Consider the following 256,576-nt stretch of genomic DNA (forward strand, 5'->3'; position numbering starts at 1 on the left):
GTGTTCGGAGTTGGAGGTCACGCCGTGTTTTGCTTCGCCTCGCACATCCTGTGAAGGTGACAGCTGTATCAGATGAGGTATTGATCCTGAGGCCACATCTGTGCTCATGTACAGCCACTCTTGTTTTTCAGGCCCCACCCGCTAATTGATTTACCCAAAAGATTTATGGTAATTGTTCTGGTCAGTGTCTGATAGTGAGGTCCTCCACACGTGTTGGTAATTAGCTGAAGCTTGTTGAATACGTGAAGTCCTACGATTTATTTAAAATGCGTTGGTGTGATATTTTTAACAAATATTAGTGGATTGATTTTGGTAGGCGTGCCCAGACTGTGAATGTGAAGTTCTCCTTTTGTCTGCCATGCAGCTCCCAGGCAGGAGGTGACACTGTGGATTTGATAATGGATCAATAGGACAGGACACTGTCAAACCAGGAGATAATGAGACAGCTCTTACACCCACAGCATAATGTCTCAGCAATCCAATGCATTTTATTGATATGTCACGTTGTCCAACTATGAATATATATCTGTTCTTTCCTTGTAAAGCACCATTAGTGCTATATTAAACACACTTGGCTTGAATAATTCCCACAACCCCGAAAAGGATAAACGGTTCAGAAAATGAATGAATTAATGAAAGATATTGCAAAGATAATGACTCCTAAAAAAAAGAAAAAAACTGCATGGCTGGAAGACAAATGGACATTAAGGACTTCTTGTCACCATAAACTTGAGCTCACCTGTATGATCCATCCCTTCGTCTGCATGTCGGCAGACTGTCCCCCTCTCAATAACTTGAGCTGAACCTAATGAGTTTATCAGGAATGGCCTGACCCACGCAGTGCTGAGAGCTCAGCTCATTTCTCACATTACACTACAACAATAGCATGTTCACATGTAACTGGAGAGCCCGCTGTCCGGGGTCATAATGGTTTTTAAATGACGTGCGACTGTGATAACCTGCACATCGCAGGTGAGCTTTAGTGGAGACATGATTCCCTCCGCTGCACTCCGTGTGTTTTATCCTCTCAGAAAGACATTTCATGTCAGGAATAATGAAAAACTTGTGTTGCCAGTCATCTGTGCTCCCCACAGTGGCATCACCAGATTAGGCGGGCAGGTTAATCTGCTGTGATGTCTGCAGCCCGATTCGGTTTACAGCTCACAAATAATAAATGTCTGAGGCAAACGTTTTAGTGTCAGTGTGCAGGAGAACGGCAAGAGGCTGCATGTAATGATGTTAAGTCCTCCAAGTACAAGCGACGAGCGAGAACCGCGCCACAAAAATATGCGATTAAAGTTGTAATTGTGTTCGGTGTTTGGGATTGATGTTAAACTGCAGAGGCAGGGGAGGACGCCGGGTTCGGCCGATGCGATTAGCACAAGGTCAGAAATAAAGAAAGCATTGTGTGTGTGTGTGGCTCCATTACGGACATCTTGTCACCCCAGATGGTGAATGTTCAATTCCTCCACAGCTCAGCCTGATGCCCGGCAGACACTTCAGACCGGAGGACTGGACTCCAGGCTGCAGGGCTGCAGATACTGACTTTGATTATTTCACACTTTTCCCTTCCTTGTCAAAACAAGCAGGTTACTCTGTCCCTCATGCGATAAACAAGCAGAGAGTTTGGGTTGGCATTTGGATTATTTTCAGTTTTTGTGAAATGCCTACGTTCTCTTTTTCCCCCATAATTTGGCACATACCTCAGCCGTGTCAAATTAAAGCTCCGCCGTCCAAACCAAGCAATACTTTTGAAAAATGTCATCTTGCAACGGAAAGAATAAACACCGTGTTACATTTTACTCAACCCTCTGAGACACTCAACAGTAGAATTTGTTTTTTGTTTTTTTAACTTTCACGACAATGAATTGCATTAGGAGTTAATAATATAATACTGTTGCACCATGCAAGCTTGCTTTGCAACTTTAATAAAGAAACCTACCAGGTTTGTTAGAAGCATACAGTTGTTTTTCAGCCTGAAAGTCACAGAAAAAAAAAACCAAGAACTAATAACAGATGAATACATACGACTTACTCTAAAAACTCTTCTAAACAAATGTATTCTTCCAGCAGAAAATATTAATGTTGATTCAATAAGAAATTATAAAATGGAAATATGTATTGTTATTCCACACCAGAATGACAGAATGAGACTGCATTTGCTTTACTGTAGATAAAACTTTCAAATGTAAAGAAAGCTGATATTTTATGTTGCGCAAAACAATCGTTGTAGATGTTTCTGTTTATCTGGAAAAAAGACCATATCCACTTTGGAGACAATGTCCTCTGTGGCTGAATAATTAGAAATAATTGTAGCCAATCCAACGCTCAGCTGACCATTTATGATTTGCAACGACATGACAATGACAGCAACGTCATGCCGTTTGTCCAAAAGAGTTTTTATTTCTGTTGTGTCGCAGCTGAACTAACGTGGTGCTGTGAGGGACAGCTTCTTCAGTCACTCGAGGCCGTCTGGTCCGTGACTTACAGTCCGACGTCTGTTTGTCTCCAAACGGAGTTCACCTCCGTCCGTGTAAATGAACGCCCGGACATGTGGAGCTGCATCACTGTCCAAATCCCACCAAAATGAACAAATACATAGTATTTACAGTCACTAGTTTACACAACGCAATTTGAAATTACAAGTGGGAAAATTGCAAACTGAATGACGTTCTTCTCAGGTGTGTGCAGTATTTGCAATAGTAAGATGTGTTTAGATGTCGTTAAAAAGTGTTTTCCTAAAGGTTCATATCTGACATTTTACTCTTCCATGAAGGAAACTGTGTCAATGTTCTGCAACAGCTGTGTCAAAGAACTGAAAAACTAAGGTGCAAAGCAGAAAAGATACAGTGCCGAACTCTGTTTGGCTGCTTGGTCAAGAGCATTTAGAGGAAAACGTTGACAATCTTGAGTCCAGCATGCTAAACTGTCTCACTGTTTGAGTGACGCAGCAGCTGACTTCACTGCAGGTTAAAGAAGATGTGAAGATGTTTTGATGCTCGCGGCAGGCGTAGCTCCTCTTCATCACCTTCTCTCCTCTCTTTTTGGCATGCGGTGTGTCATAACAGCCTGAACAGTCGAATGAGACTTGTATACTATCACTCATGAATATTTTATACCACCAGTACTTCAGATGATTGTGTGTATTGTAAAAGGGATCAGTCGAGCTGATTATCACAAATGATCATCTGAGGTCTCTGCAGCTCCATAAATTATTGTGACATTTTCCATCTCTTTGTTTTGATATACCGTGTTTGTTTTCTTACTCCCGATGCTGTCATATTTCCAGCTGAGGCCTGCAGCTGTTTAAAAAAAAAAAAAAAAAGAAAGAAAGAAAAAAAAAATCCAGCCTCCCTCAGTAAGCTACCTTCTCGACTCTAAATAGGAAACCGTCTCAGTTTGTATCTTCCTGCTGCAGAATTTAAAAGCTAAAAAGCTGCAATTTTGCCTCAAGAGACAGTGGAGTCTAAAAGAAGAGATAAAAACAGATTAAATAACTAAATCCCCCATGTGGCCACAAGTATAGGCTTAATAAGAAAGCAGATCATGTCTGCTGCACGTGTGTGTTACAAACATTTACAATGTCAGTTTTATGTCTCAAGACCGTATTGACACCGCCGAATCATATCACGTAAACCCTGATGAAACAAATCCTGAATCCTGCGTTTAAAGCCAAGTTACACAAACTGGGAGCCAAATAGGGGCTCATTTAAAAGATTTAATGTCTAATTTGCCTAATTTGAAAACATAATTTGGCATGAACAAAGACAGTTTGAGGAACATGAGTCAGCAGACGGGACTGCTTCACGGCACAATGACGGATTTTTGCACAGAACAACAGGCTGCAGCTCTGGAGTCCTCTGCTGTCGGAGCGCGACGCCGCCTGCGCTGAGGATCCTTCCTTATTTCTCAGACCTTTAAACTTCTGTGTGCATTTGTTCTGCAAGAGTTTAGGGACGCCGTCCAAAGTGGGTTTAAGCTTATCTCCGCGTCGCACGTCTCTGAAATACATGCAAGCAAAAGCAAAGCGTTGATGATGAAAAACTCAAGGTTGCAGCTTATCTCTGACAGATTTCAACAACTGACAGTCTCTGGGAAAGATAGTGGCTCTGTTCTTATTTCATTTTTACTCTGAGGGCAGAAATCAGTCGCGGTGTGAGCCTGATTTCCTGTTTGAGGACAAAAGGCAATTCCCTAATACAGTATGTAACGCACTGCAACGTACGACAGAGACACACACTTCGAGATTACAATTAATTGTAAGATAATATACGTGTGTGTGTGTGTGTGTGCGTGCGTGCGTGCGTGCGTGCGTGCGTGCGTATGTGAGTGTGAGTGTGTGTGTTTTGGCTGAACCTCCTGAATCTTCAGGCTGTTCATCTTGTCGTCTGAGACTTGGCAGCTTTTCTCTGTTTGTATATGTATATTTAGATATTAAATGTGTGTGTGTGTGTGTGTGTGTGTGTGTGTGTGTGTGTGTGTGTGTGTGTGTGTGTCTGTGTGCGCGCGCATCTGTGTGTCTCCTCCTATCTGCTGCCAGTCTGACATGCTCATACTGTCTGTTCATCTCTCTCTCTTCGCTGCTGCGTTCACTCTCATGCACACACACTCTCTGGATCTCACACACCAGCAGCCTCCCCAGCTCCTCGGTTTGGCCTACTTCCTGCCTGGTCACGTGACTCTGTGGCAGCGAAGATGATTGAGTGGGAGAACCGCAGGTCCAATGATGCTGGAGGGCACTGCAGGTCCCAGGATGCAGCGGAGGGGCACCTCTCTATTTCCTCAGCCCCTTGAGAATCCTCCTGTCAGTAATTAGCGAAGACTGCCTCTGGTGTGTGTGCGTGTGTGTGTGTGTGTGTGTGTGTGTGTGTGTGTGTGTGTGTCTGTGTAAGACTCTTGATTTTTGTTTGAATGTCAATGAAAATGTTGTGTGATAACCTCCAGTAGTGGCGGATGGTTAAACTTATGTGGTGAATTTTTGACTCAATCCCAGTGTTTCTCTTTCAGGCAGTTTGATTTATCCTCCGTTAAAGAAAAGCTGGTTTTGGGGGTCAAATGGACTGAGCAGGAGTCGAGGAGGCAGAGGGATTTTAGTCTGTGGTAAGTTTGTGGAGAACTCAGTTCATTTGATGGCCACAGGTTCCTCTGAGTCATCCAGCTTCTTTCAGTCCTTGTATTGCTGGATTTAATCCACTCTCGGTAAAAACCCTCGGCCATACAGACATCTTTATTGACTTCTCTTGAGAGTGAGGTTATCCGGCATGTTTACCATATGCACACTACAATAACACACATTCACAGTAAATAGAATTAACAACAAGGAATAGCAGCAGCAGCAATCATAATAGTAGTAGCTGGTGGTGGATGTGTTGCAGTAAAGCAAGAAGGTCATGAGTTCAAACCCGGGCCAGGTTGTAATGGAACATTACTGTTCATCACGACAGCTTGTGCATAAAATATATCATCCAGAGGACTAAAGGGTTCCAGGTTAATAAAGAGTTTGGACTCACGATACCTGGTTCAGTACCAAGTTTGTGCAGCTAATTGTTTCATTCGGGTTTTGTTGTTGTTGTTGTTGTTGTTGTTGTTGTTGTTTTTGTTGTTGTTGTTGTTGTTGTTGTTGTTGTTGTTGTTGTTTGGGGGGCAGGAGGAGACTATCTGAAGAGGATCACAGAAGATGAAACAAATCTTTGTTGGTTTTAGACGCTGACCCAGCCTCCCAGGTGAAACCTGACAGCATCTCTTCCATAAAATAAGTCCTGTTCAGCTTGTTCCCATATCGTCACAAACTGCTGATCATCCAGCAGGTTTATTAGCATCAGCTGTTGGTGCTGAGGGCCGATTTCAGTCATTTAAGAAGAGAGAGCTGCGTGCTTACAATCAGCATAATCTCTCGGCTCCAACATTTTGATTTCCACGTTGGAATAAGAAAAAAAAAACAACAACAACAAAAATCAGCCTATATTTGTTTGCTGTGGGCGATTGCATCAAATCTCATTGAAGCAACATTAATTCGAGATTATCTTGTGCTTATCTTGATGCTTTTAAAGATACCACATCAAAGCTCCTTCAATTTTCACCTGAACTTCGGTAGTAACAGAAACCGCTGGCGAATACTGACGCACTGATTCCACCGGGCAAACAGAAACAGGCGAAGGTGACCTTCTTGAAAATGAGAAAATGCTCCCAGGACAATGTCTTTATCCATGTTCTCCATCACAGTAACGTGAAAACAATAAAATGACCGATTAAATACTCGATCAGCCGCTTCAGTCTAGGGAAACACGGATTTGTCTAAATTCACCCAGAAGAGTAGTCCTTTTGTTTTTGATTCATATGATCATTAAAGTATTCTGCTCAATCAGCGGTTTGAGTCAGGTATTCGAGGGCCAGAATCTCAAACATGCACTAAACTGAAGGGTCGCGTCAGGACGTCGGAGTGCAGCGCAGCTCGGAGCGGCTCTGCATTCACCTGGTCAACAAATCGAGACCAGCGTGGGCCGAGCGGCGCCCTGATCATGTCTGCTAATGATAACAAAATGAAGTGACTTTTAACGAGGAGGACGTCCTGTGATAAATAAATCATAATGATTTAATAATGAATCCATCCATCTTCTGCACTTTCTTTTTACAGCAGGTGATTGTGGGGCGGGGTCGACTGTCCCGGCTACATGAATAAAGAGGTCAGTGACATTATATTTATGCCTGAAATGATCACCATTCCAGGTGTTTCTGTGTCGTTTCTGATTCAGATCCGAACTTGGATGCAGCACGCCGAAGCCGTCTCGCTCAGCCCTGAGAGGAAGCTGGACTGCAGCATGTAGTCGTCTCAATCCTGAAGGGCAGGGCTGCTTCGGGACACAGGTTTAGTATTCGACCGGTTAACGCAGAAAACAAAGTGCGGCACTCAGCTGATGATGAAATTAAGTGACTTTCAATGATGAGCACATCTTGAGATTAATAAATAATGATGTTTAATAATGGATGAGTCCATTTTCTATACAAGTGTTTAACAGAGCAAGGTGGTTCTGGGAGGCTGAAGTGTATCCCAGCACACACACACACACACACACACACACACACACACACACACACACACACACACACACACACACACACGCACACAGACCGTGCCTATATAGCCTGAGTCATTTGTGTCAAACTCAGTTAAGTTCATAGATCACAATCATCCAAGCCAATTGAAAAATCAAAATTAATATCAAAATAGTTAAATAAATAAATAAATAAATGAATAAATAAATAAATAAATAAATAATTTTAACAAACTTGCTTCCAGAAATGCTCTCTGGCAAAATGTCTCTCTTCAAATTAATGTTTTAAAATAAACTTTTACAACCTTCGACTTGCATGTGATTTCCAATTCTCCCGCATGGTGTGGCTTTAATGTTAACATAATTTTGATAGTAAGAAGGTAACACTAGGCTACATTTAATAATCAGCAGCAACACCGCTTGATGGTTAAATGTTCTGCTGCGGCCCAGTCCTTCGATTAAAGTGTGTTTTAATAAGGAGGCATCTGAAGCGTGAAGGGAAGAGGAACTTCAGGACCTGGTCCAGGTCAGCGCAGTAGAAACTGTTCTGGAAGTGCAGCACTCAGCTGATGAGAACGAAAAAAAAAAAAAAATTAAGTGACTTTTAATGATGAGCATGTTTGGTGATGACTAATGATGGTTTATTAATGAATCCATCCATCTTCCTGCTTTATACAAAGTTTAAGGAGGCTCTACTGGACACACACACACACACACACACACACACACACACACACACACACACACACACACACACACACACACACACACACACACACACACACACACACACACACACACACAAAAATCAAAATAACCCAAATAATGCTGTATGATAGAATCCCTGTTTGAGCACATTTGTTTTTCAAATAATTTCATTTTTTTAAGCGTAAAGATCCTCAGAGTGCAGCTTGATGAACTGAGACCAGGTTTGTGGCTGCCTCCCCACTAAGTTATTTCATTCTGAGTGAAAAGAGAAAATAGAGAAAATACTAAAAACAAGCGCTTTGCTCGGTCGTACCGTGACCGGAGAGCAGAGCTGAGGATGTTGAGGTTCTCTTAGTTTGTTGCTCTGCACTTCGCCGTCATGCTAATGGGAAGCACTTCTCCATATTAAGTACGCCCTTGATCTCCTCGTCCTTCTACCTGATGTGTTCCTGAATCACATTACGAACACACAGAGCGCAGCGCAGGCACAAACAACAGCAGCACACACGGACTGTTGTTTTTAATATTTTTCACCTCATCCACTCACCTCATTCGCTCAAGTTTCATCGTATCCGCAAATCTTAACGCATTTCTTGCTCCATTATATCGCCGGCACATGCTCTCACTTTCATGACAGAGCTAATAAGCAGACAAAGATACAGGAAATGAAAAAAGAACATGTTTAGACACAGCCTTCATTATTTGCACTCACAGCACCAGTTGCATTGTAATTGCAGAAAATCCTTCCCTTGTCTTTTTCCTTGCATGCTCCATTTAAGTCTGAACTCCTCAAAAGAGGAAGTGATTGATGTCTCTCTCTCTCTCTCTCGCCCTCGCTCGCGCTCTCCTTCACCCAGTCTGTCTTTCATGTTCTTGGTACATCCTCCACACATGAAAAGAGCCAATGCATATTAGAGAAACACCGTTCAGCGAGAGGGTGAAGTTCACTGCGGCCCCACCGAGTGACACAAGCTGGCCTCTAATTGTTCACCACAAACCTTCCTCGCCACGTGTCTTTGATCCTGTTGTTGAAGAATCAATACTGTGTGAACACACACACACACACACACACACACACACACACACACACACACACACACACACACACACACACACACACACACACACACAGATGCATACTGATGAGCACGTGTTCTCAGTCACAAACGAGGACGTAGGAGAACTTGACAGGAGCGTTCGATCTCAGCTTCAAGTTTGACTTTATCAAAGGTTGACTGTAAGGAAAACAGCTCTCTGACTTGAAGTTAACAAGCTGGAACAGATGAAGATCACGCACGCTGCACGTCAGCCTGTGCGATCCATATATGATGCACTGTATATGCACATGGCGTTTCTACTGCCTGACTCTTCTCCTTTTTGTTGTTTGAGAACCATCCTCCCTGACGGGTTGAGGCTTTTTTATAAAACTCCTAGGCATGAAACGAGCAGACTTCCTGGCATCTGATTGGCTCCCCACATCAAGGTGAGCCTGTCCCCTGAACGCCAGCCGTGTCCCGTTCATGTCTCGGTCTCCGTCAGCCACTGCAGCGGCGGGATGTGCGACGCATGTTGTGATTACGTGATTACGCTCGCTCCTCTTTGTGCTGGCGTGAGCTGATCAAGGCTTTGATATCTGGCCTTTGTGCAGCGTTCGATAAATATGAAACGGTTGAAAACCTTGACAGGAAGCAAATCATCAGATAAGGCGGATAATATAAACATCCTAACTATAGCTGTAAGGCCCTGGCCCATATATTTAGGGTAACAGATTGCCACCAAGCCAGTCTTCTGTAGCAGTGCCAGGGCTGAATCGACTATGAATGGTGTTCATATTTCATATTTGATGACATGTAAAAGGAGAGACCGTATGGTAATGAGCATCTGTGCATGTTTACATGGCGAACGACACCATACATGTATGTTTGCTTGTAATTCACAGGCTGATCCCAGATGGCGGAATGGCAAAAGTTTAACATGAACCCAGGGAAAATATTCCGTTTTAAAACACATGTACTTGAAGTCCTGGAGGAAATGACACACATATCCTGTCTGACTCCTTTGCTTGATTTTATCATAGATGAGCTGAGCCACAGATGATTGAGGACTGTGTGATTTGGGTGCATAGAGGCCAATAAAAGTGGTGTTATGAAGGCCTTATTAACACATTTTATTATTCAGCAATAAACTGGCAACAGATGGAGACCTTTGCTCGCTGCTCTCGTCCATGCAAGGGCAAAAATCACTATTCTCCCTTGTTCCTGGACTCTGACATGGCCTCATTATTATTCCCACTCGTGTGTTTGTGTGTGTGCATGTGTGTGTGTGTGTGTGTTTGTGTGTGTGTGCATACCTGCCTGGTGACGATACGTTTTACATTTAGACTTCGATGAAGTCTTGATCGGCTGGGATTGGAGTGAGACGAGTGGAAATCAGTATTATGGTTAGAGAAACCCTGTAGGAAACGAATGGGAGTCGTGTGTGTGTGTGTGTGTGTGTGTGTGTGTGTGTGTGTGTGTGTGTGTGTGTGTGTGTGTGTGTGCCGAGACTCACACCTGCTTGCTGCTGCTGCCGATCCTCACTTTACTCATTAGTATTAATGAATCACACACTAACTGCAGCTCCTTCATTATCTCGGTCTCCTTCAATTCGGCCGAGTTCAAAGAGACGTTGTTCGTCCGTAAAACATGAAACAAACTACAAAACAAAGCACACAGCAGGAAACATGCACATGATCAATATTCATATCCTGTAATGACTTCAGCGTCATTAGAGGCTGGTCTATAAAGCGCTGTGGAAAAGTAAAGATGTGATTTTTTGACTGCTTTCTGGACCATTTGAGCCTTGAGATGGATCGAGCTCCGATCTGCAGCCGTATCAGCCTCGAACCGAGGGGGCAGGGAGCAGCTGAGATGGAGAGAGCAATAAGCAGCCACCACAGTTCAGTCTAATAGCCAATAAAACAGAGGCTCTCCCCGATACGCCACATTTGTTTTAAGTCCTAAAGCGGCATGAATCAATATTATGATAGTAAAACTGGACAAAATCAATATGTAATTGGGAGAGTGAAAAAGTTATGACACAGTTTTGCAGTTCCCTTCAATGTTTTACTTTTTTTTTTTTGTTGCTCTTTGAGCTTAATGTTTCTTTTTCAGCCCACATTCAACAGATTTCTTCCCACTCGTTTTCTCATCAGCCTTGCTTTCAGCCTGCAGCTGTTTTTAGTAATAAGCACCTGATACGCAAATGCTCCCGCGCTAAACACTTTAGAAACTGTCTGGTTAATGTAGTGTAGCCGCTAAAGACTGATGTTCCAGGTATTTCCTAAAATAAAGTTTGAAAATGAGTAAATATTGGAGCTGAGATTCTCGCGGGGACAGAAACATGACTACCAATGAAAACAAACTGCCGCATTTACACCTTAATGACAAAACGGATTGTGTCCTTTGTCTCTCTCTACCTTGCTATCTTTAGCCCTCCTTTTATTCATCTCTCCGCAGATGATCATGCCTGCTCTGCTCAGCTACTCTCCAGGCCAGCGGAAAACCCCCAAACCATCAATCCCGTCCGCTGGCAGCCCCAACGCTGCCGCAGTGAAATGTGAACCTATGTTGTGACAAAGCTGACCTCCTTTTCCGTGTGTCTGGGGATTGTGCCAGCAGGAGGTGAGAGGAGCGGATGGCGGAGAAATCGGGGGAGAGAGAGAGCGACACGGATGATGGGGAAAGGCAAGTTCTGATGAGAAAGTGGAAAAATTGGGTTGGTGGAGAGGGGAGAGAGGCGAAGGAGTTAAATGAAGGTAGACGCACTGGAATGAGATGGGGGAGCAGGCGGCACGCGTTGCATGCAGAGGAGAAAATACTGGGAGGTCGGAAAGCGTAGGGTGGAATGGGTAAATGAAGGGGGGAGAGAGGTGGACGGATTGGGGTGAGAGGAACAGGTTGCAGCCAGTGGTGGAGCTCCATCACTCTCTCCGGCTCCGGCTTCCTCGCGCCTCTAGCTGGAGTTGATTTACTGCCCACCACCGAGTGAAGATCCCCTCCACGGTCATCTGCCTCCATCTCCAGTTTAGTGCTCCTTCCCACGGGTGATATTAGCACCTGAGGAGACGGAGTGCTTCTATTCACCTGCCGCAGCAGTGGCTTTGTAGGCCACTTCACTACACCAAAGAGGCAAGGTGTTACTCAGAAAAGGTGCCCGGTGCCATTGTACCCGCTGAATACCCTCCGCTCTGCCGCCGCGGCTCTCCTCAGTGTTGCTATGGCCCTTCAGCAAAGCCTGAATGGAACAAAACCGCCTTCTGTTGCAGCGCTGCAGTGAACCAAACGGCCACGTTTACTGTAAAATGCCCGACAATGTCGTCATAGAGATTATTTTCACCTGTGAGTTTGACCACGCCGATTCCAGCTGAGTGGCGTCTTTGTGCTGCTGACCGCACACGGAAATGTCTCTTACATAATAACTGCTTTCAGAAATGAGAGAACATTTTTCACAGGTTTGAACAAAACCACAGAAAGTCCTTCTGGCCCTTCATCAAGAGTTTGTTTACCCTGCCGTCCCTCGGCTCTCGTCCCTCCTCTCCTCTCTTTACTCGCTGCTTAATTGACTTTTTCTCCTCGGCTTCACCTTCGCCTTTCCTCTCGTCTTTCACACCTCCTTCTCGCTCCCTCCGACCTCTCCTTCACCTCGAGTCCGTATAAGTAGGTTTGCCGCCTCTCCGTCAGCCGGCCCTCCGTCCTCCCGGCCCCGCCGCTCGTCAGCGATGTTTCATTTGCTTTAATCTAATTTGGTGTTATTTAATTTAGAGAGCCGTGACTTGTGATGGCTCAGCGGGGATTCAGGGGTGTAGCTGCGCAGCCGTTGCGTGTGTGTTCGTTATGAATTCATGTGTGCATGTGTCTGGAGCGTGCACAGATGTGCCCATCAGCAGAGCAGTTATGTTTGATTTTTTTTTTTCTATTTTTTTGCGAGCCTCGATTTGTCACATCGAAAACAAACTTACAATCGTGCCAAGATGGTCATCATTTATTTAGATGGCTGAGTGAGAGTTGGAAGGCGGCGTGAAGAGCTGGAGTGAAAGGATGATTATGGGTAATGCTCAGACAGGCGTACTTAGAAAGAACCGATGGGCGCAGGATGAGGAGCAGAAGGGGAGGAAGAGGAGGAACAACCTTGGGGAGGCGCGATAAACAGACATACTGTGATTTATATGACTTCATGCATTATTGACAGGGGAATTATTAGCTTCGGGGGACAGAGCTCACTTGTAATAATCTCCAGACTGTTTTGACATGCCGCTATAGACACTGGGTATGAAGACAAAAAGTCTATTGGCCATTTAAATTCACCCCGAAGGACCTTCTGCACGCTCCCAGCTGCAGAGGAGGGATCTGAGAGCTGCAGATAAAGTGAAAACTTGTCTGTGCAATAATGCCGTTGATGTATATCTGCTTAAAAACGTTGTCCTGGACTCAAAGCATTTTCATAAAGGCCATTTAATATGTGGATCCAGTCTCAGGACAATACTATGGAAAAGTTAAAAATATATCTGTAATCTTATGACATGTTTACACAACATTATACAAGATAAAAACAAAACTACTGGATGAATGCACAATGCTGCCGTGCTGTGTGTGCTTTCCTGGAGGCCCCCTGCTGTGCCGAAGAGCTTTCTGATTATGTTCCTGCACGCTTTATATATATTTGAAGATTAAATAGATAGCATTGCTTTTGTGTGGCAGCTCTGAAATGCATTAATGTTTCTTCATGACAGTTAAAATGTAATTCAGGCAGACAACATGAATACAGGAAAATATGTGATCCAATTTTACTGTAATTGTTTTTGCTCAGTGCTTAATGTTGTTTTTAGTGGTCGGCTTTAATAAGTCTCCCTTTGTGTGCTGGGTATTGTTTGTTTACTTTGTGTGTGGAGAAGTTTAGAGCTCAGATGAACTTGTAATCCTGTTAATTTTATCCCTCAGACTTTCTCAGAGAGCAGCGGAGGCGCCAGCAGCATTACCATATCATGAATTAAAAGTAATTTAATCGTGTTTTAATTAAACCTCATTTGGGTCTGTTACCAGCATGTGGTAGTCTCTCTCTCTCTCTCTCTCTCTCTCTCTCTCTCTCTCTCTCTCTCTCTCTCTCTCTCTCTCTCTCTCTCTCTCTCTCTCTCTCTCTTTCTCTCTCTCTTTCTCTCTCTGTCTCTGTGTTTTTGCATGCACGTGCGCATGCTCAAGTAGCTTCCAGTCATTTTTTGTGTGTGTTTTTAAAGGAGTTCCTTTTTGTTTGTAGCAGCATAGAGAGATGAACCACTCCTCTGATTTTTTTCACATTTAATTATTATTATTATTTTTTTTTCTTCCCCTGTTTGTTGCTTACCATCACTTGCTATCTGTCCTTTGGCGGACTGCATCAAGTCTGGTTTGGCTCTGCACCTTCAGCGTTGCTTTAATGGCGCTTCAAAGAGATCACGGCATCATGCGCCTTGAGAATTTGTTAAGTTTCTCGGTTCTTCCACCAAGAAGTTGGAATAAATCCAGGTTGAGCCAAACTCAAACCGTCTGCAGCCAGAAAGGACGGGAAGAAAAGTGCTGCGGCTGATTTTTGGTGTGTGAAGGGATGATGGACTGGCAGCTGCCTGGCTCAGAGGAGAAAACAGACTAGAACAGCTTAAACCGAGCAAGGTGTGAGATTTATTCAGTGTGTGGGTGTGTGTGGCCGCTCAGGTTTAGCTTCCAGGGGATCTTGGAAAGCTAATTCCATTACTTCTGTGATAAAGCTGATATTTTCAGGAATCTGCACGTAAAATTACTTCTTTTAAACTTGTCGTGGTTTTTTTTTTTCTTTTAATTTTTAAAAAAATTCTGTCAAGTTGAAAAAAAGCTCCTGACAAAACATTAAGACCAAAATGACACGATAAAACTTCCCCGGAAACACATAAAAAATTAAATGGTTCCAGGTTTAAACAGCTCCTATCGAAAGCTGGAGAAAGCTCTGGGATGAAACGAGGTTTTAATTTACCCCAACATCACTAGATAATTAAATGAGGGAATTAAATCTGCAAAGAACATAAGGGATGGATCTTTGGATCAGACATAACCAGAACCAACACTGACAGTCACAGTGCCAGAATGAAATGTAGTGTTTCTCTTCATGCATGCACGCATTTATGGGTGTGTGTCTGTGTGCATGTGCAGTCCTGAGTGTATCCGTCTATTTAAGGGAGATGATGAGTCACCCAGTAATCTCCAAATAGAAGCAGGGGTACGATTTAAGGATGCATCCGTTGTGTTCGTCGCCCGTCTCGGAGTCGTCAGACTGGCCGCACCGCACAGTGCACCCCTCACTCGCTCTGGAGTGATCAACGGGTCCCGATTTCACACTCTTCTGAAAGCACGGGTAACAAACCAGGTTAAAGTTACCGTAGCTAATGTCATCACGGACTGTCAAACGCTATTTACTTTCAATGTGTAGCAAGTTCGCCAGCAGTAAGCAGGCAAAGCCTCGTTGATTTTCTCAGATGGCGCTCGGTTACTGCTCAAACTGGGTTTTTGTTTTTTTAATCCTGAAAATACAGCAGCTTGTTGGGTGAATATGGCTACCTCTGTAAAGAGCTTTGGGGCTGTTAAATCAGTGGAAAAAGCGTTATACAGGCGAACTCCATTTACCATTTAATTCCCATTTTACAAAGGAGACATAAGCACTGGAAAGAAAGAGGAAATTAAAAGCCGGTGGTTTGAGAGTTCAGATAAAATCTGCAGATTTATCACCCAGCTCTTTTACGTTCTGCTTTGATTCAGGGTGTTTCTGGTGACTCAGGCCCCGTTTACACAACATTTTCAAGTTTTTTGATGTCTGTCTAAACAAAAAACCGTGTTCAAAGCCAATGAAAATGCAGCTTTTCAAAAATGGCCCTCATGGTGGAAGTTTTTGAAAATACTGTGTCTCCATGGAAACAGGGGAAACTCAACTTTTTGGAAACTCTCTCTCTGTTCTTGTAGAAATGGTGTGAAATACATCTATTTGAAAACGCTCAGACAGCAGAGCGCTGCTACCACACACACACACACACACACACACACACACACACACACACACACACACACACACACACACACTGATAAACTGTAGTGGTTTTATAAAGGGCATCTCTCCAACTCCACTGTATACGTCCACAGCTGTGTAGGGTTAGCGTTAGGGTTAGCGTAAAGCCCGACAGTTTGCAGCCTCACACATTAATAAAACATTAAATTAATGTTTCGGTCGCCAACGAGCACCGCGTATTGTCTGAACAGATTATTTCTTACAGCTAGCTTGGAGCTCCAAAGGATTTTCTTTCATTCCTTGTATTCCTTATTTCTACATTGTAATTGTATTGACTGTGTGATGCAGACAAAGGACCTTGATCTTATTCAAATTTACCAGAGAAACTAAATCCTCGTTTAATCACAAGCCATTCATAATTTTGCCAAACTGAATTCCTCGTGATTTTGATGCTCTTATTGGAATTGTCAGTGTCACATCTGTAGGCAGCTGGCCGCTCGCCGCCTGCCTGCTCCACACACACGTGCCAGCACACTCTCCCTCCTCCAAAGGTCTGGATGTTAAATCCACTCTGTGCTGCATTATTCATGCGGTGTTGCAGATGTAACCATCTTGGGGGAGAAATTTAAGTTTAGCCCCCTGCTCTTGAGGGTATTATATATTTTAAAGAACATATATATTCATGTGAGCGCTTGAGGAACCGCTGCAGACTGCTTTTCCCTTTAATGCAGTTTGTTGTCTGTGTTTGGCCGGCTGACCTTTGAGCTGTAATGTTTTATTTATGGCCGTATCAGTTCCAGCGCTCACCTGGTCACTACAGATTTCTTCTGATCTCTATCTCGTGGTCACCCTGCTGTTGTCCCATTTATTCAGCCATTAGTTACTCATCATGATACACACCATCACTGCACACAGCCAGTGTATACTGTTTTATCTTCTCTTTGCTGTGTTAAGTAAAAAAGGAGCAGCTAAAGGATTTTAAATTAAATTTTTGATGAATGTGTGTGGCGCAAAGCTCTCGCTGACAAGATCGTTTTTTGATTTTTTTTCTTTTCTTCCCTGTAGAAGGTCATCATTGCTGCAGGACTTGAAATAAGCTCAGGCGGGACGTGGAGCGGAATGGATGATGACAATATTTAAATGCTAATGAAAATGAGGCTGGATTTGGTGCGATGGTGAATGCATTATCCAGCAGGGTTGTGATCTGAAGCTGTAATCTGCTCGCTCAGATTTACACTTCAGGAGGGAGCCGAGCGCAACATGGAAACAATGTTCCTCCGCTAGTTCATCATACCTCACAGAATCCGGAGAATTCATGCAAAAAAAGGATTTGAAGTCTCTCAAGCGTACGTGCTGACTTAGTCTGAAGACAAGTCTCAATTCATTTGCCCATTATCTCCCATTTTAGTTTTATCATCACCAGACTCCACTGAAATCACAAACTTCAGCACCCTTTATGGTAATCCTTTCATTTTGGAAACACACCAGCCCAGTGCGGGCCATTAAAACAGCACATTATCATCACCTTTCACTCTTGTGCAGAAAAATAAATTGCCACAGCTGAACATGAACTTTGAAATGCTAATACTCTTGTTCAGAGGATGGTTGTCTCTGCCCTCAGAAGAGTCATTCAGACTTCATTTTGGCCCGTTTCACGTCCCAACCTGCTTTTCTGTGTAATTTTGTTTTCCTTTTTTTTAAAAAAAAAAAAAAAAATGTGGATCACTTAATATTGTTATTTTCCATATTTTCATGAATAGATTTGACATGATGTGGAGTTCTGCTTGAGGTGCGCTGATGACAGGCCTCAGGTTCAGATCCAGCCCCTTTAAGACCTTTAATTGCATGTCAGGCCCGATAATTTCTTGACACTCTCCTCTGTCAACAATCTAATTAAAAACTGGAGAGTGTTGCGTCCGTCACTCCAGGCTATTGTTTAGTCATGGTCTTTTTTAAGTACTGATTAAAGCTCAAGAGACAGGATAAAAGCGTATCTTTACTAGCCTGACAGAAAACGGTCTGGCAGAACAAGCATTATTAAAAAAAATAGGGCAGACACTTTTGATTGCAAACATGACTTAGTGTATTGATTTGTTGTGAGGTTAGGGTCCATGTTAGAGTCCTTGTAGCTCTATTTGATGATTTATACCTCCTCCCGTGCCTCCTCGCTCTGTATTGTGCGGAGCCTGAAGTTTTGGCAGTCACTATTGCCTTTGGTGATTCTCTGGGTTAAGTGTTTCATTCAGTCAGCACAGGACTGCAGCAACACAAAGCATCAGTATTCTGAAAATAAGCCGACTCCTTTGACTCAGTGAAGAGGCTCATATTGAGCAAAACACAAGAAGGAGCTGATGATGACATTTTGATATAATGCAACACAGTGGATTTTTGACTGAATTGCAAATGTTTGAAGTGGTAAAAGTGAACCGCCCCTACTTATTCCCCTGTACCTCGCCTCCGCCTAAGACAAATGAAGTAAATTGGATTTCTTGACACCTGAGAAAATTGTGCTCAATTCACCGTGAGATTTAGATCATCACTTGGCCAGATAATCACTGCACAGCTGTGTCCTTCTTCATGGGAATAAAAAGGCTTGACCAGGTACAGATTTTAGGATGACAGATGGGATTCTGTCAATGTGATGACCGGAGGACAGAACGGATGATCCAGTTAATTTCATTCTATAAGTTTCAATTGGAGTTTGTTCACTGTTTCATTCACAGCAACGATAATGAACCGGCTGAACAAGATGTAAAAAAAAAAAAAAAAAAAGGTAAAGTTATAGATTAAACAGAAAAAAGAAAACTTTTGCGTTTGCAGGTTAAGCGCCTGTTGTCTGTTCTTATCATCCATCTTCTGTCCTGCTTTATACAACACAGGGTCACGGGGGGACGGGTCCCAGCTGAACGGATGAAGACTGGAAGGAAAACCCCGTACACCTGCAAGGAGAACATGCAAACCCCACACTGCACTAAATCCATACAGCCCTGTTCTTATCAGTTCTACTGATACGAGGTCAAAAATGTGCAATTTCATTCCCTGATAGGCTGTTATCAATGAGATTATACTGACACAGTAATGGGGGGAGACTTGAATAATTACCAGTTTGGAAAACCCATTTTTCAGCAAAGAGCATCAACAAGATACTGTCAACAAGTAGATAAGACAGAAACACTGCTGCTATCGCACTCTGATGAAGCCAACACACTGATAAAGTCAAGTCAACTCCTCTTCATGAAGTTATCTAAAATCATCACCCTGACACTTATGGAAATCCTGCATTTTGAAGGTGAACTCTAAGGAAAGGCCAATGAAACTGTTATACATTACAACTGTAGTTATTATTATTATGGATTACATCTGTGAGAAATCGTTTTTCTCTGACGTGTTGAATGTCAACTAAATTAATTAAATGAACAAACACATAATCAATCTTGGTTTAAACACCAGAACTACTTTATTGATTTTATTTTATTTTTCATTTAACCTTTAGTTATTCCAGTAATCAAAAGGCGCACGATCACAATGATCAGCAGCAGTAGACCTTTCTGGAGATTATTCAGTCTCACATTGAAATTACTCAGGAATCAAATCAGACTGTTTTCCTATTGGAGATATTTCCCAATTAATGATGTTGGCTAAAAATAATAGTAATGTGATGAGTTAATATGATTTCATGTCATTTTAATGTAATTTTTAATAGTGTAAGTTAATGTAATGCCACTTATTTCCATGTATTCAGATAAAGAGTGTGATTCAGTGTTCTGAAAACAACAAAGTTTGGGTTCTCCCCTGTGGAACTTGCATGTCCTTCCTGTGCCATGGGTTTTCGTCAAGTCTATAGCTTCAAAAAAAAATAAAATAAAAAACAAACTTCTTAGGTTAATTGGTGACCGTCCATCGGGGATAGTGTATTTTGAGTGACTGTCTGTTTCTCTGTGTTGGCTAGAGACACTCTTGAGCTGTCCAGGGTGTAAACTGCCTTGAGCCCAATATGAGCTAGGCTAAGCTCCAACTCTCTGCAGGCCCTACAAGCATGAATGGTGAGGACAAGATAAATGATGAGAGATGTTATGTAAACACATTATTTTTAAATTCATTGTTTACTTTTGGTTCTGCTTCTTACCAATCTGCACCCTGACACAGGCTTCCGTCTCATATCTGTCTTTGCTACTTTACTTATTAATATTTATGGAAATTAGTTTTTCCTCTCTCTCTTGCATTTATTTATTTTTCTGCAGGTCACAAATCAAACTTTTTTCATCACATATTCTTTTTAAATTACCTGCGTAATGCTTCAATCAGAAAGCGGCTCCAGTTGTCCATCACAGTGACCCTGACGGCTTCTGCAGTTTTTCCTAATCACTGTTCTGGAAACCCATTAGCCTGCATGTTTTAGACTTCTCCTTGCTCCTACATGCCTGACTCAAATTAATTGGTCGTTATCAGGCTTCTGTGGAGCTTCATGACAGCCCATTCAGTCATTCGAATCAGGGAGCAGGGACACATTGGGAACCTGCAGACCAGAGCGACTGCAGGGCCAGAGCTGTGAAACACTCTTCGGAGCACAAGGTGAAGGTGTCACTGACTTTTTTCTGACATCTGATAATGTCTGGAAGAAGCAGACACTCACATGTGAAATGGTACCAGTGAACGTTTGGAATACAAGTGACTGATTAATTCACTATCCCATCATCCCATCACTACAATGATAACACCTGCTAAAATTTCTGTTGGTGTTTAGAAACTGACAGAAGTTGCAGAAAAATAAAGAAAAAAATGTATTACCAAAATTGCAAACAACACATCCCCTCTGTATATTGGCTGTCTGTACAGTCCACAAAATTAGGCATTGTGTACACAAATGTCATTATCTTTACTTCAGATTAGTGGTAAAACAGACATTATTTCAAAAGGACTTTCAGTCTCTGATTCAAAGTGATAAATATTATAACTAAAACAGCTAAAACTACTTGGAAAAAAACCACACATCTTGGTTAAAAAAAACTTAACACTACTGCTGGAACAGACAAAATATTGAAAAAAGCCTAAATTAATAAAACAAAAGCTAAAGAAATCATAAAAATGACTAAAAGCAATACAAATTTTGGAAAAATAAACTGTTAAATAACTAAATATCTGAAAACTGTTGATAATGAAAGAGTAAAGCAGTAGAAGTGATTTATATAACTGAAACAATTAAGAATCTTAAAAGCTGAAAAACTTAAATAGGTGAAACAGCCCAAATAGCATTAAAAAGATAGAATAGCTGAAAATATGTAGAATTTATATGGCTATTATCTTGTTTTTATGTATTTGTTGGTTGTTTCTCTTTTCAATATGTATTATTATTGTTTGTATTGTCTTGTTCCTGTCCACTGGCTGCTGCAGCAATGCAGATTTCTCAATTATAGCTGGAATTTTCCCTGAACTTAAAAGGTGCCTTAAGGAGTTTGCATGTTTTATGCGAAACAGCGCCCCCTGCAGGCCTTGGGCGTAATGCAGCTTAGTGAAAAACTCGTCCCTGTGGCTCGCGTGCAAGGAAGAGAGGAGCTCCTTCCTCGCTCCTTTAGTAGCGCTCAAGTAAAATGTAAGTTTGTTTTCCCTGGTGGAGTCTGTGTGGAGCTGTGGCAGTGCTAGAAGCCAGTCTTTTCTTACTTTCTGGAAGCTCCTGCTCAGTTGTTGCTCACTAAGCATCTGGCGGAGTAATGGCGGACAAAATGAAACCTAACCAGCCGGAGCGCGCATTACGTCATTCCTCTCAAATTCTCCCCAAAAAAATTCTGGTGACGGACCAGCACTGTGACTTTCAAGTGACAATTTAGCGCTGTTAGAGGTACTGGTAATGAATATGTCAGGGCACATTGTACACGTCATTAAAAATGTGTAACATATTTATGGTGGAAAATAAGTATTTTAAGGTTGTAAAACTCCTTAATGCACCTTTAAAATAACTTTAATGCAAAATAAACTACAGTGAATGACTGAATCCACTTAATTACAATTAAATATGCTGCACCAACTGGTTCGAACATGTTTTTTCGAAAATAATGTCAATTCGTGTTGTAGGTGGAAGACAAGCTTATCCGTTTTTTACTTGGCACAAGTATCCCATAAAAAGCACGTCCTCCTTGTGGCTCCTTGTGGCCCTGTAACTAAAAAAACTAAACTCGGATCTTTAAATACATGTATGTATTGTAAATACAGGTCAAGTTGTTCCTTGATGCTGACATGAATCACCTTCATCTTCTTTAGCGTTGCCTGTGCTGGTCAGAGGAAGCCCGTCAGCACCATGGACAGCGCCAAAAAAAAACCTGCATTCAGAGCGCCTCTCCTTCAGCAGGAACACCGTGTGAACTAAAAAAAAAAAAAACCTACTTTAATCAGCCTGCGTGTCTGATTGCTTTAATTTTCAGATGAATCTCCAGAAAAAGTATTGAAAAACCTTTGCTTGCGCCGCCAGATCTGCGCACAATGCTGTTAAAGCAGCGGGGCGAAACATTCATGACTGACTTGCCTTTTCGCTGATGGCTCAGCTCCCATGGAGAAGCGGCGCTCTCGTGGCCCCGCCACACTGTTATACCCCAGGGGCCCACACAGAAGGCATTAACCCCTTTGCAAACTTGGTGGGGAAATAAGGTGCTCTTTACCACTTCTAATTATCACAGCGCAGCCGCGCAGGAGACACAGTTGTCGACCTCAAGGCGAAGGCTGCAACTGAGCTGCTGCGATCCCACTGCTGGGGGAGAGGCGCAGGCTTCACACATGCTATTATATAATTAGTACAGGGGGTGTAAATGGGATAGTGGTGGGGTATTCTAATCAGGGAGGAAAGAAACGGAGACAGCTTGATGAAGAGGAGAGAGAGGGTGCCTCATAAGAGGGCAGGTTTCGGTGGAGAGGAATGAGCGTCGCCTGCAAGAATATGAAGAAAAAGATGAAGATTTAGGTGGCGGTGCTGGTGGGGTGGGGTGGGGTGGGGGTACACACTGCATCATTTAAGTACTGCGGCTGATGTCATTTCCTAAGCACCATAATTGGTCATCAATGACTCTTATAGCTGTGAAGAATGGGTAAATGAAAAGGCGCACACACATAAATACACACCTCCTCAGGGGAGAGGGAGCCATTGAAACCTTAATTGCTCGGACCTCTCTCTCTCTCTCTCTCTCTCTCTCTCTCTCTCTCTCTCTCTCTCTCTCTCTCTCTCTTTCACACACACACACGCACCTGAGCGGAGGACAGCTCAGAGTGCCACTGCGCTGCACCTCTCCCCGCTCACCTCCGCAGCTGTGGCCCCCCATGTGGCCCCTCCTTCACCGGACAGGACCGATAAATGGGTTAACTCTGTCACCGGGAGTAACCGAGATAAATGCACCGGGAGCGTCGGGAGATCCCTTCCCTTCCCTCCCCTGCGCTCAGAGCTCTCCCCGGGCATCCACCGCTCCTCTCCGTTGATTTCGACAGAGTGAACTGAATTCAGGCTAAATCGTGATTTCAGATCATCACTGAGAGGCGACCGGCGGCGGCGGCGGCAGAGCGGCAGAGCGGCAGCACCGGTTCTGAGACCCAGACCCGTGGGCGGCTGGGTGGCGTCCGTCTGGGCGAGCTGATAGGACGAAGATCTGGCACTCTACCTACCAACCGCTTCATCCCAACAACACCCCAAATTTCCCAAGATCTATGGCGGTGAGAAGTGAGATGTAGACAGCGGACGGGAGGCCGTTCATGTGGGTCTGGGCTTCAGCTGAGACGGACACATCCCCCCCACCACCATCACCCACCTCCCCGCTGTCGTGTAACCAGTTGATATATATATTTTTTCATTTGCAATAACTCTCGGAAAAGTGCGGAGCGCACGAGACCCTGGTGAATTCCCGCGGCAGCTCCAACACGCAGACTGAATGAGTCCATCTCTGGCTGCCGGACGGACTCCTGAAGAGCGCAGGACGGATGCAAACAGACTAAACACATCTTGGCGATCCAGCACCCGCTCAGCCTCCCTGCCGACGCCGTTCTAACCGCACGGGGTTGACTCTCGCACGAGGACCTGCCGTTTCACGGACAGGTAGGCGAAACCCCGACGGTCAATTAGCGTGTCACCCCCGGCTTGCGCTCCGAAAGGTGAGAGAGGTGATTACCATGACGGAGCGCCCATGCGTCGCTCCTCCCGACGGCCGCAGAGCCGCGCAGGAGATTGCACCTGTTGTAATCTGTTGCAAATGCGCGAGGAGTGTGAGCGCGAGCCCGCGCTCGTCAGTGCTCAGTTTTGTGTTGGCGGTCTCTGGAATGTGCATTATATATATATATTTTTTTTTTTGGCTGACAAATTGTCAACAAGGTGTCGTGTCTGTTTGCCTTTAGTCTGTTTTAAGTGTTTTGTGAGAATCTCCTCGCAGCTGCTCGCGTGCGCGGCGCGCGTCTGTGCGCGCTGTGTGGGTTTTGATCGGCGCGTGATTCGGTGATTGCAGCTTCATCACGCACACGCGCCATAAGTGTAATTACAGTATAATTGTCTCAACACGCAACGGGGTGTAAAGCACTCCATCTCACACCGAGCACCGCGCTCTGGCTCCAGCGGCTCCCGCGCCGACACATATTTGGTTCTGATAAATGGGGACTGGCTGCGGTTTGGAGTCCAATTGCATTCTGTCTCATTGCCAGATGCTCTAAAACTCCACAGTCATAAAGCATGATGGCCAAATCTGTCAAGTGTCTCGCACACATTCATCATCAGAACCCCTGGAGGGGGACCCGCCTGTGGATGGTGGCCTCGCGCACTGTTGGCGCTGTGGTGTGCGCATGAAAATTGGGAGTGTGGGTGCGAGTTGTTTGGTTTGGATTTTTTTTTTTTTCACTTGAGGGTGGAGGTTGTTTGTGTGCTTTTTAAATCTCCTGTGGCCAGAGACCCGACTCTCGGTGCAATGACGATGACATAAAGTGGCATCTTGAATCCGGCTGCAGATGCGCACGGTGTGGCGGACCAGAGTGTCCAACTCCTCCTTCGCCCACAGTGGGTGTGACTCTTTTAACATCACACATGACTCTCAGGCCACCTGACAGAAGACCAAGGACGCACGCGTCCACATGTCCTCTGGCGCTGGTCGGTGAAGCGTCGGAGTTGCTCCACTGGCGCTGCGCAGCAGATGATGGGGTCAGATGGAGCGTGGTTGGTGACCCAAGTTGAACTCGGGAGAGGCGGCTGTGGGCGACAGGATGAGGAGCTCATTCAGCGCCTCTCTTGAGGAAATGTTCCATGAATACAGCATTGATGGGGGAAAGGGAGACAGCAGAGATCGCAGCTGCGTGGTGCCTGCCTATCTTTGCCCAAGGTGACTCCAGTAGGACATGACAGCATGACATTGAACAGAGGTGGGAAAACAAAGGCACATCAAGTGAATAAAGTCCAATTTATTCTTTTTTAAAATATTCAATCTAATAAAAAGCGTTTTGGTTCCTTGTTGCTTGATACACCACATCTTTCTTTAATAAAGGAATTGTTCCCCATCCATTTTTGCAGCGCTCTGTGGTCTACAGCAGTGCTGGGATGACAAATCACAGAGGCAGTTCACCTTTACCCAACAATGATGCTTTACAGCATCAAATGTGGCCTCTCATTATTTTTGGCAGGTAACACGGGGCTCAACAGCAACAGGAGGGAGGACATAAAGAGCAAAGTGACATTTTAATGGCTTGAAGAAAAAAGAGAATAATTTGTTGATTTATCTGAGTCTCTCTGGAAGGCTTGCAGATCTCACCAACATCAGAGAAGCTTTGGATGGAGTTAAATCACATATTTTGCATATTTTCAATTGTGGGATGTGACTGTAGTAGCAACCTGTTTCCTTTCATCTGAGAGAACAGGACTGATTCTGGATCCTTGTCAGGGTTGCCTGCTTTTTGATGACTGTTTTGTGCATGTGCTGCTCAGAAAGAGAAAAAAAAACTGTTGTGGCTCCCCCCAAGCTCTTCCCTGCCATTCTGCTAATGCATTTCCCTCCATGGGGACAAGGTGAGGTAGGTGAGGAAAAAAAAAAAAACATGATTCCCCCATACTCATTTTTTGGCTCACTCTGAGCTGCTCATTTCCCTTCATCTCCGTCTCTCCTCTCTCAGCTTAAATTCGTTGTGATCACCAGGCTGCTAACTTGAAACTGAGTTCCCCGGGGTGCAGGTGACCCCTCGGTTCAAACACTGCCAGTCAGCCCACTTTCATTCGCTGCGTTTCATCCCCTTTACATCCCCCTCCCACCCACCCACCCACTCACACTTAACTGTCTGTCTGTCTGCTTCTCCTCTGCCGGCTCTCAGACAGGCAATGAAGCTTATCAGATGGAGGTTTTCTGCTAAAGCCTGTCCTTGTCAGCTTTCGTGTCCATCTTTGTGACAACGTTCCATGATTTCACAAGCAAGGAAAAAAAAAAATAGAAAGAAAAACAATCCAAAAATATATGGGAGAATAACAGGGATTGATAGAAGGGAAAACAGAGAAGGAATCAGTGTGTGACTGTTTGATTTTTCTGTGCATGCATGTCTGCTGGTTCTGCCATGAGTGAGTGGGTGTTTCTGTCAGGGGAACAATTGTTAGAGCAGATGGACTGCTGAAATACATTCTCGTATCAATTTCATATCATATGTCTTATAATTTCTCCAACGAATGAATGATTTCTACACCCTGTTTAATTTAAGGACCTGAAGAATTTGAACATTTTGCTGTGAGCACACATCACCAATTCATCACTGTTCATTAAGCCGGCTAGTTTAAATTTTTTCCAAATTTTTCTTCAAACATTCAGAGTTCCTTGGGCTGAATTTATTCGCAGCAATTCAATGAAACATGATGCACAATCATCAATAAAGCATGAACGAGTGCATGCATAAATTTGCGGTGTCTGCCCGTTGCATGCCAATGTTAATGTTTTGGTTTTGGCACGATTTGTTATCGACTGAGGATCAAACCAGCGTCTGACTTCACTCTGGAAGGTGGATAGAAAACATCATTAAAGACACGGAGGAGCGATGTCGTCCAAACAGGCATCGGATAAATAGCTCATGCTTCTAGAACTGAAGGGCATGCATTGTACTGCAGTCAGCCTTTCATGTGAGAACTTGCAGAAATAGTTGTGTAAAGGTTAAAAAAATATGAGATATACTGTATGTATGTATGTATGTATGTATATATATATATATATATATATATATATATATATATATATATATATATATATATATACAGAATACAGACTCCTTTTTCATTTCATCTTCAAAGTCATGTGAAGGTTGTTTATTTCCCCTAACGGTGGCTCAGCTGTCAGCACTCTCATCTCACAGCGAATAGACTTCAATTCCAGGCTAAGGATTTTCTTTGTGGAGTCTGCATGTTCTCCCTGTGCATGCATGTGCTTTCCAGGTCTTCTAGTTTTCTCCCAGTGTCCAAAGACAACCCTGTTGGTTTCGTTAATAGGAGACTGAGTGAAAGTGTTGATGATTCCCACGTTCTTATCATACGTTTCATCGTATCCGTTCATGCAGTAATGGGAAAAATCACTGTCTCAGACAAGAGAGACAAACTGTTGCAGAGTAAAAAGCTGCAGAATAGAGGATTTAATGGAAGAGTTGTATCATTTAACACAATGATGTGTGAATAAGCTGAAGAGAAGTCTGTATTTAGAGCGACCACTCCAAAGCCTTTATCAGTTTTCTTGTTGAACTTTACAGTTTTGAAGGTTTTCTGCAGGGAGTTTGTCTCAAACATTTCAGACTCCAGAATACAGAGATCAGGACTCCGGGGGAGCTGTGTCATAACTTCCAGGACTCCTATTTCTTCTTTATACCTTAAGATACCTTAAGAATTACACTGGCGGAGGTTTTCGTACAATGCAGCAGAATAAACCCAGACTCATGGCTGAAGGAACAGAAGCATTTCTTTCAGACACACCCAAATCCTGTGCACAGTATTGTACATACTCGTAGATTTTTCTGTGAAGAAGAGTCACAGTTTCAGCAGTTAATCTGTTGTTAAGGTGTTTGTGAGAAACCAAAGAGCAATGATGCTTGTGCTGTTTGTGGTATAACACAAATTTGTTGTCACACAAGATTTATTGTCTGGAGGTCTTTGCCAACCTTTAAAGTTAACTGAATCCCTGAAAAATGAATGTGGGAATATTGAGTTGATGATAACATGCTGCACTGGACATTTACAAATAAATCACTCTTTTTTTCAAGGGTTCACATCAGTCGTTGCGGATCCATTCACTGCAGTCATTGTTGTGTAAACCTCTCAATATCTTAAAGGCATTTTTAAATCGGATGTAAAGTTTGACATTGAGCTCATCTATAGACACGGACGATCAAGGTGACTCAACATCCCGTCCAGGATAACATGAACAAAGATAATATAATTCAGTTGTCTGGCTCTGACAGTGACACTGCAATGCAACAGAGAATTACCTCCGCGGCACCTGGCTGTGGCCCCTGTGTTCAAACATCGAGCAAAACCATCACAAATACACTTTCATCAATCACTGTCCGCGGCTGCAGCCTCGTCGGCTGTGAGACCTCATCACTTCGACCGCCACCGAAACCCACCAACCAGCGCCGGGTGCACTGCGAAAATTGAAAAAGAAAGAAAAGAAAAAAAAAAGTACTTAAACTGTAAATGCAAGAGCAATGGCACCATTTACTTTTGGCATACTGTAGATCTCCATGAAGCAACAAATAGGACAGAAATTTAATCAAAGGGATTTATTTCACACAAGCTGAACAGCTTTGATTTTGATTTTCTGCAATAAACATAAACCCATAAAGAAAAACCTGGGTGTTTTTCTGGTGGGATAATAATGGTCTTATACAGTGTTTTCATGAAAGGACTGAAAGCATAATCATAAAAAAATAAATAAATTCATTAAAAAAAAAGGCAGACAACAGGCCATCAGCTTGAGCACTGTATTTAATAATGAATTAATTGCTATAGCAACCATTATTATCATTATTAATACTTACAGGTCATGCAGCGTCAGTGTAAAGTCGTATTGTTTCAGCTCCCACGCAGTTCTGTCCCCCAGCCGCGTCTGTTATGCTCATTTAATTTACTGACATGTCACAAATGAGACTTATTTCCAAGATGCTTTCAAGTGCTGAACAGACAAATGTTGTTACATGCGTTTTCTTATCGCTCTGACTGTTCCAACAGCAATAATCCATCAGGATAAGATGCAGCTGACATCATAAAAAAGGCGAACAGTGTTTTGTGTTCAAACTGACTGACTGATGGGGAACTAAACAAAACCGGAGCTTAGCAAACAAACACAACTCTGCACTGTGAATAAGTTGAGTGGCCCAGTTAGTGAACCAGATATTAGTTTTCATAAGTTCACTAATGTAACAGATTTTGTAGTTTATTGTAGTAAAAACATTCCTAACATGCAAACCCACTTGGTTCGGTTTGACCAAATTCTAGTCTTTGATAACAGTGACAGTACAGACAAAACTTATGTAATAACTTATGGCTTTATTTTCTTGACATAATTAACAGCCTCCTGCATGTGGAGTCAATGTTTGGTCATTTGGCCTTTTTCTTCATTGCTTCTGTCATAACTTCTATACAGAGCAGTGGATCTTTACCACCGGTACATACTGTAGCTGCTGGTTTTCCTTGACACTTGGCTGTAAAACATTTTCTGCACTGTAGTGGAAAAAAAAAGTAATTTATCTAATCAGCAACCACTGTCACCGCAGAGTGTAGAGATCATTGGATATTGACAAACAACACAGCCGAGATAAAGCAAGCAAACTAATCCTAAAGTTACCGAATCGCCACGATCCACACGCAGACCAGAACTCAACAAGTACCGCTGCAGCAGGAAGACGGTTTGCTTCTTCGTTTAGCTTTTCTTTTGCAAAATGTGACGTGATCAGATCTAACGAAACGAGGAAAAACAATGTGCAGATAAATGCATGCGGAAATTAGAAAATGACTTCAGATTAGGTTTAGGTTTGTGTGTGTGTGTGTGTGTGTGTGTGTGTGTGTGTGTGTGCATGCTTCTTCCTTGTGGACTATTTATTATTACTGTTGTGAAGATTGAAATCTTGCTTGTTTGGACCAAACTCCAGTCCTAATGAGAACAATCCTATATTTTTGGTGTGAGGATGTGTTTCTCGGTTGCAGGAGTTTTCAGACATGAGGAGTTTGTTCAGGTTCCTGTCCAGGGTGTAGCCTGCCATAGCAGGGATGCGCTCAAGTCCCCGGCAACCCTAAACTGGATAAATCAGCATAAACGAGTGAAGAATAGGAAAAACGTTTGGTATTTCATGATGAAGATATGAAACTCTTAATCAGTTATTCAATCCATCGACCTTCATTCATACTTTTAGTGCAGTAAAATCTAAAAGAATAGCAACAACATGGAGAAGAATAAATGAATGCAAATGAAAAATCAGATGAAATTTGTTGGTTTTAAGCCTGATTTTGATGCTCTTTGTAGTCGTCAGCTTCTCCAACAGGTTATTCAGAAACATGGAGTATGTTTGCTGTGAAGTTGAAACACTGCAGGTTGAAATAATGGCTGAAAAAAGGTCTGAAAATGAAAATAGCAGTTTACTGATCTCCTTGAGGTGATTATTTGGGAGTACTGAGCAAACCTAACCACTCAGGGATTTAAGGGTTTTGCTCAAAGCCCCACAGTGATGGTGATCCGGGAGCTTTTACTTTCCCCATCGAAATCTCTGAGCAGTTCAGGGGTGCAAACCGATGTCCTTCTGTTCACACGTTTGCTTCTTAACTCTCCATTCCACCAGAAAGTTAAAGAAAAATGAGCTGATGATGTGATGCCTAAATGTAAGAAATTAGAAACGGAATGAGGAAAATCCCTCATTATGAAACTTCTAAATATCTCAGTTTGAACAAAATGAGACAAAAAAATCACAGCAACAATGTCATCTCAATGACAGTTTTAGGATGTGCCACTGATTCACTGACATAGCTCGCTACGTTGTCCAACTTGCCACATCCTGTTTACTCTCACACTGCAGGTTTTAACCATGATATGGTGCATTGAGTCACATGGATTGAAGGTCTTTCTATCGCTACGGTGTGTTTATCACAGGAGCAGATCCATAATCAGACGTGCCGAAGAGCAGATTGACGTTAAAGTTCACAAAACTACGTGCACATGAACGTTTCACTGCATACAAGGCGTTTGGCGTGTCTCCGCCTCATGCGTGTGTGTAGTTTACACACCTGCTGCCCTGTTCTCGCGCCGCCAATCCTCATCTTTTACATGTTTTGCCTTTATGGTCTTCTTGGCCTTACCATGGTTTGCTTCCAAGATCCGCAAATAATTTCAGTCTCAGAGAGTAGACGAGAGCAGAGCAGCGTGTTTATATTTCCTCCATGTTTCTTGCTACAGAGACATTCTCCCTTCTATCTCTATCTCTCCTGTCTGCCAGCGACACGCTCAGGAAATACTCCAGGGATCCCTATCTCTTCCTTTCTCCCGCTTCACCTCAGTTCAGTTCGGCGCAGCGTGCCCTATTGGCAGGAATATAACATGAAGGACATTGCCAAATTGTCACAATATGGGAAAGCCCTCAGAGGGACGGCTCTCATGAATCAAAGCTGAGGATCGCTGTGATCATACGACAGCAGGGGCCGCTGCTGATTGATGCCCCTTCGAGCCCCGAGGTCTCTGGCTGAGGTGCTGGGTGGCAGTGGGGATTGTCTGCTGGGACGGAAAGTCAAGAGATCTGACAGCCGGGGTTTGAAGAAAGGATATTTGACATGACTTTAGTGCTTCTTCTCTGTGGACCAAGGAGACTGAACAAAGAGCGAGCAGGAGACAGACAGCAAGAGAATGATCGTACTCGGATGGTATTTATCAGCGCGATAATAGTGGAATTTTTTTTTTTCTGTAACTCCATTGAATTATAATGTGATTACATAATTTGTCACTGCGGTTCTGAAAAGCGGAGACAGCGGTTTCACCCAGAAATGAACATAAGCAGTAAGGAAGGAACAATGCTATCTCCACAGGAGCTCGTGTTTCTAAAAAGGGCTCACGACTGCGCTGGTCGCCAGGGTTTGAATACACACACATGCGCGGTACACACTCACACACAGATTCATGGCAGGATCTTTGTGCAGCCTTTTCATCGGCATATTGTGTTTTCCAACCCCTTCATTTGACCCGAATGATCTGAAGAGAGCCCACAAATCTGACAGTAAGCTTATTGTAAAATTAAAAAAAAAAAAAAAAAAAAAAAAAAACATCTTTCCTCTCATGAAGTTGCTTGTGGAAGCATTTTCATTTTTTGGGCCTCACTACGAGGGATTTACAGGACCACACACACACATGCACGGGCAAAGTTTATTTAGACTGTGTGTGTGTGTGTGTGTGTGTGTGTGTGTGCGTGTGTGTGTGTGTGTGTGTGTGTGTGCGTTTGCTCTGCAGGGAGAAGATGCCATTCCACCATGTGCGGGCGGGCCTGCTCTATCCAGACAACTACCTGAGCAGCTCCCTGACGGAGGGCAGCGAAGCCTTCCAGCTCACCAGCATCTCCACGGAGGAGCTGGGAGGTGAGTGCGCCGCCACACACACACAGGGAGGAAACACGGTGGCGGCGACTGGGGGTGCAGGATAAAGTAGCAATTAATGGTTCAGTGCTGGAACAATACACCAGGTACAATGCTCCAATTCTCTGGAGGTGAAGGTGTTTTTTCTTTTTTTATTCAGCCATTCTGTCAGAGTTTGACTGAATGCATTGGTTCTTTTAGTTGCACTGCTTTGCAAATGAGATTAGTCAGAGGTCTCCGAATGAAGTTGTGTTTGACGGAAAATGTGTACAACCAACCAAACGGTGAACACCAATGCTCTGATATTGATGTTCCAGTTACAGGTTTCGGGTAAAATTCATCTTGTGTGTTGTTGCGACAAATCGCTGCTGGCAAAGTACAACAGCGATGATAATGATCTGAGCTGAAATGAATCCCTCTTTGTGTATGTAAACAACATTAAAAAAAAAAAAAAAAGATTAAATCCAGGGTTTCGTTCTTCTAAGTATGGCCATTTTAATTGCTTACAAATAACAGCAGTGGGGAAGAGGAAAGAAGGTTTCTGAAGAAAGCAGCAACGCACCTAAAAATAGGTCAAATGGAGCAGAAAGAACAAATGTCCAGATCCTGTTAAATTGGTACGGAGGCAGGTTGTAATCAAACCTCTTAAAACACTAAGCTGAACATTGAAATGCAGGGCAATCATGCTGAATGCGACCGCCGCTCATATAAACCCTCTGATTCTTGCATTTTCTACGCATCGGCGCAGCATCATTATGAAGGCACTGGCTTATCACACTATTAACCATCACCTCTTAACAAAGTAGCAGCGTACATGACAAAACAGCTTGTTTTCAACCTGCACGAGTTAATGGATTCCTTTTTTTTATTTTTAGATGTCAGCAGCAATTACCCCAGTGAGTCAAAATTCATTATAATCACAGCACAGAAAGCTCCAAACTGTGTTGAAATGAAAAGAACTTTTTTTTTCTTCACACAGTATCTTCACTGTTCACTGAGTGCCACTTTTTGTGCAAGACTGACAGCAGGCTGAAGGATCCTAAATCATACTGAGCACCAGAGCGCTTCGCTCTGACTCGAGCTGTGCTAGTGTCATTTAAATAAAGAAATGTATTACACTTATCACACAGAACAAAAAGTGTTGCGTTTCCCCCTCACAGACTCCCTATGGAAAACCATTTATCACTGTTATTGACGTTACATGTGGATTATTTCACATTTCAGAGGGATTGTTTTGTCATTGCCAAGCTAACAATATGGTGACAGCTACATATCAGCAAATTCCCTGCTCAATAATATAAATATACACAATATCCATTTTTATACGATAAAACAAAGCAACAGAAGAGCTGCTGAGCATCTACAGAGGCCGCAGCACGGTTTGTGCTTCACCACCACATTATTTGGCTGATAAAGTCTGAAAGAAGAGTCTGCGTCTCTGCTCTCAAGCAGTCATGGACAGCAGAGCCACATTCATCCTCTTTCCAGCATGGCTGCTTATTAAAATGAGAGACTGTGTGGTTATTAAGCAAATGTGCACTGTGAGTATTGAAGAAAAGCCACTAGAATCCGCAGGTTATTGATCAACACACAGTAACATAAGCAACACCGGTAACTCCCATGTTTATCCAAGGAGCTGTTCAGAAACATTACTAAAATAATGTCATGAGCTCCCAGACTCTAAATGTGACATGTTTAACCTTACTTTTGCATTCGTTCTCAACATTTATTGATTTTCCGTGTTGTGCAATGTAACCTTATTACACCCAGCCGGTAAATCTGTCATGTTCCCACACACCAGCAGATCCTGCGACTGATGAGATGAACAAACACAACGTCTTTGTTATGTGCACTTAAATAAATAAAGTGGCCAAAAACCTGCTGAGAAAACGTATAGCGCTGACGGGACAACACTGTTTGCATTAACCGTCACAATTTTGTCCTTTCTGCCATCAAATCGTTTCGCCACATCTCTGGAGTGAATTCATGCCAATGTGATTGATGAGAGACGGCTTTGCACTATTAACATGCATGTGAAGCAGTTACAGCCTCACACTGGAATTAATGTCATGCATGTAGCTGCATTTTTCTAATATAGTTCCTGTGAAGCATGCTGTAAAGCTGTAAAGCTTTTTGAAGGGCAATTCAAGGTTTTTCAGGCGACTGTTCTGAACAGGAGGAATGTGTTTCATATCAGTTGGTACAATAAAAACACCCTATACATATATATATATATATATATATATATATATATATATATATATATATATATATATATATATATATATATATATATATATATATATATATATATGTATGTATGTATATATATATATATATATATATATATATATACATATATATATATATATATATATATATGTATATTTATATGTACACACACACACACATGGGGAGAGAGAGAGAGAGAGAGAGAGAGTGTCAGTCATTTTTTGTAGCCATACGCTTGCATTATAATAAAACATTTCTGCTGAACATGACTGTTTTGTGACTGTCGTCTGACAAAAAGTTGTGTGAAACTTTTTATGCGGTTGTGGGGTAGACGTCTAGCTTATTCATACCAATCAGCTGACACCGAAGACACCAAAATGAAGTTACCCAGAACCACCTAGACAGAGACATTTCGTCAAGATTCCAGCCACACAAGATCTGTGACTTGTTCTCCAAGATGTGTGGAGATGCCTGCCTGCAGAATTCCATCAAAAACAGTCTGCACATATCCTGAGAAGAAATAAGGCTGTTTGCTATTCGACGGGCCACCATACTCCCATCTTCCTCCTGTTCATTCCCTTTGCATCATGTTTCCTGACAGAAATGTTTAATAAAGCTCTTAAAGGCTGTTTATTCAAAGCCAGTCTTCAGTTCTCAGGCCTTTGTTGTTTGCAGTGGTGATAGACGGGCAAACAGATGAAGCCTGAATATGAGAGTCTGGCTGGACAGCAGTGTTTGCAGATGACACAGTGATCCGGAGTGACAGTCGGGAGCGGGTTGAAGAGAACCTGGAAAAGGGGAGGCTTGCAGAATGATGAAGCAATGAAGGGAGTGGAATTAGCTCAGAGACAGGAGTTTAAGTACTTGAGGTCAACTGTCCAAAGCAGTGGAAGGTGCAAAAGTGAGGAAGAGAGTACAGGCAGGGCGAACGGGATGAGTGTCAGGAATCGTCTGCGATAGAGGGCTCACAGCCAGGCTGAAAGGGAAAGTCTACAGGACTGTCATGAGACCAGCGGACTGAGTTTTTCTCAGCTTTTCACTGACAGTGAGCAGAATGGTCAGAATTAAGAATGAGTACTTTAGAGGGAGAGAGCTGTCACGAGCAAAAGGTGGAAGCGCAAAACACAGTGGTGATGAGACCACAGAGCTCTTTTTGAAGAAAGAGGGGAAAGAGGAGGTGGAGTTCTTTACAGGCAGAGGTGTAGCAGTGCAGGTGAGGGTCAGAATCTTTTTAAGAACAGTCTATGGTCACAACCCAAACAACACAGAGCTTAATCCCAATGTATACTGCTCTCAGCAGGAAGGCTTGTTTGGAGGGAAAGTAAGAAAGACATGGTTAAGATGGTTTGATCAAGCCTGTAGGTGAGATATTCAGAGAAAAGGAAGTTCAGAGAGGAGATTCTGGATGCAGAGAGGGAGGACGTGCAGGGGATTATTGTGAGAAAGAAAGACACAACACACAGCAGGTTTGCTGTCACAAGCCTTCATAGGTAAATGTATCTGTCCACGAACATTCACACCTCCTCTGCTCACAGACAGCAGTGTCTCATTTGATCACTTCTGAGGTCCTGCTGAAGTGATGAGACGAGTGTGCACGTTTAACATTAAAACCAGTTTGGAGCCGCAGGTTAATTTGAAAGGAGTGTATTTTATTATCAACTATAAGTAGATTGTTATATTTTAGCCTGCAAAATCAAACATTGGAGCGATCACAATAACCTGCTATACCACAGACTTGTGTTATTTACTCTGTTACATTCATGCAAGTAACTTTTGGGATGAACTGTCCTGTGAAAGTAGTTTGAATAAGGCATTAAGAAAAAAAACCTTAGACAAGGAAAAAAAAAGGCCTTTTGCACCATCACTCCGGGTTCAATGCAGCTGATTACCTTTACCATTACCTTAAAATATCAGTAACAGTGACTGAGTGAGCCTTGTTATTCGTTATTTCATCAAATCTCGTGACTAAAGTTCCATTATTGTTTTATTTTGTTAAGATGTATTTAATACGGGTTCGAAGAACTCGAGTAATATGCTAGACGCATTAACAGTACTTTTGAAGCACTCCTCAGACCTCTGCTGTACCAGCAGGACTAATGCTGCCTTGCTAATGACCAGCCATGCAGAACAAAGACTTCCACATTGCAGTAAGTGAATATACTGTATTTCTGAGTTGCTCTGAGACGGTTAATCCTGTCACTGAGCGCAGATCGAGAGCACGAAAGTGGCTGAGGCTGTTTGTTTGCGTTTATACATGTGGCCTATTGTAGTTTGCTCGAATGAGCTTCAGTATGAAATACTTTGTATTATAAATCTTTTAATCCATTGTCCCTTGTGCACAATTCGACTCAACCCAGTTCAGTTGAGCTGAGAGCGGAGCCGCTGCGCCGAGCGAAGCGTCTCATCGTCAGTCTGTTCGGCCTCTGTTTTGTTTGTCAAGGACAGTGAGAAGGTGAAAGTATGGACCTCCGTATATGTGGAGCTATTACATAAATTGAATTTCGGACTCTCAGACTCCAGACATTGCGATGAGGCATTATCTAGGCCCAGTCAGCTACCGATCCAGAGCAGCCAATGGCGCCGTTTGATGTGGACAAAATATCTGTGGTATTTGCTGGCAGCGTTCGAAAACTCCTAATCCCACTTCAGAGAGATGCTGTAGGTTCTTCCAGGATCATCTGTTTGCATTGATACACGGCTGGTTAATCACCCCTGTGTGGGATCGCCACTATCCTTTTTCTCGAGTTTTGAGGCATTTCATCAATCGCAGTGAGAAAATGCACCATCCTGGGGGGGTTGGCTCCATAATACACAGCCACGCGCAAGCAGGACTACATCCCCACACACACCCACGGGCGGCGCACAGCAATATATCAGGGAGCAGCTCATTTGTACCCTCTTGAAAATGTGGAGTTCAGTATTGAGCTGCATACAAATATCCCTGACTTTGTTTTGGGGAGGCCCCGTGCTTTCCCGGCCCCTCGCCTCTGACTCTCACTTCATTTAGTGAGCGTGAAAGTGAGGCAGCGGCGTGGCGTTCGGGTCTAGTTATCAGCCGTGGGGGATAATACAGGCTTAGATGGTGACTGTGACTGAACTTCGGCTCTCACACGACTGACGGAGAAAAGACAGGCGAAGGAGGCAGACTGAGACCGACTTCATACACGGAGGAAGGAAAGAGCCCCGCGCCGGGACGAGAATATTAATGAAGGGGCGGCCTGAGAGCCACGCACAGAGATGAACTTCATGTAAAATTCATTGTTTAAGCCAGGAGGAGGATTAGACTTGGGCAAATTGTTACTTTCAATTGTGTCTCTCACGTAGAGGTTTGCACGGGCGCCGAACGCCAGCTCCCACCGCGGACAAATCAAGAGCTCACTTGTGAAAAAGATGTTGCGCACAAGCGGAGAAGCGTATCCCGCCTCTGCCGTCTTCACTGAGTCGATAGAATTCAGCCCCCTCCCTCCAAATCAAAGCTCCTCCTCCACTTTCATCTCTCAGCAGATAGTGATAACTGACTGACAGGTAATTAGCCACAGATTGACCAGGAGTGTTGTGTAAGAAGGTCCTCAGAGGTTTGAATAATTGTGCGGCACGAATGGAGAGATTCCTCAAGAGTCAGGCGCATTTACTCACAATTCCAGGCTCGAAGGAAGCCGTTCGTGTGGGAGGAGTGAGTCGGAAATGCTCTTGGCAGTGCCGGCGGTGATTGTGCTGCATGGAGGGATTGGGACGGGGCCCTCGGGGTTTGTAAAATACAATAAGTGTATAAAGATGTATCCCAGACAAGAAGAGGCAATGAGGAAGATCACGTGGGAGGCAGGGAGTGTGGGAGATCACCGTCACCTTGATTTGTTTTCTACTAATGCTGCAGCGCCTCCAGTTAATGGGAATGTCTGCTGCCGGCGCCGGGGAAGCTCCAGTCAGCACCGTCGACAGACCTGCTGAAATCTGTTAATCATTAAATTTGTCTCAGTCATATAAGTCCAGCGCACTCACACCATCTGATGACTCACGGCTACATTTTTAGATTCATCAGGGTGAAGGCAATACCAACATTATCGCTTTGGGAGGAAAAGAAGAAAAAAAAACAATTAGAAAGATGGTCACATTATATTTGAACAGCTTAATCAGCAGGTTGATTGTTGCTAATTGGTCTCGATATTAAAGCATGAATATTTACTGATCCTGCATCCCTGTTGTCAAGGCAACAGAGTTGCGGATAGAAGCGACTGACGTGACGCTGACCTGCAGCTGCGCGTAAAATCACCCCTGAATCACCCACCGACTCCAGAAGACACTCAAAGTTTACACTTTGAAAAGTGGAGAATGAAGATTAAAGATGTTTGGCACAAGGATTTTTACACTGTTAAATCGTGCACCATGGAGCACAGACAGCGGGCGCTGTGCACAGTGGGGTGTTGGAGGACAGTATATAGTGAATATATTTATAGACTCAGCTCATTCAGACACTTAAAAAAACAGTGGAGGGTGAGCCCCAGACTGTGTAGTGTACAGAAGAGCGTCAGCTTGAACGCAGTCTCAGTGTAAAACATGAAAACTACTTGGTTAAATGATCAGTTTTCAGTCTCTCCCTGCCAAGGAATATTAGTGCTGCCCCTCTATAGTCTCCTGCTAGTGGCTCATTTGTCTGTCTGCTGTTGGGCTCTGAGCAGGTCGTGCACAGGGGGTTATGCGGCCTTTAGCACAAAAAAAATCCAGCCTGCTGCAGCTCAAAACTGTGTGGAGACTGAATGCAAACTGTGAGGTTATGGAAAATGAAAAATGAATACAAAAGTGCAGTTACAGCCATTTTACATTCCTTTGTGAGTTTGGCACGCTGCGTAGACCATCAAACCGTACTGGGTGCTCATTGTGGAAACGGAACATTTTAATCCTAAGGTGAAGGATCGAAATCAGCATAAAGATACAACATGACACACTAAGTACGCAATCAAATCTCTTGCAGAATGGTGAAAAACTGACCAAAGTCACAAATAAATATGCAAGAACAAAATTAAAAGTATTTCATATGAGACTCAGTTATTGGAGACATATTCAATAATAGATATCATCACTCAGTATTTATCTGTGTAAGACACATAATTTCATAAGTTGAAACAACACAAAACATACAAAAGCACAGTGACCAATAAGGTCATAAATGCCCCCAAAAAGTTGCAACAGGCTCATGTTTTCCATCGTAGCGCATCCTGCTGACCGTAAATGTCCGATCTGTGAGGAGACCAGTTGCTTGAGTTGTTGGGAAAGGAGGAATAATGTCTCTTTATTTCTGAGGCAGCATTTCCAAGACACTCCTCCCAGGTCTTATTTGCCAGAGTTCTGGTTTCCCGATGCTCAGTATATTCTCAGATAGTTAAAGCTGTGGACTGCTGGCTGGTCAGCACACACACTCTTCCATTGTGAAGTCGTACCGGTGGGAGGGCTGCAGTGTGTGGAGGAGCACTGGCTCTGCTGAGCAATGCGAATTGCAGTAGATTTGCACATATTTGTTCTGAAACATTTTTATACTTTTCAGCCTTTATAGAGCATTTCCAGACGAATCACCTGCCTATAGGTGCTAATGCAATGTGCCTTCAGATACGAAGATTTATTTCTTTCCACTGTGTGTTGATAATAAACTGGACTGGCTGCAGTTTCAAAAGCATTTTTTTTAAGCTGAACAAGGAACATTTTTCCATTTTGTCTCAGCCTTTCTGAAATTCAATAGTTTCCTTTTTTGGTTTTCACTCAAATGTACCTTTTTGTCTGTCTGATACAACTTTAAATTACATTTTTAGCAATAAACATGAACTTGTTGTGGTGTTCCTGAGCGCGTGCAGTGGTTTGCTGCACATAGTCACGCCTGTTGCTTTTTGGAGCCTGAGGGCACCGAGATCAGCTGCATCCATAACTGACCTTCAGCCCCTCACACACCGATTTATGAAGATAATCTGAATCATTCATGCTATGTTCGGTGGCAGGATCTCAAAAGCCTTGGCAACTTTACAAATTTGGACTTGTATCTGAAATTATCACACGATTTTGGGTCAGTCTATCATTTTCTGAGCGCATCTGTCACCTTAAACAGCTCTTTTTATCCCCATTCCTGTGACTGTGGTGCTGTTTATTAATCTAATTGGCTGCAAAATGCTCCTCAGCTGTATTTACGGTACCACTTCACTTTCCAACTATTTCTGGGTTGGGGCAACCTCTCAACCTGCTCAGACTTCAGCCATAATTTGATGATCTCGTTTTCCTTATTGTTACAAAACTATGACCAGGCGGCTCTTGTGCTTTTCATCCCGAGAGGCAGAAGCAATGTTTAGTCACACAACTGAAAGGACTCCTCGACAGTGAATGTAAACACGTGTCGTTTTGTGTGTGAAGTGTGCAAACAAATGACCAAATGCTGCCACGGCTCAGTCTCCTCCAAATCTGCAGATGTAGCAAGCATCCCAGATGGAGAAATGAAAGCAGACAGCATCGAGATCAAACACAGAAATGATCCACAAGACATTTTGACAAATAAATTACAACAATTTTGCAAAAATGCAGGAAAATGAGTCATGTTTGTTGCGGTGGTAGAGTCATAATGGAAGGAGGACCTTCTGATAATGCAGATGTTTCTGAGAGTCGCTGTCCTTGGAAGATGAATGCATTAAAAGAAACAATTGAAGCAACAAAACACGCCTCATTAGCGCACAGACACAAACAGTAAAGACCGGAGAAGTCAGTCAAATAAATCCTAATGTTGCATTTTTAATGTGATTAAGAATATAGATAAAACAGTCCTCCTCCCTGCTGTCATGACTCACCGGCTGTTAAAAGAGACACTAAACAAATAAAGGGCAAATAAACAACCTTCTCCCCACTAACCAAAAACAAAGCAAACCAAAGGGACTCACAATGATAGTAAACATGGAATCTTTCAAGCGTGTGTCGTAAATCTCTGAAGCGGAGCGCCGGCGGAGGCGCAGGGACAACGAGGAGCCGTGAACGTGCGGTGTCTTTGTTGTGCAGAGATCCGTGAGGCGTTTCGAGTTCTGGATCGCGATGGGAATGGTTTCATCTCCAAGCAGGAGCTGGGCATGGCCATGCGCTCGCTGGGTTACATGCCCAGCGAGGTGGAGCTGGCCATCATCATGCAGAGACTGGACATGGATGGTGAGACAGACACATTACACACACACACAAATACTGCTGGTGTATAATGTTTCTCTACTGTTGCTGTTTCTGTAATAAAATGGAATGTGCACAATCTTGAAGAGGGATATTTCCCCTTCCAAAGAAACTATATTGTATGAATGCTTCAGTGCGTTTAATTTGATTGTTTTGTGAAAAACTTCTTGCCAATTTGCTTGAGGCAAAATCAGACTTGTAGTTCTAGTTTAATATAAAATGTACCCTCTAAACAGTTTTTAAACTGTCATAATAGCAGCAGGTGGTCAGTCGTCAGAAACGAATTCCCCTGGAGAAACAGAAAGGGGGCCCGACTGCTCCGCCGACTCTTTAGAACCCAGCTCCGCTTGTAAAATCTTGCCGGATCGCAATTACTCCCAAGCAGTCCCTGCATCGCCAGCGAACCAGTCAATCTCCCAGCTGCTTCTTATCAGCCTGCTCTTGATTCCACAGCTCGCAGTAAATATCAAAGGTCAAAGCTAAAAGCTTTTTGCCTCTGCTTTCCATGAGTCGTCTGACCATCTGAAAGCAGCACGGCCATTTGTTCTCCTCAAACCCTCCACCTCTGACTCCTATTATCTCCGTGTCGCTGCTCGTAAAGCCCCCGGAAGCAGCCGCTGGCACAATCAGAGAGAGAATGCCAATTATCAGCAGGCATCAGGTGACTTTTCAGTCCTGAGATGTGTTTTATTCTAATAAATTCATACTTTATCCGCTCATAATCTGGAATTATCCTCCCATCAAGTTCAAGGCGAAAATAGTCCTAAATATAAGATTATAGGATAATGTGTTAATTCCAGGATTCATTCATGAGAAGCTTGTGTCAGGGTTTGGATTAGCTTTGTCACGCTGTGATACCTTATAACCCGGGGCGTCACGGGTCCCACATTTCTTAATAATTTCCAATATTGTGTTAATTAGTTTAACATGCAGGGAATAATGGTTGTGCAGCCTACAGGTCCCCTCATTGTCCCTGTGACAGCTCTGTCTTCTAATGTGATGTCGGAAAAGCTGATAAATGATTTGAGTATGTCTTTTCGGCAGTACTTTTCAAAAGCAGAGTCACAAAATGTGGAATAAAATGAATTCCATCAATATGCTGGAAGTTTTTTCGAGTTATTTTCCTGCCTCAGCATATAAATTTAAAAAGTTTCTGGCCTTTTTTTTTTTTTTTTTTAAAGTTAGTTTTGATAGTCATGGCAGGAAGTTTATATGAGTTACATTTCTCAAATGCAAGCGCAAAACCTTGCAATATTTAAATCTATGTGGAATAAATCTAAATATTTCCATTGTATTGTAATTTTTTTGCATGCATTCTCATTTCCTGGAGCAGATGTTGAAGCATTTCACATAACCCTCAACTTACATCTCTGTACATTGAATTTTACTTTCTTGTAGACAGAATTCGCCTTTCTTGCATGTTCAGCCAGCCAGCTGTGCATCGACTAAAACACTCTCCAGATTACACAGCAATTAATTTAAATTCATTTAACGCAAGAGTACTTACTGAATAGTGAATATTTTCCACATAATTGGCGTCGAATTGAAAGGAGCTTCCTGGAAGAAACAGAAATTGCAGACTCATAAAATAAAGTGTCATCTTAAAATCGTTATTTACACAGCAGCACCGCAGCTATGCAGACTGCTAATGCTTCCAATATGCCCCTTATTATGACACATAATAAACAGAACATGAGATAACGCCGTAAACTGGTCGTAAAATCAATACTGGCGATATATATTCTCAGCCTGCTGTTGTGCTGTTTGCGACGTGCTGCCATGAAGATGTTCAATGAGTATTAATTCCACGGGACGCTGGCTGTTGATTGGTATCTCCAGCAACTCACAGCAACAGAATACCTAATGCGAACACTTCTCAGCTGTCTCTTTTGAATGGAAATTTTTGCAAACGGTCCCCAAAATCAATTCCTCGGATGCTCACGCACACACACAGGAGAGGATTTCATGCAGGTGCACACACCTTACCTGAAAGGTGAATTAATACTGATGATGCGCAATGTTTGTCATGCATGAGAGGACGGCCATCTGTTGATCTGTCTTCTTTGTTTCTGGAAACAAACAAACTTGGTCATGTAATGCATTATTTAGCTCCGGTCTACCGGCTTCCCATACTGAGTGTGTGTTTTTCTATTGTGCGGGCACGTCTCCACCCCCCCTCCCTCGCGGCGTGTGTTTACCTGCAGGGGACGGCCAGGTGGACTTTGAGGAGTTCATGACGATACTGGGGCCCAAGCTGCTGTCGTCCGACAACAGAGAAGGATTCCTGGGCAACACCATCGACAACATCTTCTGGCAGGTGAGAGACGAAACTTCCTCCTCCCAGCTGGAAAACAGTCTGCGTCTCATCACTCATGCTCCTCATCATTTATCAGCTCCATCCCCAGCGCCTCCCCGTGCTCGCTTCCCTTCACCTCTGACTGTGGCTTTCAGCAGTCAGAGTAAGTCTTACATCCTCCAGCACAGTTTCACTTTCTGCAGGGACTCTGCACAGGCATGCACGAAAACACACACTCTCAGACCCCCCACCTGCCTGCTCTGTTCCCCGACAGCCTTATTTTTTCCTTTTGACTCTGGGTCTTGAAAAAAAAATACCTACTGAGAATTAAATGTGTTTCTTTTGGGTTTGTTTGGATGTTGTTTTGGTTTTCTTTTGTGCTACTATATGTTGGTATTTCGGAGCGGACGGGTCTGTGTTTGCAGAAACATTACCACAATAACGATTTCAGGGATGGACACTGAGACTTCAAGGGAAAGTCTGAGCTTGCGTGCTTTCGAGTGTCCAAACTGGGCACAGTGGTAATTAGGGCTGCATGCTTTTGAATGTGCTTACTTTGTTTCTGAAAATTGCTCCAGACAGAAGATTTGCTGCTCTCAGAGGTTTTCTCATCCCTCTTAGGTAAGACATGCGACAATAATGAAAAGTGCAGAGTTGAGAGAGAGAGAAAGAGAGAGAGAGAGAGAGAGTGGTGTGTGTGTGTGTGTGTGTGTGTGTGTGTGTGTGTATGACCTGAAACACAAACACACCTCCTCATTTCAGTGAGTCACCCTCTAAACGTTTCTCCTCTGATTTGACTCGAGGAAAGCAGAGAACGGCTTCCTGAGAGCTGCTGTCTCCCTGCTCAACCAGCTAACACACACACACACACACACACACACACACACACACACACACACACACACACACACACACACACACACACACACATTGGACCACGTTTCAGACTTGATTACATTGTGCAACCACTCCAGCAAATATAATTGTCGTTCACACGTCAGAAAACAAAACGCTGATTCCAACATCCGGATCGTTTTCTGCAGCGGAACACCTTTTATAAATGAGATATTGCATCTGCGATGGACAGACGGAGCGATACTGACCACACTGCGCTGACCGGCGAGTCTGGAACCGACGAGAGAATAGAGAGGCAGATCCACAATAAGTGGGGATTGGGAGTGTGGTGGTGTGGGGGATGTGAAGGGGGGGGGTGCCCCACATAAAGATACGAGTATAAAAAGAGAAAACCACCAAGGAGGAGACTGAGGGAGAATGAAAGGAGGAGTAAGAGATGAGTGTGATTCATCAAGGTCGCAGCCGGTGTGCATCATAGTGATGATTTTAGGTTGACCTCCCGCAAAGAAACGTGCAGGCCGGATTAAAACAGGGGGGGGGAAAGATGGAAAAGTGACGCGACCAAAGAGCAGAGAAGCAGAGGAGGGGACAGAGAGAGCGAGCGATGAAGGCACAGCGCAAATGAACATAGGAAGCGAGGAGGAGGAGGAGGAGGAGGAGGGGGAGGGGGAGGGGGATGAAATGCTAGAAGGAAGTATGTCTCTGAGGATTGTGAGAGCAGCATTTTGTGTGTGTCTGTTTATATTTCACAGACCTCAGAGGAAGACAGGAAGAGAAGCAGAGTCATTGTGTTGAAAAGAGAGACATGGAAGAGGGAGGCCCACCAAGATGGAGACATCACAGTGGGTCACAGTGGCTCAGTCCAGTATGTTCAGATCATGTCCGGGCACGCAGACCATGCCCAGTTTTATTGGAAACACTGGAACTGGAATGCTTTTGGTGCGTTTTGTTTTCCTTTATGTGTGCTGAATAAACAGTGTGCGCCCTTGTGGTTCTGTCCGGCTTGTTTAACTCGGTGTACCATTGAAACATCCTCTGTTTTACTGTTTATTCTCCACCTTTGCGAAAAACCTCAGGGAAAGATCTCTGCTTTGAAAAAAACTCCTGACTCAAGTTAACGCCTTTCTGCTGACAGTCAGTAAATTAGATCTGAAGGAGATAGCACCCAGTCTTCCTTCGCAAATTAAGCGCCAGTGCCTAAAGACAGCCACTTTCTGCTAAAGTAAAAACAAACCGTTTTTAAGCCAATAACTTAACGGTGTTTATAGCTGGGAGGAAATATGTGTGTGCTGAGCGAGAGCAGGAAGGTCCACGGGGTCTATTGTTTTACAATCACTCATAAAAAGCCAGTCGGTGGCCAGCTTAGCGTAACATTCACTTGGCAGATTTGTTTGTGCTAATGGGCATGCAAATCGGGGAATGAGGGAAGCCTGCGAGTGATGATGGGCCTGCTCAACCACCTGAGCCTCCACCAACAGCAGCTACCCCAGAACTCCTGCATGACCTACTTAAAGTGGAACTCAGCCGCTCCTGGAGAACTTCTCACGGCTGTTGGCTGTTAAAAGTGTAACTCCTCTGCATTTTTACATCACTGCAGGGTGGAACAGAAGCAAACTACAGAGCTCACACTTTATTAATACGTGGTCGTTCGGTTTTCAGATTATCATTTCGCATTGAAGTTGTATCTTTGACAGAATTCCTTCTTTTGTTTGTTTGTAATTTTTCTCTCAAGGCAGCGAGTGTCAGGTGGGAGATTCAGACCCTGTAGATGCATTCTGCATGTCTGTTTATGTGGCAATGGCGCTCACTAAAACGCGACTTTCTGAAAGTGGCTCCCAAAGTGGAACTTTTCGAAAATGCTCCGACTCCGTCTCCATGGAAACAGGGGAAAACACAACTTTTCTGGAACACTGCTACTGCACACGTGCACTGTGGGCCATAGTAAATGGTTCTTCTCCAGATGGACAATAACGGCGGCCTCCAGAGTGGCGTGACTGTCCGTCCATATTCTCCTGGGACATTCCTGGAAATGTCCATGTCATTCCCAATGTTTACAGTTCTCTGCGTGCATGTGTGTGTGGGCGAATTACAAAAAAAACCAACAGCGCCCATTACAGCAAAACTGACATTTTCAGAACATGTTTTTTAGCTTTTCTTCCTCTAAATGGACGCCGTTTTCTTCACGTCGTCCTGTAAACGGGGTGTCAGTCACCTGGTTCAATCAGTCCAAGGGGGAACAGGGCTCACACTCTCAATACGTGCTGACAGAACTCTATGAGTTACTTTATTTGCAAACTTGCATTTTCACAAAGGCCAAACAATGCAGGTTGGTGAAGAATGCTGCAGAACTCCTGCTGGTGAGGCTGCGTGAATGAAAAACTATCGCAGAGTGAATGTGTTTTTACTGTAAAAACAATTCTTTCAAGAAATGTAGGGTTCAGTTCAGGTTTTATATGTATAAAAAGGAATTGATTTAACCTTCCTCTCATGTTATCCTGTATGTTGTCTTTATTTACCCATTACCATGCCGTTCCTTTTGCTGCTCTAGTTAAATTAAATGACCCCTGAGCCTGACAGCCCCGTTTTACATAATGTACAGTAGAGAGTCTTTATCAGACGCAGGTTGGACAGCAGGGATGAGCATTACAGGGTGTTGCACGAGGAGAGCTTTTCTTGTGTTTTGTAGGTTGGTTTGCTAATTCATCCATGTGAATGTAATCGTACTTTGAGTTATGGTTTTGAAACAAAGCAGGGCCTGCAGGATTGCGGAAAGGTTTTACTCCGGCGTAACATAATACTATTTATTCGTCTAGTAATACCAGCAGGAAGGCGTCTGATTGGCTCCAAATTTACTCTGCAGCGGGAAAACAACAGTAAAGACACAGCCAGTGATCATTAGGAAGTACCATCAGAGTGATGGGAGTGATGGCGCGTTCCCCACGGAGCCCCAGTCTTAATCACATTTGCCTGAATTTACATGAATAGACAGAAAGACGTGAACCAGACTGCATCCACAGCAGATCTGTGCTTAGTTCCCTGAGATGTGAAACAACCTTGCAACTCGTGCAAATTTCCTTCAGAAACTGGGTGCAACGTGTGCCGAGAAGAACTGAAGCTGCTCTGAAGACAAAGGGTGGCCACGCAAAATACACACTCCTCTCCCGCTGATTCACTTTTGTGAGTTTGAGATAAAAATAAACCATTAACACATCATTTCTGAATGCAGTGCTGCAACTCTTTTCCTCCCCGCACCAGTCCAAAACTTTTCTACAGCACTGTACATACGCTTTGTTCTTAGTGGCGCATTTCTCACAGTAAAAACAGTTCAAACACAAAGCAAATCGGACTTTTTCTTTTTTCTGCTTTGGTCTTTAAGAGTGAGCACACTCTTAAAGTTCTCTCCAGCAGTTTCAAACCGACCCACCGCCATCTGAATGTTCCTCATCTGGAATGACTGAGTTATTTTCTGAGCTCCGGCTCAGAAAATAACTCAACAATCTGCTTTAATCTGGTGCGTTAAAGCAAGAAGACATGATTCTTAATTACCGAGGACAACAATTTAGAGTCTTTGAGCTACAGAAACGTCCGATCTGTCTGATCTGCATCAAATTTTCACTCAGCTCACGTGCGCTCTTCGACCATTCAGGGCCTGAAGTTGTTCCCTTCGGGTAATCCGTCACAGTAATAACTAAATTGTCTTGGAGAATCATTTCAGTGTTTCGGATTCTCTTCCATTACCTTGTCGTCCATTAGCTCGACCACCTGCCATCATTTCTATCAATGAAAACAGAAAATGAGAAGCAGCTGAAGAAAGCAGATTCAAAGTCATCTCTGCCGTCTGCATCTGCTGAAACAGTCTGCAGCGTTCGCTCTAATGACCGGGGAAGAGGAGGGTTTTTTTTTAGAGTGGCGTGTGTCTGTTACATAATAACTGCTCTTTGGTAAATGTTTTATCCATAGTGCAATTACTTTAACTGGGACAAGAACTGTTTGGTTTCAGCACCTTAAGTCTGGAAAACCGCTTCAAATTGGTAAAAATCTGTTCATTTTTAGACGCGCTCTTCTGCCACCTTGACAGATTCTGCTCCTGTGGATTGTGTTTATCTATTATTCATTTGAGGTTGGCTCTGGCCTCTGCCTGCTTTGTTGTGCCTACTATTTTATATTACTAGGTGTCCTCATTGGGTGTGTGTATTCACTTTGAATGTTTTTAGCACATGCACGCGTCTTTCTTTATACAGTTTCTCAGTTTCTTCTTGCAAACATGAATGCATTCCTGTGTGTACCTTTATCCTTAGATTAAAACACAGCTTGATTTGCTTTCACACTTTATTTGAACTTGGGAAAGTCTGTTCATTCTGGCAGCACAGAGGAAAGAGGGGAAAGAGCGCGAGGTTGTCGTTCTGGTTGCCTTCTACTGGACATAATTGCATTTTTGCATGCTCCCAGATTGTTGGACATTTAGCACATTCATCTTTGTGTACTTCTTTCAATTAAAACACTATTAGGATACAGATGGTCAAGTTGTCAAGCAAAACTGCTGTTTCAGCTTTAAGATGTCGCCCAATAGGAAAGGCATGCTGTAGCAGGACGGACCAAAATGAGTCAGAATGGAAAGAGGATAAAAGAAACCGCCCCTTCGTACTGAGTGATGCCATCCATCTTCACATACTGAAGACACGCATGCATAGTGCACGCTGCGTACACAACTGATCTGAAATCGTATCGTATTCTGACAGCAACACTGCTCAAGAGAAAGAAACAGAATAAAGGAAACAGTGCTTGCATGTTGTCACATAATCAGCCTGTGCATGTGTATTTATGTAGTTTTATTTGGATTTTTACCACTTTCGGTACATAATTTATCTGTTCTGCATGGAAATCTTTAATTTGAACTTGATTATGTTTGCTAGCAGAACTAAATAGAACAAAATACGATGGAAAGAAACAGCAAACATGCAAATATTGGAGAAAAGTCTTTGCAGCCTGTCACATATTGATCACATATATGCCTCATGTGAATGGATGCTTGTACTGAAGACATAAATCCATCTTTTTACGTGCGTTTGTTCACTAGTAAAAGAAAAAGAGTCCCGTCTAACTCAAAGTGCTGATGCATGTATCTTTTTGTGTTTGCATTTTTCTTTTGATTAAAACACACGATATATTGAACTGTCCTGTTTTCCACGCTTTATTTGAACTTGAAGACGTTGCATAACAGCACCTCTCCTCCAGTCCGGAGTAAAAGAAACACTGTTTTCAGGTTGTCGCTCCGTGTGACTGTTTAGACAAGGGTCAGGAAGCAGAGCAGGTGGAGGACTGATGAAACAAGCCGGTGCTCTATGAGGGCGAGCGGGATTAGACAGGAAGGACGGCGTGTAAGCACCTGTTCGTCTGATTGATGTGTCCTGGCTCCTTCGGCAAGGCGGCGGCCACTGCTCCTGATCCCCCGTTGTTTTTTTGTCACACGCCTTTCAAAACGCACGCATGTACATGCATTAGATATGTCACTTTATTCTGCGTGTGCCGAGCGAACCTCCGGAGTTTCTGCCTCTCCTCTTTCCCCCTGTTTGCGTGTGTCTCATTGTCCTTCAGAGTCCCTGTGTTGACTAGTAACAGGTTGCAGCTCCACTGTGGCTTTTCGCCCCTCAAACAGACAGACAGAAACATTGTACATTCTCCATGCTGCTGCCCTCAGCTGTCATGTTGTCTGTCCTGCGGCTGCAGTCTAAAGAGCTGCTTCTCTATTTCCCCGCAACCATTCCAGGCAGAGACAGCTATGTTGGGAGGGAGGGTGAAATTGAGGCGGCACGAGCCCCGAAACTGCTTCTGCCAATCCATGTTTATCTGCCCTGCAGTGCCACACAGGGCTGGGTGACTCACAGCGGTCCGCAGTCCAATGTGTGTTTTTGTTTGAATGTAAATGTGTGAAGTATAAATACTAATGCAAAAAAAGAAGGAAAAAAAAAGTCACTTTCAAGTTGCTTTCAATTGAATATCTCAATATTGCAAAATTTGCCTCAAGAGGCTTAAAAGTCTGTGTGGCAGAAAATAGCCTCAGTCCATAGCAGCTCAATCTGGAGCGCCAAAAAAGAGAGAGCTTTGGCGCTCTGATTGACAGACGTGTATTTTAAGTGCGCAGAAGAGCAACATGGCAGACACTTGAGATAACAGCATGCATACATATATTTCTGTAAAGTAATATATCGAGAGTATGATCCTGGAGGACATCAAGCAATTTCCAGGTGTTGCCGCACAGATAAGGTGTTAAGAGATATGAAGGTACGGGGACGGAAGCGGCCGTGGATGCAGACACTTCTGATGCACATAAACTTCACACAGCTCTAGGAGATAATCAAACCCGGGATAGATCTATTTACAAAAATCCAATCGACCATGGAGGAGGAGTTGCCAGATTTTGGTGTTGAAGTGACATTTCTGTTTGCAAAGGAACGTTTTTGCTGTTGTTTCTATTTGTGGTCATTTTGACTTCTGCCCACACAAAAGTGGCCCTGTCTGTTTCCACCTGTGTCACAGTGACTCGATTACTGATTCAGAAGCATTAGAATACAGTATATTATTGAAATTATGAAGAATAATGCTCTTTTAGATGAGACTCTTTCACCTTAGCTTTAAAAATAAAGCTGGTGTCTGGTATTATGTGTTAGCGAGGGAGAAAGATGGCGAGGATAAAAGCCCGAGTGTGCTTGTCTGTTGTGTGGCATTATTTTATTTATATTGCAGTGTGTTTGATATGCATTTGTTTTTGCTCCTGTGCTTGTCTATGCACTGAAATACATGTTATCATAATGACACAGTAAATTTTCCAGAGAGGCAGCGCTAGCACTTAGATTGGAGTCAACAGACATTTGTAGAGCACACACACAAAGACCTGATTCAATAAATCTGTGTGGGAGTGTGCAACACATCTCTTATTACTTGTATATGTGTGCGTTGAAAGATAATATCATGCCTCTCTATTCATGCAATAATATCTTGTTTGCATTCCGCTGATTGCTTTGTTACAGCCTAAACGTGTGACATTAGTGGCTCAATCAATCATGTGGGATTGTTTTATTCGTCTGAGGATGCCTGAGTGTGTTTTCCTCATCGCTTCCATACCTTGGAGAATGTCACTGAACTTGCTCTTGTGGCCATAACAATCAGATATCTGTAAGAATTGGATCTGACTTGTTTACATGAACTGCGATAATATTCTAGTGTATTGCCAGGATAAACAGGGTTTTAACTGTCAAGCTAACAAATGCATCACTTCTCCACACACCCTATATGAGTTAGACCCTGTTAAACAGCAGTTACCGGTTTAGATTTTTGCATAACAACTGTTAAAATAATACCATAATCTGAAAAGATGGAGAATAAGTCCTTCTCTTCTTTTAGTCAAACACTATCAAAATGATTCAATCTGTCAAAACAAAAATGAAGAGGAGCTCCATTTCCAAAAGTGGCGTTATAAATCCAGAATAAATTGAGACAGAAAAGATGATTAATACGACTTTCTTATCTCACCATTAGATGTGATGCTACAGCTGCAAATGATTAATTTAGCACACTGTTACAAGTGCAAACGGGCAGAAATAACCAGTCTGTCAGCGTCCTAAATGAAATCTGACAGTTTAGCTTTAATCTTGAGTGTTTATTTACCTGTGTTTTATTTTCTTTAAGCCATGGAAGCTTCAAAACTCTTTTAACCATCTATTAGTTTTCACTCAGTGCACAGTTTAAGGGTATGATACAGTCCTCTAATCCGACCTCATGAAAATAAACAGAAGCTGAGAGTGCTTCAGGATTTTGGGTGTTTTTTTTTTCTTATCTCACTAAGTTGGATGCGTAGTAATAATGATTTTTAACCTTTTGAATGTAATTTTCCTTTAGTGAACACTGATCTGCTGTTTTACCGAATTCACATACGCATAAAACACGCCACATTCTGTGTAAAGCAAAGCAAGACAATAAAGCCTGAGCAGGATTCTCATCCTCTTGCTGAAGAGAGCATCTCTTCTTCATTATCACATCTCTTCTACATCTTTACCACTATTGTCTGCCAGTTCTGTTTTCTCCATCTGTCTCCCACTGCCTCCTTCGTCTCCCTTTTCTTTGACCTCGTCGTACTCTCCCATTTTCTAATCTCGCAGCCTCTCTCTTACTCTCTCAGTCAACCCCTTCATTTCCCTCCTCTTTGCCATGCCTGTCTCAGTGTGTCCATCTGGTGTGCTAAACCAAGCGGCTGATTGTATTTCAGACCGTCAGCGAGGTAAATAATCTAAACATATATGCTCCTGGGTATGAAGATGTTGTTCACTTATGCATCTGCAGATTGAGGGAGCGGGGTGGGGAGGAAGGCGGGAAGGACGTGATTATCTGGAAGGACAGACAGGGAACGGGACATAGGAAAAGATTCAGTCTTCAAGTCAGGGAGAGATGAGAGCCTAAAAAAATAAAAATTTACACACGAATGTGTTCACAGGACTGAAAATACAACCACCTACAGAGACCCAAGTGTGCCAGTTCCTCTGTAGTAATTAATACATGCATTAAGCCCATTGTGCGGAGGATATTTATCCACCTATACTAATGCACACACACACACACACACATTGACACACATACGGATTCAGGCACCCAGAAATAGCACTACGGATGCTTTACGTTACCTCTGACAGCTCCTGTTTACATTCTGCGTCTGTACATTACACGTTTGTCCAATAAGGCATCATCATGTTCATACGCCGCTCCAACATTTCACACCTCATTCTTATCTCCTATATTTATCTGGCCTCATAGAGCCGCTTTGTGGATGACGGCGTCTCTTGCATTGATCGCTGTGTGCCCCTGCAGTTTGACATGCAGCAGCTGTCTCTGGATGAGCTGAAACAGGTGCTGTTCCACGCCTTCCGGGACCATCTGACAATGAAGGACATAGAGAACATCATCATCACCGAGGAGGAGAGCCTCAACGAAACCTCAGGGAACTGCCCTGAGTATGAGGGAGGTGAGGAAGCTGTTCTGCTGGAAACTTTCCTGACACAAATACCTGTATTCACCAAAACACATCTCCCGGAGTCATTTGACGCTCCGTGGCAATAATGATGACAGCTCATAACCTTTGCTGTGCCAGTTGATCGATGAGGAAAGAAGAGCGATTACGCTTACCGAGGGTTGGATTCGAATATCACTTCTACTCGCACATCTGTATGCATCAGAGCAACGAAGCAATTAGCTCGACTTCTAGGAAAGAAAAAAAGACGAGACGGGGGAAACTACCGTGTTTCCAGATCTCCGAATTGCTGCCGACATCTGTCAACTCTAATTTGTTTTACAAAAATAATAGATAGTGCATTGTGCTTCCCTTCGGCTATTTATAACAAATCAGAGCTTAGCTGGAAGGACTCAGAAGAAGGACATCACAGTCCTGCATAACAACAAGAGTTGCTTCCAAACAGCAAATGACCAGGTGGTGTAAGACTTACGCATCTGCAAAGGTTGTAAATTAACTTCATTTAAACATTTAGGATGCTAAATTAATTACTGCGCCCAGCGGCCAGGTGAATTGACTTCTTTGCATCTGCTGGGCAAGATCACAGTAAAAAGTCTCAAGCAAATAATTACAGCACTAACTCACTGTAAAAGCACAAAATGTTGATTTTATTGCTTTGTTTGTGTTGGCGCTATAGAAATAAGATGTGATGTGAACATAAGAGTGGCTGGATGTTGTGTACAGTGTTTGGGCTTTGTTTGTGTCAGCCTATTGTTCAACCCACTGCTGCTGCCTTTGGAGAAGCCAGTTCTCTTTTTCTGCACTTGAGGTGTACAAATTGAAGTCTTACTGATCATTTCATGACGATTCCTTCAAGTTTTACAGGAGAAGAGAAATTCATGAATCTGTTGCCGCTTCCAACACAAATGCCACAAGAAAAACAACATTTGATGACAAGATAAACAGTAGAGAAAAGAAGGCGAGGAAACCTTGAAAAGTATGCAAATCAAAAGGGCGCAGCAAGAGGGGAAAAAAACGCTGACCTTCACACCTGAAATGGAAAAGACAGCACAGAGCAGAGGAGACAAGCGTGAATGTATAGTTTTAAACACTCACGCTTTGAAGTGACAGTCTTAAGGTACACTTGAAAAAAATTCAAGGTGAAATCTTTAATGTGCAGCAATTTTATGAACACGAACGAGAGAAGTTGATTATGACAGAGTGGCATTTCTGCTCAGGCAAATCCAAGACTGCCGATGTAATATTCAGGTCTATTAGTGTGAAGGTTACACATGGGTTTCTTTTGAGTTGAATCAGATAGTCAAGTAATACACAGAAAGACAGAGGAGGAGGCATGTTATGGATATAAGATCGAGTCAAGTTGATTTTTTCGAATATGACATATTGTTTTGGTGCCTTATTTTAAAAGTAGTGTAGATTTCATATATATGTATGTATGTATGTATGTATGTATGTATGTATATATATATGTGTATATATATATATATACATATATGTGTATATATGTATGTATGTATATATATGTATATATATGTATGTATGTATATATATGTATATATGTATGTATGTGTGTATATATATATATATATATATATATATATATATATATATATATATACATACACATACATATATATACACACACATAATACATACATATATATACATATATGTAACATAAACTAGACAATTTGAAACATTTCCCTCTGTTTTCAGATCTCTTAATATAGTGCATGTAGCTGCAGGTCAGCTAGCTGACAGCCACATGCATCCAGTGTTTTCTTTAGTTGCAGGTGATGCAGAACGCAGCATCCCACAAATGCATAATTCTTACAAATGCAGTGCCATTTAAAATAGGTCTTCCAGTAGTGTATGTGGCAAGATATAAATAATGTCCCGGACATAAATTTAAAAACCTAGCATCGTGACTTTTTCAGCAGTGAGCTTCTGGATGTGTTGGCATTTTTTCCAGTTCCTATCTGGAGCAAATTTACCACATATTTCAGAAACGTAACCTGTCCTTGTCTTAATTATTTGCTGCCTGCATCGACTGGTGCGTCCAGGTTTTTGCCTGATGCCGTCTATGAATATTCTGGCCTGGGCCACAGGGAAGGCAGAAACCTGAACCGGACCTCGTTCCAGCTACGGCATCCAGATCAAAAGTGCGTTTTGGCTGTAAAACATTTACCAAGTGAGACTCGGACAACAGTAAAGACAGATCAAACGGGCAGAAAACTTAGAAAGTATTAATGAATCCACTGGGTCCCGGCCTGGAGTCTTGGGGAACCCAAAATAAGGAGACGGCCGGGAGGGAAGGGTGGAATTCAGCGGAGGAGGGACAGTGAAGACGGAGATAAGAGGCTACAGAAGGGATCAGGGAACTGCTGGGCTGGCATTCTCTTTCACAAAGTTTTCAGCACTGAGGAGAAGGGTGAACCGTGGAGTTATGGATATGAATATGAAGAGTGTGAATCTGTACAGAGGGGAGAAGAAGAAGGTGGTGAGGGGAAAAGAGAAGAGAGGAGGAGGTGCAGAGCCTCTTTGTTAGCGGACAGCTGTATCCTCATTCACGTTTAACCCTCTTCCCACATCCTCCTTCAGGCCCGGTCCTTTCCCATTTTATCCCAGCCCGCCGGGACCTCAGAGCCTTTCACAGCTCCTCCTGGATTCACGAGTCACAGCTCTGACTTGATTTATTGATGCAGCATGTGATTCTAACAAACTGAGACAAGGAGGCAGACAGACAGGAAACTTTTGGTTGTTCCTCTCGGTGGAGGACACATCTGTCCTCACTCATCTCACTCTTTCAATCTCCTGAGATTGTATCTTTGAGGGGGGTGAAACAGGCGGTTGGGTCCAAACAGCCAGGTAACTAAAGTTCTCTGCTCTCGTTGTTTTCGCTGCAGCCCTGAGACTCTTGTCACCAGTTTTGTGCCGAGCAAGCGTCCATCGATTTTACATTAGAGACGGCTCCACTCATGATCTGGGTCACGGAAGCACTCGTCGCTTTTTTAACCGTATTCATTTGAGTCGGGAAGCAGACATGTCTCCTTAGAAGCAGGTTCAAATCCTGGCATTTCAAATTTTCATGAAGGTACAACAGAGATTTGGAGGAAACGACTGCTAAGTTTATCATTCTCTCTGTTTCATCTTTTTTCTTCACTTGGGCTCATCTTTGAACGTTATCTGACAAAATGCTCTCATCTCAAAGATCCAGTTTTTTCTCTGAGTGACAATTTAAAAATATCGGTGTCGTCTGAGCTCTGGTGAAGTGATTACCACATGTTTAATTAGGAAGGGAGATAATAATCAGGGTGTGATTTGGTATAAACAGAAGAAATTGATGTTTTAACAGGAAACCACAAAACTTTAAAATGTCTTTACCGCACAATGATTTAGCAAGAACTGATATTCTAAAATTAAAGCATGAAAACAAATAAATATTTCTAACTTCTTGGAGGCAGAATATCACTGAGGCTTGAATTTAAAGCCTCGTTGACAAATGTCTTTCATTGCCTCAGATCACCTGTTGACAACAATATTATCAATAATACAGACAGAAAATTCACACTCCAGCTAAAATGTACCAAGGTGTAATGAGTTTAGAGTTCAGAGGCTCTCTTGCTCGTTTCATTCAGACCTCAAAGACATTTATTTTATGTGCTTTTCCACATCTGTTGGTCAAGTATTTTAATGCAAAAGAGAATAATTCCATACACACCTGTAGCAAGACGCTAAACAGCGGACACATCAGCAGAGCCCTTCTGATCGGAACCCGTCACTTTAATAACAGCATTACAATGTTCATTTATTTCATAAATCAAATTTTAGAAGCTACAGTTTATGGCTTTGTGTGGTATTTATTGGCCACTGAACTCATTTTTGGCACATTGTGATGTTAGCCCGAAGTCTCTGCTGAATTAATGCTCTGTAGGGAATTTTTCAATTTGAAATATAATTTCGAATAAAGGAAAGAAGTGCTTGAGGGCAACTTTTTTATTTTGTTTGCACAGTTCCAGGCAATCTATTTCTTTTCTTTTCTTTTCTTTTTTTTTAGTCCTTATGCAAAGTTAAAGTAACTATCTGAAGGCTTTCAGCTGACCTGGATGAATCAATATCAGTTCTACTGTTCCAGCGTTGTTCCAGGTTTATTTCTTATTTTATTATGACACCGTTTCTCTGTTTTTGTAATGGAATGTGTTTTTATGTTCACAGTTTGGTGTGAATTTTAAAGATTTTATCAAAGTTGGCTGACATAACTTTTATGCTGAAATAAGTAAAAGTGTCTTTATAGACAAAAAGCAGCTAATCTGTAAATTCAGAAAAAAAACCCACTTGAGTTCGTAAAAAATAAACGTGTTTAAATAAAATTTGCCAGTGTGAAAATATTAGAACGTCTTTTTTCTTTCCCCAGCGAAGCCTTTAAGTTTGCAGGAAAGCCTCCAATTTTGACTGAAGCTAAGTTAGCTGTCCCGTTCTTTTCCGTAAAGGTTTTTCCTGTCTCCTGGAGAGTCCACACATTGATCTTATCCTCCAGTTCAATCTGCTACATAAATTTGGCTTCTTATCTCTTTATACGTCATCTTCAGGCAACAGCAGCAGTACAGCCATAAACAATATGACCTCTAGATGACGCTGCTCATGCAGCAACGCAAACATGTCTTTTTCAAACCTGTTTGTGAAAAGCAGTATTTTATTCATTTTGCATCTTGTCAAAGTATTTAAAGTATTTCTGATATGAAAGTTAATTTCCTTGCTTCTCTTCTGTTTCCCGCCTCTCAGTCCATCCTAAGAAGAAGAACCGGCAGACGTGTGTCAGGAAAAGCCTGATCTGCGCCTTCGCCATGGCTTTCATCATCAGTGTCATGCTCATTGCGGCCAATCAGATGCTGCGAAACGGCATGGAGTAACCAATTGCACTGTGAGCATGGGGAGTGGACAGAACAGCCATGACCTCACGTCCTGTCTCTGCAGCCAAAGCTGGACCAGCCACAACCGAGCACTTCTCTAAACAATCACTCCGAGGTTTTACTCTTCTTTTCTCTTTACTTTGGCTTGGTTTCTTTTTTTAACCTTTCCTTATAAAATCAGACAGTGTAAATGAAATGTAGATGGATGTACCTGTTGTTTCGCATTGAAGATGTCACCATGTGGATTCACTGGACTTGCTGGTCTGGTCATGAGGAGCCTGAACTTCAGCTAAATTCAGTTTTGATATGAATCACGAGCCGAAGAAGGGTGTTTTACTTTGTTGCTTTTGAGACCAAGACCGCCCTTTAACCTTGATTTTTTTTAATTAACAAAAAAATGTTATCAGGTGCTTTGAGCCATTCTCTAATTTCAAAAAAAACAAACAGCGATTACGGGAAAATGCGTCTTTACCCTCCAGAAGTTGAACTGAATGTGAACTGAGTGAATGTTGGGCGCTGAATGTGGGCCATTGTATTTTAAAATACATGAGAATTTTGTCACATTTCACGCAGTTATGTATAAACGTCACACATTTTGTGAAGCGATTCACGTATCTACAAGAAGCACAACTCAACACTCAGCGAGGGACCGGCGTGGAGCCACCGCCGTCCCGCTGTTGTCGTTCTTTCAGAGCTGACTGATCGATCAAACATGTGTGTGGAGTGTAAAACGCAGTGTTGTCGGCATGCACGATGTAAATTCAAGCCGTCTGACGGGTGTAAAAAACATGAAGGCTAGAAGAAAAAAAGCAAGGCATCAAGTCGACTGACAGCAGGACCGTGGTTCTGAATAATAATAGGAGCAGACTGAGTCAAATTATAGCTATTTTAGTCATGTGTTAGAAAAAAAAATAATGTTTCACCACAGCATCACCTTGTAACACTGCCTGGCTGTGGTACAAACACACAAACGCATGCCTTTCTACCCACGGCGCACATCACTCCGGTTTCCATTTACTTCACTGTGTGTATAACGTTACGTAGCTAGTGCAGAGTACTACTCCTCTGAACAGAAGGATGTATAAAGGATAGAAGATAGTGAGCTTCATCAGGAACACAGTGGAGCTGTGGGAGTTTTCTTGAAAAGGGTTGCTGTCTAGTGGTTAGAACGAGAACTGCAGCCTGACGCTGGAGCAGACATGTTTACGGGGTGTCCAGAGATGAAGATCAACATTGTTAAATCTGACCTTTGACATGTGGTCAGTCAGTGCCGGGATGGCTGTTTGGTTAATGACTACTGACACTTTTTTTTTTTTTAATGGTAAATACAAGAATGCTGCTTTTCACATCCTCGTTGTAGCTCAGGATCAGGTGGAGGGATGAGGGTGGCTGATGGTTTCTGGTCGGAGCCACAGTTCTGTGAAGCTCGTGGAGTTGAAGCAGTTTGGAAAAAACATCTTCACTTCAAGCTAACCGCCTCTACGACACCACTGACTAGACTCTGCGGCGGAGGTAAATATATATGGATGAAGGGCTGGACAAAAAGGAAATTAAAGCATCTCTTGATCGTCTGGAAATCTGAAGGCGAAAATATCGTAGTGGGTAAAGCAGTTATTGTTTCTGTTATTGCATGTGCTAGTTAAAGACATCTCAGTGATATTATCCATGATATGATGCTATTTTTCTAAGCCAGACGGCCCAGTCCTGTGTTGATGTAGCTCTGTGTCAGTGTCCATTGCTTCTCACTGCAACACAACGCACCAGAAAAGCAACATTTGTGAAATGCCAAACTGCACGGTGCTCCCCTGGAAAAGTAAGACTTGGGAACTGGTATCTGGAAGTTTTTTTTTTTGTTTGTTTTTTAATCTCATTGAGTTTACTGTCCAGGTCCCACACACTCTGAAGAGGGCACGAGGGGGGAGGGCTTTCTTTTAAAACAAACACACAAAAAAGAAATTGCTTTGTAAGATCAGTTACCACAGCAAAAATGTACAATACTGTAAATCAGTATGCATGTTGTCGTTAAGATTTTCATGTCTTGGAAAGACAGGGAATCCAATTAATCTTTCTTTGTGGTGGCACAGCCTTGGTTTCTAAATGTATGTACTACTGTCACATATTTGACTCTCCAGTTTATACTGTAATAGCCATTTTTTCTAGTTTCTACCAGCTATTAATCAAATCAGAGTGCAGACGAGGGCATTTTCATAAATATGCAAATACAAGGTCACAGCATCTTCATCTCTGTTCCACGTCATCTCGGGTAGAGCCGTGGGGCTCACGGTGGATGGTCGAGCTTCACACCGACTCCGTACAGCGAGTGTTTTAGTCACATTATATTTCACTGGAATGTCTCCACTGCCTCACCGTCCTGTAAAAAAACAACTGCTGTATAATGTATGCTACACTTTAAAAGTCTATCTGTCTTTGGTATTCTCCACACATGAACGTGTTTCCGCCTCCGTCTGTTAACCTCATGGCCCTTTTTGAAACCAGCATAGACCACCTTATCTTACAACTTCGTTCCTAATTGTGCCATTCAGACATCCTTTGCATGGCCATGTGAGGGAAGCTCGTTTGAAAGAGCTTTTATCAACACTTTAAAAGTTTACATTGTTATTACGACTGTACATCTGTAACGAAAACGGGATCAGCTCATGATTTTCATGTTTTTGAAGGTTGCTTTTGAGATTTGTTTTTACCAAAACATGTTTTTACCAGTTGTAGATTGTATAGAGTTTAAAAACTAAAACACAGATATGTAATAAACCTTGGCATGCTGCTTTAGAAAAAGGAGAAAGAAAACAGCAATAGTTATCAACTGAATGGATATTTAAAAATGCAAATAATGAGTTTAATCTGTTTAATCCAAAAAAAGAAAAATAGAAAAAATCTATATCCATATATGTTTATGCAATAAAAACTTGTTTTGATAGAAATATGTGGTGTTTGTTTTAACTCTTAGGAACGTGATCGTATTCCGTAACTTTGGTAAATATTTGACTGTGTCAGACAAAATGCAGAACATAACTTAAAGGATGTCAATAATTCATGTTTTTGCTCTTAAATAACACAATATGATGAAGGATTTTCAAAGTGAGCAGTGCAGACAGCCTTTGACTGGAATCCAGCGACACTCCCATCGCATCTACTGACTTTTGTTTTGAGTTAGAAATGTGTGGGATTTTGATCAGTTTGGCAACTTCTGAGTTGTTTTTTTTTTTTTTTTTAAAGATATAGAAAATGCATGAAGTAATGAATGAGGTTATTTACTCGGGATCACAGTGTTTCAGCCGGAGCAGGCCAGTGAAAGCCCGCGATGCTATTGACCAGTCGGATCAGCATCAAAGCCCTGCTGTGAGGATGAAAATGTGAGAGCACGCAGGCTGAAAACGCTGCAAATGGAGGAGTTTTTTTTTTTTCTGGAATGTCTCTGTATTTTACAGCAGGAGACACTGAATGAATTTAAACTGCACTTCTTCTTCAAAAAATTAAGTTTTGATGAAGAAGAAATGAAATTGCTGTTAAATTTTTTTTCATAACAAATGAAATCTTCATGAAGATGAGACTACCGTATCGCTGCGCCGGCCCACAGGAGATCAGATCGAGCCGTTTGAGCCGACTTTAACTCCTTTACTGTGAAGGGTTAAACCTGCTACATGCATTACAACACATTAACTTTCTCCTCACACTGAGCTCGCGAGCAGGGATGGATGCAGCTACATCTCATATCCGAAGCAAAAAGAGGGTTGTTACATTACTTGTCACTTGTGATCATCGCTGCAGTGTCACTTTAAATACCAACCTCAAAAATAGAAAGACAACACAGCGTGGTCTTCACCGAGCGCCCTTCACTGCAGCTCCCACATGCAGGCATGAGAGAATAGATAAAAGGTCTGTGAGTCAGCCGGAGCGGCGGAGAGCTCACTGCTCCGACTTCACCTTCAGACAGTCCACGCAGGTCGCCCAGCACTTCAAACAAATCTGCTTTAAGGGAATTAACCTCAGTGCCAGTGACAAGACGTGCGCACAAGAGCCTCGTCGCTCACAGCGCGGCAGTGGATTCAGCCTGATGCAGTCCGTCACGGCTCCGGGTGAATTAACACATTAGTCCGTTTGTGTCAGACTGGGGGGGGGGTTCCTGCAGTGCCACGCACGCTGGCGTCAGGGCTCACCCTAAATCATGATAATTAGAGGGCCACAGGTCAAACACAAGTGAGAGTAGCCTGAGAGCAGATGCACCCAAACTCTATTAACCGTCAGATAATGAACCCAAACACGCCATTAAGTGGACAAACAAGGTATTATAGTCAGCGTAATGATCCAGGCAGACATTAACAACTCCACTCACTGGCAAATCCCTCTGTTGGTTTTAATCTTTGAGGGGAAATTAAGCGGTGGGCCCTGGTGAAGTGATTCACCGAGGCAGATCCAATAAAGGACACTGAAGAAGGTATGCATAAAAAAAACTCTTTAATTTGAGGTATTCACTGAAGGTTTGTTGCTCATGTAAACCTCGACAATACATTTATATGCAGAGTCAGCATGAACGGACAATGCAGTACTTTCTCCCAGCGCTGTGAAAACTGATCAACTGATGACAAGAAGCAGCGTCCAGCTCAACGGCGATTAGTCTGCGATCAATACACGTAACACTGAAATGGCTTAAAGGGGAAAATCTGATTTTACACATATAAAAGAAGAGACGCCTTATGTTTCCAAAAGTTTGAAAAGCTCCACCATGTAAACACTGATGCTTTTTAAAGTAGGATAAAGGCACAAGGGTAACAATGTCTTTTTCGAATAGTTGGCTGGTGGTGACAAGAATGTCCTGACATGAAAATCCTGCACCGTTCTGTGTGTTGACAATAAATAACAGCTGAGAGGAGCACCGCTTCTTAGACATAAAGTGTCGAAAAACACAATCAAGATTAGTTTTAGAGTCTTCTTTTCACTCATTAAGGCACCTGGCAGTGCTGGTCACACATGATAATCATGGCGCAGCTGCGAGACCTCGAGGACTCGGGTACTGCTTCAGACAGAATATCTATCTTGGGAAGGCTTCTGACGCCGCTGTAGACGGAGACAGAGGTAGACGGGGAGGGAAAGACGGAAAGAGACAAAGAGGTGAAGCTCAAAACTCTGTGTGTGGGTAAGCGTATTCCCGGCTGCCGGCCGGACTCTCGCTGGGCTTCATGAAGACGCCCTCCATGGCCTTCCACTGGCTGTGCTGGCTGGGGCTGGGCATGGCGTGCACTTCCGTCTGCCCGTGGATGGGCCGCCCGTACTGCTCCCCCGTCACCGACAGCAGCGCCTCCGTGGCCTTGTGGCGGAAGTGGACGGCCTCTTCACGTTTCCACACCGACCCGCCGCACTGAACGGTCCACTCGTCGAGGTGGTCGCCCTCCCCTTCCTCCCCGAAGGCGCTGACCTCCTGAGACGGCGAGGACGGAACACCGTGAGGTACAATGCTGCATGAAGCCCAGCGATCTCAGATCTTTGTCTTTATGGAAAAACCTTTATTTTAAATGGAAACGTTCACTTTTCTAAAGACTTGATTAAAACTACCGTACATTCTACATTTATTCCACACAAAGTCAAATATTTCAAACGTGTTTTTCTTTCATTCTTTACAGCTGAAGAAAACATTAGAAAATTCCTTAACATTGTTTTTTTTTTTTTTCTAACTTGTTTTCCACAATGATCAGAATTAAGATGTAAAAATGACTGAGTTTATATCTCATGAGTGGAACGAAAACTTCCATAAAAATAAACTTCTCGATGATGTTCTTAGCTGAACACTTCAGCTGCTGTGTGTTCAGTTTGGTCATCGTGTTTTTTCAAAAAGTGTTTTTAATGTGTCTCCCTAAAAGTTAAATTTCTTTCAGTCACGTCATTTGTAAACTTTGTATATTTCTGACCGAACATTTTGCAGCATGCGCTTTCAGATCAAGAAGTGCTGCTTTGTTAAATATCCCTGTGATTAAACTTCCAGAGACATTATGATATTCCCAGAGCAATTTAAAGAAAGCTTCTGTCTGAGTTCCATGTCTGATTATTCAATAACCACTGAGGGATGTACTGTGCTTGTTGAGTGAATGGAAACATTGCCATAGTGATACAAAACTGTGGTTTTGGACAAGTTCCTGAAACCCGGAAGCCTGCAGAAAAATTACGACACAGGGACATCTATTTCAGGCTGGAAAAAAAAAACCCATCTGTCGAGGAACTTTTATCACTGATTTAACTGCTGCGGATGACGGAGTGCCACGGAGCAGACCACGAACGTTCAGAAGAGTCATCTGAACACGGAGACCAAAACGTCCAGCAGCTCTCGGAGAGCGCGTCTCGCAGCCCTCTCGCACCTTGGACAGACAGTGTTCTCACACTTCCTGCAGACTGGGGAGGTTTTTGCTCGCCCCAGGCCTTTTTTTCTTCCCAGAAAGTTTGGTAAGTCTTCTAACGTGTTAAAGCCGCTGTCAGCCGAGGTCCACCTCACGTTAATGTGAACGGCGACCTCAAAGCCCGTGTTAGCACTGTCACTGCCGTTAATCTCTCAGTGGCTTAAACTCAGCTGGCTTGTTGTAAAGTTTGTTGCACTTCACAAGCGTTTTCATAATCAGCTTTTTCTGAATTACTCCGGGAGTCTCAAGGCTGCCTCGTACACATTAACATCCTTCTCCCCCAATCTCTGCAGGGATGGATAATCCCTCACATACCAACCGAGCCGCTCACACCACCCACCTGGTTGGAGGACAGCGGGGAGGCGAAGTAGTGGCTGTGCAGGTTCCGGCCCGTGTTGACGTGAGTGAGGCGGATCGTCTGGCCGCATCTGACCGGCGTGCCGCGATGGCACAACGCTTCACTTGTTCCTCGGACGCTCCAGTAGCTGTTGCTGTCCTCCACTGCAGAAACCCCCGTCACAGACTGCTGTCCGCTGCCTGCCTCACAGAAGAGGAGCACAGAGCGTCGTCAGCCAGATCACAGATGGGCCAAACGCAATGGGCAGTTTTCAATGTTTCTCTGGACTGTGGCGATAATCTCATTATGCTGAACTGTTATCTTAAATAGCATTTGGGCTTGTTTGAGGTTTTAAAGTCCAGTTCCATGTCAGGGACACCCTGACTTCAGCCACTGACCACACTCGCTGACTGTTGGGGTTATTCTAATACTTCCTCTCTGATATGTGAGAATCAACCCAAGAGCAGACGAATCATTCATTTCTGCCACAGTGGCCTTTCCATGTGGCATTTGCATGAGTTTTTCCTCTGTGTACTGTGGTGTCTTCCCCGCAGCCTGAAAACATGTTTGAGGTTAATTGGTGACCTTAAATTCAAAGTGTTTTCCTATTTCATTGTGTTTGTCCAGTGATGGACTGCTGGCCTGTCCAGCATGCACTCTGCCCTCTCACACTGTCAGCTTGGATCAGCCGCAGCCTGCTGCCACCTGAAAACAGTGAAGAAGATGGACGGACAAATCTGTGTTCTCAGCCACTGTAGTTACTGACAGAAGCTGCTAAAAAATGCTTAAAGAATGGAAAGTGTGATTTAGATGTTGTGTTTGTACATATAACTGTATCCTCATATCTTGTGTAATTCTGATTAATAGACGTTATTTTTTTTGTCATATCTCATATAATAAAATGATATAATTATTGTAAATATTGCTATCTTGTGAAAGGACAGCTGAGAGCCGAGACAACAAGGCTTTGGTAAGATGAATTTTGTTTGATGAGTGATGTGAAATTAGTCTGATTATCTATTACATGTTGAGCAAAATAGCTTTACGAGACTGAACTGACAGCAGAGGTAATTGTGTTATAGATCGACTGAAATTACAACTTGGGCAATAAAAAGTAGTGCCTTAATTTGATTATTGTTGACATTGAGTGGCATTGTGAATGTATCAGTGATTTTAGAAAACCTTTCTCAAAAAAAACTAAACAAGCAAAAATAAATAAATACATAAATACTTAAATAAATAAATAAATAAATAACAGGATTCCTGGACCTGACGTATGTATAATTTTAAATGTCAAATTAAGTTTGACCTGTTTGTGAAACTGAGTGGATTTACTGAGTACTGTAAAGAAGGTCGTGTTTCAGTGTTGTATGACTGATGGCACAGAGTCGGTGTGGGCTGCATGTCCACCTTGGAACACAAAGATCTGTCGTTTTTGAAATTCAACCTCACAGAGCAAACGTAATCCGAGCGCAGATGCGGACGATGTGGTTCATAAACGGGGTGTAAACGTGTAATGAACTCACCGGAGCCGTAGCGCACGTCGTGAGAGTGGAGCCTCACATTGTGTCTCACATTCAGCAGTTTAATGACTGATCCGCAGGTTACGAAGCTCAGCTCCGTGCCGAGCGACAGCCCCAAAAAACACGAGAACAGAAAGACTAGAGACGAGAGAAGCAGTGGGAAAGGAGAACAGTTTAAGTTTCCCATTCCTAAAAGAGAAAAACCGGCGATTACCGGCCGAAAATGCCTCAGATTGGTAATGTTTTCTCTACGTCATGAAACACGTACAGTACGGCAACAGTTGGCCTGGGAACAGCGCCTCTAGCGGCCCGGAATGGTAACTGCTACAATAATTCAGATGACCTATCCACATGCCATCTACCCACCCACCTACCTAAACACTGTTTAGATCAGTGATGAGATACCAGAGGGGCCCAGCCCTCCTCCTTCATTATGCTTTACAACAGATGAGTCAGAATTTCAGATGCTGTCTCTGAGAAAATCAGGCAGGGGGTGGAACCTGGCCTGTCTCAGATTGTAATTTTACTGGGTTTAATGAATCCTTTTATTACCTCACATTCTACTGATTGCCTCTTTGTGAACAAGACCTGTCTAAGACTTTCACTAAACCAGTGCCTGTGTTCAGCTGTAGCAGTTTCTCACACTTGCAATGCCATGCCCGTCCTGCACTGAGGGCGTACATCCTTTTTAAAGGCTCGGCTGCACATGGTCAATCAAACAGATGACCCTCTTCAACCATCCAGACGGCGGTCCAACTCAGAACCAGAGATCTCTTAAGAGCTTGACTTGACAGACATCACTGTTGTCCTTTCTCCATTAAAAGAAAAAAGAACTTGCAGGAAAAGGTGAAAGATACTGTTGCCCTTGTTCATGTTCTGAGAAGCAATATCCCTAAAAGTAGAGTCTACTTTCACAAAAATTGATATCCATGTTAGTTTTATACCAAATGAAAAAATATACTTTGAGTTTAATGACAATAAATTTAACATTGACTTTCAGTGTGACACACAGTCTATTCACATAGAATACAGAAACATGTGGGAACCAATATCCACACAAAAGACAGTGTAGATCATGTGTCTGAAACTCACTTAATTTCAAAAAGATGCAAATCATGCAAATAGTAAAACAAAACCAAGCAATGACAGAAGAAGGAAAAGTAGTTAAGTTATAGGTAGACGGTTTTCTTTTTTTTTCAGTCAAATTCGAATATGCATACTTTTTTATTTGGTTGAAGAAAATATGAGCATGCATGTTTGAGCAGATAGATAAAAGATCTGTAAAATGTGATTGTCATTTTGCATTATCATTATTGGACATTATCTGAAATAAAAGAGCTCATTTTTATTTTCAGTTTGAGACCCCTGCTGGATATGGACATGGGCCCACGATTGACAGTAAAAATATGTGTTGAGCAGGGTGACTAACACACCTGGCATGATATACTTGTTTTGAGATGACCAAACAAAATCAAATCTTTAATCTGTGAAGCAGGTTCAAGCCCCAATTGATGATTTGGCGCATTTTGGAAATACTGTGTGGTTCGTGCATGGAGTTCAGAGATTGTATTTTTTGAAAGGGCACAAGTCTTTACCACTGTAAACATCAGCTATCTACCACCACACTCTGTACAATTATTTTTTTTTAAAAGTTGAAGGAACTTCATAACAAAAAAGATCTAAAATATCTGTTCTCTTGTACAACGATGGACTACCTCGACAGCTTGAACAGTGTTTAGTTTAGTTGTGGTTCATGGAACAGCAGGGGTGCACCTCCACTTGGCCACCAGCAGGGAGCGCACCTCAACGCTCTTCTTAACAGGAAGTACCGTCACTGCATAGCGGAAGTGTCGTCACACTGCTCCTGCGCGGCCATCTTTTTTCCCAGTGCGAGCTTCGAAACACAAAAACACAACATAGCACTATTTATCTCACAAACATATTCGGACTACACCGCCCAACTGAGACGTGTAAGTCCTCTCTCACTCGCGGTCCTCCGGGACCTGAAGGCTTCACTGCGCTGCTGAGAGCTTACACTGGCTCACGTTCCAGGCTAATGTTGAGGCTAGCCGACGTGCTAAAGTGTTAACTAGCCCGACTCCGAAGGAGGTCTGAAGGCCTCGGTGTAATCTCTGTAGCAGTGGTTTAGGTTGTATTCTGTTAGTCGATGTACCCGCTAAATTCATTTTGTGTATTAAGTATTTCTAATAAAGACTGAAATGTAAATGTCAGGGTCTTGCTGAAAAGATGCTAATTAGCATTGGTTAGATGGATAATAGCTTCGTTGGTGGCTAACTCGTTAGCTCGAGTTTTTGGGACGGAATTCCAATAAACAGGTGATTTTGAACGTTTTCAGTACATCGAATACCACAAATATATACATTCAGTTTAATTAATTTGGGTTAGGTTGAATGGAGGGAGTGTTACCTAGGCCATCTTTGTTGGTGGTGTATGCGCATTGCGACAGTGCTTTCTTGACATCGCCGGTAAACAAACGGCTTTATGACATAGCAGTCTGCATTTTCGTTTGTCAGTTACAAGCATAGATCTACTGTGCCTTCAACCATTGCTCGTTGTTTGAGTAACTCAATAATTACTCAGTCTCTGTTGTGTAATTCCCTCTCCTTGGTGTTCAGTACTTACACAGGGGAGCTGTTAATTCATGAATTAACTGAGTTGGTCAATATTCTTATTTTAGCAGAAAAGACATTACATTTCAGCTAAATATGTCTCACAGTTTCAGTCTGAAGATGATCTGAATCTGAACCATGTTACAGTAACAGTCTGAAAACTGTACTGACTACAAAGCATCCTGTTAACCGTATTTTTTTATGAGCTCCTGCATCCAACTGTTAATGTTTAAAAGTTAACCATTTGAAAATATTAGGATTTAGGAATAGAGTTGTATGTTAAGCTGAACATTACACAGAAAAATTGTGTTTGCGGTACGGTTTTATGTTGATATCTTGGATTTTCCTCAGGAGCAGCAATCATGTCTGACTTCATTGAGAGCGAAGCAGAGGAGTCAGAAGAGGAGTTTGAAGAGAAAGACCTAAAACCAAAGAAAACCCAGAGGTTTATGGAGGAGGATGGTACGTTCTGCTCTGGCTGTGTATTTTTAATGGTCATTTTGTGTGCCAGCTGCTCATTGTCATGTTTCAACAGATGAGGAGGAAGAGGAAAACACCGAGGATCAGGATGAGCAAGGAAATTTACGAGGGCTCATCGACGATGGGGATGAGGAGGAAGAGGAAGAAGCAGCTGCGAGTCCTAAAGGGAGTGACTCAGAGGACGAGGTGAAGCACAGGCGTAAAAAGCGTGGTAAGTTTGGATATTCTGCTTGTAAGTACAATATTTTAAAACACGCACACAGTATTGTACAGTTGTGTGTGTGTGTGTGTGTGTGTGTGTGTGTGTGTGTTGCTGCCTAATCAATAAGGAAAAGCAATGATGTTCCATCAGTTTGTAACACACCTCTCTTGTCCTTAAGTAGCACAGGTAGCCGAAATAATCAATCTGTATGCGGAAAACTTGGAGTATGAGTCTGATTTTTCGTTTGTGCAAAAGTTCTGCATTGTATAGTTTTTGTATGTGGATATTTAATTGAACTTGACCTCTTCTCTCAGGCCCTATGTGATCTGCGGCAGCACATTTGTCAAATAACTTTGTCATTTTGCTTGGACAGATAAAGAAACAGCCCGATTGCTGTTATGTTGATGTGTAATCTGCTTTTCAGTACATATTCTGACTTGGCTTTGAGGTGATTTAGAAAAAGTGTCTGACAGTTTTCTCATCAGAAAACTCAGATTTTGTATTTAGCCTTAAAATGTTTCAAGCAGAACATTTTGTTTTTTCAGATTCATAGCAGATTTGTTTGTAAGGTGCATTTTTATAATTCTGTGTCATTATTTTTGTGTCTTTTCTAGAAGTTGCATTTTAAAGTGAGAGTAGCTCTGTTTCTGAATAATCAGGACAGGCTATTAACATATTCATAGAATCTGTTGGCAAAATGCAACAACAAGTGGCTTCCTCCACCTTCACCCCAGTATGCTGTAGAGACAGATGCGCTCACATATTGGTTGGATTAACCTGGACAGATGCTGTTTAATTTTAACTCTCTGCTGGTGCAATGCTTTAATCTTCCCTCAGTTTTTTTGTTCTTTCAGCATGATTAATAACATTTGCCTTTAACAGCAATGCAGATTGATGCTGTAGAATTAAAAAAAAAAAAAACAGAATCCTTTTTGTTTGATCCTTCAGTAGTGATTATCACTTACAGATTTCTAACATATCTAACATAGTTTTCTGTGACTGACAGTTTATGACGACACCCTGGATGACGACGATCTTGACCTCATTGAGGAAAACCTGGGTGTCAAAGTGAAAAGAAGGGTAAGAACAGTTCTTTTCTCACTATCTCATCGAGGAAGTTCCAGTGTAGGATTTATATGCTGTGTCTGTCTTGTCTCACAGAAGAAGAAATACGACCGTGTAAAAATGCTGGATGATGACGAGGAGGACGACGATGAGAAAGACTTAATCGCAGATGAGATTTTCCATGGCGATGCTGAGGGAGAGCTGGAGGAAGGCGAAGCTGTTGACGAGCCCCTCAGACAAGCCGATGATGACGAAGAAGGAGAGGACGAGGAGTCAGGTTTGACGACACGAGTTTTCATATCCGCTGAAAACATAAGGAACAGAATGTAAACAGTTGTGTAATGTGTTGGGTTGTTTAACTCTTGATTTTTTTTTGTTTTGTTTTGTTCTACAGATATCGATGATTTTATTGTCGATGATGACGGCCAGCCCATCACTAAAAAGAATCGCAAAAAGTTCTCAGGCTACACCGATGCGTGAGTGTTGTATTTGTTTCTGCTAAGCCAGTAGACATTGGTTCACAACATTTATTGGGACAATCAGACATTTACTCTGATCTGGGTTTCTGTTTTCACAGAGCTCTGCAAGAGGCTCAGGAGATTTTCGGCGGCGATTTCGACTTTGCCGACTTTGACGCAGATGCGTATGATCAGGGCGAGGAGGAGGAGGAAGATCAAGATGAAGAGGGCTGGGACAGACCCAAGAAACAAACAAAGAGGAGGCAGGGGAGGAAGAGCATCTTTGAGATCTATGAGCCCAGTGAGCTGGAAAGCAGCCACATGACCGACCAGGACAACGAGATCCGCTCCACAGACATGCCCGAGCGCTTCCAGGTCTGCTTCCCCAGCTGGTCCTTCTGAACAGGTTTATTTCGTTTTGAGTGCCCACTCGCCACTGATTATGTTTGTGTTCTGTCCGGCAGTTACGATCCATCCCCGTCAAACCTGCTGAGGATGATGAACTGGAGGAGGAGGCAGAGTGGATCTACAGACACGGCTTCTCCACTCTCACCATTTCTATGCAGGTACAGGTTTTGCTCTTTTGCTTTAGGTATTCTGTAAAAATGCATACCAGCTTTTCATTTCAGTTCCTATATGTGGAAGTAATTCATTTTTGTGAGAGGAATTTTGTTTTTTCAGTATTATAAAAACGTGATATTTTGTTGTGTGCCGTGAACAGGAGAGCACAGATTACCTTGACAGGGGATCAACCACCAACTTCAGCAGAAAGGGTCCCAGCACTATTGCCAAAATCAAAGAGGCTCTCAACTTCATGAGGAATCAGCAGTTTGAGGTACAGTCACCCGCTTTTCTTTTCCATTTGCCATCCTCATACAGTTTTGTTTTGTTTTTTGTTTTTTGTTTTTGTGTCTTTATTGTAAGGCGACATAGTGATGCCGCTGTAAAGAACTGTTGTCTTTTTTCCAGGTTCCTTTCATTGCTTTCTACAGGAAGGAATATGTTGAACCGGAGCTAAATATCAATGATTTGTGGAAAGTGTGGCAATGGGATGAGAAGGTATTCCCGCGTTCTGTCACCACTGGAATCACTTCACTTTCTTTTGCGCTCATGGTTGACCTGCTGTATTTTCCCTGAATGTTCCACCCTTCACCCCACAGTGGACTCAGCTGAAGACCAGGAAGCGGAATCTGACCCGTCTGTTTCAGAAGATGCAGTCCTTCCAGTTCGAGCAGATCTCGGCCGACCCAGACAAGCCTTTAGCCGACGGCATCCGTCCTCTGGACACTGCTGACATGGAGAGGTGCGGTAACGCTGGAGTCCTCAAGCTGGGGAAGAGAGTCTCTCTTACAGGGTGTTTCAACGAGACTGCATGAAGAAAATAACAACTGGATTAAATGTCAATCTGTTTCGTTTTCTTCTTAAGGCTGAAAGACGTGCAGACACTCGAAGAGCTCAGTGATGTGTACAATCACTTTTTGCTCTACTATGGCCGTGACATTCCTAAGATGCAGAATGCTGCCAAAGCCAACAAGAAAAGGCTCAGAAAGATCAAAGAAGTGTCTGAAGACGGTAAGATTGATGTGGCTGAGATGTTCAAAGAAAGAAACTTTCTCTCTTATATTATGTTTCACCTGTGTTGACAATTCACTGAACAACTGCCTCTTTAGGTGAAGAGGAGGAGCTGGAGGTGGAGGAGGAAGAGGATCCCAAAGGTCCTGACCTCAAGTTGGCCTCCCGTCGGGATATGTACAGTATCTGTCAGAGCGTTGGACTGGGTTAGTCACGTTTTCTTCATTTGGTATCCTGTATATCATGTGTTTAAGTACCGCTGCTCCATGACTTCTTGTCGTGTCGTCTTTGGTACAGATGGCTTGGCTAAAAAGTTTGGATTAACTCCAGAGCAGTTTGGAGAGAATCTGAGAGACAGCTACCAGCGTCACGAGACGGAGCAGTTCCCGGCCGAGCCGGTGGAGCTGGCCAAAGACTACGTTTGCAGTCAGTTCTCCACCCCCGAGGCCGTCCTGGAAGGTACCCGCTACATGGTCGCCATGCAGATTGCCCGCGAGCCTCTGGTCAGACACGTGCTCCGACAGACCTTCCAAGAGAGAGCAAAGATCAACATCAAACCAACGAAGAAGGGCAAGAAGGTACGAGCCTGTTCAGCTGCAGAGTCGACAACAGTTAATATTATTGTCAGCTGAATTCCAAGGGAGCTACCCATCTGAATATTGTTGTCCCACTTTCCTGCTTCTCACAGGAGGTAGACGAGGCTCATTTTGCTTACTCCTTCAAGTATCTCAAGAATAAACCAGTGAAAGAGCTGAACGGCGATCAGTTCTTGAAGATGTGTTTGGCTGAGGACGAGGGGCTGCTTTCCATTGAGATCTGTATAGACCTCATCGGAGTGAAAGGGTCAGTACACACACCTTGTTTTCTGGGTTCAGTGTAGAAAAACAGCTTGGATGTTGACGAGTTCCCTTTTATTTTTTTTTATTTTTTTTTTTAAGGCACAGCTATATTTCTACTCTATGTTCCTGGCAGTTGAAAATCACAATATGGACTTTATTTCCTATTCTGGCTCCTGTCCTTTGCATTGAAATGTGGCTTGTGCACAGGTACGCTGGGGACCAGACGTATTTCGACGAGATCAAGCAGTTCTACTACAGAGATGAGTTCAGTCACCAAGTGCAGGAGTGGAACCGACAGCGAACTTTGGCCATAGAAAGAGCCCTCAATCAGTTCCTCTACCCTCAGATGGCCAAGGAGCTGAAAAGCAAACTGGTTGCTGAGGCCAAAGAGAGCATTGTCAGGGTAATTAATCTGCATTTGTTTCCACCCTTAAATATTGTGAGAATTCTCATTATTGTCAGCAAGCACTGTGTATGATCTGTCATATTTCTAACTGGGAAACTCATAATAAACCATATTTCTCTGTTTCCTCCTGAAGTCCTGCTGTCGACGCTTGTATAACTGGCTGAAGGTGGCTCCCTACAGGCCCGATCAGCAGGTGGAGGAAGACGATGATCTTATGGATGAAAATCAAGGAAAAGGCATCCGTGTGCTTGGCGTAGCCTACGCACCAAGCAGGTGTGTGTCCCACGATGCATTTTTTGAAATCATTAAATTAAAGAAGTGATGCAAACAATTGCAGAGCACGTGCACTGTGAGATACACTGCAGTTTTAACTGTTAAATCATGTTTGCACATAATGTGTTCTCGCAAGTTTACTATTTTCAAACTTTCCTCTGTCAGAGATACGCCCGTTTTCTGTGCTTTGATCAACGGCGAAGGAGAAGTGGTGGATTTCCTTCGTCTGCCCTACTTTCTGAAGAGGCGGAATGCCTTCAGGGAGGACGAGAGAACAAAGAAGGTAGAAGACGAGACTGTAACTCTGGCACTTTTCTGTTAGGCGATGCATCTGAAGCATTGAAAGTCTTGCTACTGAATGTGTTGCTCTTATGTTTTCTCCTTTGTGTTGGACATCCTCAGGCCAATGATATTGAAAATCTCAAGAAGTTTCTCTCCAGTAAGAAACCTCATGTTGTGGCTGTCGCTGGAGAAAACCGGTAAGAAACTGATTTCCATCTGTGTGAGACACTGAACTGCATAGACTTTCTCACAGCAAGTCTTAAACAAGCTGATGTTAATGTGTGTTTGCAGTGATGCTCAAATGATCATGGAGGACATCAAGAGGACCATCAGCGAGCTGGAGCAGGAGTCCTCTCTTCCTGCCGTCGGCGTCGAGCTCATTGACAACGAACTGGCCACGCTGTACATGAACAGCAGGAAGTCTGAGGTGAACACTTAACACACTCATCAGTCGTCTGGTAATGCCGGAGGTTTTGCTGTTGTCTCTGAGGTGTTACCAGTGTTTTCTGTCGCTGCTCACACTTGCCTGGCGCCCTGCTCTTTTTCTGTGCAGGTTGATTACAGGGATTATCCTCCCCTGCTGCGACAGGCTGTATCGATAGCCAGGAAGATCCAGGACCCCCTGGTGGAGTATGCCCAAGTGTGTAGCACCGATGAGGACATTCTCTGCCTCAAACTGCACCCACTGCAGGTGAGATCTCTGACTAAATGGGAAATCTGGATGATTCCATCATTTTGTTTAATACACATGTAATTAAATCCTGTTTTTGCTTCTTTCACAGGAGCATGTGGTGAAGGAGGATTTGCTCTCTGCTCTATACTGTGAGTTCATCAACCGTGTAAATGAGGTTGGAGTGGACGTAAACAGAGCCATTGCTCATCCTCACACTCAGAGCCTGGTCCAGTATGTGTGTGGTTTGGGACCGAGGAAGGGCTCTCACCTGCTCAAGGTACAGAGCTGAGATGCTGATGTGAAGTGTGTATGAGATCAGATCTTATCCTGTGACCTTACAGCCACTGTGGGGCTTTTGTTTGTGCAGATTCTGAAGCAGAACAACACTCGTCTGGAAAACAGAACGCAGCTGGTCACAATGTGTCACATGGGACCCAAGGTCTTCATCAACTGTGCCGGCTTCATCAAGATTGACACAGCCTCACTCGGGGACAGGTTTGTACCTCATGCTGGGGTCGCTGTAGATAAAGCATTGTTAAAACAAGATATTTACCGATTGCAGTGCAGTAAGAATTAATTTTTTTGCTCCTCTTGCAGTACGGACTCGTATATCGAGGTTTTGGACGGTTCCCGCGTCCATCCCGAGACATACGAGTGGGCTCGGAAGATGGCTGTGGACGCCCTTGAGTACGATGAATCTGCTGAGGACGCCAACCCAGCCGGCGCTCTGGAGGAGATCCTGGAAAACCCAGAGCGTCTCAAAGATCTGGATCTGGACGCTTTTGCTGAGGAGCTCGAAAGACAGGTGTGTGTGTATGTGTGTGTGTGTGTGGTAACTTCAATTGAAGAACATAAAAAAAAAAAAGATAATCCCACCATCTAGTTTTGGAACTGTAAAGCAAGTTTTAAAAATAGCCACTTCTGCCAAGACGTTTTTGCATGTTGTGAGAGCCCCACGCATCTCCACCTTCTCACGTTGTTACATTCAGTTTGTTGTGGCGAACGGCTCAGATCTGATCTGAAAAAACAGGACGGTGTCCCAGCGCTGTTCCAGCCCTCTTGCAGAGTTTCATCACTCCTGTTCTCTTCTTTGTTTTGTCTGTTTAGGGTTACGGCAACAAAGGAATCACCTTGTATGACATCCGTGCAGAGCTCAGCTGCAGGTATAAAGATCTGAGAGTGGCCTACCGAGTTCCCAACACTGAGGAAGTCTTCAACTTGCTCACTAAGGAGACTCCAGAAACCTTTTATATCGGTAAGTGATGCACTACCCTGGAGTGCAGGCTTAGTTTTGACTTATGTGTCGTCAGCATGCAGAGGAGATTCCAGCGTTTTGGCATTCACTGTAAGAAAGTGATGTTAAACAGACGCTTCCCATAATTGTTGCTGTATTTTTGTTTTGTCCTCTTTTCATTCAGGCAAGCTGATCACTAGTGTGGTGACAGGAATCGCTCACAGGCGCCCTCATGGTGAGACCTACGACCAGGCCATCCGGAACGACAGCACGGGTTTGTGGCAGTGTCCCTTCTGCCGACAGGGCAACTTCCCCGAACTGAGTGAGGTACGAGACAGACGCTGATGGGGTTTTTTGTTTTTGTTTTTGTTGGCTTGTTTTCTGACAGCTCGGCGTGAAAAAGATAAGGCTGATCTGACTTTCTGACCTTTTGCACTCAGGTGTGGAACCACTTCGACAGTGGCTCCTGCCCCGGTCAGGCCATTGGCGTGAGGAGCAGACTGGATAACGGTGTCCAGGGATTCATTCCCACCAAGTTCCTCAGTGACAAAGTGGTCAAACACCCTGAGGACAGGGTCAAGGTGAGCTGTTTACTGTTACTGTAACAGCATCAATGTGTCCTGATGCTCAACGCTCCCCCTCCTGCTCTTCCTCTTCCAGGTGGGCATGACCGTCCACTGCCGCATCATGAAAATCGACATTGAGAAGTTCAGTGTGGACCTGACGTGTCGTACCTCCGACCTGACTGACAAAAACAATGAGTGGAAGCTGCCTAAAGACACCTACTACGACTTTGACACCGAGTCTGAAGATCAGAAACTGGAGGAGGAGTTCAAAAAGAAGCAGCAACGAACACGTGGGTGGAACAAGAAAAAGAACTCAGACCATCAGTATCTTATCAATATAATACTGATTTTATTATTGAGCCTAACATCCTTTTTGGATTTGTTTTTTCCAGCGTATATAAAGCGCGTCATCGCCCACCCGAACTTCCACAACATCAGCTTCAACCAGGCCGAGAAGATGATGGAGACCCTCGACCAGGGAGACTTGATCATCAGGCCGAGCAGTAAAGGAGAGAACCATCTCACGGTAACCTGGAAGGTGAGAACCTGAGCAGAAACAGGAGGAGGCTCTGTGGTGTTTGTGGGCGTGAGGTTGATGGTCAGAGCTGACCAGTGAACTTTAGCGTTCAGTGTTTGATGCAAAATGTCTGATGTTGTTCAGGTGGCAGATGGCATCTACCAGCATGTTGACGTGAGGGAAGAAGGCAAAGAGAACGCCTTCAGCCTGGGACACACACTCTGGATCAATAATGAAGTGAGCCATCGTCTCTGTTTTATCATCCTCAAGATCCTCTGCTGTTTTTTTTTTTTTTTTTAAATGGTCCATCTTTATCTTATCAACTCACCTGCAGGAGTTTGAAGATCTAGATGAAATCACTGCTCGGTACATTCAGCCCATGGCCTCCTTCGCCCGGGATTTACTGGGACACAAGTATTTCCAGGACTGCAATGGAGGAAGCAAAGAGGTGTGAACTCATTCTCCTGTTTTACTGTATCCGTAGCATCTAGTTACTGAAGGAAAAACATCTTATTGCCGTTGTTCCTTCTTTCCTGATGCAGAAAATGGAAGAGATGTTGATCAGAACGAAGAGGGAGAAGCCCACTTTCATTCCGTACTTTGTTTCGGCGTGTAAAGATCTGCCGGGAAAATTCATCCTGGGCTACCAGCCCCGCGGGAAACCTCGGTGAGCTTTTCTCTCTCGCCGCTATGACTCCTGTCGTAAAGTTCCGTTCACGTGAGACGGCAGGCGGGAGTCCACAGCTGCAGCAAATGCCCCTGTTTTTACATGTGAAATTTCGTGAATGAAGCCGTGGTTTTGTTTGGCGCATGCTTTGTGTCCACACAGTTCTCATCAGCTGCACTCCCCACATGGAATCCATTCCCCGCACATGCTCTATCTTTTACTGTCAGATTCAACCTGGTTTTAAGCTTCTGTACTTCTTTCTGATGCCTTTCCTCTCCAGGATTGAGTATGTGACCATCACCCCGGATGGTTTCCGCTACCGCTCCCAGATATTTCCCACAGTTAACGGATTGTTCCGCTGGTTTAAGGACCACTACCAAGAGCCGGTGCCGGGTACTGCAGCCTGAGACACGTTCTTTACCGTTTCCTTCACATCTGTTGGGATGTCTTGTGGCTTATAAACTTTCTTTCCTCTGTCAAAGGCATCACTCCGAGCAACAGCAGCCGGACCAGGACCCCCGCCTCCTTGAACGCCACCCCAGCCAACATCAACATAGCAGGTTGGTCCCGGCTCTTTTGCACACACTCCGTCAGAGCACATTCCTTGTTTGTTTTAGGAAATATGAGTCGTTGCCTCCTTCCTCCTCAGACCTGACGCGCGCCGTCAACGCCCTCCCGCGCAACATGACCTCTCAGATGTTCAACGCCATCGCCGCAGTCACGGGCCAGGGTCAGAACCCCAACACCACCCCGGCGCAGTGGGGCTCCAGCCAGTACGGCTACGGCGGCAGCACGGGCGGAGGCGGAGGAAGCTCGTCTGCTTATCACGTGAGGACAGATTACCACGTCTCACACACACACACACACACACACACACACACACACACTGACCGCGGTTGTCTTGCGGTGCCGTCGGTCACGAACGCCTCCTCTCCACAGGTGTTTGCCACGCCGCAGCAGCCCATAGCCACGCCCATGATGACGCCCAGCTACTCCTACACCACCCCGAGCCAGCAGGCGCTGGGCACGCCGCAGTACACCGGCTCCACCCCGCAGTCCTCGCACGCCCACGCGCACGCCGGCCACGTCTCGCACCACGGCCACCACAGCAGCCACCACGGACACTCGTCCGGCACGCCGTCCTCCTCCACCTCGTCCCGAGGGCGGACGCCTCAGCAGCAGCAGCCAAAGTAAATACAGATCCAGTTGTTTGATAATCGTCTATTTAAGTTCATTATTTGTGAAATTAGTTTTTCTGCCACAAGGGGGCGCTAGGCCTCAGGTTTCCTGTCTCTAATGAAACCCCTCCTCCCCCTCCGCCTCCTGCAGGCCGAGCAGCAGCAGCGGCAGCTCCTCCTCGGCGGTGGACTGGGGCAAGATGGCCGAACAGTGGCTGAAGGAGAAAGAGGCGGAGGGCCGGAAGAAAGCCCAGAGGATGACGCCGCGGCCGTCCCCCAGCCCCATGATCGAGAGCACGCCCATGTCCATCGCCGGCGACGCCACGCCCTTACTGGATGAGATGGATCGATAGGACACAGAGGGGGGCGTCACTCCCCCCCCCCACCCCCGGTCCTGTGCTCCGTTTCATCTCTCGAGTCGCTCCTCACCCGTTCAGCCCCCGACCATCAGTGGAAGCCCCCTCCATCCATCCATCACATCGCTCCCAGCATTCCCTCCACTCTGTCTCCGCCTTTAGCTCTCATCCTCGCTCCCTTCCTCCTGCCAGACTCGCAGCAGCTTAGTGTTCTGTACAGTTTCAATAAAGCGTGTGTCGCACCGAACGCAGTGCAAAGAGTGTGAGACGGCGGCCGCTAGCAGGACACGGACCTACCCAGGCATTGACTGACGAGCTGTCCTGCTACCTTTTTTTTTTGCCCCCAATGCGATTGGGTTCAGTTCGACAGAGAGGAGCCGGTCATCTTTCCTCCGTTACAGTCCAGGAAGCTTGTCTTCCCCAAACCAATCAGGAAGGTGAATTTTTCTTTGTATGAAATGCGGCAGAATGAATAAAGACCTTTTTTTTTCTGTTTGAATTTTTAAACTGTACTTCACATCTCTAACTGTACACACACACACACACACACACACACACACACACAGTATGAAAGGACAGGCTTCAGTTCCTGCTGTAATTCCCCCCGCACGCTGTATTATGATCAGCTGACTGTTTGTCGGCTCCTGTAGATAGCCTCTGACGTCCTGTTGCTTCTGTGGCCTGGAGCATGTGCCCATGAGCAATGCGCTGCTTTATTTTTGATTTTTGGGTGAATTCATGTGTGAAAGAAATGCATTCAACCTTATAAAAGCGTTGATATTTGTGTTGACCCGAGTTATTTTCACCTGACTGGCGAATACGCATCAGCGGCTGGTCGAGTCTTTTTAGTTTACTCATATTTGACTCTCGTGTCTTGAAATGTTTGCAGTCCAGTGAGTATTTCGCCCTCGACGTTGACGTTTGCCGCCTTGTAGGCTGTGAGCTCTGAACGAGCCTGAGACAGTATCGACTTTTCACAGCCGCAACCGTGAAATTACAATGTTCCAGTGGAAGTTTCACCCAAACACAGAAGATACCATCAGACTGATCCCCCACTGTGTTTATATTTCTGACTCTGTATGATAAACCTGAACCGCACGCAGTTATTTCATTAGATTAAGTATATTAAGAAGTCATCGTGTGGCATAAAGTTTAATTTCTGCTTGGTGTCTTTGCCACAGTACAAGCAAAGCGGTGCTGGAAGTTGACTGTACGCTTCGTTTCTCTGCAGTTTTGCTGAGTACCACGATCCCGTCATGTTCGCCATGTTCTGACGCGGCGGGTTTTACGCCTCTCACCAGGTTGTCAGCAGGAGTTGATGATGAAGAGGAAGTGTTGTGTGACTCTGCTGATGACCTTTTCTACCTGTGATCCCTTTAATAAAAGTGTTCATAGTAAGAAAAAAAGGGTTTCTGTGCTACTGTGGGAAACCGTGTGTGTGTGTGTGTGTTTGCATTCCTAATTTCATTCATGGAGGTTCCACTTAAAGCAGAACATGAAGAATTTTCTGCATTTTTTTAGCTGCTTTTTTTAAAATTTCAAATACATTAATATATTTTAACAAAATAAGAATATAAACACAGAATAAACCAGCATCATTTTAATAGACTGATTCCATTGTAACTAATGGAGACAACAACAACAACTACAACAGATGCTTCAGATATGCTTTTTATTGCTGTTTGAACCCAATAATGACGTCTTATAGTGTGGAAATATTAGGAAATCTGGCATTTTACCAAAAACTGTCAAAAAAAGAGCTTTTAAAATGTTCTTTGTCAGTGATGAAATACAGTTAGGTGTTTTTTTTCCAGCTCACCAAAAACATGCTTATTTTATAATTGGTGTTTGCTGTGATGTAGAAAAAAGAAGCACAGGTGTGATGAAGATGTAGCTTCATGTAAATGCATAAAATCTACATTTTAGTTGAAATGTTTGCACTTCTTGATGCAGCAGATAATTAATTATATTAACTGTATTTTCTTGGCTTTTACCATTTTTTTCTCAACTCGGGGGGTCAAAAAACATTCATCTCCTAATCACACAAAGCTAAAAATGACTGCGCCTGAATGCGCTCCTCGTTTGTAACCAAATATTTCTTCTTTTTTGAGGAAGATCCCATTAGAAGTCTTTGGCGATTGAGCTGATATCTGTCTTTTAAATTGTCTGGAGTGAGTGTTGTGGCTCTGAATTGGTATTTCTCTGACTCTCTTTGCATATTCAACTCACACAATATAGTATCACTAATATTATTTCAGATTAAAAGCGAACGCGATTTTATAATCTAGTTTTGCAACTTTGGTTACATTTATGGTTTTGGAGTCAAGTTCATTTTACAACTTTAACTGTAATAAATTCCATAATGAAATATTAAAAATGTGTGGTATAATAGAGCTAATAAAGTTGTAACCTCCACCTAATAATTTTCATTACGATTTACTCTCAAACATCAGAAAAAAAAAAGAAAAAAAAAGAAGTCACACTTGGAAAATTCATCTCTTGACCTCAAGACTTTTTCTGTTGCTAATCAGTCCTAAAATATGAAATATGACAAAAACAAGCAAACAAGCAGACGTAGGCTGCAGCGGAGAGTCTGGCGCTGTCTGTCCGGGACCGGAGAGGACGAGCGGTTTGAAGAAACGCCGCCGCTCCTCCCGTTTTAACCGAGAGGAAATCAGTTCGCCGTGGATGTAACCGACTGCGAACAATCCCTCCTTTTTCAAGATCATGGGAACGCTTGTGTCAGAGCGGGGGCGGGTGGGGGCAGGGGGGGGGGCAGATGCATGATGGGTATGACCGCAGTCACTGGAGCCGGCGTACGCATCAAATTAGCAGAACAGAGACACATGACAGGAGGCCAGGGAGGAAATCAAGACAGAATGTGAAGTGACGGCACGTCGTTTCTTCAGCCGGACCCACATGTCGGTAAAACCTGGGACTGAAAGCAGTCAAACACCATCTTCCTCTCTTCATAAATGCTTAAACGCACACTCACACACACACACGCACACACACATATCACAAAGCCTGTTTTGTCGCAGCAGTAAACATTCCGGAGAGGACATCCTGCTGATGGGCCTGTTTACAGGCTCCTCTGACAATTACAGCTAATTCCTTCTCAGGCCGTTTTGCAGAAGGCCACAAATTAAACACGGTTTGCTCCAGGTTGATTTTAAGAGGCCCGTTCACGCCGAGCTGCCGTCGAGTCGCCGCCGCTGTGTCACTGCCACAGTAAAACCCAGAATAGAGTCGAAGATCAGCAGCACCCGGATCTCCTGCTGGACCCGTCGGAGTCCGCGCGATCCGTGATCCCTGCGGACGACACAGACGGAAAGAAACAAATTCAGCGATCGTCATGACCTGTTTGCTGATCAAAATAAGCTTCACGGACAGGTTCGCTGTTGTATTCATTCATACTCTACAACACTCTCAATCCTGGTTGTAGAAGCGCATCTCGCTGTTTTATTAAAAGATTGGCAGTTACTACATCACGAGATGTGTTTTTTCCCAAAGTCTGAACTTTCACCTCTTCCTGTTACTCGTGAATACGCCGCGACTTTGACTTTCCGATGTGAGGAATCATGAGGGCGGTGGATAAGGTTCACCAGTGCAGGAGCTATAAAGAGCTAATTTAATGTTGCTGGATTATCCCAGAGCGGGAGGATAAAGGCTCCACAGAGGGACTCTGCTGCCGTTCATGCAGGCTGCGGCCATCGCAGCACCGGCTGCACGCTGGAATCCCAACGTAATGCAGGACTCAGTGCCAGACATTCCGCTGAGTCCTGTTCATCCTGTCATCAAAGACAACAAAGACTCAGGAAACCGGCTCACCTCAAGCTGAGGCGAGATCGGCTTGCCTCCACTCGGCGGACCTTTGGACTGTCTCCATGAACAAACAGCGAATCTCACATCAGAGATCCAACAGGCAGAGTAATCAGAGTAAACCCACTCACTGATGATGTCCCCGCCGTGCCGCGGCCCACTTTTCTCCAGCTCAGACAAGACGTTGGCCTCAAACGTCAGAGACGCCACACGGAAGAAGAAGTCCCTGACTCCGTCTCCTGGAACACACACACACACACACACACACACACACACACACACACACACACACACATACACAGCAGTTTGGTGAGATAAAGCTAAACACGGGAGCGTTCAGAGTCGGTGAGCATTTATCTCCCACCTGACTTTGCAGACACGGCCCAGTATTCGGCCTTGATTTCCTCGGAGAGTCGGATGGCTTCCCGCTCGACCTGAGCCAGCTGATCGGGGGACTGAGGAGAGAAACGGTCGCTATGGAAACAGGCTCGTCCAAAACTCAAAGACGAACAATGAACTGTTCAGATCTGCGACTGATTTATCCGTCAGGAGAAGAGAAAGTTTATTTTAAATCATATGTATGCATCATCATTTAAGAATATACAGCATTTCTTCTCCTAAATGATAGTCAGCATTTTTGAGGGGATGATTGATTAAACAAAATGAGATTTTCACAATTTTTACTTTGGTTTCTAAAGTATGTAAGTAAACAAATGAACAGAGACAGACAGATAGAAGCCTTTTCAGAATGTTTTCTACATAAATTGATGCCTTAGCTCTGATTTAATCTATCAGATCAAGTTCAGATAAGTTAAAAGCAAACAATCAAATAAATGAGCTGAATTTTCCAAAGTTAAAGATTTTTTCGTTAAACTTCTTGTTTGGGATTAAAGATGAAAGGCATATTTCTTTTGATTTCCAGCCTCAAACTCAATGAATGAACCAAAACTCATTAAAATGTGTGACATCTGTCCTCATCTGTAATGATTCTTCATAAATTTCACCCACACCGAGGTCCTTCTTGGTACCGACGAGGAACAGCAGCACACTGGAGGGGTCGTTCTCCTTCATGGCATCTTCCAGCCACTGCCTGCAGACACAAACACACACACAAACACGCACACACACTTTAATGCCTTCATACTGACAGCGCAGCGACACGTTGACGGGATGTTTCCTACCTGGCGTGGGTTAACGAGGTCGCACTGCTCAAGTCAAAAACCACAATGATGGCTGAAAGACACGAGTCGAAAACAAACAAAAGTCTCATTTGTGAGAAAATCCAAGAGGATGAAAAGTGAGACGTGTAATAATATTTTTGTGAGGATGTGCGTTCACCTTGTGCTCCTCTGTAATAGGTGGATGCGATGCACTTGAACCTCTCCTGACCGGCCGTATCCCACCTCAAACACACCACATTCTACTTTAATACAAGCTTAAACTGCTTTTATTTTAATAAACTTCCTTCCTGTGAAAACTGTATTCAGGCAATGTGGATTTATTTAAATCTTTAGCTGTAGATTTGTCAAAAAAAACAAGTGAATATCTGCAGGTTATTCAATATTAAAGTGTGTTTCTGACATGCTGGTGAATTCTGACAGTGACTGGAGAATTACACTAACAAACTCCAAAAGCTGAGTTCTTTAGCTTTCTAATTATAAAGTTACGGTTCTAAGAAGGCAAATCCTGTCAGTGGAGACTGTTCAGGAATATAAAGGTTCCACTCTATTTCACAATTTCCAGTTAGTCCAAATATTGACGGTCACAGAACAGATGATGCTAAAAACAACCACAGGATTCTGCAATTACTATTTATCACTAATAAGTCATGTATTCGATGTGGAAAGATGAATTTAGAAGCACTAATGAAGCCTCTCTGAATTGAAACCATTACTCATTAATGGATTAACTCTTCTTATGCATAGACGTCACTACAGAATGTTCATAACTTCACGTCCAAAGCGACTCACAGCTGTAAACTGAAGGGAACGCCGAGCACTTCAAAACGCTCCATCTCAAAGTCCACCCCGATGGTGGCTTTGTAGTTCTTGTCAAACGCATCCTTACAGAACCTGGAGGGAAGCAGAAATGCAGGAGGACAAGAACACTGTGATATGGAGGCTGGAGCCCACAACCTTTCTATAGGAAGTCAATCAAACCACAGAGCCAAGGTCGCTCCAAAAATATTCAAACATCCTTCAAAATCATTTTGTTTCACTCAACACCACAGCAAACAACAACCTAAGAAACGTTATATATGTTTCAGTTCAATTCCAAACTAAACTGAGCATGTTTAGCACTATAAAGGCAGATTTATCTCGGTTCATATTACAATAAAGAAATGTATTTTACAATGTGCCGCACATCCATGTTGTTGTTGGAAAAGACACATTCTGTACTGAAACGTGAACAATTAAATTGCAATGCTGCACCTGTCGATCACATCAATCTGTGAAGCTCAGACAGAGAATTTAATGGATGTTTTTCACAAAAAGCAATGAGATTCAAGCAGATTTTAAATTCTGTTATAAATCTGTTTAAAAAAAATATGCATATTGTTTTGTAATGTAATTTCAGCTAGAGCTTAACATTTTGATATAAAGTTTTTTGGGAAAAACTCTATTAGCAATTCCCAACCCTGAAACGAGAAATTATAAAAGAAAACAGTTAGAATGTATTTTTTTATTTATTTCATTTTAAAGAGATACTTTGAGTTCCAAGTCACTGAGAGCTTCTTTACCTGCTGATCAGACACGTTTTCCCGACTGCGACGTCTCCCACCACGATGACTTTGGCAATGTTGAAGCTGTAATAAAAATGGTTGTTATGGTTTCACCGCTCAGTCCCGGCTGCCAGCGTGCAATCGTTGTTTCATGCTGTGTTATTTTGTTATTTCCCTTGTATATGACATTTGTAATTCTCATGAGTCTGCTGGTTGCATGTTCTCCCTGAGCATGTCTGACAGGGAGGGTACATTAGGTTAATCCCAAATTCAGTTTTCTCAGTTGATTGCAGGTTTGGCTGCGATGGAGTGTGACTGTCTTTTCTTCTTGCTTGGCAACCTCTCCAAATACAGTACAGGATGCAGTGGATTCCTCTACTCGACTACACTGGTTCACCTCTTCCTGTCTCACTCCTTTGTGCCTCGACTGTAGGGAAAACATTTAGAGCCTTTGTTTTAAGCAAAGGTTTTCCTAAATTCTTGATTTTAACTTTCACAAAAAGGTAACGATCACATCAGTCTGGTTTGAAAAGAAATGCCTGATTTAATGTGGTTATGTATGGTGTATGGTTGATAAATGTCAGCTGACACAGCATGACTTCAAGGACTCGTCCCAAACTAATTCATTTAACTCACTTAAACACACACTTCAGTGAGTCGGAACAGAGTGTTTTAACCGTGATAGGTGGTCCTACCTGATGGAGCTCGCCCTCTGAACCTGGCACACGGCCTTCACCTGAGGGTGGAAACCCTCTTTAGTGTGCAACGCTGCAGTTGGACTGAAACACTGTGCAGAAAGCAAACAGTTAGAAACTGAAGAGAGAGGCACACAAGATCAAGAAACAGATAATAATGCCAAAACTGTGGTGTGAATTCTGTACAGCTTTAATGGTGAAACTCTCACACAAACACAGAGGGAGCTCAACCTCATCACCAGGAGAAGCACTGCCAGTTCTGCCTGTCTGCACTGACCTGTGGGAGCTGAGTAATGACCCGGTCCTTCTTCACAGGTGGCAGCATGCTGGTGCACTTTATCAACACACACACAAACTGCAAGCTGCCTCACACACTTCTTTTCAAGCACTTTAAGATCACACAAATGACTCCTTTATGGCTGTTTTCACAGCTTTCGTTACACTTGCAGGTTCACCTAGAAAACACACATGATTAAAGGAAAAATATTGATTAAGATATAAGCAGTACATACAGAAAAGTAAAGGAAAAATGTGCTTGTCTGTGGAAATTGGAGCTAATGCAAACCTTTAAACTGACAGAATAAGAAATTGATCAGTGAAAACTAAAGCTAATATCTTTCTGCATTAAACATTAGACTCTAAATTACATTTGCCCCTGGTGCAGTTTCAATATCATTTAAAAAAAAAAAAACTGGAAAGAGTCATCCGCACACCAAAAAAATAAACTGTTTCCAGACAGAAAAGAAAGTTTCAGTAAGTTCAGCAACTTTACCTGAGGCAGGTGAACTAAGTCAATCTGGGGATGAGAAGTGGATCCAATGTTTCCTAAGGAAAGAAATCCGAAGTAAAATGCTCCCAGTGATGAGGATTGCTCAGTCTGGGCTTCTCTCACACAGCACTCACACAAAGAGGCTGTCATTTATTAGACTTTCCTGAATTTAGTTTGGAGAGACAATGAGTAAGTTATCAAACAGCGCCACCTTCCGACCTCAGTCTCGATGAAAGAAAGAAGAAGTTGTTGGAGCCCAGGACTTCCGTCCCACTGACTCCACCCGGTTCTCTTATTCTATGCTTGGTATAAAGAATGCCAAAACAACTGACTTCAGATTATTACCATTTATTTAAGTATAGCCAGATGTAATGCTCAGCGCTGGACCTTACAGGGAAAGATACAAAGTATTTCGCCCCGAAAGGATCCTGATTGTTGATGAAACAGAGTTTTTATTCCATGTTCTTCTGGGCTGGGCCCCGACAGATAGGCTGGACTTTGTTCGCAATTGGACAATTTGGTATTGATGTCAGCTGCCAACCAAGAGCTGACATCCTTATCCAGTATGTTTTGGAACACTAGTGAGTGTGTGTTGGTTTCTCCGGAACGTGTGGGTATGTTTACACTTTAGCAGAGCATCTTATAACCTTGGTGTACTTCTCTCAGGAAAGGCCTAATATACAGTTAAAACAATTATTCCATAGTAGTAGTGCTAATTAAAGTATATCCCTAACAAAGTGAAGAAGAAATAATTCCCTCAGCAAACAAAAACATAACTACAACAGTTTGTTTCCACTCAGTTGTCCAACATGTTCTTATAATAGCGTTTTACTCATAATTGTGTAGAACTAAATATTTTTTTTCTAATTTTCTGTGTGATAATAAATGCATCACCATGTTAGTTACAGTGATGAAACGTTTCATATGCAACCAAACATTAAATAATAAGAAGAAATACACAGATTTATGGAAATACGTATTATGTAAAGAGATTATTTGATTAAAAAAGAAATATTCTGATGACTTGTGCGTCATTACGTCGACGTCGGATTCATGACGTCATATTTCCGCGCCGGCCAGGCTATATAAACTTCCTCAAAGGCGCTTTTCGCTCTTTCGTCTTCCTCCGTTACCGTGTTATGGTCGACTGAGTAATTGTGATCTTTTACTGGTACTTAACAGGCGCTATATCACTACAAAGACTTTTAAAATGACGTGTAAGTTCAGCCGCATGTATTTGATGAAGTCCGCACATTTTTGAATGAAATTTTACGGTATTCGAGTAGAAGCTTCTGGTTCTTCACGGAGGCCCAACACGTGGTTCTGAACTTTCTCAGTTCCGCATAATCTGAGTAGTAGCCTCTGATATTCTCAAAAAGCATGACTTTGAAATGAAACTTGTGTATTCCCGTAGTAGTTACAAATTGAGTTGTTGTTTTGGGAGCATTACCTGCAAACAAGGAGTGGCAGGACGCATGAAAGACCTTAAAATGTTTTCTGGTTTTGTTGTGAAGCAATGTTTGCCTGAAAACTACCACCTGTAGACTTTTAATGGGGTTTGTAGCTCCGCTTTTGACACATTGTGGGTTTTTAATGTCCATTGAATCGTAAATGATCATGTTCTTTAGATTTTTGCCAAGTCGTTCTTGTGCAATTGACAGACTAGATTATTAAAATAAAAATACTGATGTAATATTACTTCATGAATGAATGATGAATATCGAATATTTTGTTGGCTAATGACATGTATAGAATGAGAAATTGCACATGACGGACCTGTTTGGACTGGATCCTCTGATCCAGCCTGTGCAGGGTCATCTCCACCCTCGCTACGTCTCTTTCCTTTCTAATAAGCTTTAGCGTAATTATAGTAACTATTAATGGGCATTTCTTGTAAATCCCAACTTCACTCTTCACTGCATGTCGTATTTTTATGAAGAAAAAAATCAATCACCAGTCCTTTTCTCTCCTCAGATGGAGCCTCGGTCTCAGATGGACAGATCCATGTCTACTGCGGGCTGCTTGTGTCCTTTGGAGGTGGGTAAGGGCGAAAACCATGGGATGTCTTCTTGCAGCTCGATCAGTGATGAAAACTGTGTATAGGAAGTGCCGTCTGATGCGACAACTGACGATGTTTCTCACACACTTGTCTGAGCCTTCATAGCTGTAAATGACGACTGCTGCGAAGTTTGTTGAATTATTGCCAAATTTAAATTTCACTTTCTTTTTTAGGCAACACAGCAAGGCAATCCAAGATGACTAGAAGTCCAGACTGAGGTTGGTAAAGTAACTCATTGATCCTACTCTATTAGACTTTCCTTAACTGTAGTATTTGCCTTTCGTTTATATCCACACAGATTTTGCAGTGAGTCCATTCTGTTTTTCCTCCTGCAGTTACGGGTCGTGTGAGCCCTTGTGCAGTGCTGTGCTCCTCTGTACCACACCATCTGACGGTTCACTTTCTTCAGGTGAGCCTCGTCTCTCACGATGATCTACGTTTACTGCTTCTGTTGTGATGAAACCTAAACTAAAAGCTGGAATTACCGGCAGATTGTTTAGTGTTGATTATTGGTTTTCTGAATATGAAATGACACTTGAGCATCAATTTCAAGTGAAATGTCATTAGTATTAACATTAACTTCCCTGATTTTTCCAGATAACGGTTGCTGAGTGATGATTCACCAGGCCGGTCTGTCGTTAAGATGATGCCGGTAAGAGAATTCAGGGGTCGTTTCTTTAAACTGACTCAAATGGGTTTGTGTCTTTGCACAACAAAACAAACACTGCACATTAATTTTGCATCAGATTGTTTTTTCGAGTCCTCCCATTAGAAGAATACTCGTCAATGTGCCAACAAACCGTGTAGAAGCCTAAAAGTCCACAAGTCAGTCTGATTAAATGAGACATTTGTCATTACACAGCTGCATGACACCGACAGTCAAATCAGACATGAAAAAGACCAAAGAACAATGATGAAAACTTGGAATAGGAAGTGCCGTCAGATGCGATAACTGACGATTGTTTCTGATCCAATTTTCTGAGTCTTGTCAAGCTTTTCAGGATTTTTTTTTTTTAAATCCGTTTCCTTCTGTTCTCACTCTGTTTTTTGTTGCAGACGTTCCTCTGCGGCGTGACCTGCTCATCAGACGCACCTTGTAAGTTTGAGCCTTTACTATTAAACCTTTGTTGCTGCTGTTGTGATGAAACCTAAACTGAAAAAGCTGGAATTACCGGCAGATTGTAAAGTGGTGACTCTCGGTTTTCTGAACTTGAAATATCGACTGAGGAACAGGATTTCTAAAGGTGAAATATTTTCAGTCTAAGAATCTTTGTCCACCATACAGAGCCGGACGGAGGAGTTTTGGCGCCTCTGCCGCGCTTCGCTCATCGAGCTGCCGTCTGTGGTAAGAAATCTGACTTTCATCTGCTTGAATGCACAAATATGATCATCTTAGTTTGAGCACTCACAACAAAACAAGTCACAGCAACTCGAACAGTTACAGGAAGCTACAGTTTTACATTCCAAGTGATTGTAAGTGATTTTTACAAATGTAATGGAGCTTTTTTTCCTTCAGCAGGTGACCAGAGGCCTGATGGACAAAGATCAGAAGACAAAGTTCAAGCTGATTTTCTCGTGTATAAAGCTTTATAAGTGTGAATAAAGTGTCAAAACAACTGTTTGGGTTTTAATGCTGCGCATCGCCCGACCTTAAAGGTGTTCTCCAGGTTTAACTGATGGATTAAAAACTTTACTGAAGCCCATTGTATAAATTCCACAACTCCTAGTTTAAAATGTTTTCTCCTAAACTTGGCTCTTACACTGTAACTTTGTGCTTGAAATGATCAAGACTGTCGGAGGAAAAAACGGCTCCTCTGGTTCTTGGAGAATAATGCTCCACATGGAGCCTTTTTTTTTTTTTTTTTTTGTTTTTGGTGCATTTTGGCTCTATTCAAGTGAGAAATAGAAAACAAAGCAATGTTTTAGAAATTCTGACAGTTGAAGTTGGATTACAGGTAGCTGGAGATTCCATCACTGACTGTTCCACAGAACCTTGTAACAAATGATAAAAATGTTGCGTTTTCTTTGTAATGCACTTTATATTTTCTAAGAAATCTCGGTGTAGGAACAGTAAAATGGGAAAAGTTTATGTATTTTTTTTTTCTTCACAACCTATCCAAAGCCTGAAGTTTTAACTGGCCCCTGAATGGTTTGTGCTGATGGAATCATCTGCTTTAACTGACAGGATACTGCATTTAGAGAGCGAGCACATGGAAAACAGCTGATTCCAACCAGGTATTTATTAGGATTCATGATAAACTTTCTATCTTATATCTGAAGAAATTGCAAATGTACACTGATATAAATAATCACTTAATAAGGCTGTTAAGTTGTTCATCTTATTTGGGCTCCTGCTGTAGGGTTAGGGAGTCACCTTGTGGTGTATCAGAAAAAAACATCTTTTAAATCATACTCGTGGTTAATGTTTGAAAGATGGATAACCGTCTACACAAGCTGAAAAGAATTTGCTAACTTTACTGTGCTTCACCAAAAAGACACCTGCAGTAGCCTCTGATCATCAGATTTCAACATGACATGATTTCTAACAGCTGATTTCGAATTGTTGATTTTTCAGCTGCGATCGCTGAAACCTGACTTCAGTTTTGTTTGACACAGACCAAGTCTGAATTCAAGATATTGGAGCGTAAAATGAGCAGCGAATAGGAGAGCTGATCTGTCACAGCGCAAACCTGAAACATGCAGAATGACCTCTTTGAAATGCAGCAGGAATCAGAAGAGATGAAGGCAGAAACACAAGCTAGAGTGACAAGACTGAGGAGGAACTAAAGAAACATTGTATATATATATATATATATATATATATATATATATATATATATATATATATATATATATATATATATTATGTGTGTGTGTGTATATATATGTGTATATAAATATATGTATAACAGTTGAAGTAGACATTTTTTTGCAGTTTTTTTCATATCAAAAAATATTTTTTGATATTATATTTTAAATAGAATTTTTTTTGTCAAGATTAAAACTTTTGTTTGAGTGCTGACGTGCTATAAATTTTAAACTGCAGAAGAAAGAACAGTGAGTGAAAGTGAACATGACAGGTTTACTGCCTTCAGGCCTGACTGCTGCTGTGTGGGGAACCAGTGAGTGTTGAGCAATTTGTCCTGTTGTGGAAGGGTTTTGTTTTTTTAACATAAAAGATTTTCTTTGCACTTGTGAAAGAAAAGACGAACTCCACAAATGCAACAAACACTGGTCCTTCACATTTTCACTGTGCCTAAAATGAATTTAAATAAAGGTTTTTTTCATTTTTGCATGAAATGTATTCTAATTTTTCCTTATTTGGTAAAAATCAATATCTCTAATCGAACTGGTTCATTTCAAATACAGAGTTGATTATTTTTGACTCCATCATCGAAGTTGCACTGATCCACCAGCACAATATTTTCTTTGAAAGATTTAAAAAACACTAAATCTTCAGTCTCCTCTGCATCTGCCAACAAAGTGATCAAAGAAGAATTATTGTTTAAAATGTCACATTTTACGTGCAGCGGGTTTGCATCCAAGTTAAGAGGAATTGGACTCAAGGCCGGCTCGGCTTTTCTCATGAAGCCTTTTTCTTCACTCATCACAGCTTGTATGCAAATATAGAGACGTGTCAGGAAGGTGATTTACACCTGTGGGAGGCAGTAAAATTGTGAGTGAATTCACTTTCAGTGAAGCTGAATCTCGGATAAAACACGACACGAGTCTCTCTTTTTGTTTAATCTCTTGAATTGCAGACAAAGCAAAGCAAGAAATCCCACTTTTCTGCAGGCGTCTGGCCACGCTGTCCACACACACCTCGTAAAAACAAACACCTGAAACCTTTCAAAAACACCAGCGGCGCCACCAAGAAGTATGTAGACTGACTTCATCCCAGGCTTCAGTTCAAGTTTATTGACATGTGCACTCAGAAAAACATGAAGAAAACAGTGTGAGACAGCCAAAGATAAAGCAGGTGAAGAAGTGTTGATATGAATATCAGCATCAGCTGTGTGTGAATCCTGTCAGCTGCTGAGCAGTCTGATCAATTTTAACATCTGAGGCTGTCAAATCAAAGCCTCGAGGCAAAAATACAAGACTAACAGTGAAATAATGAAGTGCAAGTTTATTTAATTTAGCATAAATCTCTCTCAGCAGCACATGTGGAGATAAGCATCTCGATTCACTTTTATAAGGAAACATCTGTTCAGGAGACATGACAGGAGACAAAACCTAAAGGCCTTCAACATCCTGCACTATGTGAGAACATGAAAAGCACTGACCCGTTGTTTTTATTCAAGAGTTTCTTAATCTGACTTTATTTTGCTTTTCTTTGTCACTAAGTTTTGGAGATGGTGAAATATATTTTCTTTTTCTACTGCTACAAAGCAAAATTCACCTTGAACAATTTATCAGTCAAATTTCATTATTAGTTTTTTTTTGTTGTTGTTGTTCCTGCAATCTTAAAATAATGAGTTAACTTTACTCTGACATGATTGCAAGTTTTTTTTTTTTTTTTTTTAAGTTTTTTGGAAGCGACAGCATTGTGTCACATTTAGATGCATTTTAAAGCTGTAAAATGTGAAATATTAGTTGTGTTTTTTTTTCTGACCCAGTTGAGAAAAACCTCTGTTTTTGTGGGTCAAAAAGCACGAGGAACAATTTGCATACTGTGCTGCAAGTTTGTGCTTGTAAAGTTGTGTCTGACACCGGAAAAACAGCTGAAGGCTCAGATTCTTCTCACTGACCAAGAACTGTGCAGGAATGAGGTCAAATAAACACTGCAGTAAAAAAAAGAATGTTTCTTTTTTAAAAAAAAAATCGAAAAATACCACATTGAAACGGTTTCTTTCTTTATAGGGTAGCTGTGAAAACGTGTTTATTAGGAACTTGTCCACGGGTCAGCTCTCCTTTGACATTAACTGTGACTGAAAAGATGCAAACACACGCTGGTATGTACAGAGACGAGCGACGCTGTGAGGAAACAAAACAGGATGTCAGGCCTAGTTTTGGCCTTCTTATGACGCTCTGGGGAAACTTTGTAGTTTGCAGTGTGCTGGGCCGGGGATCTATACTTTTGTCAATTGCATGGCCTAAAAAAATGTAAGCGAGCCTCGTTTTAGAAGTAAAAACTAAACAAGGTGCAAGTTACAAAGAGAGGAACCATGTAGACTTCCATCATCACAGAGCCTAAAATATATATCACTATTAAAAAACACAAATAGTTCACATGTGTAAAAGCTTTACTGTCATTTACTGTACAAATAAAATACCTTTAAAAGTTAATGCAGCAAAAAATGTCAACAGATTTAGCTGCTTTTGATAAAGTCGTTCTGCACCAACAGGAAGGACGACTTCACGCTGATGTTTTGTGTTTTTGAGTCTCAAATATCAGCTTGCAGGGAAATTCAATTTTTATTTTTTTCCCTATTTCTTAGAAAATCTTCAGAATTCAGCCTGAAACTCAGCTGACATATTTCAGACTAGGAGGGTAATTTTGGTCTCACGCAACATATTTCACATTATCCACGTGCAAACTGTGCACATTCACTGGTGTCACTTCAAGTTAGTTATGAAACTCAATGGGATTATAGTTCAGGGGAAAAATGATTCCAAGAATAAGAGAACTTGAAATGCCTCCAGAGTTTTAATGTATTGACGATTTAATATGAAATGAAACTTTTAAAAAAAAAAAACTTGGGAAGTTGGTAATTTTGATCGGTTCAGCTTTTTTATTGATTTCATGTGTGACGATGATGTTTTCTGACTGTTCCCAGCTCAAAACTGGGAATTCATTTCCTGTCAGTAACTTTCTGACTCCATGGCTGCTCAAATGTTTTTGTGTTGTGGCACATCGAATTTACCATTTTCCTGGTGGGAATTTCACATTTTGACCTCAGTGGTGAATTTCCTCCTCTGGAAATCATTTTGGAATTCTGCAGTTATGCACGATGAGTTGATTTTTATGCATTACTATCATACAATTTGTGATGTGTAATACTTTTTTCAGTGTTTCGGTTTATTTAAATATATCTGACCTGCTGGGATTTAATGACTTATCAGTCAGTTTTCATTCAGATCCTGAATCGGTATTTTCTTGTTTTTTTTTATTATGTTTTCGTCCTTAAAACAGTTATAAAACACACACAGACACACACATTTTCTACTTCTCCAAGTACGTGGGAAATTCACCAGTTTCTGTGTTGTAACTTTGAAAAATGTCCTCCTGGGATTAAAAACGTATTTCTGAGTACAGACTGTCTGCATTTTTTATTTTTTAAAAGAATTTGTCTGAAGGGCTGCTCTCCTTTGACTTTGACAGTTTGACTTCAAGCTCATAATAACAGGAGAGATTTTCATCTGTTCTGACACGTCCAGAGAACGTAAGAAAAAGCTTTCACTGCACAGCTGTGGGACTAAACAAAAGACAAACTGACTTTAGTGAAGACGTATAGACAGAGATCCAGCTTTCAAAGCAGTTGCATTGCACGAGTCGTGCACACCGATTTTGATCTGATTCATAGATTCTCACTGATCTTAGACCAGTCAAGAAGCATATGGCCAAATATAACCAATGATCAGGTAAGTAATAAGTGATATGTAATATGCTGCAGTAAGTCACTGTTTCTCAACACTCATGACACTTTAATGCATTATTTTAAAAGACTGAGATGTTGTCAGAAAGGTGTCAGCTGTCTCCACGCATGCTCTATCTCCTCAATAATAATATGCTTGCACATCTGCTTTGCAACACTATAATCTCTTGTAGTAAAATCAGAAGCATCACTGTTGATCTGCTCAGATCTGTGTGATAAAGATCGACACAGGTCACTTCTATATAGATTTTTGAATAAGGTGACATAAGAAAGCCAATCATTTTCTATGCAAGTACAGTGACTTTAAAGACAGATTATTGAGATTCAGCATACAGCACAGAGAAGATTTAAGTAACATTTATGTAATATGAAGATTTTTGCAGGAGTCAATCGTTGTATTTCATGCTGGTTATGTAACACTACCTTCAGATTATTTGCATATAAGTCTCGGTGCACTGTTCAGACGGCTCTCTCCCACAGGCAAGTTCAAACCTGTCTGCAAGGGAAAAGAAAAATTCCAGCAGTATACTGTAGATTAACGACACCACAGACATTTATTAGCCTGCAAGCTGAAAGCACATACCTCCTGCAGGAAGAGTGCACCTATACACTGAGGCGGTGCTGCTGCTTACAGTGTGCAGTTCAGAATGTGTCCAGCTGGAACGCCTCTGGCAGAGCAGAGACAGAGGAACACGGCTGATTTTAGAGTACACATCCTAAATCGGCTAGGTGGCTGCTTGAAAATGCAACTCCAAGCGGTCCATCGGACTCAGGGTCCCATGTTGAAGACAGGAAGAATGTGCAAACCCAGCAAGGAGAGCACTCCTCACTCCATCACTGTTGGACCATGTGAAGACTAATCCTGCAGACGGGATTTCAGTGATTAACATGTCATTTCTGTCACAGATGTGGATGTAACTCTTTCAACAGTTGTTTCTCCAGTGCAGCAGTGCACTGAGCATTGAATCCACCAATGACCGCTTCTATTCTTCCTCCTCTCTTCCATCTTTTTCACAGTTCTATGTGGGATTTCTGTTTTCTTGGCTTGAGGTGTTGCTTTTGTTACCTCCGCCAAGGAGCTTATGTAATCACGTCGGTTTGTTGGTTGGTTGGTCTGTTAGCATCATTACGGAAAAAAGTTATGGACGGATTGCAATGAAACTTGGTGGAAAGGTGGGTCTTGGGCTAGCTTAGAATCCATTACATTTTGGCGATGATCCAGATCACTGTCTGGATCCAGGTTTTTTGTTTTTTTTTTAATTTTTGTCTGCATTCATCTCGAAGTCAAACAACACCTGCTGTCAACTTCTAAGATCACTTTGCAATTTTATTCTTTTTGCAATTTAGTGACCATCACCAGCCCTCATACCTATGATAGAGGGCAGTGTAACACCACGTGAGGGTTGTGAAACGTTGTGAGGGTGAGGGAAAAGGGTGAGGGGGGACTGACTAGATGGAGATGATAGAGCTGAGGGTACCGATGATAGAGGACACCAACCAGTGTCTGGGCGCTGAAGGGGAACAACCGGTGTGTTCAGGTAAGTTCTATACTGCACAGTGAGACTAAGCAGAGGCTGGAATGATCATATAGACGTGCATGTGATGTTACCCAGTCGACACCAATCCACGCCACCGGAGCCCCCGTAATGCCACGCCTCGTGACCCAGGGGGGAAACCGGGAAAGGCCGCCACCCCGGAGGATCCAGGTTTTTTTAAAGGATTCTTTATCATTGAGAGATAGGGCAGTCTTTGACATAGTTGGGCAGGCCCGCCGACAGGGGGGGACAAACGGGCCCAACTAACATTAAGTTGTCCCGGGCCCAGGCAAAGCTGTCAGCCGGCCTGTAGTTATACTGTAGGCATAACTCTACAATAAATGACAAGGGGGCTTAGCAAAAAATTACAGTAAGTTCTTCAATGACTCTGAGAGATATCAGCTGCTGATCCAGATCAGGAAGTATTCCGGACACCAGGATCCAGAACAGACTAAAACAGGGGGATTCCGGAGTGTCAGTCACTGTGAGGAAACACACTGACATATGAACATGCAACAAACAGCTTTCTCCCAGACATTGTTTGTGTTGGGGAGAAATAAAATGTTGTTTTATTATATATGCTGTTCTTATGGTTGTTGGTGACTGATTTGAGCTGTGGCGGAGGTCTGCGCTCTCTGAGTGCCAAATTCTCGTTGTATCTAATGCCTGTACATGCAATGTTACGCAATCCCGAAAAGCTGGCTTTTATCATCGTCTCATGTATCGTGCATGTTCTTATACCTGCTGGGAAAACCAGAACGTGGCAGACATGTAATTTGGTTGTCATGTGGAGTTTAATGTGCGTGACAGCGCTCACTGACACACTTTGCTCGGGGGCAGATCTTCAGAATCCCAGCACCAACATATAACGTCCAAATATGAAGAGAGAAGAGGGGAAGAACAGTTTTACAAGAACTGAGTTTTATTATCTGTCATGATGTGCACGCAGGATTAAAAGCAGAAAGACGTGTTTGCTTTCATATCTTGTTCTGAAGTTTTTCGTGGGATTGTTGCGTGTGGTTTGAGAGGAAATTGGCGATTCCAGTTCATGCTTGTTATCACAGAGGTACAGCAGCAGCAGTGGCTTCAAAACATCACAGGTTGGCCTTGTTTGTGGAAAATATTCAGTATAACACACCTCCAATCGAAGAAAAAAAAAACATTTTGCCATTATTTCCACATCGTAACACCAACGTTGTATTTATTTAATGCTCGTGAATGCAGCCCTAAGAGAGGAATTTTAGAAAGCGATGTCACTTTTTTGTTTGGCTGAATTTTTCTTTCTTTCTTTTTTTTTTGCCCTTGAGCAGAAACAGACCCTGAGCTGTTCTACCAGCCGTGACATGAGAAGAGACAGCGACAGTGGAAGATGTCATTTTTTCCTGATGGGTATAATTTACTGGAGAACCGGTTCTGTTGTCTTATTTTAGCTCTCTCAGCCGCCCCTCATTTCGGCCCTCCTATACATTTTGGGGGAGGGTCTGACTCCGGTCTTATGTAAGGCCGTGTGACTATAAGAAAGGGTCTCGCCGCTGCACAGTCAGACTTGGCTATTCCAAGTTTCTCCTCTTGCAAGGAAGCAGCTGTTTTATTCTCCATCAACCGACAGGTGAGCATCTCCGTTTCTCCTCAGAGCGGTGTTTGCATCTTCCTCCAAGCTCAAAGTTCCCTGTGTCTACTCTTTGCTCTGCAGAGTCCCTGTGAGGCCTTTGGTCAACATGACTTCCAACTGCACCGGGATCATCAACCTCCGCTACCAAGATGGCAGCGAGGGAAGCGCCTCCAACCCCGCCAAGTACAACAACCAGGACTACGTGCAGCTGAAAGATAACCACCTCCGCAGGAGACGCCCATTCGTGGACTACAGCTTCCCCCCCAACGACCGCTCTCTGGGCAACATCGAAATCCCCAGCCATGTTCAAGTGGAATGGCTTCGTCCTTCGGTAAAACTTCATTGAATGTCAGATTTCTTTCTTTCCTTTTTTTTTTTTTATTGTTAATTTAATTGTCTTATTTCATTCTTTGTTGCCCAGGAAATCCTGAAAGCCCAAAACAAGAGTGAGGAGCCTGTTTTCTGCTCCAAAGGAGCCTCAAGATTTGATTTTGGACAAGGCAGCATCGGTACGTTTGGCCCATCTTTACACATTAAGACATCTGTGGTACTGGTTAAAACGGCTAATATGACTGAATGAAAACGTGTCCTTCACTCATCAGGTAACTGCTGGTTTCTGGCTGCGATCGGCTCACTGACTTTCCAAAAGACCCTGATGGCTCAAGTGGTGCCCATGGACCAGTCCTTCAACAACTACGCTGGAATCTTTCATTTCAGGGTAAATAATAAACACACACACACACACACACACACAAACCTGACAGCAATTTCACAATACATCATAATTACCATGTCTCACTTTTCCTCTTCAGTTCTGGCATTTTGGCAAGTGGGTGGACGTGGTCATTGACGACCTTCTGCCCACAGCGAACAAGCAGCTGCTGTTTGTGCACTGCAAAGGAGGAAACGAGTTCTGGGTTCCTCTGCTGGAGAAAGCATACGCCAAGTACGCCTATCTCACCTTTATGCACACTTTGACACGAGACTACTGCAATCAGCACGTCTCTGCGTCTGTCTCCCGCAGGCTGTGCGGCACTTACGCTGACATGAACGCCGGGCTGCCGTCAGAGGCCTGCAAGGACTTCAGCGGCGGCGTGAACATGAGTTACGACCTGCAGCAGGAACACACCAGCGGCCACGATGAGGAGCTGTGGCTCAGGCTGACCAGAGCCACCGGCTGCAAGTCAATGATCTGCTGTGGGACCCCCTCCAAAGGAGTGAGACGCACTTTTCTTTAGAAAACTTCAAAAACAAGAGATTTGACTAAGCTTCCTGTCTCTAATGACATACTGAACCTGTTCCAGGGCAGGATCGTAAACACCGTTGCACACACCGGACTGGTGGACGCCCACGCCTACACTGTCACCGGTGTCACCGAGGTAAACGGAAAATAAACTATGCCAGCATTCATTTAGGATATTACACATTTCTGACTTCACCTTGACAATTTCTGCCAAAGGTCACCTACTATGGCAGCAAGGTCAGGCTGGTGCGGGTCATGAATCCCTGGGGCAAACAAGAGTGGACTGGAAAGTGGAACGACAAGTACGTACTTTAATATAAACACATGCATGTTAATGGAAAAGAAAAAAGTTAATGCATTCATTACTTCTCCGCTCACAGGTCAGACATGTGGGACAGAGTGAACCCAGAGGATCGGGAGAAGTGCTTCAACCGCGAAGACGGAGAGTTCTGGTGAATGAAATCAGCAACACACAAACTGCTCTGAGTCAGTGTTTCTCAGCGACATTCTCTGGGATCCTGAAAGAAAATATTCAAAACATTCAGCAGCTCGTAGTTCGCCCAGTTCCAAAGCTTCATTCCGGCGATGCTGCGCCAGTTCCTGAAAATCAACATTTCATTTAGTTACTGAACATAAAACCTAGAAAATGAGTTTAGAAAATAACTCTTCCGTTAGTTTTGTCTCCTCGTCTAAATGACGTGCACCACTCCCAGTCCAAAGCACGAAGAGTTAAACCTCATCGTTTCACAACGATTAGGAAGAGATATTACAGTTATCAAACAAATCAATGGTTACGCAGTAAATTTCAGTTCAGGAATAAGAAAATGCTCCTCGGAGTTCAAAGCTCGAGAGACAGCAGCTCTGTTTTTGTTTTCAAGCTCACGGGAGCGTCAGTATGCATCAGTAATTAATTCATGGTTTGTTTCTGTCAGGATGGAGCTGGAGGACTTCTGCCGCTACTTCGACCTCCTGTCCATGTGCTGTGAGAACCCCAACTTTATCGACGGAGACCTGACCTGCCAGTGGAAGTGCATGACCTACGACGGCAGCTGGGTCGCAGGGAGATCTTCAGGCGGCAACGTCAACAGCTGTAAGCCTGCTTCATAGCTTTAAACAATAAATACTGTGAAGCAAAAAACAAATGACTTCCGCCGTCCTCGCCTCCAGCTTCCTTTTACACCAACCCTCAGTACCGCGTCCAGGTGGACATCATCGACAGGCAGGAGAAAGACGACCAGAACATCATGATCTCCCTGATGCAGAAACCTCAGCAGGAGAACCGGAAAGACAGAAGGCTCTTTGCGACTGGACTCACCATCTACAAGGTGCGCTCTCCGGATGCAGATTAAGAAAGTGAAAGAATTATTTGAAAAGTTAATAAGAACATATTTTCTTCATTTCTATTTCAACAGATCCCAGCTGGGGTAAGCACAAAAAAACAACTCAAACTGCACATAATTCAGATTTCACCTGTACATAACTTCATCGTACGAGCTGACTGAGACGTGGTACAATAAGTGAATTTCCTTCCAGACCCGGCAGGGACGCCTGCGCTCCTCCTTCTTCAGAAAGAACAGGCCTCTGAACGCGCAGGTCTACAGCTACACCAGGGACCTGGTTCAGCTCTACAGCCTGCAGCCTGGAGAGTATGTGATCATCCCCTCTACCTCTGGAACCAACAACACCGCAGACTTTGTCATGAGCGTCTACACCAAGGCTGAGGCCAAGATCACGTAAATAAACCCAAATAAATCCTCAAATACTTCCAAAGAAAAAAACAAACGAACATTAAAGTGACTGGCTGGTTATGTTCTTATTTTCCAGTCCTCACCACGGAGATGAAGACGATCACGACCATGAGCATGAAGAGGAAGAGGAGGAGGCAAAGGAGGAAGAGGAGGATGCAGACTTAATCCTTCCTGAGGTACAGGCTGTAGCTGTGACTTGTTGATGTACAGCTTCTAGCTCAGATACGTGTTCCTGGTTAAATGATATGTTTGGTTCTGCTTTAGATCCCTGACAAAGACAAAGACGACAGCAATGATCGCGATCCCATCCGCGCCATCTTCAGGCGCTACTGTGATCAGGTGGAATATGACTTTCTCTTTCCCACACATGAGCCTGCTTGTTCGTGTTTCTTCTTGTTGAGCTGACCGTTGCTGATTCGCTCCTCAGAGAGATGAGCTGCGTCCCAGACAGCTCCAGAGGCTGCTGGCTGACAAGTTCCCTCACGGTCAGTTGACTTTCCCACAGCTTTCCAAATCTTTGTTTTAAGACAAAGATCAAGCTAAATATTCGGCCTCTTCTGTTCTCAGGGACCCGGAACGGCTTTACGCTGGAAACCTGCAGGAGCATGATTGCGATTGTGGATGTATCCTAAAGCACTTAAACGTGTGCCTCACATTACATAACTATCTGCATACAGATAGAGAACATGCAAACTCCACACAGAGTCCCGATCCCTGAGTTCAGCTGGCAATAATCTCCACTTTCTCATCACAAGCTAAATGTGCCACTCAGGATTTTTCTTTATTGACATTTCCTTAACTGAACGTTCAGCTTGACCAGCGGATGACCATGACCTTCAAAGAGTTTTCAATTCTGTGGAAAAAGATCACTGAATACAAGGTAATGCAGCAAACGTGAACGAAATTATTGTTGGAGCAATTTGTGGTTCAGTGTCTTGCTTGAGGACACTTTTAGACATGGGGAGATGGGAAATCAAACCCGCAACCCTTCAACTGAGAGACGACCACTCTACCAACCCAATACGCATTACGTCCAAAGCATGTATACAGACATGACAATATATATCTGGTGTCTTCTTTGTTGTTATTTTGCAATTGGAAACTCCGTACTGAAAGTGCATTGCTTTTAAACTGTGAAGCACTTTGTGACACACTGTCTGTGAAAAGCGCTATACAAATAAATTTGACTTTACTTTACTTTCCCAGAAAATCTTCCACAGCTCCGACCTGAACCGCGGCGGCACGCTGTCTCAGTACGAGCTCCAGAAGGCCGTCACAGCTGCAGGTGCTGCTCTGCTTCTGTTCGCTTTAAGCCTCAGACTGATTACAAGAATACTCATTTTTTTGTTTGTTTTTTTTTGCTCTGTCCCAGGGATGGACGTGACCGACGGCATGGTGATGCTGATGATGTTCCGCTACTCAGGCTTCTCCACCACCTCCCTGGAGGAGTTCATCATTCTCATGCTGCATCTGGACAAGACAACCAGTGAGTGACGCCAGAAAATCCTTCTGCTCTGAGTGAAGAGAACATGGGAAGAAACTTGTCTCGTCGTTTCATTGCAGGCGTTTTCAAGGACAAGTCCACCGATGGCGTTATCCACCTGACCTGGGAGGAGGTAACTGCAATTTAATATAAACCAAAAAAAGAGATCAGTACAGGGAAGGTCTTGTTCCTAAACTCTGCCTCCCTCTCTTGCAGTGGTCCAACTTCTCTCTGTACAACTAGACTGAAGGCAGCGCAGGAGCCTTGCAAGAGGAGAATCAAGCAATCTAAACATCGCTCTTATTGGAACTGATGTCTCCCTGATGCAGTGAAACAGTGTATTGTTTATTAAATTGCTGCATTCTGAACTCTGTCCTGAATTAATTTTTTTTTTTGGCTCCACACTTTAGCGTTCATTCATATTCAGTCAGGGTTGTAACTATCAGCACACACACTCCAATGGGTGATCTTAGTCACAAATTACCTTGAGAATACCTGTAGAAAACATGCAAACTACACACATTAAGCCAGGACTTGAACCAGGAATATTCTCCCAGTAATGCATGAATACCAAACCAGATCTCACTTCAGACCAAAGCAACATTTTATTAACTCACTAGTCACTACTAATCAGATCAGAAAAATACAAAAGTAAATAAACACAAAATGTTCAAGTTATTTCACACTCATCCAGCATTCAGATCAACAGATCAAATTACCTATTTACACTCTTTCCTGGATGTCGTCAAACGCAGGCTCAAGATGATCAGATTTACACTGAGCACATAACTCAAACAAAGCAAAACCTTCGTCATCAAGGACCATGAGCACACACCAATGTTCTGATCTGATCAGCAGGAAGATGCTGAAGGTTTATTTCCTGTCCTATGAAAAGATTAAAGCGGACAATGAAACGATCCCATAAACAGCATCCTCAGGCTTGCTGCTGTTTCTCCATGACAGTGAATTTTATCATCTCTAAAAAAACATCCAACAGAATGTCGACAAACAAAATGACAACAGAGTCTAAAATGTGTTTCAGCATTAAGTTTAGTTCAACGGCTACAATATGTTCAAAAGCAGCATCACATTGTGTCGGAGGGTGATAAACCATGAAACATGTTATTTGTGACAGAAAATACTGGGGGTGGAAAAAAAGAAAAAAATGCCTAATATTTTTCATAAAAATGTGAGCAAACTATTTCACAGCACAACACTGCAGTGAAGAGTGAGCAGAGTCGATTTCCTCTCTGGACAAGCACTTTTCCCACAGTGAAACACCAGATGGAGAGATGTGAAACATTTGAAGCCATTTATTGTAACGAGTGTGGTGAATCTTGGTAGATTCCCTCAGTGCTACAAAAAAATTCTTATTTGATGAGAGGAAATAATCCTATAAGGTCAAAACATCCCAAACAAACTGAGGTTCTCGAGAGAAGAAGCTTTGTTGGTCTTTTCCAAGGGATTTGTGAGAAGAAAGTTGAATGATTTTGGCATTCTGTGAATAAAACTCATCGTCAGGCGGTATTCAGGGACGCGCCCACAGCGCTCTGCTAGTCCTCCTCTTTCTCCACGTAGCTCTTGCTCGCCGAGCGAGCCATCTGCCTGGCCATGTAGCGCTCTCGAGCTGAGGTCACCGTCTGATCCGTGCTGCGCTTGGCGAACTTGCTGACGCTCTCCTCTGCGTCCTCTTTCTCCTGGCCTTCCTTTCTCTCTCCGTCCTCTTTTCCCTTCGAGACTTCCTCCGGTGCGTCCTTCTTTTCTCCCTCTTTCTCCTCCATCTTCACGCCCCTCTCCTTCTCTTTGTCCGGGTTTCTTTCCTTCCTCCTGTCTTCATCTGAAGTCCTCCTCCTCTCTCGGTCCTCGTTCTTCTCCCGCTCTCGTTCTCGCGGACTCCTCTCCCTCTTTCCGTGCCTGTCTTCCTTCGTTCTCTCTCTGTCATCTCTATCGTCTCTGCCTCGGTCTCGGTCCCTGTCTTTCCTTCTGTCCCTGTCACTTCTTCTTTCTCCATGTCTGTCGTCTCTTTCCCTCCCCCTGTTCTTGTCTCTGTCCCTGTCTCTCTCTCTGTCTCTGTCCCGTCCTCGGTCTCTGTGGCTCTTCTTATGTCTGTCTCTCTCCCTTTCTCTTTCCTTCTCCTCTGCGCTCTCCGATGAGGGCGACCTCTGCCTGTACTGGCGTTTAGAGTGCGCAGACACGCCCCCCGGCTTGCTGAACCCAGTCTTCTGCTCCTGCCCCTCCTCGTTGTCGCTGCCTGAACTTGGAATATTGTCACGAGACGGAGGCGAGGGAGCGGGTGACGTCTGCTCCGCGTCTTTTGAAATCTTTGGAGTTCTGTGAATTAAATGAAAGAAACACAGTCAGGGGCCGAGCAGACTCTTGGGGGTTTGCTGTGGTGATGAGGGATGTCACTGACTTGTTTGCGGAGCGATCCGGTATCGCCTCCTCCCCTACAGTCTGATTCAGGAAGTGTCGATAGAAGCCACTCAGGTCTTGTTGTTTCTTCACATCCAAAGCAGCTAAGCAGAACAAACAACTCAAGAAGTCAATCCCATTTTCTCTCATTAAATTAACTACAGTTTCACAAGTAGTCAAAACATATTTAACAATGGAGAAAAAACAAATACAAGAAAACAGCCGTCCTGACTTTTCTTTTATCAGAAAACATTTGAAAGACCTTTAGATATTTGGATTTCTTTGACGTGACAAAATTAACATTCAAAAATAGCTGAGAAATGAGAACCAACCCTCCATGGCTGCCTCTCTCCGCTCTCTCTCCTGCTCCTCCTTCTGCTCCAGCAGCTTCTGCTTGTAGGCAGAGGTAACGTAGGCCTCTTTATCAGCAAACTGCTCTCCCTCCGCCTCTCTTTCCTTCTGGATCTTCCTCTCTTCCCTCCGTTCCTGTTCTTTCTTTCGGTCTTCTACTGCTTTCATTAACTGGTGGATATACTTTGGCTGTGGGGAAAAGATATAAAAGCTGAAGTTACTGTTGTCGGCTCAAGAAAGGATGATACAAAGAAAAGCTGAACAGCGTCAAAATAGAATTCTTACCCTTTTGTCGGCGCCTCCAAGGATCTTTTTGTTGCTCTCGAGCCTTTCTTTTTGGATGTCGTCGTAAACGGAATCATAGTCGTACACAGTGCTGTCCTGTTCGAGGGCCTTCTGCATCTCCAAACGGGTCTTCAGATGAAAACAGGAAGGGAAAAAAATAGAGAAAAAAATGTAAATCTCTGGTAAAGTCGCAGCTGTTGAAACACACATCACATGAATTACTTATTTTTCTTTCACCTGCTTCATCATCTTCTTTTTGATTGCCTCTCTCTGCAGACTCTCCCCAACTGAAGTCTGAGAAACAAAATCAGGAATGGACAGTCTGTCTTAATCCCAGCTTTAGCTTGATCCTTTTTTCTTTAGCAGATTTTTTTGTCATAGTAAAACTTACATTTTATTCTAAAACATCACTGCGCTACATGTTACAAATACAACAGCTGACCCACCTCATCATCTGAGTCATCCCCAAACACTGAAGGTTTCTGGAGAACTGCACTCTTTGATGCTCCCTTCTTCTGGGGCAAGATGAGCCCATACCTGTGTAAAAATGGCAAAGAACCCTATTAAACCATGTCATACACAATTAATGCAAAATGTAATTTATCTTTATGCAAATGATTCGGAGGCCAAAAAAGGCAACCGTATGAATGAATACCAAATAATTTTCCTGTTGCAGCACTAAAATATATATCAGACATTTTCGTGCTCACTGTTGCAAGAACTGAAATAATGCTGCATGATTTCTACAGGGTAACAGAAAATCAAAATAGCAAAGAAAATAAAAATATAGGCACACATTTTGCTTCTACATTCAAAGAACAAGCCCATCAATACTTAGTTCATGACTTTAAATGACAAGTGTAAATTATATTGCTATATTGGACTCTATTACAGTTTTTCTCCATTGGTTTGGCTCATTTCTTAGAACAGAAATTACATTTTCAAAACTCTAAGAACATTTGGCAAAACAGTATTACAGTTTACCACATTACCATAGTTCACTTGCAAAAGCTCATGCCTCTCCTTAAACTGTTCACTCATGTTTCAAATCTAAATTTGTTTCCCATATAAATAGTCAGTGACACCAAACTGCAAAGACTCATTTCTTCAAACAGACCAGATGTTGTCAACACTCTTGGTGCTTTTGTCAAAAACAAGCTGGACAGTTCACCTGTCAAAGCTCAGATCTCTTCCAAAACAGTTCGCAGAACTTCGCACAGATGTCAAAATTACATTTCTTTCTCAAATGGTCAGTGCCCTCAAAATGCATCGCCCCTTTGGCACTGTGTGAAACTGCAAGTCAAGATGTTTCAATGTTGTGTCATTAGGGCAGAGGAATGTTGCAATATCTCTCATCTACCTTTCTGTCTGAGCCCAGTCCTTCATTCACAATGGTCACTGTAATGTTTCTTGTTTTGTTTTTGGTTGTTTAGCTAACAGAATACATATTGTGAATGAAACTGAAGAAGAAAAAAAAAACATTTTATGGTCAGAAAAACCTTCAGGTTTTGACTTCGCACATTGATCTCATACTGCCAAAGAAATTATAAACATTTTAAATTGTACACAAAGTAATTTCCTTCCATCAGAGCTCAACATACTGTGACAGTAACTCACACACTCTCACACACACACACACACACACACACACACACACACACACACACACACACACACACACACACACACACACACACACACACACACACACACACACACAGTCTCGTATTTCTATCCTTGTGGGGACCGTCCATTGACTCCCATTCATGTCTAGCCCCTAACCCTGACCCTAACCCTAACCCTAACCCACACCACAACAAAGCCTAACCCTAAAGAAATGTTTTTGCACTTTTACTTTTTTCAGTAACAACAACATGGTCAAGAAAACACTGTTTCTCCTACTTAGGACCGGAAAAAGGTCCCCACAAGGCACGTCGTTCCATGTTTTGCTATCCTTGTGGGGACATTTGGCCCCAACAAGGATAGAAATACGAGAACACACACACACACACACACACACACACACACACACACACACACACACACACACACACACACACACACCCACACACACACACACACACACACAAACACACAAACACACACACAAACAACTAATAAAAAAAGGGAAAGTGCATGTAGCCTACAGTGCTGTGAATAAAGGTGGATTTTCTCAGCTCACTTCGTCACCCTACCCACCCTCCTGGTATTCATGGTATTGCATTTTGCTCTTGACTAATTTTGACCGTTGAACAGATGATTTTGCATGTGTTGACTGATATAATTAAATGATGCTGATATGTTTTGGAGAGAACAATCATTAGACTGAGAATCAACCAATCAGTTTCATGATGTACTGTATTCACTCGGAAACTGTGCTAAATGTAGCCTTAATGTGCTCAATCTCAATTTGCAAAGATGTTCTGAGACATTGAGACATGTACTAAGATATTTCCAAAGTGATAAAATAAATGACAAATACCATTCTGTTGTGAGCAATTACCAAATAGTTGGACGTTTGTCCATGTTGTTTTAAAAATGACATTTCTGTTACAAGAAATGAGCCAACCCAATTGAGAAAGACTGTAATGCTACATAGCCCAGATGTGAACTACAATTTAGAAAGTGAATACACAGCAAAATCAAAACCAAGCAGACAGTGAACACAATTAAACACACACAGACTTTATGCTTCATGTGTATATGCAATAAGACTTATACACTAACAGTATTGAGAGCCACTGCTTTAAATTGACCTTGTTCATTGGACAGTTAGCTGTACACAGACATTGGCTGTCCCTGGATCTATAATTAATGTAATAAAATGTCTATGACTTCAGGTAATATAATAATTCAGCAACATTTTCACCAAGTGTGCTCGCTGCAAATGCTAATTCGTCCTAATTGCACACACTAGCCTTTTGGATCTAAAGTATTATAGCTCGGTCGTTGTGTGGTAAATGTGTAAAGTATAAAAAGCGTGTTTTTACTCAAATAAAACTCGATTACTGAACATGAGCGAATTGATGCAGATTAGCTTAGCTCGACGTTAGCACGCCGTCAAGTCCCCGTTTTTACTTAAAACAATGAGCAGCATAACAAGACAGCTTCTGCAGCAAATATTGTGAGTCATCGTGACTATAACTAGAATCCCAATTATCTCAAACAGCTGTCGTTTATTGTTGATCCTGAAATGCAAGTTAGCATGTTAGCACTCACTGTTTTGTAGGGAGCGCCATCTTGCTCTGCTGAATGTGAACGAGATTAGCAGATTCGACATAATTTCAATTCACCCATCCAAAGAAATAACAATACCATAATTACATTTCAACTCATTAAATGGAGTTTACGTAATCGTCACAGTAATTATATGTATATTTATTTCCATAAAAAATTGAATTCTCACTTTCTCAGTGCCTGTTATGAATGTGCGGATACAGATTTGCAGATACACCAGCTAGAGATAGCAGGCCATAATGAAATAAATGTTAATTTATGTTCACAAGTGCTGTACTCTGAGGATTGTAAAATAACAACTCCGTGATATATATACATTGATGAAATTAATACATTATAAAGGTCATTTTCTACCCATAACAATATCTTAAATCTGTCTAAAAATTGCATTTTACAAGTTTGCCACTAGATGGCGACATTGCTCCAATTGATAACTCACGGATAGATAGATGGCTAGATAGATAGATAGATAGATAGATAGATAGATAGATAGATAGATAGATAGATAGATAGATAGATAGATAGATAGCCTCCAAAATTTAGCCTAAGCTTCACAAACAACCTGGAATGCAACACAAATACAGATGCAGGCACAATCATATTTGTGATGTTTAGAATTAGTAATGATCAATAAATAACATGTATCTAGTACATAGATGGTGCTCTAGATTATTTACTACTTATTGTTTACCACAATATTTGTACAACTAATATTAAGTCTTGTGAGATGGTGAATGGGTTTTGCTGTATATTGTGTAAAATAATCATTAGTCAAACCGTACAGAAGATAAGGTTCTAGTCTACTCTATTTCCAGCGTCACACGTAGCCTAAAAGCAGCACACTGTTAAGACATGAGAAATGATTGACTGGCTTAATAATGAGAATAAGGGGAGCTGGAGGGGGTGTTAAAGTGTGAAATTTAAACGACATCAAGCACTTTTCAAAAAGATCAACTGCAACAAAAGATGAAGGTCAAACTGTGTATGTTGCTGAGACAAAGAAGCTGCATTGTTTCATTTATTGTTTGTGATTTTCAGTGTGATCAGCTGCTCTCTTCTGAACCTGTTTGTTGAATTATCCCATTCAGTCAGATCAGAGAGCGCACACGGCTCACCTGTGATTAAAGCTGCAGCTTTGAATCCCCTCTGCCTCCTCTGAGTGACTCTAAATCCAAACACCATTATCTCTGTCGTAATCTGCATCTCATCTCCTCTCTGGCCCTGCTGCTAATCCCTCTGGTACAAACAGAATGACCAAAGCTGCCTGGTGGCTGAATGGATGCATGGTGACAAGATGAACTATGGAGTCACTAGATAAAAGGAAAGGCAGATTACAAGGAGAGTGGAGGGAGTCATAGAGGGGCACTGTAAACTGGAATAAATTTGAAGTGGAAATTTTGAGGCCGATGAAGAAATACAGTTTGGATATCAGTCAGTAGGCCATGTGTTTTGGTCTCATTGCTCCCATCTTAAATGTTTTCATCAATCAAGAAGATATGTGAGAGAAGAGAGGAGCCACACTGCACAGCAGTGATAACAGTTGCAGTGCTGGTGCCACGTATCTGTGCATACCTGCACGCATTGCATCTGGGGCTGTTTTACGTGTGCTGACGACAGAGATCTGAGTGTGTGTTTTCTGACAGGCGATGGTTTGCTGCTATCCTTGATCTGTGGCTGCAGGCGGGGAAGATAACAGTGTAGCAGTGCGGGTTCAGACAGGCAGGCTACACCTCAGAACTCATGAGACATCACCTGATGTTTTCTCTCGGACAGCACTGTACTCACTCCAGAGGCTTGTTCTTATACACAGAAAAGTTCATGACTGACTGACTACCAGGAACATTTCTGACGATACCACTGTTTCAGCCCCTCTTTATTACACACCATCATCACAGAACTATAAACAACAAAAACATGATATTTACAGATACTGTACTCTGGACTGACTAAACTCTTCAAGCTGAATGCCTCAAACTCAGTTTTAGAACAACTGATTTACTTTAAAAAGATAATTATGAGAAATTCACCTGAAGTGGAATCCACACACTCAGGCAACCACGTTGCTGAAGGTCTTAGAATATAAGCTGCTATTTACTAATTTAACTTGTGTCTGAATATTGAAGAATGACTTAAAACATGTCATGTGCAATTCAACTTTGTGAAGATGCTTAATAGAGGCAAACATCCAGTTCTATAAGACTAACAAAAGACATCATGGCAATAAATAAAAGAAGCAGTATGATTATATTATTATTGCACCTGGTAGTCTTTCATCATCATTCACTTTCAACAAATAAGGCATCAACTGAATTACAAGTAGACTAGACAGAAAATTCTGTTTTTGGGTCTGCGTCAGTTCACTCCTGCTCAGCCTGTGTAGTAACTGCAGTAAGTAGACAATGGGGCACTGAATAACTGTCATTACATTTAAGTGATACATGCCCTTAACATGTATAACCTGTGCCCAACTATCCCCAGAAAGTGTGCAACTCATCCAACAAAAAAATATCTAAATAATAAACTAAATAAACAATAAACATAAATGGCTCCTATAGATATATTAAGCCATTGTTCAGTGATATAAGGCATGATTGATTTACCGAATGACTGTTATTTGTTACAAATATATTCAAGAAAACAGTAAATCTTTATTTTTAAATTGTGGCTGCAACACCAGTGTGGTTACTGGAGGAACAGACGCTTTGTTTTCATCCGGTACTCAAATGGTTAATCTGGCTTGACAAGCGGAGGGGAGCTGCGCATGCGCAGGGGGCGCTGACAGAGGAAACAGCCGGGGAGTAGTCAAACTGTCCACGATCACAGAGCAAGCGGCAGGAATCCTGCACGGACGCCCGATAGCCCGGGTACCGCCGGGTTTTGGCCCTCTCCGGGACAGTAATGCTCGTCTTGCCGCCGCCGCTTCCTCTCAGATGTCCGCTTCCCGGTCGCTGAATGGCGCTGGTTACCGTGCAGCGTTCACCGACCCCCAGCACCAGCTCCAGCCCCTGCGTTTCGGTAAGAGCGGTTCTTATTGAAGCCTCCCCTCTCGCCCCTTCTCCTCCTGCACCGCCGCCTTCCTCCCGGTGAACAGCCCCGGTGCGTGTGCCGGGCGAAGGCGAGCCGCGGCTCCGTTTCCGCTGTCTTTTTGTCGGCTGCTGACTGTCGTCAAGTGCCGTGCCTTTGTACTGCTGCGCATGCGCGCAGTGTAACAGCACATCAATTTAATCGTTTTCGCAAAGTTATGACAATTTAAAAGTGTCACACATGCTATTCACAGTCAAGCTGTTATTATTCAGTATTCATACCTCCAGATGAAGGTGTTTAATCTTCTTTCAGCCCTCCTTCGGGTCTCTTCCTGCACGTTTCCGCCTGTTCAAAGCTTCAGCTGGAAGCTACTTTTACACTTCAGATAAACTCTACACGCGTAGACAACAAGCCGAGAAACAGTCGCGTTCCCCTTCATCTGAAGGTTTGCTGTTGTGAAACGACATTTTCGTTGCGCTTTAAGAAGCGTCCGTGAACATCCGGTGGTAATAAGCGCCCTGTCGTTCACTCGAATGTAGTTATTTGCCCTCAGATTACTATTGTTTGTTGTGTTGGTATGCTGCTGTGTGTCTTTTCCTCTCTGCTTTTCTGTCACCTCCCCCCCAAAAAAAGCGTCTATGCATCTGCATGTTTTGAGCCTGTCTGCCGTCTCTCTTCCTGTCTCTGAGATCAGTCAATTCAAATCAGAGGAACAGGTGATTTCTTCTCCACAGCCTGTAGGTAAAAAGGCAGTTCAGGTTGCAAGCTTCAGCTCCTTGTTTGGTATTTCTCTATCATTTTCTCATCTTTCTGTCTTTGTTCAAAAGTCAGCAATCAGAATGAGGCAGTCATTATAACCAGCCATGTGACCTTATTTGGTAACTTATGCAAACTAACGATCTTGTAAACAAACTACGGTGGTTATAGTTCTGTGTATTGAGATGCAGAGTTTTGTATGATTGCATGAACACCTTTTCCTAGCTCCCTTTTACTTTGTTCAAGCATCTGCTATTCCAAATCAGTGCGTGAGATTGATGTTTTTATCTCAAAAATGTAAAACATAAAAAAAGAAGTGCTTGAATAAAAGCACTGTTCAAAGAAAGCTACTGAGGGAAACATTTGCAAGAAGCTGCAAACTTTACTAAATCATAACAGATCAGTTATCATGTTATGAAGCTTTATGTATCTTCTGATATTCTGTTTGAGTTAAACTTGTAACACTGCATGTTTTCTACCTCTCTCTCTTGCTCTCTGTTGTCTCTGTCTGGCTAAGTCAGGAGCCAGTCCATGCAAATCAGAGACGCAGGCAGTTTCGACTGATTTTCACAAAACAAACTGTCGGCGGTAATTAGAATTGGGAGTGAAGATTCAAACTTGCACTAGTTTTCCTGTGTCTGTATCACTGAGCCTGGTGTATCCTGTGCCTGTCTCACTGCCTCTACCCCCCCCTGGACTACCTGCCCCCTCATAATGTATTTATTAGAACATAAGATAAAAACTTTAAAGTTTGCAAGACTTTGATGATCGTGCCTTGAAATAATCCTGTGAAATTTGTGGTAAAATGAATTATTTCCTCATATTTTTAAGTTTGACGTCTTCACAAATAAACTGTGTGACGTTTGGATGATTTTGATGATTGATAGGCTTTTTCATTAGTGCTGCAGACAGCGTGTGAAATTTTAATCGGAGTCATTATTGTCTGAATTGCAGAGGATTTATTTTCATAAATCCTCTGGGGCAACGACGAATCCTTTTTAGGAGACACAGAAAGTCTACAGTGAAATTGTTTTAGTTTTAGGAAGTTCAAGTGTGTAAAGAGTAAAGATAGCACTTTGACCAAACAGCCTCGTGTGCTGGTTTCGAGTTTTAAGAGTGTGTTGGTCTTCACTGTGAAGCACATACTATTCACCCAGCTCTAATGTGAGGAAATGAAAATGGCTTGCCTTCTACCAAACAAAAACAAAATACCACTAAAGCTTTCCACTTCCACTCGTAGAAGCGGGGAAGTCACCAGGAAGTCTTCAGGGTTTTGAATATTGACTCAGCTTTAACCTTGAGTCGCCTGGCAGTCTTGGAAGGACCATGTTGATGTTAAAATATCATTGTATGTCTCGTCTGTTATTCACCCCTGTTTGAGCTGATATTTTAAATACCGTAAGTATATACCGTAAGTATATAGAATTCCAGATTACACCTTTTATTTCATGACAAGTTATGAAAGAGTTTACTGTGATTTTTCTAAACTAAGTTTCAATTTTCTATGGAATGACTGTAAAGCATGGAAAAATGCCTAATTGGTGGAGGATTTGTATCCTATCACATCAGCAGTTGAATCAACTGACTGGCCGCTCAGAGTATAATATAAAAACAGAAGTGTGTCTTCTGCAGTTCCCTGCTCGTTGGTCTCAGGATGAGACTGGATTATTTGTGTATGAAAATGTTCTTTCACGTCGACGTCTGAAATCACAAACTGCAGTCAGCCTTTTTTTTTTTTTTTTTTTTTTTTTTTTACTAACAGTGGCCATCATACTGTGGCTGTGAACAGGACCCTGTGTTTTTTTTAAAAGCCTTTTTGTGTTTTCCAAACTAAAAACAGGTTTTACAAGTAGTCACAGCGATAACCTTCTTAGGCTGCATATTTCAAGTAGTTTGTTCTGCCTTCTAGAAACGTGAAATAGATCGACTTTTTGGTCATAGAGCAGTCGGCAGGAAGGATAACAGGGTTTGAAAAAACAGTCCTGGGTACAGTTCATGTCCTTTGTGTTCCTGTGTTCGTTGGATCAGATCTGTCATCACAGCAGCAGTGCGAACCGTGAAACTAAAGCAAGACGAGAGGTATAATTTAGCAAGGTGAGACAGGCCAGGCTGCTGAAGGATGTGAAGTGTTTCCTGGTGGAAATATGCTTTCAAGTTGTAACACACACACGTTGCAAATTGCACAAACACATGTCTGGTTTCCTGCCCCGTCATGTGATGTGTGCATCTCGTGTAAAGTCGGTCATAAGATGTCTGCTCGCTGTTTTTACCCCCCGCCGTATTGACTCGAGCTTTTTGTTGTCTACTCGGGTTGTTTTGCCGGCAAAAATTACACACAACGTATTGTACCGCGTGCAGTTGGACGCCATCGCTTGGCCTGTGGGGGTGAAGTTGTTAAGTTCTGTGTTTGTGATTGCTGGAGTCAGCTGATGCTTCACACAAGCTCAGACTGGCGTCTGATAACCTGCGTGCTCGGGCTTCACATTTCCATAAGGGTTGTGGAAAAATCGAACATTTTAATAAATGCAAAACTCCAAAACACATTGTGGTTATATCACAGAACAAGAAAACACAATAACATGGAAACACTTTCACTTACTCTGAGTGGGTGAACTCAAAAAAACAATCTGAAAATATAAAGATTAGAGTGTAATGCAAATAATATTTTTAGACGGACTTCCCTCTAGGCTTTCTCATCGTTGATCCACGTGCACAGCCGTGTACTGCGTGCACAGTCGAGACTGGCACAGTGATCATAAGACACCAAGGCATGCAGCAGACAACAGCATAACAAAAGTCGTGATATTGTCTCGGTCAGTGCCTCCCAATTTCCATTCATTTCATTCATACACGATGTCTTTCAGCGAAACAGAACATAACGGCAGCTTTTCTGGGCTGCTTTACGTGAAGCGTGCTCATGGCTGAGCGCCACACGCTGCCGTTACAGTATTACATTCATCTGGATCTGCAGCGGCTGACTTTGACTCCGCTGAGGCCGCCCGGCGTGGCGTCTTCTTCTGTCTGTGCTCATCATAACGCTGTAACCCACTTCTCCCGTTTATGAAGCCGTTAATGTTTTTGTAATGTGGTTAGGGCCAGTTAAGCCGCACACAGTGTAAACAAGATGAGTCCCGGCTTTACCAGATAAGTGGCAGGTGTTTATCTCCCACTGAGCTTCTCCTTTGTCATTCAGCAGATTGAGCTTCATATTCTCAGATACGTTGATGTAGATCTCTCTTCTGGTTCCTGTGTCTCTCGGCTTGTTTCATGGTGGAGGAGGGGGGGGGGGGGGGGGGGGGGGTGGTGGTGGAATATTTTATTCTGTGACTGGCCACACCTTAAAAGCAAACTGAGGTCATTTTCCTGGAGCGTGTGTAAATTGAAGCTGAACTCTGCTCTTCTTCGCCTGCAGACGGCACTGAATGCTGACACAGAACAACTCCTGCTCTAAAAACCTGGCCAGATTTTGAAACCAAAGCTGGAGCTGATCCAATCACGCTCACTTGCATTCTCACCTATTGGCAGTTCAGACTGGCCGCCTCACCTTCAATCCATGTTTTTCTTTGTTGTGTTGCAGAGTGTAAATGATGAAAGCGCCAATATTTTCACAAACCCAAATCAGTGACTGCAATATCAACATAAAGCCAATTTTAACAAAACCTATTTTTCGGCAAATACAGAGAGATGTCTCATGCCTTGTGATGATGAAACTCATTTTTACGTGGGTCCAGTTTTATCTGCTGACGTTCAGGTGTTACGTTGTATGTGCTTGTCATTATTAAAGAAGTCTTTCCTTATCTTATCTCTGCAGGAGTCCGGTAGTGGGGAGGATGACCGCCGCTCTCAGCCAAGAAGGTAAGATATTGACAGATGTCATACGGTATCCACCTGCCGCTGATAAGATAAAGCTCCCTCATTTTTTCCATGTAACACAGGAAAAGAAGTATATATATATCACAAGTCTGCGATCATGGATTATTGGTTTGGTTTAAAATGACAGGATACTGGAAGTGGAAGGCTACTGTAAGTGTTTAAAAGATTACATTTCCAAAAATACAATCAATAGGTCTCATTGTGTACCCGCTCCTGATCTCTGAACCTGACCTCAGAATGGGCTTTTCCCAAAAAGGCAGGTAAAGATTAATCATTGCAGAAGTCTGACGTGGCAGAACTCCCTTCCTGTCCCGCTGTAGCGTTACGAGTCAGTGGTCCCTCAGAGTTGGAAAGCTGGTTTATCCTGTTTTGTTGGTTTCAGTCCTCCACACAGAAGCAATTTCCTTCCCCGGCTCGCTGTGTTTATTTGTTCCCCGCGATACCAGCGAATGCTCGCTTCTTCCCTGTTGTACTTGGCCCTTTAATAACAGGTGGAATCCTGCAATCCTCTCATGTATGAGATAATTACCGGCGGTTTTCTGGCAGTCCTTTAGAGGGCAGCAGTGCCTGCGTGAGTCCGTGCTGGGTATGTGGGTCAGGGGAGCCGTACTGCTGATTCAGGGGCAGATTGGTCGCCACTCCCTAAGTCAGAGCGTCTCTGTGTCTGTCTGGTCATTGGAGCTCTGCCCCGTCCGGCTGAGAGGACGGTCTGTATTTGTGCAGCTGGGAGTGAAATCTATACTCACATACTGAGGCCGTGTGTGTGTATACTCAGCCATCAGTGCATGACCACATGCCAGCTTTAATATCAGTATTTTCTGAACTAATATTATCAGTATCACTCCTGTTTGTTTGCTTTTTTCAACCACAGTCTGCTGAGCAGTGTCACAGTGAGGACGACTGCCGTCCCACGGCTCGGTTAAGCAGCATTGCACATAAAACTAATAGTTTCCGTATTTCTGGTGCAGACTCACATTGAGATGGATGTTTATTGTTTAGACGGTAAATCTCCCTCGTGTTACTTCTAATGAGCAACACAGCTCATTGTAGAAAGTTAAGCTAAATCAGTTTCAGAAAAAGATGTGCACTGTCAGATTATCAACTTAAATCTGAAACCGTAGAATCTCACTGATAAAAGTTCAGTTTAATTTCAGGTTAGAAATCCTAATTTGTCTTTTCAGCGTGGCTTTAGAAAAACATCATGTTTTATTAATACTGGTATTACATTGCAGTTTCAAAATCTGTCTTTGCAGAACCTTTGGTTTTAAGTAACTGGGTCTCAATGGGGCCCACCTGTGTAAATAAAGGTTAAAAAAAGGTCCTCCCTTACTGTTCATCTTGCTTGAGGACTTTTTTAATCAACATTGACACTTGACCTTATTGTCCTCAGCTTTATTGAAGTTCCCAAAGCCGTTCCTGTGTACTTATGTTTTGTCCAATAAAGCTGTCTCACGTTTCTTCTTCAGCTCTCATCTGATCTCAGAACTTCCACAGTTTCAGAAAGTGCAGTGTGTGTCACAGCCCAGGAAAGGAAAAGCTCACTGTGCACGAGCACTTGAGCCTGTTTGACCACATAGACATTTCCAAAACATGCAGCACTCTGTAAAAATACAATAATCTCCTCCAATAAACAGTAACTATTATGCTTTTATTTTTTTAAACATGTCATTACTAGATAAGGGCTTCAGGCTGTTTAATATTCAGTTTGAACCATGTGTGTCTGAGCTGACGTCGTCCTGTCACTGATTTCCTTTTTAATGTCGCCCGCTCCAATTACACAACCGTTTTTCAAGCGAAAACTCAATTTTTGCGTGACAACGTTGGTCAGAGCCGCTGAACATGCAGTTTTTTGAAAATGGCTCTCAAGTTGAATTTCTTAAACACTCTTACTCCATCTCTGTGGAAGAGGATGTGAATTTAGGGGCCACTTTTGTGGGAATTGTGGGAATTGACGACTTTAAAAAGGAGTGAAAATGAGCCCAGTTGGTCCTCTTTAAGAAAGCCTGTGTCACGAGAGAGAATGTTGTGTTGTTCAGACTTGTTGAAGATTGTGTTCAGGTCCAAACCCACCTTTTATATGAATAGATGAATAGCACTAATCCAAAAAAAAAAAAAAAAGCCCACCTGAGGGTGAATTATGGTTTTATGTGATGAGTGGAGCACCCTGAAATGACATTTTATTGGATAGACTTGTGTAACTGCATGATTTCAACATGGTTCAAAGACATTTTTGTTAAAATACTTAATGGGGTTGTAACAGATTCCAGCTTGCAGCAGCAGAAACATGAATGAGTGCTGGGGAGCGGGCGAGCTGACGCCTGTCCCCGCGGCGAGGCTCGTCTCTGACACGCCAGCGCCGTTCATTCAGACTTCATTCATCCTGAAGTGGTGCAGCGTGTGGGCCTGCGTCAGCAGCGCTCACTGCAGTGCCGCTGATTAAAGCCGTGACGTCGGCCCGAGCAGCTACGTCACCGGCGGACCTGCGGAAGGAAAGCTGAAAAGAGGAAAAGGGATTTAATGTGACACTACAATTACAGGGCATGGCTGATCTTTTGTAATCACACACACGCACATAACTCTGGAGTCAGATTGGAGGAAAATAGAACCAAGCCGTTTTTCTGTGAATGGGATTATCACCTGTGTGATGCAGGAGCCTTTTTCCCCCTTGTTCCTGCTTGTCCTACACATGCTTTAAACACTCTGGTAAATCTTCTGCTGTAATCCCTGCCAGGCCATATGTGCCGTTTGTCAGGTTCATCCGCAAACAATCAGTGACCTTCTGTCATTTAAACAAATGAAATCTCTGGTATATTGTATGACGTCGTATGCTGTGCTGTGATCACTAAGGTGACACTCTGTGTGTGTTTGTATACGTGGAAACCGAACACCAGTGTCTGGTGTCTGTCTGCGTACGAAAAACAACTCATCCAGGCCTTCCCTGCTCGTCAGTGAATGGTGTGACTTTCAGCAGTTAAATGGGAGATTGACCTCTCCCATATGAATTTGAGAGATTGTGCGAGAACACACAGAACTGTAGGGGTTGCTGAAAGTCTGTAGAGTAAATAATTCAGTATTTTATTGCTCATTAACTCACGACTGTTGGTGCTCAGATCACTAATGGAATGGAGCGATATGTTAGTGATAATGAAAAAAAAAAAACCCCTTAACTAAAATACTGCACATTTGCACAGATCGGCTTGCTTTGTCCTTTAATCTAAAAGTCCTGATGGTTTTGGGGAAGATGCCACCACAACACCCAGACCCTGGTGGTACAGTGAGAAGCCTTGCAGAGTGACACTCAAGACAGAAATAAAGTAGAAATGAAATGAAAAAGACTATAAGAACAGGCCAAAGCTGTCCTGGTGGCAGGAAGGGGTGGCTCGGAGTGTTGAAGAGGAAGCTGCTCTTGTGATTTCAGAGTCGGAAGTCTCAGTTTGAGCTCTATCATTTACCTTTTGTGTCTTTGTGCTATCTCCATCTCCTGTAGTGCTTCTTCCCATATTATTATTGCTCCAGTTAATGTTGAGATTTGGATATGCTGTGATTCAGCTGATCAGAATATCACTTAGAGCTAACAGACCAACACAGCAACGCTGCAGTTGTTGTTGTTTATCCTTCAGATGTGAATCCGCCGTCAGGTGACGTCCTCGTAGCTACACTCAGTCAGTCGCCCGTCTTATAAACTGAAACCACGAGGCATCAACAAGCAGCGTAACCACGCCTGGGATCAGGTTTCTCCCGGGTTCTTGAGCTGCATGATCCCTCCTTTTCGATTTCTCAATGTCTTTTTCCACTGTAGTAGTAGTTGTTGTTGTTGTGGTGGTTGCTGTGGCAGGAGACACCTGTAGGTGTCAGGTGTTTTGCTGACACTGCTGAGAATTATCACTGAAGACTTCTGCCCTGGTTACACAACTCTGACGGCCTGCCTGCTCCTGCAGGGTTCACCTTCAAACAAGACATTTTTCCCCTTCGGGACCTGACATGCAGAGTAATTAATTAAAAAAAAAAACATTTTGGGTGTCATGACAGCTTTTGGATGGTTTTGCCACCATGATGACAGAGACAAGTTGCAAAACCTTGTTGGCTTTCTGACTTCGTAGTGGTTAGGGTTAACCAATATGACCTGTCGAGTAAAGACGGCTAAATAAACCAGTTGAGTTGCATAACGGATTCTGTAGAATACGAGTCCATGCAGTTGGGGTTTAATGGAAAGAGGAAACTAAAGGAGCTCTCACATGTCTTTCTTATACAATCACCCACCAAAGCCTTAAAGAAAAAAAATCAAGCTGGAGGTTTGGTGTTTTACAGCTTCTGAGATAAAGCCACTTTCTCTGTACGTTTATATACAGACAGACGGAAGCACAGTGCATTCACTGCAGAAGAAGTAGCTACACACCTCACCTTGTAATGACTATACTCTGGTATCATAATTATGAGATAAGATAAAGGAAAAAAAGAAAAGTCTGTAAATCCTCTCTCAGTGGCAGTGATGGTGATATCACAGTTAATCTGCTGTTACTACCTCCTTGATTTCAGACAGTTTTACAGATTCCTATCTGAAGGTCCCTCTGTAGTAATTGTCAAGTTGTTTTTCCTGCAGCATTACATGCTTTTCATAACCAGTACCGTATTGGCCCGAATATAAGACGATGTTTTTTTCCAGAAATTGCATCCTCAAAAGTGGGGTCGTGTTATAATCGCGGACTTACGGTAGATGGTCAATACGCATCCGCGCCGCTAGATGGAGCCAAAGTATCACTGACCAGAGAGCGAGTGGAGCGATGAAATGATCTGATGAAAAATGGCGGATCATCTGGAACAAAGGGGCTGAACGCTGGACAACTGAGCAAACAACAGAGGAGAAGTTATGATACCAACTTTAAACTGATGGTGATCAACGTAGCAGAGTCATCAAACAACTGCCAAGCCGCCAGGAGATCTGGTGGAGCAGAGCCTCGTTCTTATTGGAGAGCACAGAAAAAACACCTACAGATGCTAACACTATAAGAAAAGCTTTCCATGGTCCTGTGAGCGATGCTTCAGAGAGACTGATAGAAGGGTGAGTGAATACGTCTCTGAAAAACAGAAAGACGGAATGTCCACCACCAGAGCCTGAATCAGCTGAAGGCACTGGAAAGTTATTTACATCATTTATGCAGTTTTGACCCCTTGAGGCTTCTTATTTGTTGCTTATTGTTTCTTATTTTGAGAAAGAGAATATATTTTTTTATTCAATAATGTAGTAATATTTTTCATTTTATATCTCGTGAAATGTCTCAGTTGTGAGTTTTTGAGTTTATAATAATTGTATAATAAAAAGTTGTTTTATGAGTGACCCTATTCAGTATTTTTGTTTCACAAAATGATCTTTGAAAAATAGGGGTCGTGTTATAATCAGAGTCGTCTTATATTCGGGCCAATACGGTACATATATTGATGTGCAGGCAGACTTGGAAATATAAATCATGTTCATACCAGACATTACTGTACAGCTCTGCTTTCTTTTCTCCAGTTAATTCAATGTGCTGCAGACAAAAATAAGAAACTAAAGAAGTCAGTGATATTAAGCGACGTTATGAAATAGACCCCCCTCCCCCGGATTGGCCGCTGTTCCCCGCTGCCCCCTCCCTCCCTCCGCTGCTGTTTTACCGCAGCCCTCCAGCCTGGAGCAGATGTGAGGAAGATGCTGCGCTGCTCTCTGTGTCAACTTTCTCACTTCATGCGCAATTTACGGGCAGCACCGTGAAGCCGTCAGTGCGTGACTTTACATCACGTCTTCTGCTTTTTTCCACCGCGAGTGACTTCCTCCGCGCCGCGCCGCGCCGCGCCGCGCCGCGCCTCGCCTCGCCTCCCGCTCCCGCGCGCCCTGACCCGGCTCCGCAGCAGCGATGCCTCCCGGTGTGGCGACCGCCCCGCGGAGCTCCTCCGACATTTGCTTCTGCGCCGATTGCGGGGGGAGGATGAGGATGACGCCTTATTTTAGCGAAAACTCGGTGATCTCCCAGGAGGAGATCCACCAGCTGTGAGTTGGAGCTGCCTCGGCTCTCACGCGCTGCGTGTCTTCAGGCTCTGTGGTTTTCCCGGGGAGTCGGTGGTCAGGACGTGCAGCACTGCGGAGGCTTCCTCCCTCTGAATCCGCCACATGCTGCACTCACCTGCTCTGCTGCTCCTCCCAGCAGTTTGTGTTGATCGGTTTAGTTGTGCTGGGTGAATTCTGTGGCGGCAGAGAGGAGCAAGGCACACTTTGTACCCCAAGATGTGATGATTTCTGAGCGGATGTTAGGAATGAAACTGCAGTTTTGCTGGAAATTTCTATTCAACCACTTCAGAAAATATGACCCACCTCAGTATAAAAGATCAGTTTGATTTTAAAGGTGATATTAGTTAGTTTGTTCGTTTAATTAAAAGAAATTGATTGGTTTTCGGTGCTCATTGGTGAAGCCTTCTCAGTATTAATTCAGATGACTTAAACAGTATTTCCTTTTTTGTTTTTTTTCTGCAGCATCAGTGAAAGTTTCCTGACAGTTAAGGGAGCCGCTCTCTTCTTACCTCGAGGAAATGGTGCCTCCCCTTCTTCTGCCTCTCGCTTTTCTCAGCTCCGAAGCAAACATGCAGGTGAGCTCAAGAAATCAAGTGTCGTACAGGTTTGTGCATCGCTGTGGTTCTTCACCCTCACGTCCATTGCTGTCATTTGTTCAGGAGACATCCAGCAGCATCTGCAGACGATGTTCACCGTCCTCAGACCAGAGGACAACATCAAGCTGGTGGGTACTCGCTCCAGCGGGAACTCACAGTGTTGTGAATCAGCGGTGGAGGCGTCACGCCGCTCATGCCTTCTGTCTTTGTGCTCCAGGCGGTTCGTCTGGAGAGCATGCACACTCAGATCACCCGTTACATGGTGGTGGTGTCCACCAACGGTCGGCAGGACACGGAGGAGAGCGTGGTCCTGGGGATGGACTTCAGCCCTGTGGACAGGTGGGACGGTGATCCGTGCACGCCGGCTTCAACGTGCCTGCTAGTTTTGGAAACTCTACATGAAGTTGTAACGGAGATTTTTGCTCCTCCTGCTGCAGCTCGTGTTCCGTAGGCCTGGTTCTGCCTCTGTGGAGCGACACCTTGATACATCTGGATGGAGATGGGTGAGGAGGCGTCCAGCATGCTGCCGCTTTCAGAACACACACACACACAGAGTGCCATTTTGCTGAGATTGCTGACTTTTTTTTTTTCTTCTGCTGCTGCTGTGTTTTCTCTTGTGCTGCTCCCAGAGGGTTCAGTGTGTCAACTGATAACAGAGTGCACGTATTCAAGCCCGTTTCGGTTCAGGCCATGTGGTGAGTCACGCTGTAATCAATCACACAACTTCACAGAACCAGATAGATCTCCACACATCATCTGGATTGTTTCCAGGTGTTCTCCTCTGCGCTAAACTACGCCACTTATTTAAAAAAGCTGTTTTCTGGCAGGACCTCTCCCTTTGTCCTTGCCTTTTAACGTTTCCTCTTCTCCTCTCCCAGGTCAGCCCTCCAGTCCCTCCATAAAGCCTGCGAGGTGGCTCGTTGTCATAACTACTTCCCAGGCAGCTTGTTCCTCACGTGGGTCAGCTACTACCAGAGCAGGGTCTCCTCCGACCAGGCGCGCATCAACGAGTGGAACGCCATGCAGGACGTGCAGTCGCACCGCGCCGACTCCCCCGTGCTCTTCTCAGACGTGTACGTGTCCTTGATAAATACACCCTTTTGGGCTGATATTTCCAACATATCGATGCATTTTTTTTTCTTTTCTTCCATGTGCGCAGCCCGACAGAACGAGAGCTGACAGAGCGCCAGATCAAAAGCAGCCTGCGGGAAATCATGATGCAGAAAGATCTAGAGAATGTGACCTGCAAAGAGGTGAGCGGCTGACTTGGTTTTTAGCCGTCCGTTGAAAATGTGAAAAGAAAAAACTTTTGTGTCTGACGCTGAACTATGACGCGGTCTGCTCCTGCTTTGTGTGGTGTAGATCCGAACGGAGCTGGAAATGCACATGACCTGCAACCTCCGGGAATTCAAGGAGTTCATCGACAATGAGATGATTGTCATTCTGGGCCAGATGGACAGCCCGACGGAAATCTTTGACCACGTCTTCTTGGTGGGTCGATCCGCGGCGTCTCTGCAGCATTTCGCACCGCTTTCATACATCAGGTGTAGTCCATTTCTGTGTAACCTGACAAAGCACCAGAAGGTCTTGTGTGTCTCCGCATTCATCCCAATTTAAAGGTACTTTGCACATGTTTGGTTTGGATCACACACTGGACATTAGACATGCTTTCCCACAGGATTTTGGCATTATGAAAAGCTCAGTTGGAAGGCTGAGGACAAGTCTGAGGATTGCTTTTTGTTGCTCGCAGGGATCTGAATGGAATGCGTCCAATTTGGAGGAGCTGCAGAATAGTGGGTAAGCAAGCCTGGAGAATAACAAAACCCATGTTAAAGTACAAAATGTACTGAAGGCTGCAGAATAACCTTAAGTCTGCCATCATCCTGTGATTGTTCCTCTTTCTCTTGTGCTCTTGCCCCTCAAGAGTTGAATACATCCTGAATGTCACGAGGGAGATTGATAACTTCTTCCCTGGTGTGTTCGAGTACCACAACATCCGAGTTTATGACGAAGAAGCCACAGACCTGCTGGCCTACTGGAACGACACGTTCAAGTTCATATCAAGAGCCAAGTCAGTCTGACACGATAAACTATTCCCCGTTTCTCATTTAACCTGCAGATATTCTATAACTCAGATCATCTGGTCTTTTCACCCGGTATAACCTGTACGCTTGCTTCTTTAAATCTACTCCAGGAAATCTGGATCCAAGTGCCTGGTGCACTGTAAGATGGGGATCAGTCGCTCTGCGGCCACGGTGATCGCGTACGCCATGAAGGAGTACGGCTGGGATTTGAAAAAAGCCTTTGACTATGTGAAGGAGCGACGAACTGTGACCAAACCCAACCCTTCGTTCATGAGACAGCTGGAGGAGTATCAAGGCATCCTGCTGGCCAGGTACTTCAAAAATACGTGCTTGATTCGTGTGGAATTGTTATGGTTTTTACTTATTTTATATTAAGATTCCAGAGTTTTTTTTCTCCTCAGTCCTTTTTGAAATATTCTGAAATATTAGGAAGTGCACTAATTGTTTTGGAAATGGCTCAAAAAGTGCTTTGAATTCCATCTTCCCTCTCGTGTTTGTGTCTTTTTCTGAAGCAAGCAGAGGCACAACAAGCTGTGGCGGTCCCACTCCGACAGCGACCTCTCCGAGCACCATGAGCCTCTGTCTAAATCCTACGCCCAGCCCCTGAGCCTCGGCCGCTCCGACCCCCACAACCAGTCCGGCAGCATGCCCGGCCCGTCTGTGAAAGAACTGCTGGAGTCGCTGGCTGCTCCGGGCAGCGCCGGCAGGACCGCCCTCTCCACGATGCAGCCCGACGCCGGCATCAAGCCCAGTCCGCTCAGCTCCTCCTTGGAGGGGGTGTCGTCTCTGTCGCGCGACGGCGGAGCCCTGAGCCTGGAGGCCCCGGCTCAGAGCGGCCGGCTCAACCCTCCCCGTCCTCACTCCACGGCGGGCTTCGTGTCCCTGTCGTCCTCCCCGCTCTCCAACGGTTTATGTGATTCGGAGGAGCAGCCCTCGTCGCTCCCGTGCTTTCAGCCGAGGGCCGCCGCCGCCGTGGTGCCCGAGCCTCAGAAGACCGAGGCCGTGACTGTCCCACAAAGCGTCTCGGTGGGCCAGCCTCACCCGCCGCCGTCCCTCCACCGCCTCCCCACCTCCGTGTCCCCGGCTCCCCCCTGCCGGGAGGGCGAGGCAGACAAACCAGCGATGCCGTCCTGCTGTCAGCCTGCGGTGAAACCCGAGCCGTCGTCCACGTCCGAGCCGGCGGCGGCACAACCACCAAGCGCACAGCAGGCCGCAGCGCACGGTCCGTCCGCACCGGCGCTCAGGAAACCAGAATGTGACCATCAGGCGTCCGGCCCTCCTCCGGACGGCTCGGCGGCCCCTCCCCCTCCCGCTAACGAGTTTATCAGTGCCATTCCTCACGACGGCGTGGCGTTGTTCGGCCACAGTGCGGACCACATCAACTTCTTCAGTGCCAGAGAAAAGTTCAAGGGAATGAGTCAAGACGGTAAAAGTCAGTGTGCTGCAGGACAGCCGTCGACGAAGAGCTGTGGCAGAGGCGGCCAAGCGCCGCTGCAGGAGCTTCCCCCTTCTGAGAGCAGCGAGGAAGAGAAGAAAAAGGTACATACTGCTTCAGCAAACCGTCAGGGATGCATCATGGGTTTCCAAATAATCAAATGAAGGTGGATGGGAAATTAGGTTATTTATTGAAGAAACAATCAGTTTTAAATGTACCTTGTCAAAGTTTTAATTGATTAAAAATATAAGTACTGTATAAAACCTTCCAGAGTCTTGGTTTTAGTCGCCTTTGGGATCTTGAGTTTAATTGTGCCACCTAGTGGCAAATGTATTGAATAATTTCATAGTTCATAACATCTGCATCAGTTTGTTTTTACAGAAGTATCAACAGCCATTATGTCATTTTGGATTGGAAACTACTGTATTGTCTTGAAGATATACACAACATAATATATTCATACTTTAAACTCGTTGAAGTAATTTGTGGAATGGAATATAACTGGTTTGACAAGCTGAGGCTTGAGTGTTTGCGATTCCACAGATTATGTTAGCGCCTCCACCTCCAGTGGCTCCTTTACACATTAGAAACTCTGCTTTGGTGCTTTCTGATTGTGTTTTATTTAAAGCGGATTTCTAATCACATGTAATCTGTCCTTGTTTGTAGGAGAGTCCTACCCCTGTGCAGGTCACAGCACTGAAGCCGGAGACTTCACCTCCCAGCCAAGCAGAGCCTCAAGCGCCCCACAACCAGGAAGCGAGGAAGCCCCGGCAGGAAACGGAGGTCAGAGATGTTTTATCACTGAAGGAAGCGGAGAATGTAAGAGAGGAGGAGGAGGCGGCGCCGCCCCGTCTCTACAGCGACTGGACCAGGGGGTCCGTACGGCGCGTCACTCAACAGCTGGAGCAGCGAATGAAGCAGGAGCACGACACGCCCTCGCCCTCCTCCTCGCCCCCGTCCCTCTCCGGTAGCTCCGCCCATTCGCAGCGGCGTCCGCACAGCATCCACACCGCGACGCTGTCCGAGCCGCGGGAGAGCGCCGCCGTGCAGGAGCAGAAACAGGACAACGCTCCAGACAGAAATGGGAAGAGCGTGAAAGGAGACAAACTCCAGCCTGCTGACTCCAGACTCCTCTCTACCTCGTCTCCTTTCCACCTCTTCGCCCAGTCCCCCTTCGCCTCGGTCAACTTCCTGTGCCTGGAGGGCGTGACGGAGCTGGAGTCCAGCGCCGACTGGGACTGCTCCGCGGAGGGACCCAGCGGCGACGTCCACATGAGGGAGACGTGGGAGACCCTGTGCGAGCTGGGCGCCTTCCTGCAGCAGGTGGCCATGGGAGAAACCCGCAAGGCCATGTGCGCGGGCCCGGACGCCGCCGCGGCTCCGAACCGAGGGAGCAGCATCCAGAAGAGAGTCAGGGAGGTGGAGGCCAGGATTCGCCAGGCGGGGCTCACGCCTCCGTCGCTCATGAAGCGATCGGCCTCTCTGGCCAAACTGGGCTGCCTGGAGCTGCTCGCCAACGAACTGAGCGAATGGGAGTTTGGCCGGTCCGCCGCGGCCGCCACCTCGGCGCGGCCTCCGGTCCACACGCCGAGCGACGAGTCCAAGAAGCAGCGCGTCCATCGCCTGTCGCCCTCGGCGGACCGGCCGCAGGACGCCCTCCGTGCAGAGAGGCTCTCCAAAGGTGGAGAAACCCCGCCGGGCGGACGTCTGCCCTCAAATCCGAGTCCGCAGAGAGGGAAGCTCTCTCCCAACTCTGCTCAAGATTGCCTGCCTGCATCAGGACCCACGCTTTTAACAACAAGGCAACAGTATGGAAGGACTCATCCTCTGAGGCGGCTTAAGAAACGAACTGTCAGTACCCTCTATCACACCATGTAACCCTCATCATGTCCGTCTCAGTGTGTCTGTGTGTGAAGAGTGAGGGATGGAGATGAGGAATGTTGGATTTATTCAGCAAAACAAACCAATGCCTCTTGCCTTAAAGAATATGTTTAGTAGTATCTGTCCTTTTTTTTATGTTTTATCTCCTTACAGATCCACCAAGAGCCTCTGTGAAATCTGTGATTTGTGATTCCGGCCTCAACAGTGACAAACGTCTGCAAAGGTTTTCACTGTTTCAAATGAAAAGCAACAAGTCAGAGAGAAAGGAACATTTACCGAACAGCAGCAGAGTCAATCATTCAGATGCACAGGGGGGTGAGCCCGCCCCCTCCCTCGTCACTGCTGGTTTCTCATTTTTCACCGTTACTTGAGCACAGTCGGTCGGTTGAACGCGCCATCCTGGTGTTTTTTTTGTAGAATGTAGCTTCGGTTTCACTTGTCTCCTGTTTTCACCTCATATATTGCTGGTTGTTGGGGAGAAAGGGATGCAGCTGGTTGTAATCTGACAGGCTGACAGGCAGAATTAAATCCTGCTCTGCATTAAAAAAAATAAAAATTTGTCAGACCTTTTCAGAAATCCAGTCATTACCCTCCTCAAAAGATGCATCCAGAGCTGGAAAAAAAAAAAAAACACTTGCACAGGAGAGGACACAGTTAACCGTGAAATGTAAAAAAAAAAAACAAACTAAATGCTGTTTTGATTTTTCCCGACACAGTACCTCAGTAAGTCGACCAAATGTGACCTGCACACGACCTTCTCAATCAGAAACCGTTTCCACCGCGAACTGAATTTTTCTAAGTGAAGCAAACTCCTGTCTGTCACATCCTCTCACAGATTTGATGCCACTCAAACCTTTTTCTCTTTTTAATGTATCTATGCCAGTGTGGGAGAAGTTGTAGGTTAGGAGGAGTTACAGGCAGATTGTATAGTTGTGAGTTTTCCGCTCCGCTCTCTTGGGGATGTAAAGGTATGTATTGTGCGTGTTGACATTTTAGGAACCGTGTGTGTGTGTGTGTGTGTGTGTGTGTATTTCTGGTGTATGAATGTGACAGAGTAGCACAACTTTACCATGTGGGCGGGAACTTTTTTCTTGAGCTGATGGTTATCTCTTTTGTACACTTAGTAGGAGTGTGCCTGTGGCTGGCAGGTGATGCTTCTGTACAGGGACGTCTGTCATACATGCACTTTACTCCCTTTTTCTTTTTTAATGTGGCTTCTCGTTTTTATTTTTATTTTATTTTTTACGTGTGTTTGCTACTCTTGGGAAGCATGCTGTAGACGTAGCAGCTGTTGGATGTGTGTGTGTGTGTGTGTGCGTGTGTACTGTAAAAAAATGTTTTAAACTATCGGTGTAAATATTCTTTTTATATCATGTGCTTCAACTGTGACCATTAAACAATGGAAATTGCTAAAAGTCCGGTTTTCTGTGGTCTGTGTGCACAAATGTAAGTATGTTTTATAAGTGTTCTGGAGGAGTTTTGCGCAGTTTGCATGGGTTCTCTGTGCTTTGCATGCGGCTTTCTGCAGGTCAGGGGTGTCAAACACATTTCAGCTCAGACACATACGACCTAACTTCATCCTGAGGTGGTCGGACCGATTTAAATTCAGACTTCAGCTTCTTTTCTTTGCTGTAGTCCAGAGATTCTGATGGAAATGACTCCAAACCCAACATGAAGCCACTTTCACTGAAAGAAATCTTGTGAGAAATACATTGAAATGTCAAAATGTATTACATAGATGCACCGTGCATGTCTGCAGCATCAGCCTCAAAGCCATGCTGTCGGGGGAGTTTGTAGTTTGCTCACAGTGCGCTCATGATCTCAGTGTTGTGTTGAAATGGATTTTTATGAACATTGTTTTTTTTTTTTATTTAAAATTTCCTTTTTGGAGGAAATTTTAAATGTTTAATGTCCTATTCGGTTTGGCGGACCGGATAGGAGCTTCTTGCAGACCGATTTTGAACCACGGGCTTTATGTTTGACACCCCTGCTTTAGGCTTATAGGTAGTGGATTGTAGTTGTAGGATTGTTGATCGAACAGAATGATCATTGTGCCACTAAATTTGAGTAGTATAGTTATGAAACTGGATTTCTCAGCATGAATTTTAATGTGGATCATTAGAAACTTCCCATAATTCCATCAAATTGAAATAATTTCCTTCTTATTCTTCCTCAGAGATTAACTTTAAAATCCTTTTTTGCTGCTCCTGACATCCGAAACACCAAAAAGGAGCTGGAAATTGAAATTTCTTAAAAGTTATAATGCAGTTTCATATGAAATTCTTTCTAATTGGGTGCATTCATTAACCAGAATGCATTGAGTATTGTCTTTCTGGATATAATGAAAGATCTTACGGTGTTTTATTTTTTTCTCTCCAGATGTTGAACACGGGTGTCTCTGTGCTGCAGGGCTTTTCCTCTCAATGTCTCCTGTCTTTTCTTTACAAGAGTCTTGACAGCAGGAAGCAGAAGATCTTGTGAAGAATGTAACTAAAGCATTTGGTTGAAGATGTTGACATGTTTTTTTGTCCAGAATCAAACCCTCCTTCAGCAGCATGCTTTTCAGGTCTCAGGTATGTTCACCGTGTTGAATTCCGCTGCTCGTGATCTGCGTCACCCGCTTTGTCTTTCTTGGAACCAGCAACCGGTGCAACAAGTGCAGAGTTCTTGCTTTCACTGTACAGCCTCCTCTCTGCAGCTGCTTGAGCTGAAAGGTCAGAGAGCATCTGCAGTCCTGCTGGAGGCAACGTGGAGTCACCTGCAGTGACGGATGATGGCCGGGAGGAAAACGCACAAGCTGATATTTAAGGAGCACTGATCGCACACTTCTGGCTCCGCAGTTGGAGGTCAGGATGGAAACATAAACTCAGAGACATCTGCGTGTTTTAAAGGTCTCCCAACAGCCTAAACCTACAGCATCTAACCTAAGAGAACCATCCATGATGACCTGAGACAGTTTGATCTTAAATTTAAAGGGTGTGTGGGTTGTTTGGATGACACACTTTTATTTCAGGAACTCTCAGAAACATCTGAGTAGGAACTGCTGTGACTGGACAATATGGAACATTCAAGTGTTATTACATAGCAATATTGGATAATGGATCAACATTAAATCAGATATTTATGTGTGAATTTGGCTTTCATCCCCAAGAAATTAAAAAAAAAGATGCTGGGGGTGTAATCTTGATAAGTTGAGAGGGCGTTCTGGTGCAGTCAGGACAGTGTTTCCAGCTCAGAATATGAGGGGATTGTTGCTTTTTTCTTTGTTTTTTAATGAACTTGTCCATGTTTCCAGATCAGACTGTGTTTATTTACCTGTTAAAGTCCCAGTTGCTCCATCAGGGGCCGCCATGTGGTGGCACTGACCCCCGGGGACGCGCCTCACGTTTCCCAGCACTGACAGCCTGGTCTAAAATAGACGGCACCCACCCTGCACCACCCACCCGCCCCCCCCCCCTCCCCTCTCTCTCTCTCTCTCTCTCTCTCTCTCTCTCTCTCTCTCTCTCTCTCTCTCTCTCTCCCTGCTGAGGAGCGTCACGCAGTTTTCTCCTCAGTGAAACTCCGCACCGAGTCCAGGACGGCCGGGGGATTATAATCCACAGGATTAACGGCAGCGGCGGGACCGGACACGAGCAGGACACACCGGCAGGACTCGTCCAGGGAACCGGGGTCTCCCCAGCACCGGAGGTGAGCTGTGCCGCGGCGCAGTGAGGCGCGTCCGCCTCTGTCCCGCAGTGCTGGAGGCGAAGCAGGCGGGGAGGAAAACCGAACCCCGCCACTGAGCGGTTCCCCTCCTGAGGGAGATGTTAAGTTGTGCGTGGAGCAGCAGTGTGCTCCTCTGAGGGGGGAGCAGGTTGGACTCAGCCCCCCCCCCCCCCTCCCCCCCCCCCCCCCTCCCCCCCCCCCCCCCCCCCCCTCCTCTGACTTTCTGTGTATTTGTGTCGGCTGTGCGCAAAGGCTGCTTAAATGTATTTCATTAGTGATAAAGCGCCACGGGGCGCGTTTGCCGTTCATTCTGGGACTATTTAGGAGGAGGTGGGAGGAGCGGCTGGCCGGGGGGGACAGGGCAGTTTGTCATGTCTATATTAGGGAAGTGGCAGTGTCATTCTCCGGCCCGGCGGAGCTGCGCCATGCGCAGCAGAGGAGGGCCGTCCCATTCACCCGAGGAGCGTTTCTGTTCTTCACGCAGTAAGTTTGACAACTTCTTCCTGCCCCCGGCTCTCTGTTGAATCAGGCGCATCTCCTCTCATGTCTTCGTGTGACTGGTTTTGTCCATACACAAGAGAAAATGCTCCCGTGCGCCCTCCTCTCCTCCTGAGTTGGAGCAACCTCTGCAGCCAACTGTAATAACAGACATTAAATGCCTCCGTCGGATATGTGGAGCTTGAATATCACTTTACAATGCATGCATGCAAGTAATGGGGTTTTGCCCTGAGGTGCCCCACAGCTGGCTCATGTGAAGTGCTGGCTGGAATGTCAATCTCCTGATAAGAGAGAGCTTCTAGGAAAGCAGCGACAGCCTCGTGCCCTCTCATCACTCAGCCTCAGCCCTCCACTCCAAGGCCTTTCCAGTCACTCTGGAGCTTAACGCAGCACATTTTTAGCTGTAATGTCAGACATCATCAACAGGAGACGGCCTCAGGTGGAGCTCATAGCCACGCTTTGAGTTTGGATCACAGACTAGAGGAAGAACTGCATGTTCAGTCTGATGTCCCCAAGGACACAGACCTACTTTAAGAATTGGGTTTTCCGTTGTGGCCTTACGTAAGACGGTGCAGTCTGGAAACGAATCAGTTTGGCCTTTCATCTCAGAGGGATCAGTGTGGCGCTCGTCTATCTGTGACATTGTGTTTGTGTATTTTTGATGCTCGGCGCTCACAGACTGTTTGGTTGGACAATCGACTATTAATATCTGCACTGATGGGCAGGCGCTGTTACAGAATATCCCCGGAGTTTTTGGAGGATTACTGACCTGCTGGCTTCCAGTCTGAGACAACCACGCAGGACCGCACGCCGTCAGTCAGCAAGCGGCCTAAAAACACATCACACAGTTTGTTGAAGGGTATTTAAAGCTACACTCTCAAATAAAATCCTTCTAACACTGCAACAGTAACAGCAGGTCTGTGTGAATTACCTGTCAGTCCAACAGTGTTTCAGCGCACTACATGAAGTTATGATAACAAAGCACAAATTTTGACAAAAAAAAGGTGTTATCTTAGAAATCATGTCATCATCATGTGACAACTGTTGTGTTTTCTCTGTTAAAGATTCTAGAAATGACTGCGTTATATTTAGCACTATTTAAATAAAGCTGAATTGAGTTGAATTGAAAATACAAACTATTAAAAGAGTTGAGCGTGATGGAGTGCTGTAGCTTTGATGTATAAAAGTGCATACACAGGTATATAAACATGATTCATAAGTACTTAGACAATATTTTAATATCAGTATGTTTAGAAACCAGAGGTCTCAACCGTGTTCCTGCAGAGCCCCTGTCCAGCATCCTTTAGCTCTATACTGGATCAGGGTTCTCCAGGAGCAGGGCTGGAGAGTCTGATAAAAACCAACCATCTCAAGTCTGTAAATACATGTTAAAAAAAACCACACATAATATCTTTCTACAATGCATGACTTTGACAGAAACCAAAATGGAAATTAAGAGTGTATCAAAAATGTTTTTCAAATTGATAAACTGAATATAAATAAATACCAGTGTATGTGTATTGTAAATTTATCCATAAAATACAAGTGTATGATTACATAAGTACAAATATGTGTACTGTCATGAGGATGAAGGCTGATCTTTGAGTGCGAGATGTGATTGGTTTCTCCCCGCGCCGTCTCGCCTGCAGCCATGAGTCGCAGCATCGTGCGGCAGAGCAAATTTCGCCACGTCTTCGGCCAGGCGGTGAAGACGGAGCAGACCTACGATGACATCCGTGTGTCCAAGGTGACGTGGGACAGCTCCTTCTGCGCCGTCAACCCAAAGTTCCTGGCGGTCATCGTAGAATCCAGCGGGGGAGGAGCCTTCCTGGTGCTTCCTCTGTCAAAGGTCAGTGCAGCGGAGCGTGGAGCCTTTCATGAACCCGTCTGCTGCTGCAGGGGTCATAACATCAAATATAATGGAGATTTCTGTGCAAGAAACAGCATCACACGTCTTTAATGAAAGTTAATCCGGTTTGTTCCGCAGTGTGTTGGGATGAACAAGAGACTGTGACAAATTTCTGCACAGCTTGATTCACTGAAGGAGTGAGAAAACGAATTTCAAGTGAAAGTACAACAAGATATTACAAAAGTCAGAGTAAATAACCATTAAATGCCATTTGTACATGATGAAAAATGTTGAAGATGACACTTATGTTTGAATTCTGGGCCTATAGCTACACCCTGAATGATCATTTCTCACTACAGCGCTACACTGCCTTTCAATATAATGTGTCAACAATTCATTACCTGCAGAGGTTTGCAAATTTAAAGCTTCAAACAGACTTTTTCTGTGAAATGTATCAAATAAAACAAATCAGAAGACCCTTTTTTTTAATCCCCAGGGGGAAATAATAAGAAGAGAAGCTCAGCACAACACAGCATATTGAATTAAAAATTTAAGTTCAGCTGCTGAAATGTTAATCGTTTCTCTCTTGTAAACATCCACACATATACGTAATCAGTGTGTGAGCACAAGATTCTTGATAAAGACACACCAGAGCGAAACATAACATCTCCCTTGTTATAAGTAGAATTGCCACAGTTTTGCAAGTTGTTGCAATTTGGTGGTTTCCACAAATATTTAATAATGTAATGGTGTGACGTTCATCCATTACTTCAGAAGAAACCAAAGACAGTTTCGGAAGTATTAGATTGCTTGTCTGGTAAAATGTTAAATTTGTAATTTTATTCGAATATAGCTAACTTAACTAAAGTAATGAATGAGATGGAAATCATCTCCACTGTGGATCTGGACAACGCATTTCGAGTCATTTTTACAGAAATGCTGCAAGCGTTGCAACAAAATGCATGATCTCCAAAAGGTGTGTCAAGTTCTCACCATCATTTATCCCAGGATTCCTCCTGGAAAGATTCATAGTGCTTCTTCTAAACTGAATTAAAGTGTGAATTAAGTTTGATTACACACGCATTCAAACACTACACTGAAGTCAAACGACAGTGCCTCCGTTGGTCAAAATTCAGAATTTAGAAATGTTTCTCGTATTTAGCGTAACAGCAAAACTTCATGTACACACATTCTAAAACGTAAATGCAGTCCTGTCAAAATACAGAGGGTCTGATCTACAACTACATGAAGGAACTACAGTCTTTTTAACGAGCTGTGAACCGCTGGTCTGACTGAAATGAAAGTTAATATTCACAGAACCTGTTGACTGGATCCTGCAGACTGTTTACCTGCTGTCTTTTAGCTATTTCTGGAGATTACTGTGTGTGTGTGTGTGTGTGTGTGTGTGTGTGTGTGTGTGTGTGTGTGTGTGTGTGTGTGTGTGTGTGTGTGTGTGTGTGTGTGTGTGTGACTGCTGTGTCATGTTTAGCTGTCTCTGCCTTTATTAACAGGCAGTGAAATACTCAGATCGCTGAAATGCACATGTGATGTAAACGAGGTTGATGAGTCAGAGAAATATGACAGAAGATCCTTTTCTGAGCTCTGTAGCCGGCGAGCGACACAGCAGCGAGGCGTTAACGCTGCTGCAGTTGTCCAGTCTCAGTTTTCTGTCGTCCACGTGTCGGAGGAACTTTAAGAACCAGATGCTGCAGGGCATGTGGTCACCCTCATTAACCACTCGTATATTCCTCATCTCTGCATATTTCTCCTCAACTCAGACCTGTTTAAAACAACCACTGCTGAATAGAAGAAGTTTCAGTCGATTTCTGTAAATTTATTAAATTATGACTTCTGAACTTGTGCTTCAAACTTAACAAAAAAAAACAAAGTGTAGTCAGTCAAATCAGGACCTTTTTTTTGCAGATAAGACATTAAATTGTTGATCTTTTGTATCGTTTGCAATGAACGTACTGTTTATCAGTTTCTTTTTTTTTTAAACAGATTTTATTACGTATTAATAATATTAATAGTATAATGACCAACTTGAATGAAATCAAAATGATTCCATAAACTAAATCATCCTTCCTTAACAGCCACTGGGAGTAAATATTGTCAACGGTGAGTAGAATTGAAATGAGTGTCCCATAAAAACAACTGATATATGAAACACTTTTAATGACATTTAACTGCAATCCTTTCACTTGTTTCATATCAAATCAGATCCAATACATAAACCCAAAGTAGTCAGAAGTCGATGAAAGTTAGTTGTTAGTGGAACTGTTGGGACTCCTGCAGCCTGCAGTGTAAGAACGGCGCCGGAAAATGAATGACAGACGTGGAATTTGCTGCAGCTGTGTGAGTATTTTGATGTGAGTGAGATAGTTTCAGCTGAATAGGATTCGTTAATGAGCCGTTCCAGATTTACAGCCACAAGTAGCCAGTCGTGAAGTCTTCGCCAACAATTTTCAAATGTGTACAAAACACCTTAATGTGGGTAAAATCCGATTTATATACATTTTAAAGGATTGCTGCTCAGATGTGGAGCAAGTGTGAGCAGTTCTGAACAATATGAAGATACTTTCCTTCAGTCTGATCACTTTGACAGTTTAAATATCACAATGTTTCACGAGCACTTCAGCTTTCTTTCTCTTTACCCCACATTGAGCTTGTTGGGGGGTTAAAGCTGAACAAAAGGTCAATCTTCTGGATGGATCCGATCTGACCGGTGAGAGTTAGAAACGCCCTGCTTCATGAAGCTGGTGAGAAACGAACAGGATTATATAGTGGAGTCATGGCGAACAGACGTGCTATTAATACACGCCGGCGCGCTCCCCGTCCTCCTCCTCCTCCTCCCTCTGGGTCCCCAACAGGCCACAAGAAAAACTCCCCTTTCAACGCCTCGTCACACGGCTATAAATACCCGGCTGCTGGGGCCAGTGTGTGTGCAGGGAGCGGACCTGAGAGACCAACACACACGTTAACAGCGCGCCGGCCACAGGCAGTCATAACGGCTTACCTCACTTTGGATTGCTCATCATCACCACATTAATATTTTTGAGTTGGTTCTGTCACATTTTATTGTGTTTAGTTTACTTTTAGATTTTCTCTGACTAAAGATAATTAAGATATATAAATTAAAAGTAATCAATTCATTTATGTTTTTTTTTGTGTGTAATTCAGGGAAATTGTTCAAAAAGGAACAGAGTTTTCACCAAGTAAATAATCAGAAGTTCCATGGATGACTAAAGTTGATTGATTTGGGTTTATTGGAGTTAATTTTATTAGGTGTGATCAAGGTGTGGAAACAAAATTAACCCAATGGAGTGAGAGTGAATAGTCTTTTGCAGAAATGATTTGGTTGTTTTTGTTTTTTTTTTTGCACTGACTTGTTGAAATATCTTAACAGGGTCATTTTTAAATCTCTTCTCAAACAATTACACTCTAATCCTCAGCAGGTTCATACCGGAAGACTGTTATCCTTTATTGCTCATTTTATCTAGTTAAATTCATCATGTTATTCCAAGATACTATTTTAAACATATAGGCAGCTCATGAATTACATGGTTTATTCCTGTTAAACCTTTTTCTTCAATTATTATTAGATTCATATTGACCATCACATCAGTGTTTCTGTCATGGTAAAGATGATCAGCACAGTATCATTATTTTATTCTTTGCTATCATTTCTTCATTCTTTTTAAGATTTTAAGACACTTTAACACACACACACACACACACACACACACACACACGAGGTGCTGTGGTCTAACGGAGTGCTGTGTGCTGCAGTCAGGTCGTGTGGATAAGAACTACCCGCTGGTGATCGGACACTCCGGCCCCGTCCTCGACATCGACTGGTGCCCCCATGACGACAACATCATCGCCAGCGGCTCGGAGGACTGCACTGCGATGGTAACCACCCTGTGTGTGTGTGTGTGTGTGTGTGTGTGTGTGTGTGTGTGTGTGTGTGTGTGTGTGAAAAAGCTCTGTGTGGGCGAGAGAAGTCTCGAACGCTCGCCGAGGAGTTTGCCGTGTGACTCAGAGAGTGAGCGGAGGCGTCGCCGGCTCCACCTGTCTGACCGTCCGCCCACCCGCCGTGCGTCATCTCCATCCCTCCATCAGTCCGTCTCTTCGTGCCTCCGTCTGCGGCGCCCCTCGCAGCCCTTCATCCCCCCCGTGAGGGCGGCCGCACCGCTGAGCAGGGAGCAAATGACGGTTGTGTTTTTACATTCCCAGGTGTGTTGGTATGCGAGCGGCGTCCTCAGCAGACTCTCTGGAGCGCCGGCGCGCAGCATGCGGAAGCAGAACACCTGAAATGTTAGGAAAGCAAGAATTATACAGAATATTAGGAACCAAAACAGACTCAAGTACAGCTATTATGATAAAGATAGTCTATTTTACTAAAAGGTTCAGCAATAAAGCTTGAATCAAAACATAATGATCCTGAGATTTTAACATGAACCAGACGGACCGAAGGCCAGAGGGCAGGATTATAATACAAAGTGTGAAGATTAGAGAGACATTAATTGCTGTTTCTGAAGTATTTATTAGCGATTACTGTCAGTATGCAGGCAAGCTGAAGGTGAATCTGTTGATATGAATTGATGGTTAAAAATCCTTCATTCATTTGAAATTTACAATACAATAGCCTACTTATCCAATGTCATACTTTTGAGAAAGTGCAAACTAATCAAATAAAACGTTCTCTCAATTAATTATAAACACATAAGCTAATAGAGATCTTAGTGTTTTTGAGATTTTACTGTATTTTGTAGCTTTAGAAATGATTTAACTCAATATTTTCCCTCAAAATATTCACATTGTTTAGGATTTTTTTAAATAAGATATTCTTGTTTTAAATGTAAGTGTTTTCATCATTCTTGTCAAAAGAGTCACACAAAAAGATTTACATGGTCTTAATTTATTGGTTATTGGTTATATGACTTTATTCAGGGATTTTCTTGCTGTGAGGTTAAACTACTAAACATTTCACCACTGAGGCACTGAGTGTAATGACAGAGTCCAAGCAGCAGGGGTCGCTGTAAATACATCCTCAATGGTATCAGGAGAAAACTCTAAAACTCTAATTTATAAAATAAATAAATAAAAAGATTTATAAATGTACAATATTTAGAAATTCATTCCAACAGCAAAGAATGAAAGTAGAGTTTCTGAAATCAGGATCCAGGATGAGAGGAACCGCCGAAGGTTGTTCAGTAATCTGAGGATTATTTAGAAGTTAATTATTCTGTAAGAAGACATAGTTTCTATCACAGTTTCATGAATCTGAAAGTTTTTCCTGTTTCATCAGATGAACTCTCCAAAATGTTAAAAAATATTCATGTTGATGAAATAAGAAAAAACGCTCCTCATCTTCATCATGGCTGTCATCTTTTCCTCTCCTTCGCCTTCATCACCTTCATCCTTGTCGTCTCTGATCTTTCTGGCTACTCTTCCTCCTTTTCCTTTCACGTCATCATCTTCACCGAGTTCATTCTCTTTCTCATGCTTTGTCTTCATCTTTTTCTTTCTGTCCTTCTTTCTTCCGTCTCCTAAACTCGTCAAACTTTAGTTCATTCGTTGTAGATTCCTGACGTTCCCCTGCTGTGTGTGTGTGTGTGTGTGTGTGTGTGTGTGTGTGTGTGTTCATGCTTCCTGCTCTCGTCTCTCAGCATGTGTGTATCAACAGTTGTCGCTGAGAACAGATCTGCTCTCTTGTTCTCGGCTCAGGAATCTTCGTGCTCTCGAGTGATTCAATCGCTGCTTCTTCTGTGGCGGCAGCCGCGTGGATGTTGTTTGACGACTGCTGCCGTGCGTCCGTCCGTGTGTGTGTGTGTGTGCGTGCGTGTGCGTGCAGACAGACAGTTGCAGCTGTCTCTGCAGTGCTGCTGCAGTGGAAAGGCCATCGGCGTGACGTAATTCCCCTCAGTTCACAGAGAGTGATCATTGTGTGATCTGAAAAGGGTCATCACAGTGTGTTTATGAGTGTGTGGGTGTGGAGAGAGCTGCGTTTGCGTGTGTGTGTGTGTGCTCTTGAGCATATGCGGATCAGTCATCACCCGCCGAGCGGAGAGTGCAGTGAAAAGGCCACATCGCCACCGACTGCTGCCATATTCAGTCATATCTGTGTGAAACAGGCTTCCAGGACAACTCGTGTTGTTTCTGCTCCCTGTTTAGTTTCTATAGTTTAACCGAGCTGTTTAATAAAGTTCGAACACGTCTTTTAAACTTCTTTTTTTCTTGTGGGCAGACCTTTGTTTACTGCACTGAAGCTTCATTCTTTAAGATTTTTCTTGCACATTCAACGCACACACGCACCAAGATCCATGTTATTATGATCACAGACAGGAGAAATGAGAATTAGTGAGCAGGAAGTCAACATTTTTTCCTCATGTTGGATGTTGGAGTGGTCGGGAAAAAACAAGTTTGACCAATTCAAGGTTGTGCTGGCAGATATTTCCCAGCCGTAGAGGTCAGAACTGGTCATAAACCAGCAACAGGATGATTGAAGCAGGTGGAGAGTGAATGCTGGGACACATCAGACGCTGTTGTTGAAAAAGTGTAAGAACTCACAGTGCATCGCAGTCTGGTCAAGGAAAGAGAAAGAACCTACTGGTCATTATGTTATGGCTGATCCGTGTGTGTGTGTGTGTGTGTGTGTGTGTGTGTGTGTGTGTGTGTGAGTGACATGACTTGTTCTGCTTCTGGTTTCCTCCTACATGGTTGTTAATTGGTAACCCTATATTGGCCACGGCTGTGAATGTGTCTGCATTTTCAGTCCTGACAGTTCAACCTAAAATTAGATGAGAACACGGCTCTCACCACCGTGTGTCGTTACACATTTCTGTACATTCAAATCAGCCGTGCACTGTGTGCAACAAGTATGTCAACCATCCACAGAAAGCAGCAGGCATCCTGAACAAAGTTTCTCTAGTGTTTAAAATACTGGGCAAATGTTCCATTACATACAGATTTGTATTATTATTTGTAATAAATGTTTATTTGAGTCTTGGTTGTGGAGCTGTTGTGCACTGCAGCTACAGACACGTGTGGATTTTGACAGATTCGTGCGACTCTGCCTGAGAACCAGTAAAAATATTCCAGTGTAATGAAAATCACCGTCATGAAATTTCCGAGCAGTTAGCACCTCAGATATGAATGTCTTCAAGGAGTGTCAGCAAGTTTTACCTTCTTATTATCACTGTCAGTGTGAGTACTGGTAGGTTTACTGTAAAAACAAGATTAAACATGACATGTCAGGCCATTTTTTTAAGATTCCCAAGAAGCCATCGACAGGTTCAAATGAGAAATTAAATTAAACATTTCAGTTCTGTCCTTTGATTTCGAAATAACGTTTGTTTCTAATTTTGGGGGCATGGCCATTTTTTCCTTATCACTTTATTTTACCTTAAATAATAACTACGGTCCCCCCCCCCCCCCCCCCCCGCCTCACCGTCTGCGTCCTCTGCAGGTGTGGCAGATCCCGGATCACTCTCTGGCCCGCCCCCTGTCGGACCCGATCGTGGTTTTAGAGGGACACTCCAAACGGGTCGGCATCGTCAGCTGGCACCCCACCGCACGCAACATCCTCCTCACAGCAGGTTGGACTCATGCGCTCCAAAAAAAGCCATTCATCACTCATTTCTTCTCTTCCTTGTACTGGTGATTGATTATATATTTTGTCTGACCCCGCCCCCCTCGCCCCCTCAGGCAGTGATAATCTGATAATCATCTGGAACGTGGGGACAGGCGAGCCCCTCATCTCCATGGACGACCACCCAGACCTCATATACAGCATCAGCTGGAACCGAAACGGCAGCTTGTTTTGCACCACCTGTAAAGACCGACGCCTGCGTGTCTGCGACCCCCGCAAGAGGGAGGTGGTGGCGGTGAGTGGGCAGAGATCACAAACAACCCAATGTTCATGTGTGGGATGATTCTAAAGTTTAAACTGGGAACGAGGCTGGGGAAGAAAGGGCTGCTGGGCTTTTCACACACAGCCGTCTCTGGGGTTTACAGATAGAAAGACGGCAGTAACTCAAATATCTGAGATCGAAGGTTAAAGGCCGCACCATACGCCACTGCTGCTGCAGGAGACTGAGTCAGTTCACCAAAGCTGGACAAGACTGGAATCATGTCGCTCGGTCTGATGAGTCTTGGTTTCTTCTTCCACATTCAGAGTTTGGTTTAAACATCTTGAAAACATGAATCCATCTGGCTTTTGGGCTGCTGCTTGAGGGTTAATGGAGTGGAGCGTAAAGCAACATAAAGGTAATAGAATAAGACAGTTTGAATAAGCTTGGGAGCATCCGGGAAGCGACAGAGTGGATCATCAAAGTAACTAAAGAAATGTTTTAAACCAGAGAACTGATGAGGAAGAAAATTAGGTTTTTTAAACAAATTCACAGAGTAAACTTAAATTACTCAATGACAGTCAGAACGGTTTCAGAACAAACAGATCGACCTAATGGAGAAAATCACACATTTTCAAAAAGAACACACGGTTGTGATTTTTTCAGACCTGGACCAGACCAGTTAAAATACTTAAAATAACATTTAAAATACAGCAGTTTGCTGTTTTGTTCAACCTGCTAGAATCACCATGAGCAGAGGACAGGCTTGATTCCCTCTCCGTGATCAACAGATGTATAGACGAGCAGTCAGGTGTGTTTGAAGTGGCTAAAGATGTATATGAATCGCCTGAAAGAGTGACCCTGGACCAACAGGAACGTCTGGCTCCACACGAGGGAATCCGGCCAATGAGAGCCATTTTCACCCGAGAAGGAAACATCTTCACCACAGGATTCACCAGGATGAGTCAGAGAGAGCTCGGCCTGTGGGACCCGGTAAACAAATAACAACTTCTTCACAAACGCTGCAGGAATTTGTTTCATTTAGAAATTACCGTAAATAAATAAATGGTTTGTGTATGTTCTCAAATCTCAACAGACTAATTTCGAGGAGCCTATCGCACTTTTGGAGTTGGACACAAGTAACGGAGTCTTGTTACCGTATTACGACGCAGACGCCAGCATGGTCTACCTCTGTGGAAAGGTACGCCGCCTGCTGTCGGTCCATCCAATAATCCCGTCGCTGCTGGATCTGTAATCCCGCCTCGGCCATGGCAGCGTCGGCATGAGTCTGACGTGCGCGCGTCTGGTCTCTGCGCAGGGGGACAGCAGCATCCGTTACTTTGAGATCACGGAGGAGCCGCCGTACGTTCACTACCTCAACACCTACAGCAGCAAGGAGCCGCAGCGGGGGATGGGCTTCATGCCCAAGAGGGGAGTGGACGTCACCCGATGTGAGATCGCTCGGTGAGATGCTTCCTCCGCCTCCTAACATCATGCAAAAAAGATTGCAGATTTATGCTATATATACGGTTTTGTGTAACGCCAAACCGTTCATCCAATGTCGGTTTAATGCAGTTTTTTTAAGAGGTAAACTGGGAGCCTAGGAAAGTTGTTTCGGCTAACATGTGTTCACGTTTGTCTCTGTCTGACTTTTCATCCTCGCAGGTTATTCAAGCTGCACGACAAGAAGTGTGAGCCCATCACGATGACGGTGCCCAGAAAGGTGAGTTGGACTGAAAAACTCTCCAGGCTCTGCTGATCAATTCGACGAAGAAAAGTCTAATGATTTTTTTTGGAACTGTTCACTTTACAGTTAATTTTCAATAAATCCAAAATAAAGGACAGATGCTAAAGTGGTAAAAAAGATGTTTAAACTAAAGGAAAGCATTTGTATTCTTCCTGCGCAGTCGGACCTCTTCCAGGACGACCTGTACCCGGACACGGCGGGCCCCGAGCCCGCCATGGAGCCCGAGGAGTGGCTGGACGGCCGAGACGAGGACCCCATCCTGATGTCCCTGAGGCACGGCTACATGCCGCCGAAGAGCCGAGAGCTCAAGGTGTCCAAGAAGAACGTTCTGGACTCCAGACCCACCGCCCGGCGCAGCATGTCCACTCTGGACACCAACAGCCTGCCGGTAAGCCTCCGCACCTCAGGGTTCCATAATGTAACCAATGCATGGAACGTCCTTAAAATTGAAATGTATTGCCTTTAGTTTTATTCTTCATAGTTGGTATCTTTGAATGTCCGTAGTTTTAAATTTATATCTTATTGTCACGTAGTCTGTACACAAATAATTCCCAGAGTTGAAACGCTTCACTTTTTCAGATAGTAATCAGGATTTAATATGAGTTGTGAAAGAATCTGTCTCTTTTTAACCCTCTTTTCTTTTTCTTTTTATCTCTCTTGTTTGTACCTGCCTTAACTTTTCTACCCCAGAGTTCCCATCTTTGTTTTGGTTTATTCCCTCTGGTTGCTCACTGTCCTTGACCTATTTTCCCCCTACCTCTTCCTTCATCCTTCCTCCTTCTCTCCTGTTTCTGCTTCCCTCCTCCTCCTCTCTCCTCCTGTCCAGCCTCAGCTGCTCGAGAGGTTGTTGGAGGAGATTCAGAACCTGAAGGCCACAGTTTTGTCTCAGGAGAAGAGAATCTGTGACTTGGAGAATAAGCTTTCCCAATACACCAACGGCACTGACTGACGGACTTCTGGAGAACTGGTCTGACTTTCAGAGTTAGGATTACATTAAAAATGTATTTCCCCTTGCATTGACCAGGATTCACTCTTCTAAATACCCAGTGTCGCCCCTTTCAAAGGTTTTTACGTGTATGAACATGGAGATTTGACCATCCAAGAAATCTGAGAAAATTACACCCACAAGCACTTGTTTTGGGTTTGATGGCACAAAAAAAAATCCTGATTCCAGTTGAAGCATAATGTGCCTTTACAGTTACAGCAGCGTGTGTCTTCATATCCACATCGTCACGGCGGTTTTAAAGAGTGAGACGAGGGCAAAGGGTGAAGTGAGAGAGCAGTGTGTCTGAGGCGCCGAGGCGAGGTTAGAGTTAAGGTCTGAAGAAAGTCCAGGCTGTTTTTAGGAAGTGAGTGAAGGACACAAACGGCAATTAAAAGACTTTCAGCCTTGAAAACTGCATCGTAAGAAAACAAAACCAATCATCACACTTGGAGTTGCTTGGCTCTCTGTACCAGACGACCAGAAACCTTTCAACATGTAAATAGTGATGAAACAGGAGGATATGAAATGTTAAAGTTGTAGCAAAGTGATTCTGTAAGAGATTCTACATTCGACTCATTATGACAGCAATAAAAACTGTTTTTTAAAAAAAACTTGTCTTCATTTTTCTGTTTTTGATGAGAAGGTTTCACCGTGGCAGGCCTTCACCTCTCCACAGATTGGTTATTGGGCTTTAATCACCCTATAAATAGAAGAGTACGTTCACTGAGCAGCTTGGAGGCACAAAAAACGGCGTCAGGTTTCCTTTTTCTGTGAACAAAATATCTTCGTAGCAGTGGTCAGAACAGCCGGGTGAAAGCAAAATGTTAAAGGTGCATTTAGGAATGTTGGCCACTAGGGGGGGCTCTAAAGCAAAGGAGAGTAACTTGAAAAATGTTCAACATAATCCTTGTAGACCAGGGATGGGCAGGTTTGATCAAACTTTATCCTTAACAGCAGAATGGGAGGACTGATTGTGTGCTTTTTACTTTAAACTGGTGAAAACTCAATATTCCAGTAATCTTGACTCATTTGAACTGATTTGAAAAAGAACAAAAAAAAAAAAAAATCTTAAAGAAAGAGTCTTCAGATGGTGTCAATAAGAATTTAAATGTATTCATATCACAAACAATGTTAAAAATCTGACTTGTGAAAGGACTTCATTCTTTAGCGTATCTCCATGACGGCAGTGCGCTGCTGGACCTCCGGCTTCCAGCGTCTTGTGGATCTGGGGTCATCGGACGCCGCCGTCTGTCAGTGCGGACAGCAGCAGGGTCACGAGGCAGAGGAGCAGTGAGGGCGTGACCTTGGCGGAGTGAGACTGAGCTCCCTGCAGCCCGTCCTGGAAGCTGAAGGTGCAGGTCCCGCTGTTCCCCACCCGGTCCACGAACTGCAGCTCCACCTCCGGGGCGCAGCAGGTGGAGTTGTAGGTCGCCAGCGTGGCGTTCTGGTTCCCGGCCTCGGGGCTGGTGCTCAGGGTGCCGTTGCCCCGCAGCAGGCTGACGCGCTCCACCCCGGTGCCGTTGTCTCCGTCGGTCACCCGCAGGGTGACCTCGAACGCCGACAGGCTGCAGTTCTCCGAGCAGTTGCCCTGCAGCTGGACCAGCTGGCACACGGGCGCGGTGAAGTCCGTCACCTGATGGGGGGAGAAAGGACAAACGTGAGGGGGGTTGAAAGGCAGGAATGACTGCTGTCCGCGGCGGCATTACCGAGTTGACGACAGAAATCCGCAGCACGATGTAGTTGCTGTCTTCCCCTCCTGGAGCCTCGGCTTCGATGGTCAGAGTGACGTCGGTGCCGGACGTCGTGTTCAGAGGCGCCGACAGCGTCACGGTGCCATTAGCGCTTCCGGTTTCCAGGGACAGACTGGTTGGAAAGGTCGAGGTGTAGCTTCTGCTGTTGGTGGCTCGGATGGTAAAGTTTCCACCGGTGCCATTGATCGACACGGAGAAAGGCACGGCGAACTCTGTGGCTGGATCCAGGATGCCGTTGGAATCAGCCTGAAGCGTTGAAAAGGGAGTCAGACACGAGTGTGGTCTGTTCTCTGTATGCGGTGTGCGGTCCGGGACTCACAGTGATGGTCACATTGGAGGATCTGAAGTTGGTGGGCGATTGTCTCTGGAAGGTCACAGTGGAGGTGCTGGAGGGAAAACTGTCATCTTCTCCCTTCACCCGGACCACGAACACCTCCGACGGGATCTCCTCCACCTGGACCAAGAAGTTTCCGCCCTCCTGTGGCGTCACGACCCCCGGAATCTCCCCAGAGCCCGACGACTCCACCAGCGTGACCTCCGTGACCCTGGCGGAGGAGCTCCCCGTCACCGTGACCAGCAAGCTGCCGTTTACGCCTGTGTTGAAGACAGCCCACTCCGTCACCGTCACGTCCCATTTCATCGCCAGCAAGACAGGGATGTTCACGCGGTTTGTTTTTACCGGCTCGGGGACGCGTTTCGAGAGGATCGAACCCTGTAAACACACCCTGTGACACCTCCACAAAGTCAAACAGGAAGTCAATGGGACTCTGACCTGCAGGGGGGAAACAATGACGAGGAACATGGATGAGCAGCGGCAGAGGAACTATAGGAGCAACACCAGTGTTTTCAAGAAGTATTAAAAGTCAGAAAGTTAGATCGTCTGCACAGATGACATGACCTGCTGTGGGTGAGTGTCGTCCTTCACCAGCTGCATGGGGGCTAAAAGCAGAGGAAGCATCAGCCGAATGTCGGCAGTCTTACCGATGACCCTCAATGTGTAGGGCTCGTTTGAGACCATCCGGATCTGCCATAGGCCTTGTTCCGTGTTGAGCTGCAGACTCCTGAAGTTTCCGGCGGACTGAGTCGAATCGATCAGCGGCCCCGCTGTCTCGCTGCTCTGCTGAGTTTCACCTTTAAACAAGAGCAGCAGAGCAGAGTTTATTGTGTAAACAGAGACCTTCAGTGGTCGGTGAAATGCAGCCAATCACACCAGTTACTTTGAATATTCCTGACATGTCATTAAACTTTCACACCCCCCCTCCAAAAAAAAAAAAAAAAAAATTTTCTCAAATATATTGGGTTTGCCTAAATAATATAACAACATACTTATGCTAAACTTTTACACAATAATCCCAACTGCTGCATTCAGGATATTTTTCCGTATCTATAGTTCTTTTAAACCTTTTTTAAACCTTTTCACTTTGACTTGAATCGTGATTGAAACACTGATTCCTTTGTTCTGCCGCTACCTGTGGGACCGGTGAGATTGAAGGTGAGCGAGCTCCCGGTGATGTAAACTCTGACGTTGGTGACCGTCTCATCAACTAGAAAGCTGAACGTGTCCGTCCGTCCGGGGCTCCTGGAGGCCTGGAGAAGAGTCACCTGAAAGACGACAACAAAGCTGTGAGAGGATCGCTCCAGGCCGCAGGGATCCGAGATCAGAGGTGTGTTGTTACCAGAGAGGAGCTGGCGGACTCGGTTATGATGCTGGCCGCCGTGGGAAGCTCAGTCTTGGAGAGTTCGATGGCCTGACCCCCCGAAGCCTGAGCCAGGCTTCTGTACAGCTCTGTGTCCGAGGCAGACAGTCTGCTGAACCGACGAGGCCTGCCGTCTCTTCTTTTCCGGCGGTTAGCTGTTGGGGAGTCCGTTATGAAGAAGGTGACCTGGAAAGAAAAGACTGCACACTCAGAAATAAACCACTACAGTGGCACAACGCTTTTGCGTCGACTAAACATTTCCTCAAATGCTCTACACATCGTCAGAGTATCGTCTCACCACAGTCTGGGTCCGCTCGATGAGAGCGATCACCGTGCTCTGCAGCTGTCTGTCTTTGGCAGGAGCGTCGGTGAAGAGGAAGATCTCCGAATTGAAAGGAGCGCTGCTCAGAGCCAGCTTCAACAGCAGAGAGCGAGGCACGACACACACAGGTCAGGGAGGTTTCAACCGGCTGTGCGTCATTAAACTTTTACAAAGATTCAAAAGAGTCATCAATCTGCACCTGAAGCCCAGAGAGACTGAGCTCTGGCTCGTCTCCCCCGCCGCTGGCTTGAAGGGAGTCGATAACACTCTTGAAGACTGTCGGGTCTGTGGTCCTGATCAACGGCCCCACAACTGAAAATTTCAAGGCTTTTTTTCACTCTTGTTAAAGTTTATAAGGTGTTACATGCATTTCGTGTGAAATTGAATAAGTGGAAAAGTGTCAAACCTACAAATTCTGCAATTTAGAGCACAAAATGGGACACATTATTTTATTTCTCTAAAACCTCGTTACTATTGAGTCACATGCATGAATTCCCAATATTTTCCTAACATGAGTGGTTTGAGAGGAAGACCTTGAGCTCCCACCTGGATCATTGAACGGTACCAGAATGTAAATCGAGGGCTCGTTCTCTGTGCCCACTTCGCTGTCGATGATGGAGGTGGTCACGCCCTGCACCGCCGCGATGTCCTCGGCCATGCTGCTCGTGGTATCGATGACAAAGCAGAGAGCTTTGCTGGAGCCCGAGGAGATCCCCATCATCCTGAGAGACAGAGAGGCGCAGCCGGTCAGACAGGAAGAGGACGTCTACAGGCCCCACCGCCGGACCGTGAAGAGCGCCCTTCATACTGGAGGAAGGGCCGGTTCCCCGCAGCCGCCCAGATGTCCTCCAGGAGCTCCATGGTTGCCGCCACGGCCATGTTGGCGGCTTCGAGGTGGAGGTGTCCGTGATCGGAGCCAAAGGTGTCTTTGTTGATTCCCCCGATGGGCTCGAGCCTGCTCGTGACGTCAATCCCTCCTCCATGACTGCATTTTCCTTTCCAGCAAACATAGAGACAGGAGAGTTCATCAGTATCATGAGGTGTTTTTATTCACGTCTACAGATTAGAACTTGCAGATTTTAAGTTTGAAAGCTCCAGAAGACACTGAGGAACAGGGATCTGACATCTCATTTAACACAATCTCTATTTATCAAGATGTGACATGTTTGTTTTTCCGTACATTCAGATTTTTCTGAGAATCGGTGAGTTATTCAAGGCTGAAGGTGTTGTTAAATCACACCTTGATGACTCATTATCCTATACAGACATCCAAAAGAGTGAAATGTTCTCTATAGAGTGTATGAAATCACAGTCTCACACACTGAGCAGGTGTCTTCTGAGGCTACGTACATCCAGTGCAGCAAAATCAAGTGTTTCCTTCAGATACATAATGCACAAGCAAGAAAAGGAACTAGGAAATAGTCCTGTTGTGGGGTTGACGTTATGATGGGGCAAAACATGGCCAGGCGCCATCAGAGTCTTAGGTCAAGGATTGTTGAATAAAATTCAAAAACGTCTGTAGGATGATTGCCTGACTGATCACATTAACTTAACACAAAATCCAACATATGCTTGCTTAAAATGTCCACCCTAAAGTGAAAAATTGCATTTATACATGAGTCTCATATCTCGGTCACCTCAATGCACTCACGATGGTTTGATAAAAAGCTGATGGTAAATCAGTAGAAATGTTTGAAACGGAAATAAAAACTTGACAAACTTGAAGAATGAGAGCGTATTTCCAGTACCTGGAGGTTTCTCCGAGACTAAAGGTATGATGCCAAAGTACCCAGAGGTCAGGATCTCTCGTGTGATGATGTCCTCCAGTATGTTGTTGGTGCAGTCGTCTCCATCGCAGCTGCGACACGTCGCTTGGTTTATATCTGGGAGGAACCAATAGAATTAACCACGTTTGACCAGACACCAGACATTCACACTGCGTGTTCTGACCGGCTGCGCTCTACCTGCGATGTTCCCGATGCTGACGCCTGGTTTGATCAGGTTTGCGTTGGGCCTCGTCTTTCCCAGTTCCACCCAGTTACTGTGACTGTAGAAGTCCTTCAAGTGAAATGAAAGCGCGAGACCATCAGTCCGTGTTTGCTCTTCGTATCGAACGGCTGATCATGCTGAAGATGGAGACCTGTAAAGGATGACAGACTTCTCCCAGCTTCTGCCTGGCGGTCTCGAAGTTGGACTGCTCGTTGCTGGCTTTCACCGCCGTGATCCCCGCCGTGATGATGTCCCTCCCTTCAAGCAGCCGCTCTTCGTCGAAGTGGAAGCTCGCGTTGAGCGGGTGGCGCAGGTCCACACGTACGTTCATCAGCACAATGAAAAGGATGGCTTGGCGGAAGGTCTTGGACGACTGCTGCGCGTTGCAGGCCGCGGCTACGTTCTCTGGAGTTAGAGACTGAGACTACACGCCGACGAATTCAAGTCACATGCACTGGGCGGAGAGGTGAGAGGTTGGCTTTGAGGAGTGAATACTCACAGGGGGGGTGAAGTCCGTCCCCTCGGCTGCTGCCAGAGCCCGGCATGTCTGCAGCGTGGCCTCCAGCAGAGCCTGCTCCGTTATCTCCAGGTGACTCAGAGAACTTCCCGGCAAAATCCCAAAGCCCTGAGCCGTGGCGTGCAGGAGCAGGACGCACAACGCCACAAACCCACAATGCATCACTGCACGGCCTTGCCAGAGAGTCTGGGGAGAAGGGAAACGTTATCGGGCTGATTTCTGTTCAGCTCGATTCAGTTTCTTTTATAAGGAAATAATTACATCAAACCGACCATAAGCAGTGGTGAAGATCACTCTCCTTCGGAGAAGCTCGGTGCGGTCAGAAGCTCCAAGCAGCTGAAACCTGGAGCAGCTTCACTAGAAAGCCCTGCCTCTTTACTTCAAACACTAAAGTCTTCAGCCTAGCATTTAAAGTACAGACCGTCAGCCTCCACAACGGAAAAGCAAAACTATTTATACAGTAAATACAAATTCCACCATATTTATCAAAATTCCAACAATTTTGACCTTTTTTCACCCTCATGACTTTCTTTGATTGACTTTTATTCTTGCATCAGTAACAGAGATTATATTTCTCCTATAGGCCCATTTCTCTCAAATACTGTTCACAAATGATTCTAAGTCTGATGGTGAGCACTTCCATGAGATAATCTCTGAAACTCACAGGTGTGGCAAATCAAGATACGGATTGAACAGCGGGATTATGGCCCAGGTGTGTCTCTGGCTGAACACAACAGAAAGTGTAGATTTATCACAGGGCACAATGCCACAGGCGTCATGAGTGTTGAGGGAGTGTGTTTCCAGCAGGAATGTCCACCAGAGCTGCTGGCTACACACTGACAGCTCCACTGTGTGATTCTCCGAAGAGGAAAGCAGATGTACATGGCATCAGAGTTTTTTATATTTTAATGTTGATTCCTTATTTTTTTTTTTCAACAATATCTTTGTTATTTTCCATATATCAACCAAGGAGCTGATGAAAAGGACAAGTACAAAAAGATACTCAATCAGCCCTTATACCCTCTCACCGCCTCACCCTCTCACCTCCCTCACCCTTTCACCCCGCCCCTATAGAGCCAATCCCACACTCCGACACAGTGTGCACCAATTCAAACACACGAGCAGTGTATTGAAAAACAAAATGAACACAATCCAAAACTGCTGGATAGGGGAAATAAGTAACAGCCATCACATAGAACTTTTCTTTTTATATTTGAGAGATTGGAATAAGATTAAAGATGAAGGAGTGAAAAAAAAAATAGGAAAATTAAAAAAGATTGAGAATGAAACTAGAAACGGCACTTCTTGTTGAAATAGAATATTTAACACCCTGTTGACATTGGAACTCAACATTTAAATGTAAAAAGGTTTTGGATTGTGAGTTATTTATGTATGTACGAGTATATTTTATATAATCTGTCTGGGATATAGTATGTTCTGTGAAGAAGATTGTATTGTGTAATTATGTGTCTGGAATTAGAAGAAAAACGCTGACTGCTAGTACACACTGATTCCCATTCCCCTTCTATAAACTGATATTCCAGGTCTTCTTCCCATTTATCTTTCACTTTCAGTTCGTCTCAGCCTGCAATCTGTGAGATCCCTGAGTAAAAACAGGATATCAACCCCCTCACTCCCTGTTTGTTACTCACAAGTTTATCTAGCGTCTGCTCTTCTAATGGCTGAAGATGGCCGCCCTGCTCGGAGATAAAGTGTCGTACCTGAAGGCATTTGAAAAGATGGGTGTGTGGAAGCCCATACTGAGGTGAGAGCTCTTCACAGGACTGAAGAGCTCCATCTTTAAACAGATTCCCTAAAGATGTGACATCTTTTTTATTAAAACCACTGGTTTGTAGTGCCGTCTCTCAGGGCTGTAGGTAAGGAAGGATTTGAAAGGAAAGCAGATTTGTTATAGAGAGGTTGAATACAGCCTGTTTTCTTCCAACTTTGCTGCCAAATCTTACAGGTATGGATGATAACTGTGTTTGCTGTTGCAACCAAAAGAGATGTTAGTGAGCTGATATACAGGACTGATTTCAGTGTTAACTGGTAAATGATTCTGCTCGGTTTGTTTCTACTTGCTCTGTTTGCCGTATTGCTGTGATTCGTGCTGCCAATAGAAGTGCTCAACACTGGGAACTTTCAGCCCACCTTTTCCAGGAGGGTTTTATAATGTGGTCATCTTCATCCTGGGTGGTTTATTCCTCCATACAAACTGTGTAATGCAAAGACTGAGTTTGAAAAGTGGCTTCGGAACAGGAATTGATAACATCTGGAAAAGATATAAATATTTTGGTAATACATACATTTTTATGCAAGTAATCTGTCCGATTCCAGATACTTGTAACCCCTTCCATCTCTTACAGTCCTCCTTTGTCTTTTTTATATTAATGGTAGAGAGTTAAGTGAGAATGTATTATGGGTTTCATCTGGAATTTTAAGTCCAAGATCGGTAGCATGATTGGGACTCCATTGAAACAACATATGAGGAGGCTTGGCCTTAGCTTTGGCGCTTAGAGGCAAGGCAATACTTTTATTTACATTAATCTTATAGCTGGATATTTTACCATATTCTGTGTTTCTATGAGAGCTGGGATGGATTCCTCTGGATTTGAGAGGTATGCCAATATATCATCTGCATACAGAGACAGTGTGAGGGCATTCACCATTTTGAATACCATGAATGACTGGATTAGACCTTATGGCTGCAGCCAGTGGCTCAATTGTGACAGCAAATAAGGGTGAAAGGCAACAACCTTGTCTCGTGCTGCGTGACACAAAAAATCTGCCTGAGATGTCTCTGCTGTTTTGTATTTGTGCTGTAGGGTGCTATTGATTCTTTATTTAACCACATCCTGAAATGGAGGAATAGTAGGAATCTATCCTCTCTAAGTATGGTAATAGATTACTACTAAATACCTTATGCTGGCAAATCGTATGTAATCCAAACTGTTACTGATGTTATGGCACAAACTTGCTTTTGCATCTTAAGTTGTGATACATCCAGACGTCTCTCCATCTTTTGCCCCCATGCTCACAATAATAAATCTCCAAACTCTCCTGATTGAATCCGTCTCAGTTCAAGCCATTATCAAAGAGTCACACACCTCTGTTTCAGATCTCACATCATTTCTGATGTGTGGCACCTGAATCCAGTCGCCGACTGAATGAAATGATCACCACCACAGATAAAACCACTTCATACAACACGCACAATGAGCCCTCTGCTCTTTCAACATCGGTTTTAAATGGGAATGAAAGCGAGTACTGACCTGGAAACTGTCCTCAGCTCTTCAAAGCCACAGAGTCAGCAGCAGCACCTGCTCTGTGTGTGTGTGTGTGTGTGTGTGTGTGTGTTCCCGTCTCAGGGCGGGGTTGTGCACGACTCGTCTGACCAGTTACAGGTATGACACTCCATTTTTTTTTCTCCCACTTCAATAAACAAAACTATGTAATTGTGTGTGTTCATGTTGTGATGAAGCACCAACAAACAGCTGCCATAAACATCACAACATGTCTCCCCTTCATCAACTTCCCACAAACGACTCGAGAAACAAGGTTAGAAGAACAAAACGAACCGTTACTGTGGAAAATATCATACAGGAGATGATTATTCAAATGTTTTTACAGTTTATGGGGCGCAATTAAAAGTAAAGACAACTGGAGACGCCCGTTGTTACACAAACAGCCACAAGCACGGCGTCGACTCTCACATTTCAATAAGCGACGGCTTGTCTCGGATGACTTACGGAATTGAAGAAGATGAATTGATGACTAAAAGCAAACATGACACAGCAATTTCTTTTCTAACAAGAGTCTTATTGGAGTTTTTATTTTGCAGTGGATGTTGAATTTCCTTATATTCCTTATAGTGAAAAGTCAGCATGTCGAGATATGACGTGACAGCACACCATGTCTGTGTACAACCTGATTTCTGATATCAATGGAAGAGAAACAACATTGTCTTTGAGTCATTTCTCAAGCTGCAGCACAACAAAGACACATTCCTGAGACACAATCTGTAAACTCTGCGAGGTCGGACGGTGATCTGGGAAACAATGCTTCAACCTTTGGTTACATTTTTTCACCAAACTGGACAACAACAGGTTTGACGAGTGAATCTGACTGGAGAAAATCCTTCTGTCATGAGTTAAAACCCAATTTGAATGAAAAAGTTAAAGAAAAAGAATCACCAGTAAAAATTGTGTTTAAACGAACGTCCTGTATCATAAATATCATATTTGTAGTGAGAGTTATAGCAAAGGAAGCAAGTAAGAAAGTATTTCAACTTTTTTGTTCAAGTTATCTGTACTTCAGTCTTCATTCATCTGATGGATCTTTTCTATCGCTCCCTACATTAGAAAAGAAATATCTGTACTTCCTCCTCTTTACTTTCCTCAAACTGGCTCCTTAACCTGTTTGACCCCCGATGAGGAAGAGTTACAGTGACATTCACAGAATGTGAGAAGTTCCAGATAAATCAAGCTACATTAATTCTGTCAAAATGGGAATTTGACTGTGTGCCAACACACACACACACACACACACACAAACACACAAACACACAAACACACACACACACACAAAGTCTAAGACAATTAACTTCTTTCGACTAAATTCTGATGAATCTAACTGAATCACCATTGGCGCAAAGCAAAGTTTCCCAACTCCAGCCTTCCCAGGAATCTCTGCCCTGCTGTCTCTTTTCCAAAGTGGGCACGTTGTCGTTTGTCTGGAAGACAGTGATGTGAATCTTCGCTTCTACACAGAATCCCCACAGCAAGTCAGAAACCATGACGGCTCCATTACTGAAGCCTGGCTGGTTTCACTTGTCACAGTGATAAATGACAAGAAATACTATTTCTCAATACAATTACATCTCAAATCAAAATACAAGGAAGAAATATCTTCTTAACTTTTTTTTTTACAGTGCAGTTATGTAAATATCAGGCCCACTGTGTCATCTCGTGTTTTTGTGGCTTTAAGACATGATGAAATATGTTAAAGAGCGTCGCACTGACCAAACCTCTGTCTGCACAAAAAGGCAAACTTTCTGTTTTTCTAGATCCCTCAAATTCAGAATAATTCCATGTTGAAGAGCGACACACAGCCCCGAGGCGTCCGGCCACGCTCACCTGCAGTGCCCCGGTGTGAGCCCGCTCTTCATCTGACAGCGTCGTGTTGCACTGACACCTCACACACCCACACACACACCCACACCCACACCCACACACACACACACACACACACACACACACACACACACACACACACACACACACACACACACACACACACACCTGCTACATGACACCTGAAACAAAAGGGAAACACCCTTAGTGTGAGGAAAACTTCAGGTTACATTAGAAACAGACAGTCTTCCATGTATTTATGTTTATGTGTTGCTTCTCTGTTGAGGTTTTATTTTTTTATGCCACTTTAATAGCTGGACTTCATTCATAATGTTGCGCTCACGATCTTTATCCTGCTGGAGGAGCTGATCAGTAACTGACAACACCTGTGAGAGGCGGCCGGGCCGACAGAAGGCCGCTGCCATTAATCTGTCGCTCCGTCCCACAGCAGACAAAATCCTGTCACAATAACACACCTGGATGTTTAGATGATGTGACCATTATAAAGCATTTTTAGTCCCCGCTTCTTTTTAACGCTTGATTAATTTCACTATTGTTGATTCTTGGTGCATCACTGTGTGTAATTGAGAGCAAATGTTTTATGTCTTGATTAAAAAAAAAGATAAATTTTGAGAATATAATTGGATTTGATGAGCAAATACACACAAAAACACTGTTTATGTGATCTTTTTCTGTGAGAGAGAAGCCGTTTCGGTATGCTCTCTTATGGAAGAGGTCAGAGGTCATAGTTGTAGTCGCACAGTGTCACAACACTCGAACTTCTGATTCAAGCTGTAGAGGTGGTGATAAAAGTCGTGGCCATCCATCGTCACTGCTGCTGCTGTTTAAAAAGAGGTGCAGACTTTGTTCCTCTTAAACAAACATGGAATGAGAACAACGTAAAGGCAGAGCCGGAGGAGAACTGACGAGGGAAGATCTTGAAGCATTTCAGACGTGACGTATCTGGCAGATAAAGTCAGACTGACGGCGTGGAGGGAGGAAGGTCAGGCTAGAACGTAGATTCGAGGGCAGATTTCCGTGACCTGTTTGCTTGGCCTTTTCTGTTTGTGGTGAATGATTTATGGAGGGAGGAGAGAGGGAGGAGGAGGAGTGGCAGAAGTCACATCTCCCCCACTTCTCTTTTATGTGTCGCTTCTTTCAGGACTTCTCTTTTATTGTTTGCTGAACGCAGTGGAACCGAGCAGAGCAGCAGACTTTAAATCTGAATCCTGGAGCAGCAAGAAGGAAACCAGTTCGAGGAAGTCTCAGTGGTGCTATGGAGAGGACGGATAGGTACTGACTGACCCTGTGGATGCCGCATGGCGCTGTTCCTCAGCGACTTCCTGTTGCTCCTGCTGCCGTGCCTCCTCCTCGCGCTGCTGTCGGCGGCGCTCCGCTGGCCCAGGACTCGCCGCTGGACGGACCGCGCTCTGAAGGCCGCGGGCCGGAGGCTCTGGACCGTGGTCTGCTGGACCCTGAAGCTGCCGCTCTGTGACGACGCAGAGGCCGGGTCACCGGGGGCCCCGGCGGGGTCGGGTCAGACCCCCGACGGCCCCCGGCTGGTCTGCAAACCCACGGCGCTGGCCCGGTATCTGCTCCGCCACTGCGGCTGCCTGGCCGGGCCCGGGCCCCGGGGGGACCCCCACCTCCAGACCGCGTGCAGCCAGCTGTGGGAGCAGCGCGAGCGGGCGCTGCGCTTCACCAGAGACCACCTGCTGCTGCGGGACGGGGGGGTCGTGGCCCTGGACTGGGCCGTGGGGACCAGAGCGGGGGAGGCGGCGGAGAGGAGGAGGAAGGAGCATCACGCCGGGGGGAAGGCGCTGGGCTGCTTCACGGCGGCGCCGCCCGTCCTCCTCCTCATACCGCAGTGCTGGGGGGGCATGACCCCCCACCTGAGGGCGCTGTGCCAGCTCGCCATGCGCCAGGGCTTCTACGTGGTGGTGTTCCACCCCAGAGGCACGGCCGGCTGCCCGCTGGCCACGGCGCGGCTCACCGAGTTCGGAGATCCAGCTGATCTGGAACAGGTACACCGAGCGAGGCCGAGCTCAGCATCTTATCTCTGAATACATGAGGAATTAAGCATAGCGTGTAGCGGACGGCTCTCTCATCTCACCACGGGAGGGTCCCCGGTTCGAGTCTCATGTTGGTTCCCCCCCCCAGGCGGTGTCGTACATCCGCAGCCGCCTGCCGTCCTCCACGCTGGTGGCGGTGAGCGAGGGCTCGGGTTCGGGGGTCCTGCTGTCCTACCTGGGGGAGAGCGGGTCCAGCACTCAGCTGACGGCGGCCGCCGCCATCTCCCCCGTGCTGCTGGGACAGAGGTGGTTCGAGGCGGACATGCCGCCCCTGTATCGCTGGGGGGCTTTATTCCAACGGAAACGACCGCTCAGGAGGTGAGACGGATGAAAAAACAACAACAAAAAAAAGAGCTATATTACAAAAAACAATATGAGAACACAATTTGTTTTTCTTGTGTTGCAGGAGTTAAAAAGGTGATAAAAATTAATAAAAAGTTCGATTTATGCAAAGAATAAAGTTAAAACTAGAAGAAAATTTAAAAAAGACTGTTGAAAGCTTAAAATATAGAAATGTTCAAAAAAAAAAAATCAAAATATTCCTTAAAGGTAGAAATTTGAATTAAAACTGAAAAAGGGCTAATGAGGAGAATACAGTGGAAATATAACGACTCAAAGTTAAAAACATTTTGTTAAAGAAAGAGAGAAAAATATTGAAGTCTTGTCAAAGATTGAGCTGAAAGTGTTTAAGATGAAATAAAGAAAAAGTGAAGTAATTAGGAATATTACATGACAAACTCCAAATATTACAAATGTAGTGAGAATAAGTTCACGTTTAGTTTAGCTCTCTCTAAAGAACGGATCAACAGAACGGTTTCCTCCCGCTGCAGGTACGCCAGCTCCTTCAGGGGCGTCCTGGACGTGGACCGGGCCCTCCGCTGCGCCTCCCTCAGAGACCTGGAGGAGACCCTCTTCTGCTCCTCCTCCTCCTCCTCGCCTCCCCCCTGCTCCAGACCCCCGTCCCGGGGCCGGGGCCCGCCGGTGGCCTGGGCGCTGGGGGAGCGGGCCTTCCCCGCGGAGGACTGGGGGGGCTACTGGGAGAGGAACGAGCCCCTGAGGGACGCCGACGACGTGGCGGCGCCCCTGCTCTGCATCTGCAGCCGGGACGACCCCCTGCTGCCCCCGCCCTCCTCGCTGCCGCTCCGCCTCTTCCAGAGCAGCCCCTTCTTCCTCCTGCTGCTCACCGACAGGGGGGGCCACTGCGGGTTCGCCCTGCAGGGGGCCGGGCCTGGGGGGGAGGAGGAGCAGCCTGGGGAGGCCGTCTGGAGTCACAACGTAGTACTCGAGTACTTCAAAGTAGTGGCGGACTTCCTGAAGGTGGGAGAGAGGGAGGGGTCCGGGTGGGGGGGCCCGCAGGAGGAAAACATTCAGGCTCTGCTCAGGAGCAGGAGCATGAACCCGGCCCCCCTTCGGAAGAGGAGGCCCCCCATCATGAGGAGACCCCGGCCCCCGGCAGCGCCCTTCGAGGACGCAGAGGAGACGTTCACCTGGAGGAGGTCCTACACCCGCTGAGGAGGAGGAGGAGGGGGAGGGGGAGGAGGAGGGGGGGGGGGGGGGGGGGGGAGGTTTTACTGAAAAAAGAAACAGTATTCCCCTACAATTATGTTCACATTTAATGATTTGTAAACAATCAGTGTTTATTTGATATCAGTATCAAGTGAAGGTGCATCTGAAAAAATTTAAAAACAGTCCAAGAATGAAAGCTGAAATTATTCAAATTAAAGTAAAAAAAGCATGAATTCATGAGATGCAAGTGTTGATTTTCAGGGATTTTCTGCAAATTTTAGATAAAAAACAAAACCTGAGTGACCGTTTTGACTGAACTGAGCTTAAAGGTGAACGAACCTCCGGCACACAGAGCCTGCAGCGGAGTTACACAACTACAAAAAGGCTGCAATGGAGACAAAAACAAGAGGCAAAGAAATATTAAAATTACTTTATTACAGATGATTCTTTATCCAGTAGCCCTCTTCCAACAAAAAATAGTAATTACAAACAAAATATTACATTTATCCCCTAAACTTTGCTTCTGAGTTTCTTTTATACACTTTAAATCACTTTGTCATCTGTAAGGAATATCTGTTCTCTTCTGCTATGAGACATTCAGCTTTCTTTCTCTTTTTGTTTTTGCACAATCTATACAATTTAATACAGTTTAATACAGATCTCAGGGAGAATAAAACAGCAAGATCCATCAAATGACAGGAGAGATAAAAGGAATACTGATAAACAGACTGTACAGAGACGTAACCCTGCCTCCCGCCGACTCTCAGCCAATGGCAGCCGCCCCCCGCCGGAGAGGGGGTGGGGGTGGGGGGGATCACAGTAGACTCTCATCTGGTCAGTCACTTGTGCAATCAGTGCGACCGAGCCAGTTCAGAGTGACCAAGGTCTAAAGCGCTCCGCTCTGCCCCGACCGCCGCGTAAACACAAGAGGAGGGCTCGCCAGGCCCGTCCGACGCGTTGTGGGGGAAATAAAAACCATCCTGGCGTTAAGAACACCGAAGAAAAGCAGGAGAGGAGTCAGTCAGTTCCACGCCGCGCTGGCATTCTGGGTTCGCTCTGTCGTTTTCAGATCTGAGAAAAAAAAAAAACTAAAAGAAAACTGAGCGGGATGCTGGGAGTTTCTTTAAAGGCAAATAAATTACTGTAAGTGCAGCGCGGAAAAGCCTCTGGTGGAGTCAGACATGAGGCCGGCGCTCGTTACGAAGGTCTGGAGGTGGATGCAAACGCCGCGACAACAGAGAAATTAAAAGTTACTTTTAATGCTGTGAAAAGTCCCGAAGCGGAGCTGCGAGAAAACCAGAACGTCGATCTGATCTCGCAGCTCTGAGAGCGGGAACGAGTTCCTCTGTTCTCGTGGGGTTTGGAAACACCCGAAGCCTTTTCAAAACCTGAAGTGGACAAGATTTCCACTGGCTTGTGCAAGAATTTAAGATTTCAGGTTACAGAGTGCACCGATATAGCGTTTCAGGGGTGTTTAGGCTTTCACTCACTGTTTCTGTGGTCAGGCCTGAGAATCTTCAAACCTTCTGAAGATCCCACTCTTCTCTACTGGGAACCATAATGTCAGTAAAATGGAGCCCAATGCCAACGCCAAGGCTGCGTCTAGCTGGGTTTCAAATAATGTGCAAAATCATCCTCAGACATCACCGCAGAGCCGCTGCCTGTTTTCTGAGGCAATCTGAACTGAAGTGGTGTGGTCAGAGTATCGGTAGCACGTTTCACAACGGTGCAAACTCAGCGGCGGGAAATCGATCGCTCTGGGGCCGGGCCATTGTGCCTGCAAGTTAATTTTGTCCGTGATCTGTCAATTTTTTTTAGATTTCCATTAATTCAAAATATACAATATTAACATGTTTGCTGTACATTCCACCTCTGAGAACCGTAATGCATCATCTCTGCACTTCACATAAGACTTCCAGCTCTGCCTTCTCTATAAACCTCCTCTGTCGTTCCTCTCAATATAGACTTTAGAGAATAATACACATCTGTTGTTCCTCCACTTGAAGAGCTCTTTGCAGATGAGGATCGGGGAGGGGGGGTGAGGACCACAACAGGCTCGGGGGGGGGGGGAGGGAAGCGGGGAGGCGGCTGCGGTCATCGGGGGGGTGAGGCAGAGCGGGGTGTCACGCCGGGGGAAGGCTGCAGGGGCATGGCAGCGGAGATCACAGCATCACCACCCATCCATCCGCCCACTGAGACATTCAGCAGTCACCAGCCAGCAGAGGGCGCTCCAGCTCCTCAGTCTGGGCTCATTCATTTCAGGGCTTTCAATGGTTTTCTTAAAAAAAAAAAAAAAGTATTCTTGTTTTTATTTTTTTTTTGGCTATCACTCAAACAGAGAAGCTTGAAATGATTTTTCTAGTTTTAAATTTGCTTGGAGCTGAGTGCGGCGCTCGCTTACGTCCAGCTCGGCTTGCAGGTGTGCTATTTTCCAAAAAATTCTGTTTTTTTTTTTTTTTTTACACTTCCGACCCGACTCTCTCTGTACATGCATTTATCAGCCCAGTTAACACACGCTTCGACTCGGGGATCGAATGTGTGCGGCTGTGTGTAACAATGTCTGATTAACGGTTTTAGTGTGTGTGAAGGCCTGCGCCAAAGTGCAAGTCACGGTGGAGTCAGGGCGACGCCCTGCTCCATGCTCTCGAGGTGGGCAGGCGGGCGTGGTTCAGGTGGTCGCGCGGCGTTTCCCGCCGCAGACGAAAAAAGCTTAAAAACTGTTGGCGTTGAGGTTCGGTGCTGCTGAAAGAGCCGTCCCTGTCAGGAGGGCCGCTGACGCTCCACCGTCAGGAGGGTGGAGGACCGAGGCCCGTGGAAACCCGGGAGAGCGGGCCGGCGGCGGCCTCCTTTTCTCTGGTGTGGCGACACATGCACCTACTGCTACTTGGCCGTTAACTAAACTCAAACTGCACTTTTCTGGCACAATTTTGGCATGAATATTTATAACGAACCCCTCCGCCTTTGGCATCTCAACAGCTCCGCCTACAGTCCTCCGGTAACTCCTAAACATGGAAACATGCAGTTTTATGCTTTAACGCATCAGTCTGGCTGGGTGGATTTTCTCCTGTCATCTCATATCTGCGTTCCCCTTGAAATTCTAGGTGAGTTAAGAAGAACAGGAGATAAATCAACTGTTTTAGATTTCCTTTCTTTAGGTTTCAAAACACTAAAACTGCATATTTTTCCCATGATCCACGACACAACAGGTCCCTGGAATACCAGCTGGTTCTAACTTACCAACTACCTTCTTCCTCTTCTGGCTCCACCTGTAAGAAGCTCTCCTCCTCTGCTCATTTCCCTCCCGCTGCACGTCAACAATAATCTCATTCGCTGTTCTCCGCGGGACACGCCTGTAACTCATCTTTAAAAACTGCACACCGAACACAAGGTTTCCAATACGCGCCACGGCGGCCTCAAAACCTGTGTGTGTAACGACTATACTGCTGACGGAGGGTGAAGGTTCTACTCGGGTCTATGGCAACAGAGACGGCGAGAACGATATGACACTAAAGCACGGCGGCGCGCCGCGCTCCGCTCCTCTGGGTTTCCACAGACTGACGGGGAAGGATCGGGGTTCGGTAAACCCACAACTGTGTGGAAAACGTGTGTGTGTGTGTGTGTGTGTGTGCAGTGTGACCTCGGCACACAACGATGTAACTTTAAGACAGTTGTAGTGCTGCCGTGAGTGTGTGTGAGTGTGTGTGAGACCACTAGGTGTAGGACAGGTGGGATCCGTTGGAGATCTGAGAGGTGATGCTGGCGCTCCTGCTCATGCCCTGTTCACTCCTCCCCCCGGATGACGTCCTCCTCATGGCCTGGGGGCTGTTCCTCACCCCCCCCGCGCCTCCCTGGCTGCTCCTCTGACTCCCCCCTCCCGGGTGGTGGAGGCTCCAGGGAGGCGGGCCGCCGGCCAGCATGGGGTGACCCCAGGGCTGCTGCGAGCCGGAGCCCCCCTGGTGGTGGTGGCCGTGGTGGCCGCTCCCCCCGCCTCCCCCGGGCCAGTGGCCTCCCCCCTGAGCCCCCTGGCCTCCGCCGCCGCCTCCTCCCCCCCAGCCTCCCTGGGAGTCGGGGGCCAGGTTGGTGAGCACCATGTTGCTGAAGCCCAGCCGCATGGACTCCGAGTCGAAGGCCTCGATCTCTCGGGCCTGGCGCTCCAGCAGAGAGCGGATCCGCTCCAGCCGCTCGTTCTGCAGGGACAGCATCTCCTCCTCAATCTGCGGAGACAGACAGCGTCAAGCGACGTGCGTTGCCGCGTGAAGGGACATCACCGACGCAGTGTGGGGGTCTGACCTTCTGCTCCAGCAGAGCCCTCCGCAGAGACACCCTCTGCTCCAGCTCCCTCCTCTCCTTGTCGTGCTGAGCGTCCGTCTGCATCTTGATCTTACTCTGGTAGGCGTTGAGCAGCTCGAGTTCCTGCTGCAGCTGCATCCTCAGAACCTGACACTCGCCCTCCTGAGCCTCATCCAACCGCAGCTGAAGGATGCAGAGAGAGCGAGACAATAAACACCTGAGCAGCTTTACAGATAGCTGGCAAGATGTGACACTTGAGCATATCATGTAATATTTGCTCCGTGTGATTTCATTGGAGCAACCTGATTTCTGTAGGTTACAATGTTTTACATAGTTGTTCAATAACTTTAAATCTGATTTCTAATAAAGATGCATTTAAGTTAGAGCCACTCGACCTGGTTTTATAGCCTATTTCCTAAACCTTTCGACACTCACAGCCTGTGTGGAGAGCATCTCGTTGATGGAGTGGTCGTACTGCTCGGCCAGGATGGCCAGCTTCCTGGTCTGCTCCTCCTTCAGCCTCTTCAGCACTGCCTTGTGGTCGGACTTGGGCGTGGTCTCCAGCAGATGGTTCCTGAGGGCCTTGTACTGCCTGGTCTGGGTTTTGCACGTCTCCTGGAACTGCTTCTTGATCTGAAGCTCCTTAGACTGGAAGAGGAAGAGAGAGGCATGAGCGAGGACGCTGAGGTGGAGGACGGCGTGGGCGGAGAGGACGAAACTGAGTGGACCTTGAGGCTTTTGGGCTGCAGTCGAACTTCCATGACGTGCTTCCGCCTGAGCTCCCGCTCCCGCCTCTTGTTGTACTCCAGCTGGTTGGTGAGCTCAGTCTGGTGCTGGGTTCGGATCAGCTCCGCCCGGGCTTTCTGGATGGTCCCCAGATGCCTGAACTCCAGCTCCTGCATGGACTCGTGGTGCCTCAGCAGCATGGCGTGCTCCAGGTCTTTCTGGGTTTGCCGCTTGTTCAGCTCCTGTAAACGCAGATGAACGGAATGAACGACGCGCGCACACACACACGGTATTGACAGAGACAGTGCGGTTCTCTGCGAGTGTGTACCTCTCGGGCCAGATCCTGCTCCACGTTGTGTCTGGCGATGAGAATCCTGCGTTTGAAGCGCCGACACTCCAGCTCCAGGTACTGCCTCTGTCTTCTCAGCAGGTTGGCCTCCTCCTCCGCCTGGAAACAGACACACGACATCAACTCAGCGAACAACTCGCATGTAGATTCTTCAGCTCTTAGGAAAACAAAAAGCACATGCGCTGGATCAGAGGAAAAATCCTGACCTGGTAGTGTTGGATGTTCTCCTTCTGCTTCGAGAGCCACTCCTGCTTTTCTTTCTTGGGGGTCGACTGGTTCTCACTCAGCTCCTGGTGCAAACAGAGACGTGTGATCATCCTGCAGACTGACATTCCGGGGCTTCGGGGGGGGTTTTGAATGTGCGCTACCTCTTTAAGCTGCTCTTTACGCAGTTTGTACTCCCGCTTCTGTGACTCCAAGAAGCTGCCGAGCTCCTTCTTCTGCTGAACCTGAATGTGCTGCTGGAACTTCTTCTCATCGTTGGTAAACGTCTTGAGCTGAACCAAACAGAAACACCTGTAAAGACTTCACACGTCTCTGGTTTAAATGGTCACCTGAAGTGAGGTCATTTTCTGGACTGAACGGTTCATCCTGACCCACGGTCCGTGTAGCTTTGTCTACGTACGTCTTTCTCCAGGGCCGCCTGGTGCTTCTTCAGCAGCTTCTCCATCTCCTGGGTGAAGTTGTTCCTCTGGCTCTCCAGCTCTTTGTCCAGCCTGAGCCTGTGCTCGTCCATCTCCCCCTTCAGCTTGTTCTCCAGCGCCATCAGGTGCTTCTGGTGCTGCCGTCTCATGCGCTTGTATCCCGACATCTGTTCCCTCAGCTCCGAGTCCTGCTCGTGTTCCTGCATCTCGCGGGTAACCTACAAGGAGAAAATCAGCCCTCTTTAAACTGCAGATCCAGAAAAATTTCAAGGATAAAGTATTTTTCAAAGCAAGTGAGTCGCTATATGAGCAACATTTCATGGGTTTGGTATTTGAGGAATAGTTGATTTTAGTCTTTGAAACAGATCTGAAGTGTGAGCGGAGTCTCCTCACTAGTGACGCTGTGCGTATGGTGGCAAAGTGCTCTCGGTTGCGGTAGTGCTTCCTGGAGCCCTGTGCTGGTGTCGCCTGGGGCTCAGTGGGCTGGCTGCTGGCTGCCTGCTCCCCAGAGAAACTCTCCTCCTCCTCCTGGGAAGGGAAAAAGCAACATTAGCTACAAATTGGTTTTGCAAGAGTAAATAACACCAGACAGAAACTGCAGGCTGGAAAATACTGAGGAGGAAAACAGGACGGAGAATCAACCTGCGCCGACGACACAGAACCGAGAGTCTACGGCTTGTTTAGATCTGCCTGCTCGCGCCGGGTCACCCACCGGTTTGAGGTGTATGACGGAGCTGTTGGACATGACGGTGTGGTCTCCGTCCATCAGCTCCAGCTCGCTGCGGCTGTCCTGGGCCGCTTCGTTCAGGCTGTTGACGGAGCTGCTCTGGGAGCTGGCGCTGATGGACATGCTGGGGATGGACTGGTTGCTGCCCACGCTGTTCACCGTGCCCGTCCGACCCGCGCCCGGCTCCAGGTCCTGCAGACCGAGAGAGGGCGAGAAGAGACCGAGAGACACAGAGGACACACACACAGACATGCATACAAAGCAATGCATGCTCAGGTTAATGCCTCCACAGGACAGAAGTGGATGATTTATGTCTGCGCCCACGCAAATCTCAATCTATCAGTGTTGCTTCAGTTGAGCGTTGAGCCGTCTACAAACCTCGTCTGCGTCGGGGGCCTCTGCGGTGGGCCCGTTGTGGGCTTCCTGGAGGAGGATCTTCTTCATTTTGCGGTACTGCAGGTTGTCCAGCTCTCGCACTGCGTCCTTGGTTCTCTGAATGAGGTCCATCAGCACCGAGTCCGGACGCTCACGTTGCAAAAACGCATGCTGGAGGAAGATGTGAGGAGAGAAACCAGACAGAGCATCATTAATCACAAAGTCAGAAGCAGGAATAACAACATTATCATGTTCCCAAACTCAACTGGCTTTTCAGTAACATAATTTTCGAGTGTGCCGAGATAGGAGGGAAAAAAATGGCTGGAAGCTGTTAAACACAACATGTGACACTGTTTTTGTGCACAAAATTGCAAATATGTTGGTGGATAAATGTATAATACAAAGAGGGGGAAAAAAAGCCAGAACTCCAAATTGCAGGAGGTCACGTTAAAAAGAACATTGTAATATTTAGTAATTTGGTTAAGGTGAGTGCCACTTTGAAATTTAACATTTAAAGAAGACAGATAGCAGTGTGTCGTGCTTCCATACCCGGAGGACAACTTCCATTAGCAACAGTGAGTCCATTAGCGGGCTAAGTGACAGCTGCTCAGTTACTTAACAATGGACGCACAAGTCACATCTCTGCAGCAATTATATCTGTGTTCTTCCTACAAAACCAAGCTGTGTGTGTCTGTGTATGTTTCAGCTCTCTATGTGTGTGTGTGTGTGTGTGTGTGTGTGTGTGTGTGTGTGTGTGTCTGTAGGACAATCCGGAAGTAGAGGATTAGTGAATCAAAATAGAAGCTTATGAGGGGAGAGAACAGAGTGCAGACATCAGAGAGAGCGAGGTTTATCACCAGAGAGCTCGTCACCCTCCCATCTTAACACACTGACCCGCCGCTCTGCTTCTGTGTGTGTGTGTGTGTGTGTGTGTGTGTGTGTGTGTGTGTGTGTACTTACGCCCAACATGTCGTCAGAGTGTGGTCTGTCTTGGGGGATTTTCTGAAGGCAAGAATCGATAAAGTTTCTAAAGTAGTCCGTCCTGGAGGAAGGAAGACGGACACAAACACACAATGTAAATACACAACAACTTCATGTCCAAAAAACCCATTTCAGACCACCGTCAAATCAGTGTGGATTGGAGACAGGGTCAGAGGTCATAACGTTCTGGCTGACCGGTGTACTGGTGCGTGCGTGTGTGTGTGTGTGTGTGTGTGTGGCACCTCACCATTCACTGGATTGCAGCGTGGGGCTTTCATTCTGCGCTATGTGGTATAAGGCACTCATTGCATTCATATTAAACAAGGGAGGCTTCCTCTCCGCTGAAACACAAACACAAAGTCTGCACTCAATTCGATTCAATTCACCCAGAAAAAAAACGCTTCAAACAATTTTATCACACACTAAGCTACAAGTAAAAAAACAAAGAATAATTTTTACGGAAGAATTAAATTCTGTCTAATTAAGCAAACAAAAACTAATAACACCTGACGATGCAAGATTAATTCATAGTTACTCTCACTATATAGTGACAGGTGTTTATGTTCTGTGCTTTATATCAATAGCAGTTGTATCAAACATAAGGCCCGTGGACCAAAACCGGCCCGCAAGAGACTCTAATCCGGCCCACTGAGAAAATTGTGAATTTCAAAGAAAACTGATTTTCATTTTAACAGATTTTGAACAAAACAACGGTGAGACTCAAGCTGAGACCTTGGTGATGCTGCCACGACCGCGAGCTACCTCGGTGCTAACAACCAGCATCAGTCTCCAAGCCATGCCGTCAGGGTGAGTTTACAAGAACATGGAAAACTAAAAACACTATAGGAGAAGTTTCTTGAACATTTCACTGTATTTTCCACCAGAATGTTTCATTAAAATGTTCTTTATTTTGAGACTGTGGTAATTATACATTCTAATCACATACTCTTTAAAGTTTAAATTTAAACGTCACATGGCTCTACTTTACTGGTCTGGCACAGTCAAGATGATTGTTTTTTGTTTAATATATACTATAAAAGTACCTTCACTTACCTAATTCTATACAAGTGATCCCTAAAGACCAGACATCCACCTTCCCGTCATACTGGCCTTCATCCATAGCTAGAATCACCTCTGGGGCCATCCTGTTGAGGGGGAAAACAGGAACACAGTAATAAGTCTGAAAAGTAATATCTGCAGGAAAAAGTCTTCCTAAAGCCTTTCTTCTATGATGAAAAAGGCACCGAGGAATAAATGAGCGTTTTTAATTTTTTAGCAGCTTAAATATTGGATGTGAACTCGCCGACCTCAGTCGCCTTATTCTGGATTCTACTGTCATCTCACAAGACAAATTGTGATTGATTGTGTAATGCTGAACTAAATATTGTGTTAAATAATGTAACACACCTCCAACTGCGCCTCTCCACCATTTTTTTCCCCTCCAGATATAAGGAAGCACACAATGTCTGTCCTATGTGCATACTGTCCCCAATAACCCCGGTGGCAACACATCTCAATGTTAACAGGCAGTGTTTTGTGTGTGTGTGTGTGTGTGTGTGTGTGTGTGTGTGTGAGAGAGAGACTTCCACTCACCAATACGGCGTTCCCACAAACGAGTTGGCAGGTGAAGCGATGGAGGCAGAGCCGAAGTCCGCCAGTTTGACCTGTCCCGGCTCCGTTAGCAGGATGTTACCTGCCTTCACGTCCCTGAGAGAAACAAACATGATTACAGACACCGAACTGCTTCAGAGGATCTGAAAGAGCAACTCGCAGATTATTTTCCGAGAAATAAGGATGAGATGGATTATAGATCACCTGTGGATCATGTTGTGGGAGTGGAGGTAGGCCAGCCCCTGCAGAGCACCGTGTGTGATGGCGGCGATCTCCACCTCCTGTAGAGGCTTTTTGTGAACTGCGGGAGGGTCAAAAAAAATCAGAGCATCAATCAGCATCAGCTCATAAAAACATGCACGTGTGTGATCAGTGAGCTCGGCCGTCCATCGTGAGCGATTTTCAGTTTTACCGCTCACCTTCCAGCAGGTCGGAGGCCGAGCCCAGACAGTACTCCATCACCAGCTGAAAACAAAGCCGAGTGTTAAGCGGGACCTGCGTGGGTGGGCGGAGGCCACACGTGTGTGAAAACGCCGAACTTACCCATGCTGTGTGCTCACGGAGGTAACAACCTTTGTATTCTATACTGTTGGGGTGGCGGATCCTCTGGAGGAACTTCACCTCCTTTATAATGTCCTGCCATTTCTGTTGGGACGGAGAACAAACCAGCACGTGACACCGTGACGCTCTGCTCGCACCTGAGGCGACGGCCTGTGTGTGCACAAGCTCGTCTTTCAAATGCAAATAGGAGGAAGGTGGCTGCCTCCTCAGATTATGCCTAATCTGATTATAGCTAATCTGAAAATATCAGTGGCGCAAACAGGCAAAACCACTGTAAGACCACAGAGAGAGCGAGACAGTTGTGAAATGAAATGAAAAAAAGAAAAAAACAAAGAGGCTGCAACAAGAACACAGTACCACAGAGCTCGGATTGGCTTCTTAATGATGAGGAACACGTTTGAAATAAAGACATTTAAGCAAGATTCAATAATCAATTCAAACATATTGTGAATGTGTCGGGTGTGTATTTTTCTGCATTTGAAACCACATGGAAAATCTACAATCTTTCATGTTTTTCGTCCTTTTCGGGAGCTAAGGTGTTCCCGAGTGAATTAGTTCTAGAAAGTATCTTTGTGTATTTCATTCAGAGGTTGTTTCATTCAAACACACATTTTAAAAGATTTCTAGCTGCCAGGATAGTTTCTACAAACATTATCGATCAGCTCTCACCTCATTAGACTGTTTGCCACTATAGGACATCTTTTTAATCGCCACCACCTCGTTTGTGCGCACATCCCGTGCCTGGAAAACACAGATCACACAGTGAGTACCCAGCTCAACCTCTCCACACAGTAACTTCTCTATTAACCGTTTATTCTCAGTATGACGACAAAGTGTGAAGAGCTGGAGTTACTTGCGAAGATAAAACCAAACTCCTGGATCAGCAATGATCCGAGTCTGACTTCACATTTCCTAACGTGTTCAACTTAATGAGATCAAGTGGGTGAGGACTTAGTTGTCTTACAAAGTAGACGGCGCCAAAGCTGCCATGGCCGATCTCTCGGAGGTCAGAGAAAAGCTTCTCTGGGTCTTCTTTGAAGAAGAGCTCAGCCACCTCCGGATCTTTTAGGCTCCCTGCCCTTACAGAGGAGGGCATCCTGGTCAAAGCAGTCCCTGATCACCCACGCCAAGCGGACGGGACTATCTGGGTGCTGAGCTGTGCCGACGCAGCTGACGATTCATCTGCGGTAACGGGCGAGTCTGAGGAAGCAGCACATGGACGCCTGGAGGAGAGGAGGAGAGAGGGAAGAGGTGTGAGCGAACAGGTGAGAGGAGAAGAGTCAGCAGGAAATCTGAGCGAAAAGCTGAAGCCGGCTTAAAGTCATTTGCTCAATTGATGTTAGCCCCAACATTTGACTACATTTCCATCCAACCGTCTCCTGCAGCTGCTTTATCCCGAATATGACAGTGAGTGTGGGAACCTGATCGAACCGACACAGGGCACAAGGCTCAACACCATGGACAGATTGTAAACATACAATAATAAAGCTCTTGTCGGGATTTTCTAATATTTGTATTAAGCAATTTTTAAATGCAAATACATAAAAACTGGAGCAGTTAAAAATTCAGAATTGTTCTAGTTGTGATGGCGTCCATTACTGATTTTACAAACTTGGGTACAACAACGATAACCTGTTTATGCGACGTTTCAAGTGAAAATACGTTGTTTTTGTTGTAGTTAACACAGAGGGCCCTGCATTGGCGCTGTTGGTTGTTTTCGTACCGAGACCACGAGCCTTGGTCATGTAAACAGACACACAAAACACAACGAAAGGGAACGTATAAACAGGATTTAAAGCAGCGACCCTCATCGAACCACAGACCAAAGTCAGGATATTTCCGACACTGTCATAAAATTCTCTCAAGCCGTCTGTGATGGCAACGCAGGGGGAAATCGTCCAGAAACACTCCTCACCGCCTCACTGCGAGATATTAAGCCACCAAAAGATATTGCGTTGATTCACAGATGAGTTCTCCAACAGCAAAACACAGACACAGAGCACGTTTCTGCAGTGAATCGTTAGAAAGTCTCTTCACAAAGGTCAGGATCTCCTGAAGTTCTTTAAACGCTGAAATACTTGCCGAGTCATCACAACGGCATCGCATCAGATCGCTTCAGCAATAATTGCATATCTGTACAAGTGCCGGAGTAACTGGGCAACGTGAATATTCCAGCGCGGGGATTGATTTCATGTCCGCGGCTGTGGAGGCGGCCGGCGGTAATGAGTGGCGAGCGGCACTGGATGATCAATTAGGACACGGGGTCAAATTTTTACTGTGTACTCCAAAGTGGATGCATCAATTTTGCTCCAGTTAATACATGTAAATATGTGGGATTGATACTGTGGATGACGTTCACAAATTGTTTTGCAAAACAGAAGGGGCAGGAAGATTTCAGCCTCAAACATTGAGCAGCTACACATAACTTCAACACCTTTTCATGACGCGGTCGCATAAGAGGATGGTTTAGTCCTCCAAAAATAGAAGTAACGTCCTTCACACCTGAGCATCCCGGAGATTTCATGACAGAAATGCACAGAGGTCAGAGCTGTGGCCTGTCAGGACAGCAGCAGTACTGTTAACCTAGTGAGTCTCCCGCCCGCAGTACCAAACCGCACTGTTAGCTCACTGTCACAAGGTTCACCCCACTAAGAAAAGACCCAGCTGACTGCGAAAAAGAGTGAAACTCTTATACTCGCATATACTTTGACCCAGAGGGGCAATGGAAATCATAGACAGATGAAAAGCTTTAAAAAACAAACCAAAAAAAAAAAAAACTGCTTGTGGTGAAAAAACTTAACACAAACAGACGTCTGTGCTTTCTGTGTTGGATTTTGGTGAACAGAGAATCATTCACAGATTTATTTTTTTTCCTAATTCTTTCATAAGAGTTGTTAGATAATCACTAATGCAGATTTCTTGGCTGCAAAATGTGTCCAAACACCACCAAACTTTCACTGTTTAAGCCCAAGAGAAGGTCTGCCAATCGGAATTTAGACGTAAAAGAGCTCACTTTCTAACACAATAATGCAATTTAATGGAGTGGCGACTGTCGACAGGACTGTTGGTTTAAAGTTTAAAGTGCTGGCTTTTGCACTTTCCCCTCAAACAACTTGAAAAACAGAAAAAATTGAAACTATGCATTTGACTGCATTCCAGTGTGACACGTGGGATCTTCATAAATGTTGCCAATCGAGCCAATCAACATTTTTCAACATCAGCAGAAGATAATCTTGACGGGAATACAAGAAAAAGAGTGTAAGGTGAAGTTACAGCGTTTTACTACCCTAAACCTTGCAACTGCAATGCAAACCTAGGTATCTATCAAATGACTGACTATATGATAATAGGGAAACTGTAAATGTGAAAGGAATAAATTTGTTATAAAATGACAACAGGCTGTTATTTTTGGTCATTTTTTGTGTCTCTGGTGTTAAAACTCTACTCAATGTTTTCCTGAAACACTTTGACTCTTTCTTAAGCAAAACATGTGACAACATTTCTTTATAAATGCTTTGCTTGACTGAGCACTCATGGATTTCTCTCATGACTACAATGTGAGGCCATAAAACTAACTATCGCAGCAGCAACTCTCTAACCAGGAATCTACACAACGACCATTTAATGGCTTTTAAAATGAAACCTGGGTTATATTTGACTCTCCTATCGCCTGTTTTGCCTTTTTATTCAGACTGACAGGGTAGTAAAAACTGCCGGTATTTATTTAATTGCATTCCGAATGATGATACAGTTGCAAGGAGCAGCATAGAAAAGAGCTAACATACAAAAGATATTGCTGCTACAGCAGAACTTTCCGAGGTAAAAAGTGAGAAGATTATGAAACCAGATCACACTTTAAAATGGCGAGTATCAATATATTTATTATATCCTGAAAATCTTTCAATTTCCCCTGTGTTGGGGACATGTACCATAAGTAATACCATCAAAACAATCAGATCTGTGAGGTGTTTTCATCCCGTTCAAGATCCGATCACAGCCCATGTAAACAGCAAATCGGATTATTTCTCATTGTGAGGTACATATTTTGAGAAATTTTACACACTGTTTAGAGAAAAATAGCAGTAGTGAGGAATGACTGGATGATGCAGGACAAAACGCTGTCACGTCACACACCAAAGTGTCCCAGATCAAACTCCCAACAAGCCATAAGATGTTGCAGTTACAGAAAAAAAAAAGAAAGGTTGATTAGTACTGGACAAGTCCATCTTCAATACTGGTGGGCTTCTGGATTAAGTCACAAACAGCCAACATGATCCACAGATTGAGGCGCGGCTTACACAGCAATATTTCGTGTGAAAACGCATCGCTTCAACAAAGCTTCACGTTGACATCGCAAACATTTGAAAAAAACATGTGCGCTTACATGGAAACAGAAGACACACTGAAAATGACAGTTAGCATGCCGGGTCATGAGTCGGTGCCGTTTGTTTTTTATTAAGGAACCACACGCACGTGCAGAAAAGAACATGCTATAAACAGGTGACTCGAGTATAAAACTAGGAGAATCCGGTCTGGGAGTCATGACACTCTGGAGCCAATAGTTGGCGTTATTGTCCATTTACACGCACATGCGCAAAACAACCATTAACCCCAACTGTGGCGTTCATCCACAGTAACAGTGTTTTCAAAAAGTTGTATTTCCCCCAGTTTCCATAGAGACAGAGCTTGACACGTTCCACGTTTTGGTCGTTTCTCTTCAGTTTCAATTCAATTGGAATGTATTCGTTAGCCGAAGAAATGCTGTGAATCAACTGTGATAAATCAAACTTCTCTCATATTTAAAATTCGACTGCTGAATTTGGAGAGCATGGAGCTCTGTTCAGTCTTGTGAAATGCATATTGTGCATGTTTACATCACTACATATAGACATATTTGAAAGATATTCTGCAAAACCAATTTCCTCCTTCCTGATGAGTCAATGTTGAAAGAGACGACATGGTTTCATTACTCTAAACACCATCTCCAGCATATTCAAATCCAATGTATATAGCACAATTTTGTCATTGTCTTAATTTTACCATTTAATTTGTATCAATGAAAGATTGGTAGAAAATTAATTCACACTAAAAACAACAGCAACAACAAAAAGCTCTGTCAGTATACCTGTCCAATACAACATGTCCAAAGAGAAACTAAAATGTTGGTCAGGTAGTTATCTCTTTCAGTCACAGACTGGGTGAAAGAAAACACTGAGTCACAGGACAAAACTCGCAGGAGGTGAACTGGACTGTAAGATGTGTAATTACTAAGAAGAACAGCGTGTTCGAGAAAACACAGCGAAAGTTGTTTGGCTTTACCGCTTGAGAAAATGGATTCTCTCTTGATGTATTATGTGAATTGATTTCTGCTGCACTGTAGAATCACCAAGAAGCCTAATGAAGAGGCAACGGATACACAAGGCTGAGGAGGGAGAGAGAGAACGGGAGGATAAATAGTCAAATACTGTATCGATTGCCATAGTGAATTTCTCCCAGCCGCTCTGGATTAGCCGCCGAGGAGACGCACTAAAACAATTTTTCTGTCTGCCGGTTCAACGAAAAAAAACTGGACACGCTAAAAATGATATTTCAAATACATAATGCTAATCCATGAACAAGTATTTACCAAGCTGCAACTGAAACTGTTTTAGCTTGATAGCTAATTGTCCCAGGCTCTATTCAAGTTAGCTTCAAACACTGGAAATAGGAAAACCTTGAAAAATAAGATAGTATCATTTTCTTTTGGTGCACTGCACGCTGTCAGGCAGTAAACTGAACAGACATATTGAGTTACCACACATCCAAGATACAGCATTCATGTTTTTCAGCTATTTAGGCTGATTAAAGCTCCTCTGTGTGATGTGCTGCCTGGAGTGGGCCGGGACGCTGCGTTAACATGTGAATCACTTTCATTATGTCTAAAAACACACATGCTTTTAGATCTATGCATGCTCGACTCATAGATATGTTTTTTTTTAAAGCAAGATGCTCAATGCTGTTTGCTAAATAATTCAAAAGAGAAATGCACTTAGGTAATAGGAGTGATCACGCATCAGCCAGATAGATATTTTACAACACGAGACATAGAAGTAGATTTCCCGATGTGTACCTGCGGCAGTTACAAGAGCACAGCTTCAAAACAACAATAACATTAAGTCTTTCCAAACCTAAAAAGGGATGCAGCTGCTTTCTACGGTTCAGCTGAGCTCAGGAATCATATGCATCACCAGTGTAATCCAAACAAAACGAGTACAGTCTCAGTCACAGTTGTGAAATACATAAATGTCAAAGTGAAGTAAGTTAAGTCATTAAAAGCTCATGTGTGTTTGAAAAGGGGAATAACCCGAGTTCATATACTGGATTACATGCCTATCATTAGTCGGCTCCCCCTGAAAAAACACACTGCAGCATCATCGGTGTTTGTTCAGAGAAAATGTTAATTTCATGACCTACATGTGTGCCGCTATTCACACGGCTTACACACTACATTTCTATCCCCCAAGATGGAGGGTGGGGTGTCCACGCTCCTGCTTCCCGGACTGATTACAGACTGTGGCTTTCACCGAGTGGAGGAAGTGAGAAAGCCTCTCGCTGACCCAATGTCAACAATAACACATCCCCAACCCATGCTACAGAGAGCTGCAGTGACCCAACACTGAGATGATCTGAACCGTCCCCCACACAGCTTCCCTTACACCCCTGCACTTGAAATTAAACCTCATGACTTTCAACAAATGTAGCAAATTACTTCTGAACGAGAGACACACGGAGGGAAAAAAAAGAAGAAGCATCCAAAACCAAAGTCTGACAGAGAGCAGCACGGGCCGCTGCTTAATCTCCAAGTAAATTGTTTGTGCTCGACACTTTGGATGACTTTTCCTAAATCGTGCAGTGCCCACAACCCATAAACAACAGCCGAACCTTAACACCCACACCCCCGTGTTTCCTCTGCAGCCACTCCTGACTCATCACATATTGGTGTCCAGCTGTTCACAGTCCATCTCACATCTCTCTAAACTCAACACAAAGACCAATGTCAAAAGTGATTGTTCCTACTGACAGCAGCTAAGGTGTTGTTTATTTCTCTTTGTTACAGAGCTCTAAAAATGGCTGAAACCAGGCACAAACCCTCTCAGTGGAGAGAGACACGTGGGTGCAGCACCCCAGTGATGAGTCAGTTTTCTGACCTGCCATGAAGCGGCCATGTAGATGTATCGATCAGCTGTTAGTGCCACAGCTGATCAACACAGCTCAAACCCGAGGCTCTCAGCTAAAAATACTCATCGGTGCAGCTAAAGCACCACAGCATATAGTTTACATGTATATCCCATACTTCAACCGACTATTCGATAAAGATAAAGCGGTCAGGTGGCTTATGTTCAACCAGCATTTGTTCTGCATATTCTGAGTGCCTCCAGCAACCAGGGCAGGCTTTGCTCCGGTGTCAGGTCCATTTTTCCTGGGAGACACTTAAAACCATTATGCAGTTTGTCCATATTCAGCACCCTCGATGTACCACACTAGCACACCAGGAAAACAACTTTGCAAAGGCTTCTCCTGTATCAGGATGATCGCAGTCGATAATAGCTGCGTACCTCTGGTTACCAGCTCGCAGCTATAGTCCTTGAAAACTAAGGAAGGGGAGCTGCTCCAGCCCGGGAATGCAGGTACAGAAATCAAGAGGGGAGATCAGCGTAGGCTACAGAAAACATACGAAAGCTGGGAGTTTGGTGGTTTATGTGACAGCAGAGTGAGGGGCTGCATTTCTAGCATCAACAAGGACAGGTATCCTGCTCACACTGCAGTGAATACAGCACAGAAAGACAGAGTGTCGATGTGGAGTAAAAACTTGGGTGTCACAGTGCTGGTGTTGTGCGTGATTTGAGCATATACAAAGTGTGCTGTTAAATCCTGGCGTGGCTGATCCACTGTGTCATGCATAAGTTAAGCAGCAAAGTCACAGATAAGCCCAGCAGAAGGGGAGCTGGCTGAGTGATAGCCACAGTTACGCAATATCAACACAGAAAAACGGAGGAATGCGACTCACGTCAGGGTACAAAAACAGCCATCAGCAGCCGATGGATGCAGCTCACACACAGCATGGAGGCTCTTGTCAGTCCCTGCGAGCTGCTGCTGCTGCTTGTAAACACAATGCCACGGAAATGTGGCGGACAGAGGAAGGAGCTTAACCAATGTCACCCTCCGACACAGCCATCCAGACACCCTGTGACTCACGACGTCCCTCGCAGATGAGCGAAGTTGCCAAACAGACACCTCCAAAGCGGAGTTTCACTTCACGTACAGCCTCAGTGGACAACAACAAAAACGAGGGAGTGGCACACTGCTTGCAACCATAGTTGCATAAAGCGGATTAGCTAGCTAACGCAGCTAGCTTAGGTAAACGCAATCTGTGCCCAATATTCACAACAAACAAGCACTCCGTTAGCTCCACGGCGCCGCCTCGAACGTTTATACAAAATACAGACGTGACACATTCCAAACAAGCGCTTTAATGCCAACAGCGTGTCACCGAACTTACTCACAGAAGCCTGAAGCTGAATTTATCAGCCGATCATGCAAGTTGTGACAGCAACTTTTCGTTAGCTGGTGGATAGCAATCAATCTGGCTGTTAGCTAAAAGCTAAAGAGATGTTGAAATCCAGCCCCACTGCAGCAGCGGAGAAACACGCTGTTTTGTCGTTGGTCTAAAAGGTTAGCGAAAGTTGACCAGCAACTCACCTGGTCGAAATGGATCCACGCAGGCGGATGAGGCGGCTGGATAATCCCGTCAGCCTGAAACGCGGCGCGGTGAAATCACAGAAATCAAAGTGGGAATCCGCTAGCTGACGAGTTAGCAATGCTAATTCGCTGATCTAAACCGCATAATTGCCCTGCCCGGACACAGACTTCAAAGTGCAGGATAATTGTTGGCTTCAGCCTGAATCGCTTTAGTCATCGGCGCTGGAATAATTGAGCTAGCCGCTGCCAGGCGTAAACTGTCACAGCGAGCTAGCCGCTAGCGGCTAGCAAAGTTTCTCTCCACGACAGTAGGTTCCCTAAAAAATGGCGGCGGAAGAGACTCGCCTGCCTTCCCACCGCGGACTGAACCGGGGAGCTGAAGAGTGTCAGGGTTTGACCGAGACGACGGGACGCGAGTGGTCGTGTCGGAGAACCCTACTGTCGAGGCTGAGTGGCTGCAGCCTGCGGGGTGGATGTGGCACCCTCCTCCCTAGACTGAGAGTGAGCTGCTGGTGTGACAGGCAGTGGATGGAGGGAGGCATGGCATGCACAACATCACTCCCGACTCTCCTCTCAGCAGAGGGTGTCCAGGTGTCACTCCTCATTCACATGCCCAGGTTTCACTCCTGATTCATGTGTCCAGGTATCACTCCCGACTCACTGCACAGGACATCCAAGTATCACTCCTGCCTCCCAGCAGAGGACATCCAGGTATTTGACCTCATGCACTTTCAGACACTGAGCTCGTAACCTGATTAACGGTTTCCGTCTTACTCTGGACTCCTATAAATAGTCAGTGGTTAACTCTCAGACAATGTTAAAAAAGAAAAAAAAGAAAGAAAGAGCAGAAATGATGACAGCTCATGTCAGGGGGGAGGATCACAGCAGTCCCAACACACCATGACCATCATCTCATCACCATGTGTTCCATTAAGCAATGACACTGCAGAGCTGCTTGGTTTCATAGTCCACTATAGATACACATGCAGTCTGCAAAACTGGGATAAATCACCTTATAGGTGTTTTAAAACGTTGCATATCTTCACTATAAATAAATCTGTTCAATCTACACCTTCACAGGACATTGCATAAAGTTATGAAAGATTAATACCGGTATTTATTATTTTGCACAACAGATTGAGCTGTGAGTGTAATCCTAATGGAGTGAACAGTGCTGCATGATGCAGGGCAACAAAATTGAGGCACACTCCATTAACCATGAGTATTAAGTCACATTAGGGAGAATTGTGTGCATTATTAGGAAAGAGAGCAATGGGTTTATGCAATGCACTGAACGGTGGTGTGCTCATTTGCTTCTTTACTTTTCTCTGTTGTTTTTACTGAGTTTACATGGGCTGCTTGTTTACGCCGGAATCCGGTCGTCTCACGGGCTCCGGTTATCACACTCAAAACAACTTAACGTCACGTCAGCTTCGGCACGACGGCCCATTTCATAGGAGGATTACACACTCAGCTGTAATCTGCATTGAGAAAATATAAGATCTAAGCAATGCGCCTGGCAGCAGAGAGGTTAAAGATGGACATTCCACAACAGGCTGCAGGCTGGCGGGCCAATCGGCTTCCAGCACGGGGCTCAAGCGGCCTGGATTGGCTGCTCGGCATCCCTGTTGTCATGATGATGGGAATCAGGTCCTGCCTGTGTGGTCTGTATCCAGGCGCAGCAGTATACTGAAGCAAATGATACGGATGGATGGGCTGCAGAACTTTCTGTCCCTGATGCACACACACTCACGCTCACATGCGTGTATGCATTTATATATATATATATATATATATATATATATATATATATATATATATATATATATATATATATATATATAATGTAAATACATGACCTCCCTCCCCCACACCTCCCACAATACAACAATAGATATTTGTCTTTGTTCCAACTGGAAGAGTGTGTGCCGTGTGTGTTCTTGTTGCCGTTTACAGATGTTACATGTGAGAAGAGCATCGGTCCCACGCTTCCTCGGGATGAATTCACACCCGGCTTCTTGTTGGAGCCAAGTGAGTTATATCATGTGATGGTGAATACAGAGCAGCCTCCATGCTCCCATCATGCAGTGCACCATGTGAGCAATGTCCCTGAACAATGCAGAGTTTAAGTATCAGACCCGTAAACCCTGATGGTTATTTGATTTTGATTTTTTTTTTCAAGAAAACATCCATTCATACTGCTTTATCTAATTTATGGTTGCAGGGCAATGGAGCAAATATTACCATATCTAAATAAATGCAAAGATAGAACACACCCTGAATAAGTCACTGAGCGTGGAGATACAAATGAACCTCAAATTTGAGACAGGAAAGTGGAATACCTGGAGCAAACATGCACACACAGGAAGAACATGCAGATTCCAAACCACGACCTTTACATGATTGACCTTTAAATAGTCTCATATTTCTCCTGTCTTTGAAGACAGCTCAGGGTGTCCACCCAAGCTGGGATATGAAAGAAACTTACATCTGCCTCAAAGTCACGCTGTCAGGATGAATTTGTTAAAACACACTTAACGCAACAGGTACAGGAGGAGTTTTTTTTTTTTTTTTTTACATCTCACTGTATTTTGCATCATTAAAATTAACTTCATGTTGAGATTGCAGTAATTTTTAGTAGTAATTGCTTGTTTTTGTTAAAATATAGATATGTTCATCACGTATACTCTGCACCACAACAAAGAAAAACTTTAAAGTTTAAACTTGAAGGTTGTTACGGTACTATTTCACAGTTCTCAGCATTAAATTGCATTCAACTGTATGTCTCCCACTGATCTGAGATGTTTGACATCCTTACATGAACCACTGGTCCTCAGTCTTCCTGTTCCAGCCTCCTTACCTGATATCTCCAGCTGCCACATGAGGGCACACATGTAAAGCTTTCTCCATGTTTATGCTTCTTGTTGTTTCTTGTCATAATTGCAGTTTTGTGAGTTTAAAAAATGGCTTCTTCCTTTAATGAGGCCAGCGATCGCAAGTATTAAACATGATTTCTCACAAGAATGTCAACAAAGTCCAAAATCTGTCATCCACTGATTAAAACATTATTGTAAATCTAAAGATCTTAGTTTAAAAAGATGTTGGAATCATTTGGAATAATGGAGAAGCACCGATATAGATCAGTGAATTCTGGACAGATGGGCCTTATTTTGCTTTCAGGGTCCTGGCATGGAGGACGCTGCCTCGTTGTCACTCATGTCATGACTCACAGAGACACGTGGACAGAACAGTCTCGTCGTTAATGTGTTTAGTGGAGTCTGTTTCTTCTCCTCTTTTGACAGGTCAAATATCCTCAGTTGAACAGAGAGGATTTTTCTTACAATCATGATCTTTAGCCTGATGTGGACTCCATTATCCTGTAACCCCGACCAGTGCAGGCAGAAAGCTGCCAGTATTTCAGTTACCTTTGAGGATTCTAAACATGCTGGACAAAGAAGATGGATGCACGTGGCCTGTGCATGTAGGATTGCTGGGATTTAATATAAGACATGTTGACACTGAAGTGACACCGGTGGCTCCGAAACATTTTTATTGGTGTTTGATGAAAATGTCATTAACATTAAGCTAAATATTATTCTACGACACTAAAACGGCAGGATTACTCCACACACTGAATACTACAACGGCACCAAAACAAAGCGTCTGAAGGAAAGAATAAATGATCACACAAAAACCATAAAATGATCACAGTTGAACGAGCCTGGCTGAAACTACACAGGACAAATAGAGCACGGCGGCTGTTTTTATTTGCAATAATTATTTTCAATGCATACGGATGAGCTGCATTTGATACCAGAGGATCAACCTAAAAGCATTCAAACAGAGTAGCATGCACTCTGCCTGCAAGACGGGGAAATACCAAGCACTGCCGTTATGTCTGAATGCTTGTTGACAATGTGGAATTGTTGCTGTTTTTACAGCCTATACTATAGCAAGTGTGTTTCGACAGAAGAACAGAGTACATTAACTAGAAAAAAGATTTTAAAAAAAAAATCACATCTGGAGAACGTCTTGTATTAATGATATAACTGTTGTGGTGGAAACTAAAAGGAGCCTAGAGTGTGAAGACGAATGGGAAATAAAGCCACCGGCGGTTCTCGAAAATAAAGTTTCTGCAAAGTCATCCTCCAGGACTTTATGTTACTACGCAGGATTTCATTTCACTCAACCACCCCAAATGTTCAATTTTCTGAATTCATCGAACACACAAAGAAAAACTACTGTGGAAAACCAAAAATGAATCAAGTATTTACAAATAAAACTGTATCTCAAGTACCAAATGGATTCAATTCATGAAAGTCTGGAGAAAACTCTGCAGAGGCTTATTATCTGAGAACGCTATGAATTAAATAAAACATCTTTAAAACTGAACACAAAAAAAAACAATTACAAATCAATGTTTGTGTTGTAGTTAAGGTTTCCGTACAACACCAGAAGTTAAATTAGCATTAAACTGGAGTAAGAACTAAGATACTGAACAGGCATGGAGGGCTCCCTGGCTGTGCAGGGAACGCCGTACCTGCAGACTCGGCAGTGACGAGAGCGCACAAGGGCTTCTGATTACCCTCCCTGCAATCAGCCACGTCTGTCTGTACTGACAGAGACCGCCCGGCAGTTTCTCTCGGCTCTGCTGCAAAAGGCAGAGCGGCGTGGAAGTCTGGGCTCTCGGAGGTGTGAAGGTGCAGTTTCAGACCTTCACTGCTGCGGTCTGTAACCAATCGAAAAGACTGGAAGACGCGCTCCCTCTCTCCCCCTCCCCTCTTTCTATCATCCGCTCCAAATTTTTATTCTGCTTGCAGAGTGCACACTTAAGAGGCTCAAAGCTGCGAGGCTGGACAGAGCAACCTGCAAATCAATCCACTCACTTTCACCTCCGTCCTCCCTTCCACTTCCAGCCTTTCTCTGAGACTTTTCAAGTCTCGCCGCCGCTCGCTGGGGAAGCTCGCTGATCTTAAATACACACACGCACGCACTCCGTCGCAACAGGGAGAAGCTCGCTGAAACCACTCTGCTCTCACTACATTTGCTTTTGTTTCGCAAGAGGTGGTTCCTCGCATTCTTCATCACATCCTCTCCCTCCGCTGTAAGTGTGTCCTCCTGGCTGAGAGACGAGCAGGCTTCAGCAGTTGGGTTCCTTCCATTCCGGCCCGGTCTGGTCTGGTCTGGTCTGGTTCAGCCCACCTTGGCCCAGCTGAGGAAAGCAGGGATGTCTCTCACGGGGACGTTGCGGGTCAGAGCTTTGACGCGCAGGTTGCGGTCGTCCGTGAGGAGGACCACCTCTCTCTGGAGCCTCACTGTCCCATCTGTTTGTCAGGGAGCCACAGAGGAGTGAGGCACACACTCAGAGCACTTTATTTACATCAGTCTGTGGGACGTGTCGTCCTGCTATGAGGAGATATGAGTTAAGACCAAGTTACAGTGAATGATACGTACTTCTCTGATGGGGCATGAAGTCTTTTGCCTTGTCTTTGCAGTAGTGAAGGCAGCAGGACAGAATCACATCATCGTTGTTCCCCTGAGAGACAGAAAAGAAAAAAAACCTGAAAAATTCTCCAAACAGTTTCATCTTCTACCTATTATATTTTCCACTAGTAGGGTTCTACTCAGTCGCATTATTTCTACAAGACAAAGGTAAAAAAAGTCTTGTGAAAGCAGTGGATCAACGGCTGTTTTGAACTCGTACCTGCTGTCCCGACGTGTCCTCGCTGCGGAAGGCGATCGACTCCAGCTGATTTCCTCTGCTCGTCAGCGCCCTGAGGCACGGCTCTCTGGCTTCGAAGCCTTTCTCCAGGAACGCCACCGCCGACCGAGCCTTCTCCTGCACGGCGCGCGCGTGAGCCGCGCTGACATTGTAGTTGCCACGAGCGCCGGCGCTGCGTCCTCCCGCTCCTCCGCCGAAACTGTCCTGGCCTTTAGCCAAGCCGTCCAACTCAGTAATCACTGGGAGAAGATTTTCACAAGTCACAACACCACAATTTAATGATCATCAAAGTGATCACTTTTCGTTTTCCCTTCAACTCTCACCAATAAGTGGCACAACTATGATGTATGTTCCACACTGAAGGAGTCTGTTCAGCCCTTCCAAATGATCAATGAAGCCGTTGGTGTCCGGAACCAGGAAGAGAGGCCTCACTTCCAGCTCCAACTGCCCACTGGTCTGCAGTACAGCCTGCAAAACACACACATACACACACACACACACACTCACAATGATGTGGAATTCGGCTCCTCAAAACTTCAGCCACACTTACGTGGGCACAGATATGATCTGTATCGCCTGATAAGAATACGCATGGAAAACTAATCCAACACTGACACACAGAAAATGGTTCAAAACCTTCTGATTAGAACCGGCAGGTTGCTTGGCGTGTTTTGTACAAATGTACACAACTGCTTTACCTGTATTTTATCTCTGCGCTTCTGCTGCTGTGCCAGCTTGTTGGCGAGGGCGTGGCGTCGGGCTTTCAGCTGCCTGATGTCGTTCTCGCTGTCGGCCGCCTCCTCGGCGTCCTCCTCTTCCTCGGAGGCGGAGAGAGAGGACTCTGCCTCCAGGATGACGTCATCGCTCTGACAAACAGGCAGGAAGAAGAAGAAGAAGAAAACACATTTTCTCCAATTTTGCTTTCACTTAAATGACAGCTTCCGCACATCTGCAATGAAATCTTCACTTTGCAATTCCATAATTTTGTGGAAGAAAAAGTTTAAAGAAAGGAAGGCACTCAGATGAAAAGAGCAGAGCGAGCTTCGTGAAGAGGGCAGGCTATTAGATGGAGAGTGGGAGAGACAGTCACCTCTCGCTCCGTCAGAGACTCCTGTCTGCTCCGCGGATCCACTGAGTGGTTAGGTGGTGGAGAAGTTGCCACAGAGACGTATTTGCCTCCCTTGAAAGCCAACAAAGGCTCTTCCTGTCCACACAAAGCTTCCAGAAAGTACTTCAGCACCGTCACTCGCTTGCAATCCGCTGCTATTGCCTGAGGAAAGAGGACGGGGGTGTAAGTGCAGACAAACTGCCAGCAGATGTGCTGAAAGTAAAACCCTGGCACTGAACAGGCAAATAATCAGCATTTCCACATTATTTTAAGAATGCCCGGGGTCATCTGTGTCACAGGACAATAATATGAAGGCTTTTTGCTTTGCTCACCACGTCAGTGTGTCTGTCTATGTAGCACGGCTCCTGCGGAGCAGCCAGCAGAGGGACAAAGCCTGCCAGCAGCCTGTCCTCCTTCAGCTGAAGCCCCGTCAGCTCCTCATCGCCCTCCACTTCCTCCGTGTCGGCTTTGTACAGCAGCACCTCCTCGTGATCCACAGTGGCCAGGACGTTACACAGGTCCGCCAGGCACTGCCAAACGTCAGGGCTCGACCTTTGCAGCAGGGAGGAAGGAAGTTTAAGAGCATGAATATGACTAAAGTGTCTATCCATGCATTCATTTACAGTGTTGATGACAATGTGTCAGTCCAACACCAAGATCAAATCCAGTGTAGAATGTGTCTTTCCAGGTGTTTGTCCTCACATATTTCGGCTGGTGAGAGCGCGAGCATTACAGCGAGCAGAGAAACAAATTAAAGTCTGTCTCCATAAAGACTGGAGGGACCTTTTAAAAGGAAAATGCACACAACTGTTTTGTTTGAAATACAAAAAATGTGTCATTTTTGTTCCTCATGTGACTGTTTCCAGCACGTTTCATATAAAAAGCTCCAGACAGACACTGTACATTACCTCATCTTTTAGTTTAACACCAAGCAGCATTTAGCAGTGTGTTGGTTAATGTCGGGGAGATGTCACAAGTAAACATCATCAGGATTACGTAAAATCACAAGGATTTGTCATTTTATTCATCGTTTCATTAGAAAATCCCATTTAGATCAAGATCTGTGTCACAGTTTCCTTCTGGAGTTAAATCCATCTACATTCCCAAATACAGAATAGTAATAATGTAAATAGATTACTAATCTACTAATAATTTGGACCGTGACAAGCGTGAACAGTATAAAAAGGCAGTTCTGCATTAATGCATTGTAGAAATGTAGTAGAAGCTGGAGGGGCCTGTCTGGAACACTCACTCTATGCTGCAGGGAGGTGGGTTCCACTGGTCGGGGTGTCCCAACATCCAGTCAGACCAGACTTTGATGCTTGGCAGCAGTTCTTTGAGATCCAATGGGAAGGCTGAGACTCTCACAATCCCCTCCAGCTCCTCCACTTTACCCTCCTCCTCTCCGTCTCCCACAGGGACTTGTTCTGAAAGAGAAGAGATGTATATGAGCAGCGTACCATCAAACTGAGACACGTTCACAGTCAGAAAATGCTCAAGAGGATACCAAAGTCTGACATAAACTTCACAAAGTGTCCCGTCACATGTTAATAAAACACGGTTTAGTAACTTACACTTGCTTAAATCTAAAGTACCTGAACAGAACAGCAGGAGAGCTTTAAATAAATCCTGCGGATCAAATGTGAGGATGTACCTGTAGGAGTTTCTTTGAGAAGTTCTGTGCAGCGCTGCACCAGCAGAGCAAACATGCCGAGGCCCAGGGCAGTGCTTTGCTCTTGCAAAAGAGTTCGTACCTCTCCCTCCTCACCTGGCGGAGACAAGAATACTTGAAGGATCTGTGTACAACTGCAGCACGCTGTGATCTCAAGAACCTGATCCAAATGCAAATATGCTACTTCTTCATTGAGTAAACACTGAAATACTTGTAATTAAAGAATGCATATTGAGTGCTGCTTTGCAATTTGCCCAATTTTTCAGTTCCTAGACGAGCACTGCCTGTAGAGCTACTATCCTTTCATGAGTATTATGAACTCACCATTGTTGGTTTGGAAGAAATAAAAAATGAACAACCTCAGACACATACTTTAAAGCAGGGGTGTCAAACTAATTTTAATTCAAGGTTCACAAACAACATAATTTAATCTCAAGTGGGCCGGACAGGTAAATAGTAGCATTACGATATATAAAAAACGAGAACTCTAAATCTCTGTCTTTGTGGGCAAATGATACATCATAGCTAATGTCGTAATTTCTCACAGCTCGCATATTTCATCTTGTGGGCTGTACCGGACTCTCTGCTGGGCCACTTCTGGCCTGCGGGCCAAACATTTGACACCCCCGATATGAAAGCAAATCAAATCTATGAGGATAATTGTGTGTCGAGGGGCGTGCGGCCTCACTTCTGCTGTGCGCGTTGTGTATGGTGAACATGTTGATGGTGATGATCTGCAGCAGGTGGGTGCTGCCCAGCAGAGACGGGCCGTGCTGCAGCAGCGTCCTGAACTCCTGCAGAACGCGGCTCGCCACTCCAGGGAAGGATTCCATACTGCCAAGGTGAGACAGACACTTTTATGCCAATCCAGGAGCGAAACAAACCCAGGAATTATTTTCTTTCTTGAATCACATTTTCATCCCTTTGAGACTGATTGAGTCCCTGAACTTAAGAGCTGGAACACACGAGACACCACTCACCCCACTTTAGTGAAGAGCTTTCCGTGTGCGTGGAGAAAACTCAGAATAAATCTCTTGTTCAGCTGCAGAAAGAGAAGAAGGCCGAAATAAATTTTTTAAAGAAAGTGTTACTCATCGTTGTGCAACACTTTTTTTTTTATTTAGCTGCAAACCTACAAGTGCAGCGCAACACAAGAAAACATCTCTTCATTCAATGAGAGAAGGTTTAGAGCTGACGTCAACACTGTGATATTCTTGGGAAAACAAACAATACAGTTGGGAGGAAATGGGACTTACAGGCGTTTGAGGCCAGAGATACACAAACATGACAAGAGAGGTACACATAAGGACAACATAGAGGAAATAAAGCAAAAACATCGGCTCACCTTGACTTTTAGCGACATAAACAATTAAACTAAACAAATGAATGCGACGTTTAAGCTATTGGCAGGTTAAAGTTCAACAGGTGCAGTACAAGGACAACAAGCAGCAAGTCTATTGACATGTTGTATACATTTATGAATTCGGTGAAGACGAGTCAAAAATGCAGAAACCAAAACTCAACTTTATTCCCAAACACATTCTCAGTGATAAAACTGAGAATCCGAGCTGCTGCTGCGTTGCATGTTCAATGTCTTCTCTGTAGACAAGATGTAGTCATATCCCCTCTCTATACTCTCACTCGCTGATTATTGGTGGAATAGCAGCAAACAAATGGAGGAACCTTCAGTGACTGCATCCAAGTACTTCTCCCAGCTCATAAAAAGACCACGAGTCAATGCAGGCATTAACAGACGAAAAGAATGAGTTGAAAAAAACTGAAGAGGGCTGAAAAAATAATTAAATGAAAGGGAATGAAGGAAAGGAGGACTGAGAGAATTAATAAAAACTAAAGAAAAAAGACATAATGCAGAGTTCAAGCTGTATGAAAGGAATGAAACTGCACAAAGGGAATAGAAATTAAGCTTTCATCTTTATAAAAAAAAAAAGTCTCAAGGCACAACCTTGATTAAACCAAGACAAATATTGAAAATAGATGTGTTTGAGTATATAAAAGAACAGGTATGAGATTCGTATGAGCTGGTGTGTGTGTGTACGTGCGTGTACGTGTGTGCACGAGAGGGGTGGAAAGACAGGAGTGCTTACATCAGACGCGCTGAGACTACCCAGCTCCCCGTCCTGTTCAGAGTCCCTGCTGGACTCGCTGCCTCCTCTCTGAGAGGAAGGCGCCGCTGCCTGTCCGCTGGGGCGAATCCAGATCTCCACACGGGCGCCCTCTTCCCCCCGTCCTCTTCCTCGGACAGCTGGACCCTTGGAGCCTCCCTCATGCTCCTGCTTTCTCCTTCGCTCAAGCTGCTCAGTCTGCGAGAGAACAGTTTACAAATATGAAGAACGAGGTCTATCGTACCATCGAGACCCCAGACAAAAATTATTAATTATAAGTCAGTTGAACTACTGGTAGTGGGCGGGGTGTGTTCCTGACCTTCCGCTTAGCCTCTTCAAACAGACTCATCAGGCTCTCTCTTGCGGTCAGAATGGGGTTGGACGCTGCCAGGCTTCGCATGTAGTAATACACAGCGTCTAATTTCCGCTTCTGTATGTGACAGAGGTGAGACGACAGAAACAGAGCAGAGGGATTACACACAATGCTGCACACAAATCATGAATCTAACTGTGCCACAGCCGACTCACAGGAAGCCACAAAAACCGTTAAAGAAAAAAACATAACGCACATAATTCACAGTTCTTTCACTGCATGCAGTATGGACTGCAAGATATTTAAAAAAATGTGAACTTGAGAATGATCTGATTAAGATGTGAAGACAAATGGTTTAGTGGTTTGCACACCTTCTGATGAAGGCAGGGCTTCTTTAAGTCAGTCCATAGATCTCCACTGGTTTCCTTCTGTTCTATGTGCTCATACAAACTGCAGTCTGTCTTCTCTGTTTCTGCAGCTGACCAGGATTTCCTGATGGAGCCTCACTGCAGTTTATTCATTCATTTGAAAAGTCCTACTTCACACTCTTAATGATTTTCCAACACAGCTTGTGCCATTCAGTGTGCGCTTGCTTTGTTTCCTCCTTCCAGTACAGAAGAGCTACTGCTGATTATTGTCTACGACTCTTTGCTTTATCAACATTGAAATACATGAATCAGTCTACCCTGATTCATGTAGTGAGCTTTGAAAATTAAAAAAGTGACACTGCAGCCACAGTAAAATCTTTTGATCCTGTACAATGTGGACACTGTGTGTTCAAAGAGCTGTTTCTCACACACTGTTCCTTAAATAAAGATAAGAATATAATCACATTTGAGCTGAGAACTGAGACTTTTCTGTGTGGTATCTGTCTGCTTCTTTCAAGTGAAACCTACTGAAGAACAGAGCCCCAAAGTCTAACCCTTACAGCGTGGACTACATTACTTACTGTATAGACTGCCAACAGAGCCAGCTGGTTATACGGGCGGCCATTTTTAGGAGCAATCTGTTGGGCTTTCAGGTACCAGCTGAGGGAAAGAAAAAAAAAATGTTTGTCATTCTGTCAAGAAAAATGGCTTCACTACTGGAGCTGATGTTACAAAGATCAGACATTTAGATGTCTATGAATGAACAGTTGTCCAGAAACAAATATAGGTTAGAATGATTTCATTAGTAAAATAACAGAAATGTGAAAATACTGTAATCCCAACTCACCTGCGAGCTTTGCCATAGTTGGCAGAGTCACTGGCTTGTTCCCGATAGCGAGCTATATCTCCCTGACAAATCATACAGCGCTGAGCACTTATAAGTGCATACTTCACCTTTGAAAACAAAAACATGTGCTATTTCACAGCTTTGCTTAGTACTGTTTTTTTTTTTTTTTTTTGAGAACATGCAGGGTCCACACAAATGCAGTGAATAGTGTGTGCAGACGTACCGTTTTGCGTAAGGGCCGAGCCCTGATCGCCATGCCGTCCATGTAATCTTCTAGCTTAAACTGGTACACTGTCTGGAGCTTCTGGAGCAGCATGTCGAAGAACTGTGCTCCCTGTGTCACACAAAACAGTTTGGTATTCCTGTAAAAACTGCAAACTGTACTGGCTATGTTCAAATATGCAAAGGGATCATCTCTCATGCACTGAAAATGCTCTTTGGTTTTGCATCTCATTCTGTCTGGATGAGACCATTTATTTACACAAGTCCAAAACACTGTAAGTTTAATCTGGTGCCTCACCTCATCGAGCAGTGTCAGCAGCATGTTCCTAATGTGAGGCGCGTTGTCGTAGTTGGTGTCTTTAAGCAGCTGTCGGAAGCGCTCAATGACCTGATAAAAGACGTTCTTCCACAAAGCCTGATCCACATTCTGAGCGTCTGAGAACTCGATGTCTGTCAGCACAACCTGCTCGTACAGCCCCAGAAGGTCCGATCTGTTTAAAAATGTAATTTTTTAAATGAGGGGTCATAACAACTCCCTTGTTCAGAGTTTATTATTATTGGCAAGTGTCAGTCAAACAAGCAGGAAGAGACAGATAACAGTGAAACATAGAAACACTTAGACGCTCTGAAAAGGTTATTAACACATCAGAACCAGATCCTCCCGACATGCTCACCTCAGCTGGGTCATGCGGTCCAGTCCGTCGGCGCTCACTCTGTCCCTGGACAGCAGGTTGCTGAGCTGCAGCTCCTGTGTGTCTGCAGCTCTCAGCAGCCTCCCAAGCTCACCTCTGGCTTGTTGCTCCGCCTCTTCAAATGTCAAGGCGCCTCCTGCTCCTGTGTGTGTGTAACCAGCTCCTCGGTAGCTCCCACTGAACTGACCCACACCGGGGCCGGGGTACACGCCGTTCGCCATCTGATATGGCCCCATGTGGTACGGGTATGGATAACGCTGGCTGTTGGTGGTGCTGGGATTATGTGGATTGCCTGTGGCCAGAGGGTAGCCATATGGGTTATCTGAGTTTTGGAATTTGTAGTAGGCCATGGCAGCAGCTTGCTGGGATCGGAAATGCTCTCCCTGCGGGACTGGAGGGCTGCCTGCCACCTCATCATCCGTATCCAGAAAGTGAAGCTGTCCGTATCCAGTCCCTGTCTGAAGATATACAGGCTGATGGACAGACGAATGCAGCGAAGACTGAGCATTGGCGAGAGCGGGCTTCTGGTCGGGGTTATTTGGATCCCAGAGTCGCCTTACTCCCCCTCCTCTCCCACCTCTGCTTCGACTGGCTGCAGCTCCCCTTGAGCCACCGAAGAGCATTCTTTGGCCCACCTCTGGCGAGTTCGAGATGTCTGTGCGTGCTGGAAGCACCAAAATCCCCCCACCTCTGCCACGAGGAGTCAGGCCGTGCTTGCGTTTGTGTGTCTCCCCACTATGTGACGAGGAAACGGAGTGTTTCTCGAGTGAAACCCTGAGGATTCCCCGGCCTCCACCTTTGCCTCCCTTTGCTCTGTTTCTTTCCTCCCTTCGTCTCTCGTTACCCACTTCCTCTTCCCCAACTCTCCTACTCCTCCGATTGTCGGCTCTGTCGCTCATCTCACTTCCGTCTTCGGTGGAGGATTCCTCGTTGGTGGTCCAGCTCTGTAAATGACTCCTTCGTCCTTCCTTGCTGTTTGAGGGGGCTTCTTTGTTGTTGTGCCCGGGGCCTGAGCGTGGCCACTTGGTGCTCTCCACATGCATTCCTCCTCCAGGACCATCCAGACTGCTGGCTGAGCTGCTGCTGTAGTTACGATTTCGGGAGCGTCGAATGTCTGACTTAGAGTAGCGCTTTGAGGTTGCCATTGGGACATTTGCATTAGATGAGCTCTTATCACCTTTTTCAGAGGTCCTGTGGAAATTTTTTTCAGACCTGGCTTCTTTCTCAATATCTCCAGACCTGCCGCTGTTGTTGTTGTTGTCTCCTCTTCGTTTTTCTCTGTGATTCTCTCTTCTTTTACTTTGGTTTGCCTCTCCTGCCCTGTCTGTTTTTTTTCCATCACATTCAGGAGGATTCTTTACTCTTTCCCTCTCAGCTTTACTATGACTGTTCTGTCCTGCTCCGCTCACTTCGTCGTCTCCTCTTGATGGATGATTTTTCTCTTTCTCCACTCCCTTTCTCCTGCGGTTTCCCTTTTCTCTCTTCCTTTCACACTTTTCTTCACCTTTTGTTCCAGCACCTAGACCTCGTCTTTCCTTATCAGTTGTTTCCCCTCTACTGCTACTTGATTCTCCAACGTCTTGGTCTCTACTCCTTTCTATAATGCTAATTTTTTCGATTTTACTTGTAATTTTCTCCACGGACGTATCAGAAGGCAACGGACTTGTATCGACATGGGGGATTCCTTGCTTTTTGTTAGATAAACTTTGAATTTCTCGTGCAGTAGTTTCTTCTTTAGCTTTCCCTCCCCGTTTCTGCACACATTTTTTGCTCCCTTCCCTTTCTCCTGTCCTTCTTTGAAACTCATTTTTTTGCTCAAGCTTCTTGAGGGGAGGCTTATCTTGCTCTGTCTTCCCTACAGATTCCTTTCCCTGTGCACTTCTCCGGCTTCCAGGTTGATAAAATTCCCTGTCAGGTTTGCGGGCTCTCTTTGCCAGCTTTGTAGCTCCAGCAGGTTCCTGGTGATCTTGCTCTTTTTCTTCAAAGCTCTTTTCATCATGTGTATCTGCTTTAGGCTGTGACTGGCTGCCTGTTTCACAGCTCAGGGTATTACTACCATTACCTCTCATTCTGTCTTCTTTCTTTTGAGTGTCCGCCCCCTCACTGTGTGTGCATCCTTGTCCCTCGGACACACTTTGAGAAACACCCTTTTTCTCACTCTGCGATGGTTGATCATATTCATATGAATCACCAAGTGAAAGATCACTTTGAGTGGGATCTCCCTCCTCACTGTCACGATGGCGTCGTCCTTGGCCAGCTCCTGGCTGGTACCGCTGAAGATCAGGACGTTTACCTTCACGCTTTTTCTGTTGCTTGTGTGAGTGATGCTCCTGTGGTTCCTCTGGAAATGAAAGAAATTAAGACATTAAAAATGACAACTAACACAATATTCACACACACTTCAGTGACAAAAATGTCAACCTACATCAACAACAGACTAATTCATTTTTGGTGGAAGCCTGTCAGTTCTTTCTATTTGAATTCTCTGCTCACCAATAATGAGGAGACAGGTGTTGGTATTACTTGTCTTTAGTGGGTCAACGCCACACGTTTACACGATGCAATAATAGCATTATTAATGTTAGAGCACAGTTTAAATAAGATCAATCACATTCAGAAAGTTACATGGTCAGTAACAGTGCAACTGCAGATAGTTGCCATGTAGACATTTTACTTATACTTCAGCATTTTAGTCCTAAAATGCAACATTATGACTTTATTCCAGAGATACTGACTGAAATAATGACCACAAAGAGAAATGAGGTGAATACAAAGGTCCTGACAACTGTGAGGAGATGAAAAAGTCACCATGAACATTCACAGCCTGATACAAAACAATTGTAAAATGACAGAAGAGACAAAAAAAAACCCATAACCATTCAAACACACAACCGAATCAAACAAAATGCAAAAGAGACATAAAACGTTGACAAATGAAAACAAACACCAAATTGCAGAGATCCATCAACAAAACTACATTTTAAACAAGACAACAAAGAGATGCAACATCAAAAAAATAAATAATAATAATAATATCAAAAGAAACACCAATTATATTATTACTAAGATTTTCTTTTTCTACTTGTTCTTTATTTGCACATTTGCTCACTTTCAGCAGCCCCTGTGTGTTCTACGAGCCTCTCTAACGGTAAATTTATTCATGGTGAGATAAAGTCTATTCTATTTTTATTTCTAAATGACACAAAACTACCAGTATTGCAACAGGCTGCAACATTATAAAATTGAAAAATTAAGAAAATTTGGAAAAAAAAATGGCCTCGTTAAAAAGTTAAATTCCCTAATACGAGAGCTTTTCTAAGCGACAGGTTGATTCAATGGGCAATGACGCTAGCTAGCTTTCTGACAGACGAAATGAAAGTGAACAGTAACTACATTTTCAGTGATAATAATAAAAGGGTTTGAGATTCGGAGCAGATTTTAGAAGTCGGATCATCAAAGCCGGTTGGTTTATTAGTGGGGATAGTGGCACAAAAGCTGCAAACAGTTGAAGGGGGCGTTTTTGAAACAACGCGGGACTGAATAACAGCCGCGGCTAGCTAGCTAACAACATTAACTGCTTCCAAACTTAGCAACTCCCCGAGCCACTTTCAGCTCACTTAGGACACTTTAAGCAGGACGATAACCAACTTTTTCAGCGACGCACTTCTCCCTGGAGCCAGACGTCTCTATATTACCTTTCTGAAAGTCGTTACTGTTGCCTGAACTCGACGCTTCAGCTCGGAGTTCCGCAGCTGAGATTCGTACTCTGTCCAGCTCGTTCGCCATCTTGGCTCTCACTCTAACAAACACAAACAGTACGGTGTCCCACAAGGGTCATGCTTCACTTCAACAGAGCAAAGCATGCCGGGTAAAGTAGTTTCTTGTGAGTCGGCGATTTATCGGTTCGCTTTTTGTGTAGTGTTGGATTTAATGCCATCGGAGTACCTGACATGTATGCTGCATGGAAACAAGTTTAGGAACCCTATCTGAGATACGTTGAGCCAGAACATCATATTGCAGGGATTTTTTTGATTTCATGTTGTGCATCTTTATTTGTTTATATATGAATCTGAGCTGGTGTTTTTGTGTGTGTCTGTTTTTTCGTTTGATTGCTCTGTTCAGTTTAACTAACACAAGTGTAAAAAATGAATTCAAAAAATGATTAAAAAAAAGAGAGAGAGAGAAAAAAACATGCAGGTGTTTGGAACTATGTTGCACTTCAGTTCTGTTTTATTAGTTTCCCTCAGTGTGCCTTTTGAATGCATAACTGAATACAGGGCTTTGAATGAGAGCCATGCTTAGCTTCAATTCATTTCAGTTTTATTTCTGTAGCTCCAGATGAACACAGTCATTCCGTTTCAAGGCCAACCAATTCCACGTGAGCAAAGGAGATAATGGAGAAGAAAAACCCGGGAAAAAAGAAAAACCCTTTGCAGAACCAGGCTCAGAGGAGATGACTGTCTGCTCTACTGGTTGCAGTTTGAGGATAGTCAGAGAGAAACCTAGTAGATAACAGGAAAAATGTCATTGAAGCATGCTTGGTGGAAGGCCTTTTGGTATGCAATAAAATTAAAGGTGTTTTAAATTTATTTATTTATTTATTTATTTGTGTGTTTGTTTGTTTGTTTGTTTGTTTGTTTGTTTTGTATTTTTAGTCAGCAATCCGCTCATCCATCCATCTTCTACCACTTAATCATGTGCAAGGTGTCACGGGCACTGGAGACAATTCCAGCTAATGATGGGTGGAGGAAAGACCCTGGACATATCACCAGTCCATCACAGGACAAGCACTCTCACACTCACCAAAGAGCTACTTAGACACAACAGTTAACCTCAAGTGGAGTCGGAGGAAAACCATGCACACATTGGGGAGAAGATGCAAACTCAACACAGAAATGCCTGGCTGGTATTTGGACGCAGACCTTCTTGATGTGAAGAGAGAGCAGAAACCTATTTTGAGTCATTAAATCTTAGCTTGCTGGTGAGTCATTGATGATTGTACCTGGTTGTATTGTAGGGTAATGTGACATCTTGAAGCCTCAGCATAATGACTGTTCACATTTAAAATTCTGCTTGAAATAGGTTCCTTATTTGGAAGAAGATTCTGTTAGGCTCGCCTACAGGGATATAGGGATATAGGTTGGAGTCATCATCAAGAGCTATTTTCACCAAAAGAATTACAAAACATCATGGTCACAAAATAACTTAGGTTTTTATTTAAGGAAGCCGTTAATGTTTAAAAATTAAAAACTGTTTGATTCACAGTTATAGATTATTTATAACAGCATGCAACTCGTGTAATGGAATCAGGAAAAAGATTACATTTATTGACAAAGTACTCTTCATTAGAGGTATACATCCTCATCTTCTTTACCTCCAACTATTATTTTCAATAATTTTAATATAGACTATTTAGAAATTACAATTACTGACCTCACAATTACCATGGCTGATTCTCTTCACCTCTGGTCTTTCATTCTTTCATTCTATTCTACAAAAAAACACAATGAAAATGAAAACTTAGCATGCTCAATCAGGAGTAGGAAGAGTCATACGTTTATGAGAACTTAACCCCTCATTTGAGAATATGTGTTTGATCATTTTGGCTGTATTGATAACATACTATTTTAACATGATAAATTAATTTACAGTTAATTGAAATCCATTGACATGCTGATTTTACAAGCAGTCCGTGCTACAGTTGAGTAAAATGTGTGTCATCCTGATAGTTATGTAATTATTACGCAGGCCTTGACCTACATAAGAGGCCTGGGGGAAGGGGCTGACAGGGTCTGCTGATGTACTCTCAACATACACATTTCCTACAGTAGAGAACACACTGTTTCATTCCAGCATTTGTCCACTAGATGTCAGGACAGATTACTAGTTCTCTTGATTTTCTTCTTTTTTTTTTAACCAACTTATCCAAACATTTTTATTGGCCCAGTAACAAACTTTCTTCCTCCTCAGTCTGAAGTAATTCCACCACGTTTCCTCACCTCTCTTCCAATCATAACTCCAATATGAATTGACTTTGTGTGTGTGTGTGTGTGTGTGTGTGTGTGTGTGTGTGTGTGTGTGTGTGTGTGTGTGTGTGTGTGAGAGAGAGAGAGAGAGACTGAGTAGAGGGGTGAAGACATGTTAGCAGAACTTCAGAGTGAGGCAGGCTGTAGTTACACATAAGATCACAGTAAATCCCCAGGAAATGAATGTAAGCTGCATGTAGTGTCCCCTAAAATCGAAGATACACACTGGAGCGCGGATGTGTGTGTGTGTGTGTGTGTGTGTGTGTGTGTGTGTGTGTGTGTGTGTGTGTGTGTGTGTGTGTGTTTGCATGTGCATCTGAGGAGGAACATGGAGAGTTCATGCAGACATCATCCGTGTGGCTGATGCTAGAGTAAACACCTTCATTTCCCTAGCAACACCGAATTAAAGGGCCAGGATCGCTTGTCCTTCCTGTAGTACACCACACACGGTTTTTCATCCAGAGTGAAGCCTCTCCTCTCCATACCTTTTCATCCCTCTTGTCACTAAATTATTCATCCAAGGTTCTTCGCTGCCTTCTTTAAGATATGTGTACGCTTAACATATTTGTGGAAAATCCTCACACTGTATAAGAATCAACTTTTCTGTAACACAGCCTGAGAGGAGTAAAACCCAACATCATTAAAGCAGGAAGAGAAATTTTTTGATTCTAATCTATTAATTTCTTAGCGTTAATGTTTTATTACAGCAGGCCTAATATAATATTCTCTGGTGAAATAATGTTGCAGCTAAAGAAAGATTAACATTATTAGTCATCACTTGCACTATGATTATTATCATGCTTGTCTTCTGATCATTAACTCCTTCTGTTTTCCATTTTGTGATTACAATTATTTCTGTGCGGCATAAACAATGAGCCATGTCGTGCGTGAATGCAGAAGAGTGTTTTGATGTCGAGCCGGCGGTGTCTCTTGATGAAGCACTGGCACACCAGGGGTTGTAGAATGTTTCGTGTCTGCAGTGGAGAGATGTGAACGAGGGAAGGGGGGCTGCCGGAAGTGGTGGGCGTGTGTCTCCCTCTGTGTGTGTGTGTGTGTGTGTGTGTGTGTGTGCCAGCAGAGTTCTGACTGTCAGTGCTGCAACACAGTGCAGGTGGAGCAGTGCAGGATGACAAGAGACACAGAAGGACAGAGAGGGGGAGGCAGGGAGAGACGAGAAGGAGGTAGGGAGGAAGAGGAAGCGAGGAAGAGGTGAGGAGGCATGATGCGGGAGGGGCGGAGAGAACAGGAGGAGGAGAGGCCATGAATACAGATGAGAAAAGCGGGGGAAGCAGGGAGTTTTTGCAGGTGAATTTCTGACACCAGGGGTTTCTCCAGCCCAGCTCTGTCTTGATCTGTGCGGCCCCCATCTCTCTCTCTCTCTCTCTCTCTCTCTCTCTCTCTCTCTCTCTCCCTCTCCCTCCATCTCATCCCCCGGGACACAGGGAGGTGGGAGGAGATGACTTTTAGAGATGACTGGGAGTAGAGAAGGAGGAGGACAGATGGGGGAATACAGTCAGTAGGAGGGGGACGTTGCTGAGGTCAGAGTAGAATGGAAACGCTGGGCTGAAAGACAATGAAGATGACAGCGAGATGAAAGCGAGACAACTGGAACGGGAGACATGTCTTCAGCAGCGAGACGGGCAGCGATGAAAGAAGCCATGTGCGGACAGACAGAAAAACACAGAGGAAGACAGACTGAGGCCACTGGCGCGTGTGACGCATATTTACTGGCATCAGATGTTTGCAGTGGATCAATTTCAACTGGTTTTTAATGTATAATTCAGGAGGAAAAAAGAAGGGGTGACAGGGGAGGAATGAAAGAAAAGAAAATGGGAGTTAGAGTATGTGGAGCGATGTGTCAACAAAGCAGCCAAACAGAAAAGAGAGAATTTCAAATAAGGAAACTCAACGTAGCACGGATTCGAAGTGTCATGAACTAATTTAATCAAACTTCTATTAAAGATGTTAATCAGATTTCATTACTTATCATCTTTCCCCTGAATTTTGCCCCAATTGTTAACTTATGCTGAATAAATTAACACATTTCCAAGAGTATAAAAAAGCACAACTTCCTAATGTTGAAACTCGTGGTTGGGTCACCATGAAATTCAAAGTGTTTTAACAACGTTTGGCTGCAGCCAAAAAAAACTCTGTGTTGAAGATAAGCCTCCAGTACTATGGCACTGCCATCTGGGACCAGCTACACAGATGGGAACAAAAGACCACAGGCTTTTAAATGTTGTGTTTTTTGTCATTTGTTTGTGTTATATGTCCAGAGCTTCCCAGGAAGCAGCTCTGACAGTGAAAGACAGTTAACTGGAATTGATTGTGCAGCGCTAGTTTGTTCATGACTCGCCCATCTGTAGGTCTTTTTCATATGAATTGTACTTTTTACGCCTGATTTTCAGACATTTCTCCATTTCGTCTCGACTGTGTGCATCGGTGTGCATGATGCAAGGGCACAGCTCGACACATACATCAACTCACACAAGCAAATTAAAATATTCCTGATGAGCGCACACACTAAAGAAAAAGCAATCATCTCCTCGGTAAACTTGTGCAAACAGATGCCTTACTCCAACACAGACACCCCTCCTTCAACACATGCGCAGACGACTGCCCACGCACGCACGCACGCACGCACGCACACACACACGCACACACACACACAGCCGGCGCCGCTCATTAATTACATTCAGCATATGACTTTGGCATAATGTTGTGAAGTTTTGTGTGACTCACTGTTAGGGTTACAGCAGATGAGAAGAGACGCCATATGACTTTGTAAAAGGATCCGTTCTGGGCATGCTCTGACTGCAGATGCTCTGTGGACGTAATGAAATCATGAGCCTAATCTTGTCATGCCGTCTCAGGTAGGTCGATTTCAGGGAAGCCGTATATAATTGACTCCTGCAACCAAGGAACACATGTCGCTAATGAAGGACAGACATGCTTCTTTCTCCATCAGGAAGCATTCAGAATGTGTATCCTCAGAGGGTGCATTCCATCTTTTCTGTCCATCCATCAGTCTTCTGTCCCTCTGCATCGAAAGCGACAGTGGACAAAGGTTGAGCAGTCCATCACATATTAACTCTAAAGACAAATCTTAACCCTCAAACAGCTCCTGGATGTGACGAAGTGTGGACAAGCCGAAATGTCATCGCTTTGTCAAAATGTCTTCAGTCCAAAGGTCGAAAACCAAATGCGGTCGTAAAAAATGCTCACACAGGTGTTCTTGTTGGGACATTGTAATGATTTCCATTCATCATAACTGCTGACAACATTACCCATAACTCAGCCTCAGCTCTAATCACAGCCTACACATGGTATGCACAGATTTATGTTGTGTGTCCACACACACGTTTCTGGAAAGATATGCATTCACATTAACTGACTATGCTTCAGTTTCCGTGTGTGCGTGTGTGTGTGTGTAGGTGGAGTTGCCGCTGTGTGTGAGTGTGAGTTTACGAACTCACAAATCTTGTCGGCAAGAAGAGCACAGACACAGTGGAGGGAACGATGTGGGGGCGAGAGGGGTTTCACTAATAAACACCCACACTTTTCAAACCTCCATCTCACTCTGACACACAAACACACACACCACACACACACCCCCACCAGCACCCACCCACTACTCACCCCTCCACACACACACACACACACTGCTCTCCTCTCCCCTCCAGACTCTCTTTGACAGAATCCTCATTATAGGCACGTTTGGCAGCACAGTCTTCCTCCTCACCCTCCTCCTCCTCACCCTCCCTGTCTCCATCCCTCCACTCCCTCTCCATCTTTTTCATTTGCTCATTCTCTCTTGCCCTGCTCATTGCGTTCGAGCCAGCTTGGCAATCAAAGGGAGAGAAAACACAAATGAGAGCGGAGGGCTGGGGCGGTGGGGAGGAGGGGAGGAGGTGGGGAGGCGTGGGGGCTCACTGGGATTTCAGTATGAGTCAGAATGGGAGAAGGGGAGGTGGGAAGGCAAGGTAGGCGGTTGTGAGGAGAGAGGGGAGAGTATGGGAGGGATGAGTATTTTTTTTTTTTTCTTTCTCTCTTATCTGACTGCATTCTCTGTTTGGAATACAGATGAGGAGATAGAAAGAGAGCCAACAACTGGGCATGACAAACGGATAGGAGATTTCAACAGGAAATGATCTGCACAGCGATTCACGATCAAGTTTGAAAACACGAGCGAGTTGGACGCCGACTGTGGGTCGATCGCTTGGTGTCAGGGGTGAAACTTAATACATCATCCACTGCACAATACAAATAACGCCAACGAAATCGTCACAAACACGCAAAGGAAAGCATCACAGCAGCAGCTTGTTTTTCTGGCACGCTGGGCAGAAAAACAAGAAGGAGGGCAAGATTAAAGAAGGAGCAAGTGAGGAGCTATTTCATTCACACTGTTTCAGTCATTCATCCTCCCCGCTCCCCCTCCCACCGCTTGCATATTCATGTGGGGTGTAATAAGAGGAAATGGGATTGTGTACGCTTGTGTTCACACATTTGTCCAGTACTTAGCCTCAACCACACGTCAGCACATTTAGGCTGCTGGTTGTCCGCTGTGAGTGAAGACCCCAAAGTTCTGAGGCCAAAGGCTGATAGTTTGACAGTCTGAGGCAAGGTAACTCTCAAACTGAAGGAACAAACAGAACATGAGTCATAACCAAAATGCAATCATGGGCAATAGAAGATAATGTTGGTTTTGCCTCTATGGGAGTATTATTACCCTGATTTCCCACGGCGCTCCATCGATTTCTGTCACTATACGCTGTGATAATCCTTTCATCTCAGCAGGACGCTCACATCAGGATATCTATCGCTGCAGTTTCAAAAGTCATATGTGCGAAATTTATACACTTAGAAAAACAGTAACATCATTAACAGTCTATCCATCCATCCATCCATCCATCCATCCATCCATCCATCCATCCATCCATCCATCCACACCAGTAGCCATAGAGTATTATTTATAAAAGCTTTCTTGACTAGAACATTGAACTTGACTCTTTCTTGCTGTAAGGCAAAAGGACCATTTCCAGTCAGAAATTCATCTTTTTTTTTTTTTTTTACACATTTTCCAACAAGAAGCTGGAGTTGATCCCAGCTGACTATGAGCAAAGGCAGAGTACCCCTGAGACAGTCACATACACACACAGGTTTACACATACAGGCAATTTAGAAACATCAAATAAACTCAAAGGACTGCTTTTGTACTGTGGGAGGAAATTAAAGTTCCCAGGGAAAAATCTACACACGTACAGGGAGAACATGGAAACTCTACACACTTCCAAGTAAAACTGACATCAATCCATGACTTGTTATTGTACAAGAGATGGCACAAAACTACACAATCCTGATGCCCTGAGCCCCAAAACTCTAAAATGAACAGAATTGTTCACAGTTGGACAGTTTGACTGAAAGGGACCAAAGAAAACTATAAAGATTTTGAAACAGAAGCCCTTTCTTCATAAAGATTAGATAAATTCGCCTTAATTCCACAAGAAAATCCGCAGTGGATTTACTTAAATTAGAAGCTCTGAATTCAGCCACAGGTAGGAAACTTCTCATATTTGTCTGTTTATGAGGAACTTTGTAATCCACATGTCTCCCCAAGGATGGTGTAATAGATTTCTTTGTTTTTTCCTTGGCCATTCATTACAACCTGGTCAAGGAACTTGACACCCAGTGTGACGGCCGGTGAGAGATGGCTGAACTCCTCAGGTAAAGCAAAGTAATTGAAGTTTGAGTAATGACTTCAGAGCAGATATATGTTCTTGAGATTAAAAATCAATCTCCTGGCTGAACAGCGCTGGATTACATGGCTGTGGAGAACTGAAAGACTCTCCGGTGAAGGCTGGGGGCCAATGAGAGTGACCTTTATGATTTGAAGAGACAGAGACATAAAGAAAGGTGTGGTGATGAAGGCAGGCGACCTCAAACAGCTCAGCATGATTATGCAGCATCACTTAGCTGTTTAGCTGCATGACTAGTTAGTTCAGAGTCAGTTAAGTTATACTGAAAAGGAAAAAAAAACATAGAATTTTAAAAAATTGTTTTAAAGAAGTGTCTCAAACTGAACATCACAAAACATTCTACCTGTGACATTTATCCCAAACTCACGAGGCGTAACGTTTTCAAGGAGAGGCACGAATTAAAGCCTCCCTCGAATTCATACCTTCACTAAAAGGTCAACTACAACAAAATATGCGTTTCTTTTGAAACCCACACTTTGTTAGAGGGACATCATCAGCAATTCATAACTTAATGGTTGAGGGGGCGTGTGGAGGCAGAGGTGTGGTGTGGTGTGGGTGGATGGTGCCGGAGCGGGTCACAATCCACACCTGGTGTATCGTGCAGTGGCTGGAGGCGTGCAGGGGCAGAAGTTTTCTCTCAACTTCTTCTGTGACGTGACTCTGAGCTTTCTAAACTCTTTAAAAAAAAAAGAAAAGAAAAGAAAAAAAAAAAAGAAAAAGAAATAAAACACAAGTGGACATTGGAGTGCTGTGTCCAAAATGCGTCTCATTTCCAGGAGTCTCTCACTGCGCACGCCTACGTACGTCTGACACACTTCTTTACGCACGAGGGTCTCCCCCAAATCTCCCAGAATATGTGAGTTGAATATAAAGTCGGGATGCACTTACGCACGACTCCTGCCACATCTCTCTAGAGGTGTCGACAAAAATCTAGCTTCGAGATAGAGACATTTGAGCATTTATTCTCCCTGAAATTGCATTTCCATTAAAAAAAAAAACGAAAAAAAAAGAAAAAAAAATCATTGCTTTGCACCAAACACTTGCAGTCATTTTAAGCGAGCAGCTGCAGTGATTCATCGCCTCGTCTAAACATCACGATTTCCTCAAGCCAGTAATCAACTGGTGCGCAAATTTGCTTGTCAGTCTGAATGTTATGTGCACGTATTCCTCACGAGGAGGCGCGGACGGGATCGGTGGAGCTGCTGAGGGATTATCAGGCTGCGCTTTCGATATCTCAAAGAAACCCATTAGTGCGCTGAATGTAAGATTTTTCACAAACTAAATCCTCTGACGGAATCAACCACAGCATGTTTTGCGAGTCATCTTGTCAAAAATAGACTATGAGAAAGTGAAATATTTCCCTTGTGGGCTTTTTCCCCCCTCCATGAGACAATTATGCAACAGATCGGTTATTAAGGGAATATTCATACATGGAAATAGATTTTAGATCCAAATGCCTCTCTTGCTGTAACATCTGACAATATCTTGGCGTAAAGTACGCGCACACACAACAAACACGCTATTTTCATTCTCCTTGTTATTTTTTTAAAAGGCTCGGCACAGTGATTCAGGCTATACTTTTCCCCTCCTTTATAAATAGCTGCGCTCCGTTCAGTGACGTGGGATACGCACGTACATGTGTAGGTGAATCTTTGAATGAGCTCTCCCTCTCCCTCCCCCTCCCGCCGCCCCCCCTCTCTCCCCCCTCCTCCCTCCCCGGTTCCCTCTACTAGTTACTACGGGATCTCTATAAAAAGCCTACGGTTGATGGGAGAGCCCGGTCTGTATGGGAAGCGACTTTAGAGAAGAGGGACGACAGCGTCTGTGCTCCAAGACAGCATGGCACAGATTCACACTTTGACAGTTTCCTGTTGGTAGAGACAGCGAGTTTATATATTTCTCCAGCAAAGTGCCGCAGCCACGGCCACGCAGGGAACTTTGACGGAGGTAAGTTATTATTTTTTTATAAAAAAAAATAGATATGATTTTATATTACTTCAAGAGAAGGAAAAAAAATACTTCTTTTATCCTTCAGGTTGAGAGCAGTCTAGAAAGAGGCTGTTTTGGACATGCTGTCCTCTTAAAATCTGCTTGAACTGACACTGCTCTCATCTTTACTCTACGGTTGGAAGTTGCTGCAGTGTGACTCATTTTCTCTCCCATGTGGGCAGCGTTCAGACTGCAACCTGAAAAAAATCACTGATATCTAGAAATGAAGAAAAATCTGCCTTCAAGCGTGCCTTCTATTGTCGGTTTCTGGTTCAACATGTTCCAATCTGGCACCCTTCAGGTAATCCATGCATTTTTTTTAATGGTATGAATCAGAAGGCGCCGCTGGTTATTAATGATCACCTGTTATACAGGTGCCGTCACGCGCCCAATTAAACAGGCGGATGCTGCTTTGGCAGACGACCCGCTGCCGCTCGACTAAGATGTGCAAATCCTAATGTACAGTGTACAGTGACACGTGCGCAGACCGAGATGGATGCGCACGCCCTCTTCTGCGCCCTCGTGCGTGCGCGTGTACCAGCAGAGCTTCCTTTTTTTTTTCTTTTTTTTTTTTTTGCATAATTGAGTGCCTGTTGGGAGAAGGTGTATGTGTGCGTGTGTGTGTGTGCGCGCGCGGGGGTGTGAGTGGGTGGGTAGGTGTAGGAGAGTGTTCCTTCCCAACTCCTCTACAATCTCAGGAGCGCGTGGCACCGCGAGGTTTCCGGTGGTAGTGATGACATTACAGCCATCACTTTCTTCCTGTGTGGCACTAACACACTTCGCCTCCGCCTCCCCCCCTCCTGTTCCCCTTCTCCTCCACCTCCTTCTCCCCTTCATGCACTTCCGGTCGGCGTTTCCTTTATCTTTTTTTTTTCTTTTTTGTCAATCCCTCTTCTGTGACGTCGTCGGCCAGTGAAGTCACCCCTGCGTCATTCTTGCGCACTTTGCAGATGATGCGCATTCACCTACTATAACCCTTATAAAGGCACTGCGCTCACGCCGGCGCGCACGCGCACACCGCAGTGTGATCCTCTCGCGTGCGCGGTCGCAGTCACGAACGCGCAGAGTGAGAGGCTCGCGCGCGATGAACACGAGGGAGGAGTGGGTGGAGCGAGTCAATGAAACACCTCGTTCATTCACAAGTCTTTTTGGATGCTGTAGCAGCGAGTCTGCCAGGCCAGAGAGGTAATTACACATTTTGAGATTCTTTACAAACACATGCGTCTACTTTGAGATAATATTAAATACTTTTTTGATTTAGATTGTTTTAATTTTGAGCATAGATGAAAACATTCAAATGTTTTCACGTCATTATACATTTTTACAATCATCAGTTTAAGTACACATCTTGAAAGTATACTTAATAGAAATATGTAATTTTTTCACAATACATACATTTATTGCAATAATTTCATCATTAAATAAAAGGAATGACAAATATAATAAAGTACATTAATTTTTGTGTTGCTTTTATTCACAAATGATAAATAATTTGTGAATAATTACAGAATAGTGCTGTTGTGACTTTATTAAAGAGACAGCATAACACAGATAAAGAAATTACTAAAAGAAAAAAGGCATTTTATAGAAATAATCATGTTTTAATCCTTATTTTGTAGTCAGATGATAAGATACATGTTATGTGCATGTAAATACATTACTGCGTTAAAATACAACGTCAAAAGTTCGCAGCAAAGTTTGATTGCGCGCGCTCCTGGCACCCGCCCACACAGTGGAAAACGCGGTTTCTCCCCGGTGCCATGGAAACCGATCCAGACCCAGCCACTGCCCACGCGCTGTGATAAGCCAGGCGGCAGGAAGAGGCCACAGCTGATTGGTCCGCTCCCGGTGTGACGTTCCGGCACCGTGCCCCGGGGCTTTGGCTCCGGGACACGTGACGGCATACCGTGCCCGTCAGTGAGGAATGAGAGCAGCCTCGGATTTAGTTGTAGAAAGTAGAACTCGCTGCATCGTGGGGGCGTGAATACAAATGGCGACGATTTCTAACGCCAGAGTCTGAAGGGCGGCGGATGATTTCGGCACAAACCCTGTTTGATCCGCTTCAGCACCGCGGACAGCTCCGCTCCGCTGGGTCGCTGTCCTGCAGCTGTAGTGCTGAAATTCCGATCAAGAACACCTGTGGCACAAAACACGCCTTTGAAAACGGACCCCTAATAGATAGTTCAATTTATTTAAAATGACTCTTTTAGGTTCTTATCATTTGATGGTCTAAAATCTTTAAAAAAAAATGAGCTGGATTAAACTGTTGTTCATTGTTCTCGTACGCTGCAGCCTGCTGCAGCTGAGACTGTCCCCTGCCCTGTGGCCTACCTGTGAGTCACTGGGCAGAGATAAATCTCATAATCAGCACATCTAATCAGGTACATATCCGGGATGAAAACACTTCAGTACCAAGGTGCTGAAGGGAGACAAGTGGCGAATGGAAGCGTGCAGGTTGTGTCCCGCTCAAGTCATTCACTCCGCAGTTAACAATCAGCCAATTCAATCAGGATGTGACTGGAAAACACTTCCTGAAAAGCGTCTGTTTCCCAACTGAGATGCTTTGTGACGTGAAAACAGCGCAAGAGAAACGCACGCACACGCTGACGCGCGCGCACACGTTCAAAGTAGGTCAGAAAGAGAAAAACAGTGGGAGGATGATTCTTAATGCCAATTTGGCAAAAAGGCAGAATTTCTCTGAAAAATAATAAAAAAAAGTTTCCAATGCCACTGGATTAAAGAACTGATTTGATAAATGAGATTAATGTTTCATTATTTAATTTATTCTGAAAAACGATGAATTGACTTTTTTGGCCAGTTAAGTGATTGGATGTTGCAAACATTCTTGGTTGATTAAGTGAAACGTCATCATAAAAAGCTTTTGGATTATAGGCTATTTTTTAGTGAAATGATTGTGAATCAAACATGTCTCAACAATGCAGATGGCCGACTGCTAATGTTGAAAATGAAGTAATCAATGGTGCCATCTGGTTGAAAACACTTCTGTCTGTGAGAACTAGCACTTAATCTGCTGTTTGGACACATTGTAATGTTTCAGAAGATAAACAAAAATTTGGTAAGTATTTCTTTAGTTAAAACCACAGTAATATAATGTTATCATGACTAAGTTGGTGGAAATGTGGTGATAGGTGCATCTGAAATCCTCAAAGAAATACTTATCAGAAGGATTAAAAGTGGGCAAAGTAGTTCTGTTCTGCTTTGCATTATACTTTTTCAGCGAACTCTTCTTAAAATATGATGGGATTTCTGGACCGAAAACATCCTGTGTCAGGTTTTACTGCAGTGATATAACGCCTTTATCTTGTTCTCTTTTTATTTGTCGATGCAGGTTACTCCAAGATCAACGTTTGTGATTCTCACCCTCGTCTCTACTTATTCTTGCCAGAGCATCAGCACCTTGGCTTTAGACTGCTTACTGCTTATACAGTGTCACAGTACAGTAACAGTCTACAGTCATGGCTACTGAAGCCTGGCAATGCAACAAACTGCAAAGTGACGACTGCGTGGGAATTGAAAAAAATGCAGAGGAAGTATTGTGCAATACTTTTAAAATGGCTGACTTGATGGCTGCAGCTCACTCTGTACAGTAAGTTCGAAATCTCTCCCTCTCTCTCTTTCTGTCTCTCTGGGTTGTTTTCCTTTTTTTCTCCTGCTCGGGAAGGAAACCTGTGTGGGCTTGCATTGGGGGAGTCCTACACCGAGGAACTGCGTAAGATTCATGCTCAGACCAATGAGACCCTGCAGTTTCCTGTTACCATGCCAACTCCAGATCATCCTCCACCCTGCTGTCTCCATGGCGACCGTGGCTTTAGATTGTTACTTTAGCAACTGCACCATGGTAACAGTCTACAGCCATGGTCGTTAGGGGCAGGTGTCATCAGGAAAAAGCCGGATGATCAACTTTTATGTTGATGCAACTTCAAAAATGTTGGTCAGAGGTTGCATGCTGGAAGCTGATGTGTCACATTTTTACCTTCCTGAGTGGTTTGATGTTTCTGATATAAGTTTGTGATTGCCTTTGATTTCCAGCATCTTGCACATTAGTGAAAATTTGCTGTTGAGCAATATAACTAGTTCCATTAAAGTTTCATTTACATTACAGTTTTAAAAAGCAGTGTCACTGCCTAAAAAAAGAATTTGTTCATCTTCAATTGAAATTATAGAAAGATGCTTTCATAATCATAAAAATAATGGATTTATGAACAAATCAGAATGCATAGTAGGCACAACAGCAGCACAGAATGAACTTTCAGGTTTTATGAAGATGAGCCAATGCTTCAATTAGTCAGCGAAATTTGAATGTTACTCCCAGTCTGATAACTTTTCATGTTGGAATTGGTGAGGTGAGTGTCTTCTGCATTATTATGCGTTCATCCCTTAAGGAGCTTGAACTGATGATAATGCTTAGTTTACCATAATATCATAACAATTTCACTGAAACTTCAGTAATTGAAAGTGCTTCACCAAATTTAAAATAACTATTCATTGACCAATGTCGAATGTATCCGTGTGACTGTATATGCCATGTCAAAAACTACACTCACAATTTCCCTTGTCTGATACTCCAATCAGGCAATAACACAGATGACACACACACTGTTTCACTTCTGGTTTATTTGGTAAACATGCTTCTTTATAGTTTGGTCATTGATTATAGTGATGAATGCAAAGAGCACATGCTGAACGGATGAGTCAGCCAGCTCCAACACCTGTTCCGCTCCCCGTTCATCACACAGGCCAGCCTCACTTCAAAGCAGCACAGCCAGGAACTCCCAGCGGGCAGCACCATGACCCACTGGCACACACACACACACACACACACACACACACACACACACACACACACACACACACACGCACACGCACAGTCTTGTATTTCTATCCTTGTGGGGACCGTCCATTGACTCCCATTCATGTCTAGCCCCTAACCCTGACCCTTACCCTAACCCTAACCCACACCACAACAAAGCCTAACCCTAAAGAAATGTTTTTGCACTTTTACTTTTTTCAGTAACAACAACATGGTCAAGAAAACACTGTTTCTCCTACTTAGGACCGGAAAAAGGTCCCCACAAGGCACGTCGTTCCACGTTTTGCTATCCTTGTGGGGACATTTGGCCCCGACAAGGATAGAAATACAAGAACACACACACACACACACACACACACACACACGCACACACACACACACACACACACACAGGTAGTCTATCTGCTCCACAGCAACAATCCTTAGACGTTTTCTGCCCTCTAGAGGCCGAGATAAGAATAGCAAGCATATGATGTTTTTTTTTTCTTTTTCAAAAGTAACTTTTTTTTTTCCTGAAAAAGCATGTATACTCTATTTACTTTTTCTGAAATAAAAATGTTAAAACATTCGACAGAGTGTTATGTATTCTTAATAAACTTTTAAAAAAAATGTATTTACAAGTTATGGAGTTGCAGATTGTGATGATTCACACACATTTGATCAGTCAGTCAATCCACCAATTAAACAGTCCATTTTATTCATATTGTAAAGCCGAAAACAGTGTTACAAAGTTGAACACAGTGCAGTAAAACACAGCCAAACAATAAAAAAATCATTTACATATTTAAAATAAAAACCAAGAAAGTGTAAAGGATAAATATTTGTAATAAAAAAAAAAACTGCTGTAGTCATGTGGTATCAAAAAAGGTTATCCCATCTTGTCTTATCTTGTCTACTATGTGAAAAATCACAAAACTATCAGAGGATCCTGCAACATCATCCTGCATGCACATCTGCCTTTTGAAAAATTGACTAAAAGAAATGAAAAAGGACAATCCATTAGATGAAGACGGGTGTTTATCTTCTGCCTCCCTGCACCGTAAAAGCTCACGTGCTGAGAAACTAGCAACAGCACATAAACTCTTACTGTTCAGGGCTGAGAAGTCATGTTACCTCACACACTGACGCTTCACGGTGACCTTAGAATCATATCGGCTTCTCTTCATGCGTAGACTTACAAACACAACCTGTAAACATTAACTAACAATAAAGCTAAAGAAAACCACCACAGTAAAATGATATAACAACGTCAACCCCACATAGCAAGTACTTGATTTTTGCCCCACTAAGGAATATTGGTCTTCATGTAATTGATTTAGATCAATAGACAACAAACTCCTAGACCACACACACACACATAGACCACTTGAGATACTACCACAAATTTCATACTATTGTGGATATAAAGTACCTCAAAACTACAAAAATGTTTAAGTCCATTTGATATAAATTTGACACCACTTTCAGAAAACATCTTTTTGTAAGCTTCAGTCACTTCTACATTGAAACAACCTAAGATAATTAAACTTTTGCTTCAAATACAATTTCTCGAAAAAAGTATTTTATTCTGTCCAACATCCCTTGAGTCCCACAAGCGCAGAACAAAAAGCTTTGATGGCACTGCTGGGATTTCCCCTTTTCACCCTCCAATCCTCCTTGTGGTTGTCAGAAACCAAACAAAACTGCGCAACAGTCTTCACATTTTTTTAGTCCGTCATGTGAGCCAAGACATGCCTCTCTGTGTGTGTGTGTGTGTGTGTGTTTGTGTTTTAACTTGACTAGACCATAGTGTCCACCCTCAAAGTCACGATGACTAATATTTACCCCGGTAGGGTCAATTAGGCACCTTTCAGGACAGCCAAGCCGCAGCGCTGCTGGCCTGGACTCAGACAACAGGCCTCCAAAACAGTCCAGTGAAGCAGACGAGCAGACAAACGACTGCAGATGACTTCATGCATCAAGTGACGGCTGCCCCGACTTCAGCCGTGTCCTCAGTTCACCTCTGAGCCTTCTTTTATAAAAAAAAAAAAGTAATCTTCATCAAGTGGATTGACATTCCAAGAAGACATGAAATGTGTGTTTCTTCCTTGGACCTTATTGAAGTTGGCACAGCTTTCATCTATGGAATGAAAAGATATTTACATGGCTGAGATCACACAGGTTTCCCTCAAACTGTGTATCGCTGACATGCTGTCATGGCTGTGGTATGACTGGACGACAACAACCACCAGACAAATTCTGGCCACAGCTGAAGCACACAGTCGCCCCCCCCACCCCCACCAAAAAAGAAAACAAAAAACAAAACAACCAAGAAAACCATAAATCAAAGGGAAGCTAGAAGTATGTCAGCATAAAAGCAAGCAATAAAAAAGAGAAGAAGATCAAATTTCTCCAGTATGGAGGATGAAAAAAAAATGCAGATACACACCCACATGCACAAAACACCCACTGCTTGTCTTTTGGATGAAAATAAACACACAGCACACATGATTTAATACTGAATAGTTTCATGACATCACCTGACTCTCCCTGCCTTTTCCCTTCTTAAAATAGCAGTTTGAATGACAGGTCTAAAAATACTCCACTAGATTTCTCTTTCAGGTGTCAAAACGGGCGGAACGACTCAAACCTCTTGCATGTCAAACATCATCAGGCGGCTGCTTTATTTTCCTCCGCTAAGTGAGCAGGCACACATGCACATGTCTCCAGAAACTCAAACCAGGGGCAGAGGAGCACGGATGGGTCCGAGGCCACGTACATGAGGAAAACATCCAAATGGATGTTGCATCACATGCATCCACATCACACGTTTAATTATGCAAACATGCACACGTACAAACAAGTTTGAACTGAATAGAATAAATCAACAGCTTCTCTGTCTTCAGCATCAACGATGACTGGCAAAAAAAAAAAGAAGGTCAAAATAAATCCAAAAGTTGATGACATGGTGACAAAATATCAAGTCCTCTGCAGGAAGTCCTGTAATCACAGATTATTCCAGGCACAAAGGTCACGAGTGGCAGCTGCCGCACAGGAAGGCAAGAGTCGGTCAACAGTGTGAGAGTCCGGACGAGCCCGGGCCGTGGGATGACCAGGCTCTTTGGAGTTGAAGTGCAAGTCTTTTATAGACACACCAGCCACGTGGCCCCTCCCCTCCTTCCGTCTCCCATAACAACAAACGCTCCATAATCAAAATAGAGCCCATCTGTGCCGGGACACACCCCTCTGCCCCCGGCTCCATCCCCTCAGACTCCACCGGGCCAAGAGGGAAAAAGTGATACTTCAATGGTGGAGAAAAACTTGAATGTGCCCTTCCTCTCCCTTTTTAACCACAACAGCCGGAGAGAGCAGGGTGGGAGGCCAGAGGGAGCCGGGGCCGAGGTGGAGAGGGGATAGCTCCACCCTCATCTGTTTCTGTCTCTCATTCCATTATTTCCCGGTTGTTGTGCAACAGGAGGAACGGATTCCTGAGAAGAGAGTCACGGCTCTGTTGTAAAACTTACTGGCAAGACTGACCCTCAGTGTTTTTCTTTTACCGTTTCCCTCGCTCGCTCACTCTCTCCGCTCGTCTCCACTTGTTATCAAAACCATGTGTACGAGTGTGTGTGTGTGAGAGAGAGGGAGAGTGTGTGTGTGTGTATATCTGCTGTGAGGTCTTGGAGGGACACAAGGGCCACAGGGGAGCTCGGGAGAGGAAGAACATGAAGGCCTTGGAGGAGCCCACATGCGGGGGGCAGTCGATGCTGAAACGCTACGAACTTCACAACACAGATCACTTCAGGGAGTGACGACGGCTTTCTAACCAGAGAGGAAGACGATCCTGATATAAAACCTGCTTTATTGTCAACATTCATCTTTCCAAGGCCTCGTAAGTGTCCAAAGTTATCTGGAGAATTTTGAATGAAGTGTGGATTTTTTCGTGAGGCAGATCCAGACGAGCGAGACTATTTTCGTCCAAGTCATAAATGTAAAAGGCATGTGAAGGGGTACGTTGCACCCGGCGCTGATGACACACAGGATGTGAGAGGGAGGAGGATGCAGAAGTGAGGTAGACTGGTGGGAGATGAAAGGGAAAAGAGGCGAGGAGAGAGAGAGAGAGAGAGAGAGAGAGAAGGAGAGAGAGAGAAGGAGAGAGAGAGAAAGCACATCTGGAAACAATTGAAGGAGTGCAGTCTGACATGCACATGCTTCAGCTATAAAAGAACAACATGTCCTTGAACCCCTGCGCATGTGAGTGTGTGTGTAAACCCGCTCATAAAAGCCACATCTGAGGAAACACCTTCATGCATCCCTGACATCAAACTCCGAGAACGAGGAGATACATCTCCGCAGGACGGCCACTCGTCGCAGCTTCCATTTCCAAACACTTCAGTGTCAGTTAAGCATGAGTGACATCGACCCACGAGCCACGGGCCGGAATGTGGAGGCAACCCCGACAGTGTTATTGCTTTCATCACATTTTCACCAGAACGTTGTTTCCTCTCTCTCTATACAAACACACATGACAGAAGATTTGGCCAAACCGGTGCTTCACTGCAAAAAACCTCAAGGGTTAAAGTTTGCACAACAATGTTATGCAAAATATTATTCAAACTTAATATATCAAAGTTTCCGTTGTGGTTCTGAAGACGAATTCTTGTCGTAACTTTCCACAGTCATAGTGATGTTTTCCTGGAAGCGGAGAGCTTCAGGCTTCTCCTGGTGAAGCATACGGAGGGGGAACTCTCCGGGCTCGGCAGCTTTTCTGTGTGGAGTTTGCAGGTTCTCTGGCTGACTCCCACAGTCCAGAAAACAAAATGCCAGTGAAATGATTGAACTTGGATGTGAAGGTGAGTGTCTGCAGACTGGTGATCTGTCCTGTCGTCACCCATAACGAGCTGTGAGAGGCTCCAGCAGCCTGGGATCCTGAGCGGGGCAGAAGATTACGGATGGAGAAATACTGTGAGGAAAAACACTTAAATTAATGCACCGTGATTCATATTTTCACTTCCTTTTTTAACAATTGAGACAGAATACATACATGTGAAGTAGAGATATGTTGTACAAGGTGAAAGTGAAAAAAACAATCCTTTGAAGAACCTTTGAATTTAAACTTTTAAGTTTTTTTTTGGTCCAGAAATGAAAATATGTTTTTGCAAAAACCAAATAATTTCCCATTGAAAATGACTACAATTTCAACAGAAAGACAATTTTAATGATACTTGACTGAAATAAAGGTAGAAGAATAGCGACATGTTCTGAAATGTACTTAAGAATTCTGCCGGAGGACGTTTCTCTTTATCAAGGTCAAGGACAGAGAAGTATTTCTCCCTCTCACTCAGGAAGAACCTTGGTCCATGGTTAAATCTTCCTCTCTCTCGTCTGTACGCTCAAACCACATCCTTTATGTCAGTTTCAGAATCAGGGTGTTAACGTTTTAGAGGATTTCTATTTTCTGTGTTCAGAGGTACTTCTTACATCTCTGCAGGCTTTTTTTAAATTCAGGCCAGTGTCAGTGTCATCAATGTTTTTCCACGTCTCCTCTCCACTGCACTGTAGCTCTCTGCACAATGTTTTGAATCGACAACATTTTTATGAATGACAACTTGTTCGGGCTGAAGAAGCTTGGCACTTTGCCAGCACGAGGAACATAAACATATCAGTCTTTTCTTAGTTTTTTTTTCTTCTTTTTTCCCCTCCCAGTCTTCTCCATTTGATGCCTCTGGACTCTGGATCAAATGAGATGCTGGTTAAAAACTCCTGTTAGTAAAGTTGAGGTGAGGGTGCACACTGGAGTGAGTACTGAATGGTATTCAGAGCGAGTTATCTGATTCACTGAAGAAATGAATGTGAAAAATAAGCATGTAAAAGTGTATCTCCACTGTTGAGCTTATCAGTAAATCATATGACAAAGATACGCTCCGTAGGCCTGAAAACATGGAAAATGGGGAAATCTAGAGTCTCAAGTAGATAAATTCATAACAGTCTTTTTTCACGTCTTCAAGGGAAATGACTGAACATCACCACTATTTCTTTCAGTAGCATCCAACGCACTGATGTGCAAAATGAGCGACTGCAACCAGACGACAGCTTCAGATGGCGAGTCCTTGAGCGTGGCTGTTTTCAAACATCAGGAAAAGCAACAGTTAATCTTACAATAATAATCACATTGGCTGTACTGCTAAACATTGTCACTGATGGTTGTAATCAAAATGTGTGAGTGTATGATAAAAGGAAGCGCAGGCTGGAATGCTTTGAATAAACAGGTTGTCATGTTATTTATTGTTTCCCTGAGAAGGACACAGTAAGTCATGTAAACAGACAAAAGTTCACGACTCTGAGTTTTCACCGGACATAATAGTTTAATCTATGTTCTCACAGATGTGTCCAATCACCAAATGATCAACACTGCCTGATTAGAATTAAGTGCATTATCCCTATTCGACTGCAGCTCTAATGTTTCAGTGATTTTCACACTTCACTGGAACTTCTTAAGAAACTCCTGGTAGGTTTGTCTGTGAGCAGAAGCAGCAGGAACGAAATGCCCTCCTGGGTGAATGAGGACCTGAGGGTCCTGGAAGGAGGGCAGCAGCTCCCTGCTCATGGAGTCAGGGATGACTCTGTCCTCCAGTCCAAACACATGCAGAGAGGGGATCTGCAGACGAGCGTCGTAGTACGTTTGGTGCTCCTTACAGGCGCTGCGGAACCCGGCGACGAGGACGGCGAAGCGGAAGCTGAAGTCTGGCTCCAGGTTCTTCTCCTGAAGGGAGCACAGCACGGCCACGAAAGCCGCTCCCTGGCTGAAGCCCAAGATGCCGTCGAACGGCCCCTGGGCCTTCACGGCTTCTCTCACCGTCGCCACGCTCTGGTCGAGCCCCAAGCTTTCCTCGCACTCCTGCCGAGCGCTGAAACTCCGAGCCTGGACGTCAGAAAACCACCAACCCCTGGAGTCCTCCTCCGCCTCGCTCTCCTTATCTGTGACCTCTGAACGAACACAAGAGGGAAGTCATTAGTCTGCTGTGGAAGAGTATTTCAGATCTCCAGGAAAACAACCAGATGTCCTGAATCTTCACATGTATTCATGTCTCATTCAATTTCATGCTTTCAATATCATAACACAACCCTTCCATTGCCCCTGAATGTGGATGAAGAGTCACATTATTTCAAGTAAACCAATTAAGCGGTAACAAGAAGACCGATCAAAAAAATTCATGAAGCTTTTCTATGTTTTAGTCATAATGCGAAATTCTGTGACTTTGCGTGATTCTTGCCACAAATCAAAACAGTACAGCTGCACTTCACAAGAACAAGGGGGGAAAAAAAATTATTTATTTAAAAAATTATTAAGGCAGTTAAAAGGCATTTAGAAAACGTTAATAAGTAAAAAAAAAAAAAAAAAATGACGAGACTGAAAAAAATCTAAATATGCAGTTTTTCCTCACTGTTTGCTGGATCAACAATAATGAACATGTGGATTGGATAAATGTGCCTTTAATTTCCAGTTAATGAGTTGATGCTACATCTTTTGCAATAAATTGAGATAATAAATAAAATTCCTCTTTTACAAGAGCTCATCAGAGGGAGCAATCAGATCAGGGCTGTCCAACACTTCAGTTCACTCTGGAGAGGCAGCAGTGACCAGGTTGAGTCCACGTGCCTCATGTTTGACACCCCGAATTAAAGGGGACAAGACTAAAATATAACATTAAAAAAAGAACATAAAGTGCAAAAAAGTATCACGTTATACAGGAAGTTCAGCTTTTTTTTTTTTTTTTTTTTACATTTTCTTTTCCCATGTCACAGAGGTGGTTGGGAGAGTTACTAAGCTTCCGCCTCAGCTGAAACTCCGGGTAGAACCCGCCGGTTACCGGGCAGACAGTGACCCACCCGGCGGCACGCTGAGGGGGGCAGTCAGGTACACCAGCTCCACGTGTTTCTTCAGCAGCTTCCGCAGAGCTCCGGTCTTCTCCCGGAACGAGGCGCCGTTCTGCCGGTAACCGTGAATGCACAGGACCCGGAGAGGAGGCATGGCGGATCGGGGGGGGGGGGGGCCGCGGGCCCGCGGGGCTACCGGGGAGCGAACCGACGGTGAAACACGGGATGAAGCGGTTCTCCACAAGGCACGACGGATAAAGTGTGATAAATCCGACTGGTGTTAATTACATAAGAGAATAAACATGTTTCTGAAACAGCAACAAAAAAACGCATGGAGGACAACCGGAAATACTGAAGCCAACTTCCGGTTGTAATTTTCAAAGTAAGAGCACAGTCCGCGTTAAAAAAAAAACGGATTTCTTCAAATATTCAATTATATGACTTAACAGAACACATTCATCGACTGTTGTAGTTAGGCTGCATTCTTAACGCATCTTTTCTGCACATATGACCACTTAGGCAACTATTGAGTAAAGAAACACAGTTAATGTATTTTATGGTAGCAGAGGAGATCACATCACTCCAGTATTTATTTCTCTTCTTTGTATTCCTCTTAAATCTAGAGAAAATTTAAAATTCTAAAAAAAAATTATGAAACCCTTAACTACGAGGCTCCATCATATCTTAATTATAATGCAAATATGTCTGATTCAGATGTGCAAGTTGAGGCTTGTTTATTTTTTGTTTATGATGTGTTGAAAAAAATTCCTGGGAGCCACTGTATCAGCTATTGAAAAATAAATGAAAAAAAAAAATCTATTCGAAGCTCTTTACCCTGACATATTGTGGCATTTATAGGGCAGTGGGATTAAGTGGATGCAGGCTGGTGTGACGCTGACCCCTAAAGTCACACAGGAGAACATCAGTTGGTCTTCATCCAGGTGTTACCATGCAGTCACTGTGTAAAAAAAAAAAAAAAAATCTTAAATCTTGTTAGCATTTGAATCTGTCACATCTCGCCAACAACACGGGAGGGTAAAAAAACCAGACAGAGAACTTCATTTTCAACTGAGATAAAAGCAAAATGCTAATTCTAGGCCATAGGAAACTCGCTTATCAGACTCTCTTTCAACTTCAGTGGCAGCACAGTTCTCTCAAAGGACTCTGTCAAAAATACAGACATTATCTTTGATCCAGATTCTCTTTTGACAAACATAGAAGGCAATATCCCAAAAAACACATTCTCACTTCAGAGTGATATGCAGCAGTTGGCATTTATCCAGTCCTCCTCAGGGTTTGGGGCTGGCCCAAAGCAGTGTGACAGCCATAAAAGCTCAGTGCTTGAAAAAGGAAATACACCGGATGTTAAATAACTGAATAGAAAAATTAATTGTTATTGTGATATAATAAATAAAAAGTTTAATCGGCTTAGCATTGCATTCCACATTAATCACTGGACATCTAGTATACTCGCAGTGATTTATGCCCCGTTCTGCCTACTAAACTGTGCTACTTTTCATAAATAAATGGAGAAAGTAGTTAATTTAGCTTGCAGGCACACTTATAGAGACATTTATGGAGCTGTCTTGTGAGCATTTTGTTTGATATGGAGGAACTGTGGGTTCAGGGTGTATTCAGCTGGGAAATGCTCTTGGAGCACATCGAACACCAGCTGCTTTGTAGGTGAGGCCTGAAGGCAAGCTTCTGATTCAGAAAGTGTGTTTTCATGGCTGCCGTCTCCTCACAGGGCCTCTGTCAACATGAGATTGTTCTCTTTGATGATGCTGTTCCAGTTTTTTGGAGTGTTCTCATATACAGGCTCTGTCAATTAGTTTTAGTGAAGGTCTTTTGTTGCTGAGAAGGTGCACGTGTTTCCCTGCTGTGACGCATATGCTAATTAGGAAGCGTGAAAAGCAGACACACATACACACACACGCACACACACACACACACACACACACACACACACACACACACACACACACACACACACACACACACACACACATACTCTCCCAAGACAAGGCTGCTGTTGATGTTCTCCAGCGCTGGTGTGGAGCCATGTGCCAACAGACCGCTCGGGGACCCCAAGAGAGGGAGGAGGAGAAATCTTTGCCGTTATAGAGAAAATGATCTATCGTTTCATCTTTTCAAACTTTTAATTTCTTCCAGAAATATCTGCTGCTGCAAATTACACGCTGTCCTTGCTCCGCACTTACACATTTCCTGTTATGCAAAAGTCGGCTTCTCAAGTATTCACGTGGATCACACAATCCAGCAGTGTGATTCCTTGGATTATCACGTTTAATCACAGCCCGACATCGCACTGCTCATTATGTGTCGCGATGCCTCCATCAGTAAATCCTTTATACTGCTGCGGCTGCATCTGACAGTGGGAGCACTCTGCACAGGGGGAACATGCAGACTCACCCCAAATCGACCCCAAATGAGAATATTAACCCCTGAATCTGTCATTCATAATGGTATAATGTACATATTCCGTACATAAATACAACAAACAAACTACACTATGCAACAATACATGTTTAATAGTGTTATTAAAGCTAAATCTGTAACCGTTTGTAATCAAAATGATGATAATGTCATTAGTAATCTTAGAAAAAAAGTCTAGCCCTTACAAATCAGTAATCTGATCACACACTTTCTGAGTTTTAGAAATATATTTCTTAATAGTTTCGAAGAGAGAGAGAGAGAGAGAGAGAGAGAGAAGGAGTGAACTTGTGGAGTCTTTGTTGATCCAGATCAAACACTGTTGTTGTGAGGCACACATTGTGCTGACCACTGCGTCCTTTCTGTGATGTTACAAAGCATGCTCACCATTGCATCATTATTCCAGCATCATCTAAATCCAACAATCACATTATCCAGAATCACAATCTGAAAAACATTTATTTGCTCATCACTTTGAAAACAGCTAAATTAACAAATGCACCGTTCCATCCATCCATCTCACATATTGTGTATTATCATTCAGGGTTACAAATGCTGGAGCAGACCTTAACTGTTCATGGGTGAAGACAGGAAATGCTCTGCAGAGGTCACAACAGTGCAAACTCACAGAAACAGATAAGCACACTGCAATGGGCACGAGGGTTACAAATGTGCCCAAGACAGTCATGGTGCCTCTGTTGTCCTGATCAGGTTCTCCTCCAGCCCACAGGGGGGCAGTGGTGCACCACGCTTTCAACTCGCCAGACCTCATCATGCTGCAGGATGCATTGTGTATGAGTGTGGGAGAAAACTAATCCACAGCAAGTAATTGCATAGAATAATTATCAAGAGTCTTCGTGCGTAATATGTTAAGTAGGCAAGTCAGAAAACACTGTGACCCAAAATGAAAGCATCCAAATTAAAAACAGCTGATCCACTTTACAGATTGAAAATTAGAATAATTCCTTTTCCCCTTTCGTACAGTATAGTCAGCTGTTGCTGCTGTTGTTGCTGATGGCAGAGGAGGAGGGTGTGCAGCATACTCGGATGAAGAGGGCGTGCAGGTTAAGCTTCACAAGCGCAGCCAACAACCAAACCAGGGGGGGCAGTCATGTTCAAAGAGGTCACAATGGCCTGCAGGCTGAGCCGCGCAGAGGAACAACTGTGCTGCTGTCCTCTGCAGTGACATTATTAGTGACACTGTCATTCTGCCATGCGATCCTTGAAGTCTGCGGGCACATAAAGGAGGACAGAGAAGAGTATGACGAATGTCCTGTCTGCTTCATATGCTCACTGGGGCTGGCAATGTAGGCCATACGCACTGTGAATGTCCTCGCAGAAAAGCTGACAGATGATCCATGAAAGCATCTTTTTGTTTATTCCAAGAGTTCCTGCTTCAAGAGTTACCTTCATTTCACTGCAGCTGTGGTTCCTCTTAAGGCGAGACAAGCCTCGCAGAGAAACACGGTGATAAAAGGCAGTTTTGTTGTTGTATTGGTGACATCTGACAGATGTTATTATGGGGTGGGACAAAGGTGACAGGTGAGGGCGCAGAAGTCGGAGTCCTGTCACTCCTCGTAACTGAAAATGTCAGTTACTGGAAGTGTGACACCATTATTATTCTTTTGTTAAATAATGCAAAGAGTCTGAGACAACTTCCCGATACAGCGAGGATCCTCTCTACATAAATCTTTCCCAGGCTGCATTTAAAAGCCTTCATCAGTGAGGCACTGACTTCAGAATCAGAAATCTTACTTTACAAATTCTGTTCTTATCAACCACATTTATTTCACGCTCCATTTAAAATGGGACTGTAGCTCTCAGCAGTCTCACCTCCCAGCAAGACAGTGTCGGTTCCGGACCTTTTGTTTCCCTCCGTGTGTTTGTATGGGTATTGCAACATCTCTGCACAATACAAAAACGTGTATGTTGGAGCCCCACAACATCGGACAGTTTTGGCTTAACATTAAAAAAATAATAATAATTAATCCATTCCTGAAATAGTCTGAAATTCATCACAATGTGTGATAAAAAAAGATCGACTACTCCAAATACCACAGGACATGTTTAAATCAGGGTGAAAATATCTACTTTTCTTTCAGTTTTTTGCCTGTAGGAAATTAATATTATTTGAACTGAAACTTCCCTCTTCTTGGCGCCATGAAGTGTCTTATAACATTGTGGTGGTGGGGCTGGGCGTGGTTGAGCTGGAATGCAGGGGGAGAGAGGGTGGAGCTGGTGCAGAGCTGGGGGGGATAATTGGAATCACCTGTGACTGATTATCGATTGTCTCTCCCCCTCCCCCCTCCCAGTGCTGACTGAGGCTTCGGAGAGATCAGCTCCCGGAGGGAAGGGGCAGATGCTGGGCAGACGTCGGGCAGACGATGGACGGACTGGAGGGTTTTCTGTGCCTGAAAAGGCTCTCCAGGTGTTGTGTTGTGGTGTGACTTGGGGGGGTGATCTGAAAAAAAGCCCTCCAGTGTTTATGTTTTGATTCATGGACCCAAATAAAAGGTGTAAACTTGAACAGGCCTCATGCTGTTCTATGCTGGAGGACTTAAGGGGAGGAAAAAAGATTGAGTCAACACCGTGGCATCCCAGACACTTTCACTACAAAACTGCTATTTTATCTAAATGCAAGCAAATGAAATTGAAACTGTAGTCCAAAAAACAAACAAACAGAAGAGCCAGGTGGGCGGAATGCATATGTTTTCTCCAGTTTCAGTTCACAGGACTGAGTGAGGCTGATCTAGTGGCTTCTCCACCTAAATATCTACATTATTCTTTTTTACTGCCACAGTACAGTTAGAAGGCCTCTTGTCCTTTCCTTTAGCTCCTGCTTTGAGTGCTCTGAATACAGACTCGCAGTTTTCTCATACAGGATGATGCTTGAGTTTACCCACTGAATGCCTTCCCCCTACCTGCCTTGAAATCTAAGCGCTCCTCATTCACTCTGAGGAGCGCTCATCATAATCCCTGTGAAAAATGTTTAACTGTATATGAATCAACCAATAGAAGTGGCATGCGTGGCTCATGTGTATGTAACTAGTAATATGGATTAAAGCTTCTGGCCGAGTTAAAGGATACAGATGGATTTATCTGCTGTAAAATCCTCAAGATTAAGGGTTCATATCGGAAAGGTTGACTAATCGATAACTATTCTTCCAATAACTAATCTTCTCTCCCAGCTTTATCCAGCCTGAGGTGTTTGGGTGAAAGGCAGGGTACCCAGGGCTCATCGATTACTGTGTTTCACAAAGAAACAGGCAATGATCTCCACAGCTGCAACCACTTTGAAGTCAGCATTTGAGCTCATTTCAGAGTTCTGGAAAAGAAAAGAAACTCAACAAAGAAAGGTTCAAACCTGGAACTGTCCATCTGTGTATTTGAAATGTTTGCCTCTGGACTGTTCTCAAATATATGGTCTGTTTGGATTCAAGGTTAAATAATTATTCCCAGAATGTAAAAATGTGCAAATATTTAGATCCATGTGAGGTGTCAGTCGATGTGCATAATACTGACAAAAATCAGGAAAACACTGTTAATGTAGCAAAGTGTTTAAATGAAGTTGTTATTACGTAAGCAGCTTTATTTGGCACATTTCGGCAACAACGTGCTCGACATTAAAAACATGTATGGCTGACAATGATAAAGGTGGCTACTAACAAGAAAAAGACAGATCAAGACAAAGTTAAAATGAAATAAGCACATTGAATTCAAAGACAAGCAGCAGGCATAAGAGCATTAAACAATAGTAACAAGAATTATAGATCCAATGCCACGTCTAATAAATTCTGTCTTTACTGAAGGGCAGCAACAAGCAGAAAGATCTCCAGTTCAGTTTTAGAGAATTCAGAGTTGGAGCCATTCTGCAGTTTTCAGGTAGTTTGCTCCAAATATTTAGTGCAAAGAAAATATGACTGTAGCTTCTACACATGTTTGGTCTATAACTCTGAGGACACTGAACAGAAAGGAGGTTTGATCGTGATGACCTGAGAGGTCTGAATGGCTCTTAACACAACGGAAGGTCTGAGATGTATTTTAGGAATTAAAACAATCCAGACATTTAAAGTCCATATACTGTATTATAAAATCTGTGTGAATAACGAGAAGCCGGTGTAAAGACCTGACGTAGTTCACTGTCTTGGTGTCCATCAAGACTCGAGTAGCAGCAGATTTTTTTCTTAATAAAGACCAGCCAAGCCAGTGTTACAGCAGACAAGCTGATTGAAGACAAACACATGGATTACATTCTCTTATCTTTAGCTTTGTGATTGTTTTGACATCACTGCTCAGACTCAGGCAGATAGATGGAGTGGGCCCAGGATAGAGCCTTGAGGAACTCCACATGTAATTCTGTTGAGCTCAGACGTCAATTCACCCATCGACACCCACAGAAGTTCCTGTCCTTTAGAGAGAAAACTGTGTGATTGTTGAAAAAAAGTTTTGATTTTTCTAATAGTTGAAACTACTACATATTTATATTCTGCATTGAGGTTTCATTAAAATTAGCTTTATGAGGAGGTTGTTGTCATTTTGCAAATTAGTTGTTTGGTTTTGTTAAAATGTAGATCTTTCCATAATGTGTGCCACAACAAGAGAAAAACTTCAAACTTCAAATCAACATTATTCTTGCGCTATTTTACCGGTCCAACCCGATCAAGATGATTGAGTTATATGTGGCCTCTGACCTGAAATGTGTTTGACACCCCTGATTTAAAGTTATACTTAAGTAAAACCTACCAAGCAGTGTGGTTGTCTGCCCTTTTTAACCTTTGCCATATGATGTACATGTCAGTGTTTTAATCTTTTTGATTTAGGACTAATTTAACCCTATTTGAAGTGTGTGTGTGTGTGTGTGTGTGTGTGTGTGTGTGTGTGTGTGTGTGTGTGTGTGTGTGTGTGCGTGTGTGCGTGTGTGTGCGTGCGCACATACAATAATTTATTACAAACGTGTTAGCAGAGAATTTCGTCATCTCCAACGCAACAAAAAAAAAAAAAAAGAAATGTGAGGGCGAAAAGAGTATTTATTAGGAAATAACTTCAAAAACGTACATATGCCCTAAAGTTGTGATTCTCAAAACATGCAGGCAAGAGAGAGTCTCTGCATCGGCTCTCAAAATGCTTTCTTTGGAGAAAACAGCCTCCCTTGTGTGTCTGTGTGTGTTTCAGAAATGATGCACTGATGCATCACTGTTCGGATTCACAGTCCATTAGCTGCTGCAGAGCTAGCACAACTTCAGCGGAGTGCAAGTGGTCCTGATGATTTTGGCTGCAGGCTTTCATTAAAATATAGATCAAAGAGATCAAATTGATAAAAGTCTAGAAGGAAGGATAAACCGTGTCGCCACCAGAAATTAAATTTTATGATCAGATGCGAGGGAATCAAACATCGAACATGGGAAATCCCAGTCTTTACCCTCACTCCATCATCTATTTCACATGCTCCTCAATCATTTAATTTAATGTTACTGATATTTCAACTTCAAGTCATTGAAGTCCAACCACCACACATCCTATGAAAAATTAAGCCGGTACAAGTCCTCTGTCAGCATAAAGAAAATGGCTGGAGCAGAGTGTTGCTGATCTGTTGTCTTTGGACAGAGGCCCAACTTCAGAGAGACGAATGAGTCTGAACCTGTGCAGAATAGTATATGAGGGCATTCGGGATGTGCGGAGGAACTTTCAGCAGCTTGCAGGAGAGAGAGGAGACACAGTGGACACAGGGGATGAAGACTGATGAGATGAACAGAGATGCAATGAGGAGAGACAGTCATGCTGAACATCAGGTGAAGGGTCTTCTGCTATTTCTTTTGCCTTGGGCGAATGAGAAACTTAATGGGGGCTCATAGAAGAGGCAAAGCCAAAGTAACACAATGTTCTCACATTTATTCGGAGCTTAACAACCTACCTACTTTTACTTTTATAGAAACAAAATAGACACATGAAACATTTCCTTCGATATTCAGAATTTTTTAAGTAGTAAAAAGCCAGCTGGCTTGTTGTAGTTCACTAATGACAAGCTTTCTATATTAGACTATATACTGCAGACTCAGGCAAAATCTTTTTTTTTTTTTTTTTTTTGAAAGCAGCTACCTCCGACACCAAAAATTTTACCTGTTAAAAATATAATCTTCAGCATGTGATTACCTCCGCGTGTGGGCTCTGTGTATTATACAGGCATGAATGGGGAAGCCAGCTGTACAGTGAAATGACTGGTGCAGTCATCTTTTCTTCAACACATCTCATTCTCATGGCCATCACATATCTTCCCTGGCTCTGCCTTCCACACAGCAACCGATACCTGTTTATTTTGCTGCATTTGCCGTTGTGCAGAGACCCGGACTGCATCGCACTGCATTTCTACAACTGTCAGAAACTCAAACCGGGCCGACAAATGACAATAAACACAGACATAATGAAGGCTGTTGCCAGGCAGCTGGAAGAGACTCAGATATTAGGACAACAATAAGAGTACCAAATAAATAAATCTTGTTTGTTGTCCATGCAGGTGTAGGTAATGATATGAATTGATACGACATGATGTGATATGATCGATAATCATGTGAAAGGATACCATGAAATTTGAAATGACACAATACAGAGATATACGATGCATTCGATTTATGATTTATGACTGAATCGACAATGTATCAAATGGACATACAGTGGAAAAAAAACGTATGTTCACTCAGGCATGATAGCCATTTTAACACATTTGAGTGTAATCTGAGGTTAATTATGATATTATTATAAACATGATGGCCATTTTGATCCTTTTGATATAATCGTACTCACAATTACGTGTTAGCATGGCTTCATCTGACAACTAACTCTGAATAGACAAAATAATTTTCCTTTTTTTTAATCAAACGATGACCAACATTTTTCAAATTCTTGTAAATTTACGAGCATAGCATCTTCTTCACCTTAAATGTCTGACCTGCTGAATGTGGTAAAATAGTGAGAGAGGCCTACAGCTGCATCCTGCAGGCGTGCACAGTGTGGTGAGCATCCTCATGAGTTAGCGATCAGCCAGCTGGGAACTGGTAGTTAGGTGGGGACGTCAACCGCCGCCTGATAACTGTGACCTTTGCACCTGCTCGGAGGAAAGGCGGCTCCCAAAATGAAAACATAATACCACCATGATTGTTTTTTCTTTATCTGCTTTTTGACTCCCGAAGATGCGATGCCGGTTTGAGATGAGCGTTGCACCCGGGCCGTGTGAGCCGGAGTTACTTAAAGGTCTTCTGTTGCTGTGAAAGCACACAGAGGAGGAGTGTTGTGTCATGATGCACATGCCAATTAGGGAAAAAACACACCCGGGGGACAAGGCTGCTGTTGATGAGGAGCCATGTGTCGATCCCCGGGGGAGGCGGAGGGAGCCACAACCAGGAAGAAAATAACAGGAGTTGTGATAAAAAGGTATCAGAGAAGAGAGAGAGAGGGAGAGAGGAAAAAAAATTGGGGACTTCCAATACTCAGGTGTAATGTGGCCCTTCCCTGTCAGGGTGATTTATGAGCAACAGAAATATTGTAATATTCCTGCTGCAAATCAGAGGAGCGGGGAGCAGGAGAGGAAGGAGCAGGAAGACGCCGAAGACAAACACGTCGGGCAGAGAGGAGAAATAAACATGAACTGAAACTAGAGAGGTAAACTGCATGCAAACAATAAGTGTGCATGACATTTAGAAAAACTCTTGATGCACCGCCTGCACCTTCACACCGCAGCGAAGCTTTCACGGCTGTTTAAAGCAGCAGTGCACTGGGAGCGCATGTGAAGTCTGCTCATACAGTGAAGGTGGGAGCTTTCTTAATGGACTTCTGCAGAGATGACTCAACTTCTTGCCCCCCTGCGTGTGCGTGCACGTCACTTTACGGGCCAGGCGTGGAGCAAAACATTAAAACTGCTTGGATTTCTCAGCGGGAGACTTCTTGAGGTTGTGAGAGAGAGCCGGAGCTCCTCTCGGTGGGATTCTTTGTTTCAGTCCGGGTTGTTTTTGCTCACCGGTACGGCTGCATATACATGTATCCATTGCTCATTATGTGGCTTTAATTAACCTTATCGCTGCACGACATGCACAGAGAGAAAAGGAAGGCAGTGTGCAGAATGTGATAACCTTGGAACACGGTCCAGTGTGTCACTGCATGCACTTCCTCTTTGAACTTATTGCTTTGCGGCCTCTCTTCCACCGTTATTGCATTTGTTTATGTACCAACATGTGACCTGCAACCCCCCCAAACACACACACATTCTGACACATGCCTGTGTTTTATGAACTCAGGGGGCTCATATATTACATTACTCATGAAGCCCAAATGAACTGCGATACAAGTGTGTGGCATTTCCAAGATTATTGAACACAATTCAATGTACATGACACATTTGACCTTCTTTCAGTCTTTTCTTCTTTCTTTCTAATTATTTCACATCCATCCATCCATCCATCCATCCATCCATTTTCTACCGCTTATCTGGGACCGAGTCGTGGGGGCAGCAGTCTCAGCAGGGATGCCCAGACTTCCCTGTCCCCAGACACTTCCTCCAGCTCCTCCGGGAGGATCCCAAGGCGTTCCCAGGCAAGCCGAGAGACATAGTCTCTCCAGCGTGTCCTGGGTCTTCCCCGGGGTCTCCTCCCAGTTTGACATGCCCGGAACACCTCCCTAGGGAGGCGTCCAGGAGGCATCCTGAACAGATGTCCGAGTCACCTCAGCTGGTCCCTCTCGATGCGGAGGAGTAGCGGCTCTACTCCGAGCTCCTCCCTGGTGACTGAGCTCCTCCCCCTGTCTCTGAGGGAGCGCCCAGCCACCCTACGAAAGAAACTCATTTCGGCCGCTTGTATCCGGGATCTTGGCCTTTCGGCCATGACCCAAAGTTCATGACCATAGATGAGGGTGGGAACGTAGATTGACCGGTAAATCGAGAGCTTCGCCTTTCGGCTCAGCTCCTTCTTCACCACAACAGACCGATACAACGACCGCATCACTGCAAATGCTGCACCGATCCGCCTGTCAAGTTCACGCTCCATCCGTCCCCCACTCGTGAACAAGACCGCAAGATCCTTAAACTCCTCCACTTGGGCCAGGGTCTCTCCACCAACCTGGAGGGGGCAAGCCACCTTCTTCCGGTCGAGGACCATGGCCTCGGATTTGGAGGTGCTGATCCTCATCCCTGTCGCTTCACACTCGGCTGCGAACCGCCCCAGTGCATGCTGTAGGTCCGGGTTCGATGAAGCCAACAGGACAACATCATCTGCAAAAAGCAGAGATGAAATCCTGTGGTTCCCGAACCGGGCCCCCTCCGGCCCCTGGCTGCACCTAGAAATTCTGTCCATAAAGATTATAAACAGAACCGGTGACAAAGGGCAACCCTGCCGGAGTCCAACATGCACTGGGAACAGGTCCGACTTACTGCCGGCAATGCGGACCAGACTCCTACTCCAGTCATACAAAGACTGGACGGCCCTTAACAAGGGGCCCCGGACTCCGTATTCCCAGAGCACCCCCCACAAGACACCATGAGGGAGTCGAACGCCTTCTCCCACGAACCCTTGAGCACCCTATGGAGGGTATAGAGCTGGTCCACTGTTCCACGACCAGGATGAAAACCGCATTGTTCCTCCTGAATCTGAGGTTCGGCTATAGGTCAGATCCTCCTCTCCAGTACCCTGGCATAGACTTTCCCGGGGAGGCTGAGGAGTGTGATCCCCCTATAGTTGGAGCACACCCTCCGGTCCCCCTTTTTAAACAGGGGGACCACCACCCCGGTCTGCCAATCCAGAGGCACCGTCCCCGACCGCCACGCGATGGTGCAGAGACGTGTCAACCAAGACTGTCCCTGCACATCCAGAGACTTAAGGTACTCGGGGCGAATCTCGTCCACCCACGGTGCCTTGCCACTAAAGAGCTTGCCAACCACCTCGGTGACTTCAGCTTGGGTGATGGACGAGTCCACCTCTGGGACCTCAGCCTCTGCTTCCTCTACGGAAGACGTGGCGATGGGATTGAGGAGGTCCTCGAAGTATTCCTTCCACCGTCCAACAATATCCCCAGTTGAGGTCAGCACCTCCCCACCTCCACTGTAAACAGTGTTAGTGGAGACCTGCTTTCCCCTCCTGAGGCGCCGGACGGTTTGCCAGAATTTCTTCGAGGCCGACCGATAGTCCTCCTCCATGGCCTCCCCGAACTCCTCCCAGACCTGAGTTTTTGCCTCCACAACCGCTTGGGCTGCAGTTCGCTTGGCCTGCCGGTACCCATCAGATGCTTCGGGAGTCCCATGAGCCAGCAAGGCTCGATAGGACTCCTTCTTCAGCTTGACAGCAGCCCTTACTTCTGGTGTCCACCACCGGGTTCGGGGGTTGCCGCCACGACAGGCACTGGAGACCTTATGACCACAGCTCCGAGCAGCTGCTTCGACAATGGAGGTGGAGAACATGGTCCACTCGGACTCAATGTCCCCAGCCTCCCTCGGCACATGAGAGAAGCTCTCCCAGAGGTGGGAGTTGAAAGCCATGCTGACAGAGGGTTCTGCCAGACGTTCCCAGCAGACCCTCACAACACGTTTGGGTCTGCCAAGTCTGTCCGGTTTCCTCCTTCGCCAGCGAATCCAACTCACCACCAGGTGGTGATCGGTCGACAGTTCTGCTCCTCTCTTCACCCGAGTGTCCAAGACACGAGGCCGGAGGTCAGATGACACAACAACAAAGTCGATTATCGACCTCCGACCTAGGGTGTCCTGGTGCCAAGTGCACTTATGGACACCCCTGTGTTCGAAAATGGTGTTTGTTATGGACAAACTGTGACTAACACAGAACACCACTCGGGTTCAGATCAGGGAGGCCGTGCGATCCAATCACCCCTTCCAGGTCTCACCGTCGCTGCCCACGTGAGCGTTGAAGTCCCCCAGTAGAACAATGGAGTCCCCAGATGGAGTACTATCCAGCACCCCTCCCAGGGACTCCAAGAAGGCCGGGTACTCTGCACTGCTGTTCGGCCCATAAGCCAAAACAACAGTGAGGCACCTGTCCCCGACCCGAAGGCGCAGAGATGCGACCCTCTCGTTCACTGGGGTGAACTCCAACACATGGCAGCTGAGCTGTGGGGCTATAAGCAAACCCACCCCAGCCCGCTGCCTCTCACCGCGGGCAACGCCAGAGGAGTGGAGTCCAGCCCTTCTCGAGAGGTTGGGTTCCAGAGCCCAGGCTGTGTGTGGAGGTGAGCCTGACTAGATCTAGCCGGTACCTCTCAACCTCCCTCACAAGCTCGGGCTCCTTCCCCTCCAACGAGGTGACTTTCCATGTCCCTAGAGCCAGTCTCTGCATCCAGGGATCAGGTCCCGGGCACCCTGCCATCGGCTGCCACCCAATCCACATTGCACCCGGCCCCTACGGTTCCCTCTGTGGGTGGTGAGCCCACCGGAGGTCAGGCCCACGTCGTCCCTTCGGGCTGAGCCTGGCCGGGCCCCGTGGGCAAAGGCCCGGCCACCAGGCGCTCGCTTATGAGCCCCAACTCCAGGCCTAGCTCCAGGGTGGGGCCCCGGCTGCGCCATACCGGGCGACGTAACGATCTTTGTTGTCTCTCTTCTCATAAGGGCTTTTGAACTGCTCTCAGTCTGGCCCATCACCTAGGACCTGTTTGCCATGGGAGGAGACCCTACTAGGGGGCATAAAGCCCCCCGGCAACATAGCTCCTGGGATCATCCGGGCTCTCAAACTCCCCCACCACGTTAAGGTGGCAGTTCTAGGGGGAGTATTTCACATCTTTGTTTTTAATTTGTCTCTCTTAATGAGTTTGTTTCTTGTCATTTTGCCTCTTCATAGTTTTTGAATCAATAACTATGGTAGTTATTTGTCTAAGTTGATAATTTAATGTTTTTTTCATATCGTTTACCATATATTTGTTTTCTTCTTGTGAGAATTTAATATCATTTTTTGCATTTTTTGTGATTGTTCAGTTTCTTTTGGGATTTTTGGTGTGTTGTTGTAATTTTTATGGGCCGTTCTGTGTATGTATTTATTTCTTAATATTTATCTTTTTCTTATCATGTTTTGTGATTGTTTTTTAATCACTATTCGTGATTATTGTATGCCTTTTTGGTAATATTGTGTTTTTTAGTGGGGCTCTTTTATTTTTGGTTGCTCTCTATTTGAAGTTTTCATTTTTTTCTCTTTATTTAAAGGTCATTTACTCACTTTGTGATCATTCTGCATTTGTTTTAAATCTTTTTTGGTGACTGTTAAGGGGATTATTTTGCATTTCTTTTTGATTTTGTATGTTTTTGGGGTTGTTTTGTGGTAATTTTTTGTCATTTAATGATTGATTTAGAGGGTTTTTGATTCTGTTTTGTGATATTTTTAGGTCCCTGTGGTGTTTTTGGGCTTGTTTTTTGATTCCCTCACTGTTTTGATTTGTCAAGAAGTGATATGTTTTCATCTGTATAGACAAATAGAAGTGGATCTAAATTTTCAACTAAAATGAACCAAACTGACATATAGATTTATAGTCAGAATCAATTTTTGGCTTCTATTTAAAAAACCTTGTGTAAAATTGTAACAGAGATAAACTAATTTACAGCTCCACAATAGAGGAGGGATGAAGCGTTTGTTGTTGAAATGTTCCTACGGAGCGGCGCATGTCTTTCACTGATATGCTGATGGGAACCAAACAGGGTCATTCAGCGTCACTCCCACACAGGTGTGTTTCATGGGCACTTCCCCGTCTGAACAAACAGGACCGCATTAACATTCCTCCCATCACAACACACACACACACACACACACACACACACACACACACACACACACACACACACACACACACACACACTCACACACGTCGTGGAAAATTCCACTTCAGGTACAACATTCACAGCGTTGCCTCCTGTCATTAGTGATGAATAATAGGCGATGCAGAGGGAGAAAATTCACAGGCTGCCCGTCTAATAATAACGACATGCGGAGTCAGGAAGCCGGGAGATGTGAGGAGCGATGCAGGAGGAGCAGAGAGAGATGAAATGAAAGGGGGCAGAGGGGGGATTAGCTACAGCTATTAGCAGCTTCTAAAGTAATCACACTCATTAGTTGCTATCAGATTGGGTTAGATGGTTATAAAACAAAGGAGGGAGAGGGGGAGACGCGCCGGGCTCCAACCTACTTATTTCTGCTTTTCCTCCTCAGCACTTTGCAGCTGACAGAGTGTCTGTCAGAGCCAGTCCTGGAAGAATTATTCATATTTCAAAGTTTTTTTTTAAAGTGTTATTCTTGAATATAAATACATTTCTGCAACAAAAAAAAGAGTATTAGTTCCATAAATGCAAAAAATTCTTTGACCATAAATGTTTTGACTTGGTTGTTTGACCACATTATGTTTAATTTAAGCTGTTCACATAAGCTGTCACATTTTGTTCAGTCCGATGCAGATTTAATGCCATCCGATCAGGAGGTGAGAGACTGCTAAGTAAAGTAATAAAAGGTTTAAAATGAACGTTTCTGTGAAAAGAAGGTTATTAATGTACTGTTATGTCTTCAGAGAATGATTTCCAGAGCAAAACGACAGCCTCTTCCTCACTGAGAGTACCGCTGCTCGAGTGGGAGAGAGAGAAGTGACAAAGAAAATCGAATCCGCCTTGGATGGCACTTCTCACTTTCTCTTCAACACGCTGTGGCATATTGGCAGATCACCGAGGAGCGATGAAGGACAAGTCTGAAGCCATCCCAGGTAACCGTTCTAACTGCCGTCGCAGTCAGTCGCTGCGGATTAGCAGCTCATTCAGCCACTCGTGTGTCTCAGATGCTGCGTTAATTAGAATGAGACAAAAGGGAAGGCTGGACAACCTGGAAACATGGCGCCTCGGGTCAACTCGCACGCCTTTTTGATCACTAATGTAGAACACTAAGCTCAGAGATAAGAGATCACATGTAGTTCCTATAGATTTTTATCAAAGAGAATTTGAAATAGTAGATGTAATATGGTGCATTCCAAATCAATCATTCCATTCAGTTTCTATTAACTTTGACACCTAAGAATCAGAACTAATACAGCTTTAATAAAATATCAAATTAGAAACAGCTCAATGAAAAACAACAGTTCATGTCTTATTTGGTGTTTTCACACCCTCCTATCAGCTGGAATAAACCCTCCCTGGGCCACAGGCCACATGTTTGACACCCGATATTGAGAACGGATGAAATCCCGACACTGGGGACAGAAAATGAAGCTGAGAAGAAGAGTTAGACTGTTCACGTGACAGCTTTGTGAGTGAAAACGTGTCGTTTTTGTGTTTTTATTTTTAGAAAACTTTCCCATTTGCACGGCAGCGTTTTGAGAACAATGCCTGTTCATACAGAAACGGCAGGGATTGTGAAAACGATGTGATGAGCATGCCAGGCCACTAATGGGCGCTGCTGTTTGAAACCACGCACAGGCACAGAGACAATTACGTTCTAAACACTGGTTGTACTTGAATGGAAGTTACATTTAAAACAACATGAAGAAAAAAAAACCCCTCAATGATGCACTTATTTTGCCACGAACTCATCTGTACATTTGCTTCTTTAGCTCTGGTCAACATAATAAAAGCTCCTGTCTTTTATAAGACTCTTTCTGGATGAGGCACATGTTTCTTTACCTCCGCAACACAGGAAATGGAATTCCCTTCTGAACCGTGGGACTGTGGGGCAGAGGAGTGAGAGTCCAGAGCTGCTTCGGCTTCTGCTGCAGGAGAATTTGGAGTGATTGTGCATTTCAGCTGCGTCCAGCGGAGATGTTGCTGAAATGGTTTTCATGAATAATTTTCACTTTATCCAGCGGAGCAGAAAACATATTGGGACAGGCAAAGAGGGAAAAGACAGGAGTAAATTACAGCGATAGAGGGGATGTGAACTCTGGGTGGCGACACGTTTTTGTGAGCGTGTACAGCACCTCTCCAGACATTCGCTGACGTGGCTGTCCGGACGCAGCCGTATTGACGAGAAGCCCGAAACACACAAACGGTGGCCAGCGCTGTCGAAGTTTATTAAGGAGAACAACAGCAGTTTATCAGAGGAGGTGTTTTGCAGAAGACAGTGAAGAAGTGTCTTTTCTTGACCAAATTAAGTCATTAATCACAAATTTATACGGAGGCCTATAATATTTACATCACATAGTACAAACTCCAGGCTGATTTATTGCCACACAGCCTGTTTTCGGGAATAAGGTAACTGGCAAACATCCTGCAGACTAGTACACTTTTCCAGTCAGATTTAGGTTACATGATCGAGAACTTGAGAATCGAGACTTGAGACTATTTTTATATTGAAGGTAAGAAAAAAAGCAAATGCACCATGTAAACTGAACCTGCAGGAGACGGCGCTGCTTCCCTCAGCTCTGTGAAATCATTATTGTCCTGCAGCTTCTTGTTTTTTTGGCTGCACGCTACAAAACTTTACAGTTTTTATTTGTTTTTTTTGTTTGTTTTTTTACCCCCTCTGCCTCCATTGACCTCAATTTCAGGGAATCGGCTGGAGCTGTACTTTGTGGACCATTTTGTGCTCAGCTCCTCATATCGGGCAGGAGAAGTTACCAGCAAGCTGGTGAACATGATAGACTTTAGAAGCATCCATGCAAAAGATGGGATCAAACCAGAAGCAAAAAATAGTGAATTTTGAATGAAATATAAAACTCCAGGAAGCCCTTTCTTCGCACGTCTTCTTGTCATTTGTGAGATTTAATGATACAATAAATAAAGTTGACGATAAAATGATAAAATAAAACTGAGGCTGAGACGAATATATTTCAAAGTAAATGTTTGGCCATCATTTTATCCCATAAAGTCAAAAAATGAAAACGTTAACAATCCAAAACCATAAGTCCAACAGGTGTGATTGTTAACCAGGTGCCACATAACTGTTTATGAGCGCTATTACTGCTAATATCCCAGATTTGATTCTGGGCTTGGAGGCTTTTCCAGTTGGCACAAGGAAACTAAATTAATCCTGTGATTAGCTTGGTGAGCAGAGGACAGAAACCGTACAGCTCTCCGGGGATCTGACGGGGGTCAAGGGTCATGCTCAGGGACTTTGTTAACCTCCAGACCAAGAACACAGGGGGAGATGGGGAACTGAACCCACGACCTTCTGTAACAGCTGAGCGCCGCCTCCAAAACTGTCCAGAATATGACACCGACTGACACAATAACTGTATGATTTAAAGCATAGCAGTCGTAGTATTGCAGGAGTCCAGTCCGATTTTCAATCACAGTCTGAGCCAAAAGGCTGGATGTGTGACAAACAGCGCTCCCCGCAGGCTCTCCCCCCGTCGGAGTGAGCGAGAATCACCAGACGCAACAGACTCAGGAAAAAAAAAAAACAAAAAAAAGGAAGGAAACTACTGGAGGAGGAGGGAGCTGGATGTTTGAACCATCACTCTAGATGAGCTGAGAAAATATGAGTAAAGCAAGCACTGGACAATGAGGTAAGCGCAACACTCATACCCAATGCATAGCACAGGGAAAAACTCAAATACAACAGAGGAAAATATGAGACATGGAGACAACGACTATTCCACCACCATGGAGTTTCAAACATCTGAATACACTGAACATATAAGTCTGGATATGGAATACGATATTGATCCAGATAATCATTTCTTTGCTTGCATGGGAAATAACTGTGGATACTACACAGATGAAACGTACAACCAAATCAAGAAGTATGGCAAATTCTCTGTGATTCATATCAACAGTAGAAGTCTTTATAGGAACTTTGAACATATTCAGAACTACTTACAACAATTCACTCAATCTTTCAATATAATTGCAATATCCGAGACATGGATTGGCGAACAGAGGGAGATGAACTTTAAGTTGGATGGATATGACTTTTTACATGTGGACCGAAAAACCAAAGGTGGAGCAGGAGGAGGAGTTGGATTATTTGTCGACAAGAATCTGAAATTCAATGTTGTGGAGAACATGTCTATGGCAATCGAAAACCTGTTTGAGTGTTTAACAATTGAGATTCAAAGAGATAACAACAAAAACATAATTTTCAGTTGTATTTATAGAATGTCAGGCTCTTGCATAGTTCAATTTAGTGAGAAAATGGAAGAATTGTTTGCTGGAAAATTAACAAAAACCATAGTCGTGTGTGGAGACTTCAACATTGACCTGCTTAATCCAGATAGTAACAAGATCATTGAGAATTATATTGATACAATATACAGATTAAATTTGTATCCTAAGATTACTCGACCCACTCGAATAACATCTCGCAGTTCTACATTAATCGACAATATTTTGACCAATGATATTCTTAATGACTCAACCAGTGGACTGTTAGTATGTGATATAAGTGACCATCTACCAGTATTTACAATCTTTGCTAGCGGCTGCACATCTGATCAACAGGAGCAAAGAAATCAGTATGTAAGGATAAGAACAGAGGAATCAATAAATGCTTTCAAAAGTGACTTAACAACACAGAACTGGGAAGAGGTGTACAATAAAAGAAACGTGCATGATGCATATGATGTGTTTATTAAAATATTTCAAATGTTGTATGATAAAAATTGTCCCTTAAGGAAAAGAAACAAAAGTTTTCAACAGAAAGGTAATCCCTGGATGACTAAGGGATTGCGGAATGCCTGTAGGAAGAAGAATTTGCTTTATAAAAAATTCATCAAATCAAGAACTAAAGAAACTGAAAATAAATACAAAGCATATAAAAATAAACTAACTAACATTATCAGAACTGCAAAGAAAGATTATTTATGTAAATTATTGGATAACAATAGAGATAATATGAGAGAACTATGGAAAATACTGAACAATGTAATACATAAATCCAAAGGAAAGGTATGTTACCCCAAGCACTTCACTGTGGAAGGAAAAGAAAATGATAATATGATGGATGTGGCAAATTGTTTCAATAAGTTTTTTGTAAATATTGGAAGTGACCTAGCTGAAAAGATTCCAGATGTGGGGAGAGACACAGGCAATCATAATTTTATAAATCGTAATCTGAGTTCAATGTTCCTGAGAAATGTTGAAGAAAAAGAAGTAATTCAGGTAGTTTCAGCATGCAAAAACAAAACATCACGTGATTGCAATGATATTGACATGATTCTTGTCAAAAATGTTATTGAATGTATTTCAAAGCCACTCACCTACATCTGCAATCTATCTTTTCAAACTGGGACATTTCCGAATCAAATGAAAGTAGCCAAAGTAATTCCAGTGTATAAAGCCGGGGACAAACATGATTTTACAAATTATAGACCAGTCTCACTACTTTCTCAATTCTCCAAAATATTAGAAAAACTTTTTGTTGCTCGTTTGAATACATTTCTGGAAAAAAATAAAATACTTAATGAAAGTCAGTACGGATTCAGGTCAAAGAGGTCAACTGCATTAGCACTTCTGGATTCTGTTGAGGAGATAGCAAATTCGTTGGAGAATAAAATGTACACAATCGGAATATTCCTTGACCTCCAGAAGGCTTTTGACACCATTAACCATGATATTTTAATAGATAAGTTAGAGAGATATGGGATCCGAGGGAGAGTATTGGACTGGGTAAAGAGCTATCTGACTGACCGAAAACAATTTGTACAACTTGGAGATTTCTGTTCTTTATTGTTGGATGTTTCTTGTGGTGTCCCACAGGGGGCAGTATTGGGCCCCATTTTATTTATTCTTTATATAAATGATATATGTAAAGTTTCAGATGTTCTCAAGTTAGTTTTGTTTGCTGATGATACGACTATTTTTTGTACTGGGGATGACCTCCAGGCATTAGAGCAGGAGATGAATACAGAATTGAAAAAAATTAAATCGTGGTTAGATAGAAACAAATTGTCATTAAACTTGGGGAAAACCAAGTTAATGGTGTTTGGAAACATGGGAACAAATGATGTTGAAATTAAGTTGGATGATAAAATTATTGAAAAAGTAAATGAAATAAAATTCTTAGGAGTATTAATAGATGATAAAATTAATTGGAAATCACATATAAGCCATGTTCAAAGAAAAGTTTCAAGAAGTATTTCAGTAATAAATAAGGCAAAACATGATCTAAATAAAAATTCATTGCGTATACTTTATTGTTCATTAGTTTTGCCATATTTTACTTACTGTGCAGAAGTATGGGGAAATAACTATAAAACAGCATTACACCCTCTTGTCATTTTACAGAAGAAAGCAATCAGAATAATACATGGTGTCGGTTACAGAGAACATACAAACATACTTTTTGCAAATTCTAAATTATTAAAATTTCAAGATATTGTTGATTTATTGACTGTACAAATTGTATTTAGGGCAAGTAAGGACAATCTTCCAAAAAACATCCAACTTTTATTTTCTAAAAGAGTAGGAGTAGGGTACAATTTACGTCATACACAGAATTTTAAAGTTAGATGGGCGAATAATAAACGGAAAAGACTTTGTCCTTCAGTTCAAGGGGTAAAATTGTGGAACAACCTGGGGAGGCAGCTCAAGGAATGTCCAAATATGAAGTTATTTAAAAAGAAACTGAAAGAAATTACTTTTGAAAAATATATTAAGGGAAATGATTTTTGTTTTTAAAAAAGGAAGTGTTATAAATTGTACTGTGAACACAACTGTGTAACAATGAAGGTTGTAATATCTTGAGCTAAAGAGTTAAAGTAAAGAGGGGTGGGAGATAATAAGTGTTACTTCATCCCACTCCTTTTCGAGCCAATATAAATGTGTTTTGTTATTGTATTATGCTGTATTGATTGTAATGATTTTTGTATATTGTAATGTAATTTTTGTTTACTGCCGAGCACTGTGAATGAAATTCAGCTCGAAACAAAATAAACAAACAAACAAACAAACTCTCCTCCGTCCCTCTCAGGACTGCACTCAGACAGCTTTAGGTCTGGATCTGAATCTGCAGCCAGCTCAGGACAGAAAACACAGTGTTGATTACATTAAACGTGATACGGATCCGGTGCCAGAGGTTCAATACGACCGACAAAGAAGAAGACTGAAGATGTGTGTTTTCTGGCTCACTCAGCACTCCTCTCCCTTTCTTCAGAGTCTCCACACACTTAATTACACACGATACGGCGTCTCTCCTCTCCCTCCGCCACCGCCACCGCCGCTCTCCCTCACTTTGACCCTGCTTAGCCCTGCCTCACAAAATGATTACTTCAATTTGCTTTTCTTTCCCACATTTTTCCAATTCTCCTCACAAAGCTGCCTGCTAGAAATGACTTTGTACTGTGACACCGCAGCCCGGGGTTTGTACTTGTATAGGTTTAAGCATGAATAGCACATTAAATGTGATGAAAGTGAAATACATACAAACATTGCTCAGAAATTACTGGTCTTTTTTTTTCAGTAGAGAGCTCAAACATTCACAAGCACTATATTTACCAGATACATTAAATGCCTACACTTTTTTTTCCAGAATCTCATTGTTTTAAATCATATTTGCTCGAACACTCAAATGTTTTGATGCTATTTGCTGTTCTACTGATGAATAAATGTCAAATTCATATTTGCACATATGTTTTGTTTGCTTTTAGGCCCAAGAGTTTGATGGAAAGATCAATGCTTGTCTGATTTCTGTCCCTCCCAGCCGCAGCCAAGATATAGTTAGCATAAAGACCGGAGGCAAACAGAGAAAGCGTGAAACTGGCTCGTGCGAGGATACGAAAAGTAATCAAATGGCAACGAGGCAGTCCAGCAAACACTCATTCAGCACACAAAGCAACGAGTGTCTGAAGCGTCAGTGAATGTTTCAAAACTGCTGAAAGCCCTTTTTTTCTTCCAGTATTTATTTAATTCCATCTTATATAAATTAGCAGCCCAACCTCGGACTTGAGATACTGTCATCTTGACTCATGTGTGCAGCATTATGTAGTAATGATGTAACAGGTAACAATTTTAAATCTCATTATGTAATAATGTCACATTTTCTGATAATCTGACACGTTTTATAATAAAATTTTAATAAAATTCTTGAATGCAATTTGTTGCAAACTTTGCCATATTTTGTAATATCTGGTTACATATTGTGGCATTATTACGTAATGAAGTGAAAATTTATGAAATTCTTACATAATGAAGTGAAAATTTATACAATTATTACATAAAGGACCAGTCTTACATAAGTTGAGAGTGATCACTGTTCAGTTTTTTTTTCTTCTTTAACACTGAAGTTGATCATGTGCAGATTGCTTTTTTTCCAACAACAAAAAGATGACGAGAGAACAAACATGTAAAAGATGCACATGTTGGGATTTATTTTTGTCTTTGGCATCAGGTTTGTACAGCGCTCCAAACATGTTCTCCTTGTGTTAGTGATCATTCGTGCCTCTATGTGAATTTTCGGTTCATTTCTGTGTTTCTTTGTGAAGTTTTTAATGTCATGTAACCTCTAGTATGCCTTTGTGAATATTTCGTGGGTTACTTTAGCTTCTCCTTTTCATATTTTAGTGTCTTACAGTATTATGTAGCTCTGGTATTATTGACTCTTTGTGATTTTGAGGCTCTTTGTGGCTCTCTTTTGCCTCCCTTTATCACCGAGATCCTGTTTAGACTCTTTTCTACAGTTCTTTTCTATGATATGATTCAAATTTTAGAAGCTCGTAGGCACACTTTCCTTCAGAAAATCAAGGGTTGTGTTAACATTTCTCTCTTTTCTGAACCTTTATGTGCTCAAAGGTGGAACAAAGGACAAGAACAAGAATGGCTGTTAAAGTGCTTTTGAAAGCTTATGGAAATTTACAGCTCATAGAGTGTTATGTAAATGTAATTTGTTTGTATTGAGCCAAACAGGACCACAATGTTTCATTACTCACTTTATTTATTTATTCATTTTTTTTTGCCATTTCTGTAAATTATAGCTTATCTGAAACAGCAGTTCAAAAGTTCACTGCGTTCTTCCACTAAAACAGAAATGCTACAAACATCTGAACAAAACAACAGAAGAAAGGCAATACAAAGAGGTTATCACCGAGTGTTTCATTTGGTCCTGTCAGCCTGTAATTCCCCGTGGCATTCAATTAAACATTATTTATTTTTTGGAATCCTTGATGAAGTGCATCGTTAAAATATTTTAATGTGAACTGCAGCATTATGTAAGAAGCTGTATATCGAAAATGCTAAATGTTGAAATGTTATGAGAAAGGCAGTTTAAAACAATTAGCGCGACAGCTCTGCATTGTGGAAATATTAAGCACTTGCAGAGGAGGAGACAGTGGGGGAGGCTAATTACTGAAGGGAGATGGGAGTTTTGTGAATTATCGCTGTTTGCTCCGGTCTGCGATATTTAGCTGTTTATGAGTAGAATAAATGTGCGGAGCTGCGAGGGCGCCAAACGGTCTCTTGGCAAAGAGAGCGCCGCGCTCAGTGGTGGGTGATGGACTCAGTGTGCAAATGTTTCCTTGCAGTTTTCATTGCGGTAAGATAATTGCACCATCCAGCAGTGTTTCTTCAGCCTCCCCTTTAATGGTGACACTGCTGCCCTGCGAGCGCCGCTTCTGCAGGGCGCCGCCGCACAGCCGGGATAAATGAAACCATTGTGGACACATAAGAGAGTCGCAGCGGCGATGCTTTAAATGTGAACTCGGAATGAGTCTGCCTAACCTCTATCTTTGCTTTTGATGCTGCCACAGCACACACACACACACACACAAACACACGCATACACACAAATAGTGGTGGATGAGAGATCCTGTTGGTAAAAGTGAGCTCTGGAGTATTTATGCTGAGCCAAATACAACGCAGTCATCTGAAGGCATCTTTATGGAGAAAATCCCAATTATTCGGATCAGAATCGATCTCAGTTTCGGGACAACGGTCACCTGCACGAAAAGAAAACACAATATAATCGTAATAATTGCATTTTAAAGTCACGTAAATCTTCCGACTGAAAGTGAGGTTCAGCACCTCTGGAGCAAATGTTGGCTGATATCTGACTCAGAGCCTCTGAAAACGCAACTTTTTTTGAAAAACAGCTTCCAAGGTGGAACTTTTCCAAAATACATGAAACACGGTAAAACACAGGTTTTTTTGAAGTTACAAAAAACAGCAGAAGTGAGTCAACAGTTCAGGGTGTTACAATGATGTGTCATGAATGCATCACAATGATTGAAAAAAAAAAAAAAAAAAGCTCATTGATCAAAAAAATGAGTCTTCCATCACTTCATGAAACTACTTGTAAGAAAGACACATCAGTGAGTCTCAGCATCACGTCAGGTCCTAATGTTGCCTGTAATGGATGTGAGCTGATGACAGATATGTTGGACAGAGGATGCTGGAAATGGAGCTGCCAGGCAGGGGGAGAGGAGACAAACCGTCAGACGAGATTTATGGACGGAGTGAAGGAGGACATGAAGATGGCCGGCGCAACAGCGGAGGGAGGAAAGAGTGAGATGGAGGCAAACGGTCTGCTGTGGAGCTTCTGGATGGGAACGGCTGAACTATGACAAACTCTTCTGTTTGAATGACGAAGAAAAAAATACCGTGACCAGATTTTACAAAGCCTTAGAGAAAAGGACGGTGACCTCTTGTAGCTCCAGAGTTCATGAACATGTGTAGAATGACTGTTTCCTGTGACCGTGGTGCTCATGCCACAGTAGCAGCGCTACGGAAGTGTTGCATTTCCCTCGTTTCCATGGAGATGGAGTCGGAGCGTTATCAGCAGGTTGTGCTCTGAGCACCGGTGTCATGTGAACGGACACTCAAAGCACAATGAAGGTTTTGCATTGTTACTCAAAAATGAATTGCCTGTAGCTATGACTGTGTGTGTTTTACTGCCAACAACCCCGACTAGGACGGATGAATGATTAAGTAGGTGTCGCTTTGTTGCGTTCCTCCTGCGTGTCCACTGGTGAAAGAATATGTGCACCTTCACCATTATAAACGATGGAAATGCAACACGGCCATGCTAATAATGAAAAATCCAAAATCTATCCTTCTTATTTCTAAACCTCCTGAAGAGAAACATCCTTCTCAATGCTGTCAACTCTGTGTTTCAGAGCTGTTTGGCTGAATTCAACCCCCTGCTGGGGGTAAACATTAGGGAGAGTAAACCTCATCAGTGAAGTTTTAGACTGAGCAGAGGAACAATGAGCTGATTCTATAGAGCTCTGTGAAGCCGCGGAAATTTACATCAAGCTGTTCCGTGTCCCTTTTGAGATCATGAGAATATTAAATAGACTAAAAGTTGGAACTCCTGCTTCCGTACCCCCACTCTGAATCTGGGCTTGGAAGCATTTCTCTGTGTGATTTGCGTTTTCTTCCTCTGTGAGTCTGGGCGCTCTCTGGGTTTCCATAATCGAAAGACATGTGCTTGAGATTTAATGGATACTGAAAACTGATTACAAATTCAATTAATTGACATGAATTGACTGCACAAGTGAAATTCAGTTCTCATTACAAGTAAAGCAATATTTGATATCCAACTTACAAATATTGAAGCTTGAGCTTTTTCTGACATTAGAGACGTCTTCAGTTTGGGATTAAGGAAAGCAAATATGCAGATTTTTATTAAAAACTGGATTGGACTTCAAAAGAATTCTGTTTAATCAACTATTAAAATAATAAAAGTATGAGGACATGAAAAAAGCCTTTTATGTGAGGGATTTTCAATGACAGAGCTTGTGCTCTCCTTTCCAACCACACACACTCATGATGATTCACCACTGAGGAAACCAGAGTCCGTGGAGAAAAAGAAACATGCAAACTGCACAGAAACAAGAATTTTAAAATACATGAGTCCACAGAGTCAAGCACTACAGCTCTGAAGCAGCATAAGATAAATAAATGTGTGGATAAATACACCAACCTTATGTTAATGCAGGAGAAGTTAAAGGGCACTGTGGCTTTTAAGTTCCAGGTTTACAACGTTCGTACCCTCAATTGTTCTCGACAAGCTCTGAATTCACTTGAGCATGTTTGAGTGCGTGGGCAGGAATGTGTTTGTCGGTGCGAGCGCTCCGAGGTGAAGGCCAGTGGGCTCTCCCACAGGGCCCGGCAGACGCACATCGCTGTGAAGCTCCACAGCAAACACAACACTTTGTCTTCCTCGCTCGCCCTCGCTCCCTCTCTCTCTCTCTCTCTCTGTATCTCATTTCCCCAAACCCTGTAAAACAAGATGGACAGGGATAAAGTACGACTGGGAGAGAAAGATAAACGACGGGACAGGCGAAAGATATGGATTGGGGAGATAGAATAACTCGTTCATTTGGGGGAAATCTCAGAAGAATAAATGCGGCGTGTGGGCAGGCGCAGCTGACGGTTTACAACTGGGCCTCTACTATCTATGCACTTTATGTAATCTATTGAGCGTTTCCAACTGCAGCTGTGACTTTGTTTCCACGTGAAATCGAGTCCAGCTGAAAAGCCCATTGACCACATGGGAAGAGGGCGCTTTCGCTGCTCCGCTGGTGGTCTTTCAGCGTCGCCTCAACAGCCTTTGTCTTCAGCTGTTCACTGAAAACTGTGTGATTTGTGTTGTGTGGAATGACCGCTGGATTAAAAGCGTGCGTAATAAACGACAGAGAGAGAGAGAGAGAGAGAAAAGGTAAGAAGTTTGTGCGGTAGGTGAGGGCGGCTGCAGGACCTGGAGAGTAACTGAAGAGGAGCGCGCTCGGCCCACGGTGAGGATGCGGCGGAATGCAGGACGGACGCAACTACAAATTTGCTGTGGTTAACAACACGGTGGTCGATAGGCCTCATCATGTTACCCTTCAGAGGCAAAAAGGGGGAGATGGGAGACGGGCTGCTTGAAGTGGAGTGCCGGATTGCGTGTGTGCGCGCCGCTGCCAATGAAGGCTGTGCAAAAGACGTGGAGAGGGAAAACAGAACGGGGAGGAGACCTTTCGGCTGAAAAGGTCGTCCAAATAGCTCCAATTTTCAGGCTAATCAGAGAGGGACGGTGTGGACACTAATCGGCTGGTCAGAAGGTTGTCAAAGGTCACTAAAAGGTTATAAAGGTCACGGCGGCCCAGCACAGATCACCTGTCCATCATCCCTGCCAGTGACCTATCCTCGCAAGGTGAGCGGGAAAGCGAGACGGCGAGGAGTTATTAATGTCTGGCTGTTGAATACATTCTGCTTAGGCGAGGATTTACTGAAAACAGGCACGGCTCATCTGGTCAAGACAGAAATTAGCCTCATAAGAGGCGATAACAAGTAGGGAAGAAAGCAATTTATAGCTGGGATGCTGGAGAGACAGGTGGAGGGGTGAATGGAAGAAATCTGTTTGCAATTAGAGGAGCCCAGAAGAGCGACTCACTCCACTCAGATAACATACCGAATGATGTATTTTTCGGAGAATATGAGCGCGGGAGCACGACAAAACCGGCGATTAGCGAGACTGAATAAAAGATGAAGGATGATAAACTGAGAACATGAGCTTGAAATCTGAAATGAGATCCTTGATGTGACCTCCTTCACCTCCTCGCCAACAGAGAGGGTAGAGTCTTAGAGGAAAACACCACCCTTCACAGAAAGACTCCAATGATCGGGTTTGTCACCGCGTCCCCCCCCCCCCCGCCACCGTATTCATGAGAGGTTTTGATTGTTTTCCCCAGCCCTCGGTTTTAATCAGGGACTAAAATCCCCAAACAAAGGCCGGTTACGTGCCAGACCTACCAGTAAGAAGATAACACCAGGAAACGTTTGGCAGATGAGTGGCTGGATGGACAGATGGCGGGTGACCGGTGTCGACATCAAGACCAGGTCTGAAGACTTTCCACACAGGAGTCAGACCCGGTACCCTGATAATTAGGATGTTGCGTAACGGCAGATCTTATTCTGATAGAAAACAGCAGTCGGAGGGAGGAGTGGATGTCATGAATAAATGGATGAGAGGATCAGTTTGTTTTGCGTGAGGGGGGCTTTTTTCCTTTGTCTGGTGGATGCTCAACTATCAGGTAGTGAGAATTAGATGTTTAAAAATCCCCTCCAGACATGTTTAAAGAAGGTTTTTTTTTATATATATTTTTAAAAATATACCCGTGTGGTGTCAGTTCCAAAAGAAAAAAAAAATAAATAAAAGAATTACCTTGTTTGAAATCTGAGATGCATATCTACTCTCTCCCCTTCATTAAATAAAAAGAGTATCTGTGAGTAAGAAGACATTTTCTTCTCAAAAACACATCTGCTTCTTCACTCAAAAATTCTGCTCTGGGTATAAGAGCGCTGGCGGTTTCAGTTTTCACAGGAGAGTATTGGGAGAGGACTGGCTTCAAAGCCTGGGATGCTACAAAATGCTGCTTATAGAGTTGAAATTCAGATTTTAAGGTGACAATTCTGAACACACGAGGACCATCTAACCACCCCATGGCAAAACCATAAAGGAGCTCCACTGTTTAGTTCTGCGTCTTTGGTTTTTCCCAGTGTTCCTGTGTTTTATTCCCATGTAGAACCTTCCCATTGTGTTTTCTGTTTTATCTTGTGTACTGAGATCTCTTCATGTTTCTGTGAGCTTCCACCCTTTGTACTTTTCTGTTGGATCCTTCTGTCTGATCGTCTCGGGTGAATCGAGCCCACAGTCGACATGTAAGTCAGTCCATCCATCCATCCATACGCTGCTTTATTCAACTTTTTACACCTTTTACAGGTTCCCAGTCCACCAGGTGCCCCAGAGAGGAACTCCCAGAGAGGTCATGGAAACTTTAAGCCCCATTTTCACAACGTTTTCAAGTGAAAACACAAAACCTCAGTTGCATTTGGGGTGTCCGTTAAGACGACAACGGTGCTCGAAGTCACTGAAAACACAACTTCTTAAAAACTTCTTTGAAAGTGCCCCAGTGGGAGGAAATGTGTGTGTGTGTGTGTGTGGTTTCACTTTCGACATCCTTCTCAAAATGTGGCTGGATAAATGCGGAACTTTTTCTGAAGTGAAAAAGTTAAAACGGTGCGGTTTCACGTGTGACGTTGCGTAAACGGGGCCTCAGTGACTCAGCGAAGCCTGGACTCCAGCTCGAGCTGTTGTGTGGTGCAAGAATAGCATTATGAAACCGAGCTGCCCACTCCCTACTCCTCCATCTGCAGACATGGCAAGAAACCCAACGTTTCAACTCCATTGCTGTCATTCAGCAGATCTCACTACTTTACTTGAGTACTTTTCAGACTATTTTCTTTATTCTGGCTGCCTGCATTAAAAAAAAAAAAAGTCTGTTCTTCCTCCTCGTTTCCTCCTTCAGAGGAGCTCCTTCCTCATTTCATCATCTATTCATCTGTATCAAAGCAGCGTGTATAAACAGTTATCCATCCTGGAGCTGTAGAAGCTGACCAATTAGACCAACAGTGATCCCGTTCCGTTGAAAATGACTGAATTCTTAGATTTCATGTTTCTGTTTCTCTGATAACAGCTGAATGAAATTATAGTCTTTGATTTCAGGAGCAGTCAATTTATTGGCACTTTTATTATTTGTTTAAAATAATTTCTTCAGACACAGGACTCTGTTATGAGCTGACTCGAGACACATTTTGAAGCCTTTTTGGTGTTTGTCTATGAGGCTGCCTCTGGTAGCTGATGTGGAGGTGAGGGGGGAGCGACACCCCCGGCATAGAGAGGCCAAGAGGGCCCAGACCCGAGAGGGCACCGAAGGAAGGAAGCAAAGAAAACCACCTGCAGCCAGGAGGAGCTCGGATAGAGACGGAGCAGGTCGTCCCCGGTGGACCCAGACACGCCACCAGCCAAGAGTGGGTGGGAATGAGAGCTGGAGGGGAGAGATCCGGGAACTGATTAATGTCTGAGGATCCAGGATGGAGGCTGAGGGGATCCAGGACTGAAGAAACAACAAGGAGTTCAGCTCTCATCCACCTCAATCATCATGTAACTGTTTCATTTTTTAATTCCTTGATATGTTGCTCCATTGGCTTTTAGATTTATTCCCTGATTCTTTTTTGTTATTTATTAATTTCTTCTGATATTTTTGATGGTATTACTATTATTTTTTGTTTGTTTTCATATTACATGAATCAGTTGAGTCCCGAAACCGATTTTATCCCACAGTGGTCATGGGAATGAGTTATTGATTTCTTGATTCATTCTTTTCATGGATCGTTGATTAATTGAATTTCTGCTTATTTGATCTAATTTCCTTCCCGGTTTCATTGATTTCACTCAATGCTTTTGACTTATTGAAAACTTTCCTTGAGCAGTCCAAAGACACACAAACAAGATGAAATAAATCGCTGTGTGACGGACCACTGATCTCTCCAGGACGAACACCGGTTTATTTCAGTCTCTTCATCGCAAAATATCTTGAACACATGGACAAAATCAAAGGAAAAACGTAATCCAACATTCACATCACATCGAGTAACGTGAATTTACTGCATGCCACTTGTTCTTAAGGGATGTCAGAGCAAGAAAAACTCTACGGTCGTGAGATTTATGGATTTTCATATTTTCGTCAAGTCATGAATATTTTGTAGATTATAGATATAAATCTATATAATGTTAATTATCATATAGAATAAAGATTATTTATTGTTGATATCAAATTGAGGAGAAGACCACCGGTTGGTTCGGTTTCCGCTCACATCTGATAAATCCTCTCAACGACTAAATCTCGCTGTGGCATCGACCTCGTCTTTTGAAGTACGACGACTGATAACCACATTAACCTTACAAGATGAAGATCCCTCGATGATGTGATCTTTCTCTCATAATTATGAAACAGTAAGCCGTGATTATAGCATCAGGCCTCCTGGCTCTGATCTGTAACGTCTTCGAGCAACTTTTCACGCGGTGAGGAGTCTCGCTGAACAATTAGCACACGTTTTAATCACACATCTCGGCTGTAAAACACCAGGTTTCACTGCTGGACTATCCAAATACAGCCTGTCTACTGAGGACATTAGACTTTGCATTATTCACATTCAAAGTAATGTGCTATCATCTTAATTTCATAAAAATATGTAGATTTATTCTAATCGGGCCCAAAAGCACTTAACTTTCAAGTATAAAATTGATGTATTAACCCAAGTATCCAGTGCCCATACTAATCACTCTTCCTTCCCCGTTTGGCCATGATGAGCTGCTGAACTTGTGTAACTTAATAACGCAGACAGATGAGAGATAAATTCCACGCAGTCTTTGATTGCGGCCTTACAGTGAAAACAATCCCAGAGATGTATTATAATTGTAGGAGAACACAGATCATGTTATATTGGACCACTTTCAGAACCAGCACAGATATTTGTCTCAATATAATCAGAATAAATGCTTTGTGCACATCTTTGACGTGCACGGGCCCATGTTTTATACAACAGTACTTATGATACTCTGCACACATTCATCAGAGGCTGTGGCCTGGCATTTATAATAGTTTGAATTCCAAATATCCTAAGAAAACAACAAATCACAAGAGCTTTAAAATAAACAGAGCCCCGGGCTTAATGAGATTTGAGAATTGACTGTGGCTCCGGAGAATTAAACACAACACTAAACCAAAACCATATAGATCGCTCTCTGTGTACTCTAATAAACGCTTGGTGGTGAGATAATTTGAGTTGAATAGATGGTGAAAAAACAATGCTCTCTTAACCTGGACTTCAGATTAATTTTCCTCTAAAACTGATCATTATTTTATTAAAGGCAGTCGTTTTTCTGCTGCAGCTGAAAACACGGCATTATCAAGCTTCCGATTAGCTTCTTTTCATTTTTTTTTCCTGAAACTATTAGTTTTGCAGAGTGGAGTGTTGTTTGTCCACTCAGAGCTGATTTGGCTCGCGGGCAGCTGTTAAAAACTACGCAAAAAGTTAAATTAGCTCCGATGGCATGAGCTGATACTGCTGAAGTGTTAGTTTTTACATCTCAGAGTGGAATAATTGTTCATAATTTGCATTTAGGGACAAAAAGAATCCCAATGCCAGCTGACAGCGAGCTGAGATTTTCTCGTATTTCTGAAGTTTACTGTTGGAAACCACACTCAGATAACCTCATGTGACATTTCACCAGAAGAAATGTTCAATGCAGTGTCAAAGTTTTATCATTGTGTAATACAATACTGTTTATGCATCATGTAACACCAGGAGGAAGGCGTCTGATTGGATCCAAATATATTCTGCAGTTGATAAAACAACTGCAAACATGGAGCCAGTGTTCATTAGGAACTTAGCTTTAGTTTAAAGAAGAAGCAGGGGTCCTGAAGTGATGTTGGTCCCCCCCGTCGAGCCCTGATCTCAGCACAATCAACTCTGTCTGGGTTTAGACTGAAGGGTCTGAATACACAGAGCATCTGCGTCACTTCTTCGTTACCTTTTGTAACATCTTCCAGACAAGTTCCCTGAAAGACTGTGTGAAAGTGTGCCGAGAAGACGTGATGCTCGGGACGCCTCTCCCGATAACTGTTACTGTGTAAGCAGACCAGACGCCCAAAAGGCAATGAAAGTTTTGCATTTTCACTTGAAATTGCTAGCGTGTAAATGCTGACGCAGCGACACACACCTGCAAGCCACTTCATCACACTCATTTTTTCTCAATATCGCCCGGCCAATCACGGTGTCGTTTGATGAAAGCATAAAAAGGACAAAAATACATAGATTTTGACATGATAGTTTAAGGAATCCTGTCTAAGCGAACAGCGTTTTTTGGTAGAAGGGCTTTTATGCAGAGGAAACTAATTACAGTTCAGGTATCCATCAAATGCACAGACTCCGTGTTAAACTTTGATGCAGATGTGCCGCAGCAGCAGAGGACCACACCGACGAGCCACTCAGCCCCGTTAAGAAAGAGAAACTGAAGCTCAGACAGGCGCCAGCTCATCTGAATTTGGCGGAGGAAGATTGGAAAAAGTGGACGCTCAGATGGTCGGATGAGAATTTGGAATAAACACCATTAAAATCATGACTCCATCCAGCCCTGTTTCATCAATGCAGCCTGCCAGTGGTGGTAAAATGATGCTGCAGGGCATGTGCATGTCATGTGAATGTAACCACCTACCTGACTGTTAATACTGATCACGTCCATGTTTTCAAGCTGCACTAAACCTGGAAGGCTTCAGTATTTTTAGTGTGTAGTTTCTCCATCCACACGTCACACCATGAGGAATGAACCTTGCACTGACCCTGCAGGACCAATAGCGCCCACTTCTCATCAGAAGACTTCTTGATACCATTCCACCGAGCCACTGGGTCGTGGTCAGTCATTACACCTCCTCTCAACTCAGGATAGACGCCACAGGTTGGTTAAATTATTAAACAATCGCGCCCTCAATGGTGACACTACAATTACAAACCAATTTCGAGCCTCATCTAACAGCTGGAACACGTAAATCCTGCAGCAAAGTTCATATTACACACTCAAACATGGGGAAGCTCAAAGGACGTGCTACATGACACCTTTTCCACATTTGTCTTTATAAATGTAGAAAGTCATGCATCTCTATTAGACCACCCAAAATACTGGGAAGTGCATATGTTATTTGATTAATGATCATTATTATTTACAATGTCTGAAAATGACTGCATTGATCGGGTTGATCGGGTCTGTTTTTAAGGAGGTGAAGATCGGCTCAGCGTTGTGCTGATGTTGGAGCAAGAGGCATTTCATCAGCTGGCTCACCCTGATTTTTGTTGACTGACTTTATCGTAGGACGATGTAGTATAAATGTTGCTTCACTAGTGAGTGCTACTGAGTTTAGATGCTGAACTGCACAATATACCTTTCAGAATAGCTTAAAGCACTTCAGAAGCATTTAAAATGGACTTTAAAAGTCAAATTTTTATCAGAATTTGTGCTTAAGTTAGGGGAAAATAGTGAATCCCAAGTCCTGCTTTGCTGTCAACATTTATGACCACTGCAAGAATCACCTCATTTCACCAATAATAAAGTGGTTTCAAAGCTACTCATAATATACATCTACAAGCAGATGAATAATGTACAGAAGACTAGAAAATGAGATTCACCAATTGCATTCAAACAGGTTTCTGAACTGTGTGAGGAAACCTTGGACAAAACCCATACAGACAGAAAGAACAAGCAAACTCCACAAAGAAAGTCCTTGTTTTTCTTTCGAGTTTCTCCCTTATTTCAGATATATATTTTATTAAATATTATCTCGATAGGATCTTTTATGTCGTGAGAGTTTTGCTTGTGTGATTTTTCTGCACGTTTGCACCAAAGCAGCGATGACAAACAAAGTTAAATTGAAGTTGACACACTGCATTCATTAGTGTCACCGCAGCATCTCGCCACAATAACCCGGCGACTC

At 43.9% G+C, this 256,576-nt stretch overlaps 13 protein-coding genes and 4 non-coding genes across 25 annotated transcripts; 10 read left to right on the forward strand and 7 right to left on the reverse strand.

Annotated features, from left to right (window-relative positions):
- The first annotated feature begins 23,635 nt into the window (after positions 1-23,635).
- caln2 (calneuron 2) lies at positions 23,636-59,677 on the forward strand. The gene is made up of 6 exons (XM_030101069.1): positions 23,636-23,871; positions 32,252-32,376; positions 41,629-41,772; positions 43,992-44,104; positions 53,798-53,951; positions 58,740-59,677. The coding sequence occupies exons 2-6, from the start codon at positions 32,259-32,261 to the stop codon at positions 58,865-58,867; spliced, it is 657 nt and encodes a 218-aa protein (XP_029956929.1). The 5' UTR covers positions 23,636-23,871; positions 32,252-32,258; the 3' UTR covers positions 58,868-59,677.
- A 3,675-nt stretch (positions 59,678-63,352) lies between these two features.
- On the reverse strand, positions 63,353-67,390 carry sdf2 (stromal cell-derived factor 2). The gene is made up of 3 exons (XM_030101025.1): positions 67,135-67,390; positions 65,612-65,808; positions 63,353-64,301 (listed from the first exon to the last, which is right to left on the reverse strand). The coding sequence occupies exons 1-3, from the start codon at positions 67,316-67,318 to the stop codon at positions 64,002-64,004; spliced, it is 681 nt and encodes a 226-aa protein (XP_029956885.1). The 5' UTR covers positions 67,319-67,390; the 3' UTR covers positions 63,353-64,001.
- Positions 67,391-68,980: 1,590 nt separating this feature from the next.
- supt6h (SPT6 homolog, histone chaperone and transcription elongation factor) lies at positions 68,981-81,679 on the forward strand. Its single transcript, XM_030100544.1, has 37 exons — positions 68,981-69,101; positions 70,113-70,223; positions 70,297-70,452; positions 71,450-71,523; positions 71,605-71,785; positions 71,903-71,984; positions 72,086-72,341; positions 72,431-72,532; positions 72,688-72,801; positions 72,936-73,025; positions 73,127-73,269; positions 73,393-73,538; positions 73,637-73,744; positions 73,836-74,116; positions 74,227-74,381; positions 74,585-74,780; positions 74,917-75,056; positions 75,222-75,339; positions 75,459-75,535; positions 75,630-75,765; positions 75,892-76,029; positions 76,121-76,288; positions 76,379-76,506; positions 76,609-76,816; positions 77,119-77,266; positions 77,430-77,572; positions 77,686-77,826; positions 77,906-78,101; positions 78,204-78,349; positions 78,473-78,565; positions 78,663-78,776; positions 78,871-78,995; positions 79,276-79,388; positions 79,478-79,555; positions 79,645-79,823; positions 79,935-80,185; positions 80,325-81,679. Exons 2-37 carry the CDS (start codon positions 70,124-70,126, stop codon positions 80,524-80,526), a joined length of 5,226 nt encoding a protein of 1,741 aa, XP_029956404.1. The 5' UTR covers positions 68,981-69,101; positions 70,113-70,123; the 3' UTR covers positions 80,527-81,679.
- Positions 81,680-83,714: 2,035 nt separating this feature from the next.
- LOC115394996 (ras-related protein Rab-34-like) lies at positions 83,715-88,113 on the reverse strand. Its single transcript, XM_030100336.1, has 11 exons — positions 88,046-88,113; positions 87,769-87,860; positions 87,092-87,157; positions 86,322-86,423; positions 85,690-85,754; positions 85,533-85,584; positions 85,360-85,441; positions 84,716-84,806; positions 84,483-84,590; positions 84,361-84,412; positions 83,715-83,841 (listed from the first exon to the last, which is right to left on the reverse strand). Exons 1-11 carry the CDS (start codon positions 88,091-88,093, stop codon positions 83,715-83,717), a joined length of 885 nt encoding a protein of 294 aa, XP_029956196.1. The 5' UTR covers positions 88,094-88,113.
- A 2,503-nt stretch (positions 88,114-90,616) lies between these two features.
- On the forward strand, positions 90,617-90,693 carry LOC115396098 (small nucleolar RNA SNORD49). The gene has a single exon (XR_003932354.1). It is a non-coding gene; the product is annotated as a small nucleolar RNA SNORD49 (small nucleolar RNA).
- Positions 90,694-91,047: 354 nt separating this feature from the next.
- On the forward strand, positions 91,048-91,119 carry LOC115396100 (small nucleolar RNA SNORD65). The gene has a single exon (XR_003932356.1). It is a non-coding gene; the product is annotated as a small nucleolar RNA SNORD65 (small nucleolar RNA).
- Positions 91,120-91,502: 383 nt separating this feature from the next.
- LOC115396097 (small nucleolar RNA SNORD49) lies at positions 91,503-91,580 on the forward strand. The gene has a single exon (XR_003932353.1). It is a non-coding gene; the product is annotated as a small nucleolar RNA SNORD49 (small nucleolar RNA).
- Positions 91,581-91,732: 152 nt separating this feature from the next.
- Positions 91,733-91,806, forward strand: LOC115396099 (small nucleolar RNA SNORD65). The gene has a single exon (XR_003932355.1). It is a non-coding gene; the product is annotated as a small nucleolar RNA SNORD65 (small nucleolar RNA).
- An 8,642-nt stretch (positions 91,807-100,448) lies between these two features.
- On the forward strand, positions 100,449-105,136 carry LOC115394998 (calpain-2 catalytic subunit-like). The gene is made up of 21 exons (XM_030100337.1): positions 100,449-100,673; positions 100,764-100,851; positions 100,945-101,060; positions 101,155-101,288; positions 101,367-101,559; positions 101,647-101,721; positions 101,802-101,887; positions 101,966-102,037; positions 102,518-102,675; positions 102,753-102,910; positions 102,998-103,009; positions 103,119-103,318; positions 103,410-103,509; positions 103,598-103,672; positions 103,761-103,818; positions 103,901-103,956; positions 104,145-104,213; positions 104,540-104,618; positions 104,706-104,819; positions 104,897-104,949; positions 105,033-105,136. The coding sequence occupies exons 1-21, from the start codon at positions 100,449-100,451 to the stop codon at positions 105,057-105,059; spliced, it is 2,148 nt and encodes a 715-aa protein (XP_029956197.1). The 3' UTR covers positions 105,060-105,136.
- A 712-nt stretch (positions 105,137-105,848) lies between these two features.
- On the reverse strand, positions 105,849-114,661 carry nsrp1 (nuclear speckle splicing regulatory protein 1). 2 transcript variants are annotated; one of them, XM_030101535.1, is made up of 7 exons: positions 114,407-114,661; positions 108,311-108,401; positions 108,102-108,158; positions 107,865-107,993; positions 107,561-107,768; positions 107,230-107,332; positions 105,849-107,147 (listed from the first exon to the last, which is right to left on the reverse strand). In XM_030101535.1, the coding sequence occupies exons 3-7, from the start codon at positions 108,111-108,113 to the stop codon at positions 106,370-106,372; spliced, it is 1,230 nt and encodes a 409-aa protein (XP_029957395.1). In that variant the 5' UTR covers positions 108,114-108,158; positions 108,311-108,401; positions 114,407-114,661; the 3' UTR covers positions 105,849-106,369. The 2 variants fall into 2 exon arrangements, with proteins under 2 accessions (XP_029957395.1, XP_029957394.1); XM_030101534.1 differs by lacking the exon at positions 114,407-114,661 and adding an exon at positions 111,084-111,110.
- ssh2b (slingshot protein phosphatase 2b) lies at positions 113,889-143,540 on the forward strand. 2 transcript variants are annotated; one of them, XM_030101524.1, is made up of 16 exons: positions 113,889-114,116; positions 118,693-118,736; positions 125,257-125,369; positions 125,454-125,518; positions 125,608-125,729; positions 125,828-125,893; positions 126,020-126,085; positions 126,269-126,463; positions 126,550-126,643; positions 126,753-126,881; positions 127,141-127,187; positions 127,315-127,461; positions 127,585-127,785; positions 127,987-129,013; positions 129,576-130,800; positions 143,493-143,540. In XM_030101524.1, the coding sequence occupies exons 1-15, from the start codon at positions 114,054-114,056 to the stop codon at positions 130,785-130,787; spliced, it is 3,591 nt and encodes a 1,196-aa protein (XP_029957384.1). In that variant the 5' UTR covers positions 113,889-114,053; the 3' UTR covers positions 130,788-130,800; positions 143,493-143,540. The 2 variants fall into 2 exon arrangements, with proteins under 2 accessions (XP_029957384.1, XP_029957383.1); XM_030101523.1 differs by lacking the exon at positions 143,493-143,540 and having other exon boundaries at positions 129,576-131,471.
- On the forward strand, positions 134,325-148,019 carry coro6 (coronin 6). 2 transcript variants are annotated; one of them, XM_030101532.1, is made up of 11 exons: positions 134,325-134,477; positions 136,643-136,842; positions 140,632-140,754; positions 144,314-144,443; positions 144,553-144,731; positions 145,569-145,688; positions 145,792-145,896; positions 146,014-146,159; positions 146,361-146,418; positions 146,603-146,830; positions 147,269-148,019. In XM_030101532.1, exons 2-11 carry the CDS (start codon positions 136,645-136,647, stop codon positions 147,389-147,391), a joined length of 1,410 nt encoding a protein of 469 aa, XP_029957392.1. In that variant the 5' UTR covers positions 134,325-134,477; positions 136,643-136,644; the 3' UTR covers positions 147,392-148,019. The 2 variants fall into 2 exon arrangements, with proteins under 2 accessions (XP_029957392.1, XP_029957393.1); XM_030101533.1 differs by having other exon boundaries at positions 147,133-147,316.
- taok1b (TAO kinase 1b) lies at positions 140,773-181,890 on the reverse strand. 5 transcript variants are annotated; one of them, XM_030101529.1, is made up of 22 exons: positions 181,417-181,889; positions 173,642-173,900; positions 173,347-173,418; positions 172,660-172,761; positions 172,536-172,581; positions 172,321-172,417; positions 172,099-172,212; positions 171,559-171,650; positions 170,753-170,846; positions 170,485-170,566; positions 169,528-169,695; positions 169,135-169,341; positions 168,816-168,950; positions 168,404-168,640; positions 168,147-168,275; positions 167,985-168,068; positions 167,758-167,877; positions 167,432-167,671; positions 167,139-167,351; positions 166,704-166,886; positions 166,122-166,627; positions 140,773-140,828 (listed from the first exon to the last, which is right to left on the reverse strand). In XM_030101529.1, exons 2-21 carry the CDS (start codon positions 173,771-173,773, stop codon positions 166,124-166,126), a joined length of 3,051 nt encoding a protein of 1,016 aa, XP_029957389.1. In that variant the 5' UTR covers positions 173,774-173,900; positions 181,417-181,889; the 3' UTR covers positions 140,773-140,828; positions 166,122-166,123. The 5 variants fall into 5 exon arrangements, with proteins under 5 accessions (XP_029957389.1, XP_029957388.1, XP_029957390.1 ...); XM_030101528.1 differs by lacking the exon at positions 140,773-140,828 and adding an exon at positions 157,031-157,060 and having other exon boundaries at positions 166,109-166,627; XM_030101530.1 differs by lacking the exon at positions 140,773-140,828 and having other exon boundaries at positions 162,981-166,627; positions 167,758-167,884; positions 167,992-168,068; positions 181,417-181,890.
- Positions 148,520-157,055, reverse strand: LOC115395866 (von Willebrand factor A domain-containing protein 7-like). Its single transcript, XM_030101531.1, has 16 exons — positions 156,976-157,055; positions 153,686-153,889; positions 153,338-153,610; positions 153,162-153,255; positions 152,946-153,080; positions 152,006-152,192; positions 151,744-151,919; positions 151,397-151,509; positions 151,174-151,290; positions 150,855-151,061; positions 150,648-150,780; positions 150,160-150,309; positions 149,858-149,950; positions 149,498-149,772; positions 149,134-149,424; positions 148,520-149,060 (listed from the first exon to the last, which is right to left on the reverse strand). The coding sequence occupies exons 2-16, from the start codon at positions 153,863-153,865 to the stop codon at positions 148,659-148,661; spliced, it is 2,826 nt and encodes a 941-aa protein (XP_029957391.1). The 5' UTR covers positions 153,866-153,889; positions 156,976-157,055; the 3' UTR covers positions 148,520-148,658.
- Positions 160,155-162,419, forward strand: LOC115394999 (protein ABHD15). Its single transcript, XM_030100338.1, has 3 exons — positions 160,155-160,859; positions 160,996-161,225; positions 161,738-162,419. The coding sequence occupies exons 1-3, from the start codon at positions 160,155-160,157 to the stop codon at positions 162,417-162,419; spliced, it is 1,617 nt and encodes a 538-aa protein (XP_029956198.1).
- Positions 181,891-184,951: 3,061 nt separating the features above from the next.
- On the reverse strand, positions 184,952-198,291 carry smg6 (SMG6 nonsense mediated mRNA decay factor). 2 transcript variants are annotated; one of them, XM_030100765.1, is made up of 19 exons: positions 198,178-198,291; positions 194,466-196,829; positions 194,090-194,282; positions 193,793-193,903; positions 193,570-193,676; positions 193,304-193,382; positions 192,361-192,471; positions 192,024-192,239; positions 190,899-190,960; positions 190,607-190,752; positions 189,901-190,014; positions 189,499-189,673; positions 188,579-188,798; positions 188,229-188,408; positions 187,837-188,004; positions 187,462-187,606; positions 187,121-187,377; positions 186,871-186,952; positions 184,952-186,740 (listed from the first exon to the last, which is right to left on the reverse strand). In XM_030100765.1, exons 1-19 carry the CDS (start codon positions 198,267-198,269, stop codon positions 186,610-186,612), a joined length of 4,953 nt encoding a protein of 1,650 aa, XP_029956625.1. In that variant the 5' UTR covers positions 198,270-198,291; the 3' UTR covers positions 184,952-186,609. The 2 variants fall into 2 exon arrangements, with proteins under 2 accessions (XP_029956625.1, XP_029956626.1); XM_030100766.1 differs by having other exon boundaries at positions 194,466-196,824; positions 198,179-198,275.
- A 21,026-nt stretch (positions 198,292-219,317) lies between these two features.
- ovca2 (OVCA2 serine hydrolase domain containing) lies at positions 219,318-221,241 on the reverse strand. The gene is made up of 2 exons (XM_030101120.1): positions 220,952-221,241; positions 219,318-220,048 (listed from the first exon to the last, which is right to left on the reverse strand). The coding sequence occupies exons 1-2, from the start codon at positions 221,091-221,093 to the stop codon at positions 219,543-219,545; spliced, it is 648 nt and encodes a 215-aa protein (XP_029956980.1). The 5' UTR covers positions 221,094-221,241; the 3' UTR covers positions 219,318-219,542.
- Between the last annotated feature and the right edge of the window lie 35,335 nt (positions 221,242-256,576).

This window comes from Salarias fasciatus, chromosome 10 (genome assembly GCF_902148845.1).
Source record: "Salarias fasciatus chromosome 10, fSalaFa1.1, whole genome shotgun sequence".
In the NCBI taxonomy this organism is placed as follows: domain Eukaryota; kingdom Metazoa; phylum Chordata; class Actinopteri; order Blenniiformes; family Blenniidae; genus Salarias; species Salarias fasciatus.

What these genes read in the sequence shown, in the direction of transcription:
- caln2 (XM_030101069.1), top strand. Translation starts at nt 32,259, where the DNA reads ATGCCATTCCACCATGTGCGGGCGGGCCTGCTCTATCCAGACAACTAC. An exon ending in CTCCACGGAGGAGCTGGGAG is followed by an intron (nt 32,377 to 41,628) that starts GTGAGTGCGCCG and finishes TTTGTTGTGCAG; the next exon opens with AGATCCGTGAGGCGTTTCGA. An exon ending in GCAGAGACTGGACATGGATG is followed by an intron (nt 41,773 to 43,991) that starts GTGAGACAGACA and finishes GTTTACCTGCAG; the next exon opens with GGGACGGCCAGGTGGACTTT.
- sdf2 (XM_030101025.1), bottom strand. Translation starts at nt 67,318, where the DNA reads ATGGGAAACTTAAACTGTTCTCCTTTCCCACTGCTTCTCTCGTCTCTA. An exon ending in CGACGTGCGCTACGGCTCCG is followed by an intron (nt 65,809 to 67,134) that starts GTGAGTTCATTA and finishes TCTGTGAGGCAG; the next exon opens with GCAGCGGACAGCAGTCTGTG. An exon ending in CCCCGCTGTCCTCCAACCAG is followed by an intron (nt 64,302 to 65,611) that starts GTGGGTGGTGTG and finishes TCGCCGTCTCAG; the next exon opens with GAGGTCAGCGCCTTCGGGGA.
- supt6h (XM_030100544.1), top strand. Translation starts at nt 70,124, where the DNA reads ATGTCTGACTTCATTGAGAGCGAAGCAGAGGAGTCAGAAGAGGAGTTT. An exon ending in GAGGTTTATGGAGGAGGATG is followed by an intron (nt 70,224 to 70,296) that starts GTACGTTCTGCT and finishes ATGTTTCAACAG; the next exon opens with ATGAGGAGGAAGAGGAAAAC. An exon ending in GCAATGGAGGAAGCAAAGAG is followed by an intron (nt 78,777 to 78,870) that starts GTGTGAACTCAT and finishes TTCCTGATGCAG; the next exon opens with AAAATGGAAGAGATGTTGAT.
- LOC115394996 (XM_030100336.1), bottom strand. Translation starts at nt 88,093, where the DNA reads ATGCTGCCACCTGTGAAGAAGGACCGGGTCATTACTCAGCTCCCACAG. An exon ending in GGCCGTGTCTGCAAAGTCAG is followed by an intron (nt 84,591 to 84,715) that starts GTGGGAGATAAA and finishes TGTGTGTTCCAG; the next exon opens with GAGACGGAGTCAGGGACTTC. An exon ending in CGATCTCGCCTCAGCTTGAG is followed by an intron (nt 83,842 to 84,360) that starts GTGAGCCGGTTT and finishes TGTCGTCCGCAG; the next exon opens with GGATCACGGATCGCGCGGAC.
- LOC115394998 (XM_030100337.1), top strand. Translation starts at nt 100,449, where the DNA reads ATGACTTCCAACTGCACCGGGATCATCAACCTCCGCTACCAAGATGGC. An exon ending in CGCGAAGACGGAGAGTTCTG is followed by an intron (nt 102,038 to 102,517) that starts GTGAATGAAATC and finishes TGTTTCTGTCAG; the next exon opens with GATGGAGCTGGAGGACTTCT. An exon ending in TCAGGCGCTACTGTGATCAG is followed by an intron (nt 103,673 to 103,760) that starts GTGGAATATGAC and finishes TTCGCTCCTCAG; the next exon opens with AGAGATGAGCTGCGTCCCAG.
- nsrp1 (XM_030101534.1), bottom strand. Translation starts at nt 111,103, where the DNA reads ATGGCGCTCCCTACAAAACA. An exon ending in ATGGCGCTCCCTACAAAACA is followed by an intron (nt 108,402 to 111,083) that starts GTGAGTGCTAAC and finishes ATTTTTACACAG; the next exon opens with GTATGGGCTCATCTTGCCCC. An exon ending in TTGGAGGCGCCGACAAAAGG is followed by an intron (nt 107,769 to 107,864) that starts GTAAGAATTCTA and finishes TTTTCCCCACAG; the next exon opens with CCAAAGTATATCCACCAGTT.
- ssh2b (XM_030101524.1), top strand. Translation starts at nt 114,054, where the DNA reads ATGGCGCTGGTTACCGTGCAGCGTTCACCGACCCCCAGCACCAGCTCC. An exon ending in GCTCCAGCCCCTGCGTTTCG is followed by an intron (nt 114,117 to 118,692) that starts GTAAGAGCGGTT and finishes TTATCTCTGCAG; the next exon opens with GAGTCCGGTAGTGGGGAGGA. An exon ending in CCCGTGCTCTTCTCAGACGT is followed by an intron (nt 126,464 to 126,549) that starts GTACGTGTCCTT and finishes CCATGTGCGCAG; the next exon opens with CCCGACAGAACGAGAGCTGA.
- coro6 (XM_030101532.1), top strand. Translation starts at nt 136,645, where the DNA reads ATGAGTCGCAGCATCGTGCGGCAGAGCAAATTTCGCCACGTCTTCGGC. An exon ending in CAACATCCTCCTCACAGCAG is followed by an intron (nt 144,444 to 144,552) that starts GTTGGACTCATG and finishes TCGCCCCCTCAG; the next exon opens with GCAGTGATAATCTGATAATC. An exon ending in TGGACACCAACAGCCTGCCG is followed by an intron (nt 146,831 to 147,268) that starts GTAAGCCTCCGC and finishes CCTCCTGTCCAG; the next exon opens with CCTCAGCTGCTCGAGAGGTT.
- LOC115395866 (XM_030101531.1), bottom strand. Translation starts at nt 153,865, where the DNA reads ATGCATTGTGGGTTTGTGGCGTTGTGCGTCCTGCTCCTGCACGCCACG. An exon ending in AGTCCGCCAGCTCCTCTCTG is followed by an intron (nt 150,781 to 150,854) that starts GTAACAACACAC and finishes GTCGTCTTTCAG; the next exon opens with GTGACTCTTCTCCAGGCCTC. An exon ending in CAATCTCACCGGTCCCACAG is followed by an intron (nt 150,310 to 150,647) that starts GTAGCGGCAGAA and finishes TCTTGTTTAAAG; the next exon opens with GTGAAACTCAGCAGAGCAGC.
- LOC115394999 (XM_030100338.1), top strand. Translation starts at nt 160,155, where the DNA reads ATGGCGCTGTTCCTCAGCGACTTCCTGTTGCTCCTGCTGCCGTGCCTC. An exon ending in ATCCAGCTGATCTGGAACAG is followed by an intron (nt 160,860 to 160,995) that starts GTACACCGAGCG and finishes TCCCCCCCCCAG; the next exon opens with GCGGTGTCGTACATCCGCAG. An exon ending in CGGAAACGACCGCTCAGGAG is followed by an intron (nt 161,226 to 161,737) that starts GTGAGACGGATG and finishes CTCCCGCTGCAG; the next exon opens with GTACGCCAGCTCCTTCAGGG.
- taok1b (XM_030101529.1), bottom strand. Translation starts at nt 173,773, where the DNA reads ATGCCCTCCTCTGTAAGGGCAGGGAGCCTAAAAGATCCGGAGGTGGCT. An exon ending in ACTCTGACGACATGTTGGGC is followed by an intron (nt 169,696 to 170,484) that starts GTAAGTACACAC and finishes ATCTTCCTCCAG; the next exon opens with CATGCGTTTTTGCAACGTGA. An exon ending in CCATACGCACAGCGTCACTA is followed by an intron (nt 168,641 to 168,815) that starts GTGAGGAGACTC and finishes TTCTCCTTGTAG; the next exon opens with GTTACCCGCGAGATGCAGGA.
- smg6 (XM_030100765.1), bottom strand. Translation starts at nt 198,269, where the DNA reads ATGGCGAACGAGCTGGACAGAGTACGAATCTCAGCTGCGGAACTCCGA. An exon ending in GACCGCATGACCCAGCTGAG is followed by an intron (nt 194,283 to 194,465) that starts GTGAGCATGTCG and finishes ATTTTTAAACAG; the next exon opens with ATCGGACCTTCTGGGGCTGT. An exon ending in AACTATGGCAAAGCTCGCAG is followed by an intron (nt 193,383 to 193,569) that starts GTGAGTTGGGAT and finishes TCTTTCCCTCAG; the next exon opens with CTGGTACCTGAAAGCCCAAC.
- ovca2 (XM_030101120.1), bottom strand. Translation starts at nt 221,093, where the DNA reads ATGCCTCCTCTCCGGGTCCTGTGCATTCACGGTTACCGGCAGAACGGC. An exon ending in CCCCCTCAGCGTGCCGCCGG is followed by an intron (nt 220,049 to 220,951) that starts GTGGGTCACTGT and finishes GTGTTCGTTCAG; the next exon opens with AGGTCACAGATAAGGAGAGC.